The sequence below is a fragment of the Mesoplodon bidens genome (assembly GCF_964165515.1).
Source record: "Mesoplodon bidens genome assembly, chromosome: X".
In the NCBI taxonomy this organism is placed as follows: Eukaryota; Metazoa; Chordata; class Mammalia; order Artiodactyla; family Ziphiidae; genus Mesoplodon; species Mesoplodon bidens.
This window is the reverse complement of record NC_138163.1, coordinates 37,335,194-37,623,551: the sequence shown is the minus strand read 5'-3', so window position 1 is coordinate 37,623,551 and position 288,358 is coordinate 37,335,194. Positions and strand designations below refer to the sequence as shown.

At 45.4% G+C, this 288,358-nt stretch overlaps 7 protein-coding genes across 20 annotated transcripts in view; 2 read left to right on the top strand and 5 right to left on the bottom strand.

The window, feature by feature from the left end:
• Nucleotides 1-54,139: 54,139 nt before the first annotated feature.
• Nucleotides 54,140-78,894, bottom strand: STEEP1 (STING1 ER exit protein 1). Of its 3 annotated transcripts, XM_081222604.1 has the most exons (8): nucleotides 78,735-78,894; nucleotides 75,938-76,055; nucleotides 61,565-61,606; nucleotides 58,534-58,672; nucleotides 57,898-57,987; nucleotides 57,207-57,299; nucleotides 55,918-56,010; nucleotides 54,140-55,566 (listed from the first exon to the last, which is right to left on the bottom strand). In XM_081222604.1, the coding sequence occupies exons 1-7, from the start codon at nucleotides 78,856-78,858 to the stop codon at nucleotides 55,948-55,950; spliced, it is 669 nt and encodes a 222-aa protein (XP_081078730.1). In that variant the 5' UTR covers nucleotides 78,859-78,894; the 3' UTR covers nucleotides 54,140-55,566; nucleotides 55,918-55,947. The 3 variants fall into 3 exon arrangements, with proteins under 3 accessions (XP_081078730.1, XP_081078729.1, XP_081078731.1); XM_081222603.1 differs by having other exon boundaries at nucleotides 54,140-56,010; XM_081222605.1 differs by lacking the exon at nucleotides 61,565-61,606 and having other exon boundaries at nucleotides 54,140-56,010.
• Nucleotides 78,895-89,034: 10,140 nt separating this feature from the next.
• Nucleotides 89,035-99,063, top strand: UBE2A (ubiquitin conjugating enzyme E2 A). The gene is made up of 6 exons (XM_081221478.1): nucleotides 89,035-89,271; nucleotides 89,411-89,491; nucleotides 89,885-89,910; nucleotides 96,006-96,095; nucleotides 97,100-97,188; nucleotides 97,532-99,063. Exons 1-6 carry the CDS (start codon nucleotides 89,228-89,230, stop codon nucleotides 97,658-97,660), a joined length of 459 nt encoding a protein of 152 aa, XP_081077604.1. The 5' UTR covers nucleotides 89,035-89,227; the 3' UTR covers nucleotides 97,661-99,063.
• A 2,847-nt stretch (nucleotides 99,064-101,910) lies between these two features.
• On the bottom strand, nucleotides 101,911-116,276 carry NKRF (NFKB repressing factor). The gene is made up of 3 exons (XM_081222888.1): nucleotides 115,592-116,276; nucleotides 106,345-106,475; nucleotides 101,911-104,889 (listed from the first exon to the last, which is right to left on the bottom strand). The coding sequence occupies exons 1-3, from the start codon at nucleotides 115,855-115,857 to the stop codon at nucleotides 102,932-102,934; spliced, it is 2,355 nt and encodes a 784-aa protein (XP_081079014.1). The 5' UTR covers nucleotides 115,858-116,276; the 3' UTR covers nucleotides 101,911-102,931.
• Nucleotides 116,277-123,499: 7,223 nt separating this feature from the next.
• Nucleotides 123,500-195,500, bottom strand: SEPTIN6 (septin 6). 8 transcript variants are annotated; one of them, XM_081222593.1, is made up of 11 exons: nucleotides 194,868-195,170; nucleotides 181,330-181,444; nucleotides 173,234-173,429; nucleotides 151,631-151,817; nucleotides 148,541-148,702; nucleotides 142,373-142,469; nucleotides 139,323-139,491; nucleotides 136,345-136,477; nucleotides 133,689-133,879; nucleotides 131,444-131,505; nucleotides 123,500-124,513 (listed from the first exon to the last, which is right to left on the bottom strand). In XM_081222593.1, exons 1-11 carry the CDS (start codon nucleotides 194,895-194,897, stop codon nucleotides 124,281-124,283), a joined length of 1,575 nt encoding a protein of 524 aa, XP_081078719.1. In that variant the 5' UTR covers nucleotides 194,898-195,170; the 3' UTR covers nucleotides 123,500-124,280. The 8 variants fall into 8 exon arrangements, with proteins under 8 accessions (XP_081078719.1, XP_081078717.1, XP_081078715.1 ...); XM_081222592.1 differs by lacking the exon at nucleotides 123,500-124,513 and adding an exon at nucleotides 127,072-127,783 and having other exon boundaries at nucleotides 131,444-131,488; nucleotides 194,868-195,165; XM_081222586.1 differs by lacking the exons at nucleotides 123,500-124,513; nucleotides 131,444-131,505 and adding exons at nucleotides 132,557-133,259; nucleotides 195,443-195,500 and having other exon boundaries at nucleotides 194,868-194,970.
• A 52,314-nt stretch (nucleotides 195,501-247,814) lies between these two features.
• On the top strand, nucleotides 247,815-248,762 carry SOWAHD (sosondowah ankyrin repeat domain family member D; the record flags this gene model as incomplete). The annotated part of the gene is made up of 1 exon (XM_081222600.1): nucleotides 247,815-248,762. The coding sequence occupies one exon, from the start codon at nucleotides 247,815-247,817 to the stop codon at nucleotides 248,760-248,762; it is 948 nt and encodes a 315-aa protein (XP_081078726.1).
• A 19,501-nt stretch (nucleotides 248,763-268,263) lies between these two features.
• Nucleotides 268,264-271,746, bottom strand: RPL39 (ribosomal protein L39). 3 transcript variants are annotated; one of them, XM_081222609.1, is made up of 3 exons: nucleotides 271,429-271,746; nucleotides 270,103-270,206; nucleotides 268,264-268,463 (listed from the first exon to the last, which is right to left on the bottom strand). In XM_081222609.1, the coding sequence occupies exons 1-3, from the start codon at nucleotides 271,429-271,431 to the stop codon at nucleotides 268,415-268,417; spliced, it is 156 nt and encodes a 51-aa protein (XP_081078735.1). In that variant the 5' UTR covers nucleotides 271,432-271,746; the 3' UTR covers nucleotides 268,264-268,414. The 3 variants fall into 3 exon arrangements, with proteins under 3 accessions (XP_081078735.1, XP_081078734.1, XP_081078733.1); XM_081222608.1 differs by lacking the exon at nucleotides 271,429-271,746 and adding an exon at nucleotides 271,181-271,402; XM_081222607.1 differs by lacking the exon at nucleotides 271,429-271,746 and adding an exon at nucleotides 271,181-271,402 and having other exon boundaries at nucleotides 270,116-270,206.
• Nucleotides 271,747-278,931: 7,185 nt separating this feature from the next.
• The window catches only part of UPF3B (UPF3B regulator of nonsense mediated mRNA decay), a 15,910-nt gene continuing 6,483 nt past the window's right edge, over nucleotides 278,932-288,358 (bottom strand). The window contains exons 5-11 of one of the 3 annotated variants that reach the window (XM_081222582.1): nucleotides 287,701-287,811; nucleotides 286,629-286,672; nucleotides 285,982-286,164; nucleotides 285,540-285,578; nucleotides 283,529-283,689; nucleotides 282,898-283,192; nucleotides 278,932-279,982 (exon numbers count right to left, since the gene is read on the bottom strand). In XM_081222582.1, the coding sequence (XP_081078708.1) occupies nucleotides 279,833-279,982; nucleotides 282,898-283,192; nucleotides 283,529-283,689; nucleotides 285,540-285,578; nucleotides 285,982-286,164; nucleotides 286,629-286,672; nucleotides 287,701-287,811 (983 nt within the window). In that variant the 3' untranslated portion in view covers nucleotides 278,932-279,832. The remainder of the gene's footprint in view (nucleotides 279,983-282,897; nucleotides 283,193-283,528; nucleotides 283,690-285,539; nucleotides 285,579-285,981; nucleotides 286,165-286,628; nucleotides 286,673-287,700; nucleotides 287,812-288,358) is intronic. The other 2 variants (XM_081222584.1, XM_081222583.1) reach the window with 2 other exon arrangements.

Here is a 288,358-nt window from a genome sequence, read left to right as displayed (position 1 = left end):
GGTTGGCAGAAGGGGCTCCTAGCGGGATGCCTGCATGGACTCCCTTGACACCTGAGCCTTCACTAAACGGGTGGGACTGGCATAGCCCACCTCCAGAGGCTGTGCCTTGTGCAGAGGAAACCTGTCTGCAGGGAAGCCCACGGATATGGAAACATTTGCCGAGCCCGGGCTTCAGTGCAGAGCCCTGTGCTGGGCACCCGGGACACAGTGATATAAACAAGGTCCTTGCCCTCATGGGAGGCAGCGTGGAAAAATGGAAACAAGAGATGGAGAGTCAGAAAATTCCCACATGCTAGCTGCGTGACCTTGGGCACATCGTGTCGCCTCTCTGAGCCTCTGTGTCTTCATACGTATCTCTAAGAGGGTCTGGAGTGGGGTGGAGTAGGGGTGATCAACGTCTACTTTAGCCAGACCTATAATTTTTCCACTTTCATGAGGAGAATATATTTGTTTACTGAGTAATTTATATGACATTTTTAAGTCAAAAACATTAAGTGGAAGGGGTAGCGTTTTGTGACAATCAAATGATAAAATACTTATGAAAGCTTTTTGTTAAATCGAAGAGGCTCCACAGAGGTTCATCACTTTTTCCACTGCTAAAAATACATAGTAGGCACTCGGGTAAATGCTTCTTGAGGAGGATGAAAATGTTTCCCAGGTGATGAGGTGAACAGTTAACTCAAGGTTACATGATCCATACATAAACATGGAAGTTAAGGATACAAGAAGGTCTGGCATGTGCCAAGTGACTTGTCCAGACACTTGAGTTATCCAGATGGTAAGTGTCGAATGAATGACTCCAGAAATCACTGTGGGTAGATGGTCAGGGGAGGCTCCACCACGGGCACAAGTCTCGAGATCAGCCTTGAGGATTGGATTGGATTTTGGTAAAGAAACACAGGGAAGACCATCTAGACAGAGGAATGGCCTGAGTAAAGGCGCGAGGCAGGAAGGAATGAGTGGTTGGAAACTGCAAGTGCCAGCGGGTAGTTTTTTGCTATCGGTATCCACAGTCCTTGGCATGTAGTAGGCTCTCAATAAGTATTTGTGGAGGGAAGGAAGGAAGGAAGGGGGGAGCCAGGGGAGAAAGGGAGGGAGGGAGATGAATTAATTTGGCCAAGTTGAGACCAAAGCTTCCCATGAATCATGAATCAGGACAAGCAGATGAACGGAGACTAGAGGGACACAGAGTTGTCTAACATCCCTGAGACTCATTTTCCCTTCTGATGATGATACTCACCTCGCAGGACTGTCCTGAAGATTCAATGACAGAATGTGTATGACGTACCCGCGGCAACCCACAGGGACGCTTGGTAGCCATTGTGATCACAGCCCTGAGGCTGGAGCAGATTTCGGAGGAGCGCTTTGTGTACAGCAGTCCATCAGTCAGTATTTTTGGCTGAGAGGAAGGCTGGGGACTTTGAACGTTTTCCCTGTAGGCAGTGGGAACCTCATATGCAAAGTGGGGTGAGATGTGGGCTGCAGGGCAGGAGGGGAGGAGGTGCAGGTGCGAGGCTGCTGTAACTGGGAGAGGATTAGGACAGGCTAGGGCGGTGGCAGTGGAAATGGAAAGAAAGGGATGATAGGAAGAGGAGAAGCAAGGGGCCTTGTTATTTTTGAAAGGAGACTGCCTGGAAATGGCTGCAAACTAAAAGGGGAAACAGGGACTTCCCTGGTGGAGCAGTGGTTAAGAATCCACCTGCCAATTCAGGGGACACGGGTTCGAGCCCTGGTGCAGGAAGATCCCACATGCCGCGGAGCAACTAAGCCCACGCACCACAACTACTGAGCTTGCACTCTAGAGCCCGCGAGCCGCAACTACTGAGCCCTCGTGCCACAACTACTGAAGCCTGTGCGCCTAGAGCCCATGCTCCGCAACAGGAGAAGCCACCACAATGAGAAGCCCTCGCATGCAACAAAGAGCAGCCCCTGCTCTCTGCAACTAGAGAAAGCCTGCGCGCAGCAACGAAAACCCAACGCAGCCATAAATAAATAAATAAATAAATAAATAAATAAAAATAAATAAAAGGGGAGACAGGTATGAGGTCAGAAAGATGCAGAGACCTCCCAAGTGGGTGTTACTGCAAAGAGTGAGGATCCAAGTGCTTTCTGGACTCCTTTAACGAACTGAATCCACATTCGTTCAGAGAATGACTCTGGGATCAGAGCGGCCTAGGTTCAGATCCCAGCTCTACCACTTCTTAGCTCCATGTCCTAGGGCAAGCCACTTAACCTCCCTGAGCCTCAGTTTCCTCATCTGGAAAATGGGGAGAGTAATAACAGCACCCGCCTCACAGAGAAGTTGTGGCGTTTCAATGAGATAATGTGTAAATGAGAGAGAGTCTAACAAACAGCACTCAATGAACGGTAGCTGGAGCCCTCGTTATTGTTAATAGTAACAATAAAGCAATGTGCTACATATTGAATATAGAAAAAACTTGGAAGACACAATGGCAGGTGCGTAGGAGGTGGGTTTTACCCTGAGTTGTTGAAGGTAAAGAGGCAGGAGTTGTGAGAGCAGAGTGGGGAGGGCATTCCAGGCAGAAGGAAAGAGCCGATGTCTTCAGAGTTGGTGGGTGACTTCACGCAGCTGGCTCGCCGGGTCTACATTGGCAAGGAAGGAGGCTGCTGCGATGGGGCCGGTGCAGCGGGACCTGGGGGCCAGGCATGGGAGGCAGCTGAGTCCTCACCTCAGCATGAAGAAGCCAGGGAAGTGATAGGAGGGAGTGTCTCCAGTGATTATTGCTAGAGAAGTCCTCTTGGTCTCCAGCCTCAGCATGTTAGAAGAGGAAAGCAAATCCATGAGAGCAAGTGTATTAGTCAGGGTTCTCCAGAGAAACAGAATGTATACATAAAATAGGCATTGGCTCATGTGATTATGGAGGCCAAGAAGTCCCAAGACCTGCCATCTGCAAGCTGGTGGTGTAACTCAGTTGGAGTCTGAAGGCCTGGTAGCCAGGTGGCCAATGGCATAAGTCCAGGTCCAAGTCTAAAAGCCCAAGAACCAGGAGCAGCAATGTCTGAGGGAAGTAGAAGACGGATGAAGCAAAAAGAGCAGATTTGACTTTTTTCCGCCTTTTTGTTCTTTTGGGGTGGGGAGCCCTCAACAGATTGGATAATGCCCGCCTACATCGGGGAGGGTGACCATCTTTACTTCTACAACCAAGTCAAATGCTAATGACCATCTTTTACTTCTACAACCGAGTCAAATGCTAATCTCTTCCGGAGACACCCTGACAGACACACCCAGAAAGAATGGGCATCCCTTAGCCTAGTCGACACAAAATTAACAACGACAGCAAGCTAAGGAAGAGAAGGGCCCCAGGGCTCTCTCCCTGCAGGGGCAGCCCCGGTGGGACTAAACCGAGAGTATGGAATAAGGGAGTCAGAAAATTTCTTTGCTCTGGACCCTAAACACGTATCAACAATTCCAAGGTGATGACCCAATGGGACCTAGAAGTCAGCTTCTACCCACAAAACCCTCAGCTATCAGCTGCAAAATGCTCATCCCAGGTGGTACCTTCCCCACTCCCACCTCAGGGGTGGTAAACTGGCAGGAGGTTTTTGGCATTTTTTAATCCCAGGGCCTGGTCTAAGGCTTTCATTTCCATGCTGATTTTATAAGCAGATCTTGCTCAGGCCTTGACTCAGGGCCAGCTGAGCTGGGCTCATTTCCTCTCTGTGCAAATGGTATGCACCCATATAACCCTTGGTTACCTAGGCCCTTGGAGGGAAGCCTTGGCCTAAATAGCCCCGAACAAGCGACAATAGAAAAGCCTTTTATATTTAGCTTTAGGGTATCATAAGTGATTTTTTGGCAGCACATTTCCCTTCCTAAATAGGGTTGGATTAGGCTAATATTAAAATGAACTTTGGACTTCCCTGGTGGCGCAGTGGTTAAGAATCCGCCTGCCAACGCAGGGGACAGGGGTTCGAGCTCTGGTCCGGGAAGATCCCACATGCCACGGAGCAACTAAGCCCGTGTGCCACAGCTACTGAGCCTGCTCTCTAGAGCCCGCAAGCCACAACTCCTGAGCCTGTGTGCCACAACTACCGAAGCCCATGTGCCTAGAGCCCGTGCTCTGCAACAGGAGAAGCCACTGCAATGAGAAGCCCGCGCACCGCAACGAAGAGTAGCCCCTGCTCGCCGCAACGAGAGAAAGCCCGCGCACAGCAACGAAGACCCGATGCAGCCAAAAATAAATAAATAAAATAAAAAATAAAATGAACTTTATGAGAGGCAGTACCTCAGAGTGCATAAAAGCCTTAATAGCACCGTGGTTACAGGCTCATAACCACACTGGTCACCACCACTTACTAGCTGTTTGTCTCTCTGAAGCTGAGTTTCTTCATCTGTAAAACGAAGAGAGCCAGAGTCCCCTCCTCCCTGGGTGTTTGTGAAAACTGCGTGAAATACAATGCACGTAAAGCACTTAGCCCCAGCCTGGCCCACAGAAGCATTCCGTAAGGGTGGTGGTCATAATGATCCTCACATGATTACTATTCTCCCAGCAGACCCATTGGGCTTTGGAGAAAGGAAGCTGGCAGGTATCCTGGGGGACAGGAACGTGAGGGAAAGTCAGACCAGGATTAAAGACTGTCAGCATGGGCTTCCCTGGTGGCGCAGTGGTTGAGAGTCCGCCTGCCGATGCAGGGGACACGGGTTCGTGCCCCGGTCCGGGAGGATCACACGTGCTGCGGACGGCTGGGCCCGAGAGTCATGGCCACTGAGCCTTCACGTCTGGAGCCTGTGCTCCACAACGGGAGAGGCCACAACAGTGAGAGGCCCGCATACCGCAAAAAAAAAAAAAAAAGACTGTCAGCATACAATCCAGAAAAAACATTCCACGCTAGAAAACTGACTGTGTCCACTTGTTATCCTGAAAACCACCAAAACCTGCTTTCTCGACCCTTGTTCTCAGACTTGTGCCAGTTCCTCAGCCAATTGAGGCCAGGGTGAGCAGGTGGTGTTGGCCGGCGACCAGCTGGACACCGAGCCTGTTGGGAAGCACTTCTCTGTGCCCGGGGTGAGCCCGGCTGGGGACAGGTGTGTGTTTGCCAGGTGAATGGTTGTTATCCACACAGTCACCTTTGTCTGCAAAGATGGGAGGAGGAGGCCAAAGCCTGTGGAAGGAGGCCAAATCCCTTCTGCCTTGGGCAGGCCTCACCTGCCTCCGAATTCTTGTCAGGTTAGCAGTTTCCTCATGTGACATGTTTGGACAAAAAGACTAGAAAACATACAGGTTTTTTTCCTAGCTAGGACATGGTAAAAAGACCTCTTGGAAATAACTGTCACGGCTAAAGCCTGGCCTGTGTCCCAAGCCAGGAAGACAAATTGGTAAGTTCAGTCTTTATGTCCTGGTTCTTCCATTGCCCACAACCCAAAGCTCTTTGAACACGCCTTTGTGAGCCCATATCCTGTTTATTTCCCCATTTATATGTCTTCATGTTTGTCTCTCCCTCTTACGTCATTTATTTTTTGCAGAGGTAATATACAGGTAACATGTGTCTCTGATACCAAACTCACAAGGCATAAAGGGTTTGCAGTGGCAACGTGGTCGCCCTCCCACCACCGTTCCCTAACCACCCCCAGGTAATGTAATCTCTGTTCCCGCGTTCCACCGGTCCCCTCCAGAGATCATCTATGAAGACGCAAGCATACATACATCAGCACAGACGGTAGCATTAGTAGCATTGTGGTTTTTTTAATTTATTTATTTTTGGCTGCGTTGGGTCTTCGTTGCTGCGCATGGGCTTCCTCTAGTTGCTGCGAGCAGGGGCTACTCTTCGTTGCAGTGCGCAGGCTTCTCATTGCGGTGGCTTCTCTTATTGCGGAGCCCGGGCTCTAGGCACGTGGGCTCAGTAGTTGTGGCTCGCAGGCTCTAGAGCGCAGGCATAGTTGCTCCGCAGCATGTGGGATCTTCCCGGACCAGGGCTCGAACCCGTGTCCCCTGAATTGGCAGGCGATTCTTAACCACTGCGCCACCAGGGAAGCCCCACAAATGGTAGCATTCTTACTCACGTTTGTATTCCCGGTGCCCAGCAGAGGGCCAAACACATAGGCCTTCCAAAAAAGTATGTTGGTTGCACGTTTGTTTGCTCCAAAGTTTATTGCCCTCATCCCAGCCCTGGGTGTCCGTACTGTCTGGTTGATGTTCCCACGGGCATATCAGCAAGTTCCCTGTTTGGGCTCGTGGCTCTGGCTGTACTTTCCCAGGACTGAAATTTACAAAGAGGCCACTGGGGCCTTGCTTACTATAAACGACTCATTATCTTTCACGTTAGAGCTCGGAAACGCCATCCTGGTGCACTCGTTTTCTTCCCTGCTCTCTTTGGGGTCAAGCCAAAGCTGAGCTCTGGCTGCTCTTTGGTGGTAGTGGTTGCCTGAGGCTAGGGTTAAAGAGATTTTGATGCCATGCTCATCTTCGGGGAGTCTCATTCAGCTCAGAATTTTGGCTCAGGAAATAAAATGCAGGAGTTTCTGAACCACTGCGGTATGCCTCAGCCCCTGCCAGAGCTGGCTTTTCCAGAAGCATCCAAGCATTCAGACAGTGCCCTCATTCGCATTCTCTCTCTCTCACCCTCCCTCTCTCTCTCTTGCTTTCTCACTCTCTCTCCTCCTCATGTGACTAGGGGACAGGTTGGACTCTACTTGATCTGTATGAAAGCACCTAAGGAAGAAAGGAAAGTGGGGAGGAGAAGGGCCACTCCTTGTCCTGCTCTGTTCTCACAATGTTCGCAAACCCAGGGAGGCAGCGGGGCAGAAGAGTAAAGAGAACAGAGTCTGGGGTCACACTACCTGGGCTGGAGTCCTGAGTCTGCCACTTAGCATCTGTGTGACCTTAGGCAAGTTATTTAACCTCTCTGTGCCTCAGTTTTCTTTAACCGTAAAATGGGGATGATACCTGTACCTACTTTAAAAGATTGTTTTGAGAATTTAATGTGTTAGATTGTAAAGCATTTCAAACCGTCCCTGGCATATGGTAAATGCTATATAAGTGCTTTTGAAATCAAAATAAAACTTTTAATGTTAGTGGTTCCTGTGTTAGATCTATTTTCCTGAATTTAGCCATTCCCTAGCTGTACGTTTCAAGGGTTTCACTTACTGATCTGGGGCCCCTTGGTGCATTTTTATTTTCCTATTGGGAAAAAGCCGAATGCTGTCTTAGAGAGGAAAACCCAAAGAACAGCCCTTATGAAGGATAAAAGTTCAGTATAAAGGCAGGGTTGTGTCACTATGCTGACTTTTGCCTGGGGCTGCTCTGGGGCCCCTCTCTGCCTCTAGAGGGTGAGCAGAGCCCTCTCCAGAGCTTCCCCAGCCAGTGCCTTCTGGGAAGAGTTGCTCTGGCTGTCGAGCTGGGTGCAGCGCTCAGCCTCCCCAAAGATGTGTATGCTGTTATGGCAATGGGCCTCGGCCCTGAGGGGCTGCAGAGCAAGAAGACAGTCTGGAATCCAGGTCCAGATCTTGGTGGTCATCAGAGGTCATTCTACCGCATTGGCAGGCTATGCTGCAGACAACAGGGGTGCCCCATGCTCTTCAAAGGGCTCCTCCTAGGCCTTCCCGCCAGGTCTCTCCTGCTTCTGCATCAGCCCAACACAGAGCGGCGTGCCTTCCAAATGACCTAGCGCCAGAAAGACATCCAAAGTCAGCTCGCCGAGTGTGTATAGTTCAGCCAGGAGCTCCTGGGAAAGTTCCATGGGAGGAGCCAGGGACTGTCATCTGGGAAGGCTTCAGGCCTCAGGATGGGTCCTGGACAGCCCTTGGTCACTCTCAGAGACGCACTCAGTGACGCGAACCCTCATGACCCTGACCACGTACCCTTGCGTGTCCTGTGCCTTGTGATCAGGCGGGGCTGGGCCCAGCTGTGCCAGAACAGCAGGGGTTCAAAGGGCATGCCACTTGGCACACAGGTGTTGCCCGCAGAGTTTACTACAGTTCTGTGGAAAGAGAACAAAAGCATTTCCTTAATGACCAGTATACACGTATGGACTCACTCAGCAAAGGTTCAAGTGCCTGTTATGAACAAGGCCCTGTGCCAAGTACTGAGGGGAGGGGAAGAGGATACAGAGGCGAATTAAGTGAGGTCCTTGCCCTTAAAGACTGTCCTCTACTGGAGACGCCAGCCATATAGGTAACAAGCTGAAATATGAGAGCCACCTCTTTAACTGATTTGACATTTGCTGAATACATATGCTGGGTGGGGCACAGCAGAGAAGAAGAGAGAGAAAGTCCTACCCTTGAGGAGCTTATATCTCCATGATGGAGACAGAGAAGTAAGAAGACAATGATAATATAATGTAACAAGGATGCTGATGGGGTCAGCAGACAGAGTTTTGGAAGCAAAGAGCAGGAATGCCTCACCGACACTTGGGGAATCTGGGAAAGCTTCCAGACAGGCAGTTCCGATAAATCAAGATCCACGGCCGCCACTTGGCATGGCTACAATGTAAATGGCGCCCCCTGGAGTTGTGTACCGCCATTTGCAGCAGCCCAGGCTGAAGGATGAGTTAGCCAAGAGTGCTTAATAGGTGTGACGAACCAAAAGCGGCACAAAATGGCTAGAGTGGTAAATTTTAAAATTAAAATTTTATCCTGTTCCTTTATCATTTGGGTTCTCTCTCTCTCCACACACACCTTTTATATATACAGTTGACCCTGCTAAGTGTGGATGGAGGGAGAGTGGGAGTTGGAAACTCGTCATTTTAGGGCTATCGTCATTGTAAAGATTAGATTGGACAAAAATCATCCATGGATGCTAAATTTAGTGGAGATTTTAATGAGAAGCAGGATATTTGCATGGTCTTAAAGTATCTCCCCACAGACTGTTTATTATGTGCAAGGGAGACATTTAAAAGTAGCTACAGAGAAATCGGGCACCACCTTGAACTGGTGATCAAAATTAAGATCACCAGTGAGAGACAGACGTCCACTGAGTGCCTCCAATTAGACACCATATTAGCTACGCAGCCGCGTGCCAGCAGAGATGCATATCCCCAGTCGAATCGTGAGGAAACAACAGGGAAACAACACGAGGAGCATTCATTCTGTTAAAAGTGTTAGCAAGGGGGTTTCCCTGGTGGCGCAGTGGTTAAGAATCCACCTGCCAATGCAGTGGACACGGGTTCGAGCCCTGGTCCGGGAAGATCCCACATGCCACAGAGCAACTAAGTCCGTGCGCCACAACTACTGAGCCTGCGCGCTGCCACTACTGAAGCCCGCGCTCCGCGGGCTTGTGCTCCGCAACAAGAGAAGCCACCTCAATGAGAAGCCCGCGCACCGTGACAAAGACTAGCCCCCCTCGCAGCAACTAGAGAAAGCCTGCAAGCAGCAATGAAGACCCAACGCAGCCAGAAATAAATAAATAAATAAATAATTTTTAAAAAGGTCTACTCTCTTAGCAATTTTCAAGTACATAATACACTATTATTAGCCATAGTCACCATGCAGTAATTAGATTCCCAGAACTGACTCATCTTATACCTGGAGGTTTGTACCCTTTGACCAACATCTCCCCATGTGGCAGCAGTCAAATATTGCAGAGACTTGAATATCACAGATTTAATCTGGACTTTATCCTGAGTGCAATGAGGTACACACAACAGATACATTGTTTTAAAAGACCTTGCACCACAGTGTTGATTCATGTTTGGTTTTCTAATTTGTAGCTTTTGGTAGTTTACAGATTTGGAACAGCTGTCACATGCAGTGTATAACAGGTCTGGGAGGGACGGTAAAGGCGTACTCTCAACTGAGTGCAGGGAAAGGGCTTGGCCTCGGAGGATGTACAAGGATGGAGAGGAAAGACAGCACGTTGCAGGCTGAGCAGAGGGAGGCATCGGGCTAATTTCCTGAGTGCCTGTTATGTTTGGAGGACACTTCACCCCAGAGGTCCAAAGATGAGCACGGTGGTCCCTTCCCAAGAAGTCTGGTGGTGTCACCTTGCTGGAGGGCTGGCAGGTTGGCGTCCTGGATTCGTCAGGGCAACCACGAGAGGGCCTGGGCTTCAACCTGGCCTTGCAGGACTATGAGGGGCTGGAGGGGCTGTCACTTTTGGGGGCCGTCTCTCCAGCTGGCCTAGAGGATGGCGGTTGGGAAGAGAGACTTGTGTTTTGTAAAGAATTACCATGAAAGCGAGTTGAAAAGCCTCCTTCAGACTCTGAGAATCAGGCCCTGCCCACCCAGAGCAGAAACGTGGGCTGTTGCCTCCTCAGGCCAGAGGTCTCAGTGGGGAGAATGGGAGCTGCTTCTCCAGCCTCACCCCCGATTTCCTCTCCCTGGTTTCTCCCTCCCTTCTGGAAGGAAGACACCAGACCATCTTCTGGGAGATCTGAGCATCCTCCCTCTGGGAAATCTTCATTGGTCCCACCCCAGAGAGACCCAGGGAGGGAAGCACAGCCCCAGTCATCACGGGAGCTGGTCACCTGAGACCTCTCTGTCCCCAGGGCGGGCCCTTTCTCGGGGCAGTCTTCCTTCTGGGCGGTCCCCGCAGAACCGAGGCCACCCCTTCTCTGGAAGCCACTTCCCCAAATCCCAGGAATCCCCTCTGGCCCTGTGGACATGCACATTATCCTGCCCTGGGCCTGCCCCCGACTTGCTCATTGGTGTCAAAACTTCCTTTTCACTTCATGTTCCTTCCTTTCTGTCCAGGAAAATCCGACGTCAATAGGATAAATCACATAAGCTGGGCTGTGTTCAACAGTGAGCTAGCTGTTAAGCCAGCATATGTCCCCAGAATTGACCAGAACTTCAGGCCCCTGAGACTTGGAGAGAAAGACCTGCTTGGTCAGGCCGGGCCTTCTTCCTGCTGCCTTGGGCACATCATTCAGGCCTGCTTTATAGACGGGCTGGAGAATGCAGGGAGGTGGGGTAGAGATGACGGGGGACCCGGAGGCAGGAAAGCACATCAGGAAGCTGTGGCTGCATGTATAGAAGACGGTGGCCTGACCTCAAGTCTTGCCAGGGTGTGCAGGGCTAGGTTACTGAAGCGAAAATGTGCAGGATGCAACAGGCCTGACTTGGTGCCTGGGCCTATGGAGATGTGGGATGAGGGAGTGCCCCGGTTTCCTACTTAACCACGTAGGTGAGTGGTGGTGCAATTTATTCAGAAAGGGATCATCAGACAGGACAGACTATGGGTGTGAGGGGGAAAGAAAGGATGATAGCGTGGTTGAGGCTATCAAATTGGTTTTTAAGATAAATTTATTTATTTATTTACTTATTTTTGGCAGCGTTGTGTCTTCGCTGCGGTGCGTGGGCTTCTCATTGCGGTGGCTTCTCTTGTTGCACAGCACAGGCTCTAGGCGTGCAGGCTCCCGTAGTTGTGGCACATGGGCTCAGTAGTTGTGGCACACGGGCTCTAGAGCACAGGTTTAGTAGTTGTGGCACACGGGCTTAGTTGCTCCGCGGCATGTGGGATCTTCCCGGACCAGGGTTCAAACCCGTGTCCCCTGCATTGGCAGGCGGATTCTTAACCACTGTGCCACCAGGGAAGTCCCTGGAGCTACCAAATTTGAGTTGCCTGTGTGACAGCCAAGTGAGGCTGGCCAAGAGCCATTTGGATTGAGGGGGCAGTGTATGGTCTGGAGCACAGGAGCAAAGTCTGGCCTGCAAACAGAATCTAAACACACACACACACACACACACACACACTCCAGAACTTCCAACCTGGTATACTCCCAAGATCATTCAGCCCAGGGCAAGCCGACAGAAGAAGGTGTGGAGAGTCCCTGCACGGGTTTTTTTTTTTTTTTAACTTCTTTTTTGGAGTATAATTGCTTTACAATGGTGTGTTAGTTTCTGCTTTATAACAAAGTGAATCAGCTGTACATATACATACATCCTCATATCTCCTCCCTCTTGCATCTCCCTCCCACCTTCCCTATCCCAACCCTCTAGGTGGACACAAAGCACCGAGCTGATCTCCCTGTGCTATGCGGCTGCTTCCCACTAGCTATCTATTTCACATTCCATAGTGTATATACGTCCATGACACTCTCTCACTTCGTCCCAGCTTACCCTTCCCCCTCCCTGTGTCCTCAAGTCTATTCTCTACATTTGCGTCTTTATTCCTGTCCTGCCCCTAGGTTCATAAGAACCCTTTTTTTTTTTTAGATTCCATATATATGTGTTAGCATATGGTATTTGTTTTTCTCTTTCTGACTTACTTCACTCTGTATGACAGACTCTAGGTCCATCCACCTCATTACAAATAGCTCAATTTCGTTTCTTTTTATGGCTGAGTAATATTCCATTGTATATATGTGCCACATCTTCTTTATCCATTCCTCTGTCGCTGGACACGTACGTTGCTTCCACGTCCTGGCTTTTGTAAATAGTGCTGCAATAAACATTGTGGTACATGACTCTCCTTGAATTTTGGTTTTCTCAGGGTATATACCCACGATTGGGATTGCTGGGTCATATGGTAATTCTATTTTTAGTTTTTTAAGGAACCTCCATACTGTTCTCCATAGTGGCTGTATCAATTCACATTCCCACCAACAGTGCAAGAGGGTTCCCTTTTCTCCACACCCTCTCCAGCATTTATTGTTTGTAGATTTTTTGATGAGGGCCATTCTGACCGGTGTGAGATGATTTCTCATTGTAGTTTTGATATGCATTTCTCTAATGATTAATGATGCTGAGCATTCTTTCATGTGTTTGTTGGCAATCTGTATATCTTCTTTGGAGAAATGTCTATTTAGGTCTTCTGCCAATTTTGGATTGGGTTGTTTGTTTTTTTGATATTGAGCTGCATGAGCTGCTTGTAAATTTTGGAGGTTAATCCTTTGTCAGTTACTTCATTTGCAAATATTTTCTCCCATTCTGCGGGTTGTCTTTTCATCTTGTTTATGGTTTCCTTTGCTGCCTGCACGGTGGTTTTACAATGCCTCCTTAATAGTCATTTTGCATAATCATAAGGACAGCAGTAATAGTGGCCCGGAGACATTTGAGTCTTGAAACTCCAGAGTCATGCCTCTCTGCAGGCTACACAGCAGGCCTCCCCTCAACTTCTGTGAATGGTGTTGTCAGAAGGCATGGGCTGGAGGATGTGTGGGAATGCTGGGGTGGGTGATGGGTGCTTGGCAGGGAAGGAACACTTGTAAATCTGTCTGATCCTTCCCCTTTCAGAGCCTATTGAGCCCTTCATGTCTGCATCCTCACCCTGGTCCGTTCCCATCCTGTGTACTACAGGGAGGGCAGCACTGCACTCTCAGCTGCACAGGATATTCTCAGGCTGAGGCCAAGAGCAAATCACTCCCAGTCAGCACTTCCGCAGGCCTAGGTAGGCACGGGGTGGAGCAGTGCGGGGAGGGGGGAGGGGGAGGGGGAGGAAGGTGGCAGAGGTGACTTTTCTCCTAGGTTGGAAGAGAAACAATTTGTGTCTGAACTTCCTGGTTATAGAATATCTAGCTAGCAGAAACCTGTGTGCGCCTGGGGGTGGGGATTGGGGAGTTTCCCCTCCCTCCAAGTGTTAGAAATAATAAAGGACATTCTTAGTAGAAGATGACAAGCTGAGCGCTCCCACACATGAGTCCACACTGAGCTTGTTTCACCAGGATGAAATCTTGAATGGCAGCCAGGCTTGTACTCACTGATTCATTCAGTCACTGAGGGCTGGTCTTTGTACTGAGTGCTGGGTGGAGTGGGGCTGGGGACTGTGCCCTTGGAGAGCCACCAGCCTAGGTGCAAACACAGAACAGTCATTCATGCAATGACATCAGAGCACAATATCCCAGCACGGCACCAACTGGATGCAGTTGTGCCTGCTAAGTTGCCCAGGGTGAACTGGGGAGTGGAGACAAGTGCCTGCAGCCCGGAAGCAGACAGGGTTCATTCGTGGCCTGCACACAGAGGACGGCCCAGAATGCTGGACGGGCTTTCCACCAGAAAGGGTCATGTTCCAAAGCAGACTGAGCCAGCCAGCGAGAGGCCCAACCCCACACCCAAAGTCCCCCTGCCACCCTCTCCTTCTGCTGAAAAGAAAACAGGGTCTCAAATGTAGACCCCTAGGGCAAACCCTGGGCCACCCTCAGGAGTCGCTTCCAGGACTCTGGCTGACATCCTAGAGGCAGGAGAGAAGGGTTCGGCCCCCCTCCCCAGCCTACAGTCTCCAGTGTCACAAGCCTTTCTGGAAAGCCTTCAACAGTAAGTTACGGGACTTCCCTGGTGGTGCCGTGGTTAAGAATCCGCCTGCCAATGCAGGGGACACGGGTTCGATCCCTGGTCCAGGAAGATCCCACATGCCGCAGAGCAACTAAGCCCGTGCACCACAACTACTGAGCCCACGTGCCACAACTACTGAAGCCTGTGTGCCACAACTACTGAAGCCCACACACCTAGAGCTCCGCAACAAAGAGAAGCCACCACGATGAGAAGCCCACGCACCGCAATGAAGAGTAGCCCCCGCTCGCCGCAACTAGAGAAAGCTGGCGCACAGCAAGAAAGACCCAATGCAGCCATAAATAAATAAAGTAATTAATTTTAAAAAATATTTTTAAAAAAACAGTAAACTACAGCCCGGCCAGGAGCAGGGCCAAGTGGACAAGAGACTGGGCCACAGCTCCCCTGCCCTCATTCCTGCATCCTTCCTCTTCCCCTTAGTGTTGAGTGCTTGCCAGATGTGCCTTCCAGACTCATAGCAAGTGTCCCTGGCTCTCTTCCACCCCTGCTTTTTTTCAGGCAGAAAAAAGGCCACCCATTCATGTAAAAGCCACTGTTGTCAATCTGTCCCCAGGGCCCTCGTTCAAGGTGGCAGCTGGGGGGCCTGAATTAATGGCAGAGGGGAGTGGGTAGTAGGGATGAGGGTCATTCAGGACCTGGCAGCATGGTCAGGCCCAGGGGGTGCTGGAGCCACCGCCTTCTGACCCATGAGAGCCAAATGCTACATTTTCAGAAATGTGGGCTGCTTGTTAAGCACAGCTATTGTTTAGAAACATATATACTTACAGTGAAATAAATTCTATCAAAAACTAAGGTAACAAATACCTTCAAATTCATCACTTCCTATTCATTTTACTACATGTTACTTTATCTGTGCCCCTGAGGTTATTTATTGTCTATCGTATCTGTGTGGTTGAAATCCTGTATAACAAAGTGCAACTGCACCTCTTCCCAACATCACAGTGAAGTTGGCAGCTTGAAATCAGGCGGGCTGGGAGTATTTACAACTCAGAAATCAGTAAATGCTATGGATCAGGGTTTTAGTTATTGTTTTGCTGATTATCTAAACCTAAGAAAGTGAGGGGACAAAACGTTAATAATGCAGATTAAACTCAACTGTGAGCCATGTCTGTAACTTTTACATTGTGAATAATACCAAAAAATGAGGAAATAATCTTCAAGTGTTTGAAAACCATTGTCCTACCTACAAAGAAGTCACTCACATTATTGACAAATTAATGAGGTTCTGACATGTCTTTGTTCTTTCACACGTAAGTGAAAATATCAACCAACATTCACGTCAAAACTTCATTTGTTCATCAGCTGCAGGCAACCACAGGTTGGCTACAGATACAAGAGTCTGGCAAACATCAGTGAAAGCATTCTGTGAGAATCAGTTGGCTACTGATTAATAAATACACTTAATATTATTAATTAATATGAATATCAACAATATAACTCATTTATTATATTGTATATTTTATTATGTGTATTTGTGTGCTCTACATCCTTTATATTAGTAAAATTTGTAATTAACTTATGTACATATATACATATATACACTTCCCCCCAGAGAGCCGGCTGTTAAACATTTACCAACCCACCACTGGTTAAGGTCCAAGGTTCAGAACTTCTTTGGCACCAGAAACACAAGGTTGAAGGGTCCAAGAGGTATTCCAACCCTGACCAAAACCTGGTAGAGGACAGACATGTGACTAAAAACATCTATGTGGTTTGTTTTTTTTAAATGCAAACAAAGAGACTTCCGGGTAAGATGGCGGAAGAGTAAGACGCGGAGATCACCTTCCTCCCCACGGATACACCAGAAATACAGCTACACGTGGAACAACTTCTACAGAACACCTACTGAATGCTGGCAGAAGACCCCAGACCTCCCAAAAGGCAAGAAACTCCCCACATACCTGGGTAGGGCAAAGCGGAGAGATTCCCCCACAGAGGATCGGTGCCGAGCGGCACTCACCCGCCCGAGAGGCTTGTCTGCTCACCCGCCAGGGCGGGCGGCGCTGGAAGCTGAGGCTCGGGCTTCGGTCAGAGCACAGGGAAAGGACTGGGGCTGGCGGCAAGAACTCAGCCTGAGGGGGGCTAATGTGCCACGGCTAGCCAGCAGGGAGTCCAGGAAAACTCTGGAGCTGCCGGAGAGGCAAGAGACTTTTTCTTCCCTCTTGGTTTCCTGGTGCGCGAGGAGAGGGGATTGAGAGCGCTGCTTGAAGGGGCTCCACAGATGGGCGCGGGTCGCGACTGAAAGCGCGGAGCCCGGTGACGGGCGTGGGACGCTGGGGCTGCTGCTGCCGCCGCCGGGAAGCCTGTGTGCGAGCGCAGGTCACTGTCCACACCGCCCTTCCGGGAGCCTGTGCAGCCCGCCACTGCCGGGGTCCCGGGATCCAGGGGCGGCTTCCCTGGGAGAACGCACGGCGCGCCTCGGGCTGGTGCAACGTCACGCCGACCTCTGCCGCTGCAGGCTCGCCCCGCACTCCGTGCCCCTCCCTCCCGCCCGGCCTGAGTGAGCCAGAGTCCCCGAAGAGGCTGCTCCTTTAACCCTGTCCTGTCTGAGCGAAGAACAGACGCCCTCCGGCGACCTACACGCAGAGGCGGGGCCAAATCCAAAGCTGAGACCCAGGAGCTGTGAGAACAAAGAAGAGAAAGGGAAACCTCTCCCAGCAGCCTCAGAAGCAGCGGATTAAAGCTCCACAATCAACTTGATGTACCCTGCATCTGTGGAATACATGAATAGACAACAAATCATCCCAAATTGAGGAGCCAGGAGTCAGTGCTGTGCCTCTGAGGTGGGAGAGCCAACTTCAGGACACTGGTCCACAAGAGACCTCCCAGCTCCACATAATATCAAACGGCGAAAATCTTCCAGAGATCTCCATCTCAACACCAGCACCCAGCTTCACTCAACGACCAGCAAGCTACAGTGCTGGACACCCTATGCCAAACAACTAGCAAGACAGAAACACAACGCCACCCATTAGCAGAGAGGTGGCCTAAAATCATAAAAAGTCCGCAGACACCCCAAAACACACCACCAGACGTGGACCTGCCCACCAGAAAGACAAGATCCAGCCTCATTCACCAGAACACAGGCACTAGTACCTTCCACCAGGAAGCCTACATAACCCACTAAACCAACCTTAGCCACTGGGGACAGACACCAAAAACAACGGGAACTACGAACCTGCAGCCTGCAAAAAGGAGACCCCAAACACAGTAACATAAGCAAAATGAGAAGACAGAAAAACACACAGCAGGAGAAGGAACAAGATAAAAACCCACCAGACCTAACAAATGAAGAGGTAATAGGCAGTCTACCTGAAAAAGAATTCAGAATAATGATGGTAAAGATGATCCAAGATTCTATTTCCCAGATCCAAAATCTTGGAAATAGAATAGACAAAATGCAAGAAACAGTTAACAAGGACCTAGAAGAGCTAAAGACGAATCAAGCATCGATTAAAAACACAATACATGAAATAAAAAATACTCTAGATGGGATCAATAGCAGAATAACTGAGGCAGAAGAACGGATAAGTGAGGTGGAAGATAAAATAGTGGAAATAACTGCTGCAGAGCAAAATAAAGAAAAAAGAATGAAAAGAACAGAGGACAGTCTCAGAGACCTCTGGGACAACATTAAACGCACCAACATTCGAATTATAGGGGTTCCAGAAGAAGAAGAGAAAAAGAAAGGGACTGAGAAAATATTTGAAGAGATTATAGTTGAAAACTTCCCTAATATGGGAAAGGAAATAGTTAATCAAGTCCAGGAGGCACAGAGAGTCCCATACAGAATAAATCCAAGGAGAAATACGCCAAGACACATATTAATCAAACTGTCAAAAATTAAACACAAAGAAATCATATTAAAAGCAGCAAGGCAAAAACAACAAATAACACACAAGGGAATCCCCATCAGGATAACAGCTGATCTCTCAGCAGAAACTCTACAAGCCAGAAGGGAGTGGCAGGACATAATTAAAGTGATGAAGGAGAAAAACCTGCAACCAAGATTACTCTACCCAGCAAGGATCTCATTCAGATTTGATGGAGAAATTAAAACGTTTACAGACAAGCAAAAGCTGAGAGAGTTCAGCACCACCAAACCAGCTTTACAACAAATGCTAAAGGAACTTCTCTAGGCAAGAAACACAACAGAAGGAAAAGACCTACAATAACGAACACAAAACAATTAAGAAAATGGGAATAGGAACATACATATCGATAGTTACCTTAAATGTAAATGGACTAAATGCTCCCACCAAAAGACACAGATTGGCTGAATGGATACAAAAACAAGACCCATATATATGCTGTCTACAAGAGACCCACTTCAGACCTAGGGACACATACAGACTGAAAGGGGATGGAAAAAGATATTCCATGCAAATGGAAACCAAAAGAAAGCTGGAGTAGCAATTCTCATATCAGACAAAATAGACTTTAAAATAAAGACTACTAGAAGAGACAAAGAAGGACACTACATAATGATCAAGGGATTGATCCAAGAAGAAGATATAACAATTGTAAATATTTATGCACCAAACATAGGAGCACCTCAATACATAAGGCAAATACTAACAGCCATAAAAGGAGAAATCGACAGTAACACAATCATAGTAGGGGACTTTAACACCCCACTTTCACCAATGGACAGATCTTCCAAAATGAAAATAAATAAGGAAACACAAGCTTTAAATGATACATTAAACAAGATGGACTTAATTGATATTTATAGGACATTCCATCCAAAAACAACAGAATACACATTTTTCTCAAGTGCTCATGGAACATTCTCCAGGATAGATCATATCTTGGGTCACAAATCAAGCCTTGGTAAATTTAAGAAAATTGAAATTGTATCAAGCGTCTTTTCTGACCACAGTGCTATGACACTAGATATCAATTACAGGAAAAGAGCTGTAAAAAATACAAACACATGGAGGCTAAACAATACACTACTTAATAACGAAGTGATCACTGAAGAAATCAAAGAGGAAATGAAAAAATACCTAGAAACAAATGACAATGGAGACACGACGACCCAAAACCTATGGGATGCCGCAAAAGCAGTTCTAAGAGGGAAGTTTATAGCAATACAATCCCACCTTAAGAAACAGGAAACATCTCGAATAAACAACCTAACCTTGCACCTAAAGCAATTAGAGAAAGAAGAACAAAAACACCCCAAAGTTAGCAGAAGGAAAGAAATCATAAAAATCAGATCAGAAATAAATGAAAAAGAAATGAAGGAAACGATAGCAAAGATCAATAAAACTAAAAGCTGGTTCTTTGAGAAGATAAACAAAATTGATAAACCATTAGCCAGACTCATCAAGAAAAGAAGGGAGAAGACTCAAATCAATAGAATTAGAAATGAAAAAGGAGAAGTAACAACTGACACTGCAGAAATACAAAAGATCATGAGAGATTACTACAAGCAACTCTATGACCATAAAATGGACAACCTGGAAGAGATGGACAAATTCTTAGAAATGCACAACCTGCCAAGACTGACTCAGGAAGAAATAGAAAATATGAATAGACCAATCACAAGCACCGAAATTGAAACTGTGATTAAAAATCTTCCATCAAACAAAAGCCCAGGACCAGATGGCTTCACAGGCGAATTCTATCAAACATTTAGAGAAGAGCTAACACCCATCCTTCTCAAACTCTTCCAAACAATATCAGAGGAAGGAACACTCCCAAACTCATTCTACGAGGCCACCATCACCTTGATACCAAAACCAGGCAAGGATGTCACAAAGAAAGAAAACTACAGGCCAATATCACTGATGAACATAGATGCAAAAATCCTCAACAAAATACTAGCAAACAGAATCCAACAGCACATTAAAAGGATCATACACCATGATCAAGTGGGGTTTATTCCAGGAATGCAAGGATTCTTCAATATACGCAAATCAATCAATGTGATACACCATATTAACAAGTTGAAGGAGAAAAACCATATGATCATCTCAATAGATGCAGAGAAAGCTTTCGACAAAATTCAACACCCATTTATGATAAAAACCCTGCAGAAAGTAGGCATAGAGGGAACTTTCCTCAACATCATAAAGGCCATATATGACAAACCCACAGCCAACATTGTCCTCAATGGTGAAAAACTGAAACCATTTCCACTAAGATCAGGAACAAGACAAGGCTGCCCACTCTCACCACTCTTATTCAACATAGTTTTGGAAGTTTTAGCCACAGCAATCAGAGAAGAAAAGGAAATAAAAGGAATCCAAATTGGAAAAGAAGAAGTAAAGCTGTCACTGTTTGCAGATGACATGATACTATACATAGAGAATCCTAAAGATGCTACCGAAAAACTACTAGAGCTAATCAATGAATTTGGTAAAGTAGCAGGATACAAAATTAATGTACAGAAATCTCTGGCATTCCTGTACACTAATGATGAAAAATCTGAAAATGAAATCAAGAAAACACTCCCATTTATCATTGCAACAAAAAGAATAAAATATCTAGGAATAAACCTACCTAAGGAGACAAAAGACCTGTATGCAGAAAATTATAAGACACTGATGAAAGAAATTAAAGATGATACAAATAGATGGAGAGATATACCATGCTCCTGGATTGGAAGAATCAGTATTGTGAAAATGACTCTACTACCCAAAGCAATCTACAGATTCAATGCAATCCCTATCAAACTACCACTGGCATTTTTCACAGAACTAGAACAAAAAATTTCAAAATTTGTTTGGAAAAACAAAAGACCCCGAATAGCCAAAGCAATCTTGAGAACGAAAAACGGAGCTGGAGGAATCAGGCTCCCTGACTTCAGACTATACTACAAAGCTACAGTAATCAAGACAGTGTGGTACTGGCATAAAAACAGAAAGATAGATCAGTGGATCAGGATAGAAAGCCCAGAGATAAACCCACGCACATATGGCCAACTTATCTTTGATAAAGGAGGCAGGAATGTAGAGTGGAGAAAGGACAGCCTCTTCAATAAGTGGTGCTGGGAAAACTGGACAGGGACATGTAAAAGTTTGAGATTAGATCATTCCCTAACACCATACACAAAAATAAGCTCAAAATGGATTAAAGACTTAAATGTAAGGCCAGAAACTATCAAACTCTTAGAGGAAAACATAGGTAGAACACTCTATGACATAAATCACAGCAAGATCCTTTTGGACCCACCTCCTAGAGAAATGGAAATAAAAACAAAGATAAACAAATGGGACCTAATGAAACTTCAAAGCTTTTGCACAGCAAAGGAAACCATAAAGAAGACCAAAAGACAACCCTCAGAATGGGAGAAAATATTTGCAAATGAAGCAACTGACAAAGGATTAATCTCCAAAATTTATAAACAGCTCATGCAGCTCAATAGCAAAAAAACAAACAACCCAATCCAAAAATGGGCAGAAGACTTAAATAGGCATTTCTCCAAAGAAGATATACAGACTGCCAACAAACACATGAAAGAATGCTCAACATCATTAATCATTAGAGAAATGCAAATCAAAACTACAATGAGATATCATCTCACACCAGTCAGAATGGCCATCATCAAGAAATCTAGAAACAATAAATGCTGGAGAGGGTGTGGAGAAAAGGGAACACTCTTGCACTGCTGGTGGGAATGTGAATTGGTACAGCCACTATGGAGAACAGTATGGAGGTTCCTTAAAAAACTAAAAATAGAACTACCATATGACCCAGCAATCCCACTACTAGGCATATACCCTGAGAAAACCATAATTCCAAAAGAGACATGTACCAAAATGTTCATTGCAGCTCTATTCACAATAGCCCGGAGCTGGAAACAACCTAAGTGTCCATCATCGGATGAATGGATAAAGAAGATGTGGCACATATATACAATGGAATATTACTCAGCCATAAAAAGAAACGAAACTGAGCTATTTGTAATGAGGTGGATAGACCTAGAGTCTGTCATACAGAGTGAAGTAAGTCAGAAAGAGAAAGACAAATACCGTATGCTAACACATATATACGGAATTTAAAAAAAAAAAAAAAAGTCATGAAGGACCTAGGGGCAAAACGGGAATAAAGACACAGACCTACTTGAGAATGGACTTGAGGATATGGGGAGGGGGAAGGGTAAGCTGTGACAAAGCGAAAGAGAGGCATGGACATATATACACTACCAAACGTAAGGTAGATAGATAGTGGGAAGCAGCCACAGAGCACAGGGAGATCAGCTCGGTGCTTTGTGACCGCCTGGAGGGGTGGGATGGGGAGGGTGGGAGGGAGGGAGATGCATGAGGGAAGGGATGTGGGAACAGATGTATATGTATGACTGATTCACTTTGTTATAAAGCAGAAACTAATTAAAAAATTAAAAAAATAAAAAAAAATAAAAAAAATAAAATAAATGCAAACAAAGAAAAATCTTTTCTAAAACATCATTTAGGCTTTCAACTCCATGAAAGTAAGGACTTTGCCTGTCTCATTCACAGTGGCCTCCTGGGTGCTTAGCGAGTGCCTGGCAATAGGACGTGCTCAGTCAGTTCTTGAAAAAAAAATGAATGGTTCTTCTATGCCAACTAACTTTGATTTAGCTTCTTCCTCAAGATATCATGCAGAGAGGGCCCTGACTGGAGACCCAGGCCTAGAAATTGCCCTCCGCACAGGTTCCTGGCTTCACCACAGTCCATCTCTGAGAGGCCTCCTGCTCTAGCATGTCATGTTGGTGCCTGGTAGGAAGGTCCACTGCTTTACTTCCTGGATGCTGGCTCTCCACGTTGGCCTCGGCTAGCTTGGTGCATTCACCTGACAAATGGACAGAATGAAAAGAAATTGAGGGGTGGGGTGGGGAGACGTGAGGCAATGAGGGAAGTCCCGAAAAATACAAGCCAAATGGTTTCCCATTTGGCTTGGGAAGAAAAGTGCAGGCCAGTCTCCCGACTAGAAGCCTATGGAAATTTCCAGTTCTACCTACCACCTAGTAGCTGTAAGACCTTCGACAAGTTACTTCACCTCTCTGATCGTCGTCAGTCTGCTTATGTGGGAAATTATCTAAAGGGACTACTCTAGAAGATCTCCTGGGTTTCCTCCAGCCTTGCTGTGTCGGGGGCTACTGCTGACACACACACCTGCAATCTGGTGAGTGGGTGAGTGGGGGAAGGCTGATACACAAGAAGGGCATCATGTGAAGCTTGGGAAAGGTGTGCGGTTTTTTGGGTTTTGTTTTTTAATTTATTTGGTTGTGCCGGGTCTTAGTTGTGGCATGCGAACTCTTAGTTGCGGCATGTGGGATCTAGTTCCCTGACCAGGTATCAACCCAGGCCCCCTGCATTGGGAGCGCGGAGTCTTAGCCACTGCACCACCAAGGAAGTCCTGGGAAAGGTGTGTTTTTAAGAAAAGAATTCCTCTTTAGGAGTAAGCAAGTGTATCGAAAACATCCCAGTTGGTGAGGGAGGCTGAAATGAAATACTACAGCTTCCTAAAGGCTTCGATAAACTCGTGGCTGACAGTTTACTCAAGGACGATACTCGGGTCTTTGCATCCCATGATGCCCTTGTCTGAGTCAGAGGAATGGGGTCCTCACCCACAGGGTGGCATTTTTATACACTTGTGTTCTCATGTCCTTCAAACGCCCTGGCTCACGTCCTCGCTGCGGCACAGACGTGCCCACACCTTCTTCCCACATCCTGAAACCACTGCCCAAGGACAGGCAAGGTGATCTGAAAACGAAGCCCAGCAGTTTCCAGGGCGCCGAGAGGAGGCTTCCTCCCGGCCCCTCCCCCGCCTTGCTACTTCTGGTCCCCAACTGCAGTCTGGGCTCAACTCCTGATGAGTCAGCTCTAGGCCTCTTGCTCTGCCTGTACTTTATGATGTTCGTAATAACCCTGTGGAAAGGATAAGGCTGGCCTTTTCCTACCCTGCCCCGCACTGCACAGATGAGTGGAGCCTTCCCTAATAGTGCTTTTCTCCTGCTACTCTTCTGTTCAGAATGCCTCCAACTGCCTGCTATCTTGAGTCCAAATTCACGGCCTGACCTTCAAAGAAAAGTTATCATCAATTCAGCACTTAACAGTGTGCCAGGCGTTGAGTCTAAGCGTTGAATCCCCTGATCCTAGTAGCAAGTCTAGGATAGGACCTCCGCTACTTGTCAAGTGAATGAATGAATAAGTGGTGAGGATAACCCTGAAAAGCAGGTATTTTTATTCCCCATGCTATTAATTCTGAGGATGCTACTCATTAGGAGACTGACGTTTAAGGAAGTTAAGTAACTTGCCCAAGGTCATGATTAATAAGAGGACGAGTCAGGATTCAAACCCAGGTCTGTCTGATTCTAAATCCTGGGGATGCGTATACTATATATGGTTCTTCAAGTCTCCCCTCAACCTCCCTCGCCCAGGAAGGTTCTGGCTCAGTAAACACAGCCCTGTGATATTTTTGGTTCCAGTTATTCCTGTGGAGATGGCTGCAGCCTTCCCGACGGATGGCACATATGACAGCTGCCCCAACTACAAGCACTACCCACCACAAATGGCTCATCGTATCCCGAGGATTGGCCATAAGATAAGGCGGCTGCCCCTAGGAACTTCCACAGCCTTCCCTGGATAGGCACACCCTTGGCCCTGCACAACCTCTGATCTGTCCTGGGAGGGAGCACATCCCGGAAGTTCTGTGGTAGAAGGATTTCCTTTAAGGGAGCTGCCGTGCAGCCCGGGCTGTTCTCAGGGAGGAGGGCTCCACCTGCCGCTGCGCGGCCACCTGCAGGTACCCCCTCTGCTTCTATGGAACCTACTGACCTCTTGTGGGCAGAATGCAAATGCACCGCGGCTGGCTGGGCAGCCTTAGAGGGTTTGGCCCTCAGCCAAGCTGTGCTCCCACATCTTCCTGTTTGGGGGAAGCCAGCTACCCCTACCAGGTTGATTTGTCTAGGCCAGTACTGAAGCGGGTAGGTCTTGAGCTTGCTGTGCCTCAGTTTCTTCACCTGTAAAATGGGGATAAACAAAGGCCCCCACCATACTTTAAAACCTGAGAAAAAGCTTTAATTGGCAGCAAATGGATGGGTAAATTTAAGATGCCAAGGCCCCAGGGGGGCACGCATGAAATTCTCGGCACCTGACCAGAATGATTAGATATTACTTAACAATGTGAATCAACCTTTTTTCGTGTCACAGCACACAGAGAACATTTGTCTAGCACACTGGGATAAAAAGGAAGAGCTGTCCCACTCTCGGCCCAGCTCCCCCAAAGCCTGAGAGCATCGACATCTCAGCATTCCTGTCGCAGAAGCAGTGGTGAGCCTTGTCAGGATTCCCTTTCCCTACTTTCCATACAAGACAGCCAGCAAAGGGTTTGGTGGGTGGCCCTGTAGTGACCATAGGTCCAGGTGGGAATGGCCCCTGAGCAGTGGGCAAGGGTCTTATATGCCTGCCTTGGCCCCAAGGCAGAGCTCTGCAGGCTCTGCTTTACCTGTGCTCCTTTCCTGGTGCAGAGAGGCGAAGAGATCACAGCCACCCCACCGATGTCTGGGCCAAAGCAGATTGCATCTGGGGATAGTCTGGGTGGAGCAGAGACCAAAGACACAGTGTCTAGTCAGAGCAAATATCCGTGGGGCCGGGGCCTCTGCCGCCTGTCGCCCCGCAAGCTGCTTCTCTCTCCTCCACCTGCTACCCTCAGGCCTCATTGACTCACTGATCCCCAAAGCCCTTCACGAGTGGCAGCCGACTGCCAAGCCCCATGCCAAGTACTAGGACTACAGGATGGAACTGTTGACTTCAAGGAACTCAGTCTGGTAGAAAGACAGACAAGGAAAGAGGGGCACTGAAGAGGGCGTGCCTGTAAGAGGAGGGAAGGTGCGAGGGCCTAAGACAGCCTCCGGGATGCAAGAAAGTTTGCAAGGACACTTGAAGAATCCATGGGGGGTGGGGAAGGGAAGAGTAACTGGGGCATAACGAGGCAGCTTTCCGGAGAGCAGGACGTGTACAAAGGAGGCATTGAGATGGGGGAGGATGAGGCATGTTCAAAGCACTTCAAGGAGTCCAGTTGTGCTAGAGTATAAAGTGCTGGATGGCATTGGGGTAGAGGGTGATGAACCCAGGCTGGCAGCAACCAGATCAGAGAGGTGCCAACGAAAGGAGTTTTTACTTCATTCTGAAGGCAATGGGGGGCCGCTGGGGCACTCTGAACAGGGGAGCGCCCTGATCCAAGTCACCGTTAAGCAACGCTGCTCCGGCAGCAGAGGGAAGGGCAGGCTGTCGAGGCAGGGACATTGCTGAGGAGGCCGCTGCGGTCGTTTGGGTTATATGGATCCAAAGCCTGAACTAGGACATTGTCAGGGAGGGTATAAAGGAGGGATCTGAGAGCCCTTAAATAAGTAGAACCAACAGAACTTAGTGGTTGTACAAAAGTAGGTGATAAGGGAGAGAGGTCGTGACAAGAGAAGTGTCAGGTTTCTAGCTTGAGTCACTGGGCAGGTGCCATTCACTGAGCTCGGGAACACAGGGAGGACCCAGGCTGGGGCAGGGGAGGGAGACAAGCGCCACCGTGGATATACTGGCTGTGATGTACTTGTGGAACATTGAGGTGGGGATGTCTAAGACCCTGTTGGATACAAAAGTGTTATCGCTCAGCAGCAGAGGTCTGGCTGGAGATACGAATTTGGACGTCTTCAGTATGTAAGGGGAGCTGAAGCCAAGGTCATGAATGAGATGAGGGATGGGATGATGAATGAGAAGAGAAGAGGGCTAAGGACGGAACTCTGGAGCTCACTCTGGAAAGAAAATCGGAGAGAGCCTCGTGTCCTAGCAATGAAGGGAGGAGAGACTGGCCATCAGAGCCAGATGCACCAGAGAAGTCAAATAACATAGAGTGGAAACGCGAGGAGAGACATTTCAGCAGCGTGCTGGAGGGAGGGCTGCTTCCAGAAGCTTAGGCTTTGAAGGGCAAGAGACCACCAAAGCTAGAAGGGGGCTCTGTGTCAAAGGGAGTTTTTGTTGAAGGTATCTGTTCAAATTTCCAGGCTGAGGCGAAGAGATGGAGAGAGAGGGAGAGGTTGAAGCTACAGGAAAGAGAGAGGACATAAGTGATGGGGCAAGACCCAAGGGGAGGGGACTTCCCTGGTGGCGCAGTGGTTAAGACTCCACGCTCCCAATGCAGGGGGCCTGGGCTCCATCCCTGGAGAGGGAACTAGATCCCACATGCATGCCGCAACTAAGAGTTCACATACCACAACTAAGGAGCCCGCGTGCCACAACTAAGGAGCCCACGAGCCACAACTAAGACCCAGCACAACCAAATAAAAATAAATAAAATTTTAAAAAGACTCAAGGGGAAGCCAGGGTCCTGGATGTGAGTACCTGCGGGAGGTGGCTCCCGGCTGTGGGCAGGAGGAGGGGTGGGAGTAGGGAAGAGGATGTTGCAGGTTGGGTTTGCTGAGAAGCCGAGTCTGAGATGGAGATCAGCATGCAGGAGGGTTATGAGGGAGTGCTCCCGGGATCACCACCCGCGGAAGGGAAGGAATGGAAGCAGGATTGGGCTACAGTGCAGGTTCCACGGAGGCCTCAGCCAGCCCCATGGGAAGCTCTGAAGCCAGGGGCTGGGCCTTTATACCCCTCACCAGTCATTCATTGGGTACAGGCTGCCCTAGGAAGTTGGCTCGCCCTTGGGCAAAGCAGCTCTCTTCTGCTGAGGCAATCCCCAAGGGGGCCTGACAGCTGAGGGCTGTTGGCTTAGGCACTGAGTCCTTCAGTCCTGAAGGGGGTCAGGGAAGCACACACAGTGCCCAAGACAGTGAGGAAGGGGGCGCCATTGCATTTGAGTTGAATCTGTGGGCCAGTCAGGCTGCAGCTGAAGTTTACACTGTTGGCCTGAATTTTGCTCTGCGAAAATGGAAACAAGTCCTTCTGCTGAAAAGGGGGGCTGGCCGGAGTTGGGGGCTGGAGGAAACTGGAATGGTGGTGGGATGGCTGCTTCAGGACCCTGAAGAGGAGCTGCCCATGGACATAGGATAGGATTGCCAGGTGGCATTGGGGTTTTAGTTGAAACCAGAGAAGGGATCATTTTGGCAGCCCCAAATAGCGTTCAGATTTCAAGCTCCTTCATCCTCGGCCATGTGGACCTGTCCTCCCTCCTTCCGATTTAGTTAGTTTGTACCAGGAAACGTCTGTATTATTTAGAGAGGAATATTTTATTGTACCATGTTCCTAAACTCACAAACTTTTTACCTAAACTATTTCCTAAACAAGAACTAAATTCAAGGAGTTCAGTATCTAACTCATTTTTGTTATGACAATAGTTACTTATGCTAATGGCAACAATCTGGCTAATGGCAAATAAAACGATGTGGATATTAAACGTTACACGCCAATCAGGAAACTATTTCAGAGATGACAATAAATAAACACTTGTCTATGAGCAGATGAATGAAAATGATGGGAGTCAGGATTAAACCTAATTAGTAGGCAAATCCAAAATGTACGAAATTTCCAAGGAAAATTAATTATGAAGCCACAAAGGAAAAACCGCTTGCTATGATGAAATCAGAACAGGTGGCTCATCGGGTACCAGAGTGACAAAAAACAAGTACACTGCCCAAAGAAATGAGCTTTTAAAATCCATACAGGAAGTATGTGGATAGTCATTCAAAAACGATGCTTTGCTGTTCAGAGAAGAGAGGGTCCCCGCACGAGGGGGAGTGGTTAGAATGACAATTCACTCAGCTTAGAGTGTGGGCTAGGCAACCAACTGTGCCTCGCTCAGGAAACCAGCTTCTCATCCATGAGTAACTGTGAGTGAGTAGCAACAACCCGTATAACTGGCAGTAGCAATATGGCTCCTAGGAAATAAATGACACAGCCAATTCAAGAACAAAGTAAACATTTGTGATGGGGCCCTCACCCTGCTTCCCCACACAGATTTGCTGCTGAGCATATGTTTTTTGCCCAAGCTATCAGCGACTCTAATTGTAGAAATTTTAGCTCATGGAGAATGGCAGACTGATAGGGGAGCATTGCCTTGCTGCACCCTAAGATCATTCTAGATGCAAGGGGAGTTGCTCCTGCTTCCAGCTGTACCTTAGAAAAGAGATGGGGCTGCCCACAGCCTCCAGGGCTGGATGGCTTCCAGCAAATATCACCCTACAGCTCCTTCCAGCAGCCTGCCAGACCTAGGCACGAGTTCCAGGAGCTCCAGCCACTGTTCCCCATCCCTCAGAAACACACATGCACAGCGTACGATGAAAACGCCTACTTTATCATGCTCCAGACAATCTGTTAAGGGCTGTGCCCTCATGACCTCATTTTTTTCCTCTGAAGAACCCTATACAGTAGGTACAGGCAGACCTTGGTTTTTTTGGGGGGGGTTGGTTTTGGTTTTTAATTGGGGTACAGTTGATTTACAATGTTGTGTTAGTTTCTGCTGTACAGCAAAGTGAATCAGTTATACATATACATATATCCACTCTTTTTAAGATTCTTCTTCCATATAAGTCATTACAGAATATTGAGTAGAGTTCCCTGGGCTATACAGCAGGTCCTTATTAGTGATCTATTTTACATATAGTAGTGTGTATACATCAATCCCAATCTCCCAATTTATCCCTCCCCCCGCTTATCACCTGGTAACCATAAGTTTGTTTTCTACGTCTGTGACTCTATTTCTGTTTTGTAGATAGGTTCATTTGTATCCTTTTTTAAAGATTCCACATATAAGCAATACCATATGATACTTGTCTTTCTCTGTCTGACTTACTTCACTCTGTATGACACTCTCTAGGTCCATCCACATCTCTACAAATGACCCAATTTCATTCCTTTTTATTGGCCGAGTAATATTCCACTGTACATATGTACCACATCTTCTTTCTTTTTTCATTGTTTTTTGTTTTTTGTTTGCGGTACGCGGGCCTCTCACTGTTGTGGCCTCTCCCGTCGCGGAGCACAGGCTCCGTACGTGCAGGCTCAGCGGCCATGGCTCACGGGCCCAGCCGCTCCGCAGCATGTGGGATCTTCCCGGACCGGGGCACGAACCCACGTCTCCTGCATCGGCAGGCGGACTCTCAACCACTGTGCCACCAGGGAAGCCCACCACATCTTCTTTATCCATTCCTCTGTTGATGGACATTTAGGTTGCTTCCATGTCCTGGCTATTGTAAATAGTGCTGCAATGAATATTGGGGTGCATCCCACTCCTGGGCATACATTCGGAGAAAACCAGACCCTGTTTTATTGTGCTTCACTTCACAGATACTGTGTTGGGTTTTTTTGTTTTTTTTTTTTGGCCACGTGGCATGCGGGATCTTAGTTCCCTGACCAGGGATCGAACATGTGACCCCTGCAGTGGAAGCGTAGAGTCTTAACCACTGGACCACCAGGGAAGTCCTGTGTTTTTCACAAATTGAAGGTTTGTGGTCACCCTGCATCGAGCAAATCTACTGGTGCCATTTTTCTAAGAGCAAATTGCTCACTTCATGTCTCTGTGTCACATTTTGGTTAATTCTCACAATATTTCAAATTTTTCTTTATTATATTTGTTATCGTATTCTGTCATCAGTGATCTTTGATGTTACTCTTGCAAAAAGATTATGACTCGCTGGAGGTTCAGATGGCGGTTAGCATTTTTTAGAAATAAAGTCTTTTAAAATTAAGGTATGTACATTTTTTTAGACATAATGCTATTACACACTTAAGAGACTACAGTATAGTGTAAACATAACTTTTATATACATCGGGAAACTAAAAAGTTCATGTGACTCACTTTATTGCAATATTTGCTTGCTCACAGTGATCTGGAACCAAACCCACAATATCTCCAAAGTGTGCCTGTGGTGCCATTATCCCCACTTTATAGATGAAGGCATTGAGACACAAAGAGGTAAAGTGACTTGTCCAAGATCACAAGGAATACATGACAGAGCCGGCACCCAAACAATCTTGATGGCAAGATTGTATGTTTCCCAGAGTGCTATGATGCCTCCCACATTTTGAGGACTAGACTAGTGATTTCTAACTGTTCTGTCATCTTGGGCCCCTCTGAAAATCTGGTGAAACAAATGAATCCTCTCCGCAGAAAAATGCCCACCTGCTCACGTATACACACAACATATTACTTTCAAAGAGTTCAAGGACTTTCTGAAGTTCACCCTGAACTCTACGGAGCCCAGACTAAGAAGCTCTGCTGTAGGCTAGTCCACTGCCAGGAAGCAGCTTGCCCTAGACTCCCACCTAGCTCAGCAGGCCCCCAGCTTCCACCGGGAGAGCACGTGTCCACTGCTTCGGGGCTACTCTCACAGCTGAAGTTCGGAATGCTCTGGCTTTGTAACCTGACCCTTGTGACCTCACATTTTCCCTGGTACCATGCCCAGTGCCATCTGCTGCACCAAGATGAGGTTTCTGGTGGGCTAGCCCAGCCCTGGCTCACAGATGATCAGAAAGCTCTAAGAATTTTCACAAAGAGATCAGGGCACCGTGCTCTGAATGCAAAAACAGAGAGGGAGGGGGTAATCAAGCTCCCCGGCAGAGCAGATGAAAACTGGTGATGTCAAGGGTGCTGCCAGCACTGCCACAGGTCAGAACTGGAGATCAAGTCAGGAAAGGATACAAGAGGACACAGACAGAAACCTGCTCTGAGGGCGGCCAGGCTGGGTGCTGCGGTGTGCCCTCCACTACCAGAAATGCAGTCGATTTGAGCTGTCCCAGAGCTCAGAGCTCTCAGCAGAGAGATGTGGGATTCCCATCTGAGCTCAGCACAGGGTGGGTGGGTGGGGCAATCGCGGTTGCAGTTCATTCATTCAATCAACAGCTAGTATTTAGCATGTGTCTACTGACCAAGCACTTACCATATGCCAGGCACTGTTCTAAGTACTTTACAAATATTGACCCACTTCATTGTCATAACACCACGATGAGAGGGGCACTGCTATTGTCTCCATTTTCCAGATGGAAAGCCTGAAGCGCAAGCGATATTAAGTGACCTGCCCAAAGTTATACAGCTAGTTAAGTGGCGGAGCTGGGATTCAGACTCAGGCAGTCTGGCCTTCAGCGCCCATGCTCTGCGGCGAGTGCAATGCAGGCACTGGGCTAGTGGATACCTACGGAGGCTGGAGCCCAGAGCAGCACAGACTTGGTCCCGCCTCCAAGCTGCTTACCTGCTAGCACTGGCCCCAGAGCAGTTGACGGGCAATCACAGCACATCCTGATGAGTTCCTCGATCAGGGTGGGGACGCTATGGCTGTGCTCCAGAGCAGCAGCCAACAGGTTACAGGGACTCCTTTCTCAGGCCCAGGTTCAAAGGAGCCAAACAGAAAGAAGGAGGGGACCCATTTCTGGTGGTGGGATCAGCTCCCACTCTGAAGCCTGGAAAGCAAACCGCTGTGTGTGAGGTTGCCATCAGGAAGTGCAGGAGTGCAGGAGCCAAACAAGTGTCCTGCCTCCTGTTTGGGGCGTCCCTACAGACCTGTTCCCTTGTTGCTCTTGCCCTGCAGAGATAGCGAGCTCCCTGAGGGCAAGGCCAAGGCCTGCATCTTTCTCCATCGTACCCTCAGTGCCCAGCACAGGCTGGGACCTTGTCGGCACTCAGTAAATGTTTACCTAATTCATTCATTCAACCAATATTTATTGAGCATCTCCTGCATTACCAGGAACTACTAAGCTCTAGGATACAAAAGTAACCCCCTCCCCCCAAAAAAATCCATCCTCACTGTGAGAGGGCCAGACAATAAACAAAATGAGCAACAAAAAAATATAGGGTCTTAGGGGAAAATGAAAGCAAGGAAGGAAGATAGGAGGTGTGGGGAGGTAATGAAATTTTAGATAGAACGGGCAGCAAAGACCTCTCTGAGAAAAATGACATTTAAGTCAAGACCTGAAGTAGGGGAGGGAATGGGCCATGCAGATACCTGAGGGAAAAGTGTTCCAAGCAGGGGAACAACAAATCCAAAGGGCTCAGGGTGGGAATGTACCTGGCAGGTTTGAGGGCCAGGGAGGAGACCGCTGTGGCTGGAGGGGACTGAGCTGAGGGGGATCGTAGTAGGAGTTGAGGTCCGAATGAAGGAGCAAGTAGTGGAGACTGCATCTGGTGCCTAGGAGCGGGGGAAACAAACGAGCTGCACAGCATGGCAGCCCTCCAAACCCTGCTGGGACTCACAGGGGAGGCCCCACAGGAATGCCTATTAATAACTCCCTCTCTCTGCAGCTCCATTCCAAAGGCATCACTGGGAGGACAGACAGGGGCTTTCTTGAAAGTCCTCCTCCTCCTCGGTCTGGGTTTAGGGCTGAGCCAGCAGGAGCGAGCTGAGATTAAGAACTGACCTTTAGAGTTTGCGCAGTCCATCCTTCTACATCCAGAAGGTACTCCACTCATTTGTCCTTTGAGATCCTATGATGAAGGGCGTGATGGGATGTGGCCACCTATTCCCTCTGGTCCTTCTGAGGGAAAAAAACCTCTCAATTTAGGGTCTTTAGATAGCAATTCTCTTTCAGAGTCCCGCTTTCCCACCTCCCTCGCTCCCTCTGGCTCTACCTTCAGGGGCAAAAAGAATAAGTGGCCTTGCTTCCCTTTTGGGGATCTGGGGCCTGCATTGTCCCCAAAGAGTCGAAAGTCAAACCCTCTGTTACCTAAAAGATGGTTTATAGTTCTTTAGATATTTTGGCTATGAGCTTCTGTATATACTTTTCTGCATTACAGATATCTTCACCTACTCTGTGGCTTGCTTTTTAACTCTCTTAAAAACAGAAACTCCTAATTTTCATGTAATCAAATGTATCCATCTTTTTTTTTTAAGAACTTTTATTTATTTATTTTTGGCTGCGTTGGGTCTTCGTTGCTGCGCGTGGGCTTTCTCTAGTTGCGGCGAGCGGGGGTTACTCTTCGTTGCAGTGTGCGGGCTTCTCATTGCAGTGGCTTCTTTTGTTGCGGAGCACCGGCTCTAGGCGTGCGGGCTTCAGTAGTAGTGGCTCACGAGCTCAGTAGTTGTGGCTTGCGGGCTCTAGAGCACAGGCTCAGTAGTTGTGGCACACGGGCTTAGCTGCTCCGCGGCATGTGGGATCTTCCCGGACCAGGGCTCGAACCGTGTCCCCTGCATTGGCAGGCGGACTCTTAACCACTGTGCCACCAGGGAAGTCCCTCATCTTTTTTTTATGATTAGTACTTTTGTGTTTTAATTAAAAGGTCTTGGGCTTCCCTGGTGGCGCAGTGGTTGAGAGTCCGCCTGCCAATGCAGGGGACACAGGTTCGTGCCCCGGTCTGGGAAGATCCCACATGCCACGGAGTGGCTGGGCCCGTGAGCCATGGCCACTGAGCCTGCGTGTCCGGAGCCTGTGCTCCACAATGGGAGAGGCCACAACGGTGACAGGCCCACATACTGCAAAAAAAAAAGGTCTTTCATTTCCCAAAGATAATGAAAATATTTTGCTATATTATTTTCTAGAAGTTTTATATTTTACCTTGCACATTTAGATCTATGATTTACCTAGAATTGATTTTTGTGGATGATATGAGGTAGTGGTCAAGTTTTCTTTTTGCCATATGGATAGGCAGTTGTCCCAGCAAAGTTTTTTTTTAATCCTTTCCCAGTGACACCTTTGTTGTATATCTGTTATATCTCTATAGGATATGTCCAGATGTTTCTGGACTCTTTATTGTTTCATTGATCTATTTGCCTATCACTGGGCCAATATCACATTGCTTTAATTACTTTCTCTATATAAAAAGATAATATCTAGTAGAACATGTCTTCCCACCTAGTCCTTCAAGAATGCTCTGGCTATTCTTAAACCTTTTCATTTCCATATAATTTAAATTAGCTTGTCAAGCCTCCCCCACTTACACACACACATACAACTGTTGGGGTTTTTAATGGGGTCTCATTTAATCTATAAATCAGTTTGCAGAGACTTGACACCTTAAAGATGCTGCATTTTTCAATTCATGAATACAGTTTATTACTCCATTGATTTAGGTTTTAATTTTTCTCAATAATTTTTCATAGTTTTCTATGTAAAGGCATTGCATGTGTTTTTCTAGATTTACCCCTAGGTATTTTTTTATGACAAAGTTTATATTTTTAAAGTTTCCAACTGTTTGTTGATTATATACAGAAATGCAATTGATTTTCGATATTACCCACATGTTCAGCAACCTTTCTAAATTCATTTATCAATTCAAATGTTTATCCTTCCATTCTTTTGGATATTCTATGTACACAATCATGTTTTCTACAAATGATGACAGTGTTGTTTCTTCCTTTCCAAATCTTTAAACTTTTTGTTTCTTTTTCTTCTCTTAATGCACTGGCTAGGATTTCCAACACAGTGGTAATACAGGGAATCCTTGTCTCATTTCCAATTTCAGGAGGCAAGCTTTTAAGTATGATACTTGGTGTATAATTTTTTATAGATACCTTTTATCATAGTTAATAAATTTCTTCTAGTCATAGTTCCTTATTCCCATGTGTATCCTTACAATAAATCCCTATTAACTATGATAACTTGAGTATCTGTTCCTAACATCCAAAAGAGCTTAATTAAAACAATAATAATTTGACACTTTCTTCTAAATATTTATACCTCTCAATTTTCTTATTCAGTGAGGTAGAACTTCCAGAATAATATTGAGTAATAGCAATGACGGCAAGCATCCTCGTCTTTTTCCTGACATTAATGAAAATGCCTCTAGAATTTCATCTGGATCCTATTTGTTAATATTTTATTTAGAACTTTTACAACTATATTCAGGATTTTTATACCTATGTTTGCAGATAAGATTGGTCCATATATTTCTTTCTCCTGCTATCACTGTCAGGTATGGTATCAGTTATCCTATTTTCATATCAAAAATTGGGAAAAGTTATCTTTTTCTATTCCCTAAAACAGTTTAAGAACTGTTTATTGAAGTTTTGCTAGAACTCAGTGACACATTCTCATTACCCAAGATCACCACTGTTAATATCTTAATGCATATCCTTTCAGATCTCTCTATGTGTATATGTGAGTACACAGGAACAAATATATAATACACCAAATAAGATCACTCTGCATGCTGTTCTGCAAACTTTTTTCAGCCAACAATCTCCACCATTTAAAAAAATTTTCATCTCATCTAATACCACATATTTATATTTTCCCAACTGACCCCAGAATGACCCTTATAGCTGGTTTGTCCAAACCAAAACCCAATTCAGAACAAGGCACTAATTGAATCTGGTTGTTTTGAAAAGGAAAAGTTTTTTCTAACAATTGTATTTGTCTTAATATGGAAATGGCTTCTTTGGGAAATTGTAAGTTTACCATCACTGGAGACTTTCAAGCAAAGGCTGGACCAATATGTGTCTGGGAGACTGCACAGGGAATTCCTGCATATGGGGACACTAGAGCACATGATTTTTAAGGTCTTTTCCAAACTTAAGTGATAACGATTCTATGAATGACTCTCTCCAAATCCTATTATTAAACCACTTCTGCACTGGATCTCATCCCCTCCTGCCTACTCAAGTACATCACTCCAGTAATTCTTCTCTTTCCTTGCAGGAACTGTTTTTTTAATCAATTTTTACTTCTCTCTTGGCATTTTCCTCATCACCATTCAAATATGCTGTTATTTCTCCCATCTTGAAAATACCTACTGTCAATCTGATTTCCCACTCCACATACCACCCCAATTGTTTCCTTTCCTTTTACAGCAAAACTCCCAAAAACAAACAAACAAAAATGTTGTCTGGGTTCACTGCCTCCAATTCCTTGTCTCCCATTCTCTCTTGAACTCAGTCCTGTCAGGCTTTTGCTCATACCACTCTACTGAACTGCTCTCGTCAAGATCACCAATAACCTCCACATTGCTAAATGCAATGGCCATTTCCAAGTCCTCATCTTACTTACATGTGCTGATCATTTGCCTATTTGCTCTCAGAGCCATTCCCTCTTCTCCTGCTCTGCTGTGTAGAACAGACTACATTTCCCAGCTACCCTTCCCCTCTGACTTCCTGATACATTTGGCCAATGGGAATCATTGGTTTAAGATTAAAGATCAGGAGAAGGGGAGAAGCCAGGGTATTCCCTTTCCTTTCCCTCTGTTTGGAGTGTCATCTCTATCAGTGACTGTATATCCTCTCTGGTTCCCACTGGACAGGCCTTCCCTCCATGGACCAAGCTCCTGCTGGGCCAGCCTTCCTGCTTCTGCTGTCTGGTCCCTGATCTTGGACTTGGGCAACACCACCTTTTACTTTTACCTCCAGTAGAGGTGAAGCAGCTTCCTGCTGTTGCTAAATTTCTGGGTTAATTCACCATCCCCTCCTTGGCTTCTCAGCTCTTCCCAAGAAGAACAGCTCTCACCTAAGTAACCCATTCCTCATGTTAAATTCTTCCTGTTTAAAATTCTGAATGTGGTTTCTGTTTTCTATCTGGCCCCTGTCTGATATAAAACACCTACTTCTCTTAGCTTTCCGGATATTTCACTGTGTTTTCCTCCAACCTTACTAGCCATTTCTACTCAGTCGTCTTTGCTGATTTCTCCTCATCTGTTGACCATTAAATGGTGGAGTGCTCCAGGATTCAATCTCTGGACCTATTCTCTTTGCTATTTACACTTACATCTTTGGGAGTCTCATCCTGTCTCATGGCTTTGAATAACATCGGTGTGCTGAACACTCCCAAATTTCTGTCTCTAGCTGGACCTCTCTGCCCAACCACATACTCAACTGCCTACCTGACATCTCCACTTCAATAGCCAATAGGCATTTCAAACATAACATGTCCAAAACAGAGCACTTGGCTTTCCCCTGAATGGGGTTCCTCCCCATCTCAATAAATTGCACTTCAATTCACCCAAGTTATTCGACCACAAGTCAAGAAGTTGTCCTTGATTTCCCTCTTCCCCTCATTCCCCACAATCTATCAGCTAGTCCTGATAACAAAACCTCCAAAACACATCTCCATTCACTTTTCCCAACTCTTTCTCTACTACCCCGGTCCAACCACTCTCATCTCCCATCTGGGCTACTACACTAGTCTCCTCATTGGTCTCCCTGTTTCCATTCTTGCTTCCCAACGACAAGCCATTCTCCATGTAGCAGCCAGGATGAGTTTAAAACATAAATCATGTTACTCCTCTGCTTAAAAGTCTCCAATAATTTCCCACTGTACTTTTTTTCTTTTTTTTTTTTTTTTTTTTTTTTGCGGTACGCGGGCCTCTCACTGTTGTGGCCTCTCCCGTTGTGGAGCACAGGCTCCGGACGCGCAGGCTCAGCGGCCATGGCTCACGGGGCCCAGCCGCTCCGCGGCATGTGGGATCTTCCCGGACCGGGGCACGAACCTGTGTCCCCTGCATTGGCAGGCGGACTCTCAACCACTGCGCCACCAGAGAAGCCCCCACTGTACTTTTAAGATCCAAAATCCTTATTTGGGCCTGCAAGGTCACACACGGCCTGGCTTCTGCCCACTCCTCTGACCTCACCTCTTGCTGCTTGTTCATTCTCTCACTCATTACAATCTAGTCACATTGGCCTTCTTTCTGTTCCTCCAACATGCTAAGCTTATCCCTCCATAGGGCCTTTGTATTTTCTATTGCCATCATCTGGAGTGCTTTCCCTGTGGTCCTCACCTGGCTGACTCATTCTCACCCTTCAGGTCTTACATGGCTCACACGGCTCCCCCTCAGAGCCCATCCCTGACCACCATCACTCTCTATCACATCACACTATTTTTGCTTTTTTTGCCCTTGCCATGCGGTATGTGGGATCTTAGTTCCCCAACAAGGGATCGAACTCGTGCCCCCTGCATTGGATGTGCAGAGTCTTAACCACTGGACCATCAGGGAAGTCCCACATCACACTATTTTAACTGATAATTTTCCTGTTCACTTGTTTGTCTGTCACCCCTGCCTCCAGAATGTGAACTGCTTTATTCTCCACTATGTCCCAAGCTCCTAGTGCAATATCTAGCATATAACAGATACTTAATGTATATCAGTTGATTGAACAAAAGGTGGATTAGCCTTGAGCAGGAAGAGGGCTACCTCTTCCTCTGAGACTGGAGAGAGAACAGGATGGGAGCAGATGCAACAAAGTGCGCCCCTATGTTCTTGGTGCTTTGTGGAGGAAAATCATCTGTGGAGAGAGAGGCCTTGTAGGCAGAGAGGTTTGTGAAAAGTGGTAAAGGCTCTAAATCGTTCCTGAGGGAAACAGGAGACTTGCTGACCCAAAACACATAGTAGAAGGATTAACTAGCTGTGGTGAGAACCCAGCTGATACTGGAACCATAAATTCACAATGTCAAACTCCACTAATTTATAAGATATGGACACTCATCTATTTGGGTAAAGATCAGAGAAAGCAGGTTGTAAGACTGATTCTAAATTGGGAGCTTGCAGGGCAGATGTTATAATATTAAAAAAGGTAAGATTTATCTATTTATTTTTTCAATTAAGCATGCTGTAACAGAAGTCAAGTCCAAAGTTTTAATCAAAGTATTTGATAATTAGGACTCACTGGCAGTGGCTTAAAATATTTGGGCAGAAGACTGTTACCCTACAGATTTGTGTAATTTTTTTTGAAAAAAAAAAATAAAGAACTACAGGTCTGGCCTGTGTACACCTAACTCTAATCATTGTCACTGTAACGAAATGTCATTGCCTCTCACCCACTTCCCAGGCCTGTTGCCAATTCCAGACTGGTTTACCCAGAGACCTTTGAACCAAGAGCTAATGCATCCCCTTGACCTTGCCACAAGTATGTAATATGAAGTTTCTTTATGGCCTTCCCCAAAAGTAATTATCAGAGTTTCTGTCAACAAGAAAAGGACAATACTCAGGCACTGGCTCTGGGGAGTCAGAACGCCACCATGAGACAAATCAGACTTGGGGCTCAGGGCCTGGGGTCAGGAGATAAATGGAAATTTCAGCCTGAGTTTATATAAGAATAGGCTTAGTGAGTTTGCAAATACACCGTGAGATTATTTTCCTTGTTTGAAAGGAGGTAAGGTTTACAGTAGCACCAGAAGAAATGAAGGTATAAATCTGAACAAAATACTTGCAGGATCTGTACATGAAAAACTACAGAACGCTGGTGAGAGAAATCAAAGATCTAAATAAATGGAGAGATATGCCATGTTCATGGGTTGGACGATGCAAGATCATTAAGATGTCAGTTCTCCTCAACTTGATCTTTAGATTTTATACAATGCCAATCAAAATCCCAGCAAGAATTTTGAACATACCAATAAGCTGATTCTAAATTTTATATGAAAAGGCAAAGAACTAGAGTAACCAAAACAATTCCCAAAAAGAACAAAGAAGCATCATACTATCCAATTTTAAGTTTACTATAAAGCTATAATAGTCAAATCAAGATAGTGTGGTATTGATGCAAGGATAGGCAATAGACAGAAAAGAAAGTGCAAAAATATAGTCAACTATATATATATATATTTTTAGCTGTGCCGTGTGGCTCCCAGAATCTTAGTTCCTCGACCAGGGATCAACCCGGGTCCATGGCAGTGAAAGCGCTGAGTCCTAACCACTGGAACGCCAGGGAATTCCCAGAATTTTGACAAACCTACAAAGGCAATTGAATGGTGAAAGGAACGTCTTTTCAACAAATGGTGCCGGAACAACTGCTCATCTTTATGCAAAAAAAAAAAAAAAAAAGCTGCATGATCCTGGGTCATGAAAGGCAATGTACTATTAAGACAATGAAAAGACAAACCAGAGACTGGGAGATGTTGCAAATTACATACCTAATAAAAGATTTATATCCAGACTATATAAAGAGCTCTTAACACTCAACAATATAAAAACAAACCCAGTTTAAGAATAGGCAAAAGATCGGAGCATATACTTTACCAAAGAAGATACAGAGATGGAAAATTAGCCAAGTAAAAATATGCTCACAACAATGCAAAAATCAAATAATCCAATTTTTAAAATGGGCAAAGGACTTTTTTGGGAATAGACACTTCTCCAAAGATAATATACAAACAGCCAACAAGTATATGAAAACATGCTCAACATCATTAATCACTGACGAAATGCAAATCAAAACCATGAAATATCATTGCTACTAGGATGGCTACTATCAAAAAACAGAAAATAGAGAATTCCCTGGCAGTCCAGTGGTTAGGACTCTGAGCTTTCACTGACAAGGGCCAGGGTTCAATCCCTGGTCTGGGAACTAAGATCCCACAGGCTGCAAGGTGCAGCCAAAAAAAAAAAATCGGAAAAAAAAGAAAACAGAAAATAAGAAGTGTTGGTGAGGATGAGGAGAAATTGGAGCCCTGTACATTACTGCTGGGAATGTAAAATGGTGCAGCCACTGTGGAAAACAGCATGGAGGTTCCTCAAAAAACTAAACAGGATTACCATATGATCCAGCAATCACACTTCTGGGTATATATCCAAAAGAATTGAAAGCAGGGTCTCAAAGAGATATTTGTACCCAATGTTTATAGCAGCACTATTCACAATAGCCAAGAGGTGGAAGCAACCTGAATGTCCATCAATGGATGAATGTGTAAACAAAATGTGGTCTATGCATACATTGGGATATTATTCAGCCTTAAAAAAGGAAGGAAATTCTATCATATGGTACAACATGGATGAACCTTGAGGACATTATTCTATGTAAAATATAAGCCAGTCACAAAAAGACAAATACTGTATGATTCCACTCATATGAGGTCTCTAAACTAGTAAAATCCACAGAAACAGAAAGTAGAATTGTGTTTATGAGGAACTAGCTAGGGAAGGGAGAGTTGTTGTTTAATGGGTATATAGTTTCAGACTTATAAGATGAAAAAGTTCCAGAGATATGTTTCACAACACTGTGAATATACTTAACATCACTGAATTGTGCATTTTAAAATACTTAAGATGGTAAATTCTTTTTTTACATGTACATGAAATATTTTTATTGCTGTTACTTTTACAAAAACAGGGTCATATTATTCACACTTTCCTGCAATTTTCTTTTCTTTGTTTTTTCTTTTATTTATTTTTTATACAGCAGGTTCTTATTAGTCATCAATTTTATACACATCAGTGTATAAATGTCGATCCCAATCGCCCAATTCATCACACCACCATCCCAACCCCTGCCGCCTTCCCCCCTTGTTGTCCATATGTTTGTTCTATACTTCTGTGTCTCAATTTCTGTCCTGCAAACTGGTTCCTCTGCACCATTTTCTAGGTTCCACATATATGCGCTAATATACAATATTTGTTTTTCTCTTTCTGACTTATTCACTCTGTATGACATTCTCTAGATTCATCCACGTCTCTACAAATGATGCAATTTTGTTCCTTTTTATGGCTGAGTAATATTCCATTGTATATATGGGCCACATCTTCTTTATCCATTCATCTGTCAATGGGCATTTAGGTTGCTTCCATGACCTAGCTATTGTAAATAGCGCAGCAATGAACATTGGGATGCATGTATCTTTTTGAATTATGGTTTTCTTTGGGTATATGCCCAGTAGTGTGATTGATAGGTCGCATGGTAGTTCTATTTTTAGTTTTTTAAGGAACCTCCATACTGTCCTCCATAGTGGCTATATCAATTTACATTCCCACCAAGAGTGCAAGAGGGTTCCCTTTTCTCCACACCCTCTCCAGCATTTGCTGTTTGTAGATTTTCTGATGATGCCCATTCTAACAGGTGTGAGGTGATACCTCATTGTAGTTTTGATTTGCATTTCTCCAATAATTAGTGATGTTGAGTAGCTTTTCATGTGTTTCTTAGCCATCTGTATGTCCTCTTTGGAGAAATGTCTATTTAGGTCTTCTGTACATTTTTGGATTGGGTTGTTTGTTTTTTTGTTTTTTTCTGTTTTTTTTTTTTTGCAGTACGCCAGCCTCTCACTGTTGTGGCCTCTCCCATTGCGGAGCACAGACCCCAGATGCGCAGGCTCAGCAGCTATGGCTCACAGGCCCAGCCGCTCTGTGGCATGTGGGATCCTCCCGGACCGGGGCACGAACCCGTGTCCCCTGCATCAGCAGGCGGACTCTCAACCACTGTGCCACCAGGGAAGCCCGGTTGTTTGTTTTTTGTATATTGAGCTGCATGAGCTGTTTATATATTTTGGAAATTAATCTTTTATCCGTTGATTCATTTGCAAATATTTTTCCCATTCTGAGGGTTGTCTTTTCGTCTTATTTATGGTTTCTTTGCTGTGCAAAAGCTTTGAAGTTTCATTAGGTCCTATTTGTTTATTTTTGTTTTTATTTCCATTACTCTAGGAGATGGATCAAAAAAGATCTTGCTGTGATTTATGTCAAAGAGTGTTCTTCCTATGTTTTCCTCTAAGAGTTTTATACTGCCCGGTCTTACATTTAGGTCTCTAATCCATTTTGAGTTTATTTTGGGGTATGGTGTTAGGGAGTGTTCTAATTTCATTCTTTTACATGTAGCTGTCCAGTTTTCCCAGCACCACTTATTGAAGAGACTGTCTTTTCTCCATTGTATATCCTTGCCTCCTTTGTCATAGATTAGTTGACCATAGGTGCGTGGGTTTATCTCTGGGCTTTCTATCCTGTTCCATTGATCTATATTTCTGTTTTTGTGCCAGTACCATACTGCCTTGATTACTGTAGCTTTGTAGTATAGTTTGAAGTCAGGGAGTCTGATTCATCCAGCTCCATTTTTTTCTCTCAAGACTGCTTTGGCTATTCGGGGTCTTTTGTGTCTCCATACAAATTTTAAGATTTTTTGTTCTAGTTCTGTCAAAAATGCCATTGGTAATTTGATAGGAATTGCAATGAATCTGTAGATTGCTTTGGGTAGTATAGTCATTTTCACAATATTGATTCTTCCAGTCCAAGAACATGGTATATCTCTCCATCTGTTGGTATCATCTTTAATTTTTTTCAACCGTGTCTTAAAGTTTTCTGCATACAGGTCTTTTGTCTCCTTACGTAGGTTTATTCCTAGGTATTTTATTCTGTTTATTGCAATGGTAAATGGGAGCGTTTCCTTAATTTCTTTCAGATTTTTCATCATTACTGTATAGGAATGGAAGAGATTTCTGTGCATTAATTTTGTATTCTGCAACTTTACCAAATTCATTGATTAGCTCTAGTAGGTTTCTCGTGGCATCGTTAGGATTCTCTATATATAGTATCATGTCATTGGCAAACAGTGACAGTTTTACTTCTTCTTTTCTGATTTGTATTCCTTTTATTTCTTTTTCTTCTCTGATTGCCATGGCCAGGACTTCCAAAACTATGTTGAATAATAGTGGTGAGAGTGGACATCCTTGTCTTGTTCCTGATCTTAGAGGAAATGCTTTCAGTTTTTCACCATTGAGAATGATGTTTGCTGTGGGTTTGTTGTATATGACCTTTATAATGAGGAGGTAGATTCCCTCTATGCCCACTTTCTGGAGAGTTTTTATCATAAATGGGTGTTGAATTTTCTCAAAAGCTTTTTCTGCATCTATTGAGATATCATATGGTTTTTATTCTTCAATTTGTTAATATGGTGTATCACATTGATTGTTTTGTGTATATTGAAGAATCCTTGCATCCCTGGGATAAATCCCACTTGATCATGGTGTATGATCCTTTTAATGTGTTGTTGGATTCTGTTTGCTAGTATTTTGTTGAGGATATTTGCATCTATATTCAGCAGTGATATTGGTCTGAATTTTTTTTTGTAGTATCTTTGCCTGGTTTTGGTATCAGGGTGATGGTGGCTTCATAGAAGGAGTTTGGAAGTGTTCTTTCCTCTGCAATTTTGTGGAAGAGCTTGAGAAGGATGGGTGTTAGCCCTTCTCTAAATGTTTGATAGAATTCACCTGTGAAGCCATCTGGTCCTGGACTTTTGTTTGTTGGAAGATTGCTAATCACAGTTTCAATTTCATTACTTGTGATTGGTCTGTTCATATTTTCTATTTCTTCCCAGTTCAGTCTTGGAAGGTTATACCTTTCTAAGAATTTGTCCATTTCTTCCAGGTTGTCCATTTTATTGGCATAGAGTTGCTTGTAGTAGTCTCTTAGGATGCTTTGTATTTCTGCAGTGTCTTTTGTAACTTCTCCTTTTTCATTTCTAATTTTATTGATTTGAGTCCTCTCCCTCTTTTCCTTGGTCAGTCTGGCTAATGGTTTATCAATTTTGTTTAGCTTCTCAAAGAACCAGCTTTTAGTTTTATTGATCTTTGTTATTGTTTTCTTTGTTTCTATTTCATTTATTTCTGCTCTGATCTTGCTGATTTCTTTCCTTCTGCTAACCTTGGGTTTTGTTCGTTCTTCTTTCTCTAGTTCCTTTAGGTGTACCATTAGATTGTCTGTTTGAGATTTTTCTTGTTTCTTGAGGTAGGCTTGTATAGCTATAATCTGCCCTCTTAGAACTGCTTTTGCTGCATCCCATAGGTTTTGGATTGTCGTGTTTTCATTGCCATTTGTCGCTATGTATTTTTTGATTTCCCCTTTGATTTCTTCAGTGATCTCTTGATTATTTAGTAACGTATTGTTTACCCTCCATGTGTTTGTGTTTTTTACGTTTTTTCTCCATAAGTGATTTCTAATCTCATAGCGTTGTGGTCAGAAAAGACGCTTGATATGATTTCAATTTTCTTAAATTTACTGAGGTTTGATTTGTGACCCAAGATGTGTTCTATCCTGGAGAATGTTCCGTGCACACTCGAGAAGAAAGTGTAATCTGCTGTTTTTGGATGGAATGTCCTATAAATATCAATTAAATCTATCTGGTCTATTGTGTCATTTAAAGCTTCTGTCTCCTTATTTATTTTCTGTTTGGATGATCTGTCCATTGGTGTGAGGTGTTAAGTTCCCCCACTATTATTGTGTTACTGTCGATTTCCTCTTTTATAGCTGTTAGCAGTTGCCTTATGTATTGAGGTGCTTCTATGTTGGGTGCATATATATTTATAGTTGTTATATCTTCTTGGAGTGATCCCTTGATCATTATGTAGTGTCCTTCCTTGTCTCTTGTAACATTCTTTATTTTAAAGTCTATTTTATCTGATATGAGTATTGCTACTCCAGCTTTCTTTTGATTTCCATTTGCATGGAATATCTTTTTCCATCCCCTCACTTTCAGTCTCTATGTGTCCCTAGGTCTGAAGTGGGTCTCTTGTAGACAGCATATAGATGGGTCTTTTTTTTTATCCTTTCTGCAAGCCTGTGTTTTTTGGTTGGAGCACTTAATCCATTCACATTTAAGGTAATTATCGATATGTATGTTCCTATGACCATTTTCTTAATTGTTTTGGGTTTCTTTTTGTAGGTCCTTTTCTTCTCTTGTGTTTCCCACTTAGAGAAGTTCCTTTAGCATTTGTTGTAGAGCTGGTTTGGTGGTGCTGAATCCTCTTAGCTTTTGCTTGTCTGTGAAGCTTTTGATTTCTCCATCAAATCTGAATGAGATCCTTGCCCGGTAGAGTAATCTTGGTTGTACATTCTTCCCTTTCATCACTTTAAGTATATCATGCCACGCCTTTCTGGCTTGTAGAGTTTCTGCTGAGAAATCAGCTCTTAACCTTATGGGAGTTCCCTTGTATTTTATTTATCATTTTTCCCTTGCTGCTTTCAATAATTTTTCTTTGTCTTTAATTTTTGCCAAGTTGATTACTATATGTCTCAGCATGTTTCTCCTTGGGTTTATCCTGTATGGGACTCTCTGTGCTTCCTGCACTTGGGTGGCTATTTCCTTTCCCATGTTAGGGAAGTTTTCGACTATAATCTCTTCAAATATTTTCTCTGGTCCTTTCTCTCTCACTTCTCCTTCTGGGACCCCTATAATGCGAATGTTGTTGCATTTAATGTTGTCCCAGATGTCTCTTAGGCTGTCTTCATTTCTTTTCTCTTTATTCTGTTCCGCAGCAGTGAATTCCACCATTCTGTCTTCCAGGTCACTTATCCGTTCTTCTGCCTCAGTTATTCTGCTATTGATTCCTTCTAGTGTAGTTTTCATTTCAGTTACTGTGTTGTTCATCTCTGTTTGTTTGTTCTTTAATTCTTCTAGATCTTTGTTAAACATTTCTTGCATCTTCTTGATCTTTGCCTCCATTCTTTTTCTGAGGTCCTGGATCATCTTCACTATCATAATTCTGAATTCTTTTTCTGGAAGGTTGCCTATCTCCACTTTATTTATTTGTTTTTCTGGGGTTTTATCTTGTTCCTTCATCTGGTACATAGCTCTCTGCCTTTTCTTCTTGTCTATCTTTGTGTGAATGTGGTTTTTGTTCCCAGGCTGCAGGATTGTAGTTCTTCTTGCTTCTGCTGTCTGCCCTCCAGTGGATGAGGCTATCTAAGAGGCTTGTGCAAGTTTCCTGATGGGAGGGACTGGTGATGGGCAGAGCTGGCTGTTTCTTTGGTGGGCAGAGCTCAGTAAAACTTAATCCACTTGTCTACTGATGGGTGGGGCTGGGTTCCCTCCCTGTTGGTTGTTTGGCTTGAGGCATCCCAACACTGGAGCCTACCCAGGCTCTTTGGTGGGGCTTATGGTGGACTCTGGGAGGGCTCCCGCCAAGGAGTACTTCCCAGAACTTCTGCTGCCAGTGTCTTTGTCCTCACAGTGACACACAGCCACCCCCACCTCTGCAGGAGACCCTCCAACACTAGCAGGTAGGTCTGGTTCAGTCTCCCCCGCGGTCACTGCTCCTTCCCGTGGGTCCTGATGAGCACACTACTTTGTGTGTGCCCTCCAAGAGTGGAGTCTCTGTTTCCCCCAGTCCTGTCGACGTCATGCAATCAAATCCCGCTAACCTTCAAAGTCTGATTCTCTAGGAATTCCTCCTCCCGTTGCCGGACCCCCAGGTTGGGAAGCCTGACGTGGGGCTCAGAGCCTTCACTCCAGTGGGTGGACTTCTGTGGTATAAGTGTTCTCCAGTTTGTGAGTCACCCACCCAGCAGTTATGGGATTTGATTTTATTGTGATTGTGCCCCTCCATCCATCTCATTGTGGCTTCTCCTTTGTCTTTGGATGTGGGGTATCTTTTCTGGTGAGTCCCAGTGTCTTTCTGTCAATGATTGTTCAGCAGTTAGTTGTGATTCTGGTGTTCTTGCAAGAGGGAGTGACAGGACATCCTTCTATTCCACCATCTTGAACCAATCTCCCCCCAAGATGGTAAATGTTATGTTATGTGTTTTTTTACCATAATAAAGAAGAAAAATATGTTCAACATCATCTGACATTAGGGAAATGCAAATTAAAAGCATGAGATACCACTGAAAAACTGTCATAGATCAGAGGAGACTAAAGAGGCATGAAAGTTTAAATGCAATGTGAGATCCTGGATTGGATCCTGGAACATAAAGAGGACACAGTGGAAAAACTGATGAAATCCAAATGAAGTCCGTAGTTTAACGTTATTATACCAATGTTAATTTCTTAGTTTTGACCAATGTACTATGGTTTTACATATATTAGTCTTCTAGGGCTGCTATAACAAAATACCATGGACTGGGTAACTTAAACAAGACATTTATTTGTCACAGTTCTAGAGACTAGTAAGTCCAAGATCAAGGTGCTGGCTGATTCAGTTCCTGGTGAGAGCTCTCTTCCTGGCTTGCAGATTGCTACCTTCTTGCTGTGTCCACACATGGGAGAGAGAGAGGTGGAGAGAAAGAGAAAGACTGGGAGAGACAGAGAAAGAGAGGGAGAACTCTCTGGTCTCTTCTTGTAAGTGCACTAACCCTGTCACGAGGGTCCCACCTTCATGACCTCATCTAAATCTAATTACCTCTCAAAGGCCCATGTCCACATACCATTACATTGGGGATTAGGGCTTCAACATGTGAATTTGGAGGGAGACAAAATTCGGCTCATAGCATTATATAATACTGCGGTCCCCAACCTTTTTGGCACCAGGGACTAATATTGTGGAAGACAATTTTTCCACGAGTGGGGAGGGGGGATGGTTCAGGCGGTAATGCAAGCAATGGGGAGTGGCAGATGAAGCTTCAATCGATTGCCCACTGCTCACCTCCTGCTGCTCGACCTGGGGGTTGGGGACCCCTGATATAAGATGTTAATATTAGGGGAACTGTAGTAAAGAGTATAAAGGAACTCTGTACTATTTTTGGAACTTTCTGTAAATCTAAAATTATCCAAAGATTTTTTAAAATCTAAAAGAAAAATCAAGGTGGGAATTCCCTGGTGGTCCAGTGGTTAGGACTCCACGCTTCCAATGCAGGGGGCACGGGTTCCCTCATCAGGAACTAAGATCCCACATGCTATACAGTGTGGCCAAAAAAATAAATAAAAAATAGAGTTAAAGGGGCTCATGAGAGGAATTCTGATCATCAATCACAGGATCAGGCTGGGTCAAAGGAAGAAAGAGAGGGACAGAACTGCAATACTGGGAGAAAATGGGAGGATCAAGGTTCTATAAAGTTTAAAAACAGGTTGAGGGAATTCCCTGGTGGTCCAATGGTTAGGACTCTGCGCTTTAACTGCTGAGGGCCTGGGTTCAATCCCTGGTAGGGGAACTAAGATCCCACAAGCCATGCGGTGCAGCCAAAAAATATAAATAAATAAATAATAAAAAATAAAAACACATAGAGTTCACCATAAGTGATGCTTTTTGCTTTCCTGGAGGAATATAAAAGATTAAAAGCTCAAGTGTAATGGACTGTGCTTTGTTAAAACTGAGTGAAGGGGCTTCTCTGGTGGCACAGTGGTTGAGAATCTGCCTGATAATGCAGGGGACACGGGTTCGAGCTCTGGTCTGGGAGGATCCCACATGCTGCGGAGCAACTAGGCCCATGAGCCACAACTACTGAGCCTGCGCGTGTCTGGAGCCTGTGCTCTGCAACAAGAGAGGCCGCGATAGTGAGAGGCCCACGCACCGCGATGAAGAGTGGTCCCACTTGCCACAACTAGAGAAAGCCCTCACACAGAAACAAAGACCCAACACAGCAAAAATTAATTAATTAATTAATAAACTCCTACCCCCAACATCTTCTTTAAAAAAAAAAAACTGAGTGAAAAAGAGGAGTAGTCAGGTGAAGAAGCAGAATAAAACATCAAAGGAATAAAAAAGGGCATATTTTCCCTTAAGAAAAGGAGGTGGTCTGCAGCAGTAAGGCTCCTAAAATGGTTGACACAAGCTAGTTTTCAAAAAGCTTTTCAAGGAATTCCCTGGTGGTCCAGTGGTTAGGACTAGGCTTTCACTGCCAGGGCCCAGGTTCAGTCTCTGGTCAGGGAACTAAGATTTCACAAGCTGCCTAGTGTGGCCAATAAATAAATAAATAGCCTTTCAATTTCTCTTAAACAATAAAATTACACTTCCAAATGTAAACAGTTATTGCGGTGGCAACATTTTGCAACATTTTACTATATTATCACGTCAAGAATTTGCAAAACCAAACAAAAAATAGAATAAGACTCTCCAAAATTTCAATATGGCTCTTTATACTAACTCTAAAACACTGTGTTTGTGGCTAAAACACTACAACTAAATAGAATAGAGAGACTATGTCATGCTATTTTTTTTTTTTTTTTTTTTTTTTTTGCTGTACACGGGCCTCTCACCATTGTGGCCTCTCCTGTTGTGGAGCACAGGCTCCGCAACATGCCTGTTTGGTGCTAGTGACATAACAATTTGCAGTCTTAAAGATGAAATAAAATGCATAAGTTGAACCAGATGTTGAAATGGTTCTGGATTATCATCTAAAGGCAAATACTTCAGAAAATACGTAGAAAGATAACCACGCATTTGCTACAGGGAGTCCTCTATGCAAGGGTCTTTACATTGCACTTTACTTGATGGCTCAGAATAAAAGTGTGATCTGTTCCCAATCATGTATTTTTTTAAAATATCACAGGAGAAGCAATTCAGCATAGTTCTATAGTCAGATTTCTGGCATTATCACTTAATGGCTATGGGACCTTGGGAAACGTAAACTCTCAGAACCTCAGAGTACCCATGTGTAAAATGAGAATGAAAATAGTTAAAACTTATCTCATAGGATTATTGTCTTGTTTAGATTAATACCTTATAAAGTTCTTTCTATGGCACCTGACTCAATAAGAATAGTAAGTATTCAATAAAAGTATTATTATTATTATTATTGTTACTATTTTTGATTGTTACTACCAATAAAATAATCACCCTTCACACAGAACTAGAACAAATAAGCCTAAAATTTATGTGGAACCACAAAAGACCCAGAATTGCCAAAGCAATCCTGAGGAAAAAGAACGAAGTTGGAGGCACAACCCTTACAGACTTCACGCAATACTACAAAGCTACAGTAATCAAAACAGCATGGTACTGGCACAAAAACAGACATATGGATCAATGGAACAGGATTGGGAGCCCAGAGATAAACCCATGCATATATGGTCACCTTTTTTTTTCTTTCTTTTTTTTTGTTTTTTTGTTTGCGGTACGCAGGTCTCTCACTGCTGTGGCCTCTCCCGTTGCGGAGCACAGGCTCTGGACGCACAGGCTCAGCGGCCATGGCTCACGGGCCCAGCCGCTCCGCAGCATGTGGGATCTTCCCAGACCGGGGCACGAACCCATGTCCCTGCATCGGCAGGCAGACTCTCAACCACTGCACCACCAGGGAAGCCCCAGTCACCCTATTTTTGATAAAGGAGGCAAGAATATACAATGGAGAAAAGACAGTCTCTTCAGCAAGTGGTGTTGGGAAAGCTGGACAGCCATATGTAAATCAATGAAGTTAGAACACACCCTCATGCCATACACAAAAATAAACTCAGAATGGTTTAAAGACCTAAGTATAAAACATGACACCATAAAACTCCTAGAAGAGAAACAAATGCATAGGCATTTTGCATAGGCAAAACATTCCGACATAAATCATAGCAATGTTTTCTTAGGTCAGTCCCAAGGCAATAGAAATAAAAGCAAAAATTAACAAATGGAACCTAATCATACTTATAAGCTTTTGCACAGCAAAGTAAACCATCAACAAAACAAAAAGTCAACGTATGGACTGGCAGAAAATATGTGCAAATGATGTGACCAACAAGGGCTTTATTTCCAAAATATATAAACAGCTCACACAACTTAATAATAAAAATCCAAACCCAATCAAAAAAATGGGCAGAAGATCTACATAGACATTTCTTTAAAAAGACATACAGATGGCTAAAAAGCACATGATAAGATGCTCAAAAATTATTAGAGGAATGCAAATCAAAATTACAATGAGGTATCACCCCACACCAGTCAGAATGGCTATCATCAAAAAGTCTACCAACAATAAATGCTGGAGAGGGTGTAGGAATGTAAATTAGTGCAGCCACTGTGGAAAACAGTATGGAGGTTCCTTTAAAAACTAAAAATAGAGTTACCATATGATCCAGCAATCCCACTGCTGGGCATATATCTAGAGAAAACCATGATTTGAAAAGATACATGCACCCCAGTGTTCATTGCAGCGCTGTTAACAATAGCCAAGACATGGAAGCAACCTAAATGTCCATGGACAGATGAATGGATAACAAAGATGTGGTACATATATACAATGGAATATTACTCATCCATTAAAAAGCATGAAATAATGCCATTTGCAGCAACATGGATGGACCTAGAGATTATCATACTAAGTGAAGCCAGGCAGAGAAAGACAAATGTTATATGATATCACTTATATGTGGAATCTAAAAAATAGTACAAATGAACTTATTTACAAAACAGAAGCAGACTCAGAAACACAGAAAACAAACTTATGGGTACCAAAGGGGGTCGGGTGGGTGCATAAATTGGGAGTATGGGATTAACAGATGCACACTACTATATATAAAATAAGATAAACAACAAGGTCCTACTGCATAGCACAGGGAACTATATTCAATATCTTATAAGAAATTATAATGGAAAAGAATAGAAAAAAATATGGATATATACATATGTATATATAACCAAATCACTTTGTCATACACCTGAAACTAACACAATATTGTAAATCACCTATACTTCAATGAAAAAAATAATAATCTCTCTTCAAATCTAAAAACAAAACAAAACAGGTTTAGTGGAAGTAAGTATGAAAGAGCAGCAATGGTAGGAGGCTGTGGTCAGAGCAGGGTATTGGCTCTCACAGGTGGTGTAGATGATATCCAAGGAGTTTGTGGTTATAGGGGAGTGAAGGTAAAGGTCATTGTTTGGAGTTGTGGTCAAGGAATTGTGAGGTTATGGTTGCTTATCCACACGATGCCTAATTATCTCTCAACATGAGGACCAGGAAATGAGGTGGAGAGGAAGACTCAGTTGCAAAGCCCCCACTGGATGCAGGAGAGTAACTGGGAAGCTGGTCACACAGCCCCACCCCAGGCTTTCCCAGGACCCCCCACCCCTCTTTCTCCCAGTTCTTGCTAGCTCACATTTACCCCCATTCCAACCTACTTTTCCTTCCAAATTCAGAAATCGGGGGGAAAAAAGCAAAGAAAAATGTCCTACTGTTTCCCAGCAGCACCTCACATACATGCCTTGGGTGCCTACTAAGCACGCAAGCCATGTAAATAATACGAACAGGCTAAAACACTCTTCCTGTTCCAACACCTTGCAATACAGGTGAACAGATAAAAACATGGGTACAAACACTACGTACTAGTGTCACTGAAGCAGTGTGACACTATTTATGTATACGACACTCCTCCACAAATAGCAAATGTGAAATAAAGGACAGCCAACATGGGCTTCCCTGGTGGCGCAGTGGTTGAGAGTCCGCCTGCGAATGCAGGGGACACGGGTTCATGCCCCAGTCCAGGAGGATCCCACATGCCGCTGAGCGGCTGGGCCCGTGGGCCCGTGGGCCATGGCCGCTGAGCCTGTGCACTCCGCAGCGGGAGAGGCCACGGCAGTGAGAGGCCCGCGTACCGCAAAAAAAAAAAAAACTCAACAGATAACTTTTGTTTATCTCAGTGTCATTTCTCTTTTTTTTTTAACATCTTCATTGGAGTATAATTGCTTTACAATGGTGTGTTAGTTTCTGCTTTATAACAAAGTGAATCAGTTATACATACACATATGTTCCCATATCTCTTCCCTCTTGCGTCTCCCTCCCTCCTACCCTCCCTATCCCACCCCTCTAGGTGGTCACAAAGCACCGAGCTGATCTCCCTGTGCTATGAGGCTGCTTCCCACTACCTATCTATTTTACGTTTGGTAGTGTATATATGTCCATGCCATTCTCTCACTTTGTCACAGCTTACCCTTCCCCCTCCCCATATCCTCAAGTTCATTCTCTAGTAGGTCTGTGTCTTTATTCCCATCTTACCCCTAGGTTCTTCATGACCTTTCTGTTTTTCTTAGATTCCATATATATGTGTTAGCATACGGTATTTGTTTTTCCCTTTCTGACTTACTTCACTCTGTGTGACAGACTCTAGGTATACAGATTGCCAACAAACACATGAAAGAATGCTCAACATCATTAATCATTAGAGAAATGCAAATCAAAACTACAATGAGATATCATCTCACCCCGGTCAGAATGGCCATCATCAAAAAACCTAGAAACAATAAATGCTGGAGAGGGTGTGGCAAAAAGGGAACCCTCCTGCACTGTTGGTGGGAATGTGAATTGGTACAGCCACTATGGAGAACAGTATAGAGATTCCTTAAAAAACTACAAATAGAACTACCATACGTCTCAGCAATCCCACTACTGGGCATATACCCTGAGAAAACCATAATTCAAAAAGAGTCATGTACCACAATGTTTATTGCAGCTCTATTTACAATAGCCAGGACATGGAAGCAACCTAAGTGTCCATCAACAGATGAATGGATAAAGAAGATGTGGCACATATATACAATGGAATATTACTCAGCTATAAAAAGGAATGAAATTGAGTTATTTGTAGTGAGGCGGATGGACCTAGAGTTGGTGTCATTTCTTACTCTACCATGTCTCCCTCCCACGTGCCCACACATGGAAGCAACGCTCTTAGCTGCTTGACAGGATGGTAGCTCCCTTGGGTTGCTTACCAAGACCCAATTTTCATTCAGATCAGAGCTATCCTACCCCCTCACTTGAATCTGGCTTTTCCTTCTGTATGTACAACATCTGATAAGGGTTGGCGTGCCTAGAGTTTTAACATTTGAGGTAAAGGAAACTTTATGCAGATTCTGGCTTGTTATGGATTTTCTCTGACAGTAGAGAGATTCAAACCCTAGCCAATACCTGCCAGTCTAAGAACAGAGACAGAGCCACTTAAAAGGATCTGGCTTGCTGTAACTTTAAATGTAATTCATGTTACTTTTTTCTATGACATCATATTTTTTTTCAAAAATCTTTAAACATTTTATTAACTTTGAAGAAGGAATAAGAATAGCTCCTTTAGGGCTTCCCTGGTAGCGCAGTGGTTGAGAGTCCGCCTGCCGATGCAGGGGACACGGGTTCGTGCCCCGGTCCGGGAGGATCCCACATGCCACGAAGCGGCTGGGCCCATGAGCCATGGCCGCTGAGCCTGCGTGTCCAGAGCCTGTGCTCTGCAAGGGGAGAGGCCACAACAGTGAGAGGCCCACGTACCACACACACACACACACAAAAAGAATAGCTCCTTTAGAAACTAGACACACTGAAGCACTGATCTATTCACAGAGCTTCTACACAGATGAAGAAATTCATATCAAATGGACAAAAAATAGTACAGAAGACCTATACACAGAAAGATTGAGAAAAATCCATCTCTAGAAAGCAGGTCAGAGGGACTCAAAGACCTCACTGAATGTAAGAGAATCACTGGGAAGCCACGTAAAACCTTCTGCTGGGGCACAAAGGTAGGAACCAGTCCATGTAGTCAAGAAAATGCTCTTTTTCCTCCTGATCTAAATGCTTGCCTCCAGTCTGGGTTCACAGAAAGGTCCTGATCATTTGAACTGGTTGTCAATCAAGGTTCCCTTCATTTTCGCTTTCTTGGCTTCCAGTTCAGCCTGGAAAGGAAGAAAAGTATATGTCCTGATACATGACATGAAATTCTGATTTTCCTGCCTTATTCTAACTGCCCCAACACTATCCCCTCATGCTCATTTAATACAAACTAGAACCGTATTTCTAAAATTGTGATGAAACTCTAGCAACTGCTTTCCAACCTTTCTGATGTTATGACACACATTGAAGATAATAATATCTGTATGGTAAAACGGGGTAAACACACAGGGCTGTGGTCTATCAGTGTAGGGATCCCACAGCTCCAGGACCCCTGAAGCACTGGAGGAATCAATATCATGACATATCAGTATCCTATTTGTGGCAGAACAGGAGGAAGAACACTGTTCTAGAACAGTGCTACTTAAAGTTGTGCAGTCCATGAAGATACACACAAAAATTGAGAGTAAGCATTTAGAAACTTTTATAGCAATTTGACAGAGGAATTATAAAGTAAAATAATCTCATAAGAAGAATTCAGGCAAATTCATTTTTATTGCATTTTATAAATTACAAATCTACTCTTGACAAATTTTAAAACAAGAAGCAAGCACTGGTCCTTCACCTCAGAAAATCTGATAAGCACTGCTCGAGATCACTATGGCAAGGTAAAGCAGCTCTCAAGACCCACTACCTCTGTCACCAAAAACTCCTCTACAGTCAGTAGAATAGACTGGTATACTTTTCAATGAGGCACCAATGCTGGGATGTCTGATTTGAAAGAAATATCATAAGTAACTTATGATCAGGAAAACAGAAACATAGGCACCATCACATATAGACGTGTGTGCTCAACAAAGAGCCCAGGAATAGCGCAGACAGTGGTGGTGGAAGCAGTGCTTTAAGAAACAGCGACCAGCCCCAATCCTGGTGCCCCACTGTATGCCTCATATCCTGGGAGAGCACCCATGAGCCCCGATCTTGAACTCCTGACCTTGGGCCACAAGTAGCAGATTAACTTATCATTCTCGTTAGGGTTGTCTAACAAGACCTATCATTTGGGGCTTGGATCCTGTGGTCACTATCCCAGAGAAGGGTATGTACTGACAGCCACGGCCCACAGTTAGACACCTGGCAGCCAGCCACACCATAACCCCCGACAGACTTCCGAAAGGATTCCCCCCCTGCCGGAGGGTCTTTCAGACCGAGGAACCCAAACAGTCCAGCCCAGCGCCTGCCACCCCCCGGCCCCGCCACTCACCAGCTCCTGCAGCCGCCTCTTGCTCATGCCTTTGCGCTCCAGCTGCTTTTCAATCACCTTGGCATTCTGCGCATACGAGTCAGCAACTTCTCTCTGAGGGAAGAAAGAAGCACCCTTAGACCAGCAGTCCCACCGAAGAAGAGCAACAGAGACCTCGGGAGAAGTTTATACTCCTCAAATTATGAAATTATTACTGAAATGGCAAGACTGCTCCCTTTCCACTCTTCAGCTTTTCCATAATCCGGGAGAGTCAGGTTTCAACCGAAACCACATTTAAATAACAGATAACATCTCTCTGTAAACATCATTATACTGAAATACCATAAAAGTAATTGCTGCTCTTGCTAAGGACAGACTCCCACACCATCAGAGCTGGACTGGAAGGGACTTGAAATTGCTGAGCCCAGTAGTTTTTCAACTGAAGAGGGATGAGGAGGGATTTGCCCCCTAAGGCATCTCAAAAAACAGTATGAAAAAAATGACTGATCTAGTCCAACTCCTTGCTCCTTATCTTACAGAGATGTCCCTGAGACCCAGGGAAACGGGAACCAGCCCGGTATCACAGCGTTTCTTAGTAGCAGAGCAATATCTACGAGCGAAGTTTCTAGTTGTTCTGTTACTCAATGCTCTGCTTCGAGAGTCCCCTCCCCCCGCCCCGCATTCCACTTCCCCTGAGAGCAGGAGCACTTACAGCCTCAATCTCCTCTTCCTCTTCATCAATAGTAGACACAGTGACAGAGCTGAACTTGCCCATGTCTTTAGTCCGTTTCGTCATCATCACCTGGAGTTGCAGGAAAAGGAATCAGTCTAGTTTACCTCAAGAGGCTCTGTGAGTTGTGTGTGTGTATGTGTGACTGGGTGTGTGCAAGTGTACAAGCCTGGTTCCTGGGGGCAGGGGACCTCCTTGGGACAGGCTGGCCTATCTAAAAGTGCCCATCTTTTAATGTGCATTATATTTTTCTAGTATTTGCCATCAAGGGTTTTTAAAAGTATATTTAAAGATTAGCCTTAAAAAAAAGACTAGCCTTATTCATTCAATTTTTAATTGTTCACACTGGAAAAAGGAGAAATTTCAAAGGAAGTAAATGTGAATAAAAACCATACAATTTCTAACTTTACTCATAGAGCAGATGTAGGAAAGAAAAGAGAACACATAATAGGTGTTACAATTTTGTAGCATCCGCTTACACACAAAAAATGGCATTCTCTTAATAAAGGGCAGCACCATAATCTTATTTAAAATTTTAGGGCACCATAATCTTATTTAAAATTTTAGGGCTAAATCTGTAGCTACGTTAACCCATCTGTCTCCTTCAGTGATAATTACTTTCTTAGGAGGCTCTTGTTTCTGAGTATATATGTTCGTCTTCCCAAAACCCTGGCCAAACTTGACTACTGCTCCATCCACAATGAAGGTCACAGGAGCATTCTTCGGTTGGGACTGGTAGAAGAGTGGCAGCCCGCACCTGCAAACAGCAAAGTGAATCTCAGGGAGGCCTCAGAATCCAAATCCCCAAAACAGTGTTTCACAAAGTGTGCTTAGACTCTGGGAATATTTGTGTTTGTGGCATAAACTGATGATTAGCTCTTCCCAGTGTTTCCCAAAACTACTTGGTAAGAATCACTGACGGTTGGGCTTCTCTGGTGGCGCAGTGGTTAAGAATCTGCCTGCCAATGCAGGGGACACGGGTTTGAACCCTGGTCCGGGAAGATCCCACATGCCGCGGAGCAACTAAGCCTGTGCACCACAACTACTGTGCCTGTGCTCTAGACCCCGCGAGCCACAACTACTGAGCCCGTGTGCTACAACTACTGAAGCCTGCGCACCTAGAGCCCGTGCTCTGCAACAAGAGAAGCCACCGCAATGAGAAGCCCGTGCACCACAACAAAGAGTAGCCCCCGCTCGCAGCAACTAGAGAAAGCCCGCAGCAACTAGAGAAAGCCCGCAGCAACTAGAGACAGCCCGCATGCAGCAACAAACACCCAATGCAGCCAGAAATAAATAAATTTTTAAAAAAAAGAATCACTGATGGTGCTTGTTAAAATTGCTGATCAGATTCTGAGGGCCCTCCCCCAGAGGATCCTGATTCATCAACTCTGGGGGGTGAGGGCCAGGAATCCGTCTTAGCATCCCAAGTGATTCTTATAATTAGACAAGTTTGGGAAACGCTGGCTCCTGCTACTGATTGCTTTCCAGTTAAAACTACTGCCATTATTCCCAGAAGTCTGGGTAACTAGTTTGGGGATTCTGTCTAGTTTTGTTTTTGCAGTGTCAAGAAGGAGCATAGGGTTTCCCTGGTGGTGCAGTGGTTAAGAATCCACCTGCCAATGCAGGGGACACGGGTTGGAGCCCCAGTCCAGGAAGATCCCACATGCCGCGGAGCAACTAAGCCCGTGTGCCACAACTACTGAGCATGCGCTCTAGGGCCCGCAAGCCTCAACTACTGAAGCCCACACACCTAGAGCCCGTGCTCTGCAACAAGAGAAGTCACCGCAGTGAGAAGCCCACGCACTGCAACGAAGAGTAGCCCCCACTCGCTGCAACTAGAGAAAGCCCGCACACAGCAACAAAGACCCCTCTCAGCCAAAAATTAAAATTAATTAATTAATTTTTTTTTTTTTAAAAAGAAGGAACATAAAGGCTCCACTGCAGTGGTCTTCCAACTAAGCTCTGTAGCAATCGTCATGCTTTCTTTGGTTGGTCATTTCTTTTTTTAAAAAAATAATTTATTTATTTATTTTTGGCAGCTTTGCGTCTTCGTTGCTGCACACAGGCTTTCTCTAGTTGCAGCGAGTGGGGCTTACTCTTCGTTGCAGTGTGCAGGCTTCTTATTGCGGTGGCTTCTCTTGTTGCAGAGCACGGGCTCTAGGTGCACAGGCTTCAGTAGTTGTGGCGCACAGGCTTAGTTGTTCCGTGGCATGTGGGATCTTCCCAAACCAGGGCTCGAATCCATGTCCCCTGCATTGGCAGGCGGATTCTTAACCACTGCACCACCAGGGAAGTCCTGGTTGGTCACTTCTATTATACTTCTTCAACTAAGTGAAGTAGACCCATACCCATAAGATATGATTAAAGTAGTCTAACAAATCTAATGTGGCTGTAAACTAAAATGCCTTCTTAGCCATTTCCCTGCTTTAATTCTAGTCTGAGTCTTCTGAGAGCCAAGATTGAACTGTAATTCATCAACAAGATTAAACTTATTATAGTTTAATATTCTCATTGTAACAACCTAAAGCTGGAAATCATATATATCTTTAAATAATACTCTCTAAAGTTCTTGGGTCTGTAGTCCTATAACAGACTTTATAAATAAGTTTGGATTAAATTACACTATGTTGGGGTTTCCCTGGTGGCGCAGTGGTTAAGACTCTGCACTCCTAATGCAGGAGGCCCGGGTTCAATCCCTGATCAGGGAACTAGATCCCGCATGCAGGCTGCAACTGAGAGTTTGCATGGCACAACTAAGGAGCCCACGTGCCACAACTAAGGAGGCTGCCTGCCACAACTAAGACCCGGTGCAACCGAAATAAATAAAAAATAAATATTAAAAAAAATTACACTATGTTACATTTACCATATGACCCAACAATTCCACTCCAAGAGAAAACACATGTTCCCACAAGATTTATACTAGAATGTTCATAGCAGCTTTATTTATAATAGCCAAAGCCATTAACAACTCAAATGCCCTTCAACAGGTCAATGGTTAAACAAACTGTGGTGCAATGACTACTACTCAGCAATAAAGAGGAACAAATTACTGATACACATAACAACTCAGATGAATCCCCAAAGCATCATGCTACATGAAAGAAACCAGATGTAAGAGATACATATTGTATGTAGTAGAAAACATACTGTAGAATTTACATCACATTTTAGAAAAGGTAAAACCATGGTAACAGAAGGCAGATCAGTGCTGGCGAGTGGAGGGGTGAGGAAGGAGACTGATTGCAAAGGAGCACTGGAAACGTCTATGTCACAGGAGTGGTGATGTTACATGGCTCTATGCTTTTGTCAACATTCATCAAACTGTATACTTAGGAAGGGCAAATTTTATTATATATAAGTTACACCTCAGTGAAAAAATAATACTATGTTTAAAAACCCATTTTTGTAAAAAAAACCAAACAAACAAAAAATAAAACCATTTTTGTGGCCAGCTGGTCAGAGATGTAACTTGGTCAGTTGCATCTCTTTAAGAAGCATACTGGTATTTGCATAATTGAAGTTTGAAGGCAGGTAAGATTATAGGGATAAAGATATAACAGAGAATTGTCTCCAAATGATTCTTTTCCTAACACACCATTGCCTCTACTTGCTTATGCTCAGAGAAACCCACACTGTTAATACTTACTTTGCACATTTCTTCCTGTACTGTCGTTCAATGCCTTCAGGCCTGAACAGAAAATGGAAGTTAAAAAACAAAAGATACAAACAAATCTCATAACCTACCAACCTCACTAGCTCATTTCTTCAAATGCTAAAAGGGCTTTTCAAAAGTTATCCTTGGGCTTCCCTGGTGGCGCAGTGGTTGAGAATCTGCCTGCCAATGCAGGGGACACGGGTTTGAGCCCTGGTCTGGGAAGATCCCACATGCCGCGGAGCAACTAGGCCCGTGGGCCACAACTACTGAGCCTGCGCGTCTGAAGCCTGTGCTCCGCAACAAGAGAGGCCGTGATAGTGAGAGGCCCGCGCACCGCGATGAAGAGTGGCCCCCGCTTGCCACAACTAGAGAAAGCCCTCGCACAGAAACGAAGACCCAACACAGCCAAAAGTAAATAAATAAATAAAGTAACTTAATTTTTAAAAAGTTATCCTTTCATAGCTCAGCTGCTTATTTACACATATATTCATTTTAAAGCATTCCTTCCTTCCACAAACACTTACTGAGCCCCTAAAATGGGGCAAGCACCTCCCTGACAGAGGAGGAGGCGCTGTAGTAGCTGTGGTCACAGCAGCAGTTGGGGTCACTGTAACAGTGACAACAATAACAAGAGTGGCGATCACTGGTATAGCTTTTATTATGGACCAGGGGCTGTTCTAAACTGCATGTGATCCTTACAACAACCCTGTGAGGTAGGCCATGTTATCATTCCCATTTTACAATTGAGGGCGCCTAAGCACAAAGCAGTTACACAGTTCGCCCGAGGTCATAGAGTTAGGAGTAGAATACGTTGAATTCAAGCCCCGGCAGTCAAGCTCAAGAGCCCAGGCAACACTGCCTTAGATAATCAACTGGGAAATAAAGATTCTTCCACCCATCCAGTTGCTTAACAGAAACCTGGGACTCATCTTTGTCTTCTCTTTCCCTCATCTCCCACAACCTACTTCGTCAGCAAATCCTGTGGATTTTACTGTAACTACAAAAAAGGACTTGAACCTGTCTACTTGTCTGCACCCTCCTGCCACCATCTCAGCCCAGGGCACCAGTATCTCTGCTCCAGACTATTGACACAGCTTCCTAACTGGTCTCTGCACTTTCCCTTCCTGTTTCGATTTTTAAAATGGGTAACGTGCACATGGTATATGAAAGAGTATAATGTGAAAGGTAAATATCCTCCCTACTCATCTTCCACGTGCCCAGTTCTCTTCACCAGAGGCAAATACTGTTTCCAGTTTCCTTGGTTCCTCCCAGAAAGAGTTGATGATACAACCAAAGAATCCTTCTTGGCATATAAAGAAAATATTTTTTTCTCTTCCTTTTATGACAAATGTAGAAAACCTTATACTACTCTCTACCTTTTTGTTCACATAAAAATCGTTTTTATTTTAAATTTAATTTTATTTATCTTTCTATACAGCAGGTTCTTATTAGTCATCCATTTAATACACATCAGTGTATACATGTCAATCCCAATCGCCCAATTCAACACACACACACACACACCCGCCACCTTCCCCCCTTGGTGTCCATACGTTTGTTCTCTACTTCTGTGTCTCAATTTCTGCTCTGCAAACCGGTTCATCTGTACCACTTTCTAGGTTCCACATATATGCGTTAATATATGATATTTGTTTTTCTCTTTCTGACTTACTTCACTCTGTATGACAGTCTCTAGATGCATCCACGTCTCTACAAATCACCCAATTTCGTTCCTTTTTATGGCTAATATTCCATTGTATATATGTACCATATCTTCTTTATCCATTCATCTGTCAATGGGCATTTAGGTTGCTTCCATGACCTGGCTATTTTAAATACTGCTGCAATGAAAATTGGGGTGCATGTGTCTTTTTGAATTACGGTTTTCTCTGGGTATATGCCCAGTAGTGGGATTGATGGGTCATATGGTAATTCTATTTTTAGTTTTTTAAGGAACCTCCATACTGTTCTCCATAGTGGCTGTATCAATTTACATTCCCAAAAACAGGGCAAGAGGGTTCCCTTTTCTCCACACCCTCTCCAGCATTTGTTGTTTGTAGATTTTCTGATGATACCCATTCTAACTGGTGTGAGGTGATACCTCATTGTAGTTTTGATTTGCATTTCTCTAACAATTAGTGATGTTAAGCAGCTTTTTATGTGCCACTTGGCCATCTGTACGTGTTCTTTGGAAAAATGTCTATTTAGGTCTTCTGCCCATTTTTGGATTGGGTTGTTTGCTTTTATAATATTGAGCTGCATGAGCTGTTTATATATTTTGCAAATTAATCCTTTGTCCATTGATTCGTTTGCAAATATTTTCTCCCATTCTGAGGGTTGTCTTTTCGTCTTCTTTATGGTTTCCTTTGCTGTGCAAAAGCTTTGAAGTTTCATTAGGTCCCATAAGTTTATTTTTGTTTCTATTTCCATTACTCCAGGAGGTGGGTCATAAAAGATCTTGCTGTGATTTATGTCAAAGAGTGTTCTTCCTATGTTTTCCTCTAAGAGTTTTATAATGCCTGATCTTACATTTAGGTCTCTAATCCATTTTGAGTTTATTTTTGTGTATGGTGCCACTCCCTTCTGGCTTGTAGAGTTTCTGCTGAGAAATCAGCTTCTAACCTCATGGGAGTTTCCTTGTATTTTATTTGTCGTTTTTCCCTTGCTGCTATCAATAATTTTTCTTTGTCTTTAGTTTTTGCCAAGTTGATTACTATGTGTCTCGGCGTGTTTCTCCTTGGGTTTATCCTGTATGGGACTCTCTGTGCTTCCTGCACTTGGGTGGCTATTTCCTTTCCCATGTTAGGGAAGTTTCTGACTATAATCTCTTCAAATATTTTCTCAAGTCCTTTCTCTCTCTCTTCTCCTTCTGGGACCCCTATAATGCACATGTTGTTGCATTTAACATTGTCCCAGAGGTCTCTTAGGCTGTCTTCATTTCTTTTCATTCTTTTTTCTTTATTGTGTCCCGCAACAGTGAATTCCACCATTCTGCAGTGAATTCCACCATTCTATCTTCCAGGTCACTTATCTGTTCTTCTGCCTCAGTTATTCTGCTGTTGATTCCTTCTAGTGTATTTTTCATTTCAGTTACTGTGCTGTTCATCTCTGTTTGTTTGTTCTTTAATTCTTCTAGGTCTTTGTTAAACATTTCTTGCATCTTCTTGATCTTTGCCTCCATCCTTTTTCCGAGGTCCTGGGTCATCTTCACTATCATTTTTCTGAATTCTCTTTCTGGAAGATTGCCTATCTCCATTTCATTTAGTTGTTTTTCTAGGGTTTTATCTTGTTCCTTCATCTGGTACATAGCCCTCTGCCTTTTCATATTGTCTATCTTTCTGTCACACTTAAAAATCTTGCTTAAAAATATATGTGATCCTTCCCCATCAATTGATAAAGAGTTGCTTCATTCTCTTTAAGGGCTGCATTCCATCCATTTGTATGGATGAACCAAAATGTCTTTTACCTGCTGTATAAACTTGTAGAGTGTATCCACTTTAAATTCTGATAGATACAGCCAAATCACTCTGTAGAGAAGTTGAAGCAATTTATACCCCCACCACCAATGTGAGACTTCCTGTTTCCTTACAGTCTCACTGACACAGTATGTTATTAAAATGTATTATTGCCGATCTGGCACGTGAAAAATGTGATCTCATAATTTGCATTTCTTTTTTTAAAGAGTGAAGTCAGGCACCTTTTCATATATTTAAGAGGCACTTGTATTTTCTTTTCTGTGAACTGTCAGTTCATATTTTTTGTGTATTGAGTTGTCTTTTTATTTTATATTATGGAGACTTGCAAACGTTAAGGGGCCTTGCAAATATTTCTTCCCCAGTTTGACATTTGTCTTTGACTTTTTCCCCCCGTGGAAATTTTAGATTTCTGTGTGGTCAAATCAATCGTGTGTATGATAGTTAGGCCTTCTCCACTCTAAATTCATATCTAAAATAAAAATTCTGATCGCTTATTCTAGAACCTTCTTCCATTACCATCTCACTCTAAATCATTCTCTAAATAGAGGCAAGAGTGGCTTCCCACGACAGCTAGAATAAAATGCAAACTCCTTACCATGGCCTTCTAGGCACTGACTGAGCAGAGAATGGGGCCTAGCCTCATCTCCTACATTCCCTCCCCACCTCACTGTGCACTCTCCACACCAGCCTTCTTTTGTTCTTGGAACAAACAAGTGCTTTCCCACCTCTGAACTTTCACACACACTCTTCTCTCTGCTTGGAATGCTCTTCTCACCACTTTGCCAAGCCTGTCTCATTCTCATCTTTTTTGGTCTCAGTTCAACTATCACCTAGACATAGAAGCCTTCCCTGAACACCTTTTCGAAGAGGTTTTCATGTGATTCTGTATGAGCCCTTTGTTTCATTCATATGACTTTCCATAATCATAATTACTTTATTTTTCTGTCATCCCACTAGACTGCAAGGTCCATGAGATCAGAAGTCAGCGGAGACCATGCCTGTCTCACACTCTATCCCCAGAGCTAAGCATAGTACTGCAATAAATACTGACTAAATGAATTCTTGTAAGAATTTAAGTTTAGTGAGGAAAATTGTAACCATGGAGGTAAGTTCTTAAATGGAGGAATGTATATGGTGTAATGAGAACACAGAGGTGGGAGCACCAAGTCTGTCTGAGGCAGTCATGGAAGGCTTCGTGTGGAGGTGATGTTTAAGTCAACAGTCCTGATAGAAAACAGTATTTCAGGCAGAGGGAGAACTATGTGCAAAAGGCAAAACAGTACAGCATATTCACAGAATTACAAATAGTCTAATGTTCTTGGGACCTAAAAAAATCAAGGGAGTACTACTGATCTTACAGACATAAAAAAGATTCTAAGATTATACTATGAACAACTATATACCAACAAACTAGATAACCTAGATGAAAAGGACAAATTCCTAGAAGGATAGAATGACACAAACTACCAAAACTCACTGGAAAAGAAATAGAAAATGTGAATAGACTATAACAAGTATAAAGAGATTGAATTAGTAATCAAAAAACTTTGCACAATGAAAAGTCCAGGACCAGTGGCTTCACTGGGGAATTCTACCAAAAGTTCAAAGAAGAATTAATACCAATGCTTCACAAACTTCAGAAGAGGAAGAAACACTTCCCAACTCATCTTATGAGGCCAGTATTACCTCAATACCAGCCAAAGATATCACAAGAACAACAAAAACAACAAACTAGAGATCAATATTGTTTAAGAATATACAGACAAAAATCCTCAAAACAAACAAAGAAAAAATACAGGGGCTTCCCTGGTGGCGCAGTGGTTAAGAATCCGCCTGCCAGTGCAGGGGACACGGGTTTGAGCCCTGGTCCAGGAAGATCCCACATGCTGCAAAGCAACTAAGCCCGCAAGCCACAACTACTGAGCCCACATGCCACAACTACTGAGCTTGCATGCCTACAGCCTGTGCTCCACAACAAGAGAGGCCACCTCAATGAGAAGCCCGCGCACTGCAACGATGAGTAGCCCCCACTTGACACAACTAGAGAAAGCCCGCACGCAGCAACGAAGACCCAATGCAGCCAAAAATAAAATAAATAAATAAAATTTTTTAAAAATGCAGGCAAAACTGAATCAAGCAACATATAGAGAAGGTTTACACCACATGGCCAAGTAGAATTTATCCCAGGAATGCAAGATTGGTGCAACATACAAAAAAAAATCAATCAATGAGATACACTATAATAATAGAATAAAAGAGAAAACACACATGATCATCTTAACAGATGCTTAAAAAGCATCTGACAAAATTCAAAGCCCCTTCAATATACTAGAAATAGAAGGGAACATCCTCTACCTTATAAGGGGCATCTATGAAAAATTCACATCTACTAAGCCACATAAACTAACATCATATTTAATGGTGAAAAACTGAAACCTTTCCCTCTAACATCAGGAAGAAGACAAGGATATCCACTCTCAACACTTCTATTCAACACTGTACTGGAAGTTTTAGCCAGGGCAACTAGGCAAAAAAAGAAATAAAAAGCATCCAGATTAGAAGGGGAAAAGTAAAACCATCTCTATTTGCAGATGATATCATCTTATATATAGAAACCCTAAAGCATACATACACACACACACACACACACACACACACACACACACACACTCTTAGGACTAATAAACAAGTTTAGTAAAGCTGCAGGATATAAGATCAATATTCACAAATTAATGGTAGTCCTATACACTAGAAATGAACAATCCAAAAACGAAGTTAAGAAAACAAGTCCAGTTACAATAGCATCAAAAATAATAAAATACTTAGGAATAAATTTAACAAAGGAAGTGCATAACTTGTGCACTGAAAAGTACAAAACATCACTGAAAGAAATTAAAGACCTAAGTAAATGGAATGACACTTCATGTTCATGGATTGAAGACTTAATATTGTTAAGATGGCAATACTTTCCAAACGAATCTACAAATTCAACACGATCCCTATCAAAATCCCAGCTGGCTTTTTTGCAGAAATTGACAAGCTAATCCTAAAATTCACATGGAATTGTAAGGAATCCAGAATAGACAAAACAGTCTTGAAGAAGAACAAAGTTGGTGGACTCGTACATAATTTCAAAACTTAATACAAAGCCACAGTAATCAAGACAGGGTAGTACTGGCATAGGACAGACATATAGATCAATGGAACAGAACTGAGAGTCCACAGTAAACCCATACATATATGGTTAATTTATTTTCAGTGGTGCCAAGACCATTCAATGGGAGAAAGAATAGTCTTTCAATAAATAGTACCAGGATAACTGGATATCCACACACAAAAGGATTAATTTAGATCCCTACCTCACACTATGTACAAAAATTAACTCAAAATGGGGAGTTCCCTGGGGGTCCAGTGGTTAGGACTCTGCACTCTTCCACTGCAGGGGGCCCAGGTTTGATCCCTGGTCAGGGAATTAAGATCCCACAAGCTGTGTGGTGTGGGCAAAAAATAAATAAACAAAAAATTTAAAAATTAACTCAAAATGGATGAATGACTTAAAGGTAAGAACTGGGACTTTCCTGGTGGTCCAATGGTTAAGACTCTGTGCTTCCAGTGCAGGGCGTGTGGGTTCGATCCCTGGTCGGGGAACTAAGATCCCACATACCAAGGGGCAGCAAAAAAAAAAGGTAACAATCAAACCTATAAAACTGTTAGAATACATAAGTATAAATCTTCAAGACCTTAGATCAGGCAATGGTTTTCAAAATATGACACCTACAGCACAAGCAATCAAAGAAAAAATAGATAAATGGGACAATTAAAATGAAAAACTTTTGTGCTTCCAGGAATACCATCAAGAAAGTGAAAAGGCAACCCACAGAAAGGGAAAAAATATTTGTAAATCATATATCTGATAAGGGACTAGTATCCATAATAAAAAATTCTTACAACAATAAAAAACATAAGTACTCCATTTTAAAAATGGACAAAGAATTTTTTTTTTTTTTTTTTTTTTTTTTTTGCGGTACGCGGACCTCTCACTGTTGTGGCCTCTCCCATTGAGGAGCACAGGCTCCGGACGCTCAGGCACAGTGGCCATGGCTCACGGGCCCAGCCGCCCTGAGGCATGTGGGATCTTCCCAGACCGGGGCACGAACCCGTGTCCCCTGCATCGGCAGGTGGACTCTCAACCACTGCGCCACCAGGGAAGCCCAAGAACTTTTTTTTCATTTATTTATTTTATTTATTTATTTTTGGCTGTGTTGGGTCTTTGTAGCTGTGCATGAGCTTTCTCTAGTCGTGGCAAGCAGGGCCTACTCTTCATTGCGGTGTGCGGGCTTCTCATTGCAATGGCTTCCTTTGTTGCGGAGCATGGGCTCTAGGCGCGTGGGCTTCAGTAGTTGTGGCTCACAGGCTCTACAGCTCAGGCTCAGTAGTTGTGGCGCATGAGCTTAGTTGTTCCGCAGCATGTGGGATCTTCCCGGACCAGGGCTCGAACCCATGTCCCCTGCATCGGCAGGCAGGTTCTTAACCACTACGCAACCAGGGAAGCCCAAAAATGGACACAGAATTTGACTAGACATTTCTCTAAAGAAGATACATAAATGACCAATAAGGACATGAAAAGCTCAACATCATTAGCCATCAGGGAAATGCAAATCAAAACCACAATGATACCATCTCATACACACTAGGATAGCTATATCAAAAAGGTAGACAATGGGCTTCCCTGGTGGTGCAGTGGTTGAGAGTCCGCCTGCCGATGCAGAGGACGTGGGTTCTTGCCCCGGGAAGATCCCACATGCCGCAGAGCGGCTGGGCCCATGAGCCATGGCCGCTGGGCCTGCGTGTCCGGAGCCTGTGTTCTGCAATGGGAGAGGCCACAACAGTGAGAGGCCCGCGTATCGCAAAAAAAAAAAAAAAAAGGGCAGACAATAACAATTATTGGCAAGGATGTGGAGAAACAGGAACTCTCATATACTACTGGCAAGAATGTAAAATGGTGCAACTGCTTTTGAAACCACTCTACCAGGTCCTCAAAAGGTTAAACACAGAGTTACCATATGATCCAGCAACTCATACATATCCACTCATGAGAACCAAAAGCATGTTCACACAAAAACTTGTACACAAATGTTTACAGCAGCATTAACCATAATACTTTAAAAAGTTAGTTAAAAAAAAAAAACAACACAGGACTTCCCTGGTGGCACAATGGTTAAGAATTCACCTGCCAATGCAGAGGACACGGGTTCGAGCCCTGGTCCAGGAAGATCCACATGCCGCGGAGCAACTAAGCCCATGTGCCACAACTACTGAGCCTGTGAGCCACAACTACTGAAGCCCGTGCACATAGAGCCCATGCTCCGCAACAAGAGAAGCCACCGCAATGAGAAGCCCGTGCACCACAACGAAGAGTAGCCCTCACTTGCCGCAACTAGAGAAAGCCTGTGCATAGCAACGAAGACCCAACGCAGCCAAAAATAAATAAAGCCCAAATGTCCATCAACTGATGAATGGATAAACAAAACGTGGTGTATCCATACAATAGAATATTATTCACCCATAAAGAGAAATGATGGGGCTTCCCTAGTGGCACAGTGGTTAAGAATCTGCCTGCCAATGCAGGGGACACGGGTTCGAGCCCTGGTTCAGGAAGATCCCACATGCCGTGAAGCAACTAAGCCCATGCGCCACAACTACTGAGCCCGCGAGCCTAGAGCCTGTGCTTCGCAACAAGAGAAGCCACCACAATGAGAAGCCTGCGCACCACAACGAAGAGTAGCCCCCACTGGCTGCAACTAGAGAAAGCCCACGCTCAGCAACGAAGACCCAACGCAGCCAAAAAAAAAATGATTTATTGAGTCATTCTACACATGGATGAATCTTGAAAATATACTAAATGAAAGATGCCAGACACAAAAAGCTACAGGGACTTCCCTGGCAGTCCAGTGGTTGGGACTCCATGCTTCCATTGCAGAGGGCACGGGTTCAATTCCTGGTCGGGGAACTAAGATCCTGCAAGCCGCATGGCACAGCCAAAAAAGAAAAAAAGGTCATCTTCTTGAGATATTGAGACTTTAATACAAATAAGACAAGGGTTTTAAGTGGTACAATTATAAAGAAGAGATTAATATGAGCTAGATATTTGGACTTAATGGACCTTGATTTTCTTTCTTGTCCTTAATCTCTAGGAATATGTGAGATAGGAAAGGCCAAAGACAAAATAAAACATTCTCCCTGGTTGTGGTAGCAGCATCTAAGATGGCCCCAACGATTCTCCCTGGTATTGACATAATAATGTCAATTATCCTTGTATATTGCCCTCCCACAATGAACACAGCTGACTTGTGACACCAATAAGACACTGAAGAAATGATGGTGTGTAACTTCTGAGTCTTGGTCATAAAAGACATTATAGCTTCCAACTCGCTCTCTCTTGGATTACTCACACTGTGGGAAGCCAGCTGCCATGTCACGAGGATACTCAAGCAGCCCTATGGAAGATCCTTGTTCTAAAGAACTAATGCTTCTTCCCAACAGTTAGCACTCCGCTGCCAACCATGTGAGTGAACCACCTTGGAAGTGGAACCTCCAGCCCTAATGAAGACTTCAAATGACTGCACCCATGGTCGACCTCTTAACCACAGCCTCATGAGAGACCATCCAGCTAAGCTGTTCTTAAATTCCTGACCCACAGAAACTATATGAGATGATCAATGTTTGCTGTTCAAAAAAACAAACAACAACAACAAAAAAACCATAGGAATACCAGGAGATGAGGATGAACAGGTAGGCTAGGGCCAGATCATAGACAGCCTTCAGACTTGGATTTTATCCTGCTAGCCAGGATTTTTTAAATTGCGCTCCACAATGATCCCTAAATGAAATCGGATAGGAGAAAGGGGAGAAGTCCTTAATGGGTTGGGCTCAACTCTTCCCCAATCAGAGAAGCTTCTTGTTTATTTATACTTCTGGTAAAAATTTCATTTGAAGAAAGGATTCATTGCTTAAAAACGTTTGAAAGGCACTGATGTAGGTGATGAAGAGTCACTGAAAGATCTGAAGCAGGAAACTAACATAACGTGCATGTGAGATCATTCAGGCAGTAGACGATAGACTGGAGGAGAGCGGGGGGTGGGGGGAGGTAAGAGGACACTTCGATAGCCCAAGCAAGTGATGATGGGTACCAGAATGATGGCAGTGTGGCTGGGCTGAACAGGAGGAGGCAGCCACAAGACAGACTAGAAGGTAGAATTGACATTACATGGTGAGTGACTGGATGTGTGCAGGGGATGGTGGGGCACGGGGATGGATGAGACAAAGACAGGACTGGCTCCCAGATTTCTGCCCCGGGCCACCGCGTGAGTGGTGATGTCATCGTAGGAGGAGGAAAAAGAAGGAATTGTGTTTAGCTGACACCTTCAGAGACCTGACTGCAGTGGCTTCAACACAAGAGTTTCTTCTCACGTAAAATAAGTGTAGAGGAAGGCGGTTCCTGGTAATGGTTGAGACCCAAGGATAGCATGGCAAAAACTCTGCAATCCTTGTGGCCTTCCCTTTCCAGTCCCAGGATGGCTGCTGGTGCTCCAATTATCATGCCCGTTTTCAAAAAAGCAGGAAGGAATGAGAAGAGTAAAAAGGACTTTCCTTGGAAGCCCCACCCAACAACTTCTACTTCTGTCCATTTTACTTGGCAAAAGCTAAGTCACATTCAGAATCTTAGGGGGTTTTTGGAGTGGGGAGAAGCTGGAATATGCACCCTATCTTTACAGACACTGGTATATAGGCAGGTAAAATAGTAGAGTGTTGGAGTGGTGCTGAGTGAACAAATCTGTGGGATTTTCCACGTTAGAGAAATGAGTTTGGCTTTAGTCATGCTGTATCTGAGGTAGAACATCAGGTGAAGTGGTAGAATAGGTAGTTAGATATACAGTTCTGGGCACAAGAGAGAAACGGAGGCAGATCTAGATTTTGTGAGTCATCAGCATATAAGTGTAACTGATGCCATGAGAGGTGATGAGAATGGCCAAGGAGAGTATATAGAGAGAGGGGATAAAATCAAGGTCAGAACCCTGGGGAATGCCAACATTTAAGGGGCAGGAAGAAGAATCCAGAAGACTGAGAAAGCCAAAGAAGTAGAAGGAGAATCACAAGAGTAGTTTCACAGAAGTCAAGGAAGGAAACAGCATCAAGGGAGGCATGGTCAACAAAGATCCAGATAGAAAAGCACCCACTGGATGGGCAACTGGGGAAACAATGGATGAGGGAGGGAAGGTACTAGGGAACAACAGAGTCAAAGGAGAGGTACTTTAGAATGGAAGACTTGGAGGTGGAAAGTGACAGGCTCCAGGGCATGCATTAGGCAGACTGCCGTATTTTCAGTAACTGGGGCTCTCACACTCATCTGGCTAAAGAATAGGAGGGGTAAGATCAGACTGAAATTTCACCCCTGATAAGAAAGGAGCATGCTAAAGTGGGCCCTTGGAAAGACTGTTCATGATTAGAGCAGGAACTATGTCAACCAAGGGGGAAGTCTACCATGCCTTTTTGGTAAACTCTGAGAACTCTGTGGCCCAACAGAGTCACTTGGCCAGAGGTCACTGGCCTGTGCAATACCCGGCACTAAGGCTGGGCCCAAAGCTGGCTCACTTCCAGGAACAGGCTGACTGGATTCCAGGGTTGCCACTTCAGCCTAGGGCCTCCCAGTTTTCTGGCCTACAGGTGACGGCATCTGCCTTATAGTGCCATAGGAGCCTGTGGCCTAGTTGTGTTGTTAGATTACTTTCTGTATTAACTAATATATATACGTTTAATACATATTATCTAGAACTGTTACATATAATTATGATACATGTAATAAATATTTTAGCAATCCTAAAGACAGTTGAGAATTTTCAAAATCAGAAACCTAAATAAAGGTTAATAGAGGGAGAAAAAGCACAAGAGAATGGATTAGTTTAAGATAGGGCATGTTATTTATAAACCTTCCTATATACCACAATGGAGGACTTTCCCAATGTTACCTGGAGGGCCTTCCTTCGTGAATTTCATATGTTTTATAATCGGTGTCCCCACTTGTATCCTGTATATAAGCAATTTTCTCTTCAACTACATAATTCTAGAAGCTCATTTGTCACAGTGGTGCCTGATTTGGTACTGAATGTCGCCTAGCAATAGTTTCTAACTGTTTTCATTAGTGTGGGCTGATAACAGTTTGGTTTCTTAAATAAACATAGCTAGATGTCAGCCTGCAGCTTTTTCCGGTTCAACACTAGAATATAAGCTCTGTACAGGCAAGGTTCTTTGCTTGTTTACTGGTTGTACTGGTTTGGATAGTGTCCCTTAAAAAGTTATGCCCTTCCAGGAACCTCAGAGTGTGACCTTATTTGAAAAGAGGGTCATTGCAGATATAATTAGTTAAGATGAGGTCACAGAGATGAGCAGAATGTTCCCTTAATTTAATATAACTGGCGTCCTTGTAAGAAGAGAAGAAATACAGAGACAGAAACACAGGGAAAGAGCCATACAATGATGCAGACAGAGACTAGAGTGATGCATCTACAGGTCAAGAAATGTTAAGGACTGCCGGCAAACACCAGAAGCTAGGAAGGGGCAAGGAAGGCTCCTCCCCTAGAACCTTCAAGAGAGAGCATGGCCCTACCGACACAGTAATCTCAGAATCCAGCCTCTAGAACTGTGAGACAATTCATTTCTGTTGTTTTAAGCCGCCTAGTTTATGGTACTTTGTTATAGCAGCCCTAACAAACTAATATACTCGTATATCCCACACTTTTAGGACAGTACCTGGCACACAGTAGGAGCTCAATAAATGAAATATTTGCTGAATGAATGAATGGACTTAGAGCAGGATGACCTCTCTGTGGCATTTGGCACCTGTTGATGACCACCCCCTTCCCTCACTTCTTGAAATTCTCTCCTCTCCTGTTTTCCACATCACCAGGTTCTCCTGGTTATGTTCCAATTATTTTGTCTGCTTTTCAAACATCAATGTTTCCCAGGATGACGTCTTCAATCCTCTCTTCTTGCTCCACACACTTTCCATGTAACTGTATCCCTTCCCAGGTTTCAACTGCCCATATACACCAAGGACTCCCAAATCTAAAACAGATCTAACCATGTCACTCCTCTACTTAAAAAAAGAAGATGGCTATTGCCTGAAGATAAAGTCCAAACTTGTCTACTTTAGCATTCTACTCTGTCCTCACCCCAGGATGCATGAACCGCTTCCTGTAAAGTAACTTAGGCTCTAGCCACAAGGGACTACTTAAATTTCCCAGGCACACCATATTTGGTGCTTTTAATGCTTCCAGAGTCCCCTCCACCTGGAATGCTCCTCCATCTACTTGGTGAAATCCTAGTTCAAGGCCAAACACAAATGTCACCATCTTCTGGTGTCCTTCTTGACCACCATTCAGGCAAGATGATCTGCTGCTGTCTGTTTTCCCATAGGCTTCTGTTCACCACACCAGTATTTTATCATATCACAGTAGGTAATCTGTTCCCTCACTGAGCCATGAGCTCTTTAATGGTAAGGACAGTGCCTTATTTATCTTTGCTGATCCAGTCCCTAGCTCAGTGCCCGGCACCTGGTGTGCTGGAGATTACAGGTTGAATGAACTCATTCCACTTGCAAAAACCCCAAATTACAGCTATCAAATGGCAACAGAATCACATCTCAGCACCACTTCAACAAAGCACAATAAAGATATGGCTGCATTAACAGAAGTTAGAAACCCACCACAAATGTCAAAATATTGGGCCCCAAATGGATGACCTGTTCCATACTAGATGGGGTATTTATACTCCTCAGAACTAGACCCCAAGACAACCAGGAAATCCTAGACAGAGAACATCAACCTCTTACCTCCGAAGATACATAGTCTCCTCGTCTTCTGTGTTACAAAACTTGTGGGCGTGTTTGGCAGCATCAATCACACGGGACCGATCCCGGGGCCTCATGGGCAATTTCTCCAACTGACAGTCTGGTGGAATGGAGAAAGATTTGGTCACGAGAGCCACTGAAAAATACCCTGAGGCAATCAGAAGCTTTCAGTGGGGCCCTTAGCACTGTAATTTTTACTATAATTATCACGCTTATTGAAGCCTATTATTGAATGTTCCAACTAAAAATGACTTGGTGTCAGGAGACCTGGATTTTAGCCCCAGCTCTGGCTAATCACTTCCTCTCTAGGGCTCTTTCTCCTTACTTGATTACATTATCTCAAAAGTCCTTCCCAGCACTGCAATTCAAGTTTTCTATGAGTATTTCTGATCCTGGTACACTTGGCTTGTGCTATAATGTATTAGAATGAGAAGAGACGATCAAACGTCCTGGAATGCCTATGAGGAAGGCATTGATTGGAAAAGTTGGATAAGTGCTTCGGAAAGGAGAGAGTGGGTAGGCGGTATGCTATTATATATATGGTATGTGAATGACCCATCCCAGTTAGAGGAGTTCTAATCCAAAAACAATGAAAACATACAGGAAATAAATTAGGTACAGTTATAAAGCAGACGGAAAATTGATACAATGCAAATTAAGTACCTAAAGGATGACAGAGAAATCAAGTGATCAGAGTGATTGGAGATTCACGGAGGAGGTGGAGAGGGGAGTTAGCATGAGGCAGTTTGCACATCAGCTCGTGACTCTTCTCAACAACCTGCCGGAGTAGACATTTACTATTCCTAGCTTAAAGGTAAGGGAATTGAGGATTAGGAAGGCTAAGAGATTGGCCACGCATTTAATAGGAAGCAGAACAAGAATTCAGACCCATCTCTAAGTGATCAAAAGGGAATTCATTTACTCAGTAAATACAGGAGGGCCTTCTATGTACCAGACACAGTTGGAACACTGTGCTGAGGATTCAGCAAAGAACCGAGCAGACAAAGACCCTGACCTGATGAAGTTTACGGGCCAGCAGAGGAGGCAGAAATTTTCAAATTAATAATTATATAACATGATCTTGGATAATGATAAGTGCTAATAAAAAAAAGTTAGACAGGATATTAAGAGGATGCACAGTGATCCAGATAGTGATAAGTGCTACCCAGAAAAATCAGGCACGGTAAGAGGACAAAGAGTGACAGGGGTGCTATTTTAGATAAGGTAGTCACAGAAGGGTTTTCCAAGGAAGTGACATTTCAGCAGAGACCTGAATCAAGTAAGGGGGCATGGAGGGGAAAGGGTTTGAGGCAGAAGAAATACCGATCCCAAAGGCCCTGTGGGCAGGAACATTTTGACATGACAGAAAAAAATCAAAAAGGCCGCTGTAGCTGGAGTGCAGTGAGCAAGGGGAAGAGTGTTAGGAGATGAAATCTGAGAGGTACCTGGAGGTCTGATCACACAGGGTCTCGTTATGGACTTTGGTCTTACTCTTAGTGTTACAGGAAAACACTGGTTTGGAACAAGACTCTGGGGACAGAGAGTGGTGAGCAAGAGACTACTGTGGCAATCCAGGTGAGGGATGGTGGTGGCTTGGAGAAATGGAGGTGGTAAAAAGTAGATTCTAGATAGATTTTCAAGGAAGCACCTGCAGAATTTGCTGATGGACTGGATGGAGAAGCCAAGAATGATTCTGAGATACTCTGTGAAGAGTGATACCACTGACTGTGATAGGGAAGTCTGAGAGGTACAGTGGAGAGCAGAAAGTAGGAGATCATGAAGTTAATTTTGAACATGGTCTCCCTCTCTTTTTTTAATTTTTAAAAAATTTTATTTAAGTATAGTTGATTTACAATGTTGTGAGAACACGGTCTCTTTAAGAGGTCCATTAGACATCCAAATGGAGACGCTGAGTAGGCAGTTGGAGTTTGAGAAGAGGTTCAGGTTAAAGAGGAACATTTGGGAGTCATCAGCATATAGACGGTATTTAAAGCTTGGGAAGGGTTGCGATAGCCTAAGGAGTGAGTACAGATTGACAACAGATGAGAGGACTGAGCCGTAGGGCCGTGCAATGCCTAAAAGTCTGAGACAGAAAAAGGAGCCAGACACAGAGAGGGGGGAAAATCAAGGTAGGAGAAAAATCAGTAAAGTGTGAAGTCTTGGATGCAAATGAAGGGTTTCAAGAAGGATGGAGTGATCATCTGTCAAATGCCACTGAGAGGGGCATTTAAATGAGCACTGATAATTGACCACTGAAACTGGTAACACGTTCGTTAGTAACTTTGACAAATATGATTTGGATGGTGAGGTGAGAAGGAAAGCCTGCTTGAAGTGAGGGCAAGAAGGAATGGGAAGTGAGGATGCAGAGACAGCCCATATAGGTAATTCTTTTTAGAAGTTTTGCTACAAAAGAAGCAAAGAAATGAGGTTATAGCTGGAGGAGAATGTAGGATCAATGCGGGTAGGAGGTTATTTTCATGTAACATCAGAGCTGTTACAGTATCCTTGTATCCGGCAGAAAGGTTACAAAGTTTCTAGACGCGGAGCGGGAGGAGAGTGAGTACATTTTTTACGGAAGAGGAATTTAGTTTTGAGAGAGGTCTGGATACAGAATCACAAGGTTAAACAGAAAACCGAAAAGCTGCCCTGGAGTGGGGCGGGATGGGTACGGAGGATTTTGATGGAGACGGAAATCCTCGCAAAGACTCGGCTGCCAGATCACGGCGAGAGGAAATGCGCCCTCCAGAACCCGAAGTTTAGCTCCTTGCAGACTACTCACCCAGCACCAGGACCATCTGGCCGCATAAACAGTAGTAGACGTGAAGGGGCTTCTCGCCGTCGTCATACTCCTCCCGATCCCGGGTGTCAGAGCAGACTACGGACCGCGAAACTACTTTAGGCATAGCTCAGAGAAGCAGTCGGAAAACAAAAAGGCAAAAGTAAGAGTCGCGCAAAAATGACGTCACTCATGAGTCGCGGATCTCTCCTACCTAGGCTGGTCACGCGTCCATAGTAGTCGTGTGACTTTCCCGGCCGTACCATTAGGCTAAGATGCATAGGGACACCCTGAGTCTCCCAGAACCTGACCTAAGTTCTCTGGGACTGCTTTACTTGGGACACTTAATAATTTAAATTATTCATTTATATTTCTATACACGTATACGTATGTGTATGCATATATACATACGTATACGTGTGTCGCCCTCTAAATATGATTTTGATTGGCTGTATTCAGGATGAGTACCTAATGAAGTAGAGGAATGTTAAAAATTGAGATCTAGGGCTTCCCTAGTGGCGCAGTGGTTGAGAGTCCGCCTGCCGATGCAGGGGACACGGGTTTGTGCCCCGGTCCGCGCAGATCCCACATGCCGCGGAGCGGCTGGGCCCGTGAGCCATGGCCGCTGAGCCTGCGCGTCGGGAGCCTGTGCTCCGCAACGGGAGAGGCCACAACAGTGAGAGGCCCGCGTACCGCAAAAAAAAAAAAAAAAAAAAAAAAAAGGGATCTAATTCACATAACATAATTCACCCTTTTTAAAAAATTAATTTATTTTTTGGCTGTGTTGGGTTTTCGTTGCTACACACAGGCTTTCTTTAGCAGCTAGAGGGGCTACTCTGTTGTGGTGCGTGGGCTTCTCACTGCAGTGGCTTCTCTTTGTTGCAGAACATGGGCTCTAGGCACGAGGGCTTCAGTAGTCGTGGCACGCGAGCTCAGTAGTTGTAGCTCACGGGCTCTAGAACGCAGGCTCGGTAGTTGTGGCACATGGGCTTAGTTGCTCCGTGACATGTGGGATCTTCCCAGGCCAGGGCTCGAACTCGTGTCTGTTGCATTGGCAGGTGGATCCTTAACAACTGAGCTACCAGGGAAGTCCCATAATTCACCCTTTTAAAGTATATAATTCAGTGGGTTTTAGTACATTCACAGAGTTTTGCAACTATCACCACTACCTAATATTTTCATCATCCCCCAAAGAAATCCCATATCCCTTAGCAGTCACTCTCCCCACCTCTTTCCCAGCCACTGGCGACTATTAATCTAACTTTCTCTCTCTGGATTTGCCTCTTCTGGACATTTCATATGAATGAAATCATACAATATATGGCTGTTGGTATCTGGCTTCTTTCACTTATGTTTTCAAGGTTCAACCATGTTGTACCATGAATCAGTAAAAAAGTAGTAATGAATTGGTAAAAAGGAACTTCATTCCTTTTATGACTGAATAATATTCTGTTGTATGGATATACCATATTGTGTTTATTCATTCATCAGTTGGTGGACAATTGGGTTGTTTCCATTTTTGTGATATAAAGAGTAGTGCTACTATGGACATTGGTGTCCAGGTTTTTGTGAGAACATGTGTTTCTATGCTTTTATGTTTTGTGAGGACGTATGTTCTCTTGGGTGTTTACTTAAGAGTGGAATTGCTGGGTCATATGATTACCTTATGTTTAACTTTTTGAGGAACTGCTAAGAGTGTTTTCCAAAGCAAGTTTATTATTTTACATTTTACATTTACCACCAGCAATGTATGTGGGGTTCTGATTTCTTCACGTCCTCACCAATAATTATCTTTGTCTTTTTTATTACAGCCATCCTGGTGAGTGTGAAGTGGTATCTCACTGTGAGTTTGATTTGCCTTTCTCTGATGGCTAATGATACTGAGCACCTTTTCACATGCTTATCTTCTTTGGAGAAATGTCTATTCCAATCCTTTGCCCATTTTTAATTGGGTTATTATTATATTGTTCAATTGTGAGAGTTCATTATATATTTTTGGATACTAGACCCTAATCATGTAAGTGATTTGCAAATAGAGGCATCTTAATGATCCCGTTTGCCACAGGTTTAGGGAACATCTTCCACCCTTCCTTCCTCAACCCAGAAACTCTCCCAGAATGCTCTCTGTGGAGGACCAGAGCCTGGGGCAATCCAGAATAAGGACATTGAGACAGTTTAAATTGGATAGATTCAAGTGATGACACCAAAATAGTGGATTTTTAACAGAGAACTTACTGAAGGAAGCAGGAGCTGGTGACCAGAAAACTGACAGGTTAGCTGGAAGAAGTGTAGTGTTCAAGATACACAAGATGCAAACCAATGAGAATTTAAAGGAATCTGCTAGCCGTCAAATGAACATGAGTTAATAAAGTAGAAAAGAAATGTCAAGTCTTAAAGAATCATAGCGTTTGCTCCTTAGATCTTAGTCCAGTGTCATCCCTATGATTCTATGTTCTTTATAATAGTATTTATTGATCTTCTACTGTGTGTTAGGCACTGTGCTACATACTGGTTGCATAGTGATCAATTATAAATAGTCTCCCTCCCTGAAGTGGCTTAGTCAAGCGCAGGGGTGGGTAAAGGGCTAGAGAGTAAATATTTTAGGCTTTGAGAGCCAAGAGGAAAAATCAAGAACATTATGTAGGTACTTATATAACGAGAGAAAACAAATTTTCACAAATGTTTTATCAATGAAATTCAAAATATAATAATAATTGAGTATAATTTTTTTCATAATACAGATCTTCTAATAAGAATGGCATTCTTTTATGGAGATGATAATAGTTCACTTAATTAGGGTTCAAAGTGAGTGTTTCTTATCATCAAATCAGTTACAATCTCAATACACTTATTATTTTTTGGGGGGGGCCACGCCACACAGCATGTGGGATCTTAGTTCCCCGACCAGGGATGGAACCCGCGCCCTGGAAGCGCAGTGAAAGCGCAGAGTCCTAACCACAGGACCGCCGGGGAATTCTCCTGTTTTTGTTTTTTTTTCAATATATTTTTAAAGGTTTTTACCTTGTTTCAATTGGTCAAGATTTTTAGGAACCTCACTTTTAATCTGTAATAACAGTTTACAACTTGATTTTTTCAAGAGTTAACAAACTGCAAGCACCTGTTAATAAAGGTCTTAATAAAAAATCTGTTACAAATATTTATCCATTAATGCTTATCTGTAATGAGATTTTATGTATTTCATCTTTGAGAAAAATCTTAACACAGATAAGTACTGCCATATACTGATATCAATCCACAGGCACCTCTGGACTTCCCTGGTGGTCCAGTGGGTAAGACTGCATGCTCCCAATGCAGAGGGCCTGGGTTCAATCCCTGGTCGGGGAACTAGATCTCTCATGCATGCTGCAACTAAGAGCCCACATGCCAAAACTAAAAGATACCACATGCTGCAGCGAAGATCCCACGTGCCGCAACTAAGACCCGGTGCAGCCAAAAATAAATAGACAGATAAATAAATAAGTTTTTTAAAAAAGAATTGCAAAATGGTGACAATTGAGCATTAAGTCAAATGCAAGGTCCTTCTGAAAGCAGGACCCTATGCAATTGTACAGATTACATGCTTATGAACCCAATTCTAGTTTAAGAGAACTGGCTTCATAGGCATGTAAAAAAAAATCCACAGGCATCTGAGTTTTAATTGAGCATATTCATCTCTTAGATGGCACTTATAGAATTCTATCAGATTCTTCTCTTGACATTTGCCTTTCAGTATGTTGTTACATTGCAGAATAATCACTTCCAATTGAAGTTTAGGTGGAAACTCCTCAACTGCACAGTTAAATTGCTTTTGAAATTCAGAAATTTCCTTTGCACTTGCATCAGGGTCCAAAAAACACCACTGGAACTGTAATCTGAGCTCAGAAAAGATATCCACTGCAAATTTGTGTGGGACTGCAAATCTTGATTTTTTGTTTTAACATTTGACAGCACAGGAAGCAATTAAGTAACTAGACATTACTTGTGGTTCAGAAAATGTCAGTTTTCATCGGAGTGATTTCACTGCAGTATAAATTTCACATGTAAGCAGCATTTTGCCTTGTAATTTTAGGTTAAATTTATTAAGTAACATTATTACCTCTACAGCAAAAGCTAATTCCATTCAGTGTTCAATAATAGTGGTTGAGGGTGATTCTTCTGGCTCAGAAAATTTTCAGTCCCAGCCACGAGCTATAAAAATACAAAAACAAAACAAAAAATTACAAAAACAAACAAAACAACAACAAAAAACCTTATAACTGCTAAGTTGTTGAACTGCTGTTGGTAGGGCAAGTCAGAATATTCAGCCTCTTTTTCTGACAAAAATTCATGAAACTGACAATGGTTTAGTCCATGAGAGTGAATGAAGTTCACTGTTGACACGAATGGTTGAATAACACAAGATAGATTAAAATATTTTCCTGGGAAGTACCTGCTGTTCAATAATATGTAACAAATAACTATAGGATTTAAACAACTTACATTTTCGCAAGCTTTGTACATTTGTCCAGCTAAGCCTTTTTCTCCTTCATACATGTTTGAAATGCATCTTAGCAGATTCTACTTCAGGTTTTATTGAATTACTGGTTTCTTGACTTTTTTGAAAATATTCTCATTTGCTGTCATCTACAGATTATCCATACAGGCCAATTCTTCCATCTCTTTAAACTCATCACTGCCTCTTCAAATAAACAACAACAACTGAGGAGTATTATTAAGATTTGTCAACTTATAAAGAGACAAGGAAAACCACTTGAAATAATTTGCCCTGTTTTTTAAATGACTATTGATGTTGCTTCCAATGTCCTCAACTTTTTGAGCTGCTGTTCTTGGTGAAAGCCTAATAGTCTTTAAAAAGTTTATTTTCCCTGGACACATTTCTTTGGCTTCTGCAATCAAACACGATTTAATTAACTCACCATCAGTAGATGGCTTTCCTTGCTTGGCTAACAAATGAGCCACTCAGAAACTTACTTTGGCAGCAACCTCATTTTCATTTTTAATTTTTGTGAAGCATTTTGCTATGGTAAGATATTCTATTTTAAACTTTCTAGTTTTTCTAACCATTGCTTTCCTGTGAACTGGGAACATTGTAATGAGCACTTAGTTTGGTAATGTCGATGTATATCATATTCTTTTAGCCATGCTACAGCGTCATTGTGTAATAAACACAGTGTTTTGACATCTAAATTGATGACCAAGTAATCTACACTCCACTGTGCCTTAAAAGCACAACATTCAAAATCCACTTTTATTTTCTTGTTTTGACATGCTAGGTATGCACTTGTAATAAAAAAATAACAATAATGCCAAAACACAAGTGATACAAGTGGTACCCAAAATGCTATTGAGATATAACTGTGTCACCGTGGTTCATAGTATACCGACCAACAGTGGGAAGTGATGAGGGCACCACATACAGTTCCTGTCACAGCTACTCCACTCTGCTATTGCAGCACAAAAGCAGCCATAGTGAAGCTTTATTTATGGACATTGAAATTTGAATTTCATATCATCTTCATGTCATGAAATACGATTAAATACTATTCTTCTTTTGATTATTTTTCAACTGTTTAAAAATACAGAAAAACATGCTTAGCTTGCAGGCCATAGGAAGAATGCTGGCAGGCTGGATTCGGTTGTAGCTTGCTGGTGGATGTGGCTGGTTTGTTTGAATTCTCATGTGCAACACTGTAGCCATTTGTATTAGTTTCCTTTTGCTGCTGTAACAAACTACCACAAACTCAGTGGCTTAAGAAAATTCAAATTTGTTATCTTAGGGTTCTGGAGATCAGAAGTCCAAAATCAATCTCACTGGTCTAAAGTCAAGGTGTCAGCCAGGCTGATTGCTCCTAGAGGCTCCAGTGGAAAAGTCATTCTCTGCCTCTTCCAGCTTCTAGAGGCTGCCAGCAACCCTTGGCTCCTTGGCTGGTAGCTGCATCACTCCAATCTCTACTGCCATCATCACAGGGCCTTCTCTCTGAATTCAGACTCCTCCTTTCCTTTTATAAGGACCTTTTATAAGGACCCGTGTGATTATTATCAGGGCCACCTGTTTAATCCTAGATAATCTCCGTATCTCAAGATTCTAAATTTAATCACATCTGCAAAGTCTCTTTTGCCATGTAAGGTAACATGTTCACGGGTTTAGGACATGTAGATTAGCACATGGAGATCTTGAGGAGGGGTGCATTATTCAGCCATGCCTTTGTTTTCCTCTATTCAGCAGCTCAGCAGGTAGTGAAAGCCTATGTTCATGGCCCTAATTTCCCCATTTCTCTAAGCTTCACCATTTCTCTCTCCTCTCCCCCTCCATCTCTTTCTCTCCTTGTGTTCTAGGGGCTATAAATGGACAGCATACTACTACCTTTACTGCCAAGAACACACACTGTGACAACTGTTGTCTCCTGTAAGTGATCCTCTTGACTTGTCTTCCAAGATTATTGGAGTCAAGAAAAATCTTTTGATTTTATTTTCTGTTGTTCCTTGGTTGTCATTTGTACTGAATTTTATTGACAGAAGTGAGAACTGTAGAAAAATAAAATTCCTTGCCTTCACTGGCTAACAGAAATACAAACTCCCAGCCTCATAAGGCAGGAAATGATATTTTATTTGGTTTCTCTCTCCAACCCCAAATAGTCAAGGAAAATCACAATCTATTCTGCATTTTGAAAACAAGAATAAAATTCCACAATTTCCCTAGTCATATAGTCCCATATTTTTCCTCCCTTTTAGGAAAATGCTCAGATCCTTGCCTCTGAACAATTTGGAATTTTTAATCTTCTCTGCAGCTGCATTGCTAACACACTTTTCTTTAAATTGAAAAGGACCTCTAGTTTCTTGACCCCTGTTCTTGGGGGGAAGGGGGGATGCTTGCCTGTGAAGAGGGTATTTCTTCAAGATGTCAAGGTGAGAATGGGGTGGAAGGAATGCTCGGCCAGCTCTGCTATAGTCAGTATATTCCAGCCCTATAATCGCCTGTGCTGGAGAACAATCTTCTGTGTGCTGCTTGCTATGACAACCCTGCTTCTGATGGGGAATGTGAGGGCACAGCGTTCCTGCAAAGCAATTCCATTGTGCAGTCAGGGAACACTCTCCCCACATCCCAGTGCCCCAGGGCTTCCAAACTGCTTTGGTTCACGCTCTTGATTTTTCCTCATTAGGTAGTCAAAGAGCTACTCCTTAGCTATACAGCAAAGGAGTTGCAGAAAACAGGCCTGCAACAAACTCAAACACATCTCTAGCCTTCAATGAGTTTTAGACATTTATACCCAGTCCCTTATATCCAGGAGCCTCCCAGACCCTCTCCTCCTCTCCAGTACATTATATGCCGCTTCTCAGTAGGATGTTTTCAGTACATCTCTCTTGGGCTCAAACGCCTACAAAAGCTGCCTATCAAGCCTAAAATCCTCATCCTCGCATTTGAGGGCATTTAATTAACTTCTGTCATCCTCAGTTTTCCAAGCCAAGGTCTCATCAGTCTGCATTAGCCACTCTAATCTGCCCACTATCCCCAGATCCTGGTTAAGCTCCATGTCCATGCTCGTGCTGTTGCCCTCATAGAAACTGCTTGAGTTTCTCCCTCCTAAGCCCTGCTTTCATCTCTTCTGAAACAACTTTGAAATAGACCCATTCCAGGAAGCTTCTTCTAACCCCACCAGACTGATGATTCCCTTGCTGTACAGCCCCTCAGCATCTGTGGATTCACATGTTTCTGCTATGTATCTTGCTGCTGCTCTGGAGGGAGAATTCTAAGATGCCACCCCCTTCCTCAAGATTTCTGGTCACTTCTTTCAGCTATTCAGTCAAACACTAATCTAGGTTCTGCTATGAGGCAATTTTGTAGATGTAATTAAGGTCCCAAATCAGATGATTTTAAGATCAGGAGATTATCTGGGGTGGGCCTGACCTAATCAGATAAGGCCTTATAGTGAACTGGGCTCTTCCTGAAGAAAGAGATTCAAACTGTGAGATGAAAAAAATATATATACGTTTTTAAAAAAAGTGTGAGAGGGATTTGATGGGAGAGAAATTCTCTATTGCTGGCTTTGAAGATGGAGTAGGCCACGTGGCAAGGTATGCAGGTAACCTCTAGGAGCTGAGACTGGTCCCCAGCTGGCAGCCACTGAGGAAATGGGGCCTTCAGTCTTACAGCCACAAGGAACTGAAGCTGGCTAACAGCTTGTGGTAATTTGTTAAACATCAATAGAAAACTAACGCACTTGCTTTCGTAGACCTTGCTTTTGTTGATTTCATATGTGCGTATTAGTAGACTGCAAGCTCCTAGATTAGAGGAAAAGGAGGTTTTAAATTTATTTTTGTAACCCCTTCCCACCACAGCCATAATGTGATGCTATTAGGGAGATTTGCCTTAACTGATACGTTGGAGTTAATGGGAGATATAAATCCTTGGCCATGAGAGTACTTGTTGTAAAGCAGCAGCTAGAATCACTACCACTGTCAAGTGCCTCCTGCCTCCCATGTTAAAAACAATTTCCTGCACATCTGATATCTTCTGGACATCTTCACGCGAATGTCTCACTAGTCCCATGAACTCAGTAAGTCCCCAAATTTCCTCTCCCAAAACTGCCCCTCCCTCTCTATTCTGTAATTCTGGTAATGGCACCTTCAAACCCCCAATTATCTTGGAGGTTAGAACTTGAGCCATTGTTTGTTTGTTTGGCCGTGCCACACCGCACTGCATCGCGGGGCTTGTGGGATCTTAGTTCTCGGACCAGGGATCGAAACTGTGCCCCCGCAGTGGAAGCGCGGAGCCCTAACCACTGGACAGCCAGGGAAGTCCCCAGAACTTGAGCCATAGTTGGCTCCTTCCTCTCTCTTGCCCCACATTCTATCTGTTGGCAGGTCCTCTCCATTTATCCCCTCCTCTCCATGTTTATTGTCATTGCCTGGTTCAATATCTCTCACCTGGAATACTTCAAGAGTCTCCTAGTTGCTGTGCTGGGACCCATCTCTGATGAGCACAGCTCTGATCATGTCGCTTTTCTGCTCAACCACCTTCCAAGGAAGCCATTAGCTTGGCATTCAAAACTCTCCATGACTTAACCCAAACCTACCTTTCTCATATTTTCAAAAATCCTTAAATGAGTATTTTGCCTACCTTCTATGTTATTTGGGGTTGACTTTTTCTTTTTGTGTGTGTGTGGTACGCGGGCCTCTCACTGTTGTGGCCTCTCCCGCTGCGGAACACAGGCTCCGGACGCGCAGGCTCAGCGGCCATGGCTCACGGGCCCAGCCGCTCCGCGGCATGTGGGATCTTCCCAAACCGGGGCACGAACCCGTGTCCCCTGCATCGGCAGGCGGACTCTCAACCACTGCGCCACCAGGGAGGGGAAGCCCTTGGGTTGACCTTTTAAAAAATATTCTTTAAAACTGTTATTGCTTTTGCAGGTCCACATACTAACTGTGACTCTTCCCTGCAACCTGCAGCTTTTTCACGTGCATCTTACCGTTACTTTACTTCAGACTCACTGCTCTTCCAATTCTCTGCAGTCGGATATTCTCATACCTTGGACTCTTCTGAACATATATTAGCTACTTGGCTTGTTGAACTGCCAAGGGGAAATGTGGTTCCAGAGCCAAATTGTGAGTGCCCAAAGCTAAAGCCTCATTCTGCTTGCCTCCAGCTCTCATTCCCTCCCCCAGGACACACAACACCATTTCATTCTGTTTTGGGGGTGATCATTGGCCTAAATGTTGGGACCCAAATCCCGCACATTCATCCCATAGAGAAGGGACTCACATTCCATAGAGAAGGGACCCTCGACCTCATAGTCGAGGTCGATTTATTCTTTGAATTTTCGGTGATTTTAAGCAGTCACACACTCCTCCCCAGTCTCCCGTGTCCGCAGGGGGTGTGTCCCCTAGACTTCCGGCTTTCGGACAACCGGTTTTGCTCCGCCCACGCCCACCTCGAGATCTCGAGATTGGGACTTCCATCGTTCTTCTCCTCCTTCAGCCACTGTGCGCACTTTAATAAGTGATCTGATCTCAAAAAAAAAAAAAAGAAAGAAAGAAAGAAAGGGAAAAGAAAAAGGAAAACAGAAAAAAGCTTCCCAGGGTTCGTCTTAGAATTGGCAAATAGAGGTGCACCCCCTTCCACCACCGGATCCTAGTGATTTCCAGGCAATTAAGTGCGGCCCGCAGCTCGCCTCTCACCACACCCCCCGCCACCGCCTCCCGCCCGGGTTTAATGACCTAAGCAACTTTCCGTCCCCCCCCCCGCCCCGTCTTGGTACGGCCTGTCCGGCGATCGGCGTTCCACCCCCGCCCTTTCCTTCTAGGTTGGTTCAGCCCCCATCTACTCAGGGGTGGTGCTCAGCCGGCGCCAGACAGACCCTCGACTTCGGAGAGGCAGTGCAGTTCCTTTGGGAGCATCCCCCTCGGTTCCTTCGGCTTCCACTACCTCCTCGGCCGCCTTACCGCCCGCGGGGACGCGAGAGCTCGGTGTATGCCCCACCCCTGACCCCGCTAGAGACATGTCCACCCCGGCTCGGCGGCGCCTCATGAGGGACTTCAAGAGGTAACCAGCCCGGGACGCCGGGGTCCGGGGGCTGCGGCCGGGGCGCAGGGCGGGGCCGGCGGAGGGCCGGGCGGGCGGCGGGGCGGCCGGCGGCGCGAGCGGGTGCTGGATCGCGGGCCCCCTGTCTGTTTCCTTGAAGGTTGCAGGAGGATCCTCCAGCCGGAGTCAGCGGGGCTCCATCTGAGAACAACATCATGGTTTGGAACGCGGTCATTTTTGGGTGAGTCTGCGTTCCGGGTGGTGGCGAGGGCTAGGGACGCATGTGCCCTCCGGGACCGGCCCGGTGCGGAGGCGGGGGCAGAGGGAGAGTGTTTGGGGCTGGCTGGGCCTAGGCGCCTCCCCGGAGCCTGTGCCTCGATTAGCTCGGTTCCCGTTGCCAGGGGAGCCATTTGGGGTTCTCAGGGGGGCGGGGCGGGGAGTGGTGGCGCTTTGGCGCGGCGGCCTGCCCGGGGTTTCTGAGCACCAGACCTCTGTTGGTAGTGGTTTTGCGACCCGGGAAGCGGTGGTTTACCAGCGGTGGAGCGAGCAGGGCTCGTAATAGCCATCTCCTCAGATGAATCGGGGAGAGGGGAGCCCCGAAGCGGGAACTGATTGGTTTTTCTCTGTGTTGCAGGCCTGAAGGGACCCCGTTTGAGGATGGTAAGAGAGTTTCTTTACCCACCTTTCAGGAGCCTGGTCATCTGGGGAAAGGGTTCCCAGTCATCCTAAGTAGCCTCCTACTTAGGAACGCGCTTCTCCCTAGCCTCTGCCTACTAAAGGCTTGAGTGGAATCCAATCTGTGGCAGGTTGTTCTGGCTATTGTCCGCTTGCCTAGAACTGCACCTTTTTTTATTGCTTCTTAAAAAAAAATCTGGGTAAGGCAGTAAAAGGAGCATCATACCATTGATGTTAAGGGTCTGTGAGGTTTGGGCTGTGATCCTGCTAAATTCAGCCCCCCATCAAGATACTAAGTGTCAACCCAACCACTTGCTGATAGGCTCAGAGACCCCAGGGACCATTTGATTCAGAATTCTTCACAAGGGCGGGAACTGTGTTCAGCAGGTGCTTAGTGTGTGTTTGTTGGATGTTGAATGGATGCAAGAATCCCTTGCACACAATTGTCTGGTTTCTACAGTCTGGCATTGAGTGCCTGTCAGCCTCACTGCTTTAAGATGGTCTTTAATGCACCTTTAATAGCCAGTTTGAGCATAATGTTTCTGATTTTTAAATGAGTTTTCAGTATGTGCTTTTATCAAGACTTGATGGTCAGTAATCTCAACGCAGTTTCACAGTTGAGGGGAGCCTTAATGTACTGTCTTGACCAGTGTCCAACCTACTTCAAGGTACTACCTGTACTTATAGGTACATGATTTTTAATGGGTTTAGGTTTGACCTTTAAAAACACATGTTAGTTGCTTTTTAAGGATTTTTTTAAAGCTTCCTATTTTGAGATAATTACAGGTTCATGTGCAGTTGTAATAAATAATATTACAGAGAGACTTTGTATACCCTTCACCTGCTCCCCCGCCCCTTTGGTTACAAGTCATCTTGAATGACTATGCACAACCAGGAAATTAACATTGATATAGTTTTAGTGCACTCAATTGTGTGTGTGTGTACGTGTGTGTGTTTGTGTGTGTGTAGTTAATTGTTTTTGAAAGCTTAATACATTTAAAAAGATGATTAAAAGTATTTGAGGGCTCCCCTGGTGGCGCAGTGGTTGAGAGTCCGCCTGCCGATGCAGGGGACACGGGTTCGTGCCCCGGTCCGGGAAGATCCCACATGCCGCGGAGCAGCTGGGCCCGTGAGCCATGGCCGCTGAGCCTGCGCGTCCGGAGCCTGTGCTCCGCAACGGGAGAGGCCACGACAGTGAGAGGCCCGCGTACTGGAAAAAAAAAAAAAAGTATTTGGACTACTAATCGACATCTTTAATATTTTGAGGTATTTTTAAAAAGAAAAAGATCTTTCTGTTATTTTTTTCTCAATGACTTACCTTCCTTTGGTCACAGCATTTGAGAGACATTGTACACATACGCACACACATATGCACATAACTCAGTTTGAAGGTGTGAACAAAAACATTTCTGCAAACTACTAAGTACAAACTTATGTTGCCAAGTCAGTTTGCTTTTTGATGCTACCAACCACAAGATGTTGTGAGGTAGGTCAGTATTAACCAATTCTATGATTTGTCTCAAACACTCAACATTCCCTAGAAGACTGTAGACAGTAGCCTAAATACTTGTAGTTTCCTCTCTACCTTCACTCACTGGGTAGATATCACTGCTCTTCAGCGCTGCAATAAAAAGAAATGACAGCAGGGGAGTGTGATCCTCAAGCCATACTATTGATACTTTGGTGCAGTAGATCATTTGAACTGATCCTGATCTGTAGCAAGAGCTAGCTAAGCTTAATTTTCCTCTACTAGATTGGTGCTAGTTCTTCATACTTAAGTTTTGCAGATTAGCTGTGTATTTGCTTTAGCTCCAGCAGGCTTTGTTTTCATTGGCTTCTTTTTTCCTCCTGATTTTACTCAGACTGCTTTACGCTGGGCACAGCTTTATTAATAGTACACCACTTTGCTGGGGTTGGCAACTTAAATATTTCAAGGGTGCTTCTCTCGTTTTAAGTGGTATGAGTTGAAAAGGTACTTGTGGAGTCCATTATCTACCTGGACCTTCCCCCTTGACATTACTGGCTCTTTTTTTGATGATGTGTATCTCCACCCTGACATTGCTGAAAGGAATTACTCAGGCTAAATCACAGTACCCTTTTCTAATTCATTCTTTTGAGCAGTCTGCTATCCATGGATGCTTTCTCAGGTGTCTAGAACACTGACCAAGTTTACAAGAAATTTTTTGACCATTTAAAAATACCTGTTATTTACAGCTAGGGAAAGGCCCAATTAGGGACAAGTGGCATAGTTGATTTTGCTGTTGCCAATGTATTATATAAATCAACAGCTCCAAAACTACTTTCGCTGCTTCCTTGTAAACCATTTGTAGTGGAGGTTTCTGGAACAGCCAGACCCTAGTTAAAGAGATGAAATTTTAAGAGAAGGAACTCTTAAAGGTATTTTGATTTAACTTTACACACTTGAAGGTAAGAGGACTATGTTCCCAAGAGCTTACACTACCAAACAAAACATTAGGGGGAAATACTTCCTCATAAAATATCTTGGTATGCACGCTGAATACGAAGGTTAAGGAACAATGTATTCTCCATCACATCATCTGAAAATTGTTAATAGACACAGTAAGATAGATACTAGTGCTTGATTTTCATAATAGATGTATTCTTAAGAATTTGGTGTCTTTTTTTAAAAAAAATGAAAGTCCACCAGGGGTGTTCTTAAGGTAAATAAATCCTATGATGAAGAGTATTTGGGTATTATCTTAAAAATCAGACTTTTTTCAGTCATCAAAAAAAATTTTTTTAAGTACGTGTACTTTGCTTTCTCCTCAGGGGTCACAAACTGGTGGCTAAATGGCAGAAAACACCTACAGAGGTGCTTTCTTTGACCAATACAATATTTTCAAGCAATTGAATTTGTGACAGGCAGAACATACACTCTCTACTTTAACCATATCATTCCCTGTTGCCATACACCAGCCACTTAACTCATTTATATAATTTTCCTGGTCCCTATACATAGATGGATTAATTTATCCTTTCCTTACAATGTTGTGACCTTCTCAGGAAGATAAAAAATCAGTACAGATTGTATACAAGAATGGTGAGGCTTAAGTTTCCAATTATTTTAAAGCCTAGCCTTCTAAATTCTCAGAGGACAAGCTCGTCTCGATTGCATAGTATTAATTCTCAGATTTTAAATTTCCTTAACATTTGTTTTGGATCTCAGAAATTGGATTGAGAGTTGTACTAAAGAGGTTCTCATTGTTTAAGGTGGCTAAAAGTATGAAATATCCCTTTAAATGTGTGCTTTGAGTAAGATTTAGCTACGTCCTAATTTATATTCACATTGAATATAAATTATATTGGTTTCACTTCTCAAGATATTAAATGAGCTGTTCTTAAAGACTTGATTAACTTCTTTGGTAGCTAGGTAACCACCTTGCTGAACTTTTAGGCAAGCATTAGGCAGAAAGCTCAAGTCAAGGGTTTTGTGAGCCACCAGCGTATGTACTCAACTTGCTTTCACTGTGATTGATGTAGGTCAGAAAGAAAGTACTATTTAATATTTGAATTCATTAATTGTATTTTTCTTACTGATAGTGAAGTTTGGATTTTTGGTTTTTGCCTCCTTCAGCTGGGTCTAGAGATATGAAACTGTAGAATTATGGTAACTAAAATATTTATGAAGCACTTATTTTGTGTCACTGTGCATCTTTCCCTCATTTAAACCTCACAACAACGTTATGTAGCAGGTACTATTATGAACCCTATTTTACAGATGAGGAACTTGAGGTTCAGTCAAGTTGAGCAGTTTCCCCAAAGGTTTCGTAACTAGAAAGTAGCAAAGCAAGGATTTGAACCCAGATCCGTCTGACTGCAAAGCTTCTGCTCTGCCCCACTGCACTCCACTGTTTCCACTTACGCCTGCCTTCTGTGTGACTTTACCGCCTTGAGGTATCATATTTAATGATGGTTTTAATTTAAAGTACCTGGGAGCTCTGCATGCCATTAAATCTGCCCAATTTTAGAGCAGTTTTTTAGAGCAATTTCTTGATGATAAATCTCTAAGCTATAATTTAAGCGGGTATCAACACTGAGCCAAATGTGTTTATACTTGAGATACATAAGGAAGCTCAGAGTTTTGAACTAACACTCATTCCCACTTTTTCTTGCGTATTATAATATCAGTAGAACTGAAAAGAAAGAACTATGCTTTCTTCCTCAAAAATAGGAAGAGTTATGACCAGGTGGTGATAAAGGTGAAGTGCGTTCTGATGGACTGTAGCATGTTTATCCATTCCAAAATATTTTGCTTTTTGTCCTTAGTTATAATACATAGTAACTTCAGGTCTGACTTTCAAGTTTAGGAAGTAACAATAGTTGGGGAATATAATATGTCTCCATATGTTGCATTTTTTAATTTGTATATATATATTTATTTATTTATATTTGGCTGCGTTGGGTTTTTGTTGCTGCACACGGGCTTTCTCTAGTTGCGGTGAGCGGGGGCTACTCTTCGTTGTGGTGCGCGGGCTTCTCATTGCGGTGGCTTCTCGTTGCAGAGCACGGGCTCTAGGTGCGTGGGCTTCTGTAGCAGTTGTGGCACGCGGGCTTCAGTAGTTGTGGCTTGCGGGCTCTAGAGCGCAGGCTCAGTAGTTTGTGGCACACGGGCTTAGTTGCTCCGCGGCATGTGGGATCTTCCCAGACCAGGGCTCGAACTCGTGTCCCCTGCATCGGCGGGTGGACTCTCAACCACTGTGCCACCAGGGAAGCCCTATAGTCTTTTTTTCTTAAGTGGAAAGGAGGAATGGAAGCAAGGAGGAAATAAATTGCTAACTCGAAGGAACCAGTAACAAATTATACTCTATCTGAAGTGTGGTCTATTGTATTAGAATAAGTAATTCATTAAATGGACCAGAGTAATACAGTGGAACGTGCATCACCTTAGATAATAACTGATTCCTTAAGATTACTTGAAGAAATTTCAGTCAGGAAAAAACAATTGCCCAATTGTTTTCTTGAATTTATTAAACCCAATTAAAAATAACATTTTGAAGAAAATAATCTCCCCAAATCACAACAACATCCAACAATTCTTTTTTGGTGGGGGGCGGGGGCGCACTGTGGGGCATGCGGGATCTTAGTTCCCCGGCCAGGGATCGAACCAGTGCCCCCTGCAGTAGAAGCGCAGAGTCCTAAACACTGGACTGCCAGGGAAGTCCCCAACAGTTCTTGAATGAGATCCAGTTTGTCCATTTCTTACAAATAAGTCTGTAACTTAGTATTCTTTAGGGCCTCCTGCTACCTTAGTTGACACATATTCAAGAAAAGTAATTTGTTTCAATAGTAAACAAGCGTCATTAGAAAGAAATTTACTAGAGACATGAATGCAATCTAATATGATTTTTAAATTATTTCTGCCATTAATTCCTACCATTAGTGTGAATAATTGAGTTGGTTTTATAGTGAAGTAGCTTGTGAGTCATACTTAAGGGTTTTAAAGAGGGACTGTGAAGTTTTTTCTGGCTTACATTCAATTATGTTTTCATTATAGAGTTGCTATTACATGAAGAGGAGCCAGTGAACACTTTTCTTATTTCCTGCTATTTTAAAAATAATTTGATTATTGATTTGTATTTCTAGCATTGGTTTTTGAACTTTGTGCTCTCATTCTTTCTAGTGCCTTTAAAAATCACCATTTAAGATGACAGCTGATTAAAATTGGCCTTTATTAAGGTCTTTCAGTCTTCTCAAGGAGCAATGCCACGTTTTGGCTCTAGTTGCTTGTCATTTTAAGGATGTCTTCAAAATGTACAGTGGCTAAAGTTATCCTGCAGGCAGCAGTTTTGAGTTTAAGATGGCTGTATTTAAGTTTGGGGGAGAATAATGGAAAAACAAAAAACAAATCACCTTTGAGTGACGGTTCTTACAGTGTCTGTCCATTTTTACGGCAATCCCTGGAGCTGTATCTCTTACCTGGTCTCTTTCCTCTCTACTCTGTATCTTTGCGTTATTTCATATAATACTTGAAAAAAGAAGTCATGTAGTATTAAAAAAACAAAGTACTACCAAACAAGGTGATAAGTAGGCTTTCTTAACCCTTTCTTTTCTAATTACAGGAACCTTTAAGCTTACAATAGAATTCACTGAAGAATATCCGAATAAGCCACCTACGGTTAGATTTGTCTCTAAGATGTTTCATCCGAATGGCAAGTATCACTTTTAATACAGTATTTTAAACTACTACACTGTTTATTTGGGAGGTATTCCACATTTCCTATTTGTCTGTAGCACCTGAGTATTTGTCTAGGCATCTTGCTGTTTCCTGAAAGCTGAACTTGTTCATGGTGGTCTATTGCTGTCTTGGTCTGTGGTCCTAGAACTGAAGCAGTGAAGGGACATTGCCTTTGCTTGGAATCTGAGAGCCTCCTGGTTTTGATGATTTTATCATTTACTTACTAAACAAAAATAAGGATGTTCTTGAGGTTTCCTTTTAATGTAAGGCCAGATTGGGGTAGTTTTGTGTTGTGATTATTTTCACTAGCATTTAGAGCAATAGTTTTCAGCTTTGGATGCAGATCAGAATTAGCGTGGGACATTTAAAAGCCACGGATGCCCCGGCCCCACTCCAGACCTACTGAATATCAGATTCTGTGGTTGAGTCCAGGTATACGGTATATTGGAAAAGTGCCACAGGTGATTCTAACTTACTATTTTGCTCTTTTATTTTTTTTCCTAGTAGCAAGCCTAGAACAAGTTGCCTTTTATTCAGGTTAATAATGTATTTTCCAGGGTATCAGATATTTTTATCTTCATACCAAAATGAAACCTTGTGAACTCTGAGCTATCTTGGTTATTTCAGATAGGAGATAAAGTTTAAAAATTTAGTGGAGTCAATTTCCCATAAGTCTATCGATGATGAGGAACCCTCTTAAAAATAGTGCATGGTTTCCTGGATAACAGGGCAGTCTTTTCAGAATAACAAGCATTAAGTATCTTCCAGTTTTATACTGATTATGTTTGACATTCTCTGATCATCCTGTTTCACTAGTAGTGATTATGACACTTCTTTTAGGAAGGTAACTAAGAAGCAACTTAGTAATCTTTTTTAAACCTCAAAAGCAAAGTATTCTTGACTGTATTTGTCTTGACTATGATATTAAAACCTTAATGGTTTTGTTATGTTTAACATAACCTACTTCTATGCTCTTAGTCTATGCAGATGGTAGTATATGTCTGGATATTCTTCAGAACCGTTGGAGTCCAACATATGATGTGTCTTCCATTTTAACATCCATACAGGTGAATTTTCCTTAATGTGACTATGGCCTTTGATATGTTTATACTAGCAATTGTTTTTGAAAGTCAGAAGTAAAAAGTAGGTAAGACCTAACCCACCAGAAAACATATGTTTGCCTAGCTACTAGCAGGTTAATGTAACTGTAGATTATTATGCTAAGAGAGCAAATTTAGCTGCTACCTAGGACAATTCGAGTGTGTTGAATATACATATTGGGTTGGCCAGAAAGTTCGTTCAGGTTTTGCATAAGATGGTACGAAAAACCTGAACAAAGTTTTTGGCCAACCATATATATATATGTATATTTGCATTGAGGAACTGACTTTTTACAAATTGTCTCTATAGTCTCTTTTGGATGAACCCAATCCCAATAGTCCAGCAAACAGCCAGGCTGCTCAGCTGTACCAGGAGAACAAGCGGGAGTATGAAAAACGTGTTTCTGCGATAGTAGAACAGAGCTGGCGTGACTGTTGACCCGGGTGCAGGAAAAGAAGCAGCTGGTCATAAGAAAAATATATATTGATGTGTTTGTCGCCTTCCTATTCGTCAGTGTCATTACATTTACTTTATTAAAAGCAAAATAGCTGTTGTGCTGTTTCCATCTTCCCTTGCCAGGCTTTTCCTACCCCTTCTACCCTCTCCTTAAACATCAGAAAACACCCTCTATGAGATCAAATGTACTGTACCTGGGTTACGTGCAAAAAGTCACTAATGCTTAATTAATTCCTTTTCTGTTGTATCTCATTTCCAGAATTATGGAAGTATTGTGTTACTGTACTTTACACTAAGCTTTTTAAAATGAATTGTTTTACAAGTGGTGCTTATGCATAGCTTGATGACCAGAATGTTATTTTTAACAGAATGAATGATTACTGAAGCGTTTCACCCTGGCTGGTCCTTCACTTGTGTTGGATTTAGAAATGAATTTTTGGAATATGGCCTATAGAAAACAGGGAAACAAATCCATATAAACATCCATTTTGAAAGAGCAATGGAAGCTAAAAAGGCTCTGATACTAATATCTAACATGAATTATGTTTTTTTTGTTTTTTTTTTTGTTTTTTTTGTTTTTTTGAGTTACGCGGGCCTCTCACTGTTGTGGCCTCTCCCGTTGTGGAGCACAGGCTCTGGACACGCAGGCCCAGCGGCCATGGCTCACAGGCCCAGCCGCTCCGCGGCATGTGGGATCTTCCCGGACCGGGGCACGAACCCGTGTCCCCTGCATCGGCAGGCGGACTCTCAACCACTGCGCCACCAGGGAAGCCCCATGAATTGTGTTTTTAACTGGTAGGAAGGAGAATGTTAAAGGGCTCAGCCAAGGGAGTGCAGCATAGTAACTGACACTTCCTCTCCTTGCAAGGTGTTCAATGGACACACCCGAGCTAAGATTCAGAATACTGAAGTCTTCTGGATTTTCACTTTTTAAAGAGGTGTGGGAACAGAGGAATGGAAACAGTCATGTTTTTAAGCTAGGGAAGGTTGGAGATCCTTTAATCCTTTTAAAGGAGCAGTGCTACCCTAGATGAACAAATTTATAATCCTCCATTGTTTTTTTTAGAGTTTTAATTAACCCAAGGAAGGGAACATGTCTGTGGTAAACTATTTTCCACTCAAATCCTCTGTTAATGCTGCATGCTTTAGTTTCTTCCTCCCTTTCAGTATTATAAGAACCTTAAAGTCAATGTTTGTAATCTTTCTTTGGATATTTATACTTTTAGATTGACAGTACCTTTAAGTAGCAGTGTGGGACAAAGCTTGTAAATGTTTTGTCTGATGTTCCATTGTCACCTTTTGTGCATTTATCACTCTTCTGAATTTAACTTTGCACAAGTAACCCATGTAAAAAATGTACATTTTTCAAAACTTGTAAATAAAAATAACCTTAAAATTTTGTAGTCATGGTATAATTATATTTTAGCTCAGTATGAACTTTTAGTATGAATTTATTGGACTCATATCTACTCATTTCCCCCCTTAAAATAAAAATTATGGTAAAAGCAAAAATACAGATTCTGGGAGGGGGAGAAGAGTAGATACTGCTGGAGAGGATGTATTTTCTTTTCAGTCATAAGTGTTTAATGCTTTTTTTAAACATGCTAACAATGTAAATCTATTAGGTAAAACAAAGTTACTTCAGCATATATTATAGTCAATCAAGGGAATGAAATTGTGGTAAGGGGGGAGAATTAACCTGGAGATTTACTAGCATCCTCAGAGACCAAGATCTAACTAACTTGTTGATCCTGACATTCCACCTCTTAAAAAAGCCCTAGCTTAAAAAACAAACTAAATAATAAAATGGTATTTTAAGTCTCATGTAAAGCTTGGGAGTACAGGTATCCGCAATGTTACCTTGTTTAAACAAAACTCTGCTTTCTTCTGAGGAGCAATCTATCTCATTTTAAAGAGACAAGGGCAGTGACTGTGGAAACTCACTTCTTGGGGAGGGGGGGTGGGGGCTAATTGAATTTAAGTCCTTATGGTGTATGTACCCACTCATCCTCTAAGACATGGCACTTAAAGGAGCCTCAACATGAGGGAGCTCATCCTACACTGAACACATGAACTGGTGAGTTTCACCTAGAAGCAACATCCTTAAATGCACTTATTTCTCTTAAGTCCATTTCTACTTCAAAGTAGAATGACATTAAATTGGTCTTTATTTGGCAGATTAGTTTTACATAAATTTCTTCACCCTACTGTGGCTGGCTATCTTTTTTTGTTGTTTTTTTTGTTTTTGCCACACTGTGCAGCTTGTGGGATCTTAGTTCCCCAACCAGGGACTGAACCCGGGTCCACGGCAGTGAAAGCACTGAGTCTTGACCACTGGACCTCCAGGGAAGTCCTGTGGCTGGGTATCTTAAATATTGACACTGTTACTTACACTTGAAAAAATTAAGGTGAGATTGGGAATGTGCAGGTTTAATATTTTTTTTGTACACCTCCTGAGAAACACTATTCCCAATCTCTTTCATGGGATAATCCTTTTAAAATCTTACAACGGCGTCAACAAGCTGACCTCCCAAAGCATCATATCCACGGTCAAAGGCACCACAAATCATTCATTTCAAAGTTTAATGCTAATTTGCCTTTTTTCTTTACAGCTTTTTTAAACAAATGCCACAGGGTGCCTGCATACAATAATTTATAACAATAATAAACCAGATTTGTGAAGTCCCCTTTTAAATGGCAGAATTGAACTTGAACCTTCAATTCTGCACCTGCTGGTGTGGCAAAGAGGGTATGACGAAGAACCAAAGTTGTAATTAAAGTCCTTTCTTTAGGACCGATCTCCAGCTTCAGGAGTTACTCATAGCACAGTGAATGCACTGTATACTATTTTAAAAAGAATCCCAACAGAATGCAGGAAATTTCTGTTCATTTTATAATCAAAGGGGAGGGAAAAAAATCTAAACAACAGATCTGTGAGCCTCAAAGCTATAAATATAACTGAAAGCAGAGTTAGTTCCTCAGTACAATATATTTAAGTGATTCAAATAAAACTTAAAACTGCTCATGTACCTGTGCAGGTTTTATAGCAAGGTTACTGGGTTAAAACGACTGCCATCTCAAAGAAAGGGAAACTACAAGAACCAACAAAAAGGGGACAAAATAGAACAGCAGGGTTGTCAGCGGCTCATTTTTGCCAAACCCATTTCTCAACGTTCTTTATTCTCAAGCAAGAGTTAAATGACTTCACCCTAATTCCACATCTATACCAAGGCTGATCTAAGAAGTTAGGAAATCTGGACTCTCAAACCGAGAACCAAATATACACTTGGCCCCATTATTTCAGAGCTTAACTTTATTAATATTCTGTTCTATTGAACTTACATAGATAAACCAGATTTGTGTAACACTACCCTACTCCTCCAGCCCCCAAATCATTTGGGGAAGAGGAAAGAAATGTAGAGAAATGAGTTTTCACACTCCTTAATCCCCAAAGCCACTCTTACCCAAGAGAGTTGAAGCCTGGCTTTTCTAACACTAATTGAACCACAGCTTCTCAAAGTTGGCATGAGACTTGTAGGTAAAATAAAAAATCCTATAAAATCTATAAACATTTTAGCTTAGTTCCCTTTGCCACTGTTAAAACATTAAGTGCCAAAATAAAATGCACACCTCATTTCCCTTCCTACCAACATTAGGAAAGGCCATATACTGCAGGACAAAAGAGTTAGTGGAAAGCAAACATCACTTACTGTGTTAATCACTGTAGGTGACTAAAAGTCACGGAGGTCCAGGCATAAAAGTTAATCCCTTTATATTTTTTAAATACTGATTTAACTACAATGGACAGCTTCTTAATGTAAAATATAAATAAGAGGGGAAAGGAAATTGTTCACTGTGGGCCAATTACATGTCACGTTCGGTGCTAAATGTTTTAAGACACTGTAAACAACCTAATTGTTCTAAATATGAAGTCATTGGAAGTGTTTATCAATATCAGTATCCATCTCTGAATATTAACACTTAATTTATCTGAGATACAAAAACAAAATCACGTAGAAGTAAACAGCCTGAGATTTGGTTGCAGCCAGGAGGTTATGGTCCCCAGAGAAAACGTGATGGGTGGCTGACTGGCTGTTCCTATCTGCTAAGTCATTATGTTCATCCACATGTGCTCTAAGTGTTGAAATATTTTGTGCAAATGCCACTTCCCTTCTCCGAAGACCCAAAGTGTCGCTACCAGGCTGCTTCCCAGAAACAAGCACACCGCCATCTTGATCAACTTTGGCTCCTTTTTATTCAGGAAGCATACACTAATCCTTTTTATACAGTTTTTTTTACATTCCAGAAATAAGCGAAAATAGCAGTTTTAAATATGTTACAAAGTTGGCTTTGGGGGCTAAATAAGCTTTTTGAGAGAGGGACCAGCCAACTAACCTTTTCATCAAAGCACCAATGAATCTTCAGTCTTTTACCAAGCTCCACCACAGCTGTGGCCACCTTGGATGTGCTATACACCCAAATCATGTGAAAGCTATAACGGAGAGTTGCTGCGAGTCTCTCTGCAAGGCACCAAGAACAGACAGTTCCAGCTTCCTTTCTTCAGACTGAATCAAAGTTTTGGGAACTTTTCAATTGCTGTCTCAAGTAGTGCTCTCTCAGCATGAAGACTAGAATTTGTTAACACTCATATATCACAAGATACAGTATATCACTTCCAATATTCTGGAAACCACATGGTAGAAGTTATAAATAAATGAACACTAAAATTACTTTAAGAAATTTTTACATCATTTAGTTGGTAAGGACATTTACACATACAGCACAATTTACTATTAAACATTCTATAACTGGCTTCACATAAAGATGAAAATAGATAATACAAAATGACCTGACATTTTCAGTTAAGTCTGGAATTAAGACTGTAGTTTTATTGTAGTCAATATCAACTTTACGTATTGTTGCAAACTGCTGTGCTATGCCCTTTAAAATGGGAATTTCTTTCTCGGGGTGAAATTCCATTTGGATATGTGTTCTTGCTTTGTACAAACTACTAAAATCTGAGGGACACAGCAATATCAAAGACACAAACAGTAACTGCACAATATTATCTGCTGGATTAAGCTAATACAAGTGGACAGAATTCTTCAAGTTCCAGTATCTAATAAAGCACTATATGAAATGAACAAGGTGAAACATCTTAAGAATGAATATACTCTGCAACCAGAACATGTAGCATTTCTTTAGTTCACAAACCTGCCTCATTAGGCATTTACAAAATAAATTAGTAAGATCTCAATTTGCTTGAGGCATCACAAGCTCGTAATGCCCCACTTGGCCTTCCTGTTTGAGCTGGTCTAGTAAATCCTCCTTCCGTCTTTTTCTACCTACCACCAGGTACCTGTCGTGGCCCACCCCATGAGACTTACTCTTAAGACCATACTTCTGGGCAATCTGATGTATTTGCTTCCGCTCATCATTAGTCAGCTCTGTAGAGAAAGTTAAATCCGTGTGGCTCTCCGAGCGGGCATAGTTTCTGATGATCTGTTCAATATCTCTCTTGGCAATTTTATTTACCCTCTCTACATCAAGACCAAGCCCTTCCCGCTTATGCTGCTCTTTGACAGAGATTGGCTCCCGAATGCCCTCACCAGATTTACCTAAACCACCACCCGTCCAACCCATCTTTCTCAGCAGCTGATTTCCAATATTATCTTCTTTGATTTGTTGTTTGTAAGCCTCCTCTGCTGAGCGACCCTGAATTTCATTTCTTGAAATCACATCTTCAATAGCTCCTTTCTTCAAGTTGTTAATGACAGTCGGCTGGGTCTTTTTGAGGGTTTTCACAGCTTCCCCAGCAGCTTCATATTTGACAGTTTTCTTCACTCCAACTGCTTCTGCAATTACTTCACTCTCTAGAATCACCTTGCATTTCCATCGGAGTCCTGTCATTCTTTCATAGACATATTCAACTGTCATTCGATTAAACTGAGCTGTGTCGTTCAGCGTGCACACAGGATTTGAAGAATTCTCATAAACTACGAGATCCTTTATATCTTTCTTCTTCCCAGATCCCCTGGGTGAAGAGCCTGTTTGGCACTGTGAACTTTTGACAGATGGGTAAGTGGGTTGTGTTTTTTGAAGGATTTTCAAAGCCTCATCAGCAGCTGCATGTTTACTTGTTTTTTTGGTTCCATAACCTTCAGCTAAGCAGTGATCTTGCAAAAACACTCGACAACGCCATGTACGATTTGGCATCATCTCATATTTGTATTCAACAGACATTTTGTTGTATGAGGCAGAATTGTTAAGGATACCAATGGCATCATTTGCATTTTCTGTAAGGATAAAATTGGTCCAGTGTTTGGCAGAAGCATTAAAAATCGGCTGCCCAGAAGCATCTTTAGCCAGCACCACCAGCTCTTCTGGTGGTTTCAGAGCTGGAGGAAATTCATATGAAGGCATGCCAATCTGACACACCACAAGGTCCTCTCCAATCGTGTGCTTGAATTTCCGTCGGACAACCCTAACTTCAATACGTTTCTGCAAGAGTTTTACAGCTAGCTCAGTAGCTCGATCCCTGGAACCATTCTTGCTGCCAGCATAACCTGTAGTTAAGTAGATATTTTGGCATCTAACTTCACAAGCATAACCATCTGTTAGAAGTTTTTTATTTTTGGGGATGTCAGCAGGAGGGATTTCTTTTAAAGGAGCGTATATATATTCAGGATTTGTCTTACATGCCTGAATACAACGAGTTAACATATATGTGTAATTAATCTTATCAGATCCAGAAGTCATCTCTGGATTAGAAAGGTTCTTCCAGATAGTTGCTGTTAATTTTTCAATAAAATACTGCTTCTCAGCTACCACTGACTCAGGAAATGTCTGTGATGGTGAAGGCTCAGGAGCTGACTGGCAGTTTGCCTGCTGTGATGTGCTGCTGGGGGCAGGGTTCCCAGTGTCAAAATACATGTTGGCTGTTACAGGCTGGTCTTTAGTGAAAATAAATCCTGATGAATCACAATACTGAGAATTTCCATCTTGTATACTGAAAGAGTCTTGAGTATAATCTTGGTAGATGTCTCTTGGCATGCTGGCAAAATGTGTTTGTTCATTTACTTCTTTTGTTTGAGGGCCATAAGGATCTTCCTGTCTTTCATCTTTTGAACTACTAGCTACAAAATGTACAGGCTCAAAACGAGGTCTCACATGGAATTTGGAACCGGCTTGCTTTTTAGGAGGATTTTGACCTATAGAATGAGTGAAATTTACAATTAATTAAAAAAGGAATATTTCAAAAGAACCAAGCAGGAAAATAGTACCAACCATATTATTTTTGCAAACTATATTGTTGGTACAAGATACTTCCCATCACAAAAACTTCAGGTCATTTAGGTGAAGGTACTCAAATATCAATGTAAGATTCCAGCATAAGGAGGGATGCTCCCTGTCTTTCCATGTGTAAGGAAAGAGACTTGATAGAAAATATGCCATTGGGGCTTCCCTGGTGGCGCAGTGGTTGAGAGTCTGCCTGCCGATGCAGGGGACATGGCTTCGTGCCCCGGTCCGGGAAGACCCCACATGCCGCGGAGCGGCTGGGCCCGTGAGCCGTGGCCGCTGAGCCTGCGCGCCCGGAGCCTGTGCTCCGCAGTGGGAGAGGCCACAACAGTGAGAGGCCCGCGTACCGCAAAAAAAAAAAAAAAAGCCATCGACTCGAGTATGCAGGTCACCACCATGCATGACTGGTAGATGCTTCTGCATCTAATGAGTTAAAGCACAGGTGAAGTGTACCGAGTAAGAGGTTGTTCCACTACGATCTCATACCACCTGTGCTGAAAAGCAGATGGCTCTAATGCAACAGAGGTGATGAGCAGAGGCATTTACAAAGCCTCTCTTTTGTACCAGAAGTGACTGACTCTGTGATGGTACTTTACACAGTTGTGACTAAAAAATCAAATAAAAAAAATTGTCGGGCTTCCCTGGTGGCGCAGTGGTTGAGAGTCCGCCTGCCGATGCAGGGGACACGGGTTCGTGCCCCGGTCCGGGAAGATCCCACATGCCGTGGAGCGCCTGGGCCCGTGAGCTGTGGCCACTGAGCCTGCGCGTCCGGAGCCTGTGCTCCACAACGGGAGAGGCCACAGCAGTGAGAGGCCCGCGTACCGCAAAAAAAAAAAAAAAAAAATTGTCAAAAGATCCCAAAGGTTTTCAACTTCAAAATCTTAGTTCTGACCTATTCTGCACAAAAAGGTGTTTGCTATATTTTATTTCTAGAACAGCTGGAAACTAATGATTTATGGAGGATATCAAATTTAAAGCTATGGAAGAACTCTGTTGAGGCTATACCAGACACTAGAGCTTTCTCCCTATAACACTGTTTAGTAGAAAATTGGTCCACGCTGGACCCATCCAAGAGGATTTAGTTACTCAGATGCTCAAATGATCTAGAGTATAAGGTTGTTCTATTTAAAGGGAGGTTCCATGGCACAGACTTCAAGGACAGCATTATAGTGTGAGTTCAGTATTCTTAGTTTTCAGTCCTATTTAGCATCCTAAAAAAGAATGTATAAACTAACAGTTAAAATTTTACACTTGTGTAAGATCCAAAGTTACCAATGTTATTTAAAATCATATACCACACTCATATCATTAAAAAAAAAGCCACACTGTCTCTTCAAATCCCACCTTCCAGAAATAAGTATACTCACCATCACATGTTGAGAGGTGACGTTTTTGACCTTTGGAAGGTTTGGACAGCATCAGATCATATGAAGGCATCTCCCCAATATCAATACCTTCAGCCATTTGGAGAATTTTTTCCATCAAGCGTGGGCTGTACCTATTTAAATTAAGATAATCTACAGTTAAAACAGATAAGAATGCAGTTTTTGAAAAAGTTTCTACATGACCCGTCTTATAATTGCTCCCACAGGACTTTACCAACAGAGTGTCTTGGCTATAAAACTGAAGAACCTGCCATAAAATAGTTATGTATCAAATGAGTAATTATGTTACTATCATTAGGAGACATACAAACATAAAAATCAAGAAATTTAGGTGAAGACCTTATCTTTAATTTGAACTAAAAGTATCCATATAAACTCATAAATTTTCTCTATCATATATGTATATTATATGTAAATAATTACATTAACATATTTACAGAAGTACTAAGAGTGTCAATAAGAGATGGGTTGTGGGACTTCCCTGGTGGCGCAGTGGATAAGACTCTGCGCTCCCAATACAGGGGGCCAGGGTTCGATCCCTGCTCAGGGAACTAGATCCCACATATATGCCGCAACTAAGGAGTCCGAAACTAAGGAGCCCACGTGCTGCAACTAAGGAGTCCGCCTGGTGAAACTAAGACCTGGTGCAACCAAATAAATAAATGAATAAATAATAAGGGATGGGTTGTTAACATCCAGATTGTGGTTTCTATCACTTCCCACCAAAAGGAATCAGAGTCCTGAGAGAAATGGTTGGATCGAATCCAGGTCTGGGGCAAGAAATGTATAAGGTGAACCTGGGAGATATTTTTGTGCCTGGAAACAAGGAAGCTGTCAAAGACCTCAGGGGTTGTGTCAAATGGACTCAGAAGTGAGCCAACTTGAGTATCAGTAAGAATAACCACAGTGGACTGAAACACATCAAATATTTTAAAAATCCATTAGTTCATAATAATACTTACAAACTCATTATTGGTCACCTTTGTAGGATGGTAGGGAATCAAATCATTATTCCAAAAACAGGTAATGTTAAAAGAAGAAAGCAAGCATTTATCTGGCATTTTCCTGTACAGACTGTACCTCAGAGAATCTAGAGAGTTGATGAGGAAAATCTCTTTTACAGAAGCATTCCAGCTAATAAATGAAGGAATGATAGATTACTACCATTTTGTGACCCATGATGCAACAATAAGTGATCATCAATGGCTGCTAAGCTTATCAGATGAAAAGCTGACGGAGAAGAACCTAGAAACAGACCCATACTAATGTGCTCAACTGTTGACAAAGCTGGAAAAGCAATCCAATGGTGGAAGGACAGCCTTTTCATCAAATGGTGCTGGACCAAGTGGGTATCCTTAAGCCAAACAAACAAACAAACAACCTCAACCTCACACCTTACACAAAAATTAACTCGAAACGCATCACAAACTGGAATGTAAAATGTGAAACTAAAAAGCTTTTACAAAAAACACAGGACAAAATCTTCAAATCTAGGGCTAGGCAAAGAGTTCTTACACTTGACACCAAAAGCATGATCCATTAAAGAAAAAGTTAATAAAATGGACCTCACCAAAATTAAAAACTTTTGTCCTCAAAAGACCCCATGAAGAGGATGAAAAGACAAGCTACAGACTGCAAGAAAACATTTGCAAACCACACACTTGACAAAAGGTTAGTATCTAGTATAAAGACCTCTCAAAATGTAACAGTAAGATATATACATATATATATAATGTGCATATATGTGTATATACACATATATATGTGTACGCATACATATAAATGGACAAAAGATATAAACAGAACATTTCACCAAAGAGGATATACAGATCGCAAATAAGCACACAAAAAGATGTACCACAATGAGATCTCACTCCATACCTATCAGAGTGGCTAAAGTGAAAAATAGTGACAACACTAAATGCTGACAAGGATGCAGAAAAACTGGATCAACCGTACATTGCTAGTGGGAATGTAAAATGGTATGGACACTCTGGAAAACAACTTGGAAGTTTCTTATAAAATTAAACATGCAATTACCTCACAATCTTGCAACTGCACTTTTGGGCATTTATCTCAGAGAAATAAAAGCTTATGTTTACACAAAAAACTGTACACAAATGTTCAAAACAGCTTTATTTGTAACAACCCAAAACTGCAATCAGCCCAGATGTCTTTCAACAGGTGGTTAAACTCTGGTACCACATACCACGGAACACTACTCAGCAATAAAAAGGAAAAAAACTATTGATACACACAATATTGTGTATGAGTGGGAGGGAGATGGATGTGGTTATAAAAGGGCAACATGAGGGATCCTTGTGGTACTGGAACTGTTCAATATCTTGACTGTGGTAGTGGATATGCAAACCTACACATGATAAACTGTATTGAATTAAACACACACAACACACACAACACACAACACACACACACACACACACCAGTACTAGTAAAACTGGGGGAATCTGTGTAGAATCAGTGGATTGCAACAAGGTCATTATCCTGGTTATGATATGATACAATAATTAGCAAAATGTTGTCACTGGGGGGGACTGGGTAAAGAGTACAGGGCATTGCTTTGTGTTATTTCCCTACAATTACACATGAATCTACAATTATTTCAATAAAAATTTCAATTAAAAAAAGCTGGTGGAGAACTTTATAATCTTAATATCACTAAAAATTGGACAACCAGACCTGTGTCCCTGATGTGATATGACAGGATAAAGATCTAAAAAGTGTTCTTGCCCACCAAATAATTGAACTCAAACCTAATCAAGCCCCTAACTCCTAGAAACATGTTAAACACCATCACAAGCATACAGCCAGCCAGGGACTTCCCTGGTGGTCCAGTGGGTAAGACTCCACGCTCCCAATGCAGGGGGCCCTAGTCAGGGAACTAGAGCCCACACGCATGCCACAACTAAAGATCCCACATGCCGCAATGAAGATCCCACATGCCGCAACTAAGAGCTGGTGCAGCCAAAGTAAATAAATATTAAAAAAAAATACAGCCAGCCAAATCCAAAATGAAGGAAACACTATGTGACAGCCCATTTCTTCATCAAATAAACAGCATGAAGTAAAAGGAGAGGGAATGGTTACAGGTTATAGGTTATAGACAGATCAACCAGATATGCATGGACCTTGTTTGGATTGTGAATCAAACCAACTGTAAAAAGGTATCCTGAGACAAATGCAGAAAACTAAACATGGACTAGGCATTGGACGATTTTAAGAAATTATTGTTAACTTAGTTGAGTATGAATAATGGTATTATGAAAAATTACCTGGTACAGATATATACTAAAGTATTTGCAGGAGAAATGATGTCAAGATTTTCTTTAATATACTCCAGACTATCTCCCACAAAAAAACTGGGGGCAAGATGAAATGAGAAGGGTAGCATGACAGACTTGATAATCGCTGAAGTTGAGTGATGGGCACATGGGTGTCCACTAAACTATTTTTGTGTGTCTGATTTTTCCATAGTAAAAAGCTTTAAAACATACAATTTTTAAAAGGACTCCTTTATGAAGTAGATTGGAGCTTGACAGAATATCAATTTCCTGCAGAGAAACAAAAATATGGGCTCAAGTGAAGTCCTGGTTATCATGGGGATCTACTCACCCTTACTACCTTCAGAGCCTTTCGCAGCCTACCAGGGACCACTGGACTGCCAGGGAATTCCCCAAGAAAGTTCTGAAAATGAGTGACTAGCACACCTCTACATGAATAGGTTCTGAACTTGAAGGAGGATAACATTTTCCATTTTCAACACAATAGGTTCCACACCCTTCAGATGTCTTTCCTTGCAAAGCAAAGAAGTGACATGGTGGCCTTCACTGACATTACCTGGAAGCCAGCCCACTTGTAACCCACACTTCCCACTGATAACTGCTGCTGCCAGCACCGGTATTTAAATGCCAAGAGTGATTTTATTTTTATTTACTCTTATCTAAATATCAAAAAACATCGCCTAAAACGTCATACATTGTATATATCACTTTCATTAAGATTTGGGAGTCCAATTTCCAAGGTGATGAAAACAAAAGATTATGAAAGTGAGATGAAGTCTACAAATCTTAAACTGGTATTGCCACTCTTGCTACCAAAATTGGTACTACAACCAACCCACTCACCTTGAATTCCAGTCCAAATTCTCCAGACCTTAAATTATAGCCTGATTCCAAATACGGTATACAACTGTAAATGGCATGTATGCCATACAGTGTGCATGAATGATGCATTTGGGGCCCACTCCATTCACATTCACATTTTCTCTCAGGTTTCTTCCAGCGTTAGTAATGATTATACCTACTTACTGTTCTCTATTCATTACATCTGCCACAAAATTCAACATCACCCATAGGCTATAAAAATAAACCTCTGTGTTAGTTGCCAACACAGTCATCTTCTCAGCCCTTTATTAGGAAGTCATAATACTGAAGAAGCCCAACCAGCTGAAAAAATAATGGAACAGACCCGTATAGTGCCTAACACTTGACTATTCAAAGAACAATGCAAATATTCATCTTTGCATTAATCTTTACTATGAAGACCACTAGGATTTCAGTCTCCAGAGAGTAGCTACCCAGGGATAAAGAAGTGGTTCCACAAATTTGAAATAAGCCAAGGCAGTAAAGCTTTCATTACTCAGTTTTCCACAGTGTATTTTTTTTGTAGTGGATTTAAAAGGAACACCTTTACTCCAGAAATTTTAGAGAATCCACCAAGAAAAGCACCTACAAACCCAACCACTGATAACTTCACTAACATTTTGGGGTTTACTTTTTATTCCTTTTTCTATGCTTCCCATACCACGTCCCCCCACCGCCGCAAAAATAACACTATCAGATGATCTATGTTGATCTGTAATCTGCTGGGGGCGGGTGTTGTTTTTCTTGATTTACTATGTCATAAACTTTCTCTCCATGTCATTACCACATGGGTTTTAATGGCTATATAGTATTCTATCTTACGGTGGGACCATGACGTAAAGTGTCAGTAAGGCAAGTCTAATAGAGTAATTTTAAGATGCATGCATATTATGTAGTTAAGTCTGTTAATTCACCCATTTGGTTGTAAATGCTTAAAAAAGAAAACCAAAAAGCCCCAGCAAGTCTTTAAGGTTTCCAAAGATAGTTTATTATGTTCCAAGCTTTAGGAAATCACAACTGTCCCACCATACCTAGCATACAAAAAGATGATGTCTAATGGACAAAGACATCTGACTTCATGAATCTTACATTCTTGAAAAAAGACACGTGCATATAGGTGTATACTTATGATATACAATGGCACCTGAAATTTAATGAATATTCAGTAATAGATGCTTTCAATTTTTTTTTAAATTTATTAAACTGCTCTACTAGGTCCAAATAAAAAAGCTGAGGTTTGAAAACTAAGCAAAGATTAGGATTTCCAAGTATAAAATTATTTATGCAAAACTATTCTTAAGACTCCTAACATAGTCAGTGAATAACATAAAACCAAGATTATTGATACATCTTTTGAAAGCTCCCACTCATACTTCATTAGCTGGTGACTGATGCACTCTACCTACTATGTGCGAGGTTAGTTTCACAACATGAGCCCAGCTAGCGTCTACCTTCCAAACACCAATCTCAATCAACAAGGAAGAGACAAATATTCAAGGTGGCAAAGCTGATTTCATTTTAGGGTATATTTTCTCTATTAATTAATATCTCATCAAAGGTAATTAGGCCAGGATTCTGTTTCTAATACTACTGATGAAGAATGATTGGAAAACTGAATGCTCCAGTTAACCATTCTGCTTTATTAAATATACATACACTATTGACAATTTTAAGTAAAAACTGCAGAGGTCCCTAGGCATTCATATGAACAATTATGCTGTAGATGTAGGTGATTAGAAGACTGCACTAACTTTCCATTAGCCACAAGACGTATCTTAGAAATTGCCTACAGAAAACAATCTTGACAGGTTGTTTACTTTTATGAAGCAGACAAGAAAAAGTGAAGAGAAATAATTTCAGCTATTTGGGCTTCCTCATTGCCTAGACTATGAGGGAAAAAATGATCAAAAAGCAGACTGGAGGGCTTCCCTGGTGGCGCAGTGGTTGAGAATCTGCCTGCCAATGCAGGAAACATGGGTTCGAGCCCTGGTCTGGGAGGATCCCACATGCCGCGGAGCAACTGGCCCCGTGAGCCACAATTACTGAGCCTGCGCGTCTAGAGCCTGTGCTCTGCAACAAGAGAGGCCGCGATAGTGAGAGGCCTGCGCACCGCGATGAGGAGTGGCCCCCGCTTGCCACAACTAGAGAAAGCCCTCGTACAGAAACGAAGAGCCAACACAGCCATAAATAAATAAATAAATAAAATTTAAAAAAAAAAAAAAAAAAAAAAAAAAAAAAAAAAAAGCAGACTGGAAAACATTGCTTTATTTTATCCTATAAGGCAATGGTTCTTATAGTGTAGTCCCTGGATGAGCATTTTCTGATCAACAGTATTATCTGGGAATTAGTTAGAAATGCAAATTCTGGGGTCCCACCTCACACCTACTGAATCAGAAATTCTGGGAGTGGAGCCCAGCAATCTGTGTTTTAACAAGCCTAACAGATGATTCTGATGCTTGCTTAAGTCTGAGAAACATGCTACAGATAGTCAAGAAGATATTCAAACTTGTTCTCTGACAATCACCACTATCACCAAAAAGAATGAAACGTGGTTTGCTTCCCTGCACATTTGAGCTCCTCCTCCTGGCTTGGTCTTATGATCAAATAGTTTTCAAAGATGTCCGTGACCTAGGAGTTATTTCAGCCCCGGCTAAATCAGAACACAGAAAGTCCTACGAGTGGGAAACAAAAGGCAAAGAGTTCCCTTCTTGCTCCTGTTTATAATCTGTTCTGTAAGTCAAGGGATGAGCCTTGAATAACAAATTAACAATTTTAGACTAGAGTGGGCTGTGTCACCATGTACTCCACAGTTCCCTTGGGAGAAAAGAAGAGTCTTCTGTCACAGAAGAGTAGACCAGAAAGCAAGAGCTCCGCCAACATCGACATTAACAAGTACTGGAATACAGATTTTACCCACCTGAAGATGACAGCTAATATAAAGCCTGCCTAAAGTGGAAGACTGCACTTGGTCCCTAGCTTCCAAGATTCTTTATTGCCTCTTCCATTTCTCCTATATCTAAGTTATCAGGTACAATGCAAACATTACTCTTCAGTTAAGCTACTGGATAATGTTATAGCAATTCTTGTATTGATTGAATTGACTTAACTACAATGCAACATGATGACAATACATGTGTTGATATATACTATACACAAATGTGCCTGGGTGAGTGCATACACACAAATGCTCTGGATGCCTGAGCTTTTAACACTATCACTGGCCCGGTTTGTGTTTTTAATGCCCTAGTTATGCTCAAGGCTGCTGTTGTTCTTGGGATGAAATCCTGACAGATAATAATGACTTATGTCTGTTACTTGCTTTCACTCCTGGTCCATCCTTCCCTATAGCAGCTGTGTCTCAGTGGAAACAGCATCGGAAGACTTGGGTCCCAGCCCCAACTATGGGACCTTGGAAAAGTCACTTAACTTCTTGGCTTCCATTGATTTAGCTGTAAAAATGAGACACCACTCAATTTCCAAGGTTGTTGTATTAAATGAGATACATAAATGTTTTAAGTATTTTGTACATTACAAAGCTGTATTCATCTGTTCATGCCACACATATGTACTGAGCAGCTATTATGAAGAAGGCACTCTTCTAGGCACTGAGGATAAAGGTGTGAACAAGAAAACAAAAACCCTTTCCCCAAAGGAGTTTACATTCTTGTGGGAAGGTAAGATTTATCAGTAACACAAAGGATGGTTATTCTCACCTATAACTTTTTTTTTAAGGATTCAGATTCCCCATGGCCGCCTGTGATATTAAGGAGATCTATGATTACAGGATAAAGGTACCTTTTCTACTGCCAGAACAATATTGTTAAGTGAAGGTCAATTAGATTTATCTGACTTGATTAATTACTGAGGCTTCCCCAGTTGTAACCAGTTCCTCCAGTGAAATAATCATTATCTCTGGAGGCAGAAATTACACTGACCTAGAAAAGACAGAAAAAAACACATTTGTGTTTTGAAAGCGAAACAAAGTATCACGCTGGATGCTATGTTCAACAATTAAGCACTAACAGTAGACAATCCTATCTATGTTTATCTGTTACAGTCATTCCTGGAACTGAACTGGCTGAATTTGATCTGATCATTTTCCAGAATTTCTCATCCTTCCTAATAAATTCACCGTGAGGCAAGAGTGTCAAAAAAAGAAGCCTCTTAGTCTATCAAAGGAATGATAAGTCTAGTATAGGGCCTGTTTGAGGGTTCTGTAGGACAGTGGTCCAAGTAGTCTGTTGAGGAAAAAAAAATGCGTTGGAACCATACCGCAGTCTCCATTGAATGCAAAGAGCTTTTAAAGAGGCCTGTTCAGAACCCCCACCAGGTTCTAGGAAAGGGGGGGAGGGGACATATACCTAAAACCTCACCCTGAGGCCAAATGTTAATCCTTCTGATCACAATTGAAGGTAAATGAGGGCAATCCTTTTTTACAGCAGATATATCCATTTCTTTGTTTGCGTCCATACACATTATGCGCAAATCTACAAGAAAGGCGGGCCCTGCGGCTGAGAGACCTCATACAAACCGCCTCCCCAGAAGACAGTACAACCCAGCTGCAGGACTGGTGTTGTTTAATTTAACGGGGATGGAAAGGGAGGCCAGTCAGGAGGAGACAAGAATTAGAACCAGAGTCCCCTCCCCTCCCCCCACAGACCCTCGAAGCCCCGACTGTTGAATATTCCCTGCGGATACCGCATCCCTGGAAGGTCCTACGCAGGTCCGAGGTTCTGCTATTCGTCATTTCCCACGCCCTCCAAAAACACCATCAAAATGACCTCTCAGTAATCCTCTCCCAGGCGCTTCCTTATCTCCATCCCTGGTCCTGGAGGGGCCGCTCCCGCGATCCCCGCACCCTTCTAGATGTTATGTCATCCCCTGCCACCTAGCTCGGTCAATCCCCCCCCCAGGCCAACAGTGAGCCCTCTGGAGTCCTCCAGCACCTCCAAATCTCCAGTCTCTAAGCCCTCACCCATACCCGCCCCCCCGTCCCTATCCCGACCCTCATCGCCGATTCCCCACCACCACCCGTGTCCCTAACCCGACCCTCACACCTTCCTCACCTGCAGCCCAGGAAAACGTGGTTGGTCCAGGCAGCGGAGAGCGCGAGGAGCTGGTCTAGGGCAGCCCCGGGATAGCTGTGCAGGTGCCGACAGATGAAGCTGCGCCGCAAAGCCCACTGCCAGTCACTTTCGTGGCTATAGCGCCACTGCTCCAGCACTGGCTCAGGCGGGGGCGGCGGGAGGGGCGGCAGCGGCGGCGGCGGGAGGGGGGGCAGCGGCGGCGGCGACAGGAAGTCGCCCCCCAACAGCAGACGTCCGCCAGCCATCTTCTCCGCCCCCAAGCAGGGACCCCAGGGATGAAGCAGACTCGCTACCAGGAGAGAGCGGGAACGGGGGTCGGTGGGAGGGGCCGGGTGAGGAGAGGCGCGCCGAGGCGCGAAGACCAACTCTCAGGGGACTGGAGTGTGTGCGTGACGGGCAATCGCTGAAAAGGCGAGCACGAACTCGCGTCCCGGCAACCCGGGAGCACGCCCGTTGCACTCCTCCAACTCGTGGAGGAGCAGGAGGAGGGCACCCGCCGCAGTCACACGCGCGCCGGGGAGGCCGAGCCAGGCCCCGCGCTCCGCACCTCCGGCTACCCGCAGACTCACGCACTGCACTGGGAAGGAAAAAAAAAAAAAAGACACCAGCACGCTTTGCTCCCCTTCCTCTAGTCTACCTACCCGCGTGTAGCCCCGAGGTTGTGAGGCCAGTGCGCCTGCGCCGCGGCTGTTCCCTAACTTCGAAATCCCGTCACTGAGTCTCGCGCGACGTACGTTTTTTTCCCTTTCCTGAGGACTACGGGCCTTTGACGCACTATGGTAACAAGCGGGGGGCGGGGCTCCGGGAAGGGGATTTTTGGAAGGTTCTCTGAGGCTTGGGTACCTTGTTCTGTTAAGTCCCTGGAAGGCTCTCACAGGTGATTCTTGGCAGCAGTAGCTCGCCTGACGCTTTTCCCTGGGTTTCTGACAGTGGGACCGTGCACTCTGGGAGAGACTTGGGTTTGAAATGTATTTTACCCTTTTTATTTTTTTAAATGTCAGCTCTCTGAGGCGCCTTTTCTTCAGAGGATTAGCTTTGTATTTTACTGTGAAGTAGTACTAAAAACGAAATACTTAGAAAATCATCCACAGCGCCACTTCTCTAGTCAACCACTTTTATCACCCATACTGCATCCCAATTGCTGACAGGCATCGTGTTTACAAGGTAGTGATCACGATTTCAAATAATTCTGTATTAACTGTATCAATTTAAAACGTGCAGAATATTACAAAATGCAAAAGGAGCCCACAAAAGAGGGTTAAAAGCTGCACAGCAGCAAATGGCCCAATCACTCTGTAGGCAAACGTTATTACTAGACCCGTGGTTCTGCTCCAGCCCGATCCCTCAATCCCTGTCTGCCAGTCTGTGCTATGAAAGTAGTTAATGAGTGTCTGTCAGCGGGAATTTACACAGCACCTACTGTGTGCTCAGTATAGTCAATACAAAGGAAAAAGAAACTGGGTTTTCTCTGTTGTCCTGGAACTGATTACAGTGTTAGTGGGGAGAAATAGTCCTGCACAGAGCTCTATGTCCCACGGCAGCAGGACCATTGGATGAGGTAGCTTTGACCCACTGTCCCCTTCTGTTTAATGATGTATTTCTCATTATGTGACACATTTATGTGTAGGGGTGTGTTGGACTGAGAAGAGCAAATTACAGCATTGTTCACACTGTTTCATAATCTATTTCCATGCCTGTCTCTCCCATTACACAGGGAGTGCTGTCTTTGACTCTGATATGCATTCATGTTTATTGAAATAATGACAGTCTTTGAACCATCAAATCAAAGAACATGATACTAGAAAGGAAGCGTAGAGACCATAAACTCAAATCATCATTGCATGAGTGAGAAAAATAAGGCCAGAGAGGTGTAGTGATAGCTGAAGACTGTAGAGACCACTTCCGGCAAAGCTGAGATCAGAATCTAGGTCACCTGACTCATCATCCAGTGCTCCCCCAGTCACTTGCCATTGAATTGCTCTGTTTTTTATTCTTTGCAGTGTGTACCACCTTCTGAACTTTAAAAAAATTTGACTCCTCCCCACCCCCCGTGACAGCTCCATGAGAACAAGGAACTCATCTGTCTTGCTTTTAGCACCTACACCTGGCTCCTGTAGGAACTCCACAGTTATTTGTTGAATTAAATGAATGATTGAATGAATGAAGGCTCTTTCTGTTGTCCCAAACTTGTGAAATTCATTTTCTTGGGGTCTACATTTTAAGCTGATTTGTAATTTTACAGTTAGATTAATTTCAGCCTAAGATGCCAACTTTCATCAAAATCAACATTGCAATCAATACACAGCTTTTGGGACTTCCCTGGTGGCACAGTGGTTAAGAATCCGCCTGCCAATGCAGGGGACACGGGTTCGAGCCCTGGTCTGGGAAGATACCACATGCCGCGGAGCAACTGAGTCACAACTACTGAGCCTGTGTTCTAGAGCCCACAAGCCACAACTACTGAGCCCGAGAGCTACAACTACTGAAGCCTGCGCGACTAGAGCCCCTGCTCTGCAACAAGAGAAGCCACTGCAATGAGAAGCCCGTGCACCGCAACAGAATAGCCCCCACTTGCCACAACTAGAGAAAGCCCGCGCGCAGCAACAAAGACCCAACACAGCCAAAAATAATGAATGAATGAATGAATGAAAAAAGAAGTACAGATAATTATACCAAAAGACCATAGTGTTAAAAAAAAATACACAGGGGCTTCCCTGGTGGCGCAGTGGTTGAGAGTCCGCCTGCCGATGCAGGGGACGCGGGTTCGCGCCCCGGTCCGGGAAGATCCCACATGCCGCGGAGCGGCTAGGCTCGTGAGCCATGGCCGCTGAGCCTGTGCATCCAGAGCCTGTGCTCCGCAACGGGAGAGGCCACAACAGTGAGAGGCCCACGGACCGCAAAAAAAAAAAAAAAAAAATACATAGCTTTCTTAAAAAAAGAGTTGAGAAAATAAAAATGCCTTCCTCTCAGCTTGGATGAAAATTCTTCCATCATACAGGAACAAATAATTCCAATCTGACTTGTGAATTTGGATTACAGAGTGAAAGGCAATGAAATTGATGTTAGAGGCCATTTGCTCTGGAACAGCCATAGCTGGAGTCCATTTGTAAATCCTGCTATGGAATAAGCAGTTTCATCTCTAGGAAACAAAACAAAAATTCCCATGATTCTCCATGACCTTTCCCTGGTAATCCTTCTGATCAAGAAAAGCCTTCAGCCAACCTATCTCAGCCTATTCCCTTCTCACAAGCCACAGATGTTTTCTCAGTGAGCAGGAATTGAAACCCCTAAGCAGAAGTAGATTATCGGAATAATGGTTGAAGAGAGGTGTAGGAGGGGGCTCTGATAACAGCAGCCATTGCCATCCTAAAACAATCCAGAAACCTCCTGTAATCACCTGTCCTCCTCCCCTCCATCATCCTTCTCTGTTCTAACACACGCTCCTGCCACTGTTTTTACATGAAACACACACAAAGAGTCCGACAGCTCTGAGCTTCCTTCCCTGCCCTTTCCTGTGGGGAAGCCAGTGCGTGATGAGAGGAGGGAAACCTGGAACCTGGCTAAGCACCACCCTCATAAGCTATCCCAGAAATTAGATCACCAAAGGTTCTTGACCAGAGCATTCTGCACTACAATAGCCTCTTGAGGAATGGCTACTAAAAGCAATAGCTAGGAGCTGGCCAAATCCCAGTAATCTGAGCACCAAAATTATTAAGGAGAGTTATGAGCCACTGAAAAAATAGGAAGTCATAAGTCCACAGTGATACCAAGTAGATAAAGAAACAATGAGAGAGAAGGGAGGGCCTTTGCTTACAATAGAATACCATGTGCTGACTGGTAAATATGAAGGGAATGCTGGAGTTGGAAAATCATCATTTTGTAGATTGGTTCAGGCAAGAATTACCAATAGATGCTAAATCTAGGGGGAAATGTTTGATGAGGAGTAGGATATTTGCATGGACTTATACTTTCTCCTCACAGATAGTTTACTAGTAGCAAAGAAGGGGAAAAAACAGTGATTATATAGTGCAGAGATTGGGCAACACCTTGACCCCAAATGAGAACAGTCTATTTTTTAAATGGGACCTCAAGAATATCAATGTCATGGAAAGACAAAGAAAGGCTGTTTCAGATTAAAGGAGACTAAAGAAACAGGACACAATGGGTGATCCTAGAGCCAATCTTATATGGCAAGAAAAATTGCTGTAAAGTATACTATTCAATAGATTAAAGTAGTGTAACAATATTAAATTTACTGAAGTTGGTGACTGTGGCTATGTAAGAGAATATCCTTATTTTTAGGAAATACCCACTGGAATATTTAGGGGTGAAGGGCCATGATACATGTAGATTACCTTCAAATGGTTCAGAAAAAAATATTATGTATCTCTATCTAGCTAGATACAGAGAGAACCTGAGTATAAATGATAAAGCAAATGGGGCAAAATATTATCAGTTGGTGCATCTGGGTCAAGAGCATGTGGGTATACTTGGTATTATTCTTGTAACTTAATTTCAAAATTAAATGTTTCAGAAGTGCAATAGTTCCCTACATGGGTGAAGAATCTCGATCTAGCTACCTCTTAATCACTTTTTATTGTGTGTCCTAGCACTCTCCTGGCCCTCTGGGGGGCTATGAAATGATGTTCCTACCCTTAGGAGGCTAAACCTCTCTTGAGGAATGAAGTCCCTCAAACGAGAAGCAGAGAAAATTATAAAATTTCAGCCAGGACGTTAGAAAAGGAAGAAGAGATCAAGATAGGTGAATGGGGTCAAGAAGGGTTTCAAGGAGGAGGTAGGCCTGAGCCTCAAAGGCAGGATTTCAATCAGTAGAGGATATTTCAGATAATGTCAACAAATAGTTTGCATAACTCAGGGAGAGGCCTGTGCAGAGACTGAATGGACTGGAATGGAAACGGCTATTAGGAAGTATTGGAAAATATGGTTGAGTAGATAAGATATGGCCAGTCTGTAAGTTCCTCAAGAGCAGTGTCTAACTGATCTCATGCAAAGTATCCCCCATAGCAGAGGACACTGGACCAAATCCACGGGCGGTGTCCAATACACACTTATCATTTGATTAAGAAAAAATAATTTCATTGAGCCTAAAACCAAGATAAGTAGTTTGTCCCCAATCCTATACATAACAAATATACATATAATTTGTATAGGTATTGAGCTGAGGGCAGGGACTTTCTAAAGTCCAAGCCAAACAGGCTAAGAGATAGTACGGGACCTGGCTGGACATTGACGGAAGGTAGTAGGCCCAGGTGGCAAAGCCAACATGAGGTATTAACTGTTCTAATGCAGAAGTCTTTCAAGAGGTGCCCTCATTTTAAAAGAATGGCCTTGCAAGAAAACTGTCCTTTTAGCAAAGGGATGAATCTCCCCGAGGGGGGAGGCATTTTGAATACAAAAGGACACTGCTTAACGTCAGTGCTTACAACTGGAGCCCAGTTTGCTCAGCCTTTTTGAGGGTATTAGCGGCCTGGTTCTGTCCCTAGAAGTAGTTGGCCTTCTCACTGCTCAGCAGGGCCCCAGCAACTGGCTCTCAGAGCCCCAGCAGACCCTTGCCCCCATCTATGCTCTAGCAAAACTATATGCAAATTTTAGTTAATCAAACCCATTTCCCCACTAACTTGCATTAAAACATCAGCCATTTGTCTTCATTTCTGATTTCTTTTGACCAGCCAGTCACTTTTTTAAAAATACATTTATTTTATTTATTTTTGGCTGCGTTGGGTTTTCGTTGCTGTGCACGGGCTTTCTCTAGTTGCAGCGAGCGGGGGGCTACTCTTCATTGCGGTGCGCAGGCTTCTTATTGTGGTGGCTTCTCTTGTCGCGAAGTACGGGCTCTAGGCGCGTGGGCTTCAATAGTTGTGGCATGAGGACTCAGTAGCTGTGGCTCGCGGGCTCTAGAGCACGGGCTCTGAAGTGCAGCCTCAGTAGTTGTGGCACACGGGCTTAGTTGCTCCGCGGCATCTGGGATCTTCCCAGACCACGGCTCCAACCTGTATCCCCTGCATTGGCAGGTGGAGTCTTAACCACTGCGCCACCAGGGAAGTCCCCAGCCAGTCACTTCTAACACCTTTAGGCTCAATGAGGCATCAACAAGCACCATAATGCATTAGAGGTGGGGTCAGCAAACCGTGGCCCACAGGCTAAATCCCATCCATCTGCCTGCATTTCTATGACCCTCATGCTCAGAGTGGTCTTTACGTTTTAAATGGTTGGAAAAAATCAAAATAATAATAATTCAGAACATGTGAAAATGAAACCCACACGTGAAATTCATTTATAAGTTCTTTTTTTTTTTTTTTTGCTGTACGCAGGCCTCTCACTGCTGTGGCCTCTCCCGTTGCGGAGCACAGGCTCCGGACGCGCAGGCTCAGCGGCCATGGCTCACGGGCCCAGCCGCTCCGCGGCATGTGGGATCTTCCCGGACCGGGGCACGAACCCGTGTCCCCTGCATCGGCAGGCGGACTCTCAACCACTGAGCCACCAGGGAAGCCCCCCACACGTGAAATTCAAATTTCAGTGTCCGCAAATGAACTTTTATTGGCACACAGTCACGTTCATCCTTTTACATATTATCAATGGCTGGTTTTGTTGTATAGTTAGCAGTTGAATAGTTGCAGAGGCCACGCGGCCTGCAAAGCCTAAGATAGTTACCAGCTGGCCCTTTACAGAAAAAGTTTGTTGGCCCCTGCCCTAGAGCAATGGTTCTGTTTGGGGCGATTTTGCCCTCCAGGGAACATTTAACATTATCTAGAGACAGTTTTGGTTGTCACAGCTGGGGATGGGATGGTATAGTGTGCTACTGACATCTAGTGGGTAGCGATGCTACAGTGCACAGGACAGCCTCCACAGCAAAGAATTATCTGGCCTCAAAAGACTATAGTGCTGAGGTTGAGAAAACGTGGATTGGAAGAACCTAAGATACTTCTAGTAAAGGGGAGACTCCATCCTTAACAGGGATTCCGTTTAGTGAACACCCAGATCTTTAATTTACATTATTAGCTCATGGAACCTTCGCAATCACCCTGCAAGGGAGTTACTGATATTCTTCTTTTACAGGGGAGTTTTGACCACAACTTGCCCGAGAGCATACACAGCTGGCAAGTCTGTCTGGCTCCAGAGCCGGTATTTTTCCACACCTCAGTGCCTGCCGGGGCTCGGTGACGTCACAGGCAAGTGTTGTTCCCGCTCCGCTGCCCCCTAGTGTGCGAGCTGCGCAGACGCAGGCCAGTGTCGTTTCCCCTGGTACCCCCTCAGAGGCCTCCGGGCCTCGGTTCGAAGAGGGTATCGACCACTCTCCGGTCTCCAGCATCTGGCCATTCGGGAAATGAAGCTGAGGAAAGGAAACCCCACCTCGACGGCGACCAGAATTATGAAAACTGACCACTCTCCCTCTTCCCCGCTTTAATGCTCGCAGGGACAAGGAGGATTCCCTCCCTAGTAGACCCTATCTATAGAAGTCTTTTCAAGTCATATCCATGAATTTTAGGGATGCTCACATCACAGTATTAAATAAGAGAAGACATGCACCGCAGAGTTCTTTTCCTTCTGGAATTAAAACTCACCCGAATCTTATTCTGTAGGGTCTGGCACTCCACTTTCTCCATCTATTTATTATCCTGGAAGATAATGAGCTCAACGGATCAGTTAAGTCCATGCTAATGAAGGAAAAGTAAAGGACTTCCTGCTCACCTCCACCTCACCCCATGGAAATTTCAAGCCCAGGTGGGGGGAGTAGGCCCAGCAGCCTACCCAGGAAGGTTGCAAACTGGCTGATGGTGCCTCCCTGAGCCCCTCAGTCACCCCCTTTGAAAGGAAGCCACCCACTCCTCCTAAGGCAAACCGCGGTGGGCCCATCACCTAATGATCACACAGCCATTGAGCATTTCTTTGAATTTTATTGAAAATTGACATGGACATTAGAAAGGTATCAAGCTAAATAGTGCTGGTTTCGGGATGTTTCTCCTGGCGAATGAAAGCCCCAGAGGGCCAATGACTGGTCACATCTCTGAGCAAAAAGAACAAAGAAGAAAGGAAAAACAGACTCTGGAAAACATGCAAAGAGGCTCTCTCAAGAGACACAGGACAGTGGAATGGCAATGGTTGTAGGGATATATGGGAATGAGCACACTCACATGGTATTTTGATGCAAGTTAAACCAATGAATTCAAGGCAGATTTATCAACATCAAAGCTCTCCCTCCAGATCCCAAGTTGAGCAGAAACTTCTCTCAAAACCCCAAATGGCCTTGGAAGGTTGAATGGAGTCATTTTGCTCTCACTAAGCTTAAACTCCCCTGACTCTCCCTTCTCCACCTGAGAGTTAGTAGATCCACTTCCCCCACTTGCTGGGGGGTCTGCAGAAGGTCTGTGAATGCTGAAGAAGATAAGAATGTTGCTTGACTTTCTCGTCCATATTCAGAAATGTTTAATAGTGGCCGTAGACAGTCAACCCATTGAACCGGAGAATTGGTGTTTAAAAAGAAAAACAGAAAACTCAAACGAAAACTTGTGAACAGTACTTCCACACCCACAGCTGAGGTCTCCTGCCTCAGTCACTTACACTTGGGTGAGTCGTCCTGCAGTTGTCTCTCTGAGGTTACATTTGGTCCATTCTCCAGCTCGGATGGTTCTTTTCCTGCCTTGTTAGGTTAGGACAAGACACTTCCATTTAAAATACCATGTAAGTCGAGAGAGAGCGTCTTGCCTGGACACAGGGACACAATGAACACTTGTGTGTGGTGTGTGTGTGTGTATGCACACGCACTTTGGAGGAAGAGGGAATTGGTTTCTGATTTGAGACAATATGGAACCCTAACTCTTCTATAATGGCAGTCTTCTCCTTTAGACTTAGTGCAGCTGCTGAAGACAAGATTAAAAAAAGCTGGAGAGGGAGAGAGAAAGAAAGAAAACATGAAATTAGCTAAAGAAAAAGGATATTCAAAGTAAGACAGGGTGAGGGAAGTGGGCAGTGTGAGGTAGCACAGAGTATACTTGGAGAAGACTGGGTCACTGATGGACCATCACCACCAGGAAATCTGCTGAGAAGGTTTTAAGAACACCACACACCAGTTAAAAGCTTCTTGTTTTAATTTAAAAGAGAGAGAGAGAGAGAGAGAGAGAGAGAGAGAGAGCACATATTAACAGCCACATGTGAATGCCAAATAATTAAAACAAAAAACACAAACAAAAAAAAGTGATCTGTACGGCAGCTAGGAAAAGCAAACTTCTTGGCTTAAGAGACATGAGGGGTGTGTGGGTGTACACGCGGGGATTTTTCAAGAAAACCATTCTATTCCAGTCTCAGTTGGGGTGGGCATGGAGTCGGACACAGACCATTTCTAACGACTGGTTTTGTTTCACCAGAAGTAAACAGAGTACTTAGGGTATTTTTTTAAATAGTAATAACTGTACCACTTAAAAAGTCTTTTCACTGAAGAAGGAAGAAAACCTTTCTGTCTACAGTGAGACAAACTACCCAATAAAATAAGCATTTTAATTCTTTTAATAGCCTTGGTTGACTTTCTAAAGGTCTCATGTTCACTCACAAGGTAGATTTTTACCAAACTTCCTTGATGACAAGGATCATCTAGGGCACCTGTTAAACATCCGCATCCGCACGCCCCATTCCAGACTCCCAGGAAAGCTGAGCAGCTAACAGGTGCCTGTGACTCTTATCGTCAGCAGAAGTGCTCAGTTCAGGAGCTGGCCTAGAGTCTTCTGCTTTGCCTGTCCCTACCCACCCCATCCTCGAATATTTTCCTACGGGATAAAAACCTCAAAGGCCCTCTAATACTAACTATTCATTTTCTCCGGAACATCAAATGACTTGTCTTTTGTTCATACATGAACACATTGAGTCCATTTGTAAAATGGCTCGGGACTCAGGAGACACTGAATTTAGCCTGGCTTCTGCCATGAAACAGGACTGGGGCGTCTGGCAAGTCCCTTCATTTCTCGGGGCCTCAATTTCCTCTTACAAGAAAGTGGGTCCTATCTGTCTTCTGGACCAAAATGTCTCCCTTCATACAAAATTCCTGCCTAGTCTCTGAAGGTCTCTCAAAGGCTGGGTGGCTCTAATACCTTTTAAAGTTTTCAGAGCTCCTCAAGCCTCAAGTAGTTAATCTGTAAACAAATGCAAATGAGGGAGCCTCCTATTTGTAATGCAAATAATTACAGCGGATGGAGACCGATTCGTTGTTTAAACTTGGGATTCTTGGGAAGCAGCCGTGAAACTGGTCACTGAAACATCAAAGCTGCAAATAAGCAGCCTTTCCCAAGGAGACCGGACAGCCCTAGCTTAGCATCGCCCTGAGCTGAGTACCCAAGTTTTTTTGTTTTTTAAATCTCTGAGCACAGGGTCTCCTAAAATGTTCCACTGTGTGACTTGGATTTTCTCAAGAAACTAGCTTATGCTTTCGCAGCACCACCTTCATACTTGCTTCTGGCCACTCACCAATCAGTGACTCACCAAACAATACCTATCAAAACTGCACTCTTGCTTTGCCAACAAGAAAAGATAAAGTGTGTGCATTTGTTTGCTTTTCATTTTTTCTGCTTTTTGCTTCCTGTCATCTATTATTGAAGAGAGAATCCCCCCTTCCCATTCTCAATACTTCAAAAAGGCCTGAAAATTTCACATAGCCTTGTTTGTGTGTTTTGAAAGAAAGTGACCAAAAAAAAAAAAACCCCTCAAAAATAAAAAAGAAGGTGGTCATGGTCAGTGCCAGTGGGACTGTGAGGCAGAAATCAAAAGAAGAGGTGGGGCTTGAAGTGGAAGTACATGGCAGGGGCAGGGGACCCAGCTGCCTGGCGCTCCAAAGGAAAGCTGTCAGTTACAATGGGAACCTTGGCTTAAAAGGCTAAATGGAGTCCAGTCCAGCTGTAGCGGGGAATACTATTCAGTACACAGCCATGGATTACTGCAAAGGAAGGGCAGAGAAACGGCGTGTTAGCCACAGATCGTTGCCAGGTCACTCCAGCTCTCACTCTCTCACTGGCCAAACACCAAAGGTCACTGTGCCTCATGGCCCTGACAATGGAGGGCTGTCAACTTCAAAGGGGCTCCCAAAGCCACTATCGGATGGGCCCCATCATACAAATCAGGGCTGGAAGAATTTTAAAATACCAAATCCTTAGACTGGAGACAAACTTAGGGACCTTCCAAGGCACAACGCCTCTTTTCTCCTCTCCAACTGATAGTCTCACCTCTTCTTATTGTGGGGCACGCGCAAAATACAGATTGAAACTCATCATCACATTCACCAAATAGACTGGAAGATTCATCAGAGCGAAACTGAAAACACTGATTCTTTGACCACTCAGTTTAGCAGTTTGTGACAGGGGATGATTATACCTGCTACTGCCCCTGCCTTATTGGGATGGTGTGGCGTCCTAAGGGAAATTACAGAGGAGATGCTGAGACACCTCATAACAATTCCATAAGACACTAGGTTGGTACTAATATTCAGATTTATTCTGCGTTCTGCATCTGTGGGGTACTCAGAATAACAGAGAGGGGAAATTTATGCTACTTTCTTCAGCAGTCGTGCTGTCTGGGAAGGGCTGGCTGTAAGTAAACTCATTCCAGATTTTTAACACAGCTTGAGTGAATCAAAACTGGAAAGGGCTGGGCTGACAGGCCAGAAGGAAAAGGCACCAAATGATTCTCCTTCTGGAACTCTCTGAGAAGAGGCTGCGGCTCTTCTGTTGGGGGCTGAGGGATGGTTGGGGAAGCCAAGTGACTGCGGACTAATGGGGAAAGCCGTGCTGACTGGTGCTCACCCAGCCATGGTGGATGCAAATACCTCAGGGGAAGCAGCAGCAGCCAGAGTTGGAACAGGGAAGCTGGTGGTATAGAAGAGCAGGTGGGACCCCTGAACATGTTACAGTCCGGCAAAGATGGAGTGGGGAGTGGCCGGCTGGGGGAGCTGGGAGGGGCACTGGGATGCAGGATGCATCTTTAAACCACGTGACTGATGGCTTCTTGACCAGAGGCCAGACGCCGTCCTCAGACTCTCGGGCTTCTATAAACCTTGGCAGGAAGAGAGGGGGAGGGCATGGGTTCTGTGCCCCCAGACGTGTTAAGGGGGAATTAGAGACAGGGAAGCACAGCTCTGTTGCGCAGGAAAAGGGCGTCTACAGGAAGCCTAAACTGAAAATGAAAACAGAAGTTGGGTTAATGAATGGATGGATTAATGTCAAAAAAAAAAGGTTAGAAGAAAATGTCATGATGACTACTGGATAAATTAGAATATAGCTGTGTTAGATGGTCTTAAGGCCTCATTGCACTGGCTTCTGGGAACATGCTTTCTCTCTCATTCACCCACACACCTGAGTGGCGACCACAGTGGCATTAGCTAGCAAAACAATTATCAACAGCCACAAGAATACTTCTCTCTTCTTAATTACTAGGTCCTGACTAGTGCCCCCCACCCAGATACCTTGTAGAGGAATACCTTTAGCAAATCTCCAGGTGGCCTCAGGCCACAGCACAGCGCGCCAGGCTCTCAGCCACTGAGTGCCTCGCCCCATAGGGAAAGCAGTGGAGGTAGAGGTTTCACCTTCGGAGAGTCCCAGTCCACTACCTGGTACCCCTGGGGCAAGATCTGTTCGAGAAGTGTCTGGGGGCAGTAACTGGGCTCTGCACTAGGGTCCGACCACAGTCACCTGAAAACCTGAACTATGGAAATCCATTATTGGTTTGTGTTCACACTGCACTTTGAACTTTCTCCCATTTAAACTTCATCCTTGTGACGCAAGTTTGACATATGAGGAGGCTGAGAAACACGGTGAGGCCAACTGACTTGCCTGAGGTCACAGAGAAAGAGTCACAACCAAGAGGCGCAGAGCCCGAATCCCTCGGCTGCTTGACCAAGACTCTTTCCTTCGCGCCACAGTGTCCCTGAGAACTCCTTGCCTGTGGATCTAAGCCCCTGGTTATTTTTTACCTGAACACATTTATCTCATTAAATAAAGATATTGGGGAGGGACAGTTAAAAGCATATTCTGAGTATGTTTGTACAGTCACTTCCTCAGCGTGAATACATCCACACCTACACACACACTCACTCACACACACACACACACTCATGTGAATGGCAGTTTATACCAGGAACCAGGAGTTTTGCATTCTTGTTCCTCGCTATGTGAGCCCTGGCAAGTCTCTTAAATTCCCCACTCCTCCATTTGTTCATCTTGTCAACTGAAGATTAGCCCTTCCTCCTCTACCTCACGGGACTGTTGTAATGTGAAAATGAGGTACCATACGGAAAAACACTTTGAATAGTATGAAAATGTAATACAAATGCTCAGCTCTATTCTTCTTCTTTGTCTACTTCCTAGGGGAAGGGAAACCTATAGAACACTGCAACGGCCTATGTCCTGGGCTGCATGGGAAGGCTGAAATATTTTGTTATGTGTGTACCGTCCATGCACTGGGCACCCCCAACCAAGGGTCAAGGGGCCAGCAACCACTGAGACACAGCACCTGCAACTGTGTGCCGGTCACAGAGGGAGGATTTCTCTTGCAATTGCAGGCAGCTGCCAGCTGCCTCAAGCCATTTCAAAACCAGCAAGGGGGCTTCCCTGGTGGCGCAGTGGTTGAGAGTCCGCCTGCCAATGCAGGGGACACGGGTTCGTGCCCCAGTCCGGGAAGATCCCACATGCTGCGGAGCGGCTGGGCCCGTGAGCCATGGCCGCTGAGCCTGCGTGTCCGGAGCCTGTGCTCCCCAATGGGAGAGGCCACAACAGTGAGAGGCCCGCGTACCGCTAAAAAAAAAAAAAAAAAAAAAAAAAAAAAACCAGCAAGGAACAGTAAGCCTCACTCGGCCTGCACTCTAGTTAATGAGGGGTGGCCTTTGTGATCCACACCTGAAATGAGGGCTTTGGGGAATGGACGGGTTGCCTTTGCTGCTTTCAGACCCCAGGGAGCCAAGGCCTCCTTCCCCTATTTGGTTAGGAACTGCTTTTGTGGTGTGCTGGCAAGCATGGCAGAAAAAGCCAACCTACTCCGGGTCGGGGTTGGCTGTTCCCACTGTTTGCCAATTGCCTCTCACTTGTAAAGTATGGCTTTAATTATAGTTTTGCCAGGATTCATTTTAGTAATGGCCATTACCAATGATTTACTCAGGGAAAGTTGGAGCAAATTGTGTCAAAGAGCGTTAATTTGGGTTTCATTAAGTGAAATCTAACTGAACAGGATGCAACTTTCCTGTTGTCCTCATTGAAAATGGGGGTGGGGGGCAAAGAAAATACACATGAACTGAGTGTCAGCCTCTGTGCTGGGCACTGGGACTGCAGCCATGGACAGACGCTCTCGGAATTGTGAGTCTTCCTAGGTGGAAACCTGCTGTTTCATTCAAGTCAACTAACAGGGCTCCAAGGCTTGCCTTTAAGCCAGACAATAAATCATTTCATTGTTCTTTTCGGGTTGTTTCCTTTGGCCCAATTTCATGGGCCTTATGTTTCAGAAGCCTCTATGGACTTCCTCTTCGGGATTTGCTTGAAAGTAGGATGTTTTGCCAGCTGCCCAAAGTCCCAAGTGCAGTAGCCACAGCAATTAGTTTGGTGACTAACAGCAGGCTCTCCATTTAAATCATAAATTCCATGGGTGAGTGGGGAGAAGTCTTCTCAATATTTTATAGTTCCCGATCCAAACAAACCAAATGTAAAAGGCATTTGAGACAACCGGGGTATTCTGAACACCGACTAGAAATTTTATGTGAATGAACTGTTAATTTTGGGGGTGTGATAATGGTGGCGTTGTCGTTATTTATTTATTTTTTTAAGAGTCATGAGCTCTTAGAGATACGTGCTGAAGTATTTACAAATGAAATGATATGGGTTTTGCTTTGCAGTAATCCAGCCGGTTTGGAGCAGTAGATAAGACAGGATTGGCATATGTTGACAGTTGTTTGGGGGCTGTGTTTTGGGTACATGGGGCTGCATTGTACTGTCCTCTCTCTTCTTTCGTTCCTGTTTGAAAGTTTCTATGGTAAAGTTTAACAATGGTAATAAGACTAATTATGTTCGAGTTAAAATATTTATGTTCCTCCCCACTCACTACCTGAGTCTAGTTAAAAAGATAGAAGCAGCTTAATCATCGCTATAACCAACGTATAAACTATGTGATGCCAGAGGACTCCTGCAGACACAACACCTAGCCCTGAGGAATCCATCTTACCAACGGTTATCTGCTTACCTACTTATCAAAGGTGTTCATGAAGCTGGTACTCGTAGAATTAAATATTCTATAATATCTGAGAACCTTCATTTTCTTCCACTTTTATTATAGTTTTTGGGGCCAAACGAAATTAGAGAACTTGAACCCCTCAGGTAAGAAACAGCCACCAGAGGGAAACAGAGAAGCAACTTTCCGTTGGCTCAAAACATTCCCAAACCTGGGCGCCAAGGCTGACCGTGACGTTGCGGGACAGGGCTTGTGAACTCAACAGTTCCCCTCGTCACAGCAGTTTAGTTAATTTTGAAAGTAATGATGAAGGCGCCTTTAGAAAAAAAAGGGCCAAAATTGAAACTTCAAATATTGATCACAGGATCTACCTATGCTACCTAGCTGTTCTAGCAGCAAAAGTCTGAAAACACCCCACTTTTAGTCAGGAAGGCAAACATTCCCACATGTATACTTGAAATCACACCAGCCTATTTCTTCATATTATAAGTCACAAGAGAATACCAGCTAGAACAGTGAAGCAGCTTCTTTGATATTAGGTATGTGTGTTGGGCAGGGGGTGGGATTTGGGGAGATGTGTTCTAGAAGCCACTGCCAGTTCTATTTAGAGTTAATAAAGCTTACCGGGGCCCTGGGTCTCATGCAGCATGCAGCAAACAGCAGAGTTAACTGTAAAACAGTAAAAGCTGATGAAGATGGAGTGAGCTTGGGGAGAAATCAAATATTATGAATCAAACATAATATTATGTTGACACAAACAATGAAGAGTTAGAGGTCAAAGGAGATTATGAGGAGTGGGGAGGGGAAGAAGGGAGGGTGTGCTGGTAGGGACCCCCGAAACACCGGTACTCTTTCTTAACCTCTTTAAGGGCAGCCAAAGGAAGTTCTCAGTATGTGACTCTATTAGATCCAATCACCATCTCTCAAGAAGAAATGCTTCTACCCCTACTTCCGCCCTCACCCCCCGCCCCCCCATCATCACCACGGGACAAGAGTGACACAGGTCTAATGATGGGTCTTCCAGAGGCTAGCCAACATGTTCAGGCAATTACATAAAAAGCCCACACCTGGGGCCACTTATATATCTGGAAATATGGAAGAGGACAGGCTGTTTTGTCAGGCTCTCTTGTTAATAGGAGATGCCTCGTGCCCGTGAGGTTTTCACTCATCTCAAAATTGGAAAAGGGTGCCATCACCAACTCCAAATATTCCTGGAGACTGGAGAGACATGTCTCCCTATATGGGGTCCTCTGCCTGGGGGTGGGGTGGCAGTCAGTTAATTGAGGGCAACGAGGAGAAAGCCTGGTCTGGGAGGAACTTCCACTCAATAGAGAGTATTTATAGTTGAGTGCCAGTGGGGTCCCAACAAATCAATCTCCTAATTCCTGCCAGCAGGCTGTGAAACTGCCCCAGGGACTGAGTTAACAAACACCACAGGACTATGAAGGCAGCAGGTTAGAGCCAGAAGACAAATTTAGACTTTTCTGATCTTAAAAATAGGAATCCATTCCTGCGGGTGCAACTAACACAAGTCAGTTAATATACAGTGCGTCCAAAGAGGCTTTTTTCGGGCTACTTGAACTTTATCTATCAGGTAATACCACAAAAAGTTAGTCTGTGACTTTGACATAGAGTGTGATTCAGTAACAAAAAGTCTCTGGACTAATTGGTGAAAATACCCAAATTACACTTTTGAAAAAAGAATATTCAGACGGCAAAACTGAGTGCCTTTAAATATAAGATATTTTACTGTTATATTTTATTGTTGGCGAAATGTTATACTGTTTTATCCTGAAGTGATAAGCCAGGCACAGGGGAAAGGATGTTTCCGCCTTCTGGCAAATATCCAATAGTTGAGTCCAGCAACAAGTGGCTAAGAACAGAAGGCAATGACCAGGGACATGTTTCAGATCCTCGGGCCGCTTTAGTAAGGACACTGCTTGACACTGCAAATGAGGGCTCCTCCAGTCACACTGCACAAACAACTAGAGCGCAAGGGACCCCCGGATGTTTTCCTGGTGTTGTACAGGTCCCGTCGGAAATGCTTTTCTCTTCTCTGGTTCTGGGATAAGGGATGGATAACTTCAGCAAGCAAGGCCTGGGCCTGGGTCAGGGATACTGACCCACATGGTAACCAAGAGCTCATGCTATCCTGCCTCACCAAACGCCAGGGGAGACAGATGGATTGCAGAGTCATCCCCGGGGTGGAGGGTGGTGCCCGCGGAGAATACTAGCATCTGAGGGTTCCCCACCAAGTCCCCGGTACACCAGGCAGGCTGGGAACAACCAAGAAGCCAAGAAGGAAGGACGGGAAGGGGTGAGAAATCAGGACCAGGTTGCAGCCTTCAGCAGCAGCACTTGAACTCTGTTGGCCGCAGCCGTGAGAACTGAGGTGGGGGCGAGGGGGACTCCAGGCATGGAGAGGTGAACCACCTTAGACCTAGGACAAGCGAGCAGAGGCCTGTGAGCTGGATCGGCTCCAACCTCCCGGGGGAAAGAGGGTGCCCAGAGGCTCCTGCTACCCTCTCTCTGCGCTTCTTTCTGTTCATCTCTTTCCTGTAACTTTGCAGCTTCTCGTTGTTTCCTCCCTTCTTCTTTCTCCTGTCTCACATTCCTTTTGCTTTTCCTCCCCCTTTCCCTCCCTCTCCTCCTACCTTGAGTTTGCAGGGTTTTCCCAAGCAGGCCGAGCAGAGGGGCTGGGCCTCTGGGGCCACACACCGTCCTCCCCTACTCTCAGCTCCCCAAACTCAGGGAATCCGAAGGTCCAGTGGGGACACCGAGATCAGCCCACAGCTGGCCTCGGTCACCGCCCTGAGGGGATGAGCAGGAGGGGAGAGAGGCCCTCGCCCCAGAGCAGCCCACTACTTACTTCTTCTTCTCTTTGTCTCTTTTCAGAGTCTGTGAGCCTCCAGCCTGGGAGCCCTGGGACTGGAGCAGCTCGGCTGCAGTCTTTCTCTGTTTGAAAGCGTTCACTTCATCGTCCAGGGATTTCTTCTTATCCTCCAGCTTCTTCTTCTCGTCCTGGTGTAGTTTCTTCAGACGGTCAAACTTCTCATGCAGCTGGCAGGGAAGCACAGGGAGTTTGGGGAGACCCCCTGTGAGCAGATCCCAGCTGAGCCCCGGGGTGGGGTGGGGTGGGGACGGGCAGGCTTGCGACCCTCAGGACCCTGGGACCTGACGAGACATTTCTGCCAGGGACAGCTATGATGGCACCAAAGGGCACCATGTTCTGGATAGTTCCCTTCTGCCATTTTACCTCTGTGTTTCTGCTGCGGAATATGGTCAGGGAACCGTGCATTCTGCTTAATCAAGCATTTTATTTAAAAGAGTCCCCATAGTTACTACATATGGATAAAAATAACATCAGTGATAATATAGAACGTTTATTGAGTGCTTATTATAGGCCAGGCACTGACTTTTATAAGCACTTTATATGTATTAACTCATTTAATCATCACAACAACCCTATGAGATAGATTCTGTTATTGTCTGCATTTTATAAGGAAATAGAAGGTATGAGAAGTTAAGGAATTTGCCCAAGGTCAACTCATTCTATCTATCTATCTATCTATTTATTTATGGCTGCATTGGGTCTTCCTTGCTGCGTGCAGGCTTTCTCTAGTTGCTTCTCATTGCGGTGGCTTCTCTTGCTGCGGAGCACGGGCTCTAGGTGCGTGGGCTCAGTAGTTGTGGCTCGCAGGCTGTAGAGCACAGGCTCAGTAGTTGTGGCACACAGGCTTAGTTACTCTGTGGCATGTGGGATCTTCCCGGACCAGGGACTGAACCTGTGTCCCCTGCCCTGCATCGGCAGGCAGATTCTTAACCACTGCGCCACCAGGCAAGTCCTTCAACTCACTCTTTAGATGATTATATAAGGACATCTCTCTCAATATGAAAGGGGCCCCTGCCTTTTCTTATTCCCTCCCATCAGGGAGATCATGGGGAGTTGCAGAGAAAATTTCAGCAGTGCCGAAGCTGGTCAAAGAAAAGACTTGTTCTTGGACGTGGAAGGAGATAAAAGAATTTTAGAAAATGGGATGAGTGCGGAAACCTCAGCTTTGATCAAGGGGAGGCTTAACTAGCCCCGAAGAGAGCCAGAGACCCAAAGGAGAAGAGCAAGAATATTCTGGCATGCCACTGTGATAAGTGGATCAGAGAGCTAGGGGTGTAGGTGGTAACAAACTAGAATGTGATAAACTACCCTGAATAGTAAGAGCAGCCCAAGCGTCATTTCACTTTCTTTTGAGGATTCAGGAGGGAATAGAGGGTTCAGGGTTCCGCAGCACTCACAGTACACCGTGAAGGAGGTCAGGTGTCCTACAGGTATCTGGGACTGTCACTGAGTAAGGGGTGGTGGATGACAGACCTGCTGTGTAAACCAGCTTTTGCTAGTCACTTGGGGTAGGCTGGTGGTGGAAGCTCTGCTGATTAGTTGCTTTCACCTGGCTTTTGTTCACTGGCCTTTCATTCATTTTCTTTATCGTTGAGATCCCCTCACCTGTCTTCCTAAAAGTACTGGGTTATATTTTTCTCTTGAAAAGTGAAACTGAAATGAAGTCAATTCTCTTGCCATGGGCTTTGGCAATAACACTGGACCACAGATTAAAAGAGGAAGAGACTTGGGAAGTAATTAAGTGCTTCCTTTCTTTATGAGCTGAAGCAGTTGCTGACATGACCAAAACTGTGGCTGAGGCCAATTAATCTGGCAGCAGTAGGGGAGCCGGTAGTGGGACCTTGGTGGCAAGGCAATGGTTAGAGGGCTAAATGCACTCTACTCTATTAGTCACGGCTTAAGTAATGAAAACTCCAGACAGACCATCAAGCCTTAGTTTAAAAACTTGCTAGAGCCGCACAAATGTTTCCTTAACGCTAGCATGAAATGGAATAGAATATTCAAGTGGATGGGGAAATGCTGCAGCTGTCACTGGTTTAGGATTCAGCAAGGTACCTAGGACTCCCTGGGACCATCTTTCCTCATGGCCCTCAGGACAAGCAGGATGGAGCAGGACTGCGAAGAAAGTGATCAACTGTCCCTACTGGGCTCCGAACTCCCAGAAAGGCGGGGGGGGGGGCGGAAATATCAGCCCGCCCCTGACCTCGAGGGGCTAGGTCAGGTCTTGACTCTTGAGTGGCGCTGCCCAATAGAACTTTCTGTGGCATGAGGGTTGAGCATTTGAAATGTGGCTAATGCAACTTATAAACTGAATTTTAAACTGTACTTAATTTCAATTCATTTAAATTTAAATGGTTACATGGGCTAGCAGCTACCATATGGGACAGTGCGGCTCTAGTGAACTAAGTAACAGAGAATGAGAAAACATCCCGGCCTTGGGGAATGAGGGATGGAGAAGACACAGATCTCACAGCCTCCTCTGTGCCCGCCAAGGCACGGCGACAGATGCTGTGCCCCATTCCTGCCCAGAGGCTGCAAGACTCCCCCAGCTGCTCTCTTGGGGCAGAAAGCCCTATCTTGCCCAAGTTCAGCCTCCTTTTCCTTCCCACCTGGCACGCAGGCTCACATTTACCTCTTTTTCTGCCTCTTTAAGTTCAGCTTCTTTCTCTTTGACTCTCTGGACGAACATCTGTCTCATCTCCTCTTCTTTTTTCTGGAGCTCCCCTAGGAACTCATTCCTTTTGGCCTCATACGTCTCCTGTAAACTGCGAACATGGTCAGGTTAATTCCCCTGCCTTTGGAATGGCTCCTGTTCACTGAAAACTGGCCCCAGTGATCCTCCCTGGGTTCTCCCACCCTCTCTTCCTCAATTCTGTGGGACGTGCAAAAGCAGAAGCACAAAGCTGTGGGCACCTGGATTGGCACGTGACAGCAGGGTCACAGGGTGCTGCGGGGTTATGGGGCCACCCTGGTGAACCTGAGAGATAGTGACTTAGAACATCTGCTTCTATACCCTGATTTACAGATAAAGAAAGAGGCCCAGAGAAGTGAGGTGACTCGCTCAAGATCACACAGCTAGTTAGAGGCAGAGCTGAGACCGGAAGCTGGGTTTCGTCTCATAATCTAGGTCCTTCCACCTGCACTATGCTGTCAGGTCCTGGCTCTGGAACTGATCCCACTGATGAATGATTTGAACGATTTCAACAAACACTTGATGAGACTCCACCATGTGCTGGACACAGAAATAAGTGATACTATGCTAGTCACTCAATCTCTAGAGCCAACAGCCACTGTGCCTGCCAAGGAACTCACAGTCTAGTGGGAGATGCCTGGGTTAAGTCTCCCTGCCCCCGGCCTGGACTTAGTCTTAAAGAAATAGGAGTTAGCCTGGTGAAGAGGAAGAGGATGTGTGCTCCGAAGAGGGCAGCCTGTGGAAGGGCACATGTGGAGAAGGAATGGCACACCTGGCTGGAGTAGTGGGAGACGAGGCTCCTGAGTGTGGCAGAAGAGAGCAGGCATTGGATGCCATGTTAAGACTTAGATGTTTTAAGCAGGGCTGACTTGATCCATCTTGAAAAGGGGAAAGACCACTCTGGGCATTGTGTGAAGGACGGACTTTCTAACAATCCAAGTAAGAAATGACAGGATCTTAACGTCAAGGGCTGGGAAGGAATGTGGGAATGGGAGACAAGCGAGGGAAGCAGAACTCCCAGGACTTGGGAGGAGTCAAAGATGATTCTGGTTTTTCGACTTGGGCAACCAGATGGATGGTGGTGCCATGTACTATGACACGGAACACTGGAGAAGGAGTACGTTTAAGGAGATGAATTAAATTTGAGACAGCTTGAGTTTCAGGTACATCCTCTATGGGACAGCCAAGTGAAAATATCCAGTAAGCAGTGGGATCACTGGGTTTGGAGCTCAAAAGTAAGATGTTAGCTTGGGAGTAATCTATTTCTAGGTGGTAATTAGGGCTGTGAGAGTAGAAAGAACCAGCTGCAAAGGACACAGAGAGTGAAAGGAGCAGAGGCCATCAGAAAGAACAGGGAAAGGAGGAAGCTGAACAAAATGAACCTGCCAATGAGGCTCTGAAGGAGTAGTAGCGCGCGAGAGGACTGAAACCAGCCGGACCAGTGCTAGAAAAGCCAACGGCAGAGAGAATTTCGGAAAGGAGGCAGAGGGGACGAGTATCAAATGCCACGTTGAGATTAAAAAAAGATGGGACTCAGAGGCCACAGTGGAATTGGCAGTGAGTATGTGACTGCTGACCTTGGAGAGAGGCGTCTGCTTTCAGTGGTGCAGTGGAGGCAGAAGCCAGTAAATACAGAACAATTCTTTCTCCTTCCCATCAGAGCCGAACTCCTTGACAGGGCGGAGGCTGGTGACGAGGAGCAGGGTGAGGGAGAGTTTCTTTAGGATGAGAATGTCTGCCTGCAACATGGAAAGGAGCCAGCAGAGAAAACGTGCAGAGGGCAAAGACGCGGGAAACAGAGGTAGTCAGGATGGAGCCGACCTAGGAGGGGAGGGGACTAGACGACACCTCTTCCCCCGCAGGTGCAGATCAAAGCTGTTGGAAGGGAAGGAGGGAGAAAGCAAAGGCAACGCCCACCAGAGAGACCAGCATGTTTTCCTCTAACTCCAGGGGCTCCGGCAGCCCCTGTCCATGAAAGGGGTGTCCACTGGCCCCTCCAGAACCAGGCATCCCCAAAGGAATGGCTATGCCCTGCCCCCAGGTTGGCTTTCTGCTGTGAACAGGTACTGTGGGATCTCAGAGGCCATTTGAAGGCCATCTTACCCCACAAGCATCCCCCTTACTTGCTTATCGAGGCCTGACAGTTTCTGAAAGGGGACCTGAGTTCCAATAAAGGACACCACATGGTAATTTACAATGTGGGGCTTACGTCACACATCATGCGTCCAGATCAAACACTTAAAACATACAGCTCCCATCAGCATAGTTATTTGAAAGCATTTGAAGCAATGTTTTCAAAAACATTCCTCCTCTCTGAAAGCATCTTAGATTCTGATTTGAAACGTCAATGATTATTAACATCCTGTGGTCAAAACAAAACTTGCCCTTGAACACAAACACTAAGGACAGCGAATAAAGAGCCGGAAGTTCATCAACACTTGTGCGACGAGTGCTGCCTGGTCCCATCTGGTTTTGATAATGGGGAGGGGGCTAAGGAACAGACTGGCAACCCGACAGAGCAGAAAGAGCCTGATGTAGAAAGTAGGGCAGTGACCAGGCACAAACTGCCACGTGGAGGAACAAGGCCTGGGCTCAGGGCTCGCAGCTGCCGTGTGAATGCTTGTGGCGGCAAGACAATCGGCCTTGCCCATCCCCTGGCCTCCTCCCTGCCCCCACCCTTATAAGCAGGACAGTAATGCTTACCAAGCCCGTCCTGCCACAGCTCCCCTGGCAGGTGTGCCGAGGCAGAGAAGGGACGGGCAAGTGGAAGTGGCGAGCGACTTAGCCCTGTGGCTCCAGGTCTGGGCACCCGTGTCTCACCTCCCCTGTGAATTCTCCAGGGCAAGGCTTCCCCACCGCCGCCCCCGCCCCCATCGTGTGCCCTGAGCTGAGCTGGGCCGGGCTGGTGGGAGAGGTACCTGAAGGGTTTGCTGTCGGGGTCGGTGTCCTTAAAGCCCATCTCCTCCAGCTTACAGCGGCGGTACAGCTCATAGTGCCGGCTGTGGGTCTGCTCCCGGAGGTCCTCCATGTTGATCCGGATCAGCATCTCCCGCAGCTTCACAAAGTCGCAGTGGGCTTCATTTTCAACTGCATAGCAGCGGTTGGGGTATTGGAAAGGAAGGTCACAAGAAGCGGAAATGGACAAAACGAGACGGGAAATGTCTAACAGTGACATCGCCTTTCAATCTGTGTATATAGAGCTCGCAATTTTGCCTCTTAATTGGCTTTTCTACTAAAAAGGCAAAGGCAAAGTTACAAGAATGACAGTCATGGAAAACTGCAATACCATAAAAATATCTAAGAAGACATTCATTAGCACCTCAACCCAAATTCACCCATCAGACATTCACAGAAACGTTCGCTCTGCACCACTTTAGGACGATGGCAAATGCACATTCAACCATCCACCTGATAAATACTTGCAGAATTTCTGTTCCCAGGATTGTGTGAGGCACTGGAAATTCAAAACACATGGAGTCTTGCCCATAGGAGCTTCCAGTTTAGTGGAAGAACATAATACAATGCAAAAATTACCAACATGGAGGTATATAGCCAAGGTGCAACAAAAGCCCAGAAAAGCCCGGGGGCCTGAGAACTCCAGGGCGAGTGAAGCCTTCAACAAAGAGATGACAGACCCCCTAAGATGACTCTTGAAGGAAGGCTAGGAATTAATCAGGCAGATAAGGGACTCATCCTTGCAAGATCTCAATGAGGTTAGGCAAGGTTACACAACTAGAAGTCGCAGGGTTAGGATTGCAATCCAGCTCCTCTAAAGGAGAGACAAAGGCTATGACCAGGTGCCAAAGTCCAAGGAATAAAGGGGAAGAACTAGGACATCAATAGATGACAGTGACAAGGAGGGATGTGGACCACAGGTGTGGCCCATCTCTGGATGGTAGAAGCTTCAAAGGAGGTGTTTTTAGAGGGTGGATAATGGCCTGATGGCAGCAATGATGACCAGGACAGAGTGGGCCCCACTTTCCAGCCTGAGTGAACAAGCCCCCTCCTCAAAAGAGTGTGGCAAAGGTCTGCGTTTGGGGCAGTGGCCAAGAAGGACAGAGGTGTGGACCCGATCCCAGCAAAGGGTCTTGGGGTCATGAGCAGTGCTCTGGCACGTGTCTCCGGGCATGGCTCCACCCTGCTGGAATGGGGAGATGTGGCCTGACCACGTTGGGACAGTAGCATCTGAGATGATGAACAGGCACAGTCACCCCAGATTCTGTGTCACGGATCTGGCAGAAGGTCGTGGGGACAGGGAGGGAGACGGGGATGACCGGGTGGGGCAGGGTTGCAGCAGATTGCATTGCGGTCATCAGAGCAATCTTTCCAAAGCCCAAATCAGCTCACATAACCCCTTTGCCTAAGACATATTGCGTCTGGGAGAAAGCCCCTCACTGTCATAGAACGTATCAGCGTAAGTCAGGCAACTCCTCAGGACAATCTCCCTTTCCATCCCTGGAGAGTGGCCCCTGATGGCAGTCACAAGGAGTGACTCCAAGGCCCTGCAAGGCCCAGACAACGCATGGCTTCTCTCACTCAAACAGAACCACGAACTCCGACTTACAAGAAACACTTGGAAAAGCCCCTTTGTCGGTTGGGTGTGGGGTGGTCTGAATCGGAGTATGTCATTGGGACCACGTCTGCTAGCTTCTCCTCATTTCACCTCAGGTTCCTGTCTCTCAGACTCGAAAATTCACTCCCGGGGTGGGACTGTTGGTCCAGAAAGCATTTTCAAATGTTCTGGGAGGGGCATCCCCAGCCCCAAATGGTAGAGAAGACCAAAACCTAGCATGGTTCTGATGACCAGCGTTGTCCTTACCCACGGAAAAGCCAGCTATCGCCGGAGGGTGTCTGGCGTGCCCCAGAGCCTGCCAGCCTTTGATGTGATGTGGACAACTTCCCACCAGTTTCTGGTTGTTTGCTCAGTGGCCGGAATGAGTTTACAGTGAACCAGCCACCCTCTCACACATGGTGCCCCTGCCGTCTGCCACCCAGCATATGGCTGGAGACTCGGAGGACCAGACACCTCGTACACCCATGGCAATGTCCTGGGCCTTATCCACTGAACTGACTAGTACCAAAGGTAACTTACTTAATATGTGTCAGGCAGACCACAAAAGGAAATCTCCTGAGCCCATAGGCAATATGTCTGTTTTTAATTTGCAAAATAATCATAATACAAAAGAGTGCTTGAAATGTACAATTTAAAGGTTTAAAAAAAAAAAAGAACACCGATGTATCCACGGCCCAGGTGAAACATTACCAGTGCACTAGAAGTCCCTCTGAGTCCCTGATCTCAGGCCTCTCCTTCCCTGCAACAGACTTAACCACTAGCCTGAGTTGGGGATTGATCCTTCCTTTGTTTTTCTTTATAGTTTTACCACTTATGCATGAATTCCTAAAGTTTAGTTTTATCTACTTTTGGAATCCATATAAGTGGAATCATACAGCCTGTCTTCTTCTATGATTTACTTAGCTCAACATTATGTTTCTGAGATGCATTGCTGTAGATTTAACTAAAGTCCATCCATTTTCGTTGCTGAATAATATTGCATTATTTGAACATTCCACAATTCTCCCAATCTATTTTTAATGGCTATCTGGCTTGTTTCTAATTATTTGCTATTATGAACAATGCCGCTGTGGACATTGTTCTCTGTCTCCTGGAACACTCAGGCGAGTACACATGCTTTCTCACACACTCCTTCCTACCTTACTCCAAGTACATTTATTTTTGTTTTAAGAATGCTTTCTCCATTACAGACAAAGAGAGCCTGCTCACCGCAGAGAATCCAGGTATGGAGCCAGAGTTTGCCTGCTGGCAACACCTATGGATGTTTGAGGCCCAAGCTGAATGAGTAGAGACTGGGGACAAGTTAGGGACTGGTCACACAGGGGCTGAGGACAAGCAAAGAGACAGACAGAAGGGGATCCCTGAGCACAGCCCCTCTCCTGGAGATTCACTCACCCTGCACCGTGCCCCAGGGATACTGCCGTGCCTTCATCATCCTGTCCCCTATCTTCAGTTCTTCTGTGCTGCCAATGACAGCAAACGGCAGGTGGGCCTGGAACAGGAGGCAGACAAAAGCTCTGAACTCCGGGGAAAGGCACTGAGCGACCCCCAGTTCAGCTGCTGGTCATCGCCGGGGCCTCGGCGCTCCAGCTGCAGTGTCCCTCACTGTCGCCGTTATCAAGAGACCTTTCTTAAGCTCCCGAGCTGTGTAGGGAGAATAGGCCTAGTCCCAGCTTCCGCTGTTCAGAAATTCACAATCGAAGGTAACAAGGACATGGCCGAGTGAGCAGGGAACAACGACAGTAAATAAGCGGAAAAATAAGCAGATACACAGATTAGCCTGCTAGTCAGCCTTCACAGTTGCCAAGGAGAAGAGCCTTTGGAGCGCAGGTGAGTGGGATGAGGGGGGCTGTGTGTGGAGAGAGACTAAAGGAGAACCAAGGGGCTGGGATCACTGCCCCCCCTTCCCGGAGCGTGACACCACCGAGAACAGGCACATACAGAGACCACACTGCCGACTGAGATGGACGCTCCTGGTTCTCATCCTTCCCTAGAGCAAGAGCTCGCATTGAACTCTTGAGCCTAGAAGTCAAGTCCCCAAGTATTTATCCACGTGCCCATCCCTGTGCGGGGTTCTGTGTCAGGGGCTGTAAGGGAAACCAAAGGAGTAGAAGACACACTCTCTCACCCTCGGGGAGCTTACACTCTGGTTGAGGAAGACTGAACTACATACCCAAAATCACATAAGAGAGAATATGCCCAAGGGCTCAAGTGTATGGTCTGGTGCCCTGCACACAATAGGTGCTTAATAAACACTCCTTGAATGGCAGTGGCACGACCACAGGAATAGCAGAGGAAAGAAAAGTACAAATGCTTGCAGGGGAGGGGGGTAATGAGGTGCAAGGCCCGGAGAAGAGGCAGCCACCCCCATCTGGTAGCGTGGGACCTGGGACACCGGCACTGCACCCCATTCCACAGGGAGCCGGCCAGGTTATAAGTCTGAGTCACCACCGGCCAAATGGAAGCACTGAATAAATACTGTTTACAAACCAGGTGATGCTGGGTGGAGTTTTAGCCAAAAGGGCTAAAACACAGAGAAGGAAAAAGTCCACTGGAACAAGCTTTCTTAGCCTGCTTGGAGAAACAGGCTTCGATCTCAGATATTCTGACCCACTTGCTCACTCATCCAGTCTACAAGTATTTACTGAGCTCCTACTATGTGCCAGGCATTAAGAAGAATACAACGCCAAAATAGCTCAGAGCCTGCCCCTGGCGAGTGCACAGTGTGGTAGGGGAAAGATGCACCAAACAGTGATAATACAGTAAAGGTCCAGACTATGAACAGAGGCTTGAGGGCTGGAGGAACTCAGAGGAAGCAGAAGCTAATTCCGTGGGAAGTCAAAGCAGGCTCCACAGAGTAGGTAGTAGCAATCGTACTAACGGGATTGGGAGCTATGGACCTGATATTAGCAGCAGCTCTGTTTCCCACGTACCAGGTGCCCTACGTTGCATTATCTCCTTGAATCTTTACAACACTTGGAGGTAAGTATTCTTATTATCCCCATTTTACGGAAGAGGAAACTGAAGTCCAGAAGGGCTAAATGACTTGCCAGCAGCCACACCGTAGTAAGAGGCAGAGCTAGGGGTGGAATCCAGGTCTCTCTGACTTCAAAGCCCACCCCTGCTGGTCTACCACTCCCTTTTGGGGGGTTCGAGCAGCAGATGAGGGGAGCACTCTAAACCCCGGGGGTGAACTGGCCATGCAAGGCCAGATTGTAAGAGGCAGTTGAAATCTGATCTCACAGCCAATCCTTCCTTTCCATTCTCCTCTAACTCTGCACCCCAAGAATGTTCTTCAGAGTGGAAGAACACAGGCGTTAGTCAGGAGCTCAGCCCCAGGACATCTGCTAACCCCCCGAGGTGCTTGGCCATCCAGCTGAAGCAGCTCCCCCTTCACCCCCTCTCAGCGGCTCTCCAATGATCATCTCAGGTGTTCCCACACCCCTTCCCACTTCAATGACTGTCCCTGAAGTGGAGACAGAGGACAGAGGGAAAGATGAGGTTATGGATATGGAAGGTGGGTGAGGGGTGGAGGTGGGAAACGTTTCATCAGTCCTAGTAGGGGACCGATCACGAGGGTCATTGGGCGTGCGACATATGGAGCATGGGGTGGGGGGCAATGATATCCTGAAAACTCTGCCTAAGTGCCAGAGCGTCTGTGACCTCTGGCAGCTGGCTTTGCAGGGGGGTCATCTGGACACAATTCATCCCCCCTCAGAGACCCAGGACACGTCGGGAGCCTCAAATCCACCCCCAAACACTCTCAAGGAAAAGGCCGCCCCTCCTGCAGACAGCCCAAAGCTTCAGTCACACGAAGGGGCAGCCATGGCAGAGGGCGAGACCAAGGGAGGAGATGTTGCATCATTCTCACGCATCCTGGGCTCTCGGCTGAAAGTGATGGAGGAGGAGGCATGTGAAGTGGGAAGTACTTCTCTGGGCTTAAGAGCAAAAAAAGAAAACAAAATCCAAGAAGAGAATAACGGCATTTAAAAAAAAAAGTCAGTATTCCCTTGGGACTGTTATTTTTGTCTCCAGAAGACATTGTTAATTAGAATGCCAGGGTCACTTGCTTTCCCTCCTGCTGCTGTCATTTGATCCCTCCCCGCACTAAAATGCCACGGCAGCTTCAGAGGGCTCCCGAGGCCTCCCACACACACTCCTTTGCAACTGGCATCAAAGTCTGTTCTGATAAGTATATGCAAGGATATCATTTCCGAGTGCTCCCAGGCAGATTTCATTTGATTCTACAACAGGCTTACAGGGCGGTTAGTATAAACCCCATTCGTGATTTGGAAAACTGGTGTACAGAAGAGTTAACCGAGTTGCCCAGGTCCCTAAGTCCCGTGCCCAGATCTTCCCAGGGAGCAGTGAGGACACCGCGCTGTAGCTGCCAGCCTCTCCCAACCACCCAGGGCTGGAAGTCAGCTCAGCTTTAACCATGAAGGACAGGAAATCATGGGGCCAGCTCTGGCCCTCTTTCTGCTGCTCTTGAGACACTGATGGCTCTGAAAACCAGAATAGAGTCGAGCAGAGCAGGGAGAAGGTAAACCCTCCAACCAACCCCACCTCCAGGGCTGATACTTTGTACGTGTGGGCCCAGGGAGGAGAGGGTAGATGCAAGACGGCGCAGCTGCTGAGACCTGGACAGGTTCCTAGGGGGACTCCGTGTTACCCTCTCTCGCCCAAGAGACCTCGGATGCCCCAGTCTCAGAAAACTCCACCAGGAGATAGTCCCAAGCCTCCTCCCGGGAGTCTGTTCCCAGACTCACTACCTTTGCAGCCTCATATGTACCTTAAATTCCTCTCGGTACATTTTAAAGTGTTTGATGACCCATCTGGCATGATTACTGTATTCTGGTTCCACGACACCCACTCTACTAGGGACGGGCACGTTAGATGACCATCCCCCTAAGCCTCGTGAAATAGAGTGTCAGGACCACCGTTTCTGTCTCATCTGATAATATCCCGAATGGGTGTGGTTTCCTCCCAGGGGGACAGTATTTCCCAGTCGTGCTGCTGGTTATGCTGGCCTCCATTCTAGGCTCCTACCAGTGACCGAGAATTGTGTGATTCTCTCAAGTCAACCCTTGGTGGTGATTCCCACAAAAGTATGTGCCAACACTGGAAACGGCACTGCTGCCTCAGGAGGAGGCAGGCTTGTGCCTGTGGGTCTCTATGACCCTCCCGGTCACCCATGCGCTCTCACTGGGCCCAAATGCCTTTGAGGGGGCCAAACCCAAGACCTCACAGGCAGTCAACTGACTGAGCCGAGTCGAGTAACTGGGCGTAGTCCCTGGTCCCCGGCCATGGTTTGAAGCATTCAAAGAACAACATTCGATTTGAACCACATAGCAATTGTAAGCATTCAAGTCTACAACCTTGAGAGCTCTCAGAGCATAGGTGGAAAGGAGCACGCAACAAGGCCTCTCCCTCCCTTCTCTTTCCCCTCAAGCTGAAATAAGGGTTTTCAGAGCCACCCAGAAGCCCAGGGGGAGGCTAGACCTCACGACTCTCATTTCCTGCCATGAAAATCCCTAGTGGGGAGCTGCAGGATGACTGGCAGCTCTTCTACACTTGGGCAAGAGGCTTCTTCCCCTCTTCCAATCCGGTTCCCATGACAATTGGCTGGGGTGGCCGAGGCTGTGAGGCTGGAGTCAAAGTCAGAATTGAAAGGCCAGCAGCCATGCCTCCTACCAGCCGAGTCTGGCTCTCTGATGATGCAGCTTCATATGCATGGCTTGTCCAAAGAGCCGGTTTGACACAGTTGCTCCAGTGGCAGGCAGGCTCAGCAATCCTGTGTATATATTTTATAGCAGCAACTCCCCACCCTTTCCCCATCACAACACATGTAACACACAGCGTTCACATGCACGCCCCCTTCCATGCACATGCACAGTTCAGGCACGCTAGCTGTCAGCCACCCGTCTTTCCCACTCAAAAAAGCCTGGGGGAACGCAAGGGAATGAGTGCCGAGTGATGCTGTTATAGGGATAACCCGGAATCCACTCAAATTTAGTTTTTCAAAGTGAAACACTGGACTAATGCAAGAAAGGACCCAGAACCCCTTCACAGCCAAAACAGCATGGTTAAGGACTGCTGCTTCGTAGCACGGGAAGTTTCTGACCTTGAGGCCAAGGCTGCCCAAGCTTCAAGCAAGGGCCCAGAGCTAAGTCGAGAGCAGAGCCCAACGGGATTGCCACTCCTGACCCACAATGCAGCCAGAGGTCATTTTGTGTGATGCCCTGAGATTGCTGAGGACTCTTCGCCCCTATCTATCCTTAGCAAAGCAAACCACAAGCCTGAAAGCTGCCTAGTGACTTATGGAATCCACGTTCAGAAGGTATCTATGGGGCCTGATGTTCTGAGGTGACTAGGCACTTCCAGACATCAGTGCCTGATGACGCTTCTCTCTAGGCTCCAATTTTCTTGCAGACTAGGCACCCTTTCAGGTTTTCTCATCATGACAGAAGCTAGTTTCCATCAAAACGCCCTGACTGCTGGAGAGGATAAGCACTAATCTTCTTTTTTTAGTTTTTTAATGCTCATGACCAGTCAGAGAGGCTACAACTCCACCTCCCACAATCCACACAGCTCTACCCTTGGGCCAGCTTTCTGTCAAAGATGATGAGGGACCTCTCATCACAGACATATCTTGGGTGTATTGATGGGCAGGAAGTCAGGTGAGACAGTGACTTGCTGACCCGCTATGCTAATTTGTTGGCCGATTCATAGGAGGTGGCAGCTGATGCTCTAATGATAACTTAGGGGGTGGCGGCAGCAGGAAAGTTTTCTAAAAATGGCTTTTATTACAAGGCTTTCCTGAGTTTGGCTATACCCAGGCATTATGTCATTAGGAAAAACTGATGCCTCTCAACAGAGAAAAAGAAATCTGTTCCCAAAGCAGAGGCTTTCTGCAAGCTATTATCTGTCTCCTTGAAATCACAACATTGAAGATTTCACAGCAACAGCATCAACACATTGTAAAGAAGGGGGAGTGGGGGAGTGAGAGGAAAGATGGCAAGTGGTTGGTTGTGTTTTTTTTTCTACAATTCATTCACACTTAATAAAGAAAGAATAACCCTGAAATTTAAAAATAACATTTCTCTAGTCACCAGAAAAATTGGAGGCTACATGTCCCAGGGGCAAAGGGCTTGATTATTTGAGTACAGATTAGCCTCGAGTCTCCGAAGCCAGCCAACTTTTTCAGCCTTGCCTTCTTTCGCCGCATCAACTGGTCAGAGACAAAGACCGTTTGCCTTTCCGGCAGTCCCATGGGGGCTGCCTGGCCTAGACCAGTGTGGCATCAGAGAGGAGGGTGGAAGGAGAGGTCTGAATCCCCTGGAGTCAGTCTTTCCCTCCCTCAGTCTCTGGCTATTAATCTCTGCATCTCTGAGGAGAGGGGAGCTGTTTGCTTCTGGATTCTTTCTCACAAATACCTGAGACTCGGATAATGAAAGCTGACTACGCTAAGATGGATGGTGATGTTTGACTGCTATTTGGTAAAATAATAATAATAATTAAGAGCAAATGGCCAGAAAGTTGAAGCCCTGTGCTCCCACTCACGTTCATGGTTCCGTTGATCTCTGCCACCAACTCATCTTCTGTAGGGAACTGGTAGATCTGGACTCCATTGCTGACAAGCTCGCTGGTGATCTTGATTTTGAACTTTGTTAGCTCACTCTTAGAAATGGAATCTGATTTGGCAATGATGGGGATGATGTTTACCTGGGGAAGGGAGGAGCAAAGCGGCATTATTGTTGGTAATCTGCAGCTGACCTAGGACTTCTACCAGCTGCCGGAGGGAGCAGCTCAACGCAATAGTCCAGGACTGGCCACCTCCATGGCCAAACAGCAATATAATATACAACAATGAGTGCTTACTGTTTGCTGGGCACTGAACTAAGTGCTTTTCAAGGATTAACACAATTAACCCTGATAAAAAACCCTCCCGGGAGGTATTAGTACCACAATGAGAAACTGAGGCACAGAGAGGCTAAGTAGCTTGTCCAAGGCCACAGAGCAGGTAAGTAACAGAACTGGGATCCAGATCCAAGTTTAGCCTTATTCCTAAGTCCACAGTCTTAACCTGCCAGCTCAGATCCAAATTGACGAGCTATGTGATATCTTAATATCAAGGTCACTGCTTGGGTGATTTGAAGCAGAAAGACGACAGTTGGGAATCGACAGTGGACAAGGGGAGAGGTGGCAACTTCTTGCTAACAGTAAACTGTCCCAACCCATCGGTGCAGGCTAGCCCCAGCCAGTATGAAAGGAACCCACATGCGAAGGGAAGAAGGGCAGGGCTCTGTGAAGATGCACACCTGGCCCTCTTTCTGGCAGCAAACACTGATGAACCAACCCACTTACGTGAAGACGACCCTGTGTTACCAATTTGATCTGAGACTTAGCCAAAAAGAGTTATACTGCCGGAATCTCATGATTAATTTCTGCATAAAGCAAGCAGGTACAGGGGCTTCCCTGGTGGCACAGTGGTTGAGAGTCCGCCTGCCGATGCAGGGGACGTGGGTTCGTGCCCCGGTCCGGGAAGATCCCACATGCCGTGGAGCGGCTGGGCCCGTGAGCCATGGCCGCTGAGCCTGCACGTCCGGAGCCTGTGCTCCGCAACGGGAGAGGCCACAGCAGTGAGAGGCCTGCGTACCACAAAAAAAAAAAAAAAGAAAAAGAAAGCAAGCAGGTACAAATGCCCAATTTTGGACAGCAGGAGAAAGGACTAATGCTACCCCAAAGTTCAATCCACCTGAACCTCAATCCTTGAAATACCTCCAAGAAGTGACAAGGCTTTTACTGCCGGAGGGTAAAGAAACTTACATGCCTGAGTGAGACACAGCACAGCTAAGCTCAAGTTCACACAGAAAGCACAGTTGGTCCTGCCAGCAGACTCCAATGGGCTGGCATGGATGGTACTTGGGCCCTGAAAAGAGCTCTAGACTTAAGACAAATCCCACCTCCTTTGCTCTTTGCCTCAGGAGCGCCTCTCAAGGCTGACACTGCAGCTTCAGGTGCTGGTCAAAGAAAAGAATGGACCTTGGAGGCACCTCCCTTAAAGCCTTGGGGCGTGGGGACCAAAGCCCTTGGCAAGGTGGCAACACTTTTCACCACGTCCCCCATTGGCACGCTGTAAACACAGGCCTACCTAACTCAGCTCCTCCGCCAGGCCGCCAGCCGCATCACTCTGCTGCCCTCTTCAAGACATGTGGGATGTGGCGACATTTCCCAAGCGGCCCGTTACTCGTGGGCATTGAACTCACTGCCGTGAAAAATGAAAAACTGCTCCTATTTTGATGCTAGCTGAAACTCCGTCTTTTTGTGGTTTTTTTGCAGTACGCGGGCCTCTCACTGTTCTGGCCTCTCCCATTGCGGAGCACAGGCTCCGGACGCACAGGCTCAGTGGCCATGGCTCACGGGCCCAGCCGCTCCGCGGCATGTGGGATCTTCCCGGACCGGGGCACGAACCCGTGTCCCCTGCATCGGCAGGCGGACTCTCAACCACTGCGCCACCAGGGAAGCCCTGAAACTCCGTTTTTGTAGTGAATGGGCTACTAAACAACTGCATATGAAGTAGATTTTTAAAAAAAATAAATTCCCTGGAGTCAGAGAGAGCTCGGTCTGAATCCCAGACCCATTACAAGTTGTCTGACCTGGAGCAAGCTACTTGACTGTGCCTCAGTTTCCTCCTGTGTAAAATGGGGATAATAATAGTACCCACCACGCTGGATTATTGGAAGGATTAAATAAAACAATGCCTATAAAGTACTCATCACAGTGCCAGACCCATATGAAATGTTAGGGGAGGAAACGTACTAGTAATTAGGTTTTTTAAAGAATCCTGTGGTCGACTCTTTTGCACAGCCACTAATCCTTTAACACGAAGAATCACTGTCTGATTTATATCGGATGTGGGACTTGCATTTTTCAGTTTATCTTAAAGCAGGATGTGCCTGATTCCTACAGCCATCTTCCTTGGGTATGGAGGCAATACAACCTGGTGCCACAGATCTGAGTTCAAATCTATGCTCTGCCAGGAGCTGGCTATATGACAATGGGCATGTCACTTAACCTCTTAGAGCCTCTGTTTTCGCTTCTATAAAATGGAAGGTAATGATAGCGTTTGCCTTACCGAGTTGTTGTGAGGATTCAATGAGATACTCCATGAGGTACTTTTACAGTGGTGATATATAATAAGGGTTTAAAAAATGTTAGCTGTTATGATAAAATTATTATTGATAATAAGAATAGTAACTTTTGAAGTCAAGTTTGCATGTTTGATTCTAGTAAAGGTTAGTTAACATCAGGACAAAGGAAAAACACCTTTGCATCGCCAAAGCCTAAGGCCCTAGACCCAGACAGCCGTCTTGCTTGCATCCACCTTTATTCCCAAGAGGGATCAGGGCAGAAAGACAGCTCAGGGAAGACTCATGCCCAGTGCTGGGAAAACATCACAAAGCATACAACTCAGGTGCTGGATCAATTAGCACCATCTTTATGGAGGGACAGGGGATGAAGGGGAGGATGAGGATGCCACGAAACCTCTCCTGAGCTCTGGCATCTGCATTGCAGAAGAGACCAGCAGGAGGGAGCCCAGCTTGCCCTGCCTCCTGCCTGCCCTCGTCCCTGCCTCCCAGGCCTCGGTACCTTACTGTCCAGCTTCTTCATCGTCACTAGGTCCAGAGACTTCAAGGAATGACCCGTGGGGGCGATGAAGTACAAGCAGGCATGGATGCGGGAATCATGGTAGGTGTGCAGTACCCTGAGAATCTTCAGCTCCTCCTGCAGGTAGGACTCAAATTGGGCATCGATGAATTCCACAATGGGCTTGTAGCTAAAGGAGAGAGTAGGGAAATGGAGAGACCACTTCAAAAACCTGGATTTTGATAGGCTTCGAAACTCTTTTAGAAGTTGAAAATGTCCTTGGTAATGTGGCTCTCCCCATCCAGCTGGATTTCTCCACCTCCTCTCAGTGGACCTCCAAGTCCGTCAGACTAGCCACCTCTTTGGTCCCCACATGAGCCAACCATATGCCCATCAGTGCGCTTTCTCTCTAGAATGTGCATTTCTCTCTTCTCATCCCAATCCTACCCTCCCAGGCCTCAGGGCTCGGATGAATGCCCATCTCCTCCACAATTCCCCAGTTATGCCAGAAATCCCTTCTGTGACCCAGGAGTGTAAAAAAGAATTATGCTATTGGATCGCTTACTGTTGCTTCACAAGGATTTGTGTTCCCTCAAATAGACTGTGTCCTTGTGAAGGGTAGGGACAGTGAAGGGCCCTTCTCTGCCCCCACGGGGCCCCGATGTGGTGTGGAGCCCACTGGCAGTGTCTGTGGATGGGCTGACTGCGCGCCAGGCTGGGCTCATGTCTCCGCTTCCTGTGTCTCCCCCGCCGTGCCTAATACTCAAACTGGTACCCAGCTGTGGTCAGGACCTCTCCTTGACCCACTGCTGGGGAATCTTCCAGAACACAGTGGGTTCTACTCAATCTTCCTGGGTTTGAGGCGCTCCCCACTTGGCTCCCCTAAGGTCCAGATATTTTTCCAGTTCTCATTTCCTCTAAGGTTGTGACTTTAAAATCTACGTATTCGGACAAAATTTGGTAAAGATAGTCCCGCCTGCACAACCTTAACACATGTACACACACACACACACACACCGCACGCCCCAGCCCCCAGCTCACTGAGTCTCCAGGCACGGCGCTCCCATGTGGCTCCAAGTCTTGCCAGGAGTCTCCTCTCTGTCCTGGGAAGCTTCTCTGTTCTCTCCCAGGCCATTCCTGTCACCCCCGCAGCCTCTTCCTGCTCTAGCTAGGTCATCTTAGCTTCCGCCCTGCCTCTGTTCTCATCTCCCTGTCTGTCCAATGCCCCTCCCTCCAGGGCTTCTCCCTTCAAGCTGGAAGAGGTTTAGCATCCGGCCCGGGACATGGAGACTGCAGAGACCACTGCGGGAAGGGAACACGATTGAAGGAGAAGCAGCAGCTCCCACCCTGCGCCTTTTTGAAAGATCCCCCTAGTAGAGAAGGCAAAAGAGTTTTTTTAAAAAGAATCACAGAATTCTAGATTCTGAGAGCTACATACAGAGACAGCCAGATGCTGGGTACCTCTGGAGCCCCAGAGAAAAATCTAAAAATATAGTCCTTTCTTTTTCCTTTAACCCCTATGAGCCAAACATTGTTCTGAAGGGTAAGAGCATCAAAGAATCTGTTGGTTGCAGAGATCCTTAGAAGGTTCCTGAAGAATTAGGAGTGGGGGCAGGGGGATACATCCCTTAGGTTTATCCAATTAATTTTCAGTTGACAGGCTCACTTGAGTGATCTAATTATGGCACCGCTCCATTTTTTCCCTCCATTACATAATTTTTTACTTCATTTTTTTTGCTCTACAAAAGGGATCAGAGGAGGAAAGAAAACAATGCATTTTTAGCTTTTTTTCCCCTGAATCTCTAGTGATACCCTGAGTCTATCTTTCTGCTAATGCCTCTGGCTCTTAGGGTCTCTGAAGAGATGCATCATCAGAGCAGCCAAAGCAGCCAGTCAACCAACAGTATTTGGTTTAGACTAATCCTAAATGGATGACTCATTTTTGTCTTATTCATTTTTCCCCTTCTTCCTGCATTTTCTTTTGTTTCTGCTCCCAGTTTTATTGAGATATAAGTGACATACAGCACTGTATAAGTTTAAGCTGTACAGCATAATGATTTACATCATGACGTGATTATCACAATAACTTTAGTGAACATCCATCATCTCATATAGGTACAAAATTAAAGAAATACAGGGCTTCCCTGGTGGCGCAGTGGTTGAGAGTCCGCCTGCCGAGGCAGGGGACACGGGTTTGTGCCCCAGTCCGGGAAGATCCCACATGCCGCGGAGCGGCTGGGCCCGTGAGCCATGGCCGCTGAGCCTGCGCGTCTGGAGCCTGTGCTCCGCAATGGGAGAGGCCGCAACAGTGAGAGGCCCGCATACCGCAAAAAAAAAAAAAAAAAAAAAAAGAAATAAAAAAAATTTTTCCTCAGGATTAAGTCTCTTAACTTTCATATATAACATACAGCCCTATTAATTATATTTATTATGTTGTACATTGCATCCCTCGTATTTATCTTATAACTAGAGTCTTTTTTAAATTTATTTTTTGGCTGCGTTGGGTCTTCGTTGCTGCACTCAGGCTTTTCTCTAGTTGTGGTGAGCGGGGGCTACTCTTCGTTGCAGTACGTGGACTTCTCATTGCGGTGGCTTCTCTTGTTGTGGGACATGGGCTCTAGGCACGCGGGCTTCAGTAGTTGTGGCGCAGGGGCTCAGTTGCTCCGCAGCGTGTGGGATCTTCCCGGACCAGGGATCAAACCTGTGTCCCCTGCACTGGCAGGCGAATTCTTAACCACTGCGCCACCAGGGAAGTCCCACAACTAGAGTATTATTCATCTTTATATTCTCAGTGTCCAGCATGGTATCTGGAATATAGTAAGGGTCCCAGCCCTGCTCCCAATGGCTCATCTTCCCTCGGTGGCCGTCTCCCCCATCCCACTCTGTCATGCTCGCTGGACTCCAGTCCATGGTAAACAAAAATCCCTTACTCCTATAGGCAACCTCCTCGCAAAATGCTCCCTTCCTCTAAATGACACCTGACTCCCCTTCAGAGACGCTGCTTCCCTCATATCCTTCTCAACTGGAAATTTCTACACCCCTCACACCCAAAGGCAGCTTTTTTCCAGCCCATTTTCCCTGGCTTACTATGATCTCTTCCATCTCCTACAAAACCCAGCTCCAATATACTCTACCCCTCCTCCTCACTACCGTTTATCTTTTACTTTTCAGGGTAGGAATTCTTAACCGGGGTCCGCAGACCTCCAAGGGGTCCGTCTATGCATAGAATTCATAGGATCCATGAACTTGGATAGGAAATAAATCACATCTTTTTCACTAAGCTCTAACTGAAGTTGAGAGTTTCTTCAGGTACAAAAGTAGGTAACAATCTGCAGTCACTTCAGCAGTGCCTGTGATTTCATAACCAATAGAAATCACCAATATTTTTTGTTTCCTATTACAGTTATTGCAAATATCTCCAAATAGTATTTATAATCATCACAACTTCTAAAGTATAATAGTTATTAGACATGCATATAGATATTGTTATTTCAGGGATTAAAAGAGAAGCACACAGATTACTATATCACAATTTTAAAATATTTTGGTAACTACTTTTTGGTATAATTGATGTATTTTAGGCATGTAAAAATGTTATTCTGAGCCCATACACCTCACTGTTTGGTTAAGGGACCAAAGGCACCAAACAAGCCCTGGTCTAGACACTATTTCTTATTCATTTCAGACAATGATATGTACTATGAAGACAATAAAACAGGATAATGGGATAAAAAGTGGCTGAGGGTTCAGCTACTTTAAATACAGTGATCAGGGAAGGCTTCTCTGAGGATGTAGCATTTGAGCTGCAAGGATGAGAATGACAGTCATGGAGAATCTGGGAGAAGAGCATTCCAGGCAGAGGGAATAACAAATGTAATTGTCCTAAGGCAGAAACAAGCTTGACAAGTTTGAGCAGTAGAACTAGTGAATGAAGGAAGAACAATAAACTATTCACAATTGCCCAAAGGTGGAAACAACTCAAAGGTCCATCAACTGATAAAGTGTGGAATATCGGGCTTCTCTGGTGGTGCAGTGGTTGAGGGTCTGCCTGCCGATGCAGGGGACACGGGTTCGTGCCCCGGTCTGGGAAGATCCCACATGCCGTGGAGCGGCTGGGCCCGTGAGCCATGGCCGCTGAGCCTGCGCGTCCGGAGCCTGTGCTCCGCAACGGGAGAGGCCACAGCAGTCAGCGGCCCGCGTACCGCAAAAAAAAAAAAAAAAAAAGTGTGGAATATCATACAATGGAATATTACTCAGCCATGAAAAGGAAGAAAATTCAGATACATGTTGCCACATGGATGGACCTTGAAAACATCACGCTAAGTGAAAGAAGCCAGACACAAAAGGACAAATAGTATATGGTTCCACTTCTATGAGGTACCTAGAATAGTCAAATTCACAGAAACAGAAAACAGAATAATGGTTACTTACTGGGGGCTGAGGGGAGAGGGGAATGGGAAGTTATTGTTTAATGTGTTTCCTTTTGGGGTGATGAGAATGTCTGGGGACTAAACAGAGGTGGTGGTTGCACAACACTGTGAATTTATTAAATGCCACTGAATTGCTCACTTTAAAAGAGTAATTTTATGTGAATTTCACCTCAAGAAATACAAGAATAATAAGAGATGAAACAAGCAAGGTAGCAGGGGACGGATCACATAGGGTCTTGTGGGTAGGATAGAGTAAGGTTGGTTTTTGTTTAACCGTGAAAAGGGTCTTCTGTTCCATAATGTTTTCTATTTGGTTGTCAGGTGATAAGAAGTCTATGGCTTTATGCATGTTTATTTTGAAATTGGCTACCTTGCAGAACTATTACCCATTAGAATTGTCTTTCAGTTGATTATTTTGGGTTTCCTAGACAGAGATACTATGGAAAAATCATAATTTTACCTTTCAATGAATACTTTTCAATTGTCTTCTTTCTTGATAATGTTGACCAGTCCTTTCTTGAAACACTGTCCCCTGGCTTCACTGCCACCATTAGCTCCTACCTCTATAATAACTCTTCTTTCTCACTTGCCTTAGCTTAAATTGTTGGCTCATCTCTGAAGTTCCATCCTGGACCATCTATTTTTTTTTTTTTTTTTTTTTTTTGCGGTACACGGGCCTCTCACTGTTGTGGCCTCTCCCGTTGCAGAGCACAGGCTCCAGACGCGCAGGCTCAGCGGCCATGGCTCACAGGCCCAGCTGCTCCACGGCATGTGGGATCTTCCCGGACCGGGGCACGAACCCGCGTCCCCTGCATCGGCAGGTGGACTCCCAACCACTGCGCCACCATGGAAGCCCCGGGGCCATCTTTTGTTGTCATTCTACACATCACATGCCCGTTAGCCCTGCGTGGTCCTGGTCACTCCCATGGCCTCAGTTATCGCTGTCTCCTATCCGCTTCCTAGACACCCGGAAGTCATCCCAGTCTCCTACTGCCACGTGCCAGTCCTCAGTGCAAACGCAGCTGTCAGAAGCTCCCCTGCTGGAAACCCAGAAGGCCTGGTCACAGACATTATACTTGAACAGCACCATCTCAGGCATGAAAGCCAAGATACCATAAGGTCAGGTCTACTGGAACAGTGCCCAGAGTGACAACAGCTAATCTACTCCATCCTTCCAGTCACCTCTTCCCTCTATGCTCACTGCTATTCCACTCTCTCCTCATGGACTCATCACCCCTCAAAAACGTGTCCACTGTGCCCTCTGAAACCCCTGAACCATGGTAAACAAAATTGCCTACCTCTTTGCCACTCAGAGTGTGGTCCCTGAATAGGCAGCACTATGGTCACCTGAAAGTTTGATAGAAATCCAGACTCTCCAGTCCCCAACCCAGACCTACAGGATCAGAATCTACATCTTATTAAGAGCCTCAGTGGCTTGTATGCAACTTTAAAGTTTGAGAAGTGCTGGCCTATATCATCTTCCTCTTCACAAAATTTGCCTTACCTCTTCACGCTGCTGGTAACGTAATTCTCCCGAGGACCCTGCAACCCTGAGGACGCCACTGCCTGGCAGCCCCCTCCTATGTAGGCTTCTTTTTTTTTTTTGGCTGCGTTGGGTCTTCGTTGCTGCGTGTGGGCTTTCTCTAGCTGCGGTGAGCGGGGGCTACTCTTCGTTGCAGTGCACAGGCTTCTAATTGCAGTGGTTTCTCTTGTTGTGGAGCACGGGCTCTAGGTGCGCGGGCTTCAGTAGTTGTGGCGTGCAGGCTCAGTAGTTGTGGCACACAGGCTCGGTAGTTGTGGCTCACGGGCTCTAGAGCACAGGCTCAGTAGTTGTGGTGCACGGGCTTAGTTGCTCCGCAGCATGTGGGACCTTCCCGGAGCAGGGATGGAACCCGTGTCCCCTGCATGGGCAGGCGGATTCTTAACCACTGCGCCACCAGGGAAGTCCCCTGTGTAGGCTTCTTATTCTCCCACAACCTATGTACGTTGGGCTCAGTGTGTAGGCATTCAGGTAGCCGCTCAGCACCACTTCTAGGGCGTTACTCCTCTACCTCAGTGTAAAAAACTTTCTCCGTTTGAGGCCTGTTCCATCCTCTTCTGGTGGTGCCTGACCCCGTCTTTCTCCCTGTTCTGGGTGACTGCAATGTGCTTGAGGACAGGCCATCAACCTTCAGCCTCTTTATTCCTTGATCGCTTCAACTTCACCAGCCTCCAGCTCCCTCTACTTCAGCCACCTACACATCATACCGGTAATTCGCCAGGCCAGCTTCACCCAAGACAGCTTCTAACACCCCACTATCTGACCACCACTGCACAACTTCCCAGCTCTCCTGTGCCTTCAGTCTGCCTAAACCTGATCTTTCACCTCATAGAATCCTCTGGTACCTTGACCTCTCCATTATCTCACAGGATATCAACCCCCTCCTGGCCTCATCTCCTTCTCGGTCCAGGCTGACCCCCATAACTGATTGTCCAAAACACTCTTTTATCAACTCATCTCCCACCACACCCCTGCTTTCTACCCTCCTTGCCTAGCAAAACTGCTGGGCTGAATAAATTTCAGGATCTGCTCCCTGCTCCTACACCACTGCTGCTGAAGTTGACTCAAAGCAATCACAAAACTTTGGGTCTTGGGGACTTCCCTGGTGGTCCAGTGGGTAAGGCTCTGCGCTCCCAATGCAAGGGGCCTGGGTTCGATCCCTGGTCAGGGAACTAGATCCCATGTGCATGCCACAACTAAAACCCAAGGCTGCCAAAATAAATAAATAAATAAATATTAAACAAACAAACACAAAAACTCTGGGTCTCGGTACCCAAATTCCTGGCCTCCAACCTCATATAGGCCTTTAAAACAAGATGACAATCCTTTTGCCCGGCCTTGATTGGCTCCCTTCCTACTGCTTTCACTGACCATGCCAAACTTTTAACACTTTTCTCAAGCTCCACAACTTATTCATGACCCCTTCCCTCTCACAAGATGGTATTATCTTCTACTTTATCAACAAAATCAAGGTCACCAGGCTCACACTACCCCAACCCACCTCACTCCCTCCCCTTCCCTGTTCCCCTCTGGTCTCTGAGGATGAAGGGTCCCTCATCCTGTTCAAGGTCCACCGTCCCTTGTGTACTTGATCTTATTCCTTTCAGGCTCTTTGAGAACCTGGCTTCATCTATCAGCTCCTCACCTACTACTGACTACTCCCTCCCCACAACCTATAAACAGGCTTAAGTCTTCCCTCATCTCAAAAAAAAAAAAAAAAAAAGATCTGGGCTTCCCTGGTGGCACAGTGGTTGAGAGTCCGCCTGCCGATGCAGGGGACGTGGGTTCGTGCCCCGGTCCGGGAAGGTCCCACATGCCGCGGAGCGGTTGGGCCCGTGAGCCATGGCCGCTGAGCCTGCGCGTCCGGAGCCTGTGCTCCGCAACGGGAGAGGCCACAAGGGTGAGAGGCCCACGTACCGCCAAAAAAAAAAAAAAAAAAAAAAAAGATCTTTCCACAGCCCAGTCCTCCTCAACCACACATTTCTCCCCAACTACTGCCCTGTGTCTTTTCTTCCCTTAGCAGTCAAGTTTCTTTTCTGCACCTACCACAGGGTCTGGCATATAATAGGTGCCCAATAAATATTTAATGCATGGATGGAGATTGTTTTTGAAAGAATAATCTACTCATTTATTTATTTTTACTTCTCGTTCATTCCTCAACGCACTGTAGACTGTTTTCCACCCTCACCAGCATCCTAGTTGAAACCTTCAGTGGATACTTCGGGGGTTTTTTAATTGTTGTTGTTTGAAGTATAGTTGATCTACAATGTTGTGTTAGTTTCAGGTGTACAGCAAAGTGATTCAGTTATACTGTATATCTTCTTTTTCAGATTCTTTTCCATTATAGGTTATTGCAAGATATTGAACATAGCTCCCTGTGCTATACAGTAGTTCCTTGTTGTTTATTTGTCTATAGTAGTGTGTATCTGTTAATCCCAACCTCCTAATTTATCCCTCCCCCGCTTCCCCCTTTGGTAACCATAGGTTTGTTTTCTATGTCTGTGAGTTGGATACTTTTGGTTTTAAATGATGAAAAGTTAGAGGTGTTTACTTTCCTTTTCCCATCAATGTATATATCATTCATTCATTCAACAAATGTGTACTGAATACCCACTCTTAGACAGTTCACTACCTTGTACTCATCCTGCAAGATTTCAAGACTTAGCCCAGTCATTCCTGATCACCTCCTCTCCCCTTTCAGCAACCTGCACCCTATACTCCCACCACCAGGCTTGACTGCTGCTCTTCCTGTGCGCACAGGCGCCCTCCACATACCTCTGTTACTGTACTTACCACATTATGTAGACTTTGCATACATATTTGCCCCCTCTACTAAACTACAAGCTCCTTAACTAGAGACTGTGTCTTATTTCTCAGTAGCCCTGGCACCTCACACTGTACCTGGCACACAGTAGACATTTAGTATCTTATAAACTGAACTAGATCCCCCACATCAATTGGTTACTATTTTCTATTTCTCTCACATCTGCCCCCTCCTCTCCATCCTGGAAGCTTCCGCTCCCATTCAAGCCCTTGTCATCTCTCCCATCCTCATAAAACTCACCTGTGACCTTCTTGCTTCCCTCTACACACTGCTTTATCTTTTTCCCAGCTCAGGAAAGCTTTTTAAAGGAGCAGTGTATATCCACTTTATCTGCTTCTTTTTAATTTTTTTCAACTCTTTTTATTTTTTAAATTGATTAATTAAAAAATTTTGGGGGGGCTGCGTTGGGTCTTCATTGCTGCACACGGGCTTTCTCTAGTTGCAGCGAGCGGGGGCTACTCTTTGTTGCGGTGAGCAGGCTTCTCATTGTGGTGGCTTCTCCTGTTGCGGAGCATGGGCTCTAGGCATGCGGACTTCAGTAATTGTGGCATGTGGGCTCTAGAGCGCAGGCTCAGTAGCTGTGGCGCACGGGCTTAGTCGCTCCACGGCATGTGGTATCTTCCCAGACCAGGGCTCGAACCCGTGTCCCTTACATTGGCAGGTGGATTCTTAACCATTGCGCCACCAGGGAAGTCCCCAAAATTTATTTTTAATTATGCAAGCAATACATGTACTTAATCTACCCTCCTCAGAGGTAACTACTAATAGTAGTTACTACTTTTAGTTTGTTGATTATTCTTGCAGACTTTTTTCTCTGCTTCTATATACACAGAGAGAGAGAGAAATGTTTGTTTTACTGGGAAGGGGCAGATTTATACAAATGGCATCATGATCTGTGTATCATTCTTCAACTTCTTATTTTCACTTAACAACATGTTTATGTAAGTATATATAGATCTAACTCATTCTTTTACACTGCCAAATACAGTTCCATGGCATGGTTGTACTATAGCTCATTTAGTTGCCCTATTGGTGGAAATTTAGACTGTTTAAAAATTTTTTTTCGTTCCATAACCAATGCTGCAGTGAACATCATTTTTGTATGCTTTTTATGAACATGTACAGTTGTTTCTCTAGGCTATATTCCTAAAGGTGGACCTGCTGGATCATAAGATATTCAAATTTAAAATTTTAATAGATACCATCAAATTTGACCTTTACAAAATCTGTATCAATTTACACTCCCAGCAACATGAATAAAATTACCTGGTATTAATGGATATTATATTTTTATGTTTTATCTTTGCAAATCTGATAGATGAAAAAAATACTTCATTGTTTCATTTTCCCTACTCACTGATGAAGTTGAATGACAATCATTTCATATGTTGATGGGCCATTTACATTTCCCCTTGTGTCAATTACTTGTTTATTTCTCACTGAACTGTAGAAGCTCTTTTTACATTTTAGAAAAATCCTTTGCTATACAGGTTGCAAATATTTTCTCCTAATCTGTAGTTTGTTTTTACTTTTGTTTATAGTATCTTTCAACAGACTATTGACTGAAAAAATGCACAGCCTAAAAGTTGAGAATTATGTTTTATTTGGTGGACAAAACTGAGGACTAACCCCAGAAGACAGCTTCTCAGAGACCTCTGAGGGACTCCTCCAAAGAGGTAAAGGAGGAGCCAGGATATACAGGGTGTTTTGCAACAAAAACCAGGTAGTCAGAACATCAAAAGATTACTGTTAATTAAAGAAAACCAGACATCTCAAGTTAATGAACGTAGCACTCATCTATGTATGGGAAGAGACAAGAGGCTGGCTAGGCTCATTGAAATTATGCCTTTGACAGGCATCTTAACTATCTAGGGCCAGTATCCTGTTTTTCTCCATCCATTCTGAGTCCCCTCAGGGTGCACTGTTGCAAGTGGCCTCAGTGGCTGCTGGCTTGATGGCCTCAACATCCTTTGTTTACTGAAAAAGCAGGCCACATTTTTCATCGACAAGAAAAAGGTTCTTCTTTTTGTTTTGTTTTTAATTTTAACAAATTTACATCTGTCAGGCTTCTATGACTTTTGGATTTTGTGTCATGATTAGAAAAGCCTTCTCTAAGGGATCAATAGCAGAATAACTGAGGCAGAAGAACAGATAAGTGACCTGGAAGATAAAATAGTGGAAATAACTACTGCAGAGCAGAATAAAGGAAAAAGAATGAAAAGAACTGAGGACAGTCTCAGAGACCTGTGGGACAACACTAAACTCACCAACATTTGAATTATAGGGGTCCCAGAAGAAGAGAAAAAGAAAGGGGCTGAGAAAATATTTGAAGAGATTATAGTTGAAAACTTCCCTAATATGGGAAAGGAAATAGTTAATCAAGTCCAGGAAGCACAGAGAGTCCCATACAGGATAAATCCAAGGAAAAACACGCCAAGACACATATTAATCAAACTATCAAAAATTAAATACAAAGAAAAAATATTTAAAGCAGCAAGGGAAAAAAAAACAAATAATACACAAGGGAATCCCCATAAGGTTAACAGCTGATCTTTCAGCAGAAACTCTGCAAGCCAGAAGGGACTGGCAGGACATATTTAAAGTGATGAAGGAGAACAACCTACAACCAAGATTACTCTACCCAGCAAGGACCTCATTCAGATTTGATGGAGAAATTAAAACCTTTACAGACAAGCAAAAGCTAAGAGAATTCAGCACCACCAAACCAGCTTTACAACAAATGCTAAAGGAACTTCTCTAGGCAGGAAACACAGGAGAAGGAAAAGACCTACAATAACAAACCCAAAACAATTAAGAAAATGGTAATAGGAACATACATATCAATAATTACCTTAAATGTAAATGGATTAAATGCTCCAACCAAAAGACACAGACTGGCTGAATGGATACGAAAACAAGACCCATATATATGCTGTCTACAAGAGACCCACTTCAGACCTAGGGACACATACAGACTGAAAGTGAGGGGATGGAAAAAGATATTCCATGCAAATGGAAATCAAAAGAAAGCTGGAGGAGCACTTCTCGTATCAGACAAAACAGACTTTAAAATAAAGACTATTACAAGAGACAAAGAAGGACACTATATAATGATCAAGGGATCAATCCAAGAAGAAGATATAACAACCGTAAGTATTTATGCACCCAACATAGGAGCACCTCAATACATAAGGCAAATACTAACAGCCATAAAAGGGGAAATCGACAGTAACACAAATCATAGTAGAGGACTTTAACACCCCACTTTCACCAATAGACAGATCATCCAAAATGAAAATAAATAAGGAAACACAAGCTTTAAATGATACATTAAACAAGATTGGACTAAATTGCTATTTATAGGACATTCCATCCAAAAACAACAGAATACATATTCTTCTCAAGTGCTCATGGAACGTTCTCCAGGATACATCATATCTTGGGTCACAAACCAAGCCTTGGTAAATTTAACAAAACTGAAATCGTTATCAAGTATCTTTTCCGACCACAACGCTATAAGACTAGATATCAATTACAGGAAAAAATCTGTAAAAAATACAAACACATGGAGGCTTAATAACCAAGAGATCACTGAAGAAATCAAAGAGGAAATCAAAAAATACCTAGAAACAAATGACAATGAAAACACGACGACCCAAAAGCTATGGGATGCAACAAAAGCAGTTCTAAGAGGGAAGTTTATAGCAATACAATCCTACCTTAAGAAACAAGAAACATCTCAAATAAACAAACTAACCTTACACCTAAAGCAATTAGAGAAAGAAGAACAAAATAACCCCAAAGTTAGCAGAAGGAAAGAAATCATAAAGATCAGATCAGAAATAAATCAGACTTCCCTGGTGGCGCAGTGGTTAAGAAATAAATCAAAAAGAAATGAAGGAAATGATAGCAAAGATCAATAAAACTAAAATCTGGTTCTTTGAGAAGATTAAAAAAAATTGATAAACCATTAGCCAGACTCATCAAGAAAAAAAGGGAGAAGACTCAAATCAATAGAATTAGAAATGAAAATGGAGAAGTAACAACTGACACTGCAGAAATACAAAGGATCATGAGAGATTACTACAAGCAACTCTATGCCAATAAAATGGACAACCTGGAAGAAATGGACAAATTCTTAGAAATGCACAACCTTCTGAGACTGAATCAGGAAGAAACAGAAAATATGAACAGACCAATCACAAGCACTGAAATTGAAACTGTGATTAAAAATCTTCCAACAGGACTTCCCTGGTGGCACAGTGGTTAAGAATCCGCCTGCCAATGCAGGTGACACAGGTTCGAGCCCTGGTCTGGGAAGATCCCATGTGCTGCGGAGCAACTAAGCCCGTGCGCCACAACTACTGAGCGTGCGCTTTGGAGCCTGCAGGCCACAACTACTGAGACTCACGCACTGCAACGAAGAGTAGCCCCAGCTCACTGCAACTAGAGAAAGCCTGTGTGCAGCAATGAAGACCCAACGCAGCCAAAAATAAATAATAATTAAAAAAATCTTCCAGGGCTTCCCTGGAGGCACAGTGGTTGGGAGTCCACCTGCTGATGAAGGGGACGCGGGTTCGTGTCCCGGTCCAGAAGGATCCCACGTGCCGCGGAGCGGCTGGGCCCGTGAGCCATGGCCGCTGAGCCTGTGCATCGGGAGCCTGTGCTCCGCAACAGGAGAGGCCACAGCAGTGAGAGGCCCGCATACCGCAAAAAAAAAAAAAAAAAAAAAAAAAAAAAAAATCTTCCACCAAACAAAAGCCGAGGACCAGATGGCTTCGCAGGCGAATTCTATCAAACATTTAGAGAGAAGCTAACACCTATCCTTCTCAAACTCTTCCAAAATATAGCAGAAGGAGGAACACTCCCAAAATCATTCTACGAGACCACCATAACCCTGATACCAAAACCAGACAAGGATGTCACAAAGAAGGAAAACTACAGGCCAATATCACTGATGAACATAGATGCAAAAATCCTCAACAAAATACTAGCAAACAGAATCCAACAGCACATTAAAAGGATCATACACCATGATCAAGTGGGGTTTATTCCAGGAATGCAAGGATTCTTCAATATATGCAAATCAATCAATGTGATACACCATATTAACAAACTGAAGGAGAAAAACCATATGATCATCTCAATAGATGCAGAGAAAGCTTTCGACAAAATTCAACACCCATTTATGATAAAAACCCTGCAGAAAGTAGGCATAGAGGGAACTTTCCTCAACATAATAAAGGCCATATATGACAAACCCACAGCCAACATCATCCTCAATGGTGAAAAACTGAAAGCATTTCCACTAAGCTCAGAAACAAGACAAGGCTGTCCACTCTCACCACTATTATTCAACAGAGTTCTGGAAGTTTTAGCCATAGCACTCAGAGAAGAAAAAAGAAATAAAAGGAATCCAAATCGGAAAAGAAGAAGTAAAGCTGTCACTGTTGCAGATGACATGGTACTATACATACAGAGAATCCTAAACATGCCACCAGCAAACTACTAGAGCTAATCAATGAATGTGGTAGAATAGCAGGATACAAAATTAATGCACAGAAATCTCTGGCATTCCTACACACTAATGATGAAAAATCTGAAAGTGAAATTAAGAAAACTCCCATTTACCATTGCAACAAAAAGAATAAAATATCTAGGAATAAACCTATCTATTGAGACAAAAGACTTGTATGCAGAAAATTATAAGACACTGATGAAAGAAATTAAAGATGATACAAACAGATGTAGAGATATACCATGTTCTTGGATTGGAAGAATCGACATTGTGAAAATGACTCTACTACCCAAAACAATCTACAGATTCAATGCAATCCCTATCAAACTACCACTGGCATTTTTCACAGAACTAGAACAAAAACTTTCACAATCTGTATGGAAACACAAAAGACCCCGAATAGCCAAAGCAATCTTGAGAACAAAAAATGGAGCTGGAGGAATCAGGCTCCCTGACTTCAGACTATACTACAAAGCTACAGTAATCAAGACAATATGGTACTGACACAAAAACAGAAATATAGATCCATGGAACAGGATAGGAAGTCCAGAGGTAAACCCACGCACATGCGGTCACCTTATCTTTGATAAAGGAGGCAAGAATATACAGTGGAGAAAAGACAGCCTCTTCAATAAGTGGTGCTGGGAAAACTGGACAGCTACATGTAAAAGTAGGAATTTAGAACACTCCCTAACACCATACACAAAAATAAGCTCAAAATGGATTAAAGACCTAAATGTAAGGCCAGACACTATCAAACTCTTAGAGGAAAACATAGGTAGAACACCCTATGACATAAATCACAGCAAGATCCTTTTTGACTCACGTCCCAGAGAAATAGAAATAAAAACAAAAATAAACAAATGGGACCTAATGAAACTTAAAGCTTTTGCACAGCAAAGGAAACCATAAGCAAGATGAAAAGACAACCCTCAGAATAGGAGAAAATATGGGCAAATGGAGCAACTGACAAAAGATTAATCTCCAAAATTTACAAGCAGCTCATGCAGCTCAATATCAAAAAAACAAACAACCCAATCCAAAAATGGGCAGAAGACCTAAATAGACATTTCTCCAAAGAAGATATACAGATTGCCAACAAACACATGAAAGAATGCTCAACATCATTAATCATTAGAGAAATGCATATCAAAACTACAATGAGATATCATCTCACACCGGTCAGAATGGCCGTCATCAAAAAATCTACAAACAATAGGGCTTCCGTGGTGGCGCAGTGGTTGAGAGTCCGCCTGCCGATGCAGGGGACACAGGTTCGTGCCCCGGTCCGGGAAGACCCCACATGCCACGGAGCGGCTGGGCCTGTGAGCCATGGCCGTTGAGCCTGCGCATCCGGAGCCTGTGCTCCGCAATGGGGGGAGTCCACAACGGTGAGAGGCCCGCATACCGCCAAAAAAAAGAAATCTACAAACAATAAATGCTGGAGAGGGTGTGGAGAAAAGGGAACCCTCTTGCACTGTTGGTGATAATGTAAATTGATACAGCCACTATAGAGAACAGTATGGAGGTTCCTTAAAAAACTAAAAATAGAACTACCATACGACCCAGCAATCCCACTCCTGGGCATATACCCTGAGAAAACCATAATTCAAAAAGAATCATGTACCAAAATTCATTGCAGCTCTATTTACAATAGCCAGGACATGGAAGCAACCTAAGTGTCCATCAACAGATGAATGGGTAAAGAAGATGTGGCACATATATACAATGGAATATTACTCAGCCATTAAAAGAAACGGAATTGAGTTATTTGTAGTGAGGTGGATGGACTCAGAGTCTGTCATACAGAGTGAAGTAAGTCAGAAAGAGAAAAATACTGTATGCTAACACGTATATATGGAATCTAAGGAGAAAAAAAGGTCGTGAAGAACCTAGGGGCAAGATGGGTATAAAGACACAGAGCTACTAGAGAATGGACTTGAGGATAGGGGGAGGGGGAAGGGTAAGCTGTGACAAAGTGAGAGAGTGGCATGGACATATATACACTACCAAACGTAAAATAGATAGCTAGTGGGAAGCAGCCGCATAGCACAGGGAGATCAGCTCGGTGCTTTGTGACCACCTAGAGGGGTGGGATAGGGAGGGTGGGAGGGAGGGAGACGAAAGAGGGAAGAGATATGGGAACATATGTATAACTGATTCACTTGGTTATAAAGCAGAAACTAACACACTATTGTAAAGCAATTATACTCCAATAAAGATGTTAAAAAAAAGAGAAGCCTTCTCTAGCCCCAAAGTTATAAAAATATTCTCCTATATTTTTCCTCGTATTTTTAGAAGTTGTTTTTAATCCAACTGGAATCTATTTTTGTGAATGGTGTTTGTGTGGGAGGGTCTCATCTTATGTTTTCCTAACGGATGGCCTGTTTTCCCAGCATTTTCTTTTTTCTTTTTTCTTTTTTTTTTTTGCGGTACGCAGGCGTCTCACTGTTGTAGCCTCTCCCGTTGCAGAGCACAGGCTCTGGACGCGCAGGCTCCACGGCCATGGCTCACGGGCCTAGCTGCTCAGCGGCATGTGGGATCTTCCCGAACCGGGGCACGAACCCATGTCCCCTGCATTGGCAGGCAGACTCTCAACCACTGCACCACCAGCGAAGCCCACATTTTCTTGAATGGTCCATTCTTTCCTTGCTAAGTTCCAAATGCTAAATTCCCATATAAACATGGATTTGATCTTGGACTCTTTTTTCTGTTCAATTGCTCCGTTTGCTATTCTTTTTTTTTTTAATAAATAAATTTATTTATTTATTTATTTATTTTTGGCTGCGTTGGGTCTTCATTGCTGTGCACAGGCTTTCTCTAGTTGTGGCGAGCGGGGGGCTACTCTTCATTGCGGTGCACGGGCTTCTTATCGTGGTGGCTTCTCTTGTTGCGGAGCATGGACTCTAGGTGCACACACTTCAGTAGTTGCGGTATGAGGGCTCAGTAGTTGTGGCTCACGGGCTCTAGAGCGCAGGCCCCAGTAGCTGTGGCACATAGGCTTAGTTGCTCCGTGCCATGTGGTATCTTCTCGGACCAGGGCTTGAATCCCTGTCCCCCGCACTGGCAGGTGGATTCTTAACCACTGTGCAACCAGGGAAGTCCCTCCTTTTGCTATTCTGATGCCTTTACTTCCTTATCTCCCATTCACTCATGGCAATCTAGTTTCTACCCACAATTTCCCTGGAATTACTTTTCCTAAGTGTATTAATGACCTTCATGTTGCCAAACCCAATGAATATTTTTCAGTTTTTATCTTCCTGGACACTATTTATCATTCCCTCCCATATGCTACATAATACAACTCTCCCTTAAATCTTCTACCAATAAGTCACGATCATAACAATATCTTCTGTTTGTTAGTTACCCCGTGCCAGGCACTGTTTAAGCATTTCCTATGCCATACACGTGGAGTATGCCTCACCCATAACCCTCTGGGTAGATATCAGTATTATCACCATCCCCACTTTACAGAAAACTGAGGCATAGAGAATTTAAGTGCCTAGTTGTAGTGTAAGCCCTGACAGTTGTAACTTGCATTTTTGTAAGGCAAGTGTCTGATTTAAGCTTTGATTTTGGAGGCATCCACTTCAAAAAGGCACCTACTTCAAGGACAGCTATCCCGAATAAACACACTGCCAGCCACAGAAAGATAAGGAACCAGCCCTGTCCACCCCGCCACCCCAGGCTTCCTTGTTTTAAAGATATTGGTGGGTTTCTATAACTGACCATTTAGGCCACTTGTTTGTTTCTCTCCCCACGTGTTAAATTCCCGCTCTTATGTTTTACATTCACCAATAAAGAGTGAGCCCGCAAAACCACAGGCCGCCTACCCTCGATCCCTATGAAAGCAGAACCCCAGGCCCAGGTGCTCTCTCTCTCTTTCTCTACCCTCGACCTCGCTGTGTAGCCCCAGGTGTGCCTTGTCCTTTCCAGAACCTGTGAGTAATAAACCCTTTCTTCCCCTTCAAGTTTCCTGACGGTTATTACTGAGGGCGTCTTGCAATCATAATAAGAAGAACCACAAGGGCCGGTCCAGCTGCAACATTGGTTATGGATAGGCTGAGACCAGCACAGAATGCTTGTCCAAGATCCCTGAGCTAATAAGTAGCAAGATGGGATTTGAACCTAGGTCTGTCTGAGACCAAAGCCTACGTTCCTAAGCACACCCCTTTCCAGCCTGTCCTCTGTCTCCCTCTTGAGTTCCTTTTGCTTCAGCAGCTTTCAAATGGTGCCCTTCAAGATATGGCCTTCGTCCTCTTCTCAGTTTTCCCCTGCACCCTGGGTAAAGCAGGGCCTTCTGATACTCTCTTTCAGCGCAGCTGCACTGACCTATCTATGTCCTCATGGCCCGGTCAGAATGGAGAAAACATGGCTTTTTATTACAAATCCCTGGAATTACTCCACTCCTGTTCCCCAGCCCATTTCCCGGAGGCTTCTCATTTTTACTTACGTGAGTTTGTATTATTTGATATAAGCATGTATCACATTTATAATCAGGAAAAACAGTAAGGATATTAAAAATATAAGAGAAGTAGATTAGCCTCTAAGGGGCTCTATCAGTTTGGCCCTCCCAAACCATCATTATGCAGGCGTTTTCCAATGTTAGATATGCCGACTATATGTTACTGAGAACTGTGAAAAATTTAATGGAGGAGATGCTGAGCAATCTGCAGCTGAGATTAATCACTCATATTGTGACCCAAATATCCCCTTTCCCCAGGGTTTAATTTATTCTCCACCAAACAAGATTCACACAATAAGCAGGCCTATACAAAGCAGAGGTGTCCTTCGTCTAGAATTTCAAATGGAAAACAGAATTCAGTTCAATTATTAAGGAGCTAAATATATTTATTCATTATAAGGAAATGAGTATGGCTGTTGTTATTTTAAAGGAGAAATAGAAGAATTTGGGATACAGTTCATCTGAGAAGCAAGGGAATCCTCAAAGGATGAGCACTTTGCTCAAAATGATGAATGACCTTTTCTGCGAAGAGCACCTGTGATAACCATGTGACTTTTAGTTAAATGCATAATTCAAAAAGAGTCATGTACCACAATGTGCACTGCAGCTCTATTTACAACAGCCAGGACATGGAAGCAACCTAAGTGTCCATCGACAGATGAATGGATAAAGAAGATGTGGCACATATATACAATGGAATATTACTCAGCCATAAAAAGAAACGGAATTGAGTTATTTGTAGTGAGGTGGATGGACCTAGAGTCTGTCATACAGAGTGAAGTAAGTCAGAAAGAGAAAAATACTGTATGCTAACACGTATATATGGAATCTAAGGGAAAAAAAAAGGTCGTGAAGAACCTAGGGGCAAGATGGGTATAAAGACACAGAGCTACTAGAGAATGGACTTGAGGATATGGGGAGGGGAAACGGTAAGCTGTGACAAAGTGAGAGAGAGTGGCATGGACATATATACACTACCAAACGTAAAATAGATAGCTAGTGGGAAGCAGCCACATAGCACAGGGAGATCAGCTCGGTGCTTTGTGACCGCCTGGAGGGGTGGGATGGGGAGGGTGGGAGGGAGGGAGACGCAAGAGGGAAGAGATATGCGAACATATGTATATGTATAACTGATTCACTTTGTTATAAAGCAGAAACTAACACACCATTGTAAAGCAATTATACTCCAATAAAGATGTTAAAAAAATGCAGATGGTGCCTGACGCCCTCCCCCTCCCTCAACCCAGCCCTCATCTCATCCTCATCTGAGCCTCACTCCAGCCCTCACTGGCACACCATTCTCAACCACCCACAGTCTCCTCCTACCTCTCTGCTTATTCCAGCTCAGTCTCTTTCCAGGATGTCTTTTCCTCCATCTGCTGACTTAACATCCTCAGGTTTTTATCTTTAGCCCAGCGTTCATCTCACTCGGCTCCAATCCCTGGATGATCTTACGTGTGTCTGTGGCTGGAACGTATCACCTATACCTTGATAACCCAAGTCTGTTTGCAGACCCTCTCCTGACCTCTAACCCTGAATATTCAGCTTCCTACCGATAAAGGTAATCTCTCTCGATGGTCCGCAGGCAGCTCAAACTCAACACTTCCTAAACAGAGCTGATTCTTCTTAAACCTGGTTCTTATGGTAACTCTTACTGAATGCTGCCAACCATCTGTCCACTCTCCAAAGCCAGAAATCCAAGCCTCATTCTAGGTTCTTCTTTTGCCCTCCCAACCCCCAAGCCCTGTTGAGTCTACCTACTCAGTAGTTATCAAATCTGTCTCCTCTTCCCTGTCTCAGCACCTGTGTCACCGCTGGCCTCGATCAAATTGGTTCAACAGTCTCCTATTTGGTCTTCGTGCTCTCCAGCCCATCTCCATACTATCCCAAAGCCCCCTCTTCAAAGGCCAATTCGACTACATCATTCTACTTCATAAAGCTTTTCAGTGGCTCCTTATCTACACATTCTACAAACCCCTCCATGATCTGGTCCCTGCTTACCTCTTCAGGCTCATCTCCCCTCGCTTTTCCCCCAGCTCACGCCAAGCACCGGCCCAGGGGCACAGCAAGTATTGTGGGGCCCTAGATTCACACGATTTGAAGGGCCCTCCAAGAAAGATCAAACAGCACAATGACTAGAAATTAGTTCCAGGGCTTTGGAGGTGCATGTGCAACTGAGGGCCCTGAAACAAGCTTCACTAGCTTCACAGTAACTCTACCCCTGGTCTAGCCAAACAGAGCAAGCTCAGTCCCCTAGAACATGCCACAGTCTTCCACATTCCTTTGCCTCTGTACAAGCAGCTGTCCCTGCCCGGGATGCTGTTCCCAACCTTCCCTTGTCTGTCCAGCAAAATCGTTCACCCTTCAAAGGGCCCCAGCTCAGGGGCACCTCCTCTGTGCAGGCCTCCCTGACCTCCCTGCATGGAGCTGACTGTTCTCTCCTTCATGTTCTCCCTGTAGCTTGTCCTTTACCTCTGTGTACCCTGTCCTTTACAGAGCAGGTCACACTCAAAGGAACTTGTTTGTTTAAGACCAGGTTTCGCCGTGAGTCTTTGCCTCAAGGGCAGAGACAAGGTCATTCCTTTTTAGACTGTCAGTGCACGGCAGTACCTGGCTCAATAAATGTCTGCCGAATGGAATAGAAAAACATCCTGCTTTTGGCAAAGCGTGTGGCGTAGAACACTGAAATAGACAGGGACCCTGGGTGGAGGTGGTGCTAGTGAGCTCTCTGCTGCCTGCCTGCATCATCTGAGAGGTCCAGCGGGACCCCAGTGGTGAGCTCCTCCCCGTGGCCTCCCAGTAGCCTCCCCACCCCACCGCCTCCCTTACCTGTCCTCCTTGTTGATCTGGTCCCCGAAGCCCACTGTGCTAACAATTGTGAGCTTTAGCCACACGTTGCCTTCTTGAAGGTTATATGTATTGGACTGGAGCTGGACACACGGCTGTGTGTGGGTGGCTGGCTCCCCCTCGAACTTGGTGTTGAACAGGGTGTCCATGAGGGTGGACTTGCCCAAACCTGTCTCTCCTGAAAAACAAAATAATGAATTATGATGCATCCACACAATGACCACGCAGCCATTACACATCATGTTTCGGATGCATATTCACTGACATGGGAAAATGTACACGGTAAGACACTAAGTGAAGAGCACATAGAACTACATGGACTATTTGATCTCAGTTAAGTGAAAAAGAGTATAAGGAACTGCACCAACATATTAGCAGTAGTCATCTCAGGACAGTGGAACTGGGGTAATTTTTCTTTTAGTCTTCATATTTTTGTGTTATTTGAAAATTGAGTATGCATTGTTTTTATAGTCAGAAAAAGAAACCGTCTTAAAGGCAGTGATGGCGAGGTAGAGTTATGCCTAGAAAAACACTGGAAGGGCATACAATGTACTCTTACCAACGGTCATGTCTGGGTGGTGGGGTTATGTGCGCTTTTCACTTCTTCCTTTATGCTTTTCTCTATTTTCCAAGTTTTCTACAAGGAACGTGTATAGCTTTCATAATAAAAACTTAAGGGCGGGGCTTCCCTGGTGGCACAGTGGTTGAGAATCCGCCTGCCAATGCAGGGGACACGGGTTCGAGCCCTGGTCCGGGAAGATCCCACATGCCATGGAGCAACTAAGCCCGTGCGCCACAACTACTGAGCCTGTGCTCTAGAGCCCACGAGCCACAACTACTGAACCCACGTGCCACGGCTCCTGAAGCCCGCGTGCCTAGAACCTGTGCTTCGCAGCGAGAGAGGCCACCGCGATGAGTAGCCCCCACTCACCGCAACTGGAGAAAGCCTGTGCACAGCAACCAAGACCCAATGCAGCCAAAAATTAATAAATAAATTAATTAATTTAAAAAAATTAAGGGCTGGGGCTTCCCTGGTGGCGCAGTGGTTGAGAGTCTGCCTGCCGATGCAGGGGACACGAGTTCATGCCCCGGTCTGGGAGGATCCCACGTGCCGCGGAGCAGCTGGGCCCGTGAGACATGGCCGCTGAGGCCCGCGTACCGCAAAAAAAAAAAAAAAAAAAAAAAGGACAGCAGTCCCTCATCAAGTAAGTATCCTCTCCTCTCAGTCCCCACCTCTCCCTGCCAGGCCCAGACTGCACCCGGATATGCGTCCCAGTGGGGAGACCATTTTTAGCTAATGGAGAGGGAATTTAGCAGGCCACAAATTATTCTTCCCTTTAAATTTCAAACAAGCCAGTCAGTTGTTTGTTTAACTAACAGGCTGTGGGATACTAATAAATTAAACCCCTGGAATTTCAAAACCACTGGCGAGTGGGGGAAGGGCTGCGGGGACTGGTAAAGGTTTGTGGAGGTTATTCCTGAGAGACGCAAAGGATGTCAAGTCACTGCCAGGAACCAAGGACTGCGCTTTGAAGACCCGGGCTACCCTGCTGTTCCGCTATCATCACCCCTCTTCTCTTCTCCCTTTCCCCGCTCACAACCCTTGAGATGTGGGAACTGACACATCTTCCCAGTTGGGAATTGGGGGAGTGGGTTTGCCCTGGGCAAATCCTGGCCTGGCAGGTCCCCTCTTGTGACCGACAGCACATATCTGCAGGGCAGTCCAGGGCTAGGGTTCGAGCTGCACAACCCATAACCGCAAATGGTCCATCTCCCCTCCCACCTCTGGGTGTGTCTAGCTTTGCATCTTGCAAACCTCTTTTATCCCGAATAATGAGCTATGAATGCAGGAGGTGCTTTTTAAAATATCTGTCTATGCTGAGAGCTTTCTGTGTGTGCAGGGATCAGTGAGAGAGAGAGAGAGAAAACAAGGAGAACATTCAACTCAGCCTGGTTACCCGGCCCCCCAACCCAACTTCATAGCCAGGTCTGACTAATGTGGTTGATTGCCAGGGTGCAGGGAAATGGTTCCTCACACAGATCGTGCTTCCAGCCAGGGTCTGCTATACCTACTAGCAGCAAAGACTCTCCCAGAAGAGGCCCTTTTCTCCCTCCCTAAAGGAACAGGAAGTATTTGGGTCCCCAGAAAAACCTGGTGAGGTGGGAAGTGGCAGACTTGGCTAAGCAACGGAAGAAATCGCCCCCCTCCCGGCCCAAGGTGCAGGTGCCGCTCCACTGCAAAGGGGCCGGCACCTCTGAGATGGGAACACAGGGTGGCTGCCTCTCCCTAACTCGCCTTCCCTCTGGGCGTTGAAGCTTAAGCTACATTTTCGCCGATCTTTGTACGTGCCTAATACATTGTCCGTATACATCCCCACTTTCAGACCCTCTCTCCGGTCCTGTGAGCTCTTTGCTGAACGCCCCGCAGCTCCTAGATCGTGGCGGGCCCTGACTCCCCAGCACCCAGAGCTGGCTCCCTGACTCCCTGATCCTAAAGCCTTCTCAGAGGACAGGGGATAGGCAACTTCTGCTACTCCCCGGAGAGCCTAGCAAGGGGCTCACACAGAGGCCTCAGGAGCAAGTACCACAGAGGGAAGGGCCCACCCTGTTTGCGCAGCTGTAGAAAGGCAGGCCGGGTGGGCCGGGCCGGGCAGGGCAACGGGGAAAGTGACCACCCGGATGCCTGCCAGTGCAAAAGGGCTGTGGAAATCAGATGCTCAATGATGAGTGTCTGGAAGAAAAGACCCGGCGGGTGTCTAGGGAATTGTGATAAATGCAACATGAGAAGAGGGCAGAAAATCAAGTGTTCTTGTCCCATTGCTATTGAGTGCTCCCGTTCCAGTTTTCCATCAATATGGAGCCTGGGGGCGGGGGGAGGGGTGGGAGCTCTCTCTCAATGGCTGCCACAGACCCAGCCTGAGCCTGGGATGTTGTCCTGGGCCCGGTACTGAGCGGGGGAGGGGAGCCACTCTCGGCTCAACTCAGATCAGGTCAGCAGATTCCACACCCCTGCAGGAAGGTAGGGACTTGGCAATTAGATTCCAGCAGGAAACCTGAGGAGTCCCGAGGTGTCAATTTCTCTCTCCTCCTCCCTCCTCAGAGTGTACAACAGCGGGGTTTCTTAACCCTTTTTAAGTCATCTCCGCCAGCCCAGAGGATTTCCTCTCACTTGACTTAATGTAGACAGGATCCTGGAAACACCAGGTTTTTTAAAAAAGAATTCAATTTAAAACATGGAATATGAAATCTGCTTTTTCAAACTATACTCCCTGGGCTAGTCTGATGTTGACCTCTCTACCGTGAGTTCAAAACCACTGTGACAAAGAAAAGCTTAGCCCTTTTCCTCATCTGCTGTTAACATTTGCATCCTCTGGTACCTTGTGCAATTAAGTCCTTGCAAGTGATGAAATGCAGAGTCCCAGGCAGGTTATCACTAAATGACTGTGACCTAAGCTTAGCCCTTCCCCTTTTCTGGACTCCAGTCTCTTTTTCCATAAAATGAGCAGGTTTGAGTAGTAATAATAACAGCTATTGCTTCTGGAGCACTTACTATGTGGGCACCACTGTAAATACCTTACATATATTTCCTTATTTATTCCCCAAAATAAGGCTGTGTATTAGATACTACTACTATTTGTCCTTAATTTACAGATGGATTAACCAAGCCACTTCCTAGCTATGTGAATGTGCCCCTGCTCTTCAGTCTCTCTGCACGTCACGTTCCTCATCTATAAAATGTGGAGGAAGAAACTGGCCCAGGGTCACAAAAGTAGTATGTGGCAATGCCAGCACTTGACTGCAGGCAGTCTGACACTGGAGCCCACGCATGTTCTAGTGCGTCCCATAGGTGTGATATGTTGTTTCATTCAGTCATTCAACAAATATTTAGAACCTTTAATAGGAGCCAGGCACAGGTTTAGGAGCCGGAGATACAGCAATGATCAGGAGCTAGTCTCTTCCAGCTCCGAATGTTGGAATAAACCAAGAGAAACGTCTCTGCGTTCAACCGGAAGGTGTCCAAAAGGGAACTCTCCGGGAACTCCTGTTGGCCAAGGGAGCCTACGGATGGGGACGAGGTCCTGCCTGGCTCTGTGACCGTGCCCTCTACTTCTTCCTGATCTTGCAGAGACCTGGCAAACAGTGGTGTGCTGGAGCCGGCTCGCCCGGCTTCCTGCAGCTCTTCCCAAGCCCATGTGCAGTGATGTCATGTTGGCAGCTTAAAACCAGCTACGGTGGGAATAATGGCAGCACAAAAATTGGTAAATGCTACAAACCATGGCAACTTTTCTCCTGAGAGTGGGTTGTTTGACGCTGACCAGCACACCACCGCTGGCAGCCTATCTTAGACAGGTGGACGGCTGCCTCTCCCAGAGACGGAGAGATGAAACCATCGCTCCCTGACCCTGAGAGAATGCTAGCTGCCCTTCCCCTCCTCCTGCACTGAGCCTCAATCCTGCTTCTCTTGTATGTTTTTTTTTCCCAAGTTCAACAGAGCCCAGTTGAGCCTGGAATCCTGAGCAGTTTCAAAGTAAATATTAGCATTATGACCCTTTGTGCTTGTCACAGGCATTCTCTGTTGCTGGCACATTCAGAGGGCTGAGTCTCTTTGGGGCTCTTTCCCAGCAGAACGTTTGCACTGCTGACTCTAGTGGTTCCTCCAACGCCTCCTGTACTATATCTAGAATCCTGGGATCCTAGTGATTTCCAAAGCTAAGCTAGTAGACTGGGAGTGGGCTAGCAGATTTTTTAGAACAGGAGGGGGACCTCAGCCCACTCGGTAATTACTGTCAACCATAGCGTCTGTTGAAGAGGAGCCATAATACGCTCACACCTATGTGCCTGGCCCTCTAAAAATAATGATCGTAGGTGTCATCATCAGTGCCCTTATGTATAAATTACGCTCTTGATTCATAAAAATTCTCCCTCTCAATCTCAGCATGCACATGCGCACTTATGCACGGAGGGTATTCACTCCACTAGACTGGGGCCTCTGATCTGCAGCCCAGCACCACAATAAACAAGACTGTGATAAAAATATTCTAGATCTCTGTTAATAACCAAAGCCAGTGTTACCATAATTTTACACTTAAAATGCCCTATCAGAAAAGAAAAGAAAATCTTTTGGGGAAACATATTCTATGCCCAAACAGAACCGTTTTATAATCGTCATTAAGGGAGTAAAGCTGACCGTTATGCACAGGCAGTAGGCATGAAAAGTATGGTCACTGAAGGTCCTGCAAGAGAAACAATCGCCTTCAGCAGCCAAGCTATGGATCCTTCGCCACGTCGGTGATGCTACCCAGTCCCACGGCTGGGCTGAGATCGCAGCCTTAGAGCCACCGTAAGCCGCCTGTGACTTTGGCCCAAATTGTGGGTTCTCAGAGCAATAACGGGCTTGTGAGCCCAGCCAGAGAGGGGGATGCCTGAGTTGCAGGCTTTTTTGGATCAGGGATGGGGAATGCAGTTAACCCAGTCTGGGCGGGTGCTTCCAAGGGGTGCACCTGCACGGCTAAGAGGAGAGCTATTAGCTATTCAGCCGTTTCCTGAAACTTCGTAAGTAGAGAGAGAAAGAGAGGAGGTGACTCCTTGGGTGTGAGGGTCTCCTTTCTACCCCTTCCCCTCTTGGAGGGTCTGTCCTGGGCAGTTGAGCGATTCCATGCCCGCAGGCGCACAGTGAAGCAGTTGCATATGTACGATGCCTGGGTGGATAGGGGTTTACTATTTCTCCCACTTGGGACTTCCCTGGTGGTGCAGTGGTTAAGAATCCGCCTGCCAATGCAGGGGACACAGGTTCCACCCCTGGTCCGGGAAGATCCCACATGCCGCAGAGCAACTAAGCCCGTGTGCCACAGCTACTGAGCCCGCAAGCCACAGCTACTGAGCCTGCAAGCCGCAACTACTGAAGCCTGCACGCCCAGAGCCCGTGCTCCACAACAAGAGAAGCCACTGCAATGAGAAGCCTGCACACTGCGATGAAGAGTAGCTCTCGCTCGCGGCAACTAGAGAAAGCCCGCGCACAGCAACAAAGACCCAAGGCAGCCAAATATAAAAATAAATAATAAATAAATAAATAAATAAATAAATATTTCTCCCACTCACTTTGCCTTGGGCTTGGCTGCCTCTTCCTCCGGGCCCTAGGGGAGCCTGTGGTCCACATGTCCCATTACCCTACACTGCCGCCCTCAGAGAGCCATCCTGACCTATGCGGCCTCCCTCCTACAGCTTTACTAGCCCGCCCAATTGCACTTGGTTTGAGAGGCTCATGAGGGTGGGCCTGTCACTTCACTTCTCATCCCCTCAACTTCAGTGCAGGTCACCCGGAGCTCTGGGAAGAATGCCAAGGGAGTCCAATACGTTTGTGTGGAAGTTTTTCAGTAATCAAATGTTATGTGAAATAAGTTGGCCATCAGCCAAAGATGGGAGAGATCTGGCAGGGCTAATATTGGATGTGATGGCATTTGATCTTGATGTCGATCACCATGACTGCTGTTTATTTTGTATCCCTCTCCTAACAGCACCTCATCTTAACCATGGGTAGACGAGGCTGAAGAATTAACAGCCTAGACCTGGACGCTCAGGCCCATGATATGTAAATCTGTGAAGCACATATTTTCATCTCATAGGTTCCAAAGCTGGTGCGTGAGAGTGAGTCATTTCACTAGTGAGTGCGCCTAGCTGATTGCCTGTCAACCATACTTAGAAGTGGCTTTGTTTTCTCTACTTGTCCTTGAGCGTGTACCTAATTCTCCGACAGAAAACGATCTGAGGAGTGCCAGGGAGGGAGAAGAAAAAACAGAGTCCAAGAAAATGAATAACCTTAGTTACAAAACAGAACTTTAGACTACATTAGGGAGTAGAATATCCAATTCAGTAGTGGTTCACACACTCAGTATGAATGAATTCCCCCTATGCTCTGTATAAAAAGAGGAAAAGACAATTAGCAGACGTGTTTTGAGTGTTCCGACCGGCATGAAAACTGCCATTATTATGGTATTTATAGAATCATTAAGGTTTGGAGGTATGTCACTAAAAATATGCAGGTATGCCTTACTGCACTGTATAGTGAAAATTATACACTGTGATCGTGTTTGCAAATTTGGCATTATTTAAGGTCTAAGGAGAGATTCTCAAAGACTGTCAAGGAACTGCTGTTCCTGAGATTCGTTTGGTTGGTGCTGACGGTTTCCAAAGTGCTTTTGCATTCTCAAGAGATGTCTGTGGCAGCAGTTACCGAAGCAGTGGGAGGGACAAAGGGTCAGGCAGACCTGGGTCCTTGTCATGGCTCTGCCACTTATTCTGTGTTGCCTCAGGTAAGTCCCTCATCCCCCTGAGTTTCTTGGTCTCCGTCTGTTCCATGAGGATATGAATGCCACTGGGTCTGTTCACTTCTCAGAGTCCTAGTAATGACCCAAATTGTTAACATGGGAAAGTGTTTGAGAGATGTAGTGAGTGGTTCCTGGGGGGTAATTCATGCATTCATTTCACATACATTATTGAACTCTCTTTGTGCTGTAATTAGCACAGTAGAGGTGACTAGAGGTGACTAAGACATGGTTCCCACACTTGAGACTAAAGGTCCAGGCACAGATACACTTAAAGGGAATAAAAAGAATCTGGCACACAGCTGTGTGGTCCCTGCACAGAGCTCAAACTGTACCAAGCACAGCAGGGCTGCAGAGGAAACAGACAGACCCAACCCACTGCCCACAGCTGGTAAGCAGGCATCTTTCCACAGCCATTACCTCCCTCCCAATTCTGCCCTGGCTCCTATTTTCTGCAGTCAGAACAAACCTGATAAGAGGAGCTGAGCCAGCCAGCTCCCTTACAGAATTTCCACTGGGTGTCACGCAGCTCAGCTCCCCTCAAGGTACTGCCCCGCATTCTGGTCTGGGCAGGGGAAAATGTAACTACAGCCAGCTGCTCACCAAAACAAGCAAAGGGATAAAAGAAGAGGGGCAGAAACACTCCTGCAAATAGATCAAAATGACACACTATTGAACCTAATAACCTCCAGAGCCACACCCAGCCATTAAGGATCCATATTCTGTAACAGAATTTCCTGCTATGGAAATACTCACCCACACACAGGATGTTGAAGCAGAAGCCCTCGCTGATTGACTTATTCACCAGCTGGTCGGGCAAGCTGTCAAACCCCACATGTCCAGCCAGGGGGACAGTTCGGCAACCTTCACCCTAATTTGGAAGGGGAGGGAGGGGAGAAAATGAAAATGTGCTTAAAAGCAACCTGGGTCTCACTTCCCCATCCAAATGCTCTCTGTGCTAGGAATTAACACCCACTGGGGCCCATCTCCCCTTAGCTAGTCCCTGATCCAAAGCAAAATGACCCATTCGCTTAGAAATCATGGATTCTTGGGTACAGTCGTCCTTGAGGCTCCATAATGAACATCACATAGTTCCAGACACAGCAAACTACAGAGGGGGCTCGTAAGGGGTGGGAGGGCAGGGGGGCAGGGAGTGAGAAGGTTCCCAGCCTTGGGTTCATTCTCCTCACAGAGACTCAGTTTCCTTTCACATCTGTCAAATGAGATAATATTACCTTACAAGTGATTGGGAGACTTAAATATGCCAACACACGTAACGAGCTTAGTACAATGCCTGGAATACGTATAAGTGTTCAGTAAATATGACAAAGGGACTTCAAAAAGCAATTTCTCTTCTCGGGACTTCCCTGGTGGTCCAGTGGGTAAGACTCCTCGCTCCCAATGTGCAGGGGGCCCAGGTTCGATCCCTTGTCAGGGAACTAGATCCCGCACGCATGCCGCAACTAAGTATCCCTCATGCCCGTGACTGCCATCTGGCAAGATTGTTACCCTCACATATCTCACCCCACACCCTCCAGTGGAGTAGTCTCAACAGACAACCATATGCCATCATTCAGTCCTGGTTGGTATATTCTGGGCCCCAGAGGGGTACCTGAAGACAGCTGGGTTTCATGAGTGGCCTGCACCACTCAGGGCTACATTCACCCTCTTTTGCTTTCCCTCACCATTTTCTCCACCTTTTTATCAAAGCAATCAAAAAAAATGTAAGGGGCTTCCCTGGTGGCGCAGTGGTTAAGAATCCGCCTGCCAATGCAGGGCACACGGGTTCGATCCCTGGTCCGGTAAGATCCCACATGCCGTGGAACAACTAAGCCCATGCGCCACAACTACTGACCCTGAGCTCTAGAGCCCGCGAGCCACAACTACTGAAGCCCGCATGCCTAGAGCCCATGCTCCGCAACAAGGGAAGCCATGCAATAAGAAGCCCACGCACCGCAATGAAGAGTAGCCCCTGCTCACAGCAACTAGAGAAAGCCTGCATGCAGCAACAAAGAGCCAACACAGCCAAAAATTAATTAATTATTTTTTTTAAAAAAAAAAGATGTAAGTTTCCCACTTTTCATTCTTGGTCCTCAAGACTGCAGGGGAGACAGAAGGCTAAGAGCCAATATGCTTTCTTGATGGCGCCTCCTACTTAACAGGCATTGGAAACTGGGAGGGACTCAGAGTTGAGGTTTCCTGAGCCATATATCATCACCCCCGGCTGCCTCTTCCTGTGTCCAAATTCAGCACCATGAAACTTCAAGTGCTCCAGGGTGTCTGGTGCAAGTGCCAAAAGATGAGGAAAGGGAATTTTCAAACGGAAGACAGTGAAGGGCAGTGGGGAGAACTCCACATCTTATTCTTAAAGATTTATTTCATTGTCAAGCCTCACCCAAGCACCTCCCACGTGCCCACAGTTATCTCCCACCTAGCCCAGTGCTGTGAGAGCCCTAAATAGCAGAAGAAAGAGTATGGCCTTTATTCCCTAGGCAATGGGGTTTGAAAGGGGCATTTTGAGTGTTTGGAGCAGGGAGGGCCATGACACAAGTAGTCTTTTCAAAAGATCATTCCAGCTGCAGGGCGCTTGATCGATGGGAGGAGAGAGGGAGAAGGGGCAGGAAGACGTATTAGGAGAGGATTCCAATAATGCTGAACTGGCAGAGTGACAGCCAGGCACTGTGACGATAAATGCTGCTTGAAGTGAACTGATCTGACTTGGGACTCAGGAGGGAGGAACAAATTTGAGAGCCATCCTGAAGAAAGGATGAGACTCGGTGAATGATTGGGCAGAGAGAGTGGGAGCAATCAAAGCTATAAGGCTGCAAGGTCCTACGCCTGGGAGATTGGATTGATGGCACCAAGGGCAGAAAGAGGGAAGCCAGGAAAGGGTGCTTTAGTGGAAAAGTCGAAGATTCTAGTTTTAAATAGCCATTATTTTAAAATTACATTTGTCAGGTTTTTTATAAGAGTAATCCATGTTCACTGTAGAAATTTTAAAACATATAGAAAATTATAAAGAAGAAAATAAAAATCACCCATAATATCACTCTCCAGAGATAATCAGTATTAGTATTTACATGTATTTCCCTACAGTCTACATATAATACTTTTTTCTTTTTTCTTTATTTATTTATTTATTTTTACAAAATAGGGATAATCCTGTATATTCCTTTTCATCACCTGGCTTAATAATCCTGTATATTCCTTTTCATCACCCTAATATAGTATGGATGTTCTCTTGAGTAATTAAGTATACTTCTAAAACATTACTTTTTTGGCCACATAGCATTCCATTGTAGGAATTTACCACATTTTCTCAACCAGTGAAATGTCTTCCACTACTAGACATTTAGCGTGTTTCCAAGTTTTCAACATTATACGTAATAATTCTTGTTCTTACCAGTTTGCATAGTCTCTGATTATTTCCTTAAGCTAAATTCCTAGAATTAAAGCCTGCTGGGTCCAAGGCCACACACATTGGAAAGACTTTGGTACACACTGAGAAATCATTCAACAGAGAATATTACAAATGTCTATTTCTAACGCCAGTATGCGAGAGTGTCTATTTACACATACTTAGACCAGCACTGAGTTTGAGGCTTTTTAACCATTGTGAATTGAATCATTGCAAAATGGCATCATGTAACTTCATATGCATTTTATTAGTGAGAGTGAACTTTTTTTATTGTTCAACTACAGATGTGTATTGTGTCTATGTATATGCGAGTTGCCTATTCATGTCTTTGTCCATTTTCTTAAAATGGGTGCTTGTCTTTCTCTTCTGGATTTGTAAAAGCATTTTCTATACTAAAGAAAACAAGATAGTTTTGATTTTATGGTGACACTAAGTACTTAGCAATATGGGATTGTAGGCTCAGGGAGAATTCAGGACTGAGATATAAATTTAGCAGTGAGAGGTATGAAACTGGATGTGTTCTTCAAGAGACAGTACAGGGAGAAAAGAACTAAGGACTGAATATAAGCAATGCCCACAAGTAAGGAATGCGAAGATGAAGAGAATTCTTCCAAGGGGTTGGGGGATGATCTCAGAAAAGTAAGAGATGACCCAATAGTTTTCTATCACCAGAGGCCAAGATTGAAGTCAGGAAGAATTACAGAGAAACGACCATTGGTCTGGATTTGGTAAAGTCCACTGCTAACTTTTAGAATCCTTTTTTCTTCTGTATCTTTTTACCCGGTGTCCAATACACCTAAGTTAACTGGAAGGTTTGGGGACTAGGGAACATGGAATCTGGGTAATGCGTCTTTCTTGCTAATCAAGATTTAAGCAGCAAACTGTGTCTCAATCCTTGTAGCTGAGAAAGCTTCGAAAATGAATTTGTATATGCAGTTCCTGCCTTAGGAAATCCTGCCTGGCGAGCACCATTCACTCCTGCTTTGATGAATCTTAGAAGATGTCAAGGTCACCGTTATGAACATCAGTCCTCATTGTTCAGAGGTAAATACGTAACGGTGAAAAGGACAGGACACTGGGCTGAATGGACACTGACCCCTGGACAGCCCCTGGAAGTTTCTTCCCTCTTCCCTCTCTAAACCTCCGATAGCTTATCTCTTTCCTCTTTCTCCTTAACGTGGCCTGGTTAATTGAGGTCCTGACTGCTTTGATTGCAGTCAATTGAATGTTCCCTGGATTACAAAGTGCACAAAAGGAGATGGAACTGGCAACTTGGCCCAGGACGTCTGACACTAAAACCTTAAGTTATCATCTTGAGTAGCAGGTGGTGCCATGTTTGACGCTTTGAACTGAGAGGCTAGAAAGGCCACAGCCAGCAAAATGTTAAATGGCCCATCTCCCGTGACCTGCAACCTCCCCTCGGGATCTACTCTACAGAGACTCACATGCCTGTACAAAGGTCCACGTACAGTACAAGGAAACTCATTACAGAATTATTTATAATACTGAAAACCTAGAAGAAAAAAAAACTAAATGTCCGACAGTGGGAAAAATATTGGATTGGCCAAAAAGTTCGTTCGGGTGTTTCATAGGTTGTGACAGAAAAACCAAACAGTTAACTAAATTATGGTACGTGCATATTCTGGTATATTCCGCAGCCATTAAGAAGAATGCAGTAGGTCTAGAAACAGAGTCACAGAGGTAGAAAACAAACTAATGGTTACCAGGGGGTAAGGGTGGGTAGGGATATACTGGGAGACTGGGATGGACATATACACACTACTATATATAAAATAGTTAACTAATAAGACCCTACTGTATAGCACAGGGAACTCTACTCAGTACTCTGTAATGGCCTATATAGGAAAAGAATCTAAAAGAGAGTGGATATATGTGTATGGATAACTGATTCATTTGCTGTACAGCAGAAACTAACACAACATTGTAAATCAACTATACTCCAATAATAATAAAAAAAGAATGCAGTAGTCTATAGGTACTGATCGGAATATCTCTAAGACATATTATAATATAGAAAAAAAGAAACTGTAGAACAATAAGCACAGCATGAGGCCATATATGCAAAAATACCCTCCGCGTGTATTTGCACTTAAATGTATGTGAGAGAAAGGGGACTAAAAAGACACCCACCACACCTAGAACTCAGGGTACCTCAGGGGAAGGGACTGGAACTAGGGGCTTACTCAGGGGGGGTAGTCAGTGTGCTTCTGCATTGTTTGATTCTTTTATGGCATGAATGTATTCACACATTACCTGTGTAATTTAAAAAATATTTTTAATACACGAAAAGCGAGTTCTGGCTCAGCTTTGCGGCAGGGGTAATTAGGCTGCAGCGTCTGAGAGGAGCTAAAAGGCAGGCAAAAATGAAAGCGTGCTCCTGAGAACTGGGAGAGGCCCCACTCCCCTCCTCAATTACATTTCCTGTTTTCTCCTCATCTGCAGTCACCTGCGGTCTTGAAATACATTATACCACATTTCATATCACAGGCAGAAACAACGCTGTCTTTCTCTTCCGCCTCCTCCCCCGAGGACACACCGATTGCGCGTTTTAATTAAATAGTCGGGAGGTTCGTGTTATGAAGAACGGGTGAGGGCAGTTCCAGCTGTGCATCGTTCTCCCCTTGCTGTGATTCTGAAAATAAAGGGTCCCATAAGCACCCAAGTGGACAACCCCTGCCCCCCTCCCCCCTTCCAACCTTTGTGGCATAGGACGCAAGCCATGTAGGTAGCCTCCGGAAACTGAGGGCGCATCTGTGTCGACGGAGAATTTCTGGCCTCCGTTTAAAACTGGGGTGGCCACGTTAGTAGCTGTCATTCTGAAGGACATGATCAAAACAAAAAGTTTGGAACTCATGGCCAAAGACCGGGCTTGTCCCCAACTTTCTCCTCTGGCCTTGGCACAAAGATGCTAGGAAAGGACAGAAACACTGAAATAGGATTCTCTCCGGCAGCCCCACGTGTCACTTACTGGTGGGCCTGATCTCTCACACCTTCCCTTCCTCTATCTCCCTCCCCAGCTCTGAATATCAATCTCTGAGAGACGCTGCAAATCTTCAGGACGCTCAAACTCAATGAATAGTTCAATGATGCATGATGGAATATTAAACAGCTGATAAAAATATATTCTCAGAATATTTAATGGCATAGGAAAATGATCACCAAATACTGTTAGATAAGAAACAAAAACAATACCCTGTGTATACAAGATCATCCCAATCATGAGGGAAAAAAGTATGCATGCATTTTTAAAAACTTGGAAGAATATATACCAAAATGGTGAGAATGGTTGCTTTTGGCTTGGAGGGGCTGTAGGAGCTGCTGCTTTTCTGTTTTCCAAATTTTCTACAGGAGGCATATTTTACTTTTTTTTTTTTTTGGCGGTACGCGGGCCTCTCACTGTTGTGGCCTCTCCCGTTGCGGAGCACAGGCTCCGGACGCGCAGGCTCAGCGGCCATGGCTCACAGGCCCAGCCGCTCCGCGGCATGTGGGATCTTCCCAGACTGGGGCACGATCCCATGTCCCCTGCATCGGCAGGCGGACTCTCAACCACTGCGTCACCAGGGAAGCCCCATATTTTACTTTTATAATCAGAATTAAAATATTATTTTTTTAAGATTCTATGATGATACTTTCCTAGGCAGAAAAGTGGCCTCAGATATTTTAGCAAAATCTTTAGTTACAGCCAAAAAGTTGCTTTATGTACAGATAACCAGAAAATTTGGTGAAGTATTCAGCTTTCTGGCAGTTTTATTGTATATAAAACATTCATTTTCCCAATAATACAATAAAACCTTATTATTCTTCTTATTATAACATATTTATATGCAATATAACATTATTATACAGTATGCCTTATTCTTATAAAGATTCATGTGAACCAGGAGTCAAAGTCAAATTACAGACCCTGAAACATGCAGCAAAAAGTCTTGCTGAAACAATCAGGTGGATGATAGCCCTATCTGCTACCTCTCGTGTTACCAAGGGAGTGAATGCCACTTATTATCCCATATTATCAGCCATAAGAACCACAAGAGCACTGCTAAGTTCCCAGAGGTTAAAACAACAACAACTCCAATATGCCTAACACATCAAACGTCACGATTTCCCTGGCTCCGATTAAGCTGAGCTGAGAGGAAACTGACAGTAGTAGTGATGCCCTGAACTGGGAGAGAGAAATCTGGGGGCCTTTCCGAGGAGAAATAAAACCTGCCAAAGCTAGCAGCACCCCTTAGGGGCCCCAGTGCTTTTCAGTGGGGGAGCAGCTTAGGGGATCCTGACGAAGCACAAAGGAAAGCATTCTCACCATACAGGGAGAAGGCCCAGTTTTGGCAAATCCAATAGATGGAACTCTGGATTTTAATACACCAGATCAATTCCAGAGTGGCTTTTTTCTATAAAAGGATTCACAGCAGGATTCTATTATATAGCCAGCTCTCCTAGTGCATGTAAAAGGGGATTCAATAGACAAAAATTCAGCTGTCATGTACCTTTATAGGAAGTCAATAGCTATATACACCTACACGGACGGACAGACAATATGTGAAGGGTTGTTTGTTTCTATTCCAGTTCCAGAGACCCTGCTGAGCTAAAAGCACAGACTTGCTTTCTCTACAGCTGTCTCCCCACCCAGCTCAAGGAGTCAAAGCAGGGAAGGGGTGGAGTTAAATTCCGCCACCTCGTTTGGAAGCAGAAGCAGGCAAGGACGTAAAAGAAATTAGGCTGGAGGAAACACAAGAAGTGTACAATGTCAGAGCTGGAAACACCCTTAAAGATCACTTAATCCAACCCGCGCATTTGACAAAAAGGGAAACAGAGACTCAGAGGCAGGAAGTGACTTGTCCCGAGTCACAGAGTGATTTAGTGGCAGAGAGTGGTGCTGGGACCCAGGGCCCTGTCAAGCAGACCGCCGCTCTCAAATGGAAAAGCTGACTCAAGTGGCACATAGATTTCTTTCTGCTGCTACAATTCTGGGACATTGGGCTTGTGGCTGATGCCAGTCGGGAGGAGAAGGGTCATGGAAAATGACCCAGAAGCCTGTGGGCTCACCAAGGCGCCTCTGGCCCACAGAAGGCAACTGAGGCGGTGGAGGCCAGGAGACGCTGGTGCCCCTCTTCTGCATCTTCTCTCCCACCTCTAGCTCCCATTTCCCTCACTGCTGACTCAAGCCTGAGCCTCAGCCTGGCCTCTGCTCAAGAGCCCCAGGGCTACCGAACCCAACCAGCCAGATTCTAGGTAAAATATCTCCACCTCAGCCAGGGGTGACCCTTGCCCAGGGTGGGTCAACTTTCCCACAAAAGCCTGACAGATTCCCTTCAAATCAGGCCATTTAGAGTTTCCTAGGTGTTCTGGCCATTGTCATCTCCAATCTGTTAAAAAGAGAAAAAAAGAAAAGGTTTACCCACAGGCCTCTGGATGAATGCCCAGCTGTCCTCTAGGGAGCCTGAATTTGCCTCTGCCTCCATCTGGTCTCATTTAAAGGGGATCTGAAAAAACCCAGTTCCTGCCTCAGCGCCAGTGCTCAGAGCTGGGGGCCTCTGCTGCGAAAGGAAACTGAACACGACCTCACACCTCATCAGGGCCGTGAAAGCAGAGCTCTGCTCCCGAGAGGGCCCTGGCAGGAGAAACCTGAGCCCTGGGTCCTGTCCCCAAGAAGGCCCGCGAATCTTTTGCCCAGTCACCTTTAAGTGAGTGGAAGGGATGACCCCACTGCAGGGCCAGCGGAGAGCGTGCTGCATAATTCAGCAGATGGCTGCCTCTAATGAGAAGACACTGCAGAAGCGGGAACGTTATCTCCCCCTCCTGAGCATGTGGTCCTTCCTCTGTGCAGGCAGCAGAAGCCTCCTACCAAACCGAGGAGGAAGGGTCTATGTTTCAAGTTTATTCTGCGCGCCTCCTCCAGTTGTTACTTAAAATAATCCATCATTACGTGGCTGGTGGCTCCAAGATTTTTATTTAAAGTATGGGAAAGAAAGGAAGGAAGGAAGGAAGGAAGGAAGGAAGGAAGGAAGGAAAGGAGGGAGGGGAGGGGAGGGAAAGAAGGAAGGGAGGGAGGGAAGGAGGGGAGGGGAGGGGAGGGAGGAGATGGAGGGGAGGGAAGGGAGGGAGGGGAGGGAGGGGAGGGAGGTGAGGGAAGGGAGGGAGGGGAGGGAAGGAAGGAAGGAAGGAAGCCCACACATAGCCATGACTGTGCTATCTGGGGTTTAAGCTGAGAATACTTTTTAACATCAGAGAGTCTTCAAAGCACCCAAGTATACTCTTCTCGACCTCCATGAGTATACTGAGGTGGGGCTGGGGGGATCGCAGTGAAAAGATGGGGAAGAGGGGACATGGCAGGATTTTTATTTCTTGGAAATGTGATGAAAAGGCCAGAGTCTTTTTTATAAAAACGAATCTGTGTCATCTGGAAGGTGTTTCATTGCTTCATCCACTGACCAGCAATAACACTTTGAACTAAGTCATTTGGTCTCCCTGAACCCATAAAATGAAAAGAACAGTAATACTCATCCAGGAAGCTGCTGGGGAAAATGAAATCATACAGATGGAAGCGTTTTGAGATCGTTGAAAGAGACATGTTACACTTATCTACGGTATTCTTTCTTTTCTTTTCTCTGTCTCTTTCTTTCTGGAATGTGGTTTTAACGTAAATGCAACTGAAAGCGCTCCTCAATTGTTCATGCTAATACGAAACCAAGGCTCCGATAATCCAGAAACCCAGGCAAGTCCAGAAATCAGTCCTATTTAGTTCTGGAATACCTTTATCCAGGGGACTTATCTTTCTAATTAGTTTTGCTTAGGCTAATGCAACGCGTTCGCTCCCTTACAGCACAAAAAGGGAGGGGCCATACTGGGTAACAAAGCCAGCAATTAATAGAAAATTTACAGCAGAGACTCTACAAAGTAAATGCTGTGCACATGACTGCAGATCAAAATCTCATTATACTATACAGACAAACCACTCGGCTGTAATGCAGTTTTGTAATAAGAATGCCGCGAACACTCACACTTCCAGGCTTTAGGATATGAAGAGGAAACGGGGCTTATACCGGCCTCTCACGTGGAAGCTCTGAGAGGGCTGTCGTGTGTGCCGTGGCCACCACTATATCCCCAGCACCTGGCACAGGGCCTGGCAGAGTCGGTGCCCAATAAACACATGTTGAAGGAATGAATGAAAACAAAAGTACATGAATTAACAAATGAAATGTTCCCAGCCTGGGAGCAGAAGTGAGATCTCACCCATCTTCACACCTACCCTTTTCCTAGTTAAAGCCCTCAGCAAGCCTTTCCTGTCACCCACTGCCCCCCCCCTTGCACTGCTGGATCAGGTCCCCTTGTAATGAATTATCCTAGCGGGCAGTAGCTCTCCTCTGCAGCACATCACAAAGATAATTATAGTTATTTGTGTCTGCCTCCACTACTGGACTGTAAACTCCCTGAGGGCAGGGGCCATGTGCATTTGTGAGGAGGAGGGCGGACATTGTAATTTCCCTCCAACTTTTAATTTTGAAAAGTCTCAAACACACAGAAAAGTTGGAAAACAGTACAATGATCATTCATATACCCTCGACCTAGATTCAAGGATTTTTAATATTTGGGGCCATGCAAATTTTCTTCAGTGCTGTATTCGCAGTAGAGGTATGGGTGGATATTGGGGTTTTCCTCTCGCTGCTTGGGGCATCATGTGACTTCTGGTGCGAGGTGGTGGAGATGGCTGAGGCAGTGCACTTCAATGGGAATCAAGGTTAAGTGTCATTTGATAGCAAGACCAGAGTGCAGCCACCTGTAGGCGGCTGCCTTGGGACAGTTGCCCCGGAACAGTTGCCCCAGGCCCAGCACAGCTAGGGCAGCGTTAGGCCCTGCAAGCTCTTTCTTTAGGGAGAAAGACCATTACCTGGCTGCACCGTGCCTTGCCAAGTTACCTTGGACAAGTCATGGAACCTCTCAGAGTATATATTAACAGCAGCCCAAGCCATCTCCCAGGCAGGGGTTGGGGATGGAAACATCCCAAGAATCTTCTATAGTTCTCTAATTATTTCACCGTGTCCACAAGTTGTCTCTCCAACTAGACCGCAATAAGCGTAAAAGCCAGGAACTATGTTTACTCCTTTTCTCTGGTATAGTTGACCAGAGCCAGCCATACTGCTGGACACTTAGCAGTCAATCAAATAAACACTTGTGGACATGATGAAGAAACAGTTTTGTCCTACAGAATCTTTGTGGTGTTCATTCAGATGGGATGGGATTGTATTCCATACACAAAAGCTGAACTTCCAAGTTGCATGCATGCCCAAATAAGGATCCTATCCAGCAACTCTAAGGTCTGTTTTTGTCACTAATGATGTTACCTTACAAGCCAGAGTGACCCTCAACTGACTCTGGAAAGGCCAGCCCATCCCTCACACACACACCAGAGCACTACTTGCAGGGCACCATGTCTCAGAGCTCATTAAAAAGAACTCCTAAGCCAGTCACACTTAGGTTTAGTCTCCAGTTTTCTTTTCCCAAATCCTGGATACTCGCTCACAGGAAGAAACAATCAGCAGCCAGACGTCCAAAGGCCTCCCGAGTTAATTCCATCTTCCCCTGGTGAATTACAACTTCTTGCAGACACAAAGGCAGGCAGAGAGACAAATGACACATAAACAAGAGCTTCACTGGCTGGGGGAGGGGGGCATGGAGAGTGACGTCAGTTTTCCCAGAAACCCATTTATCACGATAACAAGGTCTCAAGTGCTCCGGGCTGCTCTTTCAGCTTCAGAATCTGGTATACAATTATGTTCATCATACAGTAGGGCAAGGCCAGCCAGAGCAAACTGGAAACAAGCAAAGCAAACCAAGTGGCCCTAAATCACCCCCACCTCCATTTGCAGAACAAAGGGGATCTCTGGGTTGCCGGAGGTGAAACACAAACTTCTGGAATGTTCCCCTTTGCTACATCGGCCCTGCAATCTTAATTCAGGTTAGGGGGACTGGTGAGAGAGTATGGGCAGGTCGATGCAAATTAATTAGCTGACAAGAAAAATCACTAGTGTCCTTCTTGGTCACTAAGGATGGAGCAAGTGTAATCCAGGAGACTAATTCCTCTACATAAGGCATGCCATCTCTAAAATGCAGGTAATGGAGGAGCAGAAAGGCACTCTGGGAACCCTCAAAACACTAAAGCAATACATATTACAGTGCCAATCTTGGGGAGAAAAGAATTCTCTCAAATTCCATTATCACAGAGCACTGTCTCCCATCTTCTGCTGGTCCTTCCACATCATGACTGCATAAGGAGCTCCATGCTGGGGTCTTTCAGGGGGGTGGGGGAGGTTCCAAAGAAATCACCTTGCCCTTCCAAACAAGAACAAGAGGATGGAATAAATGTATCCATTTCCTGTAGAGGAAATGCTATCAGACTCTGGATTCAGATTTTGAAAACAAATCAGTTTCAATTACACCAAATACCTAGAGGCTATGTATATTTTTTGCACTGAAATTGCACTGCATGGAGTATTTTCTTAAATAAGTAAGCCACAAGGTTTAAAAACCGTGTGTGTGTGTGTGTGTGTGTGTGTGTGTTTGTTTGTTTCAGAGATTTGCATCAGGTAGTATTTAGTGTCATGGGATCTGACCTACCTCTACTTCACTCTCCTTCCTCACCTCAGGGTGCTGGTAATTGTGGGCTTCTTAAAATCCCAGATACCCATGGATGAATAGAAAGGCTAGGTTGTTCCCTCAAATGGAATCATCCCCTCCCTTGGCAACTAAACTTCTGGTCTAAAAAAACAAACATGGAGCCTCGGGTCACTTCAGTATAATTTCTCTGCACATCCCAGACTGGAAAACTTCAGTTCGTTAAATGAAGATTTTTTTTTTTCCAGAGTCGGCTGCCAACAAAAAGAGAGAGAGGGCACCGATTTTGCAAGCGTCGCACTGATTTTCCTTAGTCCCCATAACAAGAAGCCAGCTCCACAGGTTTTGGCACACAAGCCCAGTTACACTGAACACGCACCGGAGACAGATCCCCCTGCCCAGAGGCCCGCAAAACCCTGGTCAGGTGCTCAGAAACACGCCGAAGTACGCAGCCAGCCACCTACAGGCCAGCGGACTGCACCGCACACAAACGCACAAATGGGACCCAGAGGCACACAACACAAGCAGACGGCGAGAGAAGCGTCCGGACCCAGGGACAAGCACCAGGGAGGCGAGCACACTCCAAGAAACTGGCGGACTCATCTAGGGTCAAAGACAAGCCAGGCACCGCCGCCCGACCGGGGAGGCAGGAGCGCGCGCGCGTGCACTCATATGCACACAGTGATACACACAGAGACGCAGTCACATATGTAATGCATATGGAGAAACCCTACCCCAGCCAGTCACCTCCCCGCCCCCCTCACCACTCGCCGCCTCCTGCCCCAGGCTCACCCCAGCCCCAAGCCCCTCTGGCTGAGGAGGCCCGGGTCCCGGCGGGCTGCGGGGCGCAGGGGCGCGGCCCGGCAGCCAGAGGGAGCGAGGCCAGGGTGCCGGGGACCCGGAGGGCTTGGCGGCCAGTGCGGCCATTCATTCGGCAACGCCCCAGCGGCGGGGCCGCAGCTGCAGCCAGGGAGGCGGCGGCGCCGACTGCAGCTCTTGGGCAATGCAAGTTCAGTCGCTGGCCCGCAACCCGGACAAGGCTCCCCACCCGCACGCCACCACGGTTCTCGGGGACGGGAGGCTAGGGGACTGAGTCGCTGACCCCGGGAGCAGAAGTCCCGCCGCGCCTTGGCTCCTGGATGCTGCCCACTGCCCTTCTCGCGGTGGAGGCGGCGGCGGCCAGGTCCTCTCGGCCCTTCCAAGGCCCCCGGCCCTGGCGCTGGCACCCAAGCCCCGCACTCACCGCCTGGCGAGCTATATCGGCCGCTGCCATCGCTCCTGCCTCCGCCAGGGCTGCCACCGGCGCCGCCGCAACGGTAGCTACAGCACAGGAAACAGCGGAGCTCCTCCGACAAAGAGAAAGTGTTACACTTCAGGCGCGACCAAGTCCGGTGGGGGGAGGTGCAAGGGAGGGGCCCCCTCGCCGCAGCTCCAACCTCTCCTCTATCGCCCACCCCCTCGGAAGTCGGGTGCGGGGAGGGGGCGGATTTAACGCGCCGCTTCCCTCTCCCGCGAGCCTAGTTCCGGCTCTCCCTGCAACCTCAGTTGTAGGCCTTTGCGAAGGGGGGCGGGGGCTCCCCTCGGTGACCACGTCCTCTGCCCCTCCACCTCGCCACTGGGCTCCGTGGTACGTCCCGACCTCTGCTGAATTGTCTCACACACCCCTGCTCTCGCCTTACATCTCTGAGTCCCCAGACCCCGGAGGCTGGAAGGGAGCCCCCGCCCTTCCCCCCCCCCCGCCGCGCACAACTCGGCGGCTGAGCCCTGCGGTTCTCCTCTCTCTCCTCCCCGCCCCCTGTACCCCCTCTTCCTCCTCACCGAGATCTCTGGGTGCTTGGAGGGGAGCGCCCGCCGCTGGAGTCTCGCTGCTCCCCCACACCTCCCCCCACCTCCCCCACCCTGGCCCGGGAGTGCTGCTGGGGCGGGGGCGAGTTGGAACACCTGCCGCCCCACGGTGGAGCTTAGAAAGGAGGCGGTTGGGGAGAGCCGCACTGCGGGCCCAGCAGTTGAGCTGTGACCTGCGGAGTCCGAGGCCAAAGGTCCTGAGACGACACGCCCCTTCTGCCCTGGGGTTTCCACGCGGCGGGTGTTGTGGGCTGTCATTTCCGAGCTCACCACCGTTGGGTACTTAATACAAACGGACCCCACGCCTCCTCTCCCCACCGGGCCCTAGACGCTCAGCGTCTGAACGAGGCTCAGACGACTCACCCCCTCGTAGTGCCTCGACCGCCGGGGAGTCTCAGAGGAGGGGCTTGGGGCTGAAGGCTCCCAGCTCAACAGAAGGGGATATTGGGGAGGGGCGCGGAGCTGCTTCCGGTGGCTCTGTCCCGCCCCCTGATTTCCCCTTAACCTTGGGTCAGCCCGAGACTAGGCGGCTGCGGCGTGCAGAAGGAGACCCCACGAAGGCAGAGGCTCTGCCCGCCTGCTTTCCTTTTCCTCCCGGCCCACCGCCACCGCGGGTCCCCTCCCTTGCCCTCGGCACCTCTCCGCCTCTCCGGCCTGTCGCCCCGCACCCCCTCTCCCGGGAGTGGCCCCTTGTTAGCTTCTAGTGACTGGCGAACCCTGGCAGGTTTCGCGTGCCCGAGGCCCGAGCGGGCGGGACAATCCCATTCCACTCCACTCCTTAAGGGGGCAGGTGCCCTGGTCTCGGAGAGGGACTCAGACCCTCGAGTGGAACCCGGGACCGCGGGGGGAGACAGATCCATGGGAGAAAGCTGGGCCCGCGAGGGGGCCGGGATGCAGCGTGGGAAATGGCCCAAGGCGGGAGCGGTTGGGGGGGCGGGGGCAGGAGGGAGGAAAGAAGAAAAACGAGAACCTACGAGAGAGAAGAAGGGACCCAACCCAGAGGCCCGTGCGCGCGGGGAGGAGGGAAGGCAGAGAAACTGGGGTGGCCATATGAAGCGGCGCTCCCCTGGCAGTTGATTCCAACTGCCGGGACAGTGCTTCTCACACTGTCTCAGGGAGCTTTTTACGTGCGTGTGAACCTTGAGAACAAGGACTCCGCAAAATGCGTCCCCCAGTGCCTAGTTCGGGGCCTGGCGTCCACCAAGCACCCAATTAAGCATTTCCTGAACAAGCGGGCAGAGGATTTGGATTGGGGGGAGGGGTACAGAAGAAAGAAGAGACACAATCAAGAGGTGACTGTAGGGACAGAAGAGTCAAGTATTGGAGGTGCCAACTGTACTGGAGACCTAGGAGGGACTGAAAGACAAGAGCCTGGCACAATCTGGGACAGTACAGGGGAGTTCTGTAGACAGCGCAGGCCCACAGGGCAGATGGTGGTGGCAGAGAAGAGGGGCGGCTGTTGTCTCCGAGGCCCGCCAGGGCGCTGGGGCAGGGCCTGGGCGAGGCGCCAGGCCCTGGATTGGGGTGGCAGCCACGTGCGGGGGCAGGGCTGTATATGAGGAACCGCTGTAAGGCTGGGCCGGGACCGGATGGGGGCGGGGAGTCAGAGGGGACTGGCCGCTTCCAGACTGGGTGTCTGGCAGGGAGACAGGTCTTCCCTGCAAAGACTGGGGCATGGAGGACGGGGAGGGGCTGGAGGTCATTAGCTCTGACCCGGACGTGGGATCTGGGTGACGGCGGGACGAGAGGCGCACATTTGGAAAGCAGAGCTAAGAGCTGATACCCGGAGCCTCGGCGAGCCGGCGGAGGGCCCAGCTGAGCTGGGCTGGCTGACTGCGGGGCTCCCGGGGAATCCTGCTTGCCCCCAGCAGCACCGCCCTCCCGCCTTAGCGCTCCGCGCTCCCCAAAGCTCCGTGCATTTCAGCCCAGCGCTGGGGGTACCTTAGCGGGGAACCCTTGGTGCCCCGCCAGTGTGCCCCCCTCTGCCCGCCTGTCCCTAGGGACCCTCAGAACCTCGCAGAGGCCTCCGACTCCAAAACGCTGGACCTCGCAGACTGGAACCAAGTGTGTAACTCAAGTCTCCCTCAACCCCTTGGTCCCTCCAAGACCTGTCACCTGCGTCTGCAAGTGCCTCCTGGGGCTTGGGCTTCCCGGTTTCCGTGGGGTGCGGCTTACTGTTGATGTGTGAGTAGGTGTGCATTTGTCTGTGTCAGTGTGCGTCAGCTGTGTCTGTGTGTTTCAGTGCGTGTCAATGTGTGTGTGTACTGGCATGTGCTTACTCCTATGTTTGTATTTGTTCTTGTGTACCTGCCAGTGTGTGTTTCAGTGAATGTGTCTGTGTCGATGTGTGTGTGTCAGTGTGCATTTTTGGTGTGTGTTGGTATGTATGAAAAGGTGTGCATGCCGGTATTGTGTGTGTGTCAGTATGTACATGTCAATGCGTGTGTCAGTGGCTGTGTGCGTATGTGTAGAGAGGTTTTAGTTCACTGCGTTCTGGGCTTTACATACCTTACCTGGCTCAATGCAGGGGGCCAGTAACTGAATGCTGTGGATTATAATACTTATTTCAACAAAGAAGCTTGGAGGGAGGAAAGGGGAAAAAATAAAATGAAAACAAAGAAATTTGGAAATTCGCTGGGTTTGTCTTTGGTGCTGGGTCACTTGCCCAGGCACGGGGCAGACACGGGAGGGCCGAGGCAAGAGTCAGTTGCTCCGACCAACTGATGAGTGGTCAGTTGCTTCCTTGAATGTCTGTCCCCGTTGATGAGTGGGACCAAAAGACCCCCTTCCTGAAGAGGCATTGTGGACCCTCAGGCCCTTCCATGAACATGTCTTCATGTTCGATGTGTCCTGGTGGGGTCCCTTGGGCCCAGCGCAGTTATCTGGCAGGTGCTCAATGTTTGTTGAGTGAATGAATAAACGGAAGCCTGTAGATGTGGTGTCTTCAGTGTTTCCACTGTCCTTAAGGAAGCTGGAGCAAGCAGCGACTTCCCCAGGCCAGCAGGTGACTGTCATTAATTTGCTAATGTTGTTTGTGGAACCGGACTCCCCGGGGAGGGGAAATGGCCCTCCCTGCTAGATAGGAGGGGGCCCTAATTATAGTCAAGCTTTAGAAAAGTCACCCTGATGGCTGGGGCAGGGGGTGCTCAGACTGGATGGGGGAAGGGGACAGGGAAGGGGAAAAGGGCAGTGAAGTGGAGCTAAGAGCTCAGCAAAGGGCTTTGTCCTGAAACTGTGGCTTTATGAAAGGAGAAGGAGGATACTAGAGTTGGTCTAAAGTGGAGACGCTCTGAGAACCATCTGAAAAGTAAGATCAGAAAGCTGGAGGAAGGGGACAAGGTGAAGCAGAGGGAAAATGATCTGAGATTAACCAAATCCAGACAGTGCTGATAGAACCAGAAACTCAGTGAAGGAGCTGAGTCAAGATGAAGTAAGGATTCCTTTGTGCATTATTACCTGTTGCCCTTGGCTTTACATTATTTTATTCCAGTGGTTCTCGAAATATGGTCTTTGTCTAGCAGTCTCAGCATCACCTGGGAAGTTAGAAATGCAAATTCTCAGGCCCCAGGCCAGACAGACCTACTGAATCAGAACCTTGAGGACTGGGACCCAGCAGCCTTTGAATAAGTCCTCCAGGGGATTCTAATTTATGCTAAGGTTTGAGAACCACTGGTTTATCTGAAATCTAGCCATGGAGGGATGGGACACAGGCCTGGAAAAAGTTTGGCAGGATATTGAGGGAAAATTCTGAAGCCTGGGCTGTAGCAATAATGGCAGATCCTGGTGGATTTCTACCAGTGGGCAGCATGAGAGTACAGAGTGCCTAGGGTTGGAGAAGAGGTACCAAAAAAAGATGGAGAGGGGACCCCTGTAGGGAGCTGGAAGTTTCTAAAAATAAACTTTGCTTCCTTTGAAATTTTACGCTTCATTCCACAAATATGAACTGCATATCAGCAACTGTGCTCAGTGCCAGAGGACTCAAGAAAAATGGGTGACAAGAACCTTTGCCATGACCTGAGGGAGCGCCCAGGCCAGGTGCCAGATAGTTCCACAAGCAACCAGTAATGTGATAAGTGATATAATCAGTCAGGGGCAAGACCTTGGGGAGGTAGAGACCCAGAGAGGTGAGGGAAGGCACCTCAAGACCCATTTGGGGACTTCCCTGGTGGTCCAGTGGTTAGGGCTCCATGCTTCCACTGCAGGGCGCATGGGTTCAATCCCTGGTCGGGGAACTAAACACCCACATGCCGTGCAGTGTGGCCAAAAAAAAAAAAAAAAGACCCATTTGGATTGAATCTTGAAGAAAGAGTAGTAGCTTATCTGGCCATCCAGGGGTGGGGGGAACAGTAGAAGAACACTATATGTAAAATCACAGAAGAAAAGGACAGAACATTTAGGGAATTCCAACTCTTGGCCAGAGGGAATGGTGGAGGAGAGGAGAGTGGTTGTAAATGCGGCTGGAAGAGAAGCTGGGGTCAGAGCTGGAAGGGGCACATTGGTCATGCCAAAGAGCTTAGCCTTTATGCTCAAGAGTAGGGATTCTCGGGCTTCCCTGGTGGCGCAGTGGTTGAGAGTCCGCCTGCCGATGCAGGGGACACGGGTTCGTGCCCCGGTCCAGGAAGATCCCACGTGCCGCAGAGCGGCTGGGTCCGTGAGCCGTGGCCACTGAGCCTGCGCATCCAGAGCGTGTGCTCCATAATGGGAGAGGCCACAACAGTGAGAGGCCCGCGTACCGCAAAAAAAAAAAAAAAGAGTAGGGATTCTCGAGCTATGCTCTCCAGGGACAACGCCTGCTCATTCTGGATGGATGAGATGGATGCTCACAGTGAAAAACACATCAGTTAATGGGTAGAAACTTCTCTATTTTCATTTTTTTTAACCATAAAGTTTTGTTCAGTCTTTGACAGATGCTCCTTCTTATCTGCTAGCAAGCAACAAAATGAATGAACATGTAGCAAAAGAATATTAAAGACAATCCCAGGACTGGTTATGCTTAATTCAACAGTTTATTTTTTTTTCATGGACATCTGTGCTTGTGGCTATGATTTTGTATCGCACACACATAATGTAGACGTATTTTCTGCTAGCAGAAGTGTTCTTTTGAAAAGTGTTTTATTTCATATGATGCGATATCCTATATCAATTATTTCCTGGCCTTCTAGAAAGACCACCATGTCTTCCAGCTGCCGTGCCACCTGAACCAGTTGGAGAAACTGTCCATTAGATGGTGAGGAACCACCGAAGGGTTTTGAGCTGGGGGGCGATATGAATACATTTGCAATTTTGAAAGGTCACTCTGGCTCCAGGTTGGGGAGAAGATTGGAGCAGAGAGCAATTGAAGCAGTTAGGACTCAGGAACCAGAACACTGTTGTAGCAGTTCAGGCAAGAAATGATGGTGACAGTAACATGGGACTGGAGTGGCATGGAGGGAACAGAGTCTGCTTTAAAAGGGGCCACCCATTAAGGGCTTTGTGTGCCCTGCTAAGGATGCTGAGGTTTCACCCTGTAGGGAATAAAGAGCCTTTGAAGCAGTGTTTCTTGGTGGACAGTACCTGAGCTGCATCAGAATCACCCTTACTGCTTCTTACAGAGGCAGAAGCCTAGACCCCACCACAGACCTGCCGAGACAGAATCTTTGTTCAGTAGAAGTATGGGTGTGTAAGATTTCCAGGTGGTTGTGAGGCACATCACAGCTAGAGAACCACCATATAAAGGTTATTGAGCAGTGACATGGCAGTGAGATCTATGTTCACAGCACACTTGAGTCACCACAAGAAGTCATTGAATGAGGGCAAGACCAGAGACAGGGAGACCAGTTAGGAGGCTACTGCCATAGTCCTAGGCTGGCTTTCTACGTTGGGCAAGAGCCAAAACTCAAGAGAAGGCTGGGCACACTGCCCATGTCAGGGATACTAATTGTCCTTAGACCCTGATTTGTACACATAGACTTAGACAAATGATACAGTCTTGTGTTTCCTCAAACAATTCTTTTTTTTTTCTTTTTGGCTGTGCCAGGTCTTAGCCACTGGACCACCAGGGAAGTCCCCCTCAAACAATTCTTGTTCGCCACAATTAGTCCTCAGTGGTCTTCCCAGAATCACAGAGTTAGTCTAAGATGTGTAATCATGTCAAATGCATTGTGTATCTATCAGGGCACTGCACTAGGCACTGGGAGAGGTAGAAAGAAAAATGAGGTATGGCTTCTGTTCTGAAGGAAGTTGCTGTCTAACTGGGGAGACGAGACATATATGCGCTAAAAGTCAAATAGTAGGGGCTTCCCTGGTGGCACAGTGGTTGAGAGTCCGCCTGCTGATGCAGGGGACACAAGTTCGTGCCCCGGTCTGGGAGGATCCCATATGCCACAGAGCAGCTGGGCCCGTGAGCCATGGCCGCTGAGCCTGCATGTCCGGAGCCTGTGCTCCGCAACAGGAGAGGTCACAACAGTGAGAGGCCCCCGTACTGCAAAAAAAAAAAAAAAAAAAAAAAAAAAGATTAAAAAAAATAAAAAATTAAAGTCAAATAGTAAATCACAAATGTGTCATACGGCAGTATCCAATATGAAGCATAGACAATAAATACCAATGCTCTATTTCTGTTTTCTTTTTCTTTTCTCTTTTTTTTTTTTGCTGCGCCGTGCGGCTTGCAGGATCCCAGTTCCCCGACCAGGGATCGAACCCAGGCCACGACAGTGAAAGCGCCGAGTCCTAACCATTGGACTGCCAGAGAGTTCCCCCAGTGCTCTATCTCTTAACCTAGTGGTGATCACATGGGTGTTTGCTTTATAAATATTGATTTTTGCTTTATCTTTCTGCTTTAGGAACTCTTTGGGATATGTGTTACATTTCACGAGATAAAAGAAGGTTTAAGAAGACAATAAGTTTTGTGAGTTGAATGACATTCACCCACAGCCCCTAGACATGGTATAGAATCTAGAGAAAGAAGGTCTCTACCCAGTGACCTTGCAGTCTTCCACAGATGAGCCACAAGCACTGTGAAAGGATTGAAATAAGCCACATAGATGGAATCAAGATGATAACAACACCTCAGTGAGATACTGGCTTCACCATCACCACCGTTAGTCATCGGTTAAGGTGAAGTCTTTTTTTTATCAATCTGTCAATGCTTTGTGTCTAGGTACTGATTTAGCTTTGCATTCATACACATGTGCACATGTAGGCGTGTGCTCGTGTACATGTGCACACACACATACACACACACACACACAGCGTCTTATTCCAAAACAGATTTTATGGGTCAATAAACTGGGAATAGAACATCAGTATCAAAAAGGAGAATTCAGATATGCTGAATCTAGTGGGTTGATATAATTGCCATGATTAAGCTTTAAATAGGATTCTTAGCTTCTTGGAAGATATAACAAAAGGAGAAATACTAGCTGGCTTAGTTTTATGTATTTTCTGTACACAGGGATCACTGATTCATTAATCTCACAAATATTAATAGATAACCTACTGTGTGCCAAGTCTTAGACTAGGTGCTGGAGATCATTGGTGAGTAAAAACAAACTTGGTCCTGGCCTTCATGGAGCTTATGGTCTAGTAGGGAGGACAGACAATAATCAAATAATCACACACATAAAATGAAGAAATAAAACTGCAGTAAGGGCTTCCGTGGTGGCACAGTGGTTGAGAGTCAGCCTGCCAATGCAGGAGACGTGGGTTCGTGCCCCGGTCTGGGAAGGTCCCACGTGCCGCAGAGTGGCTGGGCCCATGAGCCATGGCCGCTGAGCCTGTGCTTCCGGAGCCTGTGCTCCGCAATGGGAGAGGCCACAACAGTGAGAGGCCCGCGTACCACAAAAAAAAAAAAAAAAAAAAAAAAAACTGCAATAAGAGCAATTAAGGAGATACTTATTGCGGGGGAGGGGGTGCAGATTTGACTTAGTCTAGCCTGTCAGTGTAGGAGGCTTCGTGGAGGAAGTGATGTTTGAATCGAGATCTGCAGATTAAATAAGAGTCAGCTAGGTGAAGGGAGGACGGGAGTGGGAAGGGCATTCCAGGCAAAGGAAAGAGCATGTTCAAGAAGCGGAAAGGAAGCTGGCGTTCCTGGAGTACAGACGGACTGGAGGGGAATGAAATGAGCCTGCAGACACAGGCACAGAGCCAGATAATTCAGGGCCCTTGGCCATTGTACAGAGCTGTTTGGACTTTTTTACCCTAAGTAATGGGGAGCCACTGAGGAGTTTGAGACAGGAGTGTGGCGTGATCAGACTCGTGTTTTGAAAAGGTCCTTAGCTTCAGTGTGGAGAGCATATTGAAGAGAAGAAAATGGAGGCAGAAAACCAGTTAGGGGAATTCCCTGGCAGTCCTGGTTAGGACTCGGAGCTTCCACTGCAGGGGCACGGGTTCGATCCCTGGTCCAGGAATTAAGATCCCACATGCTGCACGGCATGGCCAAAAAAATAAACAAAAAAAGAAAGAAAGAAAAAACCATTAGGAGGCTCTTCTAGTCTTCCAGCTGAAAGATCATGGAGGCTTGTACTAGGGCAGTAGAAGTAGAGATGGAGAGAAGAGAACTTATTGGGGAGCTATTTAGAAGGTAAAGACAACCCAGACTTGGTGATGTGGGAGATGAGGAAGACAGGGATGCCAAAGTTGACTCTTAAGTTTCTGGCTTATACGGTCCTGCAATTCATTGAAATGGGGAACACTGGAGAACCTCAGGTTTGAGGAAGAGAGAGAAAGTCTTTGGCTCCAGTTTGGGATTAGCTTGAGTTTGAGATGCTTTTGAGACATTGAAGGGGAAGATGTCAAGTAGGCAACTGGAGCTCCCAGAAGAGGCCAGGACCGGAGCTATAAATCTAGAAGTCATTGGTGTATAGGTAGTGTGTAAAGCCATGGGAATAAATGATATGACCTAGGGAGAAAGTAAAGAAGAGGACCCAAGACTGATCCCTGAAAAACACCAGCATTTCGAGAAGAAGAACCTGAGAAGGGAACTGCAAAGGAGAAGCTAGAGAGGTTGGAGGAAAACCAGGATCACGGGCTGCCGAAGTCCAAGGACAAGAGGATTTCAAGAGGGTAAAGGTCAACAGAATTGAATACTGCCAAGAGGTCAAAGGAAGTAAGGGAAAACTGTTCATAGACTTTAAGGTCCATGGAGGTCATTAAGCTCAACAAGAGCTGTTTCAGGGGAGACATGGTGGCAAAAAATGGCTTGAGCATGTGGAAGAACGATTGGGAAATGACTAAATGGATTCAGGAAATATAGTCAGTTATTTGGGGAAGTTTGGCTGTGAAGAAAAACAGAGATGGTAGCTGGAGAAGGATGTGGGGGGTTGGGGTTTCTTTAAAGATGGCAGAAAAGACCTGAGAAGGTTTGAACGTTGTTGGAAAGGATCCAGGTGAGAGAGAGTGATAGAAGTTGTGCGGTAATGTGCTGCTAAATGTTTAACAGCTGGTTCTCTGAGAAGAAAAAAGCAACCCTGATATGCAACATTTGCTTATTTCCGTGGTGTAAATATTCTCACCACAACTGATTTCAAGCTCTCAATATGAGTGAGTTCTCAAGCCCTGCAAGTAGGCTCCAGCACACCACCAACAGCAGAAAGGATTGAAATGTTTATCAGTTACCTTTTTCGTTTGTGAATTTCTCGTACATGTCCTTTGCCTGCTTTTATACTGAAACACTTTTTTTCCTTGTTAATTCATATGAGCTCTTTATATATATGGATATTAACACTTCGTCATTAAGTTTATTTATAGCGGACTTTTGTGTAAAGAAGTTTAAAATATTTGTACAGTCAAAATCTATCAATATTTCCCTTTATGATTTTTTCCCTTGGTGTTCTGCATTTCTTTGTGAATTAGTAAATTGGCCCTCTGCTTTGATTTGTGTGAAATTGGCTATCATGAATTAGCTTTCCTGAGGCTGAGGTGGTTTAAATCTCAAAGGTGATGAACAGACTGTGGCTCTTAGTGAATTTACCAAGGTACTAACCATCTTGTGAGTTCTGCTGGTGGCCAGGTAACACCTCTAACCTCATCTTTTCAATTAATTATTCAGATATCATACTAAGACAGAAGGCAATTGCCAAGAGCCTGCCCTCTCTTTTAAAATTTCCACTCCAATAATTTGAATCTGCGTTTCAATCACCTGCACAGATATTCTCCCTACCATGGCAAATAAGACATTCAGGGACTTTTAGTGAGCTAATGACATGATTCTATCATCACCTGCCGAGAAGGACCTCAAAAGATAATCAGACCTAGTATTTTGCTCCTAGTAGAAGTAAGTAAAGTAAAATTGTAACCATTGACTTTAGCACATATTTTCCATACTCAACAGGTCAATATTAAATAACTTTATAAAGTAGATTCATTCACCTCAGGCCATATTGACTTGCAGCTAATTCAACCAAGCCTGCTCATGGGTAATTCATGATACTTAAAATCAGACATCCCGGGCTTCCCTGGTGTTGCAGTGGTTGAGAGTCTGCCTGCCGATGCAGGGGACACAGGTTCGTTTCCCGGTCCGGGAAGATCCCACATGCCGCGGAGCGGCTGGGCCCATGAGCCATGGCTGCTGACCCTGCGTGTCTGGAGCCTGTGCTCTGCAACGGGAGAGGCCACAACAGTGAGAGGCCCTCATACCGCAAAAAAAAAAAAAAAAAAAAAAAAAAAGCAGACATCCCATAGTGTCAATCACCGGCTGCAGGATCAAGTCAAGGTTACGGCCAGGGTTTCCAGGGATGGGTAAGCCAGTGGAATGAATTCACTTATTCATTTATTCAATAAAGGTTTACAGAGCACTGCTGAGCACTGTACATAACGCTGGAGATACAGCAGTGAATAAGTGCTATTATGGACCTTACAGTCTAGGTGGGTGTGGAGGGAAAGACATACAGGCTATTATAATACAACGTGATAAAGAGAACCACTGGATGCTCCGGGACCCTCAGGGGATGGGTACCTAATTCTGGTAATTAAGTAAGGCTTTCCAGAGGTAGTGATAACTAAGTTGATGCCTGAATGGCAGTAGGAGTTGGGCGAACAAGACAAAGGCAATGATCATCTCATCAGGCTGAGGTCTAAGAAGAAAACACTAGTAACCAGAAATGGGTGGAGAAATGCCAGATGGTCAGCAAAGGTTCAGAGGTGGGTTCCAGTGGTGTGAGTCCATTATCTTGAGCTAGAGTCAAAAACCAAGGGTGGGGCTTCCCTGGTCGTACAGTCGTTAAGAATCTGCCTGCCAATGCAGGGGACACGGGTTTGAGCCCTGGTCCGGGAAGATCCCACATGCCGTGAAGCAACTAAGTCCGTGCGCCACAACTACAGAGCCTGTGATCTAGAGCCCGTGAGCCACAACTACTGAAGCCCGCGCACCTAGAGCCCGTGCTCCGCAACAAGGGAAGCCACCGCAATGAGAAGCCCGCGCACCACAACGAAGAGTAGCCCCTGCTCACCACAAGTAGAGAAAGCCCGCACGCAGCAACAAAGACCCAAAGCAGCCAAAAATAAATTAATTAATTAAAAAAAAAAAACAAGGGTGAACATGGATGTGTATATTGGAGGTGGGGGAGTAGTTTCCAGAATTAAAAACCTTTCATTCTCCTGCAGAAACATGGGGTGTGGGGACTTTGAAGAGCAAGTACTTTTTTTTTTTTTTTTTTTTTTTTTTTTTTTTTTTTTTAATAAATTTATTTATTTTTTTGGCTGTGTTGGGTCTTCATTTCTGTGCGAGGGCTTTCTCTAGTTGCGGCGAGCGGGGGCCACTCTTCATTGCGGTGCGTGGGCCTCTCACTGTCGCGGCCTCTCACGTTGCGGAGCACAGGCTCTGGACACGCAGGCTGAGCGGCCATGGCTCACGGGCCCAGTTGCTCTGCGGCATGTGGGATCTTCCCGGACCAGGGCTCGAACCCGTGTCCCCGGCATCGGCAGGCAAATTCTCAACCACTGCACCACCAGGGAAGCCCCAAGAGCAAGTACTTTTTAAAAAATATTTAGTTATTTATTTGGTTGCACTGGGTCTTAGTTGTGGCACGTGGGCTCTTTAGCTGCAGCATGCATGTGGGATCTAGTTCACTAACCAGGGATCGAGCCCAGGACCCCTACATTGGGAGCTCGGAGTCTGAACCACTGTGCCACCAGGGAAGTCCCAGCAAGTACTTATTAAAGTAAGCAAACAACAAGGTCCTACTGTATAGCACAGGGAACTATATTCAGTATCCTGTGACAAACCATAATGGAAAAGAATATGAAAAAGAATATGTATATGTATAACTGAGTCACTTTGCTGTACAGAAGAAATTAACACAACATTGTAAATCAGCTATACTTCAATAAAATTTTTTAATAAAGTAAGCAAGGCAAAAATAAGCATGACTCAAGTGCAGTTAAGATCTTAGCAGAAAGGATAAACACCCTTTCTGGAAGCTTGCTTTTATATGGAATGCCCCATTCCCACTCCTTGGAGGGGACATATGTGACCTTTGCAGAGCTGGAATAGTACTGAGGTTCTGCTAGGATTATGACAGGTTACTGGTTAATGTCGTGCTCCATATTGTAGAACTCAGGGACAGAACGGAGTGTTTTTTGACCTCTTGGCAAATAGTCAAAGCAGCTTCCTGAGGAAGATCTGGGCTTCACTATAAGTAGCTTCATGGCCCACCTCCAGAAGGCACATAACCTTCCATTTAGGTGAGACCAGAGGTCAAGCTTCTCAGTTTTCATAATAGAATATCTACCAACCACCTCCTCTATTGGTTTCCAAAATAAATGGATCAGTCCTCCATAAACAACAGAGAGAAAATACTAGCTAAGCCATTATCAGAGATGACAGGTTTAAATGGCCTGCCATGTAGTTCTTTCTTAAAATTTATTTGTTTATTTATTTATTTATTTAGCTGTGTCGGGTCTTAGTTGCCATGCATGGGCTCTTCATTGCAGCACGCAGGCTCACTAGTTGTGGCTTGCTGGCTTAGTTGCCCCTCGGCATGTGGGATCTTAGTTCCCCAACCAGGGATCAAACCCACATCCTCTGCGTTGGAAGATGGATTCTTAACCACTGGCCCACCAGGGAAGTCCCCTGCCATGTAGTTCTGATCACAAATCTAGATAAGAGAACTGAAATTTTAGGAAAGTTTGCTTGGGGTGTGGCATCCACATTTTTTCCATTGTAGGTCACATAATAAAAGATGGAGATATGTACAGGCTGCATACATTGATAGTAATAGTGAAATATGGCTTGTTGGCTGGTCAACAATATGGACTGTGAGACAGTAATACAAAAGCATCCCCCAAAAGTTTAGCCAACTGTATTCATTCAAAAGCGCACATTTGTAAGTCTGTTGTTGGTCATTGGTCAGTTTTCTTGTTTTGTTTTTGTTTTTGTTTTTTTTGTTTTCCTTGCTGTACGCGGGCCTCTCACTGCTGTGGTCTCCCGCCGTGGAGCACAGGCTCCGGACGCGCAGGCCCAGCGGCCATGGCCCACAGGCCCAGCCGCTCCGTGGCACGCGGGATCCTCCCGGACCAGGGCACGAACCCGTGTCCCCTGCACCGGCAGGCGGACTCCCAACCACTGCGCCACCAGGGAAGCCCCCATTGGTCAGTTTTGATTGATTCAATAATAAGAGTAGAACACTAACACCTAACAAAATGACCTGGAACAGTGAGACCTCATTCAGTCTGGGGCTGTCTTATGCTGACTTCAGAGACAGACTCCTGATGGGGGCTTCAATTTTGGCAGTTTTAAGAAAGAGAACACACCCTCAGCTGCATCAGGAGGACCTTACTTAACCTTGTCTAGAGCTTGGCCATCCAACCTAAGGGGTTGGGATAATGCTCACCTGCAAAATTCTGGGTGAATCCAGTTCACTGAGCTGAACGTTGACACACACTAGTAGTGGGTTTGATAATTCAGTTGTAAGCAAAGTATAAATGAATAAATGACAACCTAATACTGCCTGTACTCCTAAGACAGTCATAAAAATGTCTTTTAAAGTATACTTTGGGGCTTCCAGGGTGGCGCAGTGGTTAAGAATCCACCTGCCAATGCAGGGGACACGGGTTTGAGCCCTGGTCAAGGAAGATCCCACATGCTACAGAACAACTAAGCCCGTGCGCCACAACTACTGAAGCTCATGTGCCTAGACCCCATGCTCCGCAACAAGAGAAGCCACTGCAATGAGAAGCCTGCGCACTGCAACAAAGAGTAGCCCCCGCTCGCCGCAACTAGAGAAAGCCCACACACAGCAATGAAGACCCAATGCAGCCATAAATAAATAAATAAATTTATTTTTTAAAAATAAAGTATATTTTGTTTGTTTATGAAAATAAAGGACTGTGTGTGCTCACCAAAACCTATGAACCTGATGGATTGTGTGGTGTGTGAATTATATCTCATTAAAACTATTATACTAGGGCTTCCCTGGTGGCACAGTGGTTGAGAGTCTGCCTGCCGATGCAGGGGACACGGGTTCGTGCCCCGGTCCGGGAAGATCCCACATGCTGTGGAGCGGCTGGGCCCGTGAGCCATGGCCGCTGAGCCTGCATGTCCGGAGCCTGCGCTCCGCAGCGGGAGAGGCCACAACAGTGAGAGGCCCGCGTACCGCAAAACAACAACAACAATAAAAAAAAACCTATTATACTAGAGGGACTTCCCTGGTGGTCCAGTGGTTAAGACTCCGTGCTTCCACTGTAGGGGGCGCGGGTTTGATCCCTGATCAGGGAACTGGGATCCCTCATGCTGAGCGGCATGGCCAGGAAAAAAACCTATTATACTAGACAAAAATAAAACATATCAACCTCTTCTGACCACCCCACCACTGTGCCTTAAACTTCCCTGGGCCCTCTGTATCCTACCAGGCTACACGAAATACAGGACAATCAACAATTCCTGGCACCGGCCAAGCATGGCCCAGGCCTGGAAGCTGGCACCGGCCAAGCATGGCCCAGGCCTGGAAGCTGGCTCTGACCCTGCTGTTATTGCTCTGGTTGTTTTGGCTTACAGATTCCTGACTCTGTGTATCTGGCCTAAGGTAAGAGGCTCCTTCCTCCAGTCCTGGGCTCTCAGGATCCCGTGGTCTAAACTCTCCTCTGCACCCCTCCCCTTGCACCCAGGGAAAGGATCTTCGCACAATTGTGACTTATTTTCCACCAATATAATGCAAAACTCTTCAAAATCTATGAACACATTGAACTCAAGCAGGCTCAGCAATGGAAAATGAGGGATTTCCAGTCACCATCTGCCCAATCCACATGTCCAGTTGGAGTCTGCATTTCCTTGAACAAATCAACAGAGCTTTTGTTTGTCCCCTGCGGTTTCAAGTTCAATGTGCTCAGATGTCTTGTCACATCCATAAGAAAATATAATCTTGTGAATCACTGGAGGTCTAACAAATTGGATTTGGGGACTCATTCCAAAAAGTCCTTGATTGGAGATGGCAGCTCAGTAAATCTCCATACTCGGGATCAATCTCTTCTAAATAGCTCATAAACTGCTCATGATTAAAGGCATGAGCACAGAGGAAATTCATAAACTTCATTGCTTTCTCCATCCCATCATGTGGTAAACTGGACTTGCAAAATTCATGGCATGAGGTATGAGGCAATGACAGCTGGGCCCACCAAATTTCTCTTGGCTTGAATACATTGTTTAAATCTTATTTGCCTTTCGAAGCAGGTGCTCCATGTATAACAAGTGAACGTTTCCATGTTTAGAACTTTTTAAAGTCCTTTTAAAAAGCTGGTTGGGACCTCCTAATTCAAGTGCCTTGGCCTTAAAAAAAAAAGCATGGGGACTTCCCTGGCAGTCCAGTAGTTAAGACGCCATGCTTCCAATGCTGGGAGCGTGGGTTCGACTCCTGGTCGGGGAATTAGATACCACATGCTGCAACTGAGAAGTCCGCATGCTGCAACAAAGACCCAACACAGCCAAAAAAAAAAAAAAAAAGCATGGACCTTGGGGCCAGACCCTTTAGGTTTAAATCTCAGTATGTCTCTTGCTAGCTATATGTCTTAGGCAAAATGCTTAACCTCTTTGTGCCCCAATTTCTTCTTTCCCTGTAAAATTCAGGTAATGATAATAAGATTACCTATGTTAGGGGGTTATTATGAGGATGAAATATGTTAAAATTTATAAAATGCTTAGAAAAGTACTGACATATAATAAAAGCCGTTAAGTATTAGTTATTAAGTAAATTAGATTAGTTAATTTAGCTAAAAATCTCAGGCAGGCACAAACAACAACTCCCCCTTTCCCAGGCCATGTTTGGGTCTGCAAGCTTCACGTCAGACACCTTGGATGTCCATTCACTCTCCGGGGTACTGTAAGTCCTCTTCTTCAGTCAAATTAGAGCACTTGAAACCTGTGTATTTGGTCACCTTTGCAAGATCACTTTCCCTGAGTTTTACTTCTAATGCTATACCTTCCACATTTTTTTTTTTCAGTATGAGGGCCTCTCACTGTTGTGGCCTCTCCCGTTGCAGAGCACAGGCTCCGGATGCGCAGGCTCAGCAGCCATGGCTCACGGGCCCAGCTGCTCCTCAGCATGTGGGATCTTCCCGGACCGGGGCACGAACCCACGTCCCCTGAATCGGCAGGCGGACTCTCAACCACTGCACCACCAGGGAAGCCTATATACCTTCCACTTTTGATCATTACAATAAAGAGTCATGTAAAATGTTTTTCTGCTGACTATTAAAATGTATTGTTGAGGACAATATCCAATATAGTACATATTTGCACCTCCAGCCCAAACTATCCAGCTCCAGCCTCATGTATGCAGCTGCCCGTCTGGCACTGCCACTTAGATATTTCAAAAGAAACAGACTCAACAAATTCAAGAATACATCATCTCCTCCCTGCTCTTGACCCTCAACCTGGTTTTCATCAGTGTTCCACCTCTCAGAGAATGGCACCACCATTTAGCCTGTCACACAGATCAGAATCATAGGAGTCATCCTTTTTTTTAGTACAAAACAATAAATTTTTATTTGTTCAGTTAAACACAAGCAACTGCCTTGACATTTTAGAACATTCTAAGAAGGACAGCAAACCCTTTTGATTCCAATTCCCATTCACTAAGATTGTACTATTATATTATAAATGTAAATTTATTATTAATGGCACAAGTGATACATGAATCCATTCTTTTTTTTTCTTTTAAATTAATTTTTATTGGAGTATAGTTGATTTACACTGTTGTGTTAGTTTCTGATGTACAGCAAATGAATCAGTTATACATACACATATATCCACTCTCTTTTAGATTCTTTTCCCATATAGGTCATTACAGAGTATTGAGTATATTTCCCTGTGCTATACAGTAGGTCCTTGTTGGTTATCTATTTTATATATAGTAGTGTGTATATGTCAATCCCAATCTCCCAATTTATCCCTCCTCCCCCTTCCCCCTTGGTAACCATAAGTGTGTTTTCTACATCTGTGACTCTGTTTCTGTTTTGTAGATAGGTTCATTTGTAGCCTTTTTTAAAGATTCCACATATAAGCGATATCATATGATACTTGTCTGATTTACTTCACTCAGTATGATAATCTCTAGGTCCATCCTACATGAATCCATTCTTTTTTTTAATGTCTTCTATTTATTTTTATTGTTTTGGCTGCTCTGGGTCTTTGTTGCGGTGCACGGGCTTCTCATCGCAGTGGCTTCTCTTGTTGCGGAGCATAGGCTCTAGGCATGCGGGCTTCAGTAGTTGTGGCTCGCGGGCTCTAGAGCGCAGGCTCAGTAGTTGTGGCACACGGTCTTAGTTGCTCCGCGGCATGTGGGATCTTCCCGGACCAGGGCTCGAACCCGTGTCCCCTGCATTGGCAGGCGGATTCTTAACCACTGCGCCACCAGGGAAGTCCCCCTCATGAATCCACTCTTTTTTTTTTTTTTTTTTTTGTGGTACGCGGGCCTCTCACTGTTGTGGCCTCTCCCGTTGCGGAGCACAGGCTCTGGATGCGCAGGCTCAATGGCCATGGCTCACGGGCCCAGCCGCTCCACGGCATGTGGGATCTTCCCGGACCGGGGCACGAACCCGTGTCCCCTGCATTGGCAGGCGGACTCTCAACCACTGCGCCACCAGGGAAGCCCTCCACTCTTATTTTTAAAAGAAAACAAAAACAAAAGAATAACGTATAAGTTCCCTTTCATCAGTCATCTCCAAACCTAATCTCATCCCTAGAGGTAACCAGTGTTTGACATACATCCTTCTAAAGCACTGACTCTGTATGTGTATCTATATGTGCACTGAAAGGGAGTGAACTCAGATATAATGTTAAATGAAAAAATATTGCAAAACAGTATTTACAGTCTGGCACAACATTTTTTTAAACCCTCATTAGCTATTATTTCAGTTCTGGACACAAATCCGATGTGTGTGTGGGGTGGTGCTTCCCCACACCAACAAGCAATTCTTGGACACCAGCAGGGTGACTGAGAATTCAAATCAATTCTTTTTTTTTTTTTTTTGGCCGTGCCAGGTGGCTTGTGGGATCTCAGTTCCCAGACCAGGCCATGGCAGTGAAAGCCCAGAGAATTCTAACCACTAGGCCACCAGGGAACTCCCTCACATCAGTTCTGATACAATTTGATCGTGTCAGATCCCACAGGTTAAGGGTTCAGTATCACGAGATGCCCCCCACCCCGACTTCAGAAGCTAATTGCAAGTTCAGGTTACCTATGCTTCTGACCAATCGGCTATAAATCAGAGGTTCGCATGACCCCCTCCTCAGGTTCAATTAATCTGCTAGAACAGCTCATCATACAACTCAGAGAAACACTTCCTTACATTTGCCAGTTTTATTAAAAGATATGATAAGGATACAGATGAACATCCAGATGCAAGAGATGCACAGGGCGAGTTCTGTGGGAAGGGGGTGGAGCTTCCATGCCCTCTTCAGGTGCACTACTCTCCCGGCATCTCCAGCTCTGCACCGATGTGGATGCTCTCCGAAGCCCATACTATTGGGATTTCATGGAGGCTCCATCACATAATCATGATTGAACATTAATTCCATTTTCAGCCTTTCTCCCTCTTCAAGGGAATGGGGGACAAGGGCTGAAAATCCCAAGCTTCTAATCATGGCTTGGTCTTTCTGGTGACCAGCCCCCATCTAGGAGCCATCCAGGAGCCCACCCAGAGTCGCCTCATGAAAACAAAAGACACTCTTACCACCCAGGTAATTACAAGGGTTTCAGGAGCCCTGTGTCAGAAACCAGGGTTAAAAACCAAATACTGGAAAAAAAGATGCTCCTAGTGCTCTCGTAACTTAGGAAACTACAGGGTTTTCAGAAGCTCTGTGCCAGCAACCGGGCCAGAGCCCAATACTTATATTTTTTATTATCTCACAACTATGAATTCTGTATGCCAGAACTGACATCTTTATGATATTGAGTCTTTCCATTCCTGAACATGGTGCATCCCTCCAAACATTCAGGTCTTCCTTTATGTCCCTCAGTAACAGTGCAAGTCTTCACTGTGCTCAACACGATGTCTTGTAAATAGTTGGCATACAATAAATATACGTTGATGATTATTTGATAAGGGTTTACTTGGGAATTGGAAATCAAGAAGACAGAGCCAACCTTAGGGAAAAGCAGTGACTTTGGGTCAGTTACTTGTTGTGCCTCAGTTTCCCTTTCTGACAAATGGGCATAATCATAGTACCCACTCCAGAGGACTTCTGTAAGAAGTGAGATAATTCATGCAACTTAGAACGGTGAGTACCTGGCGCATAATTAGTGCCTGCTTCGCATTAGCTGCTATTACTGTTGCTAGCTACTTGGCCTTGGCCATATTCTTTAACCTCTAGTCTGTCATTCAATCTCTCATTTAATTTGTCATCATTCCTCACTTGATTGCACTAAGGATGCAAAGTGCTTGACACATAATAGGTATTCAAATAACTATTCCCTTGGTTCTTTATATGGTAATAATAATATTTAACATATGAACACTTGCTTTATGCCAAGCATGTTACCTATTACCTTAGTTAATCCATTTAATTATCCAGAAAACTATATGAAGAAGGTGTGATATTGGGAAGCAGGTATCCCTAGTTTAAGAATGAGTAACTTGGGACTTCCCTGGTGGCGCAGTGGTTAAGAATCCGCCTGCCAATGCAGGGGACACGGGTTCGAGCCCGGGTCCAGGAAGATCCTACATGCCACTTAGCAACTAACCCTGTGCACCACAACTACTGAGCCTGTGCTCTAGAGCCCATGTGCCACAACTACTGAAGCCCGCGCGCCTAGAGCCCATGCTCTGTAACAAGAGAAGCCACCGCAATGAGAAGCCCGTGCACCACAACGAAGAGTAGCCCCTGCTCACCGCAACTAGAGAAAGCCCACGCGCAGCAACGAAGACCCAACGCAGCCAAAAATAAATAAATAAATAAATAAAAGAATGAGTAACTTGAAATAGATTGCGACTGGCCCAAGGGTATATTCTAAGTGGCTCAGCTGAGATGTAAACTCTTATTTCTTTTCCAAATATTGACGCTGGAGTGGGTGATGGCCAGTCATTTGTAAATTCAGTGCCTGAGGCTTTATTGCTATTTGGCTAAAGATTGATTCCCCTTACCGGCTGGATGTGAAAGGCTTTCTTGTCTTCCTCTGAGAATAGGAGCACTTTGCTGCCCCCTAGTGGCCAGCCAAGTTCTTATCCCCAGGTTCCACTTTATTAAAAAAAACAACTAACCATCTTTTTTTATTATAATTAATTTTTATTGGAGTATAGTTGCTTAGCAATGTTGTGTTAGTTTCTACTGTACAGCAAAATAAATCAGCTATACATATACATATATCCCCTCTTCTTTTGGATTTCCTTCCCATTTAGGTCACCACAGTGTCTTCAGTAGAGTTCCCTGTGCTATACAGTATGTTCTTATTAGTTGTCTATTTTATGCATAGTATCAATAGTGTATATGTGTCAATCCCAATCTCCCAATTCATCCTATCCCCCCTTCCCCCCTTGGTATCCATACATTTGTTCTCTACGTCTGTGTCTCTATTTCTGCTTTGCAAATAAGATCATCTGTACCTTTTTTCTAGATTCCACATATATGTGTTAATATACGATATTTGTTTTTCTCTTTCTGACTTACTTCACTCTATATGACACTCTCTAGGCCCAACCACGCCTCTACAAATGACCCAATTTCATTCCTTTTCATGGCTGAGTAATATTCAATTGTATATATGTACAACATCTTTTTATTTGTTTTTTTGTTTGTTTACTTATTTTTGGCTGCTTTGAGTCTTCGTTGCTGTGTGCAGGCTTTCTCTAGCTGCGCAGAGCGGGGGCTACCCTTCGTTGCGGTGCCCAGGCTTCTCATTGTGGTGGCTTCACAGTCTTAGTTGCTCCATGACATGTGGGATCTTCCCAGACCAGGGATTGAACCCATGTCCCCTGCATTGGCAGGCGGATTCTCAACCACTGCACCACCAGGGAAGTCCCTGTATCACATCTTCTTTAAACATCTTTTTTATTCCCATAATTTCCCCCTAGGAAAGGTGTTACCTTGGGAGAGGCCAGGAAAAAAAATGATTGAGGGAGACTGTTGTTACTGGGTTTTTGCCTGTTTTTTAATATAGAGGAGAAAATCTGAGTGTCTCTTACACCATCCAGCATGATGTGCCAGAAATGTCTGGAAAAAAGCAACACAGCAACACAGCATTCTGACAGTTCAGGCTGCAGAGCCCCCACTGCTGGATTTCTCCAAGCAGGGTCCCAGTTCCATCTCTGTGGAAATGTCTTCTCCCTCCTTCCCCTGCCTCAGCTCCTGGACCTCACAGGAAGGATCTGGGGAATAGGTGGGAGGGTCACCCCAGCTCCTGGTTCTGCCCCCCATTGCTCTATTTACCCACAGCTGGCCCTGGCCCTCTGGGCACATTGGCACATCTAGAGGTCCTGCTTGTAGGTGGGGGCAGCATGGGGAGTCTAGGCAGAGCCAGGACTCCTGGGGTGTCTGGTGTGGACACCTAACTGTCAGCTACTCATGGAATGAAGACAGTGGGCAGGCATCTGCTACAATATGATCCCTTGGTATGAAATGGAAGGTGCAGGGAGATTCCATTCATGTATTTTACATATGCACTTACAGGTATATATTATGTTTCATATACACACATGCACATATGTTGATGCCTACATACATACCAGAAGAAGTTATGTCAAAATAGTAACAATGTTTAGCATCTAGGATATAGGATTGTGGATGGGTTTTCCCTGCACTTACCTGTATTTTCAAATAATCTCTAGAAAATATATATTAGATCCACAAGCCCTGATTCTTGGTCACATTCACCAGAAAATAAACCTGAATAGCCATAGGTCCTGCATGTGACAGATTTCAAGAATTCAGTCTTACTGTCTCTAAAACCCATGCTTAAACTTGTCAGATCGTGGGTCCTAATTTGGGGGGGGTTGGAAACTAAGTCACTGTGGCAGAGAGGTTAGCACCTGTTTCTAGAAAGTTTGGATGAGGGGCAGGGTGTCAGGATTAGTCTGGGGAACAGGGCTCCCAGGCACCCTGAGGGCATCTACTGAGAAAGAAATAGTTCCCTCTTTCCCTCCTCTCTATTCCTTTCTTCCATCATCTGTTGCTTCATTTATTCATTCAGACAGCAAACCTTTTCCAAATACTTACTGATAGCTGTGCAGGCACCAGACTAGACTCTGGGGATACAGGGATGAGAAGACCCAGCGCCTGCCCTCAGGAAGCTCACCCCTTACTGAAGAAGACAGACAGACAAATCGCATGAGACTCAGACATTAACTGAGGCCTGTACAGGATGCTGCGGGGTCACCGAGGAATGACTGGTTAACTGCCTGGAGACGTGGGAGCTTCACAAAGCTGGTGACAGCTGGGTTGGGTCTTAAGGGATGAATAAGAGTTTTCCAGGCAGACTGGGAGCAGGAAGCACCTTCCGAGAAGAGAGTGCAACATGCGCAAAGGCACCTAGGTGTGAGGGAGCACTGTCGGATTTTAAGCTGGGAGGGCAACACGGTCAGACTGAGTCACTCTTTGACTCAATATACTTGTGCCATGGGAATAGCTCTGGCGGTCCAGTGGTTAGGACTCTGCGCTTCCACTGCAGGGGACACTGGTTCGATCCCTGGTTGGGAAACTAAGATCCTGCATGTCGTGCAGCGCAGCCAAATATGTGTGTGTGTGTGTGTGTGTGTGTGTGTCACACACTGCGCTAGTAGTGGGGGTGATAGCAGTGAAAAAACCAAGTCCCTAAACCTATGGAGCTCACATTCTAGTTGGAAAGATTGACACAGAGCAAAAGGGATAAAAATAAAGCAGGGGATGGGACGAGAGAGAGACCAGAGGGTGCCATTTTAGACAGGGTGGTCAGGGAGGCCTTCCCTAACTAAGGAACATTTGAACAGGACTGGATGAAGTGAGGGAGCAAGAGGATCCTGAATGAATGGAGAAAGATCACGCCAGGTAGAGGGAACTGCAGGTGCAAAGGCCCTGAGGTGGGAGTGAGCTTGGCATAATCAATGAACAAGCAGCTGGGGTGGGGGAGGGCTAGAGCAGCATGAGGGAGTGAAGGTCGGGGTGAAGTTAGCAGGAGATGGGGTGGGGGAGGTAGAGGAGGACCCGATCGCAGAGGGCCTTGTGAGCCACGCACAGCAAGAAGTGGAGACGTCCCTCTGAGTGGGATGGGGAGCTTTTGCTGAGACTACTTGTTGGGTTATGAAAGGAAAGTGTGGCATTAAAATGATGCGAAGGTCTTCACCCAAGCAACTGGAAGGCTGGAGATGCCATTAAGTGACACGGAGGAGACTCGGGGAAAGCTGGGGAGGACTCCAGTTTAGAGGTGCTGAGTTTGAGGGGCCTATTAGACCTTGAAGGGGAGCTGTCGAGCAGGCAGCTACGATCTGTCTGTCTAGCACCCAGAGGAGGGTTCAGAGCAGCAGGGGGGGACATTTAAAAACCTGACACCAGATGAGACCCTCAAAGGAGGGAATGCACAGAGAGAGGCAGTGCAAAGCCAGAGCCCTGTGGCTCTACAATCTCCAGATGCTAGAGGATGCTGGGAGAAGGAGCCAGCAGAAGGCATTGAGGGTTGACTGACTGGCTAGTGAGGTCAAAGGAGAAGCAGGAGAGCTTGCTGTCCCAGAAGCCAAGGGAAGCAAGGGTCAAAGAGAGGACAGAATGATGGACTGCATCAAATGGCCGGAGAGCTCCAGTAAGATGAGGACTCAGAACTCACCATTGGACTTGACGGCAGGGAGGGAGGCCGTGGATGACCTTGGCATGCTCCCGCCTCATGGGCACTCAACCTGTGCAGTTGGACAGTCCGTTCTCAGCAGGGTCTTGTGCTGGTCTAATGCTCTGGAAATCTTAAGCAACGTTTTCCAGTGGGTTGGATGATGACCCCTCTCCCAAAAGATATGTCCACCCGAATATGACCTTATTAGGAGAAAGGGTTTTTTTTTTTTATTTTTTATTTTTTTTTATTTTTTTATTTTTTTTTTTTTTTGCGGTACGCGGGCCTCCCACCGTTGCGGCCTCTCCCGTTGCGGAGCACAGGCTCCGGACGCGCAGGCTCAGCGGCCATGGCTCACAGGCCTAACCACTCCGCGGCATGTGGGATCTTCCCGGACCGGGGCACGAACCCGTGTCCCCTGCATCGGCAGGCGGACTCACAACCACTGCGCCACCAGGGAAGCCCAGGAGAAAGGGTTTTTGCAGATGTACTTAAGGTAAAGATCTTGAGGTGAGATCAGATTGGATTAGGGTGGGCCCTAAGCCTAGCAACAGATGTCCTAATGGGAGAAGAGCGGGGAAAGACACACAGAGAAGGTGAAGATAGAGGCAGAGATTGGAGTGATGCATCTATAAGCCAAGGAACGCCAAGCACTGTCTGTGGCCATTGGGAGCTAGAAGAGACACAAGGAATGGATTCTCTTTCAGAACCTCCAGAAGGAACCTACCCTGCTGACACCTTGATTTTGGACTCCCGGCTTCCAGAACTGTGAGAGAATCAATTTCTGTTCTTTTAAGCCACCCAACATGTGGTAATTTGTTATGATAACTGTAGGAAAAAAATACACTTTTGAACAGAGAGCCCCGCATATTCACTTTGCCTTGGGCCCTGCAAATGATGTAGCCGGTCCTGCCTCGGCAAGTGTGGATTCTGAGGCTTGGTGGGGTATGAACGTTATTGGAATGTGTTCAAGAGACAATGGGAGGTGAAGAAGTAGAGACTGCCAGAGAAGACAATTTGAATTCCAGGCAGTCCTGCTGCAAAAGAGGGCACAGAAATGGAGTGGTGGGCTCATGGACATATATCCAGACAAAACTCTAATTTGAAAAGATACATGCACCCCTATGCTCATAACAGCACTATTTACAATAGCCAAGACATGGAAACATATATATACACACACACAATGGAATATTAGCCATAAAAGAGAGTGAAATAATGTCATTTGCAGCAACATGGATGGACCTAGAGATGATCATACTAAGTGAAGTAAGTCGGACAGAGAAAGATAAATATCATATGATATCACTTACATGTCGAATCTAAAATATGACACAAATGGGAATTCCCTGGCAGTCCGGTGGTTAGGACTTGGCACTTTCACTGCCGGGGCCTGGGTTCAATCCCTGGTCAGGGAACTGGGATCCCACAAGCCTCAAGTCTCGGCCAAAACAAACAAACAAGAAACTAAAACTAAAATGTGATACAAATGAACATATCTATAAAACAGAAAGAGACTCACAGACATAGAGAACAGACTTGTAGTTGCCAAGGGGGAGGGGAGTGGGGGAGGGATGGAGTGGGAGTTTGGGGTTAGCAGATGCAAACTAGTATATGTAGAATGGATAAACAACGAGGTCCTACTGTATAGCAGAGGGAACTATATTCAATATCCTGTGATAAACCATAATGGAAGAGAATACGGGCAAGTATATACATAAACTGAATCACTTTGCTGTACAGCAGAAACTAACACTACATTGTAAATCAACTGTACTTCAATTAAAAAAAAGAAATGGAGTGGTGGGTAGACGGGGATATTGGCTCAAGAAGATTGTGGTTCTCTTAAAGAGGGGGAACAGCACAGTATGCTTGAATATGGATGGCAATGCTCCATTGGAGGGAGTTAATGATGCAAGAACAGGAGGGGATACTTGCTTGAGCAAAGTCTTTGAGTACTTCAGAGGAGAATCAATGACAAATTTTACTTGTTCTCACATACACACACACACACCAAAAAAATCAGCATTTTGCATCGTAGTGGAAATGCTGCACCCACACCACACACACAGCAGCAGCCCTCATCACCTGTGAGCTGGCCAAGAGCATTCACATCCATGATCTCATTCGATTTTCACAAAAGGCCTGGGAGGTAATAAAGTCATTCCTTTCATGTCCATTTTTCAGATGGAAAAATAGAGGCTCGGAGAGGATAAGTGATGGCCCAAGATCACACAGCTGGTCACTGGCAGACCTAGGGCTCCAATCACAGTAAGGTCTTTCCCTCTCTCCTCGGCTGCCCATTTTAGCCAGTTTTCAAAACTCGAGGAGTGGAGGAAGCAAATTCCTGAGGCATATCCACTTCCATGAGTATGGAAGCCAATGTGTCTATGGGGGACAAGCTGCTTCTCTCACAACAACGATTGGGGCAGCCCTTGGCAGGACTGCCTCCCTGGAGTGGGCCAGTTGGCAGCCAGCGGGGCTCATGAAGAGGACCCACTTGGAGCCGAGAGCCCTGTGAAGGACACTGCAGGGACCCGGGGTCCAACCAGCTCAGGCTGTGTGCTTCTGCCCCAGAGAAGTCTCCTCCTCTATGCGGCTGCTGAGCAGGCGCGGGCAAAGGGGCACATGAAGCGAGCCCGGGGCAGTGGCTGTCGCGTTGAGGCTGTGTCGGGATGGCAGTGTGAGGCGCTGCTTGAGGGATGGAAGTGACAAGCTGAGCTGAGTGGTGGGAGTGGGTGGGAGGGCAGTCTAGGTTCTGGAGAAAACTGCACATGAACCCTCCTGTATGACAGTGAACTGAGCAGAGAAATGTCACTTGCAGGCCTGGGAATGGCGGGGGGCACAACAATGATCCCTGCTTCAGCCTCCTCTATTTATCGGTGACAAATAGACTTAGCACTCAATGTCTAGTCACCAAAGTCAAGACCAGGAGTGCTGAAGTCCCCTCCCCGGAGGAGCTGAGTGGCCCAGATGCTGGAAAGGGAGCCAGAGGGTGGGCAGGGCCAGCAACTCTCCTGCAGGGCCTGTCACAGCCCATCAGGCAGGAGCCGAGGGGCGTGCCGAGGCTGAGTGGCTCGGTTTGCAGGAGGGGAGGGCCAGACACTACTCTCTGAATGACTGCTGAAGCAGACAAGCTCCAGGGAGAGGACGGCGGAGCCCAAGGCCAGACAGGAAGCTCACAGCCAAATCAAGATCGTAAACCAAAACCAAACCCCGCTCCCATTAACTAAGGCTTGCCACATGCCAGCATCATTTGCTGTCTTTGGAGGAGCAACTTCAATTTTTGGGACACTGCTAGAAGGCAGACGTAATTATTATGACCTATCTAGCGGGGGAGGCTGAGGCACAGAACTGTGCAGTGCCTTACAAAGGTCACCTACTTAAGTCCCCAAGCTGGGATTCAAACCAGGTCTGTCTGACTTCAAAGCCCACTCTGTTCATTCTTTCCTGCAGGGCTGTATAACCAGTAAATTTTTTTTTGGGGGGGGGCCATTTGCAGGATCTTAGTTCCCCGACCAGGGATCGAACACATGCCCCCTGCAGTGGAAGTGCGGAGTCCTAACCACTGGACCGCCAGGGAAATCCCTATAACCAGTAAATTAAATAAAAGGTGATTTCAATAAAAGTAAAAATAACTGCCTCCTTGTACTGAGCACCTACTATATGCCAGACGTTGTTCTAAGAGCTTTTACACACAGTAAAAAAAACTCATTTAGGGCTTCCCTGGTGGCGCAGTGGTTGATAGTCCGCCTGCTGATGCAGGGGACACGGGTTCATGCCCCGGTCTGGGAAGATCCCATATGCCGCGGAGCGGCTATGCCCGTGAGCCATGGCCGCTGAGCCTGCACATCTGGAGCCCGTGCTCCGCAACGGGAGAGGCCACAACAGTGAGAGGCCCACGTACCACACAAAAAAATAAAATAAAAATAAAAATAAAATAATAATATTAAAAAAAAAAAAAAAAAAAAAAAAAAAAAAAAACTCATTTAACTTCCACCACAACCTCAGAAGTAGGTATTATCATCGTTACCACCTTCCTTCTACAAACCGGAAACTCCTTTGTGTAGAGTGAGGCATAGGGCCCAGTTTTTGCAAATTGCCCAAGGGCTCCTGGATGGGGGCCCAGTCACCAGAAAGACCAAGTCATGATGAGAAGCTTGGCATTTTTAACCTCACCCCCCATCCTCCAGGAGTGGAGAGGGGCTGGAAATGGAGTTAATCATGGATCATGCCTGTGTGAGGAGGCCTCCATAAAATCCCAAGAGTAGGGGGTTCAGGGAGCTTCCAAGTTGGTGAACACATCCACACCGGGATGATGACACATCCCAGCTCCACAGAGACAGAAGCTCCTGCAGTCAGGACACTCCCAGACCTCAGCCTATCTCTTTATCTGGCTGTTCATCTGTATCCTTTATCGTATCCTTTGAAAAACCGGTAAACGTAGGTAAGTGTTTCCCTGAGTTTTGTGAGCCACTCTGGCAAATTAATTGAACCAAAGGAGGGGGTCATTGGAACCTCCCAGACCTATAGCCCTTTAGCCTGTTGGCTAGCAGCAGAAGTGATACCCTGGGCTCGCCACTGTCAGCTGAAGTGGTGGGGGGCAGTCTTGTAAGACTGAGCCCTTAACCTGTGGGGTCTGAGGCTATCACTGGTACACAGTATCAGAACTGAATTAAATTGTAGAACACCTAGCTGGTGTCACAGAGAACTGTTTGATGTGGGGAAAAAAAACCACACATTTGGGACTCCCCTGGTGGTGCAGTGCTTGAGAATCCGCCTGCCAATGCAGGGAACACAGGTTTGATCCCTGGTCCAGGAAGATCCCACATGCTGCGGAGCAACTAAGCCCATGTGCCACTACTATAAATAAATAAATTTATAAAAAAGAAAAAAAATCCACACATTTTGTGACCAGAAGTGAAGTGTTTGGCGTGAGTAGTAAAGGAGACTCACAGGGAAGAAACACACAGTGGGGAAGAACTGGGTTTTTCCCTACAGACTGTAGGGGAGGAAAAATTATTTTCCCTTTATCCGTCTAGGTTCTTGGCTGAGACACCCTGTAATAAAAGACAGATTATCAGAAGAAAAACAAACAGAAGTTTAATAATATATATGTCTCCTGTACACGTGAGAGAGAACCAGGAAAACTGAGTAACTCCCTGAAATGGCCCAAGCTGCCATCTTAAATACCATCGCCAGCTAAAGACAAAATATATTGGGGGGATGGGGGTGTGGGAAACTGTTTGGGGAGGCTACCAGGAAAAGCACAGTAAACAGTAAACAAGATTAAGGGTGTTATGCAGATTCAAGTCATTGCCTTCTGCATTGATAAGAGCTTCTAGAGATTTAGAGTCACACTTAGAGAAGTGTGTACAGAGGGGGAGACACCCTTACATGTGGAGGTGTCCCCTACGAATGTAAAAGTCTCTTACAAAAGGGTAACTTCCACTCAGTTTTCAGAGCTTCACCTGTGTCTGCTGTTTCTTAAAAATAACCAGGTAAAGATAATCAATATGCCAAAGAGGCGTATTCTGGGGTGGTATATATATATATTTTTTATATAAATTTATTTATTTATTTTTGGCTGTGTTGGGTCTTCGTTGTTGCACGCAGGCTTTCTCTAGTTGTGGTGAGCGGGGGCTACTCTTCTTTGCGGTGCACAGGCTTCTCATTGCGGTGGCTTCTCTTGCTGTGGAGCATGGGCTCTAGGCACGTGGGCTTCAGTAGTTGCAGCAAGAGGGCTTAGTAGTTGTGGCGCACAGGCTTAGTTGCTCCGTGGCATGTGGGATCTTCCCGGACCAGGGATCAAACCTGTGTCCCCTGCATTGGCAGGTTCGGGAAGATCCCACATGCCATGGAGCAAGTAAGCCTGTGCACCACAACTACTGAGCCTGTGCTCTAGAGCCCGCAAGCCACAACTACTGAAGCCCGCGTGCCACAACTACTGAAGCCAGCGCGCCTAGAGCCTGTGCTCCGCAACAAGAGAAGCCACCGCAAGAGAAGCCCGTGCACCGCAACAAAGAGTAGCCCCCGCTCGCAGCAACTAGAGAAAGACCGCATGCAGCAAAGAAGACCCAACACAGCCAAAATAAAATAACTAAAATATAAATAAATTTTTTTAAAAAAGGAATTCCTTGGCGGTCCAGTGGTTAGGACTCTGTGAAGGCCCAGGTTCAATCCCTACTAGGGGAACTAAGGTCCCACAAGCTGCACGGTGTGGCCAAAACAAACAAACAAACAAACAAACAAACAAAAATCATGTGTCTGATGGGGTGGGGGGGTAGGAAGAGAGTGGAGGAGGGGTGCCTCCTAGATGCCCCAGCCCTGAGAATGGCTTTTAGCACTACTGAGTCCTTTAAACTCTTCTGTTCACTTTCCAGAAACTATTGCAAAATATAACTTTTTTTTTTTTTTTTTTGCATTACGCGGGCCTCTCAGTGTTGTGGCCTCTCCCGTTGCAGAGCACAGGCTCCAGACGCGCAGGCTCAGTGGCCATGGCTCACGGGCCCAGCCGCTCCGCGGCATGTGGGATCTTCCCAGACCGGGGCACAAACCCGTGTCCCCTGCATCGGCAGGCGGACTCCAACCACTGCGCCACCAGGGAAGCCCCCAAAATATAACTTTTAATTGACTCATTTTTATTTCTTTTGAATCCCACAAAAGTAATACAGGGATACATTTTCCTTGGAAAAAAAGAGAAAACATTACAGATATGACTAAAATCTCCTTGGACACCCCTCTCCCACTCCCGGGCCCATTGAGAAGAGCCCTAGTTATAACCACTGTTAGTGCTTTGGTGTGATCCTTCAAGGGCATATTCCATGCATTGACATCCACATGCATGAATATATACAGGTACAGAGTGGTGCTTTGTGGGTATTCTTTTACATAAATTAGATCACACTGATTCTTGTTGTTCTGCAACTTGCGTTTGTCACTTACCAGTCCGTCTGGGAGATTAACAAACATCTATTGAGCACTTACCCTGTGCCAGGCACTGTTCTAAGAGCTGGAGAGATTTCAGTGTACGACACAAAAATCCCTGCCCTCATGGAGCTTACATTCTAAGGGGGGGAATAAAATAAGTGAGTAATACATATAGTATGCTAGGTGATAATGAGTCCTAAGGAGAAAAGTAAAGCAGGGAAGCAGAGAAGGCAAAGTAAAAGAGAGGAGATGGCAGGAGGGGCTGCAATTTTCAATAGAATGGTCAGGGAAGGCCTCACCAAGAAGATCTGCAGGAGGTGAGTGAGCAGGCCAACCAGACATCTGGGGAAAGAGCATTCCAGGCCAGGAGCTTGGCAGGCATGTTAAATGCATAACAAAAAGGTCAACTGATTCCCAGAGCAGGGTGAGTGATGGGGAGAATAGTTGGAGATGAGGACTTTGGCTTTGGCTTTGGAGTAACATATAGCCATTGGGCAGTTCCGAGCAGAGAAGTTATGTGATCTGATTTATGTTTTACCGAGAAGTGAGAAGTGGCTGGGTTCTGGATACCCATTGCAGATAGAGCTGATGGGATTTGCTGAGGAATTGGCCGTGGGATGCGTAATGACTGTTGGGGAGGAAAAAACTTTCCTCTACCCTTCTAGGTTCTTCTGGCTGGTCTAGTCATTAAATTGAAGTGAGACAGATTAACAGGAGAAAATCACATTTTAATTTGGTACTTACAGAAATTCGTAGGAATATGAGACTCAAAGAAATGACCAAAGCAGGCAGATTTTATACCTTTTAGCCAGAGAAACAATAAATGTGTGAAGAACTGACAAGACAAAGAAACTTAGGCTTGGGCACTAATCGGTGAGGAAACTAAGCAGAGTTTGTTTACATAACACTTACCCTGTGCCAGGCACTGTTCTAAGAGCTGAAGAAACCTCCCTATCTCTGGCAATAAGGATGTCTCTCTACCTCCTGGCGCAGGGAGAGGACCTTTCCCTTGGGAGATGTATTTCCTGTTTTCAGGGGGACAGAGAGGAGGGTCATAGTGTCCTTTACACACTGGCTGTTTCTCAGATAACTTTAATTCAAAATAATTAATATGCCAAAGTGGTATATTTGGGGGTGGCCTGTCCTGAACCCTGTCATGACCCCAAGGTTTTTGGTCTGAGTGATTGAAAGCATGGAGTCTCCATTTTGGAAATGAAGAAGACTGTGGGAGGAGCAGGTCTGGGGGGAAGGCATCGAGGATTTGGTGTTGAGCCTCCTAAATGTGATGTGGCAACAAGACATCCAGGTGGTGATGCCAAGGAGGCCTTTGGTTATACATGTGTGGAGTTCAAGATAGAGGTCCCTCACAAATGAACTTACCTACGAAACAGAAGCAGACCTGCAGACATAAAGATCAGAATTGTAGTTGCCAAGGGAGAGGGGTGTGGGACAGGGATGGATTGGGAGCTTGGGATTAGCAAACTATTACATATGGAATGGATAAACAACAAGGTCCTACTGTAGGGCTTCCCTGGTGGCACAGTGGTTAAGAATCCGCCTGCCAATACAGGGGGCACGGGTTTGATCCCTGGTCTGGGAAGATCCCACATGTCGCGGAGCAACTAAGCCCGTGAGCCACAACTACTGAAGCCTGGGCACCTAGAGCCCACGAGCCACAACTACTGAGCCCGCGTGCCACAACTACTGAACCCTGTGCTCTACAGCCCACTCGCCACAACTACTGAGCCCGCTTGCCTAGAGCCCATGCTCCGCAGCAAGAGAAGCCACCACAATGAGAAGCCCGCACACCACAACGAAGAGTAGTTGCCACTCGCCACAACTAGAGAAAGCCTGCGTGCAGCAACGAAGACCCAACACAGCCAAAAATAAATGAAAATAAAATAAAGTTTTTTAAAAAGGCCCTACTGTATAGCACAGGGAACTATATTCAATATCCTGTGATAAACCATAATGGAAAAAATATGAAAAATAATGTATATATATGTATAACTGAATCTCTTTGAAGTACAGCAGAAATTAACACAACATTGTAAATCAACTATACTCCAATAAAATAATTAAAAAACAAAAAAGATAGAGGTCCCTGCTGGAACTATGACTGTGGGAGTTGTCCAGTATACAGAGGCAAGAACCATATCCAGTACATATTTAAAGCCATGGTCTAGATGAGACCACTAGGAAACGCTAGGAAAGAACAGAGATCTGAAGACACAGCCCTGGGGCACTCCGCGATTTACAACTCAGGGGATGAGGAGGAAACTGCCAAGGAGCCTGAGAACCGGGGAGGTAGGAGAAAAGCCAGAGAGTGTGGTGTCCCGGAGGAGGAGGAAGAAGAGGTCAACTTTGTCAGTTATGCAGATGGGGCCAGTCACAGGAAGATGGAGAAAACTGATCCTTGGATTTGGCAGCATGTAAGTTGTTGATGATCATATAGGGAAAACCTCAGTCTTTTTCCTTCATATGTAGGGACAAACCCAGTTCTTCCCCAGTGTGTGTTTCTTCCCTGTATGTCTCCTTTACCTACAAAGAGAACATTTCACTTCTGACACTTCTGGTCACCAAATGTGTGTGTGTTGGGTGGTGTTCCCCACATCAACAAGCAATTCTCAGACACCAGTGGGGTGTCCAATTCAACTCAATTCTGACACTATTTACCCGGAGATAGCATTAGATTCCACAGGTTAAGGGCTCAGTTCCACAAGACTGCCACACACACACCCAACTTCAGATGCCAGTCACAAGCCAAGGTTATCACCTGTGCTTCTGACCAACCAGCTATAGATCAGAGGTTCCAATGACCCCCTTCTTTGGTTTGATTAATTTTCTAGAGCAGGTAACAGAACTCAGGGAAACACATTTACCAGTTTATCAAAGGATATGATAAAGGCTACAGAACAGCCAGATGAAGAGATACATAGGCTGAGGTCTGGGAGGATCCCAAGTGCAGGAGCTTCTGTCCCTGTGGAGCTGGGATGTGTCATCCTCCCGATATGGATGGGTTCACCAACCTGGAAGCTCCTCGAACCCCCTACTACTGGGATTTTATGGAGGCTTTCATAAATTTTATGGGCATGATCCATGATTAACTCCATTTCCAGGCCCTCTCCCCTCTCTGGAGAATGTGGGGGGAGCTGAAAATCCCAAGATTTTAATCATGGCTTGGTCTTTCTGGTGACCAGCCCCCATCCAGGAGCCATCCAAGGGCCCACCCAGAATCACCTCAGTAGAGCAAAAGACGTTCTTCATTGCTCTTATCACTTAGGAACTTATAACAGTTTTAAGAGCCCTGTGTTAGGGATGGGGTCGAAGACAGATGTTAGAACAAGAGATGCTCCTAGTATTCTTTTCTTTTCTTTTTTTTTTTTTTCGGTACACGGGCCTCTCACTGCTGTGGCCTCTTCCGTTGCGGAGCACAGGCTCCGGATGCGCAGGCCCAGCGGCCAGGGCTCACGGGCCCAGCCACTCCGCAGCTTGTGGGATCTTCCCCCGCTCCTAGTATTCTCATCACTTAGGAAATTGTGAGGGTTTTAGGAGCTCTGTGCCAGGAACCAGGACAGAGAGCAATATATATATTCTCTATTATCTCACAGTGACCTTAACAAGAACAACTTTGGTGGAGTGGAGGGAACAAAAGCCAGTTTAGAGAGTATGTAAAAGAGAGAGTTGGAGGCCATAGACTGGGTGGGGGGAAGCAAATGCAGATCAGGATTTTGCAAGCGTTAGAAAAGGGGAAGGAGAGAAATGGGGCAATAGCTAGAGGAAACCATTTTTCTTTTTCTTCGATTGGAGCTTCAACAGCATATTTGTGTGGTGATAGAAAAGATCCAGTAGAGAGGGAAAAAATGACACAGGAGAGAGAGGGCAACTGCTGGAGCAAGGTCCTGAGGTAAGTGAGGGGGAATGGCATCGAGTGCCAACAGGTCTTGGCAGAAACTCAGTATAGAATCTTCAGCCCTAAGGGTTGGGAAAGACCTTAGAGGTGATTACTCCAACTTTCTTCCATATGCAGTAATTCCCCCCCACAGCCTCCCAGAAAATGCTAGTCCAGCCTTTGCTTGAACATCTCCAGTGATGATGAACTGACTACTACCCAAAGCAGTTATTTTCATTTATGACCCCTACAGTGGTTAGGTACCTCTTCATAACTGTACTGTACCCCAGTCTGCCTCTCTGTCAGTTTCACACACTGGACCAGGCTCTGTGCTCCAGGACCACAGAGACTGATAGTAATATCAATTGCTAAGCATTTTGCAGATTTCAAGCACTCTTTTATAGACCCCCCTCACTGGATCCTTACAGCCCAGGGAGGAAGGTATTAACTTCCAAGCCATTGCACCGATGAAAAAACTGAGGCTCAAGGAGATTAAGTGACCAAAGAGAGCAGGCCTAGTAAACTGCAGAGCAATGAATTCAGCTGAGGGTTCCTGAATCCATAGCCCACAGTTTCCACTCCTCCACTCTGCCTTAAGTCCCCTCCCCTCTCTCACAGGCCAGCCGTCTGGTTTTTTTTTTTTTTTTTTCCGGTACGTGGGCCTCTCACTGTTGTGGCCTCTTCCGTTGCAGAGCACAGGCTCCGGATGCACAGGCTCATGGGCCCAGCCACTCCGCGACATGTGGGATCTTCCCGGACCAGGGCACGAACCTGCGTCCCCTGCATCGGCAGGCGGACTCTCAACCACTGCGCCACCAGGGAAGCCCAGATGTCTGGCTTTTTAAAGGCAGCTGTCATGTTCCCTGTGAGCCTTCTCCTCCTCCAGCTAAACATTCCCAACTTTCAATCACTTCTCACCTGAAGTCCCTTCACTGCTGGTCACCCCTGTAGATGGATTCCAAAAACTGAGCACAGTATTCTTCTTGTGTCCCCACCCGCTGTGCTCTGGGCGCTGTCCTGCCATTCCTGCAGCCTGGAATCCAATTCCTGCCTTGGAAAAGAAGCCTCATCAATCTGTTGTCTTACTCGTTTTTCACTCATAAATATGAATAACTTGTATATGTGTTTTTGGTCTCTTTTGTTCCTTTACAAAATCTTCTGTCCCCAGGAGCCCTGAGAAACAAGTGTTCTGTGAGCACAGAAGGAGGTGCATGAGGCAGCCCTGACATTTAATTATAATTTGAAATGTGTGGAGAAGTGTGAACCCTACCCGACTTGCTAGATTAGGCACGTGGGCCCTATCTGTCTTCAGAAGGAGTGTGTCCTCCCTCTGGATCTTGATGAATGAAACCATGTCGGGTTATTGCATCCGCCTGGATTTCCAGCAGCTCTGAGCGTCTGGCAGACAGGAAACGAATCAACTGACTATTCTTCCCAGCCCACTCTTGCCAAACTGGCTGTCAAGGGACCTTAGGAACAGAACTCCTGATGATGCCACCTGGAAAGGGTGGCCAAACTGGGGCGGGTCCTTCCTTGTGCCTTCAGGGAGCAGCTAAACTTCCAGAAGAATGGAAACCACCCTGGATAGGTATTACTGAACTGGCGGCTCCAGGGTCTTAGTGCACCCAGCAGGCAGTTGACCTTGATCCCTCAACTGTCCTGGCAGGGCCAGGCAGGGTTGTTTTTCTTCCAGGGATCGGCAACCTGTGGCATGCATGCCAAAGATGGCACGCAAATCCATTAGCAATGGCACTGCGACCAGCCGCGATGCTCCCTCCTTCTCCCTTTCCCTGCTCTTCCCTAGCCACCCACTGGAAGAGTGGACCCAGGGACAGTGTCTTCTCTTGAAAGCCCGTGCCCAGCTTGAGGTCCTCCTTGCCCCTCTACCAACCTGGACCAAACCCCCAGCACATCGAACAAAGGGATCATGCTCTTAGCAGACCAGTCATGAGGAACTGCCCACACCTGCCCTAACAATAGGTGAAGCTAGACAGAGAGGGTATCATGCTTAGTGAAATAAGTCAGACAGAGAAAGACAGATACTGTATGATCTCACTTATATGTGGAATCTAAAAAATACAACAGACTAGTGAATATAACAAAAAGAAACGGACTCACAGATATAGAGAATAAACTAGTGGTTACCAGTGGGGAGAAACAGGGGAGAAGGACAAGATAGGGGCAGTGGATTAATAGGTACAAACTACTATGTATAAAATAAATAAGCTACAAGGATATATTGTACAGCACAGGGAATATAGCCAATATATCTTATAATAACTATATTTGGAGTATAACCTTTAAAAACTGTGAATCACTAGGTTGTAAACCTGAAACTTATATAATAGTATACATCAACTATACCTCAATTTAAAAAAAAAAGAAAGAGGGCTTCCCTGGTGGCGCAGTGGTTGAGAGTCCGCCTGCCAATGCAGGGGACACGGGTTTGTGCCCTGGTCTTGGAAGATCCCACATGCCGCGGAGCGGCTGGGCCCGTGAGCCATGGCCACTGAGCCTGTGTGTTTGGAGCCTGTGCTCTGCAACGGGAGAGGCCACAACAGTGAGAGGCCCGCGTACCGCAAAAAATAAAAATAAAAAAAATAAAAAAGAAAGAAAACAGAGTATGGTTTCCCCAAAGCCACAGAATACACAGATGATGACAGACTCAGTGCCAGTAAAGGCACAGACCCTATTTCTTGATCTCCAGAAACAGAATGAATGACAAAGAGGCACGATATAAAATGCTTCAAGTTGAGATCTCACCAGGCTCTGCCCATCTGAGTGGAAACAATGTTCCGGTGAACTCAGCCTCAGCCCGTACAAGGGCCATTGAAACATTAAGGCCATGGCTTGGAGGCCTTGGGTCATTTAGAAAGATGCCACAGGGACTTCCCTGACAGTCCAGGGAAACGCAGTTAGGACTCCGCCTTTCCACTGCAGGGGGCACGGGTTTGATCCCTGGTTGGGGAACTACGGTCCCGCACGCAGCGTGGCGTGGCCAAAAAAAAAAAAAAAGAAAAGAAAGGTACCACAAACCCAAGCAGGGGATTCTCTTCCCTCATTTATCTCATGTAAGAGACAGATACGGTCTCACAGAGGAGCTGCCATGAAACTTAGGGTTCAGATGGCAGAGTTGAGTGTGCCTCTAATTTAAAGTCTCCAAGATCAGAGTTTTCTCCCCTATCAGGCTCCCGCATGTCTGAGATCTCCACCATTCGAGCCAATCCTTCAGGTTAAGGCATTGAAGCCCCCTCTCACGAGGCAAATATTTCAGAGCATAGGCTTTTGGCTGAACATCTGCCCCTTGAGCCAGACTGCCTGGGTTTGAATCCCAGCTCCACCACATGTTAGCTGTGCAAACTTGGGCAAGTCACTTAACCTCTTAACTTCTCTGTGCCTTAGTTTCCTCATCTGTAAAATGGGGGTAATAATGGAACCTGCTCGCAAGGTTAGTTTGAGGATTCAGTGAGCTAATACATGTAAGCTTGGAGCAGTGGCTGGCACATAGGAAGTGCTCACCAGATGTTAACTGTTACCATTATGATGGGGTCACATTGTAAAGGGCTTTGAATGGGAGGCCAAGGAACAATGCAGGCTCAGGTCCTGCCTGGTTCCCAGACTCTCCTCCTCCCCCTCCATGACTGGAGCCACTTTCCGAGGATCAATCAACCCTCTAGCTACAGACTCAGCCCAGCCCCAGGCTCTAGCTCAGAAGGATGTCAGCAGTTCCAGCCCAGCATTCTGGGATTCTGCCTGGGGTCAACCTTACTACTGGACCAGCCCTGACTTCAGACTTCAGTTCTGACAACTGGGCAGCCCCCTTACTCCTGAGGCCCAGCCCCACATCCCATCATGCCTCAGTTCTGGTTGCTAAATCCTTGCCTTTTCCCCTGTGATTGCTTTGGGGACCTTTAACCAACCTAGATGAGAAATTGAGATGTAAGTCATATGAGAACCACTCAGGATTCTATATGATGAAATGTTGGGTGTGACAGGTAACAGAATGCTGTGAAGAGGGCAGTGATTAAGATTAGAGCTGCCTGGAGGAAGCAGAGCTGTGATAGGTAGCATCTGTGGTGGCGGAAGGTGGAAGTGAAAAATGAGTCTGGTCACCTGCCTAGACCTTTAGCTTAGGCCCCTAAAGCTCACTTTACAATCTTGCTCTGGTTCCCAGTGCCTCACTGCCTGTCCTGTCCCATAGCAGTTAACTGGATCATGTCCTATATCTGGAGAGATGGCAATGCCTACCGAAACTGAAGACAGCAGTGGCATCTCTGGATCGGAGGATGTCACAGTGATGCCCTTTGTTTTTTGTTTTTTTTTAATTCGTATTTATTATTATTATTATTATTGTTTTAATGTATTTATTTTTGGCTGTGTTGGGTCTTCGCTGCTGCGTGCGGGCTTTCTCTAGTTGCAGCGAGCGGGGGCTACACTTCGTTGTGGTGCACGGGCTTCTCATTGAGGTGGCTTCTCTTGTTGCGGAGCACAGGCTCTAGGGCGTGCGGGCTTCAGTAGTTGTGGCACGTGGGCTCAGTAGTTGTGGCTCGCGGGCTTTAGAGTGCAGGCTCAGTAGTTGTGGTGCACGGGCTTAGTTGCTCCGCGGCATGTGGGATCTTCCTGGCCTAGGGCTTGAACCCATGTCCCCTGCATTGGCAGGCGGGTTCTTAACCACTGCACCACCGGGGAAGCCCCTGATGCCCTTTGTTGATGGATACTCATTGGAGAACTACTGAGGGATCCCTTGAAATAAAAATGAGTCTGGATCTTCCAAGCCAGCATCATTATCATTTAAAGCCAACAGCCTCATTCTTCTTGGAGGTTTCCCAAAAGGAACAAGATCAGGCCTTTACTGTCTTTCACAAACCCTCAGCATCAGGTTCAACTTGGGGTGAACCAAGTCTTTCCCACAATCCTTTGGGAACCATTTGCAGGCAACTCACCCCCTCCTCTGGCTCGGAACTGACCACTCTTGCTCTCACAGGGACAGATCATGGGCATGGATAGTGGACAGGATTTGTCTATACCAATGCTTCTCAAGCTATCTGTGGTGAAAGATAGGTTATTTGGTTTTTTAATTTCCAATCTGTCATGAACAAATACTATTTTAAAAGTTTTTTAAAAATGAATCATGCACTTGGATGCTGCAGCAGTATCAAAGTTGTGTATATGTTGCCAAGCTCTCAATGTCCTTTCTTATCTCATTGGACTGGCATCTGTCCACAGACCACACCATTCTCGGCCTCTCTGGACTCCATGTGCTCAATGAGGAGATGCTGGAAGATGGATGTGGACTCCCCAGGAAAGGCTGGCTCTGGGAGATTCTGCCCATTCCCTGACCAAAGCAATGACGCAAGGGAGGCCAGACTGCTAGAAGATCTGCCACTTGCTAGCAGCCCCCGGTGACCTTGGGCAAGTTACCTAACCTCTCTGAGCCTCAGTTTCTGCATCTGTAAAATGAAGATAATGTCTAACAGTACCTTTCTCATGAGGCTGTTGTGAGAGTTAAATGAGATATAATACATGGAAAGCAGTTGGCACAGTGCCTGGCACGCTGCTCACTCTTATTGTGTACTTACTGAAACAATACTGTCTACTAGAGGCTACACTGTGTATTGGTTAAGAGCCCAGGTTTGGGAGTCATTCCATTTTTGGCTTGGAGTGCCAGCACGGCCACCTACTCCATTTTGTCATCTGAAAAATGGACATACCACTTGAAGCTCCCTCACAGGGCCGTGAGGAGGATTCAGTGCTCGGCTCTGGGTCTTGCACATAGTAAGTGCCCGATGACTGGTGGTTACGTTCCAGTTTTGCCAGTATCCTCCTTCTAAGCCTGACCTCTACTCTGCCATAGACCACGCAGAGGGAAACGTGCCCCTAGCTGGGAGAATAAGATCAGCAGTCTTCCCTCCTTCTGGTGTCTGAAACCAGAAACTATGTGTCACTGAACCAGCCAGAATCTTTTGGTTGTAATAGAGGGAGTGTGGGCACTGGAACCAAACAGACCTGTTTGAATACTGGCTCCATCACATACTAGCTGTGTATCCTTGAATTAGTTTCTTCACCTGTTGGGACCTCGGTTGTCTCATTTGTAAAATGGAACTAATGCAATAAACCAATTGTCTCTAAAGTGAGGAGTACACGATGATTCATTGAGGTGTGGGAAGAAAATATTACACCTTTTATTTAAAGTTATTTTGTAACAAAAGGATAAAAGAAATTAAACTGTAATGTACCCAAGACATGCAGTGACACTGGCACCCTCATTTGGTCTACTTGTAACATGGCTGCTGATGGGTATCCTGAAGGAAGAATGGGAATTTCACAACACAGAAGTGTTTGATGGTGGCGTCCACCCTCTTTCATTTTATTTTTAGCCTATTGAAAAGTTCTGCAATGTCTGTGTTGGGTTGTGAATTTGCAGATTATATCATCTGGTTTTAACTAAACCAGTCCTCCCCAAATGGAAAACTGGCTTGAAAAGATTCCGACAAATAAACCACAGCCTGAATGAAGATACTATGAAGAATACAAGTACAAGTGGGCAACAGGAAAATGGCAGAACTGATTCATCTCCCATTCCTAGATAGGTTTTCCATCAGCCCCATTCCAAAATAAAAACAACAATGAACAAATTGGTTCTGATAAGAAATCAGCCCAAAAAAAAGAAAGAAAGAAAGAAAGAAAAAGAAAACATCAAGAAAGCTACTTAGGGAAGTCCCTGGCAGTCCAGTGGTTAGGACTCGGGACTCTCACTGCCAGGGCCAGGTTCAAACCCTGGTCGGGGAACTGAGATCCTGCAAGCTGTGCAGCACAGCCAAAAAAAAAAAAAAAAAAAAAAGGAATGAAAAAAAAGAAGTTCAACTTGAAAAAAAAGAAAGCTAATTAAAGTATGGTTCACGTCCACTTTGTTAATAAACTCACTTTAAGTGTGTACTTTGCCTTGATATATTAGCTAATAATGATATGAAGCTATAATGATTAGCAAGATCTTTAAAATCTAAGCATCCATTTAACTGATCAATGGCGGTAGACATTAAGATGGTGATTACTTTTTTGGCAGTTTTGAACCATGTCTGGAAATTCTCCTTTTGAGGGGAGGAGTCTGTGTTTCCTTCACTTGAATCTGAGTGACCAACATAGTGCGGTGGAAGTGATGCTAGATCATAGTCCACGTAGAGAGGCCATCTATACGTGTTCTGGCCAGCAGCTCCAGCTGAAGTTCCAGCCAACAGCCATCATAAAATGATGGACATGAGGAAAGACATCTCCAGAAGATTTCAGCCGCCGGGTGTCCAGTCACCCCCAGCCATCGTGTGTTCCCAGCCAATCCCCAGAGGTCATGGAGCAGAGACAAGCCATCCCCATGTGCCCTGTCTGAATTCTTGACCTACAGAATCCATGAGCATAAAAAATGGCCATTTTTCACTACATTTTGGGGTAATTCATTACACAGCAATAAGAACTAAAGGGGTAATGAAAGGGAGGGGGCACAAAGGAGACTTCTGGGTGCTATGATATTCTTTTTTTTTTTTTTTTTGGCTGTGCCGCCCGGCTTGCAGGATCTTAGTTCCCCAACCAGAGATTGAACCTGGGCCACGGCAGTGAAAAGGCCAAGTCTTAACCACTGAACCGCCCAGGAATTCCCGATATTCTATTTCTTGACCTGGCTGCTGGTTATACAAGTGTGTTCAGTTTGTAAAAATTTGTCAAGCTGTACACTTGTGATTTGTGCACTTTTCTATATGTATGTCATAGTTTCTTTAAGTTTACATGAAAAAACTGGGCATCCAGGACATAAAAATAAATCTCTACTATTTTTTTTTTTTTTTTTTTTTGCGGTACACGGGCCTCTCACTGTTGTGGCCTCTCCCATTGTGGAGCACAGGCTCCGGATGCGCAGGCTCAGCGGCCATGGCTCACGGGCCCAGCCGCTCTGTGGCATGTGGGATCTTCCCGGACCAGGGCACGAACCCGTGTCCCCTGCATCGGCAGGTGGACTCTCAACCACTGCACCACCAGGGAAGCCCTCTACTATTTTTTTATCAATGTTTAACATCAAGTGATTTTCAATATAGTACTTTATTAGATCTCACTAAATGTAAAGATACATGCTTAGAAGCTTTGTTTGAAGTTTCATACTAAATAAAGAAAAACGAAAGTTCACAGATCCCTTTAGGGAAACACTTGTTTTTCCCATCATGGTAAAAATGGGCAAAATAAAACCATGTGAAACAACATGATGACAAACTAAACTCCAGTCTTTTGTCAGCAAATACTGTTGGAAGGCATCTAGAAAACACTGCTAAATATTTGAACAAACAGTATTAGAATAAATGATAGAGTTTGGGAGGTTTGCTGTACAGCTGGATAAAATATTTCTAACATTTTCAGCTTTGTATTTGCTAGATTCTGTCTCAGTAATGAAATCCACAAAGAACTACTTTTTTTGTGGGCTTCTAAAGGAAAGATATAAAGAACAAGATATAGTATGTACAAAAAATGATTGGTTTAATTTTTTTAAATTTTTATTGGAGTATAGTTGATTTACAATGTTGTGTTAGTTTCAGGTGTACAGCAAAGTGAATCAGTTATATATATACATATATCCACTCTTTTTAAAATTCTATTTCCATATAGGTCATTACAGAGTATTGAGATGGTTTTATCTTTTTTAAATGCCTTACAGAAAAAGTGGAAATGCAGTTTTTTACTCTAATGAAGTGCTGTTTTGACAGGAATATTTTTCAAAAGGTGGGGGTGAATTTCAAGGTAAGTTTACTGAAAAAGTTGGCAACCTTTCACAGCAAAGATATTGAAGTCTGGAATGTACAAACTGCTATAGGATTCACCAATATCCTACAGAAACTAGACTTTTGAAATGTTCATAGTACTCTATTTTGTAATAAGGTAGGGAGTGACACTCCCTTTGCCACTTCCCTACCACACAGAGGTTAGCTGGCTATTTCGTGGCAAAGTCCTTAAAAGAGTTTTCAAACTAAAAGATAGCTTCCTTTCACACAAAGGTACATGTTTCAAATATACTGACCTTTTCTGTGGTGTCCTTTAACAGTCAGTGGCTATTTTTTTAAAACCATTATAATAAACACACTCAATATAGCTCTTCAAGGTTAAGTTGATATTTTAACAATGAGTGAGAAAATAACTGCTTTGGACGGAAACTCAGTTCACGGAGAGAACATTTGGAGAACAGATATTTGTGTTTTCATTGTTATGTAATTTTATTGCCAAAAATGATGTAAGTTGCATACCTAGAAAACCTCTCATATCTACACACTTAAAACCTGGGACTGAAAATATCTACCCTGAAAATGTCTTTCAAATGTAGAGTTTTGATGGATTTTGAACACATTTGTTAAAAACACAAAAGTGCAACAAGTGCTGATTGGCTGGCAAGAACAAATGATTGGCATCAGGAAAGGTGATGGTTTACCAGCTGAATTTCATCAAAAGCTGTTGCATAATTGGTGGGTGGAATAGGAAAAGGAGAACCATGACGATGTGGTAAACTCAGCCCATGGAATTTGTCTTCCATTGAGAGCTGTGTATCTTTTTCAGACATCTTCCTCATCTATGACAGCCGCTGAAACCAAGTGCTGAAATAAACTAAACTTAGAACCACACCTTCACATAGCTGTATTATAGCATATAATTATAGCTGTATTACTGTATTACTATATTAACCCAAGATTTTATTTTTATTTTTATTTTTTTTGCGGTACGCGGGCCTCTCACTGTTGTGGCCTCTCCCGTTGAGGAGCACAGGCTCCGGACGCGCAGGCTCAGCGGCCATGGCTCACGGGCCCAGCCGCTCGGCGGCATGTGGATCTTCCTGGACCAGGGCACGAACCAGTGTCCCCTGCATCAGCAAGCGGACTCTCAACCACTGTGCCACCAGGGAAGCCCCCAAGATTTTTTTTTAATGAAGCATATGTGATCACATTCTCTGTAGGAAAAAAATGTATTCATAACATTTTATTTATTTATTTATTTATGGCTGCATTGGGTCTTTGTTGATGCGCGCGGGCCTAGTTGCGGCGAGCGGGAGCTGCTCTTGATTGCAGTGCACAGACTTCTCATTGCGGTGGCTTCTCCTGTTGTGGAGTTCAGGCTGTAGGCACGCGGGCTTCAGCAGTTGTGACTCACGGGCTCCAGAGCGCAGGCTCAGCAGCTGTGGTTCAGGGGCTTAGCTGCTCCACAGCCTGTGGGATCCTTCCGGAACAGGGCTCGAACCCGTGTCCCCTGCATCGGCAGGCAGACTCCTAACCACTGCACCACCAGGGAAGCCCTCATAACATTTTAGTGAGAGTCAAAATCGTTTTTTGTACTACAAATATTATAAAAAGTTTAAACTGTTTGAAAATACTGTTTATTTCATCCTTGTCTCATCCTTTTAAAAGGTCCTTTTTGTGTATGCTTTAGAACATACATAGCGTATTAGTAGAGTAACACATGCACATGATTTTATAAAACACTCAAGTATTGAGAATACTTCTCAAAATATTTTTAGTAGAGGGGTGTGCAATCGAAAAAGTTGGGAGGACTTCCCTGGTGGCACAGTGGTTAAGAATCCGCCTGCCAATGCAGGGGACACGGGTTCCATCCCTGGTCCAGTAAGATCCCACATGCCGTGGAGCAACTAAGCCCGTGCGCCACAACTACTGAGCCTGCGCTCTAGAGCTCGTGAGCCACAACTCCTGAGGCTGCGAGCCACAACTACTGAGCCCACATGCCACAACTACTGAAGCCTGTACACCTAGAGTCCGTGCTCTGCAACAAGAGAAGCCACAGCAATGAGAAGCCCGGGCACTGCAATGATGAGTAGCCCCCACTCACTGCAACTAGAGAAAGCCTGCACGCAGCAACGAAGACCCAACGCAGCCAAAAATAAATAAATTAAAAAAAAAAGTTGGGAGACCACTGCTTGAATAGTGCCTACCTTGTTTTAGGGCATCAACCAGGTTATGAATGCAATGTGCTCAGCACATAATAAGTCCTCAGTGAGTATTGGCTCTTTGGCTCTTTTTTTAAAAAAAATTTTTGGCTCTTTGGCTCTTATGATATCCTCTATATGAGTGATGCATTAGAGGCAGTGTGAAATGATGGTGAAAAGCAAGAGCCTTGCAGTCAGGCAAAGTTGGATGTGTTCCCCTGCCACTTACTAGCTGAGAGAATGTGACCAATGAACTTTGCAGGACTTCCCTGGTGGCGCGGTGGTTACGAAGCCACCTGTTGATGCAGGGGACACGGGTTCGAGCCCTGGTCCACGAAGATCCCACATGCCTCGAAGCAACTAAGCCCGTGTGCCACAACTACTGATCCTGTGCTCTAGAGCCCACGAGCCACAACTACTGAGCCCGCATGCCACAACTACTGAAGCCCACATGCCTAGAGCCGGTGCTCCGCAACAAGAGAAGCCACCGAAATGAGACACACACGCACTGCAACCAGAGAAAGCCCGCGTGCAGCAACGAAGACCCAATGCAGCCAAAAATAAATAAATAAATAAATAAATTTAAAAATCCTTTCTCCTTCCCATTTCCTTTAAAAAAAAAAAAAACTTCTCTGGGCCTCAATTTCTCATTAGTCCCCATCTCTTAGAGTTGTTATAAAGATTAAGAGAGGGCTTCCCTGGTGGCGCAGTGGTTGGGGGTCCACCTGCCGATGCAGGGGATGCGGGTTCATGACCCGGTCTGGGAAGATCCCACATGCCGCGGAGCGGCTGGGCCCGTGAGCCATGGCCACTGAGCCTGCGCGTCCGGAGCCTGTGCTCCGCAACGGGAGAGGCCACAACAGTGAGAGGCCCGCGTACCGCAAAAAAAAAAAAAAAAAAAAAAAGAAAGTACTTTGAAAACCATAAAGCATTATTATTCTAAACCTTACATATTACAGAAACTAACGTCTCTCGAATAGAGTAAGGAAGCACTTTGTTCTGCTCACCATTCTCCCTCTCTCTCCAGATTGTTCACATTCTCTTCAATATGACACCCTGGCCTTCTCACCACAGCCCCTGATGCTAGTACCTCCTTCCTTGCACCTACTTAAGGGCCAAGGGTGAGCAGCCTGATCCTGGGTAAAAACCTGAATTCACATCAAGAAAAAGCCTGCCATGTCTCTATAGTTCCAGGTAGAAATCTGTGCGACCTTTCTGGTTTTCTCAATAGCTAGCTGGTTAGAGCGCCCTCGTGTGTCTCCACGTGGTAATACCTGAGGTCTTTCCTGAGAGGTGACTTTTTCATCGCAGCCTCAGTAAAAGGTGTAATGGAAATTGTTTTCTCGTCACACTTCATGGCCCATGCTTGACACTTGGACTCCAGTTAAGCCATTGCAGCCCGAGTCTTAGGCAGGTTTCCTGCTTGCGCTCAGGCCTAAAGATTTCTTCCTGCTCCCTGTCCACACCTTTCTCCTCGGTCATTTTGAAAAACCCTGGTCTCACCATTCACAGATGTCAATTTGGTCTAACCACCTTCTATTATTCCAAGCTTACCCAGCTCCCAAAGTAAGATCATACGTTTTTCTAAAAAGGAAAGAAAGAAAGTAAATCCAAAATAATAGAAAAGGATGTTTTAAGTGTTTACTAAATATGATTTGTTCTATAGTCTAAGGAAAAGGTATCAAGAATGTTAAACCTTTCACAGGGGTCTCCCCATGGAAAGCCCTGACACTTGGGAAGGGGTAAATGACGATCAGAGACAGTGATGTCTGGCAGTGCATGCATGCGTGTGCACACGAACACATGTTTACACACTCTCACAGTCGCACACTCTTCTGCTCAGGGAGCTTTCTCTCTGGTGGCTTTCTCTCTCACTGAGAATCATGTGATATCAGCTCAGGTCTTTGGAGGAAAGAAAACTTATATTTTATATCTGGAACCTCAAGAATGTTCCCTGCATGGACTTCCCTGGTGGTCCAGTGGTTAAGACTGCTCACTTCCTAGGCAAGGGGCATGGGTTCAGTCCCTGGTTGGGGAAGTAAGATCGCACATGCCACACGGTGTGGCAAAAAAAAAAAAAAAAAAAAAAAGAATGTTCCCTGCTCCCTCCATCAGCTACCGTTATAAAAGCCTGAGGGACTTTACTTCCCATATTCCACACATTCCCCTCATGCCTGCTCTGCATCCATGGATTTTTCTGCGTCCATGAGCCCCATTGGCAAACTCCACTGTGAGCCAAAGATACATGTGCTTTTGGCTTCACCCCAGGAGCATGTTCCTGAAAAGTTGCGGGCAAATTAAATTTTTGCAGGTCAGTTATGATTCCCCACCGGCTTCCAATGAGACTTTTGAGCTGCGCTCTCTCCTCCTCAAGATTGATTTTCAACACTTCAGCTTGAAGTTTCTCTGCCTCTTGCCATCCTCCCTGACAGTTAAACCTCATCTGGAAAATGAAGAATCTAACCAAGGAAACATTAAGAACTCTCGAATAGTCCAGGACCTGGTTCTAATAGTCCAGGACCTATAAAAAATACACTAGAGGGCTTCCCTGGTGGCGCAGTGGTTGAGAGTCCGCCTGCCGATGAAGGGGACACGGGTTCGTGCCCCGGTCCGGGGAGATCCCACATGCCGCAGGGCAGCTGAGCCCGTGAGCCATGGCCACTGAGCCTGTGCATCCGGAGCCTGTACTCCGCAACGGGAGAGGCCACAGCAGTGAGAGGCCCACGTACCGCAAAAAAAAAAAACAAAAAACAAAACAAAACAAAAAACACTAGAGAGGCTGCCATTTGGAAAAGACACCAGGTACCACCATTCAAAATGCAAACCCTCATCCTACATCCAACTTTTGGAGAGGCTATTTCCAAGGGCTTGAGGGGTTTTGCCCCACTCCCTTGGAGGGGGAGCAGCTGCCTGAGGGGATGGGCATTTTCAGTTTAGGAGGATTTTTACTATCCCTTCTGCTTTCTGCTCTCTTCACCCCACTCCCAGGTGTCAGATTCCAGAGACCTGTTGACTGAAGAAAAACACACAACCCAAAATTTGCAAGTTATGTTTTCTTCAGTGGACTTACTGAGGACTATAGCCTGGGAGGCAGCCTCTCAGAGAGCTCTAAGGAACTGTGCCAAAGAAGTAAAGGAGGAGCCATGACATACGGGAGTTTTTGCAAGAAAAAAATAAAAACATGGGTTCAAACATCAAAGACTACAGCTAATCACAGAAAACAGACATCTCAAAGTAGTGATTTTAGCCTCCCACCCTTTTTTTTTGGCCACGCCATGCAGCTTGTGGGATCTTAGTTCCCCGACCAGGGATTGAACCCAGAGCCCTCAGCAGTGAGAGCATAGAGTCCTAACCACTGGACCACCAGGGAATTCCCTAGCCCTTTTCTCTGTATGGCAAGATGCAAGCGTCTGGGCTCATGGAAATTATTCCTTATTTAAGCATCTTAACTATCTTGGGCCAGTATCCTGTTTTTCTCCATCCTGAGTTCCCCTCAGGGTGCGCTGTGGGGCGGTGGGGGACGGTGGCTGCAGGGGCTCCTGGCTTGATGGCAGTTGACATTCATTGTTCACTAGCAGGCAGCATTCTTTGTTTACTGGAATGGCAGGTGATACTCTTTGTCCACAGACCCTCTCTCCTGAAATAGAGATGGGTGCTGTGGTCCCGGGGAACCATGTATGCAACTGGTGACCTAGACGTGCACTTGGTAAGTAAAGAGTCGCTAGGGAAGCACCTTGGCTTTGGTCTCTGGCAACAGTTAGGCAAGGGCACGTGCGCCCTGGGTCTGTGATGCTGGTCAGGCGACTGCCCTTGCAGCCTTTGAACCGGAACTGGAGATATTATTAGTGCTGATAGCGAAGGGAACTGCCTGCTTAGTGGCGAGGAAAATTAATAGTCCAAGTGTTCTCCCATCCTGCATTCTCCATGCTGGCATTTTGATTAAAAGAAATACTGCTGCAGCTGTTTGCATATTCTAGAAGTGTGTGTGCATGTGTGCGGTTTAGTGTTTACAGATTTGGGGTTGCGGAGGGGAGTTTCCAGAGCAACGGAAGTAGCTGCTTGTCAGTCAGGGTTCATTTTGAAAATGAAAGCCTGAAAGCTTGGGGCCCACTCTGGGCCTGGGCCTAGTCTCTGAGGAGCCGGCAAAGGCCAGGAGTTGGCTTTGGTTAGTCAGCTCAGTGAAGCAACCACTTGATCACCTTTTACCTTTTTCTTTTACGAATTGACCAAGTCTATGAGCTGCTTTTGGTGTCCTGCAGATTCAGTCTGAGGCAGGGATGTGGGAGTGGGCATCGAGGTTCTGGCTGAAGACACCTCCCCCAACACGTACACACACAATTACATTTCCCCAGGCTGACAGACCAGAACGAGGTAACATATTTCTCACACACCTACTAGGTACACAAGGGTAGTATGACTAGTCATCAAAGAGTTTAGTTTAATTGGCACGTCACAGTAAAGGGAGAGAAATACAACACAAGGCTGTCTGTTCTGGATACCGAAGGAGTAGTACAAACAGATGGTTGGGGGAGCGAGAGGGATCACTCTGGGCTGGGGTAATCGGAGGAGGCTTACTGGAGAAGGTGGCAACTGAGGCCAACCTTGAAGGACAGGGGGAAGAACTTCACCAAATAGAAGCTATGAGGGAGGACATTCTAGGTAGAGGAGGGCAAGTTCAAGATATGCTCAGGTTAGAACAAGTCCATCCGTTTGGCTGGCATTTGGGATTTGTGTGAGTGATTTGCTGTTGATAAGCCTGGTTTGAATGCCAGATCCTCTGTGCCAGAACAAAGGCTATGGTGTCACACAGACTTGCTCTGCTACTTCCTTCGGGGTGACCTTGGGCAAATGGCCTAATCTCTTTGCAAAGTGAGGATAGTAACAATACTTAGCTCTTGAGATCCTTGGGAGGGTGACAGAAGGAACATATATAAAGCATTTTGCAGAGTGGCACATAAAACATTCAAAAAATGGATTACAAATGCATAGGCTGTCATGAAGGAAAGCTCCAGCTCTTTAGGGCTGATCCCAAATATGTGAGGGCAAAGGTGGAAAAGCCTCTGATACCTTCCATCACTGTGGGACCCAGTGGAGTGGGCTGGCTTGGCCTGAGTCCCCATTCCCTCTGGCCTAGACTGTTGGAACAGTCTCCTGGCTTTCTGCCTCTGCCTCTCACATAATCATCTTCCTAAAGACCACCTTAATCATGGCTGTATTCCTCTCTGGCTCAAGAACCTTCTATGGCTTCCCACTGCTCATGACTGAACTCCCTAACATGGCGGGGGGGAGGCAAGAACTACCATTTATTGAGAGAAGAGCAAAGAGGATGCTAACGTTAGGACTAAAAAGGTAAAATATCCTTCTCTTTTAAAAGCCTTGAAACTCTGAATTCGCGGAAATCAGCAGGTCCCTCAGGGAGAGAGCGGGATGCATCTCTGAAGAGGGTAAGGTGTTCGTGGCCGATGACTCAGATTCACCAGTACCTGCTTCTTCAAGCCAAGCTGGGAAAGGTTAAAGAGAAGAGGGCGGAGAGAGGAGTAGGGAGCCTCGGGGAAGCAGGGGAATAGCCCTTCTCAGTTCCCTGGAAGGGCTTACGCCTGGACACTTTCTCGAATTTCTCTGTAGGAATCCCGGGCAGCTCCGGCGCTGCGGGAAGGGTCAAGGCCACACAAAGGGCAGTGCAAGCGAACCCGAGTCACATGGGGCAGCCAAGCCGCCTCCGTGAATGCGAGGCGCGGGACAAAGGCGGCTCGGGGACAAAGTGCAGGGAGACTCCTGAGGAGATAAGAGGGAAGGGCGAAGGAAGGGGCGGAGAGCGACCGCCCCGGAGCTCTAAGGACCGCGCTGCCGGAGGCCTTGGCTGGAAGCCGAACTCAGCCCGCCGCGGAGGGGGCTCCCTAGAGCCTCTTCACCCAGCAACTGCGGGGATGCTGAGAACCAGGCTGCTGGGGCAGCTGGGCTGCTCCCGTTGGCGCTCGGGGCCAGCGCGCAGCCCGCCCCCGCGTCCGCCCCACAGTTGCCCACGCCGTGCGGGAGGCGGGGCCGCCCAGCTCACCTGGCCGTTTGGGGCGGGGCGGGGCCGCCCGCGACCCGGGGGAGCGGAGGTGGCGGCGGTACCCGGGGTGCAGGAAAGGGGCTCGCCGCGGGGGCATGGCCGGAGCTCCCACCCCTCCAGGCCCCCCCACCGCCCGTGCCGGGGGCCCTCCCTCGGCTCGCTCGCGCTCTCCCTCCCTCTTCTCCCCTCCTTCGCTCCCTCCCTCCGAGCCCAATTGCTCAAGCCGCTTCCTTCCCCAACGCCAGCGCCAGTTCCTCTCTTGGTGGGGCCCGGGAAGGGCAGCAAACGCTAGACACTGGAACCGCCGCGGCGGCAGGACCATGGCCGAGCCCCGAGGGGCCGCGAAGCCGGCACCCAAGGCCTCCTTCGCACCGACCGAGCTCAGCCTGCGGAGCGCCCCGCAGCCCCGCCCCTCGAGAGTGGACACCGTCAACCTGGGCAGGTACCGGGGCAACGCCACCGCCTCCCGGGAGTCCCGCTTCCAAGGCTCGTTGATGCCCTCGGGGCGCCGGCGGGAAGCGCTGCGGGAGCTGCTGGGGCTGCAGGGGGCGGCTCCCGCCGGGTGGCTGTCGGAGGAGCGCCCCGAGGAGCAGTCCCCGGGCGGGCCGAACGCACAGAGCGGTAGCGGGCTATGCCTGGAGCCCCGGGAGCACGCGTGGATACTGGCGGCCGCTGAGGGCCGCTTTGAGGCGCTGCAGGAGCTGCTGGAGGTCGAGCCGGGGCTGCTCCTGCGGGGCGACCCGATCACGGGCTACACGGTGCTGCACTGGCTGGCCAAGCACGGGCGCCACGAGGAACTCATCCTGGTGCACGACTTCGCCCAGCGCAGGGGGCTGCGGCTCGACGTGAGCGCCCCGGGTAGCGGCGGCCTCACGCCCCTCCACCTGGCGGCCCTGCAGGGCCACGATATGGTCGTCAAGGTCCTGGTGGGCGCCTTGGGGGCAGACCCCACGCGCCGCGACCACAGCGGCCACCGGGCCTGTTACTACCTGCGGCCCGACGCGCCCTGGAGCCTGCGGGAGCTGTTGGGGGCCGAGGACTGGGAGACGGCGGGCCGCAGCGAGCGTAACAACGCCAACAACAACAGCAGCGGCGGCGGCGCCGCGTGTACGCCGAGACGCACCCCCAGCGCAGTGGGCGCGCCGGTCGTGGAGACAACGGCCAGAGCGGCGGCGGCGCCCGCCAAGGGGAAGGACTCCGTGGGCAGACGGGTGGCGCAAATTCAAGGCCTTTTCCACCATATGTTCCCCTTCTTCCAGGACCGTTGAAGGAGACGGAGACTGGAGAGCGTGGAGGGACCAAGACGCTGCGGCGGGGCCTCGGTCCCGGGTGGTCCCTGGCGGTCCCGGGTGGTCCCTGGCGGTCCCGGGTGGTCCGGGTCCCACCGAAGGGGCGGCGCCTCGGACGCAGCTCGGGCCGCAGCCATGGGCGCTGGTCCTGCAGGGAGCAGATCACCTCGGGGTCCGCCTCAGGCACCTGTCTCAGGAGTACAGGCACCAACCAGGATACGCGGGGACCAGGGCACGCCTAACCGAGGGAGAGCAAGGACCAAGCCTTCCTGGCGCCGAATCCCCAAACTACAGGATTGAGTTAGGAGCAGAAGCGTGGTCCTGCTTGGGAGAGGGAAAGTTAGCTTCCAGTAGCCATTTCTGGGCAGGTGGAAGCTCTGGGTTTATTAGGAAACATTTGCTAGAAGAATGAGTTAAGATTGTAAACCACTGATGCAGAGGAAGCGCCTAACTGCAGGCCTGACTCGGCTGCCCTCACTTTGTGAGGGCAGGCTCAGCCCCTGTCAACCTGCTCCTGAGACAACCAGGCCTTACCCGTACGGTTTGGTTTCTAATGTATCACGAATGACTTCTTAAGCATATTAAAGTGGCATATGTTTTCCTTTCACTTTACAAAGCTGTCCTTTGAATGACTTTTTTTTTCCATTAACCACCTCTTCCCTGTGTTTGCAGGGAAGAGGTCACCAACCCACGGCTGCGAGCTAGTGATCCAGAACAGTCTCTGGATCTCATTTGCAGAGCAAGTGGCCAAGACGTGCACCAAAGGAGCTACTCTCCCCTTGGCTCTGAGTAGAGACACAGTTTACCTGTCTCCTGGGCTCTTTAGCATCTAGGTCTGGCCTCTTGCACAAGTCTCATCCCAGAGGAGTTGTCTGCAGGGAGCAGAGGTGAGATAAAAGGAAAAAGCCTCCAAATATGTATTTCTAATATTTCCTGGTGAGTCATGTAATTTACCTTGACTTCTGCCCTCCAATGAGACACACCCCCTGGCACATTTTTTCCAAGATAGGGCTTTAATCATCAGCATTGTGGGTTTCTTTTAGTTACATTTACAGGTGGGTTGATTTGAGCTGAAAGGAGGGACAAGCAGTTGGCTGGAAATCCATGCTGCTTTCTAGAACAGCATATTTTCAAAATAGCACTGTATCCCTGGAGGGTTGGGTAGCCCTTGCAATGGACTGCTGTGTCCCCAGCCCTCCCATCCCAGTCCTCTAAGGCCAGGGAGGAACTGAGTCACAACACACAAAACACAGCCCAGAGACACCACCCTGAGCCCATCTGTCCAGGTTTCCATCTCTGCCTGGCGGGCCTGTTTGCCCCTCCTGTGCTCAAAACGTTCCCACCTGCCCTTAATAACGCATTAGATTCTTCCCATCCATGAAATGATCCAGATCTTTCCTATTGATTCTCAGCCTGTCCCGTGTCTCTAGGAACCATACCTTAAACATATTTACAGTGTAATGTAGCATTTCCTTTTTCTTCTTCTAAATGAACTTCTTTGGGAATTCCCCCACCATCCAGTGGTTAGGACTCGGCGCTTTCACTGCAGGGTCCTGAGTTCAATCCCTGGTTGGGAACTAAGATCCCACAAGCTGCACGGCAGAGCCAAAAAAAGAAAAGAAACAAAAATGAACTTCTGTGATGTTTGCAGTGGGAGGGTGAGCAGCCCCTGGCTTGTGGCATTTGGAATGGGCATCTAGCATAACCCTCCTCCACCCCCATGCCCATTTTACAGATGCAAATTGGCTAACTGACGCAGGACTGCGATTTCTGCTCCACAACCTCTCCCTTGACAGCTGCCAAGGTGGGTTGGGTTTGGTGAAGGCATCAGGGCAGGGCCTTCCTGCCACATGGCTGAGTCTGCGGACTCCTGGCTTGGAGGGAAGATTGGCATGTGCCTTCGTCCAACATTCAAAGGACACTTTTAATGATAGTCCCCTCTTCATAGGAAAAGTTTGAACCTAAGCATCTTAACTATTAGCAGATCTGGGGACCTAAGACAAGCATCTGCCCTGCTCTTTCCAAAATGAAAACCAAGTCAGCTGGAAGATTTGAAAGCGGCTTTCTGGAGTTTTTCCTTTAGTCAGCTATTCTTCCCCACAGATTTTTCTCATCATGTGATATTGCCTAGCCTACCTCCTCCATGTAAAATTGAGGTTTGGCTGCAGGGGACAAACCCCCATGCTGAAAACTCTCCATGCTTAACATCAAGCCATTGGCATTTCTGGTATGCTTTTCGAGGCAAGACTGGTATGCTCACCCCAAGAGAAAGAACAAATTCCCTGAGAAACTTCTTTCCAGGGGAGCAAATCAGTTAAGCAGATGATGCAAACCTGCATTCTAGTGGGACAGGCAGACAAGAAAAGGAAGCAGAAGCAGGGCTGTGACAGGTAAGCATGGGAGTTGGAGTAGGGGGTGCTGCAAAGAGGGCGGGGCCTAACCCAGGCCAAAGGTGCAGGAAAGGCTTTCGGGGAGGAAGAGTACACCTGATCTGAAGCTGGAGGGGTGAGTGGGAGTCGCTCAGTGGAGACGGGGGAGCAGCCTCCTGGCAGGGCCACTGGAGTATGCACGGATGCACATAGCAAGTACCAGGAGATGTGAGTCAGCCGGTTTGGAAGGAAGGTGGGAGCTGGGGAGTAATTAACGGCAACTCTGGAGAAGTGGATGGGGGTCTGGATCACTAAGGCTCTCATAGGTCATGCTGAAAGAGGAATACAGATTTTAATCTAGAGGTAGCTGGGAGCCATAGAAGGTTTCTAAGTAGGGGAGTAACATGATGAGATTTTAGAAAAATCACTCTTCCAGTCACGTGGAGGATAGAGCCAAGTGGTGTAAAATGCATCATACAAGCAAAGCGTTTCAGGAGAAACGCTTCAAGGAAAGCCATGCTTCTGCTGGGAAGTTCAAAGATCCCTGTGGAAGGCAGTAGCCTCCAAACTTGTTTTTTTTTATTCTCTCTTTTGCTCAACTGGAGCTTACCTCAGAGCCCCAAGTGTAAAACTAAGTGCGGAGCCACACAGGTGAAGCTGGGTTGGGACCTCTCCCCGCCATCCCGTGCCCCTGTCTTAGACCGGCAGGGGTCGCACAATGGCCCCGGGAGCAAAATTGCCAAAACTGCTGGCGTGGTGAAAAGTGCTCAGCCTAACCTGGGTTCCGAAACCTGCTACTGATTAGTGACCTTGAGCAAATCACTCACCTCTCTGAGCTGCAGTTTCCTCATCAGTAAAATGGGAACAATACAAGCTCCCTTGCAAGGTTGTTCTGATGATTCGAGAAAATACATACGCAACGCCTAGCAATGCTGCAGGACACATAGGAAATAGAAAATAACAGAGAATGTATTTATTAACAAATTTATTAAAGAATTTATTAACAAATAAATTCTTGTTTGGAAAAATTAAGGTACTCAGCAGGCTCTTGTGGTGAAACTACTTTATCTGCTAGGGTAGTCCAGGAGAGATCTTGTGGTTACCTGAATTATCCCACCTCTAAAATGTGTCCACATTGATTGCAAATGATTTTCCCTCTGTACCAGATGAGTGGCTGCTCCTCAACGGAGATATTGGTTCCTCTGCTGATGTTCTTCACAACCTACACACTTTTACTTTAGACAAAATCGAAACAAGCCGACTTACCTTGTTCTCAGCCCACAGAAGAAGTAAAAGCAGTAACTTAGTAAGTAATTGTCCACCAACTATTAAATAGGTTAGATATTATTTCCAGATAAAGTCATAAACTGGAGTCAGGGCTAAAGCTGAAATCCTTTGAAGAGAATAAAAGCACACAAGTCGATAGTCTCTTGACCCTGTTATCTATAGAAATGCCCCCTCCCATCCCAGACAACATACCCTGCATTCCACACCCAGCCTCCCTGTTTTCCCTCTTTCTGTTCATTTTAACGAAGGGAAGGAGCATACCTCTCTCTTTCAAGATGTAACTCATGCTCTCAAGCCCGCTTCCTCCCACAGCCTAATTCCATCAGTTGTCCGTCTCCTGTATCTTGGAGCTCACCCTCAGTTTAGTTCAGTGCAGTAAACGTTTGTTGAGCACCTACTAGGAGCCAGGCTCTTTGGGTGACAAACACTTCCCAGCCAAGATTTTCCACAGGGAGGTCTCCTCCCTTAACATCTCCATTTCCTCAGCTCTTAATCACTCCTATGCATTCTGGTTTCTGCCTCTGTCATCCCAGCACAACTGCTTCCACAAAGGTCTCCCATGATGACCTCCCGTCTGCCAAATGCAAGTCCTTACCTTTGTTCACTTCTTGGCAGGACTGGCCAATGTGGGCTACTTCCTCCTCCTTGAAACTCTCTTCTCTAGTCTTCCATGACCCCCTATGGCTTTAGTTGCTGGCACTTACCAGGTTGAAGTCATGGAAAGTTCACTCTACATTCTCTCCCTAAGTCATTTCATTCCTTCCCCACTCACGCCTGCCCCCAACTCTGCTCCAGCCACACAGTCCTTGCTGTTCCTCAAAAGATCCTTGTTTTCCTGAACTCTGGGATTCCTACATGCTGTTCCCTGTCCAGAAACACTCTTCCCTCTATTCCTTGCCCCCTTTCACCTGGCCTACTCCCACTCATGCTTCAAATGTCAGTTTAAATGTCACCTCCTTGGGGAAGTCTTCTCTGACCCTCAGGCTAGGTTAGAACTGTACCTTTTCTAATCCTTATCACACTTGAGAAGTTATTCATGCAGTTATTAGATTAATATCTCCCCTGCCCCACTAGACGTAAATTCCATGAGGGTGGGAACCAAGTCTGTCTTATTCACCACGTTATCCCTAGTTCCTGGTAGATGGAAGGCACTCAATAAATTGGCAATGGAATCACAGATTTGACCTCAAAAGCACAAGAAACAAAAGAAGAAATAGATAAATTGGACTTCATCAAAATTAAAAACTTTAGCGCCTGAAAGGAAACTACTAAAAAAGTAAAAAGACAACCCACAAAATGGGAGAAAATATTTGCAAACATATATCTCATAAGGGTCTAGTATCCAGAATATATAAAGAACTCCTACAACTCAACAGCAAAAGTATAAAAAAACCTGATTAAAACACAAGCAAAGGACTTGAATAGACACTTCTCAGAAGATATGCAAATAGCCAACACGCACAGGAAAAGGTGCTCAACACCATTAGTTGTTAGGGAAATGCGAGTCAAATCCAGAATGAGGTACCACTTCACATCCACTAGGATGACTATCGTCAAAAAGTCAGATGATGACAAGCATTGGTGAGGATATAGAGAAATTGGAACACTCATATTTTGCTGGTAGGAATGTAAAATGATACAGTCACTTTGGAAACTAGTCTGGCAGTTCCTCAAAAGTTAAACACAGAGTTACCATACGTAATATTGTGATTTATAATAAAAAACATATATTTGGTCTTCAACCCCATTCCTGGCACAGAGCTCCTAAAGCCCTTGGAATTTCCTATGATAAGAGTGATAAAGGTGTCTCTTGTATGTTAATAAGGTGACTTTGGGGGCTTCCCTGGTGGTGCAGTGGTTGAGAGTCCGCCTGCCGATGCAGGGGACACGGGTTCGTGCCCCGGTCCGGGAAGATCCCACATGCCGCGGAGCGGCTGGGCCCGTGAGCCATGGCCGCTGAGCCTGCGCGTCCGGAGCCTGTGCTCCGCAACGGGAGAGGCCACAACAGTGAGAGGCCCGCATACCGCAAAAAAAAAAAAAGAAATTTCCTACCCTTTAGCTATCACCCCACCCCACCCCCATCCCCCATCCTCTTCAGCCCTAAGCAACCTTTAATCTCCTTTCTGTTTCTTATGGATTTGCCTGTTCTGGACATTTCATATAAATGGAATCATATAATATGTGGTCTTTTGTGACTGGCTTATTTCACTTAGCTCATGTTTTCAAGGATCATCCATGTTGTATCTTGAATCAGTACTTCATTCCTTTTCACGGCTGGATAAGATTCCATTGTATGGCTACATCACATTTTGTTTATCTATTCCTCTGTTGATAGACAATGGAGTTGTTTCCATCTTTTGGTTATTATGAATAACACTGCTATGAACATTCACATATAAGCTTATGTTTTCATTTCTCTTGGGTAAATACCTAGATACCTTAGGAGTGGAATGGCTCAGTCGTATGGTAAATAGGTTCTGGTACCAATTCCAGTGGGGGGAAGTTCCCTCACACTAACAAGGAGAAATTTTCCAACACCAGCTGAGTGTCCTACGATTCAACTCAATTCTGACACTACACGTAGACAGCATCAGATTCCAAAGGTTCAGAGTTCAGTCCCACCAGACTGTCCCTCACAATATTGTAAATAGTGCTGCAATGAACATTGGGGTGCAAGTATCTTTTCGAATTAGAGTTTTCTCCAGATATATGCCCAGGAGTGGGATTGCAGGATCATATGGTAGCTCTATTTTTAGTTTCCTTTTTAAAAATAAATTTATTTCTTTATTTTTGGCTGTGTTGGGTCTTTGTTGCTGCGTGCAGGCTTTCTCTAGTTGTGGCAAGTGGAGCTGCTCTTCGTTGCAGTGCACGGGCTTCTCATTGAGGTGGCCTCTCTTGTTGCAGAGCACGGGCTCTAGGCGCACAGGCTTCAGTAGTTGTGGCACGCGGGCTCGGTAGTTGTGGCTCGCAGGCTCTAGAGCACAGGCTCAGTAGTTGTGGCGTACAGGCTTAGTTGCTCCGCGGCATGTGGGATCTTCCCAGACCAGGGATCAAACCCGTGTCTCCTGAATTGGCAGGCAGACTCTTAACCACAGTGCCACCAGGGAAGTCCCCTTTTTTTAGTTTTTCAAGGAACCTCCATACTCTTCTCCATAGTGGCTGTATCAATTTACATTCCCATCAACAGTGTACGAGGATTCACTTTTCTCCACACCCTCACAAGCATTTATTTATATATATATATTTATTTATTTATTTATTTATTTTGGCCGCCCCAGGTTTTAGTTGTGGCATGCGGACTTATTTGTGGCATGCGAACTCTTAGTTGCAGCATACATGTGGGATCTAGTTCCCCAACCAGGGATCGAACCCGGGCCCCCTGCATTGGGAGCACAGAATCTTACCCACTGGACCACCAGGGAAGTCACACGAGCATTTTTTTTTTTTTTTTTTTTTTTCTTTTTTTTTTTTTGCGGTATGCGGGCCTCTCACTGTTGTGGCCTCTCCCGTTGCGGAGCACAGGCTCCGGATGCGCAGGCCCAGCGGCCATGGCTCACGGGCCCAGCCGCTCCGCGGCATATGGGATCCTCCCAGACCGGGGCACGAACCCGTATCCCCTGCATCGGCAGGCGGACTCTCAACCACTGCGCCACCAGGGAGGCCCCACACGAGCATTTATTGTTTGTAGACTTTTTATTTTATTTTAATAAATTTATTTACTTTTGGCTGCATTGGATCTTTTTTTATAAATTTATTTATTTATTCATTTATTGGCTGCGTTGGGTCTTCGTTGCTGCACACGGGCTTTCTCTAGTTGCGGTGAGCAGGGTCTGCTCTTAGTTGCAGTGCACAGGCTTCTCATTGCAGTGGCTTCTCTTGTCGTGGAGCACAGGTTCTAGGTGCACAGGCTTCAGTAGTTGTGGCTTGTGAGCTCTAGAGCACAGGCTCAGTAGTTGTGGCGCATGGGCTTAGTTGCTCCGCGGCATGTGGGATCTTCCTGGACCAGGGCTCGAACCTGTGTCCCCGGCATTGGCAGGGGGATTCTTAACCACTGCACCACCAGGGAAGCCCCTGTAGACTTTTTAATAATGGCCATTCTGACTGGTGTGAGGTGATACCTCATTGTAGTTTTGATTTGCGTTTCTCTAATAATTAGTGATGTTGAGCATCTTTTCATGTGCCTGTTGGCCATCCGTATGTCTTCTTTGGAGAAATGTCTATTTAGGTCTTCTGCCCATTTTTTTATTGTTGTTGTTTTTTTTGATATTGAGCTGTATGAGCTGTTAGCATATTTTGGAAATTAATCCCTTGTCAGTAGCATCATTTGCAAATATTTTCTTCTAGTCGGTAGGTTGTCTTTTCATTGTTTATGGTTTCCTTTGCTGTGCAAAACCTTTTAAGTTTAATTAGGTCCCACTTGTTTATTTTTGTTTTTATTTCCATTACTCTAGGAGACAGATCCAAAAAATATTGCTGTGATTTATGTCAAAGAGTGTTCTGCATATGTTTTCCTCTAGTCTTATAGTATCCAGTCCTACATTTAGGTCTTCAATCTGTTTTGAATTTTTTTTTAAATTTTGAGTTTATTTTTTTGTATATGGTATTAGAGAATGTTCTAATTTCATTCGTTTACATGTAGCTTTCCAGTATTCCCAGCACCACTTATTGAGGAGACTGTCTTTTCTCCACTGTATATTTTTGCCTCCCTTGTCATAGATTAATTGACCATAAGCACGTGGGTTTCTTTCTGGGCTTTCTATCGGCAATTTCTTTTTAAGGTGACGAAAATGTTCTAAAATTGACTTTGGTAATGGCTGCACATATCTGTGAATATACTAAAAACCACTGAACTGTACACTTTAAATGAGTGAATTGTATACTCCGTGAATTATATCTTAATAAAACTGTTACTTAAAAAAAAAGAAACAGAAAGAACCAGAGAGAAATGTCCTCTTAGATTAGAGAGCAGTGAGAACAAAGAGTTATTGAATTAATGAAAGAGAAGTGAGGAAGGGCGGCCTTCAGAAAGGGAAGGAGGAAGAAGTATATAAATAGAAAGCTGACAGAGGAATTAGAAGAACTAGAGCAATGAGGTCCCTGGGTGTGGAGATAAGGCTCCTTCCAGGCCTCAGAGGCCCTGAAGCAACCCTGTAAGCTCAGTTCAGTGTGATCAATGGTGTTCACATAGGGGCCCTGGGTCATTACAACCAGGTTAAAGTGTTTAGTATCTCTGTTGAAGAAGGCAGAGAAGTTTATGACACATCCTAAATAGGTAACAGTCTAAAAGCTTGGGTTCGTATGGGCGCACTCCTCAGTCATCCAGAAAATGTACGTTTATGGAGCACACTCAACAGATAAGGTCCTCCTGAATTCAGAACATTTTAAAGGCGTGATGGTCTTTTTGATATGTCAACTTGGCAAGGCTCCAGCCCCCAGTTACTCAAACACTAATCTAGGTGTTTCAGTCAAGGTATTTTGCAGATGTAATTAAAGTCCACAGTTAGCTCACTTTAAGTAAAGGAGATTATCTTAGATAACATGGGTGGGCCTGATTTAATCAGGTGCAAAGCCTTAAAAGCTGGGTTGAGGCTCTCCCAAGAAAAGAAATTCTGCCTGTGGGCAGCAGCTTCAGCCAGTGGGCAGCTATGCCTGTGAGATCCTGTCTGCCTTTCCCGAAGGCCTGCCCTGAGAGTTCCCAATTTGCCTCTCAGGCCTTATAATCACAGAAGCCAATTCCTTGCAATAAGTCCCTCGTTATATATCTCCCACTGGTCCTGCTTCTCTGTGTGAACACTGACTCATAAAAAAAGCAACTGTGTTACTCCAAGATAATAAATTTGTTATCAAATTAACGTTTATTCAGATGGAACATATCTAATGCCTAGATGGTAGTTTCTAATACCTTTCTCCAACAAAAGGAACCAAGGTTCCTTGTCTCCTTGGAGAAATGGCTGATTCTGGGCTGGGGAAGTAGTGGATTATACCATAAGTATAAAATAAATATGCAGGGACTTCCCTAGTGGTCCAGTGGAAGACATGAAAGAACCTTAAATGCATTATTACTAAGTGAACAAAGCCAATTCAAAAAGGCTATGTACCGGGACTTCCCTGGTGGCGCAGTGGTTATGACTTCATGCTCCCAATGCAGGGGGCCGGGGTTCGGTCCCTGGTCAGGGAACTAGATCCCACAGGCCGCAACTAAGAGTTCTCGTTCCACAACTAAAAGATCCCGCTTGCCGCAAACTAAAGACCCGACCTAGCCAAATAAATAAATAAAAATCCATACGTCCATTTTGACATAAACAAATGACATAATAAGTAAATAGGGAAGAAGAGACAAATCTCCCATGCAGAAAAATTCTGGGTAATTTATGGAGCTACTCGTCCCTTGAAGAGTTAAAGAGGGGGTGCATAACTCCCCACTTCTTAAGAGAGCTGCACATTGTGACTTACTTCCAAAGAGTACAGTCGGGAAGGGGGAAAATAGAGTAACTGTACAGTGGAGAAACCTGACCAACACTACTTCAGCCAGTTGATCAAGATCAACATCAATGATGATAAATCATGGTGAGGGTACATGTACATACCCTTGAAATGATCTGATAAGAACGGGCTCGTTACCTCTGTGATCTTCCTTCCCCAAAACTTATAACCTCAGTCTAATAATGAGAAAAATGTCAAACACAATCCAATAGAGGGGCATCCTAAAAAATATTTGACCAGTACTCAAAACTGTCAAGCTCATATTGTTGAACCCAAGTTCATGGGCCTGATACATGGTGAGGCCAAACAAATAGAAACATCAGAGTTTGGAGCAGAGAAAGGTTTATTGCTAGGGCCAAACAAAGAGTTGTGATCCAAACTCAAACGTTTTGGTTTGTTTGGCCTCACTGTACATTGGGCCCACGAACTTGGGTTCGACAGCAGTCATCAAAAACATGGAGAGTCTGAGACACTATCACAGCTAAGAGAAGCCTAAGGAGACATAACTACCATATGCAAAGTGGTATCCTGGATGGGATCTTGGAGTAGAAAAAGGCTATTAGGTAAAAACGAAAAAAAATCTGAATAAACTATGAACTTTATATTATCTTCTCGACTTTTCTCTAAATCTAAAATTGTTCTAAAAAATAAAGTTTATTAAAAAACTAGAGGGACTTCCCTGGTGGTCCAGTGGCTAGGGCTCCGTGCTCCCAATGCAGGCGGCCCGGGTTCGATCCCTGGTCAGGGAACTAGATGCCACATGCTGCAACTAAAAGATTCCACATGCTGCAACTAAGACCCAGTGCATTCAAATAAGTAAATAAATAAATATATTTAAAAAAAACTAGATCGGGAAAAAAATCAGATGAACAAATACTTCTGAATATGTACTCTACAAGTTTTTTTTTTAAGATAACTGAGTTAAATTTATTTTATTTTATTTTTTGTCCACACTGCGCTGCTTGTGGGATCTTAGTCCCCCGACCAGGGACTGAACATGGGCCCACGGCAGTGAAAGTCCCGAGTCCTAACCCCTGGACCACCAGGGAATTCCCTGTAATCTACAAGTTTTGGTACTAAGCTACAAAATGAGGAGTCATTCCGCTGTTTTCATTTTTACTTTAATTTAAAAGCAAGTCTTGGGGCTTCTCTGGTGGCGCAGTGGTTGAGAGTCCGCCTGCCGATGCAGGGGACACGGGTTCGTGCCCCGGTCCGGGAAGATCCCACATGCCGCAGAGCGGTTGGGCCCATGAGCCATGCCACTGAACCTGCACATCCGGAGCCTGTGCTCCGCAACGGGAGAGGCCACAACAGTGAGAGGCCCGCGTACCGCAAAAACAAACAAACAAACAAACAAATAAAAGCAAGTTTTGATGATTTAAGTGGCTGGCAGTCTGTTGACCCTCTGTTGATAGTGACTGTCCTATCTCCTAGTCAGTGCCAAATGAGTGGCTTTTCTACCCCAAAGAGACATTAGCAGGTAGCACCCCCCTCAAGTAGATAACCTCACTTTCTATTTTATCAAAAAGACAGAAATCACCTAAAAAGAATTTGTTCAGCTTCCTTCAACCAAACCTATGAACTGACCTGCATGTGCACCCATTTTTCCCTTCCTGTGCTCCTGTTATAACAGTTACCACTGATGCGGTGTTAACTGCATGCCAGGCACTATGGTAATGCAGACAAAAAAAAGGTTGCGTGCCATTTCAGTAAACAAGAACGTCACCCACCATCAAACCATCAGCCACTGCAGAGGTCCCAACAGCGCGCCCTGAGGGGAATTCAGACGAAGAGAAACAGGATACTGGCCCTAGATAGTTAAGATGCATATCTAAGGAATGATTTCCATGAGCCCAGACTCTGGCATCTTCCCATACATAGAAAAGTGCTGAAATCATTAACGTGAGAGGTCTGTTTTTTTGATTAGCAGTCATCTTCTGATGTTTGACTATATTTTTTTTCCAGCAAAAACTCCTATATATCGTGGCTCCTCCCTTGCCTCAGAGCTCTCTGAAAGGCTGTCTCCTGGGCTGTAGTCCTCACTAAGGTCCCCAAATAAAGTATAACTTGCAACTTTTAAGTTGTGGGAGTTTTTGTGGGTTTTTTTCAGTCACTAGTAAGCATATTGCATGCATTATCTCCTTTAATCATCACACTGAAATTCCGAGGTTCTCATAATTTCCCCATTTTATAGTCAAGGAAAACTGAGACTCAGGGAAAGTAAGTGACTTGCCCAAGTTCTCACAGCTAGAAGGTGTTAGAACCAAGTGTTCCAACCCAGACTCCAGAGTCTGACCTCTTAAATCCTAGGCTCTCCTCCTCTGTGAGACAAATCCCTACTCCTGTGCTCTGACTCATCACTTCCCAGCCCTTGGGAGCTCTGATCCACTGACGATTTGTATTGTCCCCTCTGTGTTCCTACTTTTTCCCTTCTGTGCCCTTCACATCATTAGGCAAACAAGCTGTCACTTCCCGGGTCAAGACAAAACCCCTCCTCTAACCCCACAGATTTCTCCATTTCTCTCTTGACTCGAATATTCACTACTCAACTGTCTATTGAGTATCTTCACCTGGAAGGCTTACAGCCATCCCATGCTAAATATACCCCAAACTGAACCCTTGACCACTCTGCTTTCCCACCAGAAAACTATTCTCATGGTCTTTCCCTCTCAGCGAATGACACCACCAACCACCTTGTTGCTCAAGCCAGAAACTTGGGCATCATCCTTGCCACTTCCCTCTTCCTCTTCTCCTACGCTCAGTCAGTCACAAGTCTTGTTGATTCTACGAGATCTCTCCTCTGTCCATTTAACTCCATCTCCACTGCCTCTGCCCTAGTGCTGGCCACCATCCTTTCTCATGCGGACTACAAACCACAGCCTCTTACTAGTCTCTGCTTCTAGCCTATGCTCCCCCATCCCCAGCCAGTCTGATCTTAGCACTCCACACACTAACCCCAGTGATTTCTTAAACCCAAACCCGATAGGCATCTGTCCATTTTCAAGCCCTTCAATGTTTTTCTGGGCCTCAAGATGCAATCCAAGCTCTGTCTCAAGGCTTTGAGCCTCCCACTGATCTGGCCTCTGCTTACTCTCCAGCTTCCTCCTTCATTACTACTTCCTCTGGGCACCCTTCTCCCGCCACCCCTGAGTATGTCCCCTTCCCACACTTCTGCCACACAGAGTGACCTTCAGTTCCCTAAAGTCTCCCAGCTTTCTATTTATTTTTCTTGGGGGGGGCGCCCACATGGCATGTGGGATCTAGTTCCCTGCCCAGGGATCGAATACATGCCCCATGCAGTGGAAGCGTGGAGTCTTAACCACTGGACCACCAGGGAAGTCCCTCCCAGCTTTCTCCTGACTGGGCCTTTTCACAGTCTGTATCCTCTGTGTAGGACATGAACACACCACACTCCACCCGCCAGATCTAACTCCTCTTTGGCCTTCGGGGCTCAGCTTGCTCTTCCTCAGTCCCTCACTCCCATGTTCAGGGAAGGTTCCCAAGGACCTAGTGCCTTCCTCAGCACAGCACTTAGCATCAGGGGCTGTGGCTGTCTGCACATTCGTCTGTCCCCTGCAGACTGTGAGCCGGTGAAGATGGGGGCCTGTGGATGTGGCTCACCCCTGCAGCCCAGCACCCAGCACCTAGCACCATGCATCCACCTCGTAGTCTGTATTGGGCCTTTGCGGAATGAATAAGCGGGAGTCGGAGGCAGCTGACCTTGAATTAGATCCACAGGCTTTCTGATTAAACTAATAGTTGTTTCTTTGTAGGTCATGTGCGTTCTGTTCCAATGCCTATCTCCCTTTGGTGGCCCCAGTGGAAACACTTTTTCTAATGAATCAGATACACATTTAGAGACTTACAAATGTAGCATTAGAGGTTCATGATTTTAGAACCAATCTCCTCATTTTGAGCGGCAGAAAACTGAAGTCCCCAAAGCTGACGTGGTTTGTTAGTAGCAGGCTCATTGCAGCTGTAAAACTGGGACTATATCTTGTCTTACTTCCGTTACTCTGGTACCTAACTGTTGGTAATGCCTGTCTTCTTTCATTTAAACGGTAAGGTAGGTTGCACTGTGACTGTGGCTTTCACGATTAACCATGTGTTAATATTAAATGGGGCTGGGACTTCCCTGGTGGCGCAGTGGTTAAGAATCCGCCTGCCGGGCTTCCCTGGTGGCGCAGTGGTTGAGAGTCTGCCACGGAGCAACTAAGTCCCTGAGCCGCAACTACTGAGCCTGCATTCTAGAGCCCGTGCTCTGCAACAAGAGAAGCCACCGCAATGAGAAGCCCGTGCACCACAACGAAGAGTAGCCCTTGCTCACCACAAGTATAGAAAGCCCGCGTGCAGCAACAAAGACCTAATGCAGCCACAACTTAATTAATTAATTAATTAATTAATTAATTTAAAAAGAGAGAACGCAGTTCCACTTAGGGTCAGGCTGAGGCAGAAGTCCTGTCCCATGGCTCCTGGGTCTCCAGCGACAGCTTTGGACATGCAGCTGCAGGTGGCCTCATCAGTGACCATAGTTCAAGTGCAGGTGTCGGCCCACCAGTGTGGTGGTGAATGAGGTGCTCCTACAGAGGGTGAGTAGTGAGAACAGTGCCATTCCCTACTCGTTACACCTGAGCTTTCATGATGTAACCGATTCTCCAGATTCTTTCCCTAGTGCCTTAAACCCCAGCCACCTACCTACCAACCACGCATGCGCACACACACACCCTTTGCCTCCTCGTGAACCTGGGTGAGGCCTTCCCGCAACTTCCCAGGCAAGTCATTCCTCCTTCACCCTTTGTAAACACACGTTAAGGCACACATTTTGCACTGCTCTTGCTCTCTTGTATGTCCCTCTCCTCATTCGTTCATTCGTTCGTTCAACAAATTTATTGAGCACTTCCTTTTCTCACTCTCTCAACAAATATATTTATTGGGCACCTCTGTTATGCCAGCTGCTGGTATGTAAGAGCAATCAGCAGTGAGCAAGACAGACCCTATCCTTGTAGAGCTCAGTCTAATGAGGGAGACAGACGTCAATTAACTAACCACACGTAGACCTTTACAGTTACAATTGGGAAGGACACTCCACAGAGTGACTTAGAGGTACTGAGCGGCAGGACCTAACTGGATTGAGGGGAGAGGAGCTGTCAGGGAAGGTCTCCCTGTGGAGGTGCAAAGTAGCTTGAGACCTAAAGGATGAATGGGAGTTCACCAGGTGAGGAGGGAGAACATTCCAGGTAAAGGGAATAACAGTGGGAAGGCTGAGGCCGGGTGGAGCTTGATGCTTTGAGGGACAAAGAGGTCAGTGTGGCTGGATCCAGTTTTGTGAGTGAAGAGAGGGTAGGAGCCACCTGTGCTCCTTTTGGGCCATGTTAAGAAGTGAGATTTATCCGTAGAGTAGTGTGAAGGATTGCAAGGGGGAGTGGTGTGCCGGCAGATCTGTGTCTCGAAAAGCTCACTCTGGCTGGCCACAGGGCTGTTAAACCACGGTTTCTCAACCTTGGCATTATTGACATTTTGGGCCCGATGATTTTTATTTATTTATTTATTTATTTTGCGCCGTACGCGGGCCTCTCACTGTTGTGGCCTCTCCCGTTGCGGAGCACAGGCTCCGGACGCGCAGGCTCAGCGGCCATGGCTCACGGGCCCAGCCGTTCCGCGGCATGTGGGATCCTCCCGGACCAGGGGCACGAACCCGTGTCCCCTGCATCGGCAGGCGGACTCCCAACCACTGCGCCACCAGGGAAGCCCCCGATGATTCTTTGTTGTGGGGGATTGTCCCATGCATGGTAAGGATGTTTAGCAGCATCCCTGGCTACACATCCTCTAGCTGCCAGTGGCACCTCCCCGTCCCCTAGTTGTTGCAACCAAAGATGGCTCCAGGCATTGCCAAATGTCCCCTGGGGGGCAAAGTTGCTCCCAATGAAGAGTCGATTAGTTTTCTCCGAGGGTTTGCCACCCTCCCTCCCTCCGTTCCCAGACGGGCATATCTGATGTGCACAGGCACAGATGCACGGCATGCTCTCTTGACTGCAATACCTCTGAGGGTCATGCTTGCCTCTGGCTCCCCAAATACCCAACGTTTTGTATAAGCAGGGGCTTCATGTTTGCTTCTCTGGGCCAGAACACCCTCAGGGAAGGGTAAATGGTTAATATTTCACCCTGTTCTTTCCAAGAAAATCTACTTCCTGTTCAATCTGGTTCTCATTGCCATTCCTGCTGACAGCAGCTACCTGCCATGTTAAGTACTCAGACTGTTAGTTGCTATCAGCAGGAATGAGAATTGTGGAACTTTTTTTTAACCCTGGCCAATGAAAGCACCAATTCCTAACCACTGGACTGCCAGGGGATTCCCCTTTCTTCTTTTTTTAAAATTTTATTTTCTTGTTTGAGAATTGTTTAACTTTTTTTCATCTGTAAAATGGGAGCACTATCTGGTAGGACGGATCCTTGACCGACATTATCATTCAATCCTTACAAACCCAAAGTAGGTATGATTCTGGATAAGTCTCCTGATGTTTCCACAGCTGGTTCAGTAACAGAGGTGGGATTCAACTGGAGGTGAGTGTAAGGTCCAGAATTTTAGTCCTCACGTCACCCTACCTCCTTTCTTTCCAAGACCTCGAGGGGTTACTCTACTCCAAATGCAAATCCTGGAACTAGAAGGGAACTGGCATCTCTCCAAAGGCTGACACTGAGCACCAACTCCATGCCAGCTCTGCCTGATGTCCCCCCTGACGACCTGCCCCTTCCCACTGTCTTCGGTCCCTGTGTCTTTTTTTTTTTTTTTTTTTTTTTTGCGGTACGCGGGCCTCTCACTGCTGTGGCCTCCCCCGCTGCAGAGCACAGGCTCCGGACGCGCAGGCCCAGCGGCCATGGCTCACGGGCCCAGCAGCTCCGCGGCATGTGGGATCCTCCCAGACCGGGGCACGAACCCGTATCCCCTGCATCGGCAGGCGGACTCTCAACCACTGCGCCACCAGGGAGGCCCCCTGTGTCTTATTTTTGTTTTATCCAGCATACAGCCCATGTCTGCTGGGGAGGGGTCCACACCAAAACTTTAATCCTGCTCACTCCTCATTCCTCTTCCCCTTTTCCTAGTTAGGCACTGAATCAACTGCTTCAGTGCATTATTTACTTCATCCCCACAGCCCTCTGAGGGAGGTCCCATATTGCAGATGACACTGAGGCTTACAGCTGGTGCATGAAGAGCCGGATTTGAATGCAGACTATGCAGTCTTGTCACTCCAGACTGCCAACTCTTGGCCACCACTCTGCTGCTGCCTGCTTCTCAGTAGGCCATTGAGGGATGGCCAGCATCACCACGGGGTTGACTGTCTTTTAAAAGCTGACCTTGGGCTTCCCTGGTGGCGCAGTGGTTGAGAGTCCGCCTGCCGATGCAGGGGACACGGGTTCATGCCCCGGTCCGGGAAGATCCCACATGCCGTGGAGCGACTGGGCCCGTGAGCCATGGCCGCTGAGCCTGCACGTCCGGAGCCTGTGCTCCACAACGGGAGAGGCCACAACAGTGAGAGGTCTGCGTATCGGGGCGGGGGGGGAAAGCTGATGTTATGCTGCACCTCTTATAGGTAAACGTAAGTCCTAAATATCTCAAAGCTCCCATTTCTCCCTTCAGGAAGCAGCAATCTAGTCCACCGAGGAAACAAATACCAGCACTTACTGCACGAGGCAGTGAGGAACCACTGGATCCAGGACCTGGATCCAACCCCAGGCTCAAAAGAAACCCCTTTTACATGGCCAACCAACCCTGGTGTCCATCATTTTCCCTTTCAATTTTAATACTCCTTATTCAAGGTCTATAGAGAAAGCTCGCTCTGCCGTGTGACCTTGGCCTTGTCATAACCTCCCTGGGCTCAGCGAGGAGCCTACCTACTCTGAATGGTGAGAGTGAGGTATTCCTAATACCCCAAAATGGTTAGAAATTTCCATCACATGACTGTCAATTAATTATATCAAGTCCCTCTGCCTTGGACTTGAATAACATTTTTAGCACATTAACATTTACCAACTGCTGTTCATACAGTGGCAGCTGTCTTTGAATATGAAGGAAACACTGATGCAGTAAGAGAAAATATTTGAAATCTAGGAGCTTGTAAAGGAAGTGGAAATGTTTTTCCAAGATCTGTTGGCAGCTCCCACGTTCTTGGGCTGGTGGGTATTCTGCAGCCCATCCTTCAAACTTCTGGTGAGCACAGTAGTCCTTCTTAAGGACTGTGGTCATGAGCGCCCTAGTGTGGTTACAGGTCAGGGGCCCCTCGGTTGTGCAAGGGGTGCAACCACCATTTGCTGCACTCTGACAGCTCCTGTCACTTGCTTTGCTCTGTCCAGTGCAGGCTCCCTACAAGCTGGGTAGGGAGTTAGCACCAATCCTGATCCCCCTTCCTCTGCAGCAGTTCCAGCCTAATTCCACAGGTAACTAGCTGGGGCACTCTGGCTTCCTCCCATCTTTCCCAGACATTAGATATGGCCTGTGTATTGGCCTATTACTAGCCTAACGTACATCTGTCTATCCATCGGTTAAACTCAAGTACCTAAGAATAGTGCCTGGCCTGTAAATTTGAATGTATTAAATGTCAAAAATACTCTTGATTTCTTTCAACCATTTAAAAATGCAAGGACTTCCCTGGTGGCGCGGGTGGTGGTTAAGAATCGGCCTGCCAATGCAGGCGACACAGGTTCGAGCCCTGGTCCGGGAGGATCCCACATGCCACGGAGCAAGTAAGCCCGTGCGCCACAACTACTGAGCCTGCGCCCTAGAGCCCGCAAGCCACAACTACTGAGCCTGCGCGCAGCAACAGAGACCCAACGCAGCCAAAAATACATACATAAATTTATTTTAAAACATAAATTAAAAAATGCAGAACTTTAGTTCACAGTCAGCAGACCAGCTTGCCAATCCCTGGTCCATGTGATTCCTACTCTGAGGACCAGCACCACAGAATAGTATATGAAGATGCTTTTTATGGGACTTCCCTGGCAGTTCAGTGGTTAAGACTGCACAAGTTCGATCCTTGGTCAGGGAACTGACTCTGCCTGCATCATGGTATGCCCCCCACCCACAAAAGCCTTTTATTTTAAGGTGCTACCCTCAGGTATGAGGATGACACATATGCGCACTTCCCATAACAGTAGGTATAAGAGCTGCTGATTACAGGGAGCTATTAAACAACAAAATCTAAAAAACCAGTTCCTTACTTTTACTAGCCATACTTCTAAGTACCTGGTAACTAGAGAACATTTCTATCATTGGACAGTCCTGTGTTACATCTGATAGGAGGGGTATTTATTCAGTACGTCATCACAAAACAGAATAATAATAGTTCCAACAGAAGGTTCACGTGTTTATTACTGAGCTACACAGTGGGCAGTGATGAGGAAAGATCAAGAAAAGAGGAGCGCATAAAACGCAGGCAGACGTTCCAGACACTATTGGTGTTTTGATCATGTGTGACACTTCATATGTGAGGCTCGTTATAGACCCAGCTTGGTTCTTCTCCAATGTCTTCTCTTAGAGTTGTACCTACACAGAAGGGAATCACAGATTACAAAGGCGGTCTGACCTCAATTTACTGTCCACAAACTTTGCCTTAAAGTACCATAAAAATCTTTGAAAGAAAAAAGGTTCCACTTTCCCTATCTTTAACAAGTTTGGAGCTCTTTTTGGAGAGTAAAAAACGATTTGCTAGATGTTTTCAAGAACTAGTCAAAGCAATTTTTTACCTCTCAAAATGATTCCAGGCTAAGGAAAACACACACTGGTTCCTTATAGGGACTAAGTAGTGGAGAAGCTCCCTCTTCTCCCCAAGTGTACACTCATTCACTTTTGATTCAACAGACCTGGGGTAGACCGAGAGACATATAACCTCCCCTTCTGAATTATATCAAAACCAGTAATGCGGGCTTCCCTGGTGGCGCAGTGGTTGAGAGTCCACCTGCCTATGCAGGGGACACGGGTTCGAGCCCTGGTCCGGGAAGATCCCAAATGCCGCGGAGCAGCTGGGCCTGTGAGCCATGGCCGCTGAGCCTGCGCGTCCGGAGCCTGTGCTCCGCAACGGGAGAAGCCATAGCGGTGAGAGGCCCGCGTACTGAAGAAGAAAAAAAAACAAAAACAAAAACAGTAATGCTACATAATAGGTCATACATACAAAAAAGCTCTTGCATAATTTTAATACTACATTAACATCCTCAGTCTCTTCAATACCAGAGCCAAGTTGTTTGCAGAGCTAAGGCCATCTCAGAAATGTTCATGTCGATCTGTCACGATTTTACCCCCATATAAGGCAAAATCAAAAATGATCAACACAGATTTGCTTTCAGCAGGATTATGTCAGTACTTCCACGAAATGGAGCACTGTAATTGCAACCTGCTTTCAATACACTTTAAAAGTTAGACAACACACACACACACACACACAAAGCCAGACCACAGAGCAAGAGACCAGCATCTGATAACTGCAGGTACCCTCTATTGAACTAGGCACTGAGCTTTATATACATTTCTTTCATTCCTCACAACTATAAAGGCAGGTCCTACCATCATTGGATGAGGACACGATAAACCAAAGGTTGCAATTAATTGGCCTATAAAGCTACAGTGGGTGGTGATTTCACATGTGTAACTGGCTAAATGAATTAAGGAAATGGGCCGTCCATCTTATGTTCTGGCTCAGACTGAAGACAAGGAAATTAACAAATATTGGAGGAGTGTCTGCCCCTAAGCCGAGCTGTGGGCTGACTGTCCAGAAACCCAGAAGAAGCACATTTAAAAAAAAAAAAAAAAAACCCAGAAGAAGCACATTAAAAAAAAACAACCCAGGGCTTCTCTGCTGGCGCAGTGGTTGGGAGTCCGCCTGCCGATGCGGGGGGTGGTGGTCGTGCCCCGGTCCAGGAAGATCCCACATGCCACGGAGCGGCTGGGCCCGTGAGCCATGGCCGCTGAGCCTGTGCTTCCGGAGCCTGTGCTCCGCAGCGGCGCTGAGAGGCCCACGTACCGGGAAAAAAAAAAAACAAAAAAAAAAACAAAAAAAAAAAACCAAAGAATTTCAGAATGGTGGCTCAGGACGAATTAAATTGCATGTAACTTTCAATTGTGCATTTACGCCCCCCCACAGTAATCCTAAATTCAACAAAACACAAGGGCGGGGAGTGTTTGCCTCTACCTGATTTTATTACCAGTTTTCATTCGAATCCATTGAGGAATGGGGCGATTCTGCTTTTGTTTCTTGGCCAGGAATCGCTTGATCCTGAAAGTCTTGTGAGAAGACTGGGAAGGAAATGCAATCAATTTAACAGCAATACCAGAGCTTGCTCCAATGATTCAAAGTCAGGAACTCCCTAAATCCAACAAATATTCAAATGCTTAACATATACCAAGAACAACCCTCTCGATGCTAAACCCATCACTGCCCTTTGCTTTGTTCCTCACTTCTCCGGAGGCAGATACCATAATTCCCACTGTTCAAAGAAAAATCAGTAGTCAGGGAGGTAGGTAACCTGCCCCCAAAGCAGAGTATTAGTGTGCAGATTTGGCTGGGATTCAAACCCAGGTCCTTTCTGCTCCAAGGCTAGGGCGTGTTCCAGTCTTCCCTGCAGTCAACCCAGGACTGAGAGGACTATAGCCAGAGATGGCGGGGACTAAAGCACGTGGTTTTCAGGAACAATCCCTTGCAAGTCAGTGAGTCTCAGCGCACTATTTTGTACACCAGGGTACTGGGACTTCCCTGGTGGTCGAGTGGTTAGGATCCCACGCTTCCACTGCTGGGGGGCCTGGTTCGATCCCTGGTCGGGAATCCAACAAGCCACACGGAGCGGCAAAAAAAAAAAAAAAAGATTTACACAAAGTCCCTGACTTTCGGTAAATCTGTTCTAGCCCACTGACCATTTTGGTATTAATTCTAACTCTATTTAAAACGTTACTTTCCCAAGGGTGACTTTCCCAGTTTCCCGTCACATTCAGGGCACATCACCCCTTGATCCAGGCGTTTCTACGAGGTGATGTTCAAGTCCCTGAACAAAGGGCTAAAAAGTCCTGTAATCTCATAACGTGGAAGGATCCTGGCCCCCAAGTAAAAACAGTCTTTGAAAACCAGCAGCCTACATTCCCTTTTCGATGCCAAGAACATCCCGCGTGTCGCATGCAGCCCGAAGTCAGGCCACGATTTCTGCGGTACCCCCTCGATTTCTCTTCTTGCCCCCGAAACAGAGTTCGCTCCGGGAAAAACGGGAATCCCTGCCCACCTGAGCAGTGGCCTGGAGCAGAGAGAGCCCCTTCGGACCTCGCGGGGCCAGCGCAGCCCGCCCCTCCCCAGGTGATCGCTCGCTTCCCGCCAGGCCCTCGGACTGGAGCCGTGGCCCAACTCCATCTCCTCTGGAAAAGGCCTTAAAAAGGGTCCTGCACATCGGCGCAGCCCGCGGCACCGGCGAGCTCGCAGAGACCTCAGTTCTCGGAAAGCCACCCCAGACCCGATGGTAACAGATGGACTTACCATGCCGAGGAGCAAATCCAGCACCACATAGGATGGCGGACAAGAGAAAAGAGGAGGTATCCAACGGAAGGACGTGTTTAGAGGGCGCCGCCGGGGGCCGGGCTTGGGGAGGACACGTCATGCGCACACCATCGCCTCCTGGCGGCCGCTCTCTGCGCACGCTCCCGTGAGACCGTGTGAAACCGCGCTCATTCGTGCGAAATGGAATTCCCTTTGCTTCAGTTCCGTAAGTGGGTTTTTCAGGACCCCGTTAGTGTGCCGGGGCACCCTGTGTCATGGGTGAGACACACAGTCCGTGATAAATGCCAAGGCAGAAACCTTTCCGAAGGGGGGAGGAGCGGAGTGGGCGGGGCTATCTCCAAGGAGGGCGGGGGAGATGTCATGTTCCGGTGCGAGGGACTTCGGTCCTGCGTTTGGGAGGGAGCGCGCCTAGGGGCAGGGGCTGGGAGCCCCGCCGGAGTGGGCTAGGGGGTATGCCCCCGGCTTTTTCTTGGTGGTTGTTTCCACTAGGCTAGGCCGTGCGGGATGGGAAGGTACAGTGGTGTTGGCCATGGGGCGTTAGACTAGGCAAGAGGCTGCCAATCAAGGTTTTTTTTTCCCCTTCCAGTTATATTGAGATATAATTGACATACAGCACTGTATAACCAATCAAGGTTTTACACAACCCAGAGTACTAAGGATCACGGCTCTAATCAAGGTTTTAAACTGAGAAAGTTCTGGACAGAACATTCCCTTGGCTGCTAGGAAGCTCAGACGGACTTTGTAACCCACCTTTGGCAAAATGTACGGGAATTAATGGCACACGTTTTGGATGTTAATGTTCCCCGTTTTCATCTTTTTCTTCTCCCCATTTAGAAACAAAGATCTCTACAGTCACTTCAAGCATTTTTGCACCAATAGATTAAGGTAAGGGTTTTTAACCTGGGGTCCACAAGGGTCAATGTATAGAATTCACAGGGTACATGAACGTGGATGGAAAAAAAAATCACAACTTCGTTTTCATCAAACTCTGAAACGTAGTGCTTCCTTTATTTACAAATGTAGGCAACAAACTACAGTGACATTAGCAGTACCTGTGACTTGGTCACCAATAGAAATCAAAGATGGTTTCATCACACTGCAGTTGATGCAGATGTCTCAAAATATCATTTATGTACTCATCACTTCTTTGAAATTACAGTAGACCCACAAGAACTCTGTTAATCCTGTATGTTGCTATAGTACACATTTCTTTTCGAAAATATTTTGATAGCTGTATTGCAGTGTGATTGGTTTTCTTTATCATCCTGTGTACTTTGTTTTATGCATTTAACAACATTCTGAGAAGGACTTCCCTGGTGGCGCAGTGGTTAAGAATCCGCCTGCCAGGATATAAAATTAATGCACAGAAATCTCTGGCATTCCTGTACACTAATGATGAAAAATCTGAAAATGAAATCAAGAAAACACTCCCATTTACCATTGCAACAAAAAGAATAAAATATTTAGGAATAAACCTACCTAAGGAGACAAAAGACCTGTATGCAGAAAATTATAAGACACTGATGAAAGAAATTAAAGATGATACAAATAGATGGAGAGATATACCATGTTCTTGGATTGGAAGAATCAACATTGTGAAAATGACTCTACTACCCAAAGCAATCTACAGATTCAATGCAATCCATATCAAACTACCACTGGCATTTTCCACAGAAGTAGAACAAAAACTTTCACAATTTGTATGGAAACACAAAAGACCCCGAATAGCCAAAGCAATCTTGAGAACGAAAAACGGAGCTGGAGGAATCAGGCTCCCTGACTTCAGACTATACTACAAAGCTACAGTAATCAAAACAGTATGGTACTGGCACAAAAACAGAAAGATAGATCAATGGAACAGGCTAGAAAGCCCAGAGATAAACCCACGCACACACGGTCACCTTATCTTTGATAAAGGAGGCAGGAATGTACAGTGGAGAAAGGACAGTCTCTTCAATAAGTGGTGCTGGGAAAACTGGACAGGGACATGTAAAAGTATGAGATTAGATCACTCCCTTACACCATACACTAAAATAAGCTCAAAATGGATTAAAGACCTAAATGTAAGGCCAGACACTATCAAACTCTTAGAGGAAAACATAGGCAGAACACTCTATGACATAAATCACAGCAAGATCCTTTTTGACCCACCTCCTAGAGAAATGGAAATAAAGACAAAAATAAACACATGGGACCTAATGAAACTTAAAAGCTTTTGCACAGAAAAGGAAACCATAAACAAGACCAAAAGACAACCCTTAGAATGGGAGAAAATATTTGCAAATGAAGCAACTGACAAAGGATTAATCTCCAAAATTTATAAACAGCTCATGCAGCTCAATAACAAAAAAACAAACAACCCAATCCAAAAATGGGCAGAAGATCTAAATAGACATTTCTTCACAGAAGATATACAGACTGCCAACAAACATATGAAAGGATGCTCAACATCTTTAATCATTAGAGAAATGCAAATCAAAACTACAATGACATATCATCTCACACCAGTCAGAATGGCCATCATCAAAAAATCTAGAAACAATAAATGCTGGAGAGGGTGTGGAAAAAAGGGAACACTCTTGCACTGCTGGTGGGAATGTGAATTGGAACAGCCACTATGGAGAACAGTATGGAGGTTCCTTAAAAAACTACAAATAGAACTACCATATGACCCAGCAATCCCACTACTGGGCATATACCCTGAGAAAACCATAATTCAAAAAGAGTCAGGTACCAAAATGTTCATAGCAGCCCTATGTACAATAGCCCGGAGATGGAAACAACCTAAGTGTCCATCATCAGATGAATGGGTAAAGAAGATGTGGCACATATATACAATGGAATATTACTCAGCCATAAAAAGAAACAAAATTGAGCTATTTGTAATGAGGTGGATGGACCTAGAGTCTGTCATACAGAGTGAAGTAAGTCAGAAAGAGAAAGACAAATACTGTATGCTGACACATATATATGGAATTTAAGAAAAAAAAATGTCCTGAAGAACACAGGGTAAGACAGGAATAAAGACACAGACCTACTAGAGAATGGACTTGAGGATATGGGGAGGGGGAAGAGTAAGCTGTGACAAAGCGAAAGAGTGGCATGGACATATATACACTACCAAACGTAAGGTAGATAGCTAGTGGGAAGCAGTCGCATAGCACAGGGAGATCAGCTCGGTGCTTTGTGACTGCCTGGAGGGGTGGGATAGAGAGGGTGGGAGGGAGACGCAAGAGGGACGGGATATGGGAACATATGTATATGTATAACTGATTCATTTTGTTATAAAGCAGAAACTAACACACCATTGTTAAGCAATTATACTCCAATAAAGATGTAAAAAAAAAATTACAGCCATCCTAGTGGGTACCCATCCTTTCGGGAGCCCACTCCAATCAGGTTTTCACCTAGCACTCAAGCTGAAACTGTACTTAAGATCATCAGTGACCTCTGTGTTGCTAAATCCTCGGATCTGATCTGATCTGACCTATCAACATTTGTCTTAGTTGACCTTTCCTTAGAATACTTTTTCACTTGGCTTCCAGGACAGCACACTTGGTTTTCTTCCTATCCTTCTGCCTGCTCCTTCAGAATCTCTTTTTTCTGGTTCTTCTTTATCTCATTTCCTCCTCAACTCTTTATTCAAAAGTCGTCTTCTCAGGACTTCCCTGGTGGTCCAGTGGCTAAGACTCCGTGCTCCCAATGCAGGGGGCCCGGGTTTGATCCCTGGTCAGGCAACTAGATCCCACATGCGTGCCGCAACTAAGAGTTCACATGCCACAACTAAAGATCCCGCATGCAGCAACTAACACCCGATGCAGCTAAATAAATATTAAAAAAAGTCATCTTTTCATTGAAGCCTTTCAACCCCTATCCATGAACATCATACTCCTTTCCCGATTTATTTTTTCTCCTAAGCACCTGTCACTTTCTAACAATACATATTTTGCTTGATTTCTCTCTCCACTTTAATGTAAGTACCATGAAGTCAGGAATTTTGTCTGTTTCATTCACTGATGTAATTCCAGAATCTAGAACATGAATGGTACATGGTGTGTGCTCAAAAAATGTCAAATGAATAAATGACTGCATGATTGATGGCAGCTTGAACTAGGGTAATGAAGGCCTGGAGGAGGGAGATGAATGGCACAGGATGATTGAGTGGCCTTGGGGAGTGAGGATGGAGTCAGACATGATCCTCAGTGCTGAGTGAGTAGGTGGTTCACATCCTCTGTGAAGCAGGAGGATGGGAGGAACGTTGAGTTCAATTTGGGGCCAGGGATACTTGGGGTCATTGGGTGATGTCCAGTAGGGAGCTGCATCTGAGATCAAGGGATTGGTCAGGGCTGGAGATATGGAGGATAGCCTTAAAGTCTGGATATATAGATAATACATCATGCATTACAGTAGCAATGAACAATCATGTATTTAACCATGCCTCCGTAGTATAAGCTTAATAAATATTTGGTGGATGAATAAATGAGCTCTGTGAGATTTCTAAGGATGGCCGATCCTAGGTATTCTCGGTACATACTTTCTAAGAATTCACCAAATGTCAGACTGTCTTTGCTACTTGCCTTCCTTAATAAGGATATAAATGGTCATAATAAATTTTTGTCATGTAGAAGACAGTCCCAGAGACAGTAAAGAAAGAGACAGTAAAGAAAATTCTGGGCCACCCCCATAAAAACATGTAACATATAGAGCCTCTATATACCAACAAAAGGCCACAAACTCCTCTAATCTTTCTCCTATGGAATTAGTTTAGATAAGGTCTGTGAATACCATAGGAAGTTAGATCTTAATTTATCATCAGAGTTAAATTACTGCCTCAGGACTACCTTGTATATGCCTGCTGGGCAAGGGGGTGTGGTTCCTGATTTTGAAGGCATGAAAGCCTCATGAATGCCCAAGCCACTCCCTTTTCACTGCCCTGGAGGTAGCTATTCCCACTGCCCTCACTCCTTGAATTTCTCCTGCCTACTTCCCTTAGCATTGCTTCTCTCCACCAGAGCAGCAAACTCTCCAGGGCTGTCAGCATCTGGAGGGTGGGGACCTTGTTCACAACTGTGGCCTTAGTGCCAACACATAGGAGGTGCTTGATGAATGTTCAGATATCCAGTGTCTGAGCTGTCTCCATCCTGTCTTTATTTCCAAAGAAATCAAACCTGTGTCCGAAGAAGGCAAAAATGGAATCAACTGCTTAGCAAGAGGGAGGGCCCTCCTGCAGTCTCAGCAGTTTGTCTGGTTTAGGGATTTTCTTCAGCAACACCCGGCAGCTTAGGGGCAGGAGACTCCCACCCCAGGCCGTCACCACAGCCCCTCACAGGGTGCATTGTGCCCTGGTTATTTCTGGTTGTCTCTTGACACCACTGGCCCATGGTTCCTCAAGGACAAGGACTTGAGTCCTTGAACCCCAGGGCCTCCACACAGTCAGTGACTAGTAAATGTTAAGTGAATACATAAGTGAATGGAAGAAATTTAAGAGGGGGTGGAAAGGAGCTTCCCTGGTGGCGCAGTGGTTGAGAATCCGCCTGCCAATGCAGGAGACACGGGTTCGAGCCCTGGTCCAGGAAGATCCCACATGCCGCGGAGCAACTAAGCCCGTGCAATACAACTACTGAGCCTGCGCTCTAGAGCCTGCGTGCCTAGAGCCTGTGCTCTGCAATAAGGGAAGCCCCCACTTGCCACAACTAGAGAAGGCCCACATGCAGCAATGAAGATCCAACGCAGCCAAAAATTAATTAATTAATTAAAAGAAAAAAAGAGGGGGTGTGGAAGTGTGGTTTAACGAGTTGGACTGGGCAGCAAGTAGAACAAGAGAGGGAGGTACTGACATGAAAACAACTGTGAGAGGGCTGGCAACGGGCCCCAGGCTGGGTACAGAGGCAAGTGATGCCAACTCATGATTGATGGTTCTGGGGTGATGCTTCTCCTAAGCTGCCAAGAGGTTCCCTTTTCACCTGCCTTCTCAGGAAACCTACACTAGTGGTTATCACCTCCCCTGGGTATTCATGCTTTCTCAGTTCTTTCCTTTTGGCTTCTAAACATGCTTTAGTATTTCTCATATTAAAAAAAAATCCTTCCCCAATACCCTTTATCATCACCATTTTTTCACTGCCAAACTTCTCTGAAAAGTTGTCTATGCTGTTTCCATTCTCAGCCCAGTCTGGCTTTCATTCCTTATCATTCCAGGCCATCAATGATTTGTAAGTCACTGAATCCCATGGCCTTTTTTTAAAAAAATATTTTTTGGCTGTGCCACATGGCAGGTGGGATCTTAGTCCACAGACCAGGGATCAAACCCTCACCCCCTGCGGTGGAAGTGTACAGTCTTAACCACTGGACCACCAGGGAAGTCCCCCCATGGCCTTTTTTCAGGCATCACACTTGACCTTCCAGCAGCATCCAACCCTGATGGCCACTCCCCTTCTTCATTCTTATCCTTGGGTTAGGTAATATAATACCAGTCTTCTGGTTTTTCACCTACTCTCTGGCTACTCCTTTTCTGTCTTTATACATTTCCTTACCTGTATAGTATCCTTAGAGTTCTTTAAGGCTGGGTCTTAGGTCTGTTTCTGTTCTTTCTCTACTCTCTCCCCCTAAGTGATTAAATCCAGGCCCATGGCTTCAATGATCACCTGAAAATAGATGAATTCCAAACCTGTATCTCTAGCCCAAATCTCTTCTCTGAGCTCCAAGGCCTGTATATCCCACTGCCCCCATCTCCACTTCCCACCTGCCACTCACCCTCACTGTAACATGGTTTCTGCCTCACCAGTTCACGCGTGCCTCAATACAGCCAAATCCAGTGAACAGTGCACATTTCTTATCTTCCTTAATCTCTCTGTGGCATGGGACACTGCCAGCCATTCTCCTCCTTGAAAATACCCCTTCCATTATGCCAGTACTCTCTCCCAGTTGAGGACCATTCTCTTTCAATCACCTTCGATGGCTCTTCCTCTTTACCTGCCTCTTGGGCTACTGGTTTCTAAAAGCTGAGTAAACATAAAGCAGTGACTTATAAAGTAAAGGCAAACTGACGTCACATTAGAGAAGCTGGCAGGATGGAAATGAAGCAGCAGTTCAAGGATGTTGTCCAGACATTTTGGTTCTTATGGAACAAGAGTGGTGAACCATGATTTGGTCTTCTTGGTGAGCAAAATATAGGCATAGTGCTAGTGAAGGTAGTAACAAATATCATTCATCCACTTTCAAAATTCCCAAAAGGTTAGTTAAGTATCAAAAGTTTAATTTCTCAGGCTTCCCTGGTGGCGCAGTGGTTGGGAGTCCGCCTGCTGATGCAGGGGACGCGGGTTCGTGCCCCGGTCCGGGAAGATCCCACATGCCGCAGAGCGGCTGGGCCCGTGAGCCATGGCCGCTGAGCCTGCGCGTCCGGAGCCTGTGCTCCACAACGGGAGAGGCCGCAGCAGTGAGAGGCCCGCGTACCGCAAAAAAAAAAAAAAAAAAAGTTTAATTTCTCAAAACTAACAGCTATTTTGTAAAGTTAATAAACACTTAGCTTTGTACTTGAGTGATAATTGATATTTATTGACATCGACGCAAAACAAGCTAAGATTAAAAGTTGCTATTTAATAGGAACAAATATTGGTTCAGTTTCCTTCCTGGAGACGGTAGGCACTCTGCTCCAGACCTAAGATAAAACAAAGACCGGATTGTCAAGCCCCAACTAAGGGTCAAACTTTAGTAATATAAAAATTGCTAAAGGCAAAAGGAGATGTTAAAAAAGGTTTTTTTATGCTAAGCTCACATAAGCAAACCAAAAACTAAAACTAATCCTAAAACTTTAGGACATGGGATATAGACATGACATGACTATTTCAATTTTTGCAGAAGCGAAAATCTGTTATATCCCTCACTGTACTTGTATTACAATTACATGCTTGTTGCTTCTACACTACACAAAGTCAACGGTTATCACCAACAATGACTGTAACTAGATCTGAACAAGACTGCAAAGTGACTCTGCTCCACTGAAATTAAGAAAATTCAATCCAGGATTAACAAAACCTTTTGCTTTTAGAGTCAGTTCCCGTGTCTTCTTCTTGTGTCATACCTAATTAAGTCCTCTCTTGACGTTTCCTGCCTGCAAATTGCAATGTATGTCCTCTCCCTCAGCTTTGTCTGACACTTTAAAGTTAATTTGTAGGAACTGCATAAAAAATGAAATTGTACTTCCAATCTGAACCTGCAATCGGGTTCCTGCTTTGACGCAAAACATACTCCTCTGCAGTGTACCCCACCAGCACAGCGACCCCCTTTCTCTCTCTCTATTCCTTTGCCCTGAAGGCACTTCTGGATTTCTTAATTCGTGCTCTTTGGCTGCCTAGACAGTCAGGACACCTAAGGCCATTTGGACCTATCACTCCTCGCTTCCTTCTTTTCTATGGCTAATACCACTTTCCTGCTTTTTTTCTATGGTTGAATCTCCAGACTTGGTGCTGTCATCATGGGGACAGAGTCGATTTCGGCTTCGAGCTCCTGGCTGGTAAAGCTGCATTGCTGGGCGATCCTAAAGTAAAATGAAATGTTAATGTTACAACATTGCTACTAAGCATGTACAGGGGATTTTCAGAGTCATAAGTTATATATTGATATACACCAAAAAGAACCCACACAAGACCAAAATGTGAGGGCACAGTACATGACAGTAAGTGTCGATGGTTAATTTGCTTCAAACTGCCTGCTTCCTTTCCCCTATCTACAAAGAAAAACCACCGTTTCACTTTTTAAGCAACAGTTAAAAATAAGTACTATTTTATATGCCTAGAGTAAATTTTTGATAAGTCTACTGCCTAATTTTCTTAACCATCTCAAGATGAACTGAATCAGCTTGAATAGTTTTTCCTTAGAAACCATGGCCACTGGCTATCTCTCTTCCCCATCAGTAAACTGACTTTAAAATGCACCACCACCTGAGAAAATTTTAGGAGTAAAAACAACAATAATAAAGAATACAAAGTCTTAAATGAAGACCTCCCTGAAGTTATGAGCTCAGACCCTTGTAACTTAGCACAAATATGACCGTCTCTTTATTCAGGTTTAACAAGGTAACAGCCTAGCTTGAGACTCTCTAGGTGGCACTTTAGATCTCAGGTTCCTAAATAATCCTCAGTAAAGTCACGAGGTACCCCTCAGTTCAAGTAATGTGTTTGGTTATGACAGTATGACCCTGGAAAACTTAAATGTATAGGCCTTTTTTCAAATTCAATAAAACACGACATGAGCCTTCCTTGCCCTTTCTCTCTGACGTATGAAAGTTAGCCTTAAAGCATTATTCCCAAGTGAAAAATTCCAGCAAAATATTTCACTATTTTAACAAGATGAAACGTTAAAACAAATGAGACTGCTGCGTAGCATTTAAAGAAAAAGATGATGGGGCTCCTACTGTGCAAAGATGGGACAATTTAAACATCAACAAGGACAATTACTGATAGTAACAAGCTGGAGTACACCAAATATTTCTAAATCCACAAGTTCTTAAAGACCAAACAGAACAAAACTCATGGATAGCCCCTACAAGTTGCTGGGACACCAACTCATTACTCTGAATACTGTAAATAAAGGGAAAGGATCAAATGTTTTCCTTGCCTTTCCTCCACCTTATGAAATAACGCATCTAAACAAAATTATTAGGAGAAAGGCTGATAAAAGTTTTTATAATATACGGATCAGGCTTATAATACCTGAACTAATTGATCAGTTGTTTTTCCAACTTTTTATCTTAAAAAATGTTTAATCTATAGAAATGTTGCCAAACTTGTACAACAAATACCTCATACCCTTCTAGATTCACGATGGTTAACATTTTGTCACATGTGCCTTTTCCGACTCTAGTGTGTGCAGGCATACACGTATATAGACACATTATATTTTTGCAGAACCATCTGAGAGTAAGTGCAGACATCATGACCCTTCATTGCTAAATATTTCAGCTTGTGTATCTTAAGAGCAAGGACATCCTATCCCATAACCATAATACGATTACTACTGATCAATCTTAACATCACAATAAAAGGATACCCAGACATTGTATGCTTCCTGATATGATGCAGTAGGAATTGCACACCACCACCTATCAAGTATTCTTGCCAACAATTGAGTCTGAATATATTCAGGCCTCTAGATGAGGGGCCACCTGTTTTTGTGAATAAAGTTTGATTGGCACACAGCCAGGCTTATTCTTTTACATGTTGTCTATGCCTATTTTCCTACAAAGCTTACTGGTTGTGACAGAGACCACATGGCCCACAAAGCCTGAAATATTTACCATCTGGCCCTTGACAGAAAAAATTTGCTGACCCTGCTCTAGATATGACTACTGGTTTTCAAGGAAACACAGAAGGTAGAGGAACATGTTAAATGATACCACAGGGATGTAATTAGCCTATCTGGACAGTTAGAAGCTCTAGAGGGCAAATTGGATTCTGCAACAAATAAATGGTAGGAAAACAAGAGGAGGAGGAATTGTTTAGATTAAAAGACACTTAAGGGAACATTTCAAGCAAATACAGTTTGTGGACCTTGTTTAGAGCCTATAAAAAAGATGTTAATGAGACAATTGGGAAAATCTGAACACTGAGTAGGTAGGATGCTAAGGAGTTACTGTCAGTTTTGTTTTTTTTTCTGGTGACAAAATGCTATTAGGGTTATTTTTTAAGAAAAAGAGTCTTGGGCTTCCCTGGTGGCGCAGTGGTTCAGAGTCTGCCTGCCAACGCAGGGGACGCGGGTTCGTGCCCCAGTCTGGGAAGATCCCACATGCCGCGGAGCAGCTGGGCCCGTGAGCCATGGCCGCTGAGCCTGCGCATCCGGAGCCTGTGCTCCGCAACGGGAGAGGCCACAACAGTGAGAGGCCCGCGTACCGCAAAAAAAAAAAAAAAAAAAAAAAAAAAAAAAAAAAAAAAAAAAAAAAAAGAAAAAGGAAAAGAGTCTTTGGGACTTCCCTGGCAGTCCAGTGGTTAAAACTCCACACTTCCACTGCAGGGTTACAGGTTCGATCTCTCGCTGGGGAACTAAGATCACGCATGCCGCCTCGGGGTGTGGCCAAAAAAAAAAAGGTCTTTACTCTTAATATTGACGTATTTAAAGAAGAAATTATCTGTCTAGGATTTGCTTGAAAATAATCTAGTAGGAGTAAGATAGGCTGCAGTAGAAAGAAGATTGGCCATGAGGTGATAATTGCTGAAGCTGGGTGATGGGTACATCACATTATTCCTCTGTTCTCTCTACTTTTGTGTGTGTTTGAAATACATACACAAACTCATTAACAATAAGTTAATAAAAGGACCCCACCAAGACTGAAAAAAAGGTGCAGATAGTTAAAGTTCCCCTAAAATTCTATAATGAACAACGAGCTAGCCCTTTCCTTTATACTTGCAGGAAAAGAAAAAATATCCTCATGAAAATAAGTTTAAAGAAAAGCAGCACCTTGTTTCTTATGCGATCTCTCTTAACCACTTCCTCTTTCTTTTCAGTTTTTTCTGAGCTGCCTACTGGTTCTGTACTTTCAGGCTTCTTTCCTTTATCCCGAAGGGCTTCTTTCTCTTTTTTCATTTCTTCTTCCTTTCTTTTAAAAGCCTTCTCTTTCTCATAGCGCTCCTTCTGCCTGCGGCGCTCTTCCTCCTGCCGCTTCAGCCTCTCTCTTTCCCGCAGGGCGCGCTCTTGGTCTCGTTCATAATCCCGCTCCCTCTCCCTGTATTCTCTGCCACTCTCATCTTCAGGTCTGCGTGAAAAACAAATCTGAGAATGCACCCTCAAAGCTCTTCTAATCACAAATGCAGGAACATTCTGATCCTGACTTGGCCACTACAATGAGGTTGAACTTTTGGAGCAGCATTTAAAAAAAAACTTCTAGTATTTTGAAAAACAATTTTAAAAAACCCCCAAAGTCATTCACCCAGATTAAGATACTAAAATATTTGAAACCTGTCCTCCTCATCCCCCTACACCTCGTAAAACCAAGTATCTTGATTCAGGTAAAAGTCCACAAAGTAGCAGTAAAACTAGTACCTAGAAACATATCAAAAACAAATGTACCAAAGAGCCCTCGACTACCGACCTCTTAGGCTTTTCATCTTTAAATTCACCATCAGAACGTTTGGGCAATGGACAACTCTGCCCACTGGCTCTTTCATCACTCAGATTCTCTTTGTCCAATTTCTTGACCTTTTCTCTTTTGTCCAATTCTTTTTCATCGCCTTTTTCTGGCTTCTTGAGCAGCTTTAAAGAGAACAAATTTAAGTTTATTTTGAAGGGTGGGACATTGTCTTCTGATTCTACCAAAGAAAATAATATACTAAATATTTTCAATTTAGGCTATAGAAGGCCCCTGTCTCTCTGAAGGTACTCATAAACTTTCAGGTGAACAACTAGTGCACGGGAGCAGTAATTTGCTAAAAGGACGCTATTAATGTGAAAGTGTTATCCACTCAAATGAAGTGGTTTAATCACTTTGTGGCAATAGGATCAAGACTCCTTTGGCTTAAATGGGTCAACCTTTAAGTACACCAACGTACACTTTCAAGTATGCCTTCTGTAGCCCAGCATGTTGGCATAACTTGATAGGAAAATATGGTATGAATTTAAAATGCTAAGCAGATCATTACTGCTGGACTATTTTTACGTAGTAATTACAATGACAAATACCTTGGTCACCAAAGGAGAGATCCATTGCAGGAATAATTTTGCCTTGAGTCTGAGAGTAGTTACATACTTATGATGGTACGATCATATTATCATTAGAGATGAAAAGCAAAAATTATTTGGCATTTGATTTAAAAATCCAAATACCTCATACAATGGAACTGTGAAGTTCCATCTCTACTGAATAGGAATTCTGCTCAATGTCATGTATATGACAGAATGCAATTCTAAACTAGAAGTGGTTTATAAAGTCCAAATTGCTAACAAAAATTTCTTTGTCATGCCACTGCTATAAATCTCTCTAGAATACCCCCAAGTTTTGGATATTCAGAGAGATTTTTAGGAAAATAGAAGAATTTCAAGTCTCAGAGTGAAGGCATCATAGTAAGTTTCATCTCAGGGTGAAGGCATCATACAAGCCACCAAGCAAGAGGCGAAGCACCACAAGACTTAAGCATGAAGTATTTCAGCACACAGACAGCCACTGCAAATGGTGAGTCCAAACTGGACACTAAGAAGGCACCAGTGTAAAGTGCGGATACCATGTGCAGGTTTCACTGGAAGTGTTCTTATTTCTCTAATGAACATCTTTGTTAGAAGCCAAGATGTTCATTACTCTAATAAGAACATTAACGGATATCTCTAGCATGGCTGGCTCTACCTTCTGCCTTGCTGACAGAAATAGCAAGTCAAGTCACTTGTGGCATGGCGGACAGAGAAATCACTAGAAGGAATTAAGATGGGAACCTCCCCAGCCTGCCGCCAAGCCCCTTATCACCAATAATGAGTCCTGGAGAGCCTAGGGGAACCCTAGCCACATGAACGACTGAATTTTGAGGAGGTAAAAGGAGACCCTGCCATCACCTCTGTGAGACTTTCTTTGACTTTCTCTGAAGTACTAGGTACAAGTACTTCCCCAGGAAGTTCGCTGAAGCAAGGGCTGCCAAGCCATGCCCTCAGAAGGGAAGTAGCAAGGCTGGGATCTTTCTATAGGTTTTCCTCTTCCTACATGCAATATATTAATCAGAATCTGCTCACAGATTCCCAGGTAGATGCAAGAAGGTAACATGGGGAATCCTGTGAGAGGGGAAAGGACGTAATGCAGGGGGTATATCCCTAGTACTCCCACAAGGCAGCCAGTTATGAGAGGCATACAAAAAGAAGAGAAGGGAAAGAGCTCTTTAGGCATGGTTGTCCTCTAGCTGTATACTGTTGAAGCTCCTGGGTACACAGCAGAGCATCAGCAAGTCATCTGAGCTTCCTTCTAAAGTAGGAATTTAAAATGGCTCAGCTTTTAAGAAGACTTAGGTCAGTCTGAAGGGGTTTTCTACAGGTAACACTACCACCACCACCAAAAGGACTTATTAACTAAGACCTGTGTGTGTGACATGATACTAGGTGCTCTGTATCATGTACTTGGTCCTTACATTTTTCTGATTCACAGCTTGTAACAGAAACCTGTGTACCTGAGGACAGTGGAAAACAAACAGATGAGGCAACTTCATGTATCAAAAATGAAGGAAAAGCTGAATAAAACCCGTAATTCATGCCAGCCAGCCCTAAGCCCATATTTATGAAGAAATGAGAAAATAATAATCCAAAATTGAACATTTTCAATGATTAAAAATAACACAGAACTGCACTGAATACCATGTAAACTACTTAATCTTTTAAATTATCTTAAATTAAAAGAATAATACTATTACTATTATAGGAAAGGCTTCTGTTGATTCACTCCCCCCCAAAAAAAGACAAAAACAAAACCAAAAAAACTGTTTACACCAACACAAGATGCATGCATATTTGAAGAAGTAGATACAGTACATGCAATTTTCAGCAACATGCAGTCAGTTTAAGTTATTTTCATACCTTAATCTTTGGTTCATCCTTTAATTTGTCCCTTTCTGGAACTCTGTCTATCTTCTTTAGCTTTTCTATATCTTTCCTTTTTCGTTTCTCTTCTTCTTTCCATTTCCTCCTCTCTTCTTCTCTTTGTCTTTTTCTTTCTATTTCTCGCCTCCTTCTTTCTTCTCTCTTTTCTTCTCTCATCCTCTAGAAAGAAACATCAACACAAACCTTCAAACAAGATAACTGCCACCAAAAACTTAGTCTTGAAGGTATGGTGGGCACCCACTTAACTGTATCATCTTTCCTTCCCATTTTCTATCTCCTTAACCCTCTCCCCACCCCATTCAAAATATGAGAGAGAATAAAGACCAGGGCCTGCTAAATCAGAGTCTCCCAATGCTGCCTTACTACATTATCCAGAGGCTTTCAGGAAATCAAGAGAGTGTCTCTGGAGCAAGCTAAGGACTCCCTGGTTTTGCAGAGTGAATGTTTGGTCCAACAACCAGAGTGAAGGAGAGGGCCAGAGGGTGAGGCCAATGAACCAAATCTTTAAAGAATAATGGTAGAAAAAGCAGCTCTCTCCTAGAGGATCCCAATGCTCTTATATTCACAGAATGCAAACCAATGAAATAGAAGTATTGAGAGAACTATAAAAACAAAAGGTTTACCTGCTTGTTTTTCAGGAAGCTCAAAAGTGGGGTTGTCTTTTTAGCTACATAAATGTAAACAGATTATTAATAATACTTAATCAACCCCTAGAAAGGATTCCGTTTTCTGACATTCCCTGCCAACCACCCAAGGTGGGAAAACTACACCCCTTAAACAGTAAGTTCACAACTATATTATTGGAAAGAAGTTTTACAGTATTCTATTTCGATTCTGAAGGTTTAAGATAATTTTTTAAAAGTTAAGAAATTCAAATTAAAACAATAAAACAATTATTAAAAAGAGCAATTCCCGGCCAGTGAGAATAAAGTGCAAAGGACATTCTCTTGTTTTACAGATGGGAGTATAAATTTGCTCAACCAGGAAGAAACTGCGGTAAGGAGCTAAAAATATCTAATACTTTTGACCCCATAATTCCACTTCTGGGAATTTATTCTATGGAAAGTATCAGAGATGGGCTTATACTATGCATCCATTAATAAAAACCAAGTTTTAGAAGAATATTTAATTCATTCTTCAATATTCTGAACAATGCTATCTAACCTTGTAGCTAGCTTTTTGAAAAGCATACTTCCTTCCTAGGATAAATTCCTAGGAGTGGAAATCCTGGGTCAGAGGCTATGCTTATGTTTAGAGCTGATATAGTAGTGACAACTACTAAAACCAACATCCAAGCTAGAATTTCTCAAGTGATTTTCAATTTTGCAGTAACTAACTTCATTTTTTGACATTTCAGGTCAAAATTTTTTTTAGGAATATGAGCTTATTACTAGAAAACGCCAATTGATCTTCAAAGGCTTACCAGCATCTTAAGGTCCTATATGGGTCTTCAAACTTTTTATACTTCTGTTACACTTGTGTGGCACTAAATAAGTCAGAATTTTTCCCATCTTATCAATGCATTCTCATAATCCTGTCAGGCAGGTATTATCTGCACTTTATAGTAGAACAAACAGAGTCTTAAAGAAGTTAGTGCCTTTCCCATGGTCAAACAGCTACCAAGTGACAGAAGTGGGAGTCTGACAGGTCTTCTGATGAAAAAGCTGTTGCCCTTAATTCCTTTTGCCCACTTACCTATTAATTCTCTATTTTTTGCTTCTATTTCCTCTAGCAGCGTCTCTGGAGTAGATGTCATTTTCTCATTATCTGCAGCATAACTTTCCAAAAATTTTCTATATTCTGGATCTAAATAATTGTTTAAGTAAATAGAAAATATAGCAGACTTTAAACAAAATAGGAAATATTATCTATGGGAAAACTGCAAGCTATAGTTATGGGACCTTCAGAGACTATCATGTATAGCATGTAAGCAGTTTCTGCATCAGTACACCTCACTTTAATTAAACTCAGCATATGAAAATCGGGTGTTCTAAACAGATAAATGAGGGCAGGTGTCCTAGATGTGGCAGTAGAGGTGATGGTAACTTCTGGAATTCTTTCCTAGATGCCTCTGACATCAGAAAGGGTAACACATCTGAGTCATCATGTTGTATCTGGAGCATGCACTGTGGAGCATGTCACTTGATCTAGTCTTCACAGTCTGAATCTATGATACAATCAATAAGCAGCTGTGTGTTGAGTCTTTTCTGTGTTTTCCTTATAAAATACCCATTATAGTAATAAATAATGGAAACCAAACTAGTTGATTCTAAAATGCCAATCTGATATAAAATATTGCAGTTAAGTCCTTAGCCAACACAACCACATTACAGAGATCTCAAAATCTGGATCC

What these genes read in the sequence shown, in the direction of transcription:
- SEPTIN6 (XM_081222593.1), bottom strand. Translation starts at nt 194,897, where the DNA reads ATGGCAGCGGCCGATATAGCTCGCCAGGCG. An exon ending in AGATCAACGGAACCATGAAC is followed by an intron (nt 142,470 to 148,540) that starts GTGAGTGGGAGC and finishes CTCCTGTTCCAG; the next exon opens with GCCCACCTGCCGTTTGCTGT. An exon ending in TTAAAGAGGCAGAAAAAGAG is followed by an intron (nt 133,880 to 136,344) that starts GTAAATGTGAGC and finishes CTTCCCTGCCAG; the next exon opens with CTGCATGAGAAGTTTGACCG.
- RPL39 (XM_081222607.1), bottom strand. Translation starts at nt 271,342, where the DNA reads ATGTGCAGGACCCTTTTTAAGGCCTTTTCCAGAGGAGATGGAGTTGGG. An exon ending in TGCTCCAGGCCACTGCTCAG is followed by an intron (nt 270,207 to 271,180) that starts GTGGGCAGGGAT and finishes TTTCCTTCCCAG; the next exon opens with TCTTCTCACAAGACTTTCAG. An exon ending in ATGGATTCGAATGAAAACTG is followed by an intron (nt 268,464 to 270,115) that starts GTAATAAAATCA and finishes CCTTCTGTGTAG; the next exon opens with GTACAACTCTAAGAGAAGAC.
- NKRF (XM_081222888.1), bottom strand. Translation starts at nt 115,857, where the DNA reads ATGGCTGGCGGACGTCTGCTGTTGGGGGGCGACTTCCTGTCGCCGCCG. An exon ending in CACGTTTTCCTGGGCTGCAG is followed by an intron (nt 106,476 to 115,591) that starts GTGAGGAAGGTG and finishes TAATTTAAATAG; the next exon opens with GTACAGCCCACGCTTGATGG. An exon ending in TCACCTCTCAACATGTGATG is followed by an intron (nt 104,890 to 106,344) that starts GTGAGTATACTT and finishes CTCATTCTATAG; the next exon opens with GTCAAAATCCTCCTAAAAAG.
- UBE2A (XM_081221478.1), top strand. Translation starts at nt 89,228, where the DNA reads ATGTCCACCCCGGCTCGGCGGCGCCTCATGAGGGACTTCAAGAG. An exon ending in AGGGACCCCGTTTGAGGATG is followed by an intron (nt 89,911 to 96,005) that starts GTAAGAGAGTTT and finishes TTCTAATTACAG; the next exon opens with GAACCTTTAAGCTTACAATA. An exon ending in CCATTTTAACATCCATACAG is followed by an intron (nt 97,189 to 97,531) that starts GTGAATTTTCCT and finishes TTGTCTCTATAG; the next exon opens with TCTCTTTTGGATGAACCCAA.
- STEEP1 (XM_081222603.1), bottom strand. Translation starts at nt 78,858, where the DNA reads ATGCCTAAAGTAGTTTCGCGGTCCGTAGTCTGCTCTGACACCCGGGAT. An exon ending in TACAGGAAGAAATGTGCAAA is followed by an intron (nt 58,673 to 61,564) that starts GTAAGTATTAAC and finishes TGCTGTTTGCAG; the next exon opens with GTGCGGGCTGCCACTCTTCT. An exon ending in AGGAAGAGGAGATTGAGGCT is followed by an intron (nt 57,300 to 57,897) that starts GTAAGTGCTCCT and finishes TTCTTCCCTCAG; the next exon opens with AGAGAAGTTGCTGACTCGTA.